Source organism: Anguilla rostrata, chromosome 12, assembly GCF_018555375.3.
Source record: "Anguilla rostrata isolate EN2019 chromosome 12, ASM1855537v3, whole genome shotgun sequence".
Lineage (NCBI taxonomy): Eukaryota > Metazoa > Chordata > Actinopteri > Anguilliformes > Anguillidae > Anguilla > Anguilla rostrata.
This window is the reverse complement of record NC_057944.1, coordinates 10,506,334-10,773,725: the sequence shown is the minus strand read 5'-3', so window position 1 is coordinate 10,773,725 and position 267,392 is coordinate 10,506,334. Positions and strand designations below refer to the sequence as shown.

Here is a 267,392-nt window from a genome sequence, read left to right as displayed (position 1 = left end):
TAGAAGCTGATTTGATATTGTGATTGCAAAAACAAATAATAATAATAATAATAATAATAATAATAATAACCAATTATAATTCAAATCCAAGCATGGAATGCATAACATTAGAATTTGGTATTAAATGGGGCATGTTGTCAAAAGAGAAGAGAAAATTAAATAAAGTATTTCTATTTCTTCGTAGAAAGGTCAACATGAAGTCACATCTGGAGTTGGCTAGAAGCCATGCAAACATACATGCAACGCTGGCACGCGGTCCATGGGTGCCTGATCAACCAGTGGAAATCGCAAGAGAGCAATGAAATGCAGACCTCTAACCGAATGAACTCTCCCATACCCTTGGTGATGCAATCGCCAGCTGCATGTCCCTCTATGGAGCTACCAGCCACAGTCAGCATTGTCACAGTGAGGATTCGATCCAAAACCATCAATACACCACATCATGGTGCTTTAACCGAATGAACCACCCTGAAGCACTTTACAAAAACAATTTTTACTCATGAAGGAAAATGATAGAAATTATTAAAGCTAATTTCTCATTTATTAGATTCCAGCAAGGTATAAGCATAACCAATGGATCATTTGCATAAGGGTAAACAAGATGTCAGGCTTCTGACCTCAGATTTGTATTGATACATTAGCACCTTAATGTATCATTGAAGGGCTTGCTGGCATGTTCACGTATGTGGGTTTACATTGAATGCCATCATTGGGGAGGGCAGAGGGTTGAAGAGAATCCTAACGATTCCCTTACCCTCATTCATCTGTTCTTCATCACCTTTCTCTTCCTCACTTCAATTTCCAGGAGAGGTGGATGCAATGTGAGGAGAAATTTTTGTAGCCCACAGAAAGAGCGCTGCAGCCCCAGCAACCAAGACCCACTCTCTCCTTATTTCTGCACATCTGTACTAAACTGGCAATAGAAAAAGTGAGGGATTGTGAGGGGATGCTGCACTGCTCTTTTATTAGAATGCCGGTGATGAGAACCGTAAGGGTGTGAGCTGCTGTGCGTAAGCACACGGATAACCTCTCCCTGTTAAACAGAGGTACAGTATCACAGCGCCAATTAGGCTGACCCCCAGACGGGGGCCTTGAACACAATGCTCAATGCCACATTAATAAAACATGGGCCCGGCTCCGCGCTTCCCTGGGTGGGTAATTGGCTAATTAAAAAGTGAGATGTGTTAAATGAGAAAACGTCGACTCCGCTAGAGACGCCCCACGCCGCCAACCCAAACCCCCACCCTCCCAGTCCTACTTTGTCTTTTGTCGGTAGCGAGCTTTCTCCTGGATCTGCTGGGAGTTCATTCGCAGCCTTGGAATTCTCTTCCACTCCCTCAGCTCCCTGATTTTTATATGCAGGCAGAACAACAACACCTGTCAAAGTTTAGCTTTCATTTAATCTGTACTTGGATATATGTACAGTATATGTGCAATAGTTTAAGCAGCAACACTGTGATCTGAGCATTTTACAGTGTTTCATTTCATCAGCAAATAAAGATTAAAGTGCAATTTGACAGGCAATGTCACCCACAATTAATTAGTGAGCAATAGAAGAGTGGTAAAATGTTTAAGTTAATTAGCAACTCTAAAATCTTACACGCTAAAACATGTACTTTATTGGTTTACTTATTGTTTATTTGGCAATTCATGTCCGGTGTGGCTTGCAAGTAATAATGACTTTGCACATTAATGCATATAACAGAAGCAATAAATGCACCAGCATAGGTGCAGGACAGCCATTAAGACAATAAACAGGTACTCAATAGTAAGAACATTGAGCCAAATAATTATCCACAAAAACTGTCTAACCTTACATCATATAACCATTGTCACAGCAAATACAACCTGAAAAGGTATTGTTTCACTGCTGAGAATAATTAAATATGGATACTGGAATCAGGATAGGCCCAAATTCAAAGAACCAAGGGGAGTTCTGAACCAGTCTGCATGATTTTCTGTTTGTCTTGTTTACAATCAAACCCCGTGTTCTTCCTATTGAGTACATCCTGTATTCAACCCCGCCCACTCACTTGCAAGTACCCAAGTACCCAAATACCCGAGTCACAGACATGCAAATTCATTAAAAACTACCGGTAAATTTCTCCCATCAGTTACTCGGACCGGACATTACATTGTTCGGTCTGGACCTCTGACATCCATTCATTATCTACACTCACTTATTCCTGGTCAGGGCCACATGAGGTGCTGGAGCCCATCCCAGCGTGCATTGGGCAAGAGGCAGGAACACCTGGGCAGTTCACCAGTCTATCGCCATGATTATTTTATAATATTTTCAAGGTAAAAATTCTGCAAGGAATGCCTTTAAATTTGATCTAACTGTTCTGAACACCACATGGACGCTCCTGTATTTTATTATGTGTGGATTATCCAGTTATAACTGATTCAACATATAATTGCCACATTGTCTTCATCAGACAATGCATCTGAAGGCATGTTTGTTGACAATTGTTGGAGGGCAGTGTCAGCGTGAGCATTAAAAACAAGGGTTGTCGTTGAGGAAGAGAACATTCTGGATAGTAGAATTACACGGTGTGATTTGAATGCAATTTCAGGTATTTTGCTCATTTTCTATACTGTATATATAAACAAACTATTTTAAATTATCTATAAATTTTATTTTATTTTAAAATATGTTATTGTATAAATTCATCCTGGAAACATTAACATTATCTGTCAGAGTTCTGGAAAATTGGATGACTTTGATCCACCAAAATACGTCTTAGATTACAAAAATTTTACCTTCAGTTTCTTTCAAAAAACTAGTTACTGTGCACACTAAAAACAGTATATAATGACCGCTCAGATGGACTTTCCTGACATCTAGTGGAAGAAATGCAGAAGTGGTTGTTATACAGTGAAGGGTGGGATTATTTAACAACTCACCTCACAGCAAGAACCTAACTTCAAATCCTCGCTGGGGCCATTCTGTGTGCCATTTGCTTGTTCTTCCGGTGTCAATGTGGGTTTTCTCCAGGTACTCCAGTTTTCTCCCACAGGTTGGAGACTAAATTGCCCCAAGATATGAATGTGGGACTGAATGGTGTGTGTGCCCTGTGATGGATTTCCGACCTGTCCAGGGTGTATTCCTGCCTCTCACTCAATGCATGATGGGATAGGCACCAGCCCCCCGTGACCCAAATTAGGAGTAAGCAGGTTAAACAATGGATAGGTGGACAGATTTCTGCCTTTACAGTATGAATTACAAACTATTCATAATGAAGCTCATTTACTGTGACTGGTAGACATTTCCTGATTACATGTAAGTTATGTCTTGGGAGGCACACACTGGATTTACATTTGGATTTACTATTTACATTTGACATTAATTTTTTTAAGTAATATATAACATCTTTATTCAGTTTTTATCAAAACACAGATTTAGATTTTATAGATATTATATTCATTACAAATGTTTCAACACCTTCCAGTATTGTACATTTTTAAATTTTCATTAAAATTTCCCCTGCATATTTAACTACTGTAGATTGCTTCATCATTGCAATTCTCAAATAAATACTCCAGGCTAATGATAAATTCCCAATAGGATCCTGAATCAGAATGATGATTTGACTTTCAGTTTCACAGCTGTCCAGTAGAATGCAGCGCCGCTAAATGATCACCGGCCACTAGGAGTGCTGTTGTGCTAAGAGAGGACAGCTGCTGCATGTGTATTGTGTGTTTAATGTTGAAGACAATCAGTATGGCATGAAATATAATCAAAGTACTCATGAGTCACTTTAAAGTCCCTGTTCCCATAAAAAATCCTTCCTGTAAAGTCTTCCCCATGCAGATGTATAAATCCGGAAAGCTGTCCGGCTGTGTACCACTAATTAAAGTAAGCAAACAATTAGGCCAATAGTACACAGTCGGCATCATCTCCTAATTACTGGTCACATCCCATTTATCCTACTGGATTAACAAGCTGTTTGAGAATTTGCTTTGGTCTTCATTTTGTACTACAGAGGCAATATTCTTACTTAACAGACTAAACAGCCCTTCAGAACACCCTGAGGTGCAGTATGTTTATGGTAATGCGCAAAATACCAACACCTAGGGAGATAACAGCCAGCCACATAATGGCTAAGCCGTACATCTATTCACTGTGTATTTACTGATAAGAACAACCAGCACAAAGTCACACATGTAAAAATATTACATGTTCTTGCATTTCTAAGGTCCAAAGCCAATTAATATTTAACATTCGATATTTAACAGAGTCAATCAAACTATGTTAATGAAGAATTTTCAGATCATTCTCAGCAGCAAAGGATGCACCCCACAGCTGCCATGGAAACCGCGGCCATCATAGCCACTATAAATTTTATGAACATCTCATTACAGCTTTTCAGTGCTTTGTTTGTTCATGAATAAAGCATCATTAGCCGCACACAGCCTGATTAGCTTCCAGGTCCCCTCATTAGACCCGTAAATGATATATCAAAGTTAATAGGTGGGGCAATTAAATGATCTTATAACAACCCTGGGTAGACTACCACATACTGGTAACAATGATAAATATTCAGTTATATGTTCAGTAACAAAGATAAATATTCAGTTATATGTTTCGTAATATTCCATGGTGGTATAGAATTGTTCAAAATGGACAATAGAATTGTAGGTAGATGCAACTGGAATTTTTCTTTGCATTGAACACAAGTGACACAGAAGATGATTAAAATGATTACATGTATGCTATTTTGGCTTCAGTATAGCCATGTCCTGATACTAGACCTTTCTCTGATAAATATTAAGGTATCATGTATAAAAACTGTCTTGATATCCCACATGAAATCATAGAACTAAGCCAGCTTGAAAATAAACTAAGATGCTATGCATCTCATTATCAGATATTAACCTCAGAAACAGACCAAATTCACCATGTAATTTTACAGAACAGAGAGCCCTCAAACTCAGGCATTCAGGCTCTCTAAGAACTGGTTCCCTTTTCTGTCCACTGTTCTGCAGTGAAGCAGGATTGGTGTGACCAGCCTGTTGGATGCAGTCTCACGCACAGACAGCCATGTGGATGGTTCTGAGCTGCTGTCTCAGATGCTGCGAGATCCTTCTGGATTTCATACACCCAGTCCTTCCCCCTGCTGCGAAGTGATCTACAGTAGAACCATCCCAAACCCAAAACCCGATTTCACACTCCCACCATACTCCCTGTATGGAGCACTGCCTCACCAAACCTGCCTGTGAGGCCCACAGTCCCTCTTTCACGCTCAGAAGTAATAAGTATATTTTATGAAGTGTTCACTGTGGAGAGATAATTTCTCTAAATACAATTTCTAAGGAAGGTTAGACTATGTAAAACAAGTATTTTCTTTTTTCATCACTTCATCCCAAATTCTCATCATTGTGGTTCTCAAAGTTGGGTGGAAACAGAAAGAGGAACACATTCCAGGAACTACTGAAGTCCCCAATGGTTCTAGGTACAGATGGTTTCTGAACTGTTTTGTGCAATAAAAAAGGGCACAAGCAGGGGGCAGGGTTTGGGCCAGTGCCATTCTCAGTTTAGTGTGAATTGACTGAACTGAAAATGGTCTTTCATAAGCTATGATACGTAGGGGGTTCAAAGCCTGAGTTTGGGAACCACTGCTTTTACCCTTCTAAACCTGCAGATGGCACCAGTGAAACACCAGTGAAAGCTTGCATGTACTGCATTGTATATTATGTAATGAGAAGTGTGTGATGACGAGGATTTGCCTGAGGCAGGCAGGAATTTCCTGTAAACTCTTTGATCATAAGTACCTATTACATATTCCAGAGTGACTTACAGAACTTATTACATAGCATTTACATTGCATCCATTTATACAGCTGGATATATACTGAAGCAATGCAGGTTAAGTACCCTGCTCAAGGGTACAACGGCAGTGTCCTACCTGGGAATTGAACCAGTGACCTTTAGGTTACAGGACCAAGCCCACTAGTCAGTGAGAAGAAATTTTATAGCTTAAAAGTTCTCTTCAAAATAATTTAATTTGGCCAGGGTAAATTTGAAATTTTGAACAGACTTCAATGGGAAATTTTACTTTTTGGAACCAGAGGCTTACTAATCTGAAATACCTTGAGTAACCACTGAGGTTTATGAGCTTAGCAACAGAGAATAGCAATCCCTGGTACCCTGGGACACACCCGTGGTCTGTCCTTAAGGATGGCACACCTTGATAAATTTCTGGGTCAGTCGAGGATCGAGGAGACAAGGACGGATAAAATAAGCGTTTTCAAAGAGCGTATGTCTCCAGAATTGAAATGTAGGTTATGAATTGAAGAGAGCATTCCACGCATGCAGAGACCAAATGATCTGAAAGACACTGAAAGATTCTGTGTGAAGGTATGGTGAAGTACTGCCCTAATATATTACCATGTCATAAAAAAAGCCATAAAGGCTGATTCGGTAGTGTTATCCTTGCAATGAAAGTTTTGCCAAGTGTGTCAATCATTTTGAAGGTCACTGTACATATTATATTAATGTAGATGTCTTTTTCCTTGTATTGCCCTGCTTAAACTAAATGTGTAACTTTCTCAGTGTACCATATCAAAGAACTGATGATCAAGGCACTGGAGTAAAGTGAATCAGTTACCACTAGAGGGGGCTAAAATGGCATACTTTAGAAACCATGAAACCTACCCAGGTGCTTCATACTGCACCTTCACAAACAATCCTAAAACACTACTGTAGCATAGACTGTAGAGTAAGGAATCACATGTGAATGACAAACCAGCTAATAGGAATACACACTTTATATACTCAATGTGTAAAGTACTGCACATTATTTTACGTTTGCAATTTAACTATGTATTAAGAACCAACCGCTCATAACAACAAATCACAAAAATGACAATTGTCAAATATGCCTTCTTATTCTGGCTTCTCGTTGTCACTATAAGTACATGTATAAACAAAAAGAATCCCAATGCATTATCAAAAGTTTTCTGAAATTGACTGCAATCGCTTCAATATGTACCACCACAGTTCTGATCAAAGCCACTGCATAGGAGCAGCAACATAAATATACAGTAAGATGCACATGCCTTTACTTTCTATGTTAATAACAAAAAAATTATGTTAAAGTGAAACCAGATTTATTATTTTTATAAAGCATGCCATGCTTCATTTCCAACATGCCCATGTATCCTATTTGGGACCACATATCTTGTCTTTCAGCAGAACTTATCCATAAACTATATAATTTTTTAACTAGTGTGATTAATTCATAGATCCTGCATTATAGTGAATACTATAGAGCGCAGAGTGCATACTGCAATGATCTCTTAAGGATATGAATCTAATCAAATTTCAACTCATAATCCTCAGCTCCTCCACCCTTCCCAGTTGAGGATTACTTTCTCGGTCCTTCGTCTTCTTGAACAAAACTCCAAAAATAAATGAAATAAAAATCATGACCGCGCTCTCGGTGTGAGCTCCCGGTCTTGGGGACTGTGGAGAGCAGCACACCTTTAAGCACCTGGGCTGATTAGTTAACGCAACCCAGGTGCTTGTGCTCTCTCCACCAGCCGGCACAGCCGAGACCAATCCACCTCACCGGCGGACTAAATGCTACAATCATATATCACTTTAGAAAGTTATATGCCTTTGAAAGGTTAGTGAGTTTTTGGGAGTGTATTTAAGTGGGAACTGGATGCTGTGGTACCAAGAAAACATGATGCTCCATTTGTATAGATGTAAAAGCTTTTATAGTTATTCTGCCTCTTAGATGCTATTACAAACAACTTTATTTTTTGCTGCAATATATTCACAGAATGCCAACTAAAGAAAAGAGAGAGTTAGGACCCAGGGAGGGGGATTAGGGACACTAGATGGTGTTGAAAACCATCTAAATGTACTGTCTTTTTGGGGAGATCTTATATGTTTAATATTTATTAAATAAATTAATTTTACTCATCATGTCAACATGTTTGACTTTATAAGTTCAGTTTTTAATCTTAAATGTGTTGAACTAATTCACCTGATGCATTGGCATAGCTTCGTCTTCTGGATGCTCCAAAGTGATTGATGGAAAATAAACAACCACTGGTCAGAGGCATTTATAATCAGCACACACCAGATTGGTCTGTGTGGTAAGCTATCTGCTTAGTAACTCACTTCACGAGCAGTTAGAAATCACTTGTGCCTCAATGTTTACACACAGTCTTTTTTCACAATTTAAGCCTTATGCTTCATAATCTGAGGATTGCTGGTCACGTTACCATTGTAAATGTGTTTCCTTGATTATAGGGCATTGTAAGATGTCTAATTCGAGAGTGATAACGGTTGAAACTGCTGGGTTTGGAAAATTAAAATGCTTCAATGAATCCTCACCTTGCTTACATTAATGGAGGTTCCACCGAGCAAGGATTTTGAGCAGACTGTGGTAAACTACATCTACCGTACAGCCATTTTTTAAATTAAGCCTCAAAATTAAGTTACAACCAGACATGGACCAGATGCACAGAAATGTGAGAGAAATGTGGGAGCCTCCAGCCTCTGCTACAGATCCAAAACCTAAAGGGGAGGTATTGGTGGAGTGTGTTGCTTTTGAAGGAGAATGGGCGTCCATCCTTCGGAGATACCCAGGCCTCGAGGAACTGCTGGAGTCCTTAAATGGCCTCAATAAGTATATAATACTGCATGCCCACACCCGTCAATATAATGGTTCTGACAGTATGCCAAGTACCTGGGGCAAAACAATGGGCTTCCCTCACCACTCCAGCACCCAGTAAAACCAGTTTGAGGGACTGAGGCGGTCCATTCTGAGGGGCAGATGCAGGCAGAAAGGATTGACCCATCTAAGATGCCCTGCAGCTTCACCCCTCTGCTCACATACAAGAGGGGGAGCCCCTTGTGCCCTCCCCATAGGACTATGCACCCAAAATCCACTTCCCACAGTTTCCCATCCCTGACTCCACCTTACAAGAAATTAATTTTTAATAGGTTCCTGTACAGAGCTTTGGGCAAAATGGTGGACTGTGTGGCACACAGTACAGGACTAGGAAAGGAAAAGCCCTGGAGGTGGACGTGTGAAGTGTAACATCTCCCACTTGCCCCATTTTCATCATGGGCAAGTGGCAGTGATTGACAGAAGGTGCCCCCTTTCCAGGGGTTAAGGGCCACCTTTGCTCCGCTGCCAGAGAACAGCCGTCAGCTGTTTCTCCTGGAGGTAAAACCGGGAGCACTTCCAATCACCACCTTCAGAGTACCCACGGGAACTACATCCAGCAAGTTGCTTTGTTTCTGGCTGAATGTAGTGTTGTGTCGAGATGTCAGTCTAAATGTGTAACTCTGTCTTTCGTACCTGATTGAACAAAGGTGCTGAACAGTACATTCATTAGGAAGTTCTCTGTATGAACTTACAGTATGAATGCAATTGAAATGTCCAATGACTACTGACAGATCAAAGCTCTTTGAAGTAAAATTTCATAGTGCTAGGCTAAATATTTTCTGAGTAAATTAGCAAAATCCAAAAACAGGTACAGTCATGGCGACTCTCTTGTACATTGCGAGGTTCACTGATCATAGAACACCGTGCTTGTATGTTATCTAAAAGTAAACTCAAGGTGCTTTTCTGTATCTAGGCTTCATAAAATTCATCACTGCAGCAGCTAACTAAGCAACAGATACTTCTGGAATATAATCCCCAAACCACAGACTCTGTAGCCACGCCCCCACCCCTCCCCACACAGTAAAGACTGCCACGCCCAGAAATGTCCCGAAAACAGTTTAGAATAATAAATAAAGGCAAAAGGTGCAGTAATTTGGTCAAACTTAGAAAGGATATAGCATCATAGATATGCCTTAGCATGGTTATTTTATAATATTTTCAAGTAAAAAATCCTGCATCACCATTTCAGATTGGTTTTGAAACGGCAGAAACATCGAGGCTCAAAAATTTCTGCGTTACATGTGAGCACTGACCAACACACAGTGTAGTAACACCTGCTGTGTATGTAGAGGAGAAATTACAAAAACAATATTGAAATAGTTCAAAAAGTATTCCTTTAAAACATTCCTATGCATAACCACAAACATTCATCAAATCTTCATCACACATACTTTCTTCTGCTGACACCAGCCACATTGATCATGAAAATAATCCTGGAAATATGTATTGTTTATTATTTGTCATATTACATAAGTAATGTTACATTATGTATGCAAGGTGCATTTTTAGTGTAGCAGTCAGTTAGTGGGAAAAAAAGTAAACTTGTTGCTTACAGAAGTATTAAGCTTCAGCTGAATACGTGAAGAAATGTTTAGCTATTGTTAGTCAATGCAAGTTGCAGAGATCAGCACTTTTGTGTACCAAAGGCTTTGAGTGACAGCAGAATAAGGAACCGTGAACAGGTATATGGATAAAGTAGGTTACATCTTTGGACGTGATTGTACGTGGCTGTGAATGCATGTCCAAAATCGTATTATGGTCAGCACCTATGGATCTGTTAATGACTTAACATAATTTGTGAATTGCCTAGTGTTTCATCAAAACTGGTAGACAAGCAGGTTATTGTGTCAACATGAGAATAAAATTGTGCATAAATAAATATAGCTCAATTGAAAGTGTGCTGGCTTTTATTAATGGATAAAATATGATATGATGCTACACCCAATTAACCAATTTTCTGAAAATGGAACTACTAATTTTCTGAAAATGAAACTATTTAGTGTATCTTCCCTGATATTATAACAACAACCCGAGAAAATAATTTTATAGACTAAAAAAAAAACTGAAGAAAATGTTTTGTCTCATTAACTAGCCAGCAAAAGGATGATTGGCACAATAGAACTATCTGTCTAAAAAATATGATTGCATTATATAGCGAGAAAACATAAGCTATAATGAATGAATGAATGAATTAATTAATTAATTAATTAATTAGAAATGTACTATCAGCCAGCTTCACCAAAACAAAGAATACTTCATACACAATTCTGGGAGGTAAAAAACAACTGTGATCTTTTTCTCCTTAAAGGAACCACACTGGAAATGCATTTGTGAATAATTACATGGTTACACCTGTGCACAGTACAGGCCGTAACCATAACCTGACAACTCTTTGTTTACTGTTACCTGTAAATGCAAATATTATGTTCACTAATTAATTTGAATCAAAAAGCCCATTTTACATTTGATAATTCTATATTTTTTTATTTTTCTAAGTTATATTTAGTTATTTATTTTTTCAAGAGGGTTAAATGGAAATAGTAACCACTCAAATTTTTGTGCCAATCCACTATTCCTTTAAGGAAGATGTTGTAACTTTTTGTTTACACAAGATAGTATTAGCTTCCACAAACTGGATTTCATTTTGAAGACAAGTACATTGCCTGACCCACTGTTTTTATTTACTATTCTGAAACGTGATGATAGTCATGTGAGTTCTGATATCACAGTTCTAGAGACAGACTCCAGATTCTTGGCATAAGAATTTGCTAAATGAAACTGTGGAGTGTATTGAGCATGATTACAATTTTTAAATGACATATATTTACAGTGCCGCAGAAAAGCATTTCCCCCATCCTGGTCTATTATTGCATATTTGTCACACTGAATGGCTTCAATTCTCTTGACAAAATGCAATATTAACAAAGGGAACCTGAGTATTCACAAAACATAATGTCGTTCATATCGATGTGGAGGAATTTTTACCCACTCTTCTTTGCAGAACTGCATTAATTCACACAAAGTGGTAGGTTTTCAAGCATGAACTGCTCGTTTCAGGTCCTGCCACAGCATCTCTGTTGGGTTCAAGTCAGAACTTTGACTAGGCCACTCCAAAACTTAAGTTTTGTTTCTTTTCAGTCATTCATATGTGGACAAGCTTTTGTGTTATGGATCATCATCTTGCTTCATAACCCAATTATGCTTCAGTTTCTGCTCATAGACAGATAACCAGACATTCTTCTTATGAGTTTTCTTGTACGCAGCAGAATTCATGGTTCCTTCAATAATGCTAAGTATTCCCACATCATCACATTACCACCACCATGTTTGACTGTTGGTATAATGTTCTTCGTGTGAAATGCTGTATTTGCTTCACACCAGACATAATGGGACCTATGTCATCTAAAAAGTTCCACTTTTGACTAATCTGTCCAACTTAATCCTAAAGGCCTGGGGATCATCTAGGTCCATTTTTGGAAATGTAAGATGAGCATTGATGTTTTTTGGTTAGCAGTGTTTTCCACCTTGCTACTCTCCTGCAATCCAAATTTTGCCCAGTCTCTTTCTTATGTGGAGTCATGAACATTGGCCTAAGCTGAGGCTAGAGAGGCCTGCAGTTCTTTGGATGTTCTTCTGGGATCTTTTGTGACTTCCTGGATGAGTTGGAATCTAGGAGAGTTATATTACAACCATTAACCATATATAGTTTATACTGCTTAGAAATGAGATTAAGATACTATATGTTTAGTATTTTGCATACATTTTACATTTCTGTATTGCTTTAAAATCCCAATAATGTTCTGGGTATTTTTGACCCTCCACATGTGTTAATAAGTAAACAGAATGCAAGGGTGAAGGCAGTATGTCAGAAATAGCTATGCACACTGGATATGAAAAAAAAATGTCCCATATTCACATAACAGGACATTTAATCAGTCTGTGGTCCATGTTGGTTTTTATCAGTGGTGTTACATCATTTTCACAATCAGAAGTTAAATTACAGCAGGAAAGTAACAGCAGATATAATACAATGGTATAATATAACTGATGTCAATGTTGGCTTACATTTAAGAGCAATAAATGAATAGTAATACAACAGTTTCCTTCTTCTTATTATTATTTCACAAACGTTATTGGCATCTGCACCTCCTTAACTGGATTTAACTGAACATGAACCTCAAAAGGTTCCATAGACAGGCATGTGCGAGGGGGCGGGTCCCTTTGATTAGATAAAAAATATTAGAAGTGTTCCTTTGATTAGATAAAAAATAAAAAAATATATTTTTTTATTATTATTTCTGTTGTCATTAATTCATTAATTTTGGTAAAATATATTCCGCATAAAACAGTTTTTCAGTTTTTCTAGGTCAGTGTGCCCTTTTTTAACTTTGAGCACCTGCTTGTCAAAAGACCTATGTACGGCCCTGGACATAGGAATTAAACCACAGCAAGTCTGACATTTTCTCATTCAAAACAAGTAAAATTGAAAAATTTGTTGTTTCATATAATTATAAATTTTAAAAATTAAAATAGAGATAATGATACAAATTGAAAGAAAGTGTTTGTGTGAAATAACTGAGCAGACTGGAATAATTCTGCCAGCTGTGGCAATGTGGAAACACGTAGAGGCTTCTGACTAACAAAATTTGGCTCTACTCTTACTGCTACATACACATAAGAACAAGTCAAACCAACATTCTTTTGACTATGAACAGCTAGTCCTGCGGCGATGGAAATGCCTGCTCTGGCCACAATGAGATGTTGGTGGACTCTGTCGAAAGGAAACCGCGGAAACATTGCACTGAAATCCGCCGCTGCTACATCTTTGTACTCCACAGTGTGCCAGCTGATTTTTCTCACTCGTTCGGTTGTTGTGTTGGAGAAGTACATTTCATGGGCATCTGTGGAAGGCAGACTGCAGCCACTCAATCAACCACGCAAGGCCCAATGAGACACAGGCAATCCTGCCGATTTAAACCCTCCCACCCAGGGTAATGCCACCGCTGCCTTCACAACGCCTTGTGGGTCTTGGGGGCACAGGGGGCACTCGCATGGACTGCATATGATGCCCAATCGTGAGGGGCATCCACTAACAGGCACAGTGACATATCACTCAGAAAAAAGGGTTCTTTGGCTGGTCTCCATAGGATATCCCTTTTTAGTTCTTTATGGAACCCTCTATGGTGGGTGTGAAAAGGGTTAAAGCTCCCAGATTTAACCATTTTGCCAAAAGAAAGAACCCTTGAACTAGATAGGGTGACTATGGAGACACGGATGAGCCTTTTTCAGCCATTTCTACTCAGAGTGTAACAGAATAAACCACACGGCAGCCTCATCAACGTGACATTTTAAAACCCTTTGTGCTTTACAGCAGTTTCAGGCTCACTTTTATGCCTAGATGCCGCCAATTAGCTGTTAAATCTGAGGGAGGAGAGATGGGGGATATTACATGCAGTTCAGTTGTACCTAGGGCACTATTCACCCAGACCAGAGAAATCATAGTCAATGGCGTTAAATTTAAAGATGCGCGCCCCTGCCTGTGCAATATGAAGCAGAGACCCAGCTTCACCCTATCTCGAAACAACTGTCAGACGCCAGCCATTAAAATTTTCAAAGAACAAATGGCCACCTAAACACCCACTGCTGATCACAAGTAATAAATACCAGCCCTTTTTTAACTGAATTCTTTTTTTTAAAGAGATGACCACAGCCTGCGTGCTGTTGTCAATTATGATTCACAGGCGAGCACAACTGATAATAATACCCTCCCTGTGTCCAAACCTGGATTAGTCCCAAGGGACAGAGCTTATCCCAGGGTTAGTGCTATGAGACAGCTCAATGTACAGGCTAAAACTCTGAAGTAGATGTGGACATAGGGACTTTGTTGTCCATCATGTTTGTTCTATATTCAAATATCTGCATCTAGTTTTATCTGAATAAGACAAGTTATTGCTACGTGCACACAGGTGGGGCGTGGTAAAGTGTGAATAAACAGGTGTGTATGGAGGAGTGATTTACTCTTATTTAATTGAATAGCAACAAACATGGTTTTGGGGTGGTCACTATGACCTTCTGAGCCATTAACAGAATCTTCAAAAGCTTCAGTGGAATAGGATATACGGGTGTTCAAGTGTACATCGAAGTAGATCAGGTTTACGCTATTTGGCAGGTGGTGATGGAAGTGACTTGCATATTATTTACCGATAGAGTAGCACTTCCACCAAATTAATTTTAATATATAAACAGTTATATTACAAATAATATTTTAATTCAAACCAACAGAGAAGAATAAAGAAAATAAGTGCTGAGAGACAGAATTTAATGGTTGAAGAATGAAATCACATGTAGACACACCAAGCTATTCAAGTTAATATGACTGCCTATGATGCACTATTTTGCCAGAGTGTAAGTTATGCATAAAGTAATTGTATCCTAAATCAGCACTAGCTACATTCTCATTGTTCTGGGGCACCAAATTCAAGGGGTGGGTTAACTTTATAATAAATTTAAAAAAACACTAAAATTCAATCACATACAGTCAAAATGTCCACATTTAGTACACATCCACAGTAGTGGTATCAGCAGCAATAGTATTAATAACAACAACAACAACAATATAGTATTATTATATTATAATATAGTGTGATTATTATTATTATTATTATTATTATTATTAACATCATCATACACATGGCTAGATTTCTCCCTTTAATGTCTTTAAAATAAAATAAAAAATGTCCACATATAAGCTTTTAGTTTACACACGTATCTATTGCATATAGCAAGCATATAATAGCCTATCTCCAAGACGACTGTGACCTCTTGAGGTGGGTCATAGGGGCGGTGGGTTATATACTCACTCTAAAAACGTAGGCAGGGCGTAAAATGGAAGAAATAATTCCTAAAAAAAACCTTTCTCTCCCTCTTCAATCCCCGGGACAAATGGCTAATTTGCCATGTAAATCTATTTACAGCCACATGTATAGTCTGTATGTACGGAGAAATGTGTTCATGTACCACACAGTTTGGGACGCTTATTTGATTCTTTTCTACTTACATTGCGATTGGAAAATTGTAGGCTACCGAGGAGTAAGCGCGCTGTATCCAACACTGTATAGTCTCCAAGACGTCCTCCTACCGTTTCTAATTAGTTTGGTGAGCGTTGGGTCGCACTTCCCCTACCTGGTCTGTTGTATAATGTACATGTCCGTAACCTTATGAAGATGTTAGCTATATTAATCTCTGTCTCTCAACGCTCCACAATTGTAACGGGTGCGCTGTGTGGACAATTCCGACTGTCTCTCATGTCGTCGTCCAATCACCGTCGGCCTTACATACAAATATGTATATTTTCGGTCAGTGCATGTACAGTACTGTATGTTGCAAAAACTGTTCTGAGAAATATACAGGGTGCGTGTGATCGCACTGGGAAACAGCTCGTTGGAGCTCTGCACTTTTTCTAAAAATAATAATTAAATAGCCTACTCGGACTGGTCGCTCGCGGGTAAGTAGCATATTAGCAAGTGAGTAGCCTACTTCCACGGTTCCGCGATATTTTCCAAACACTTTCTCCCTGTATTCAATCCCTAGCCTACTTAACACAACAGCCGGGAAACGAGCAACCGATCTATATACTAAGTAGTCACACACGACAAATAGCGTGAGGGTTAGTGGCTCTGTTGGTTTGTGTGGGCAGTAGTCGTCGTTTCCTCGCCCTTCTCGGTGACAACTCCGTTGTGACTTTTTAGAATAACTGCATTGCATGAAAAAGTTCACAGAGGTGCGTGTACCACGGACTGAATCGGAATGATTATATTACTTGTCTACAGGCCAGTCATTGCCAAGCCATGAACATCCACATTCACTATGCTACACAAGAGACCAGTGGGAGATCGAGAAATAACATTTGAACGAACGGTAGGGGTGGTAGGAGGAAAAAAGACGACCTGAGAAAATTGTTCGATGAAACGAAAGTAGCCTGTTATTACAAAATTTGAACAAGTGCCTTCTCTCCATTGATCAGTGTTATATTAGTTAGTTTGGCGACTTTCGGTTGCAGTGTAGCCTATAGTAGCTTTCATCTCGGCAAAAGGAGAGTGCTCGGAGTCTGTGTAGCTGTATTTGCGTTAATGTACCATCGGCGTAGAACTACTGTTATGATGGGTCAATAAGTTAGGTGGATGGAGAGAGAAGCTGGAATGAGAAGGCCCTCGTGTTTGAGTAAGGTTTCAGAGGTAAGTTTTCGAACATAGAAGCCGACATGACAGAAATATTGCAGCTATTTTGTGACATGGCAAGATCCGAGTGTCGTTTTATCAAGTGCACTCAGCAATCTGTACAAAAAATGTACCCGAATATTTATTACATCGCGCTGGCAGCGGGGAACAGCGGGTGGCTTTTAATTGTTCGTAAATAATTTCTCGTTCGCAAAGGCCTTTAATCAACTACATTAACGTCGTAATTGGTAATATTCGTCCAGCAACATGCTGGAATACATCTTTACAAAGAGCTTGGTAAAACAGACGATGCAAAAGCTGAAGACAATATGTACGACACAGCCAAGCTAGAGCTGTTTGCTTTCCTCTGAGGGAAACGGTGTGATCACTTCCCCCTCATCGAATGTAAGGCAGTGTTGTAACTGAATAAATAGAAAAGGACGTCAGTCAATCGCGAATGATTACGTTTATCTTCTAAAAGTTTGGTTACAGAAGTGAAGAGATGTCGGCGACAAAGTCGCCCCGGGTCCATCGAAACCATTGCATACTCAGCTATTGACACGTTCAGTACAGCAACTCGCAGCAGGGCAGGCTACTTTTACTCTATCTCCATTAACAGATCGGAAACATGAATCGGGTCAGTTGAACTTAATTTTGTAGATATCGAAACTGATGAGCCCCAGTTTAATTAATGAAAGGGGTCAATTTGTCATAAGCGACACATTTCATGATCAGTGCATTTGCTGAGTTTGACATGAGTGATATTTAGGCTACTCTTCATTTTCCCCAAAGCAAGATGGACTCTTACGCTTGTCTGTCTTGTCAGACCTCGGATCGACATTTTGCACAGAGATGCAAATTTGAGTTCGGCCCGAAAGAGATTACAAGGTCAGATGAACAAAATTGTTGTTTGATTTAGGGAAACTTTCGGATTGAGGTGGAACGTTCGTGAGGAATGGCTTCATCTCCCCTCGCGCCGTGTTGAAAAGCAGCTCTAGTTTTCAGGCTGCCAGCAGTTCAGTATTACCTGAAATATGCCACTAGAACGTTACACTAAGCCTGTTCACACTACAGAATCGAGGGCGACAAATACGCCTCCTCCATACAAATGCTTCTTCAGGGTCCCAACTCTGGTTCCTTGATTGTTTCAAATAGGCTACGTGAGACACGTCTTTATTATTAGGCTGTGAGGTGTTAACTTCAGGCTACGTCTCAACTAAGACTACTGTGAGCTGCTACCGTTCAGCTAGGTAGCCTACATGCCATTACATATGTCATTACTGAGTAGGAGTGTGGCTACTGTGATGTGTTAGAAATAGTGAGACAAAACAGAAACCGTATATTGTCCAGTTTCTTTAAATGGGCTGGATTTACGTCCATGCCGGATATTGATTGCGTTTATAACTAAGAATTTAAATGATTATCTCTTGGCAGGGTAGGCTACATGAGAGCTTTTTATTTGAATATTTACTTCTTATCATTTATGTGTTTTGTAGGTCACCATCCCATGTCAGGTCCCGATTGACAGAATCGTCTTCATCTCTTATTTTCTTTGCCTAAGTAAGTACAACACAAGCTCTCCATTTCACTTTAGTTTCCATATTATTGTCAGTTAACGTGTCACAATATGTGTGCAATGCACATATTTGTCTTTTACATGTAGTACCTCTATGTGTCTGATAATGTAGTTTGCATTCAGAATCAAGGGAATATATTCGTATCCAGCCATAATCACAGGTATAAGGGAAGAAGAATAGCTATAATAGGATAGCTGTCCCAGTATGCTATTGGAGCTCTGCAGTGAGACCAGATTTTATTACGCAGAACAGCAAACAAAATTATAATCAACTTCTACATGAGGTCAAACATGCTCTCTATTTAAACTATGAGCATATCACCTAGAACATGGCTCTGCAGTATGAAACCCATTCTTACTTAAGTTTTATTTGTAACACTTTCCACCAAAAAAAAACAGCAACAGAGGTAACATAATACATCTTAAGAGGAACCTGACTTAGAGAAGGAGCTCATCCTCCACTACCCAACATGTTAGGCCAAATGATTAAAGGGACGTAATGGGGAATCTATTGACGCTTGAGACCAGCTGCCCAACAGTGCAGAGGTACCTGTTTTAAAGGGGTGGTTCACCAAAAAGTAAAGTAAAGCCATACACTTACCTGGTGTGCTTTCCAGATTCACTGAGATTTGACAAGTTTTCTACGGTGCTGTGAAAAAGTATTAGCCCCCTTCCTGATTTCCTCTATTATTGAATATTTGTCACTGAATTGTTTCAGATCCTTGGACAAATATAATATTATACAACTGGAAACTGAGTAAACACAAAAGACATTTTTTGAAATAATTAAAATTCAAATTATCTTACACCCCTATCACCCATGTGAAAAAGTAATTGCCCCCTTAGTTACTCAACCCACCATCCATCAATTATCTATACCCGCTTATCCTGGTCAGGGTCGCGGGGGGTGCTGGAGCCCATCCAAGCATACATTGGGCGAGAGGCAGGAATACACCCTGTACCGGTCTCACCATTCTCTCACACGCTCATACCTATGGGGCAATTTAGAGTCTCCAATTAGCCTTCCTGCATGTCTTTGGACTGTGGGAGAAAACCCATGCGGATCCGGGGCAACCATGTAGAAAGGCCCAGGCCGGGATTCAAACTCAGGACCCTCTAGCTGTGGGGTGACCATGCCACCACTCAATCAACCACTTCACCAAATTTAATTGATAATTAGGTTAAGCTGATTGAACACAGCCAGGTTTGATTGCAGTCAGCCCTGTTGAATCTAAACTCCGCTCATTTTGAACCTCACCATCAGAGTGAAGTAGTTACCACAAAGTTCCTAAAAGCACACTATGCCACAATCAAGGAAAATTCCAGAAGAGATGAGGGAAAAGAGTTGCTGTAATATATCAGCCTGGAAAGGGTTGCAAAGCCATTTCTAAGGCTCTGGGACTCCACCGAATGACAGTGTGATCCATAATCTCCAAATGGTGAACACTTGGAACAGTGGTGAATCTTCCCGGGAGTGCCAAAATATTTCTAAGGGTGCAACAATAACTCATCCAAGAAGTCACAAAAAATCCCAGAAGAACATCTGAAGAACTTCTAGGCTCTCCAACCTCAGCTAAGGTCAGTGTTCATGACTCAGCATAAGAAAGACACTGGGCAAAAATGGGATTCATGTAAGAATATCAGGGTGGAAAGCACTACTAACTAAGAGAAAAATGAATGCTCGTCTCATGTTTGCATAAAAGCCCCTGGGTAATCCCCAAGCCGTCTGGGATAATGCTCTGTGGACTGATGCGTCACAAGTGAAACTTTCTGAATGACATGGGTCCCAGAATTTCACAGTAAGAGCACCATACCAGCAGTCAAAGCATGGTGGTGGTAGTGTGATAGTGTGGTGATGCTCCCGCTGCCTCGGGACGTGAATGGCTTGCCTTTATTGAAGGAACCGTGAATTCTGCTCAACCTAATTCCTAATTTCCTATAGATTATGAAACATTATGTTGCAAAACTAATAAACTTGATATAAAGGACACAACTGTATTAATTTTCATTTCTAAAGTACTTTGGTTTTGTTATATAGGTAAGAGAAAATGCAATAAGAGAAGAAATCAGGAAGGGGGCAAATACTTTCTCACGGTACCATAAATATCCACTTCAGCTCATCCTGATACAACAGACCTCAACAGTGCCGACGTTTGTGGCACTCAAAGTGCTAAAATTTAAATAAATAAAAAAATCTGTAATGTCTCTTTCCAAATATAATGAAACAATTACTAACAAACATCAACAGACCTTGTTGTGCATGGTTTCATTGAAAACTACTTTGTATCGAAGTACACCAGCTGCGTATATCCAGACAAAGTCTCTACTAAAGCATGGCAGTATTCCTGGGTGCAGTGCCAACATTATATTGTTTGAACTTTCAATAAGGTCTGTGGATCTTTGTGAGTAACAGCGTCATTATATTTTGCTTTTCAAAGCATTGGTCATTCGGTCGTTCAACAGCATTATATGTTGTAGTTGAGTTTTCCCAAATATAAATTTTTAGCTGCAAACGTTAGCATTGAGGTGAGTCAGGGTGAGCTGCAATGGATATCTGGAAAACTTGTCAAATCTCAGTGAAACTATCTGGATGCATAGATAACTCTCTGAGTAAGTGGAAATATAGTGTTACTTTATTTTTGGGTGTATTGCCCCTTTAATAATGTTGAATTTTTACATGTGGTTTCAAATTTCAAATGTTTAAACTTAAAAAATCTAGAATTCAGAATCTATTTTGCATTAACATCTTGGAGCTTTGGGTCTGGGATGGTCAATCATGAGTTTACATCAATTCACATTGTGTGCTTTTTGGTATTATTAAATTTGCAGTGCATTATTATTTTTGGGATTATTACATTTACAGCCTCTAATAACATGTACACTTGAAGTTGGCATTGTGTATGCATTAAGAACTATACTTTTTCCTGCAATAAAGACAGTACTCGTTCTGTTTAAAACAAAGGTTATAGGTTACTTCTTTAATGCGTCATCATTATCCACCACATATTCAGTGTGAAGACCATTAATATGTTCAGAATAGTTACTAGACTTTAGTGATTTTTAAAGAGTACATATTCAAATGAATACCAGTTTCACAGCCTGATACCACTTTTGTATCACAGTTACAATGTGTATGTCATGCAGAATTGCACATCATGTATAGTAAAATGCTATCCATGTGTAAAGCTTGATTTAATGTATAAATTCTTGGATTTGAACCTAGAACTTTTGAGTTATAAGCCAAACTCCCAAACCATTGTATTACATTTCCTCCAGTGTTTATATCAGTTTATTCAGAAGTTATGTTCACTGCTTTTTCCATTTCTGGTTAGCATAATATACTGTAGTATATTAAAATTATTTAAAAAATTTCTATTTAGTTTTGATTGTCGAAGGAAATTCACATATGTTCCACAAATACGACATCATGGATGGCAATACAGAGACAAATGGTCATAATAACAGTAAGGATTTTAATTTTTTAAACCATGCCATACCAAAGATGGTAGAGGGTCTGGCCAACCAGAAGTGAGCAACAGCTTACTGATATGCAAAGATCTTGATATAATGTACATTCTATTACATCGTAAGCAGTTTTGAATGAAAACAACAGGATTGGACATATTATTTATCATGAGTATATCCTGCGACCCTGCCCAGGATAAGTGGGTATAGATAATGGATGGATGGATGTTTGATCTTATTTTCAGTTGTAAATATTTCCTGTGGCACATGCAACCTGAGACATTCAAGGAGTGAAGTACATTCAATGATTGTGAATAAATAATATTCACTATACAGTTAATGTGTTCATTAACCTCTGGAAACAACATTGCTGCTTTGAATTTAAAGTGCATTTTCTTCTTTAAACCATGAACTCGCAGTTGGCCCATATCAGCCATTTCCATATTATATTTTATTATACACTATATGACCAAAAATATGTGGACACCCCTTGGTATGGGGCTGCTTTTCATGGTTTCAGTTCCAGTGAAGGCAAATCTTAATGCAATGACATTCAAAATTATTCTGTGCTTCAGTTTGGGGAAGGCCCTTTCCTGTTTCAGTATGACCATGCCCCTTGTCACACTGCGAGGTCTGTATAGAAATGGTTTTGTAGAGATCAGTGTGGAAGAACTTGACTGGCCTGCACAGAGCCCTGACCTCAACCCCATCCAAAAGCTTTGGTATTAATTGGAAACCAACTGTGAGCCAGACCTAATAACCACATCAGTGCTTGACCTCACTAATGCTCTTCTGGCTGAATGGAAGTAAATCCCTGTAGCAATGCTCCAACATCTAGTATAAAACCTTCCCAGAGGAGTGGAGGTTGTTATAGCAGCAAAGTGTGGACCAACTTCATATTAATGCCCATTATTTTTGATGATATGTTGGATGATAGGTGTCCACATACTTTTGGTCATGTAGTGCATGTTCAGAATTCATTTACTTCCTCTTGCTGTATTTCCAGGTGATAACAGAAAGTTTCAGTTAAGTCTGTGATATTATGCTATCTATTGATGTTCTGTCTTAAACCATACCCTGTTCATTAGTGTTCATAATGAGCTGGCAAATCAATTAAATATGAGCTTCAAAAAATGGAAGATAGAGAAGGATTATTGTAAAACACATTTGTGTATATCTGCAGAGTCAAAACTGAAAGTAACTGAACTGGTTGTGGTCGAGTGGCAGCTTGGTCAGCAGCAAAACTTGCTTCTTCCTGACATGTGGGGTAGAGTGGGGTTTCAACTGGTCTGGGCTTTTAAAAAAAAAAAGGATAGGTTTTTGGATAGATTTTACTATGGAGAGAGAAAATCCTGCTTCAGTGGAGCAAATAGCATTTAATGTAACTACGATTTGAATGACAGATTTAAGCAGTTGACTCATAGCAAGGTATTTCAGACACAATCACAACTTGTGCAATATTTGGTTGTCATAATAAATCCAGCAAGAACAGACATTTTGATAGAATAGTGGTGAGAGAGAATGGGGGAGAGGAGACAAAGACATTAAGCCAGGCAAGGAGAACTAACATTGATCTTTGATATTCCCTCAAAGGAGAGCTGATATTCTCCATATCTATGCGTTTCAATAAATTATCTGTCAAAAATATCACGCTTGGTCCCTTGTTCATTCATTGTTCATTGCTTTTATAAGCGCTGCATCAACAGCAAAATCACCTGCTTGGCTTATATTTAGTGGAATAAAGACAGAAGTAGCCTATGTGGGTCTGAAAACTAAATATTTTCAATTAATGGTTTTTGGTCACTTCACATGTAGTTACACTGTCTGAAAGGTTTGGGTCAGCTAACTCAATTCGCAATGTCATTCTACCACAAGCATGGACTTTTGACTTTTGTGATAGCTAGACAAGCATGGACATTTGCTTGTCTAGCTATCACACCAAGCCTATGGCTAGCTTAATACAGTGCTGTGAAAAAGTATTCACCCCTTCCTGATTTTTTATGTTTGCATGTTTGTCACACAGACTGGTTTCAGATCCTTAGACAAAAGGTAATATTAGACCAAGGGAAAATGAGTAAACACTAAATACATTTTAAAATAGTATTACTATTATATAATGAAATACATTGTCAAACACCCATATCACCCATGTGAATTGTCCCCTTAGGTACTCAGTAGAGTAATTAGCCAAATTTAATTGATAATCTGATTCAGTACAGCCAGGGTTAATTTTAGCCAGCCCTGTTGAATTTAAACCTCACTCTTATTGAACCTTACCATTAGAGTGAAGTAGTCACGCCAAAGTTTCTGCAAGCACACTATGCCACGATCAAAGGAGATTGCAGAAGTTGTTGACATATATCAGTCAAGAAAGGGTTACAAAGCCATATTTACGGCTCTAGGACTCCATCAAATGATTTTCGGAAATTGCTGTACCATGCTGTCCTTTGTAGAACTAAATTTCCCTTGTATGTAGGCTAACATTTTCTGGGGGAGATTCTTAAATATTTATGAAATATAAAATTAATAATTGTACATGATCTTCAGCTAATCAATGTGTGCAGTTAGCCCATTGCAAAAGACACAAACATGCACTTTAAATAGCCTGTAACATTACTGCCCGTATTAAATAGATTATTTTACTGGCAGTAATACGATGCTGGTAGTATTCGTGTGGCTATATAATGTGTGCATCATAGATGGCCTAGTAGTAATATGATTCTGGAAGTGGAACATAACAATGGCATGCCATTGTCATACGTTGCCGGTACCTAGCACAGAATAGGCCTATTGAAATCGGGGCACAACGCAATATCAGTACACTAGCGTTAGCCAACTTTAGCCTGTTTGACTGTAATGTGGAATCAAGCATGGTAAAAGTTACTAGCTAGCAATATAATTAACAATAGTGCACATTTTAGTCTTTTTTTAGTTTTGGTGCCATTTTTTGGTGATGGGTGATTTCACCTATTTGTACCTTTCGCTGTCGATATCTCTGTGCAGAGTGCTTTGGCCAGCCCTACAGTTATAATTATTCCGTCACTCCTTGACCTGTTAAAAGAGTAGAATTTCAGTTATGTCCTTGTCCAATTCTTGTAAACTCACACAGTTACCTGGCAAAAAGTATATGAGCAAAAAAGCCAAAATGGTTACTTATGTTGTAGTGAATAATATGTTTTCTCCATAATGTTTGGCATGATGTTTTATGGAATCCTAGAAAAGTGCCTAGCTCACAGATGACTGTGAGGAGAAAAAAACTGCAGTATTTCCAGTTATAGTTTGAAGACAGTGTTGAATCATTTTGCCTTGGCAGCTGTTCTCAGGTTTCAAATAATTTCCATTTTACTTAATTGATTGGTGTATCAGGTATCAATAGTATATGTAGCAGTTTGCCTTGATGCATATAGACATGGAGTACACCCCATTGTCCAGAAGGTTATTGTGTAATGCAATGGTGACATACCACTTACAGAGCTGTTTATTTAGAGTCACTTATTTATGATACTTGTTCATGACTTGGTTGGAAAAAAATATCTTTCATTTAATGCCGCTCTCTACCCTTAATGTTCAATGGCCGTACTATTTCTGTTTAACATACAATGTGTAGTGACCTCCTGTTCAAAGTGCATACCTCTGGAATGCTTGAGTCCAATAATGCTTAAAAGATTTTTTTAATCAGTGCAATTTCATGCCCACGTGGTGTTGTGCAGTTATATGTGTCAGACATCCCCACCTTTATAGACAGTTTTAAAAGTTTCAATTTCTGTTTGTACAGTAAGGCCCTCAAACAGAATAGAGATAGAAATCAAGGTCCAATTTTAATTTATTTATTTATTTATTTATTTATTTATTTATTTATTTATTTATTTAGTTATTGTACTGTGTTTCCATTCACTCTGCTGGAGTGCATAGGGTACTGAGGGTCGGTTATCCAATATGAAATATGCTTGGATCAGCAGAATTCACAATTCTTAAGATTCATCCGGATCAGCACGCCATGACTCGCTAAACTCTGTTTGGTACACGCTGCACTGTAATGCATGAGTGTGGCAGGATGAGCCATTTATTTACAAGTGTATGCACTCGAAAGGGCCACGGTGCGTTACAAGTGCTCTCCACAAATCTGTATGATTGTAGAGGAAGCTTTAATTGAAACAAGGTATATGATTATGTTATGAATGTCTAATTGGGGAGCATTTTCCTGTTTCCAGTCTATCTCAGTAGCTGGTGTAGTTGTAGGAGATGAAACAATTAATTGAACCGTCAAAAAGCAATCGTACGTTTTTCCACAATTCACTGAGAAATCGAACAACTTTTATTTTTTCATCTAATTGGATCAAGTTCACAGTACTCTTTTTAGTGCTTAAATCCGAAATATTGAGATTACAGTGTTCATTCCTGAGCAATACCCCAGAGAAACATTCAGGCTTAAAACTAATCTCTGTTGACATATGAGTTTTTCATATGTACAGTTAGTATTGTATCTCTCTTTGCAAAACAATTGACATTTTTAATGGGTTATTTATAGCTATAGCTATATCCTTATTCTTGAAGTTGTACGTACCTTTGTGTTTTGGGTCCAGTTACAAAAGAGATTTTAAAAGTAAATAAAAAGGATGAGTAAATAAAATAAAGACAGCTTGCTTTCTAAATTGGGAATACTTTAAAGGTATTATGAGTATTCAGTGTTTTGTGTGTTTTTTTAGATTATAAAAATTGTTTTGCTATCTAAGACAGATAGTCATACAAATTGTCAAGGCAAAATATATTGTATCATGGTAACCTATGTTACAGAAAAATGTGCTACTGAAAACCTTGTTCTGTAATCATTACAAATTCACAATAAGTTGGCTATGGAAGTGTCATTTGACTAAATTATGTACATTTTTTAAATAGAGAATTTTGCAGAGAGGTTGATTCATGGAGACATGGGTTAGAGGCATTCTTCTGAAATGTTTGATATAATTTGTGGAATGTATAGTTTATGTTGCAAAATAAATAAATAAGTTATGCTCAGATTCATGACCTGTTGGTTGCTCACCATATTCAACTTGCTTAATTTATGAAATACAGTTTTTCATAACAATCTCTGCTCTCTTCTGCTGACGTATAATTATTATAGACCTGTAATTGTAGGAAACATTGGGCCTCATTCACAAAACATATGAACGATCACATTTGATTTCCAAGAATATTTTGGCATTCATCATTTTTTTCTCATGTGTATGTCTGTGTTCATGGCTATTTCCTGCATTCTTCATCTCATACACCTGGGATACGCACAAAAACAAAGTTCTGCAAATATGTCATGAATCCCATTTTGGTTTTTCATAGGAACCTTTTTTTGGAAAAAAGTAGGAATAATTCTAAGAGAAGTTTTGTGAATGAGGCCCATTGCCTTTTGTGGAGAATTTGCATGGTGGCCAAATTGCTGACTTGTTTGTAACCTTTTTCTGCTTCAGAAATCCAGAAAGCACCCTTGACTGTAATCATTATGCACGTTGCTGTTTGGCTGAAAGCACCAAGGCATCCCTTTATACTTTCATTTATAACCACGTGGAGTTCCTCTTAACCTTGCCTTTAGCACGAAAGTCATATTGTGCTCATTCATAATATCTCTTTAATGTTAATATCTCTGTTATCATGGTATTGCCAATTCACACAAAACTCTATTTGATGTCAGTTTATCACTGTTGGTTTGGCTAAGATGTAAATGCAACAGCAAGTGGCTGCAGATGAACTATATTTTTTGAGTTACTGTTTATTACTGTGATTTATTTGTATTTTATTTTATTCATTTGATTTTTGGGAGGAGGGGGTGTCATTACCACTGTGTGTGAAACAAAGCTGCCCAATATACTGACCACTACATTAGTTTTATTTATATAATTTTTATGGTTTTGTTCTTTACTTTAATTTCTCCGCATTTAACTCTGCAAAGGACACAGAAGCGATTTAGTGATTGGGTCATTGTCTGGTATTTTCCTTATTTGATGAATAATTACTTCACATTTGTAATAACATGATCACTTTAGTGTATTCTTGCAAGATTCCCTCTGTCACCCATTACGGAGCGATGATCCCATTTCAGTCCACCAGCCATATCACATACTGTAGGGGGGGTGGGGGGTGGGAAAGACTCCCCCAAAGAGCTGAAAGCAGGTCTGAAAATATGTGATTCGGTGTATTGTCCATTTGGGCTGGATGTCTGATTAAGTCACTCATGCGACAGCGTCTCCTCTATCGCATCGTGTTGATTTGAATAATGAAGGTATGGCGTAGTAACCGTGGGGGAGGGCTGGAGAAAGTTAATCAATGGAGTCGGGTGATGAAGTGTGGTGTTTTTGCGAGCTGGGGGTGGTTGTGTGTTGAGCGTGTGGAATGTTTGCGTGTGTCGTTCAGTAGTCGCATCAGCGTACCAGAACGGCACATTTCTGGTTTTGGGGGCAGGATTGGCTGCATGTGAGCATGTGATCACAGAAAGAGAAATGCACAAGGGTGGGGATAGCAGTTTGATGCTGGTGCAGTGTATCATCTGACATAAAATGAAAACGTATAGGGAAAATAGGTCACTTGTCTTTGTGCTATGTGAGATTTTATAAATGTTAAAGGTCATACAGCCAAGCATTGAAAAAGCTTTGTGTGATATGATATATGAGCTTTGTTGGAGTAAACCTCTTTACCAGTTGAAGAAGTAGAGCCATGACTTTAAGTTACATTTAGGTAAGCGCTAATACCACCTACTTTTGTGTAACCAGAGTCACAGGCTCAAGCCTCAGTCGAGTAATTGATCAGATATTTTCCATCTACAGCACACCAAATTAACCTCATCAAATGTTCTGCGTTCAAGTTGAGCAAGGTTCTTTCTTGGGCTACTGGTACCTCAACTTTTCCTAGTGACACGACCAGTTATCATCTGTGAGAGGCCCCTCGCCTTCCTTCCTGTACGCTGTGCTGTGATTGGCTGTTTCTTTTTGTCTCTCGTGCAGAACCTTGTGCGATGTAGGGTGTAAAAACGTCACTGTTGTCATAGGCAGATGTGTCAGAGGAGTGTGGCAATGCTTCAGCTGCACGGCTCCAATCCTGCAGTTTTGGGGTGTGCAGCAGTACCTCCAGAGGAACAATTAGGGGTTCTAAGTTGGAGGAAAAATTGGGGGGGAAAACATTCAAATGAAAAAAGTTGGCTAAAGTTCAGCCAGGGTGAGTATATCTGTGTCCTCATAGCATCTAGCACCAGGCTGGCTCAACTCTAACCAGTGAGTCTTTTCTTCAGAGTGTGACAAATGTGGATAGAATGTCTAGCAGCCTGGGTAGTAAGGGGTCCAGCCTGGGTGTACTTTTTGGCAGACCTCTGACACACCCCTTTTATGCATTATTTTTATTTCCACGAGACGAAGCGTTATCTTGTCAGCTTTCTTTTCACACCGCCGGGATCATCGCACTGTCAGAAGCCTTGGCCTCAGTTCATCTCTCGCATCCAATTAACCTTGGCATTTGGCTGGCGCTCTGATTAACTGCATTGTGTCGCCGCGTTTGTGAAACCGTGGCCCTCGTTCATTATCTCCTGCGCGTTCCCAGCCGAAGCGCACTGAGACGATCGCGACCGCGGATCTTTACGGCGGGAAGTGAACCGTGCGAATTAAAAAGCTGCATCAATGGCGGGTCCTCCCGCCCTCGCCCGGCCCCGGCACTTTACCGCCCTGATAAACAGCCGCCGTCGGCTCGTTGGCTCTCTGTCCCGCTGGCTCGCGCTGATTTGCCAATTACAGCGGGATTCATGGAGCGTGCAACGCTCTACAGATGTAGTCATTACTTTAGCACACAATTTGACGGGGGAGAACGCTGGGATCGGTTTCAGCGGCGCGGGTCTGAAGACGAGCGAAAGCCGTTTCCACGCTCGTTCCTCTGGCTAGCTTTGCCGGTTGCCATTTGAACTCAGTCAAATCTGAACTTTCCCAACATTTGTCCAGAGATGTGACGTGAAGTGGGAACACTGTAGGAAAGGGTTGGTTTCCTTATTTCAGTTTGAATCTAATGTGAATTGTGTCCAACATAGTCAGGACCTTCAATACTTGAATTCAAGCCATTCAGAGAATATCATTGCCAGGTACTCTATGGAACATTATTGGAACTGTAAGCGTGTTCTAAATTGATTTGGCTAATGTTCTTGTCATAATCTCACAGCCGAAAGGGGAATCTTACCGGAATGTTCCCCGATGTTCTTGAAGCGTTCCTTTTTACCAGAGTATTTGTTCACTGATTACTCAAAGTAGACCTTGCTGTGGGGGTCTTGCTGAGGTTGTGTGAAACTGCTACTGGTGGGCCAATTAAAGGAGGTTTTGGTGCGGTCTGACCTAATCTCCCCCCCCCCGCCCCCCCTCTCAGGGTCTGAACCATGAAGTCCGGAGGACGGGGGGTGGAGCCACCCGTGGAGGGGGAGGTGAGTGGCAAGCGGCCGAAGCGCAAGTGTCTGCAGTGGCACCCGCTGCTGTCCAAGAAGACCCTGGACTTCTCTGAGGACGAAGAGGAGGACGATGAGGAGGAGCTGGAGAAGGTTGGTGGCTGACCGGCGTAAGCTGATGGGATTTCGGGTTTGGCGTTTCTTTAATTGTTGTAATTGTTATAATTTAATTGCTATAATATTGCTCCATGTATTTAAGGTACCGCACCGTACGAGTCATTTGATTGTGCTGTGTGAGCTATCTTAAATTTGAGTATTGATTGCATTGATTTGAATGCAATTTCATAATATTTTTTGCTCAAAGATTGCATTCACATTCACTCGATTGATTGAGAAACCAATGATGCAAATGTGAGATGTAAAAGAAGATTAATTGCTGATTGAAAGAAAATAATAATTTCCCATAATGTACATGATACAACGTACTGTGATACAGTAAAAACTGGAGGAGATTATGGTGCAGATTATTATTGTGTTATGAACGGAAAGTAAGCCAAGGGAAATAATTGAAATAAAAATAATAATAATTGCCTTTCACTGCTTCAGTGCTGTCTGTAACCTTGCTACACAATAATCCCTTTTGAACGAACGCTTAAAGATACACTTTGTGTAGCTGAAATTAAAGATAATAATTTTAAGAGGAATCTAGCTATAGAACTACAAATAAGACCATCTAGCTGAAGATGATCTGAGATAATCAGCGAATGAGAAGCGGTGGAATCTGAAGCCTGTCTATGTGGCTCCCAGCATCCCCCACAGTTCTGCGGAAAAAGCCTGAGCCAGGAGGCCGAGGGCGGGGTCGGCACCGAGGAAGAGGAGGACGACGGGGAGGAGGAAGACTCCTCGTCCGAGCAGCGCGCCCGGCGTCCCATGAACGCCTTCCTCCTCTTCTGCAAGCGGCACCGCTCGCTGGTCCGGCAGGAGCACCCCCGACTGGACAATCGCGGGGCCACCAAGATCCTGGCCGACTGGTGGGCCGTCCTGGACCCCAAAGAGAAGCAGAAGTACACGGACATGGCGAAGGAGGTACCACCGCGCTCCTTTAGACAGCTGATATTCCCGCCTCATTCTGCTTTCTTTTTAGTTGTAGAGTGATTTCTACTGCTTATTTTAGGAATTTTTATTTGATTTTTTTCTTTTACCAAAATGTACAACATATTACATATCCTCGGCACACTTTCCAAATTTACAGAATCTCATAGCACACCACACCGAAAGAAAAAAACCGCGAGCGATGTACTGACGTTGATGTGACGTGCCAACAGTAGGCCTAAATGTTCTTTTGGGGTTTTAATTAAGTGATATGCATTTTAATGACATTTATTTTGGCTTTTGTGAATGGGATTAGTTCATTTAAGTTTTTTCAAATTCATTTGAACATTAAAATTTTCTTTAAAGGATTTTTCACACGGCACACCTGACCTCGCCTGACGGCACACCAGAGTGCCGCGGCACACCGGTTGGGAAACGCTGTGCTAGCCTAGAGACAACAAAAATATGCCCATAAAACAGGGTATAGGGGCTGATATAATTGTATTTTTAAAAGAATGCTGTTGGCTGATTCGGTATCTAATGCTATTCGTGCTCAACCTTCCTATTTTGGCTACCGCAAGTTTCAGTCAGTTGCCACAGTGAATTCATCATACTGAACACCAGTGGAAACCAAGGCCCTGGATGTATAGATTATAGAATTGCGGTATAGATTTGCAGCTTTAAATTAAAAGCTTCAGTAACACAAATTTACTAGTAACAGTTTATTTGCCTATATCCCAGAGGGCCGTTTGCAGTTGTAAATTCTGAATCAGAAGTCATTCTTGTTCAATGGCGGGAATCAGCCGGAGCACAGAGATTACCCTGCTGGGCCTCGTGTTGTGGGTGATAAAATATAACGCTCCTGTTTCCACACAGCAAGGAACGGAACCTGTTCCACTCGTGCTGTTGATGATAAAATATAACACTTCTGTTTCAACAGAGTAAGGAGCGGAGCCCGTTCCGTGTTTTGTTAGTCCGAGATAATTGCCGTTTTAGAGCTTTTTTTCAATGGCTCCGTCTGCGGTTTTGATTCGCTCCGGTGTAATTTGCCGGTGTGTTAGTCAGACCGCAGACAGCCTCTCGCCTGCGCTGGATTATAGGATTAAGGAAGCAGCAGTCAGGCCGGGGGAGGAGCCAATCCCACGCTGGCAGGTAGTGTTTAGGGAGGGGCTAGCCCGTGATGCGGGGGCAGTGGGTACTCAGCGGCAGATAGCCTTTCGGTCCTTTACAGTTTTAATAAGGTATGGACAGCGGTGTCAGTGAGAGTATAGCTAGCTCAGTTTAGCTTTCTGCCTGCTTTTCTCAGTGTATAAAGGATGGGGTGAGCATGGCCTGCCATGGAGACTCACCTGCTGGAGCCCAATACGGCTGTGCTTGCTTACTTCCATCATCGATCAAATTAACTAATAAATCGAAATTTGACATTTTAAAGAGGCCATTGGATGGAGGTCCATGTGCCATTTTCACTTTCTACGGGCATTACTTGTGTATATATCATATTTCATGTATCACCTTGCATGGAATAGATTATTTTAATCGGAAAATAAAATGTTTTTGAAGTGTGATGAGCCATGAAAATAAACCTCAGAATATTGAGAGAAAACTTGACGCGTACACTTAAGCCTCGTGTAAATGGGAAAAAGCTGAAGCTGAATCGCTTTTCTGTACTTGCTCTGTCTCCCAGTATAAGGACGCGTTCATGAAGGCCAACCCAGGGTACAAGTGGTGCCCCCCATCCAACAAGTCCGTGAAGACCCCTTCCCCCGGCGCCAACTCCCGCAAGAAGGCGTGGCCGTTCTCCTCCGAGCCGCCCAGGGACTGCGCCGCTTCCAAAAAGCCGGCCAAGGCGGAGAGCGTCCCGCAGATCAACTTCTCCATGGCGGGTAGGGGTCCGGCCCGCGGCGGCTGTGGGTGCAGAACGCGCACCCTCCCCGCGCCCGTCTCCGCTTCACTGACCCTGTGCTGATGTGCTTTGGCAGATCCTACTAAAATGGGAGGACTGAGCATGCTGCTGCTAGCGGGGGAGCATGCCCTAACAGCCCGCGAGGTAAGCGTAGCTTTAAGAGACCCCCCCCACCCCACCCCCCACTCCCTCAAACCGAAAACCGCCATGTCAGTGCACCTTCTTCAGTTCTTTTAGTGTTTAAAACAAGCACATAGCTCTGCTGGTTTTTTGAGTTCATACAGTGAACAGTCAGTGTGGATTGTTCTTACATTTCATTACAGGCATTTAGCAAACGTACTTATCCAGTGCGACTTATAGAATTTTTTACGTGGCATTTACATTGAATCCATTTAAACCGCTGGATGTGTACTGAAGCAATTGCAGGTTAAGTACCTTGCTCAAGGGTACAACCTGGGAATCGAATCTACGACCTTTACTTTTCAAGACCAGCTCCTTACCCGTTGTACTATACTGCCGTTCTGTGTGCTGGTTCTGTTTTAATATATCTGATTTGAATCAGTTATATCCTTGAGTGTTGCTACTCTGCTACATGTTTGAGAGATTTCCCTGTCATGGAGCTGGGTGTCTCTCCAAGGAAAGCTGAAATATTTTTTGGTATTCTAACTAGGTCATGATTTAAAGTAAAGTAACAGAACCATGGACCATAACTATGTAACGTTGGCTAATTAGCAACTACATTCAAGCACAAATTTGGTAAATAATGTGATTTATTATGTTGTTACCAACTAAGTATATGTGGTGCTGTAAAACGATTGCAGTGTTATTAACAAGCGTCCTGTTTGTACTGTCATATTCAAAGGCTGTGAATATTTATTGGAGATTCTTTGACCACATTTCACTGTGTTGTGTTTTGAACCATAATAAGCGCAAATATATTTGGCGTTTTACAGAATTTTGATAAGGCAGCTTGTTCAGGTGACGGGGCTACTATCTGAAAGCACACATACTGTAGGTCTGGGCTGAGGAAAGCAAGCCTGGAACTATGTGTTGCTGAGGCTGGTCATCAGCATGTGGCAGCCCAGCTTGGTCCTCCCCGCCAAGCGGGCTGATTTTCCACAGATTGGGGCCCCCACTCCCCGCCCGGCTGCCGCTCCGCCAGCCGCAGATCGCCAGCGCTGGGAGAGTTCGTTCGCAGCACGGCGATTAAAGCACGCCGCGTCACGGCCTTAGAATGTGGCCGAGGCGGTCAGGATGAATTTGAGGTGAGTAAACGGAATCTGAGGAGGATTAGCGGTCCCGGGGCCGCACGCTCCGGGACCGCTAGGGCTGCGCGTTCCGCTAGTCCTCCTCTGACTCCGTTCACTCACCTCAAATTCATCCTGACCGCCTCGGCCAGCGCCGTCGTATCATAACAGAGAGCCACGGGGGGTCAGCGTAAAACAGCGGGCCGAGAAGCCGCTCTCACGCCTCGTAAAACGCTAGTGCAGCAGCTGCTGTTCTAAAATGGTTGCTTCATTTATGAGCAGTAACACAACAAAAAAAAAAAAACTGAATTAGTATTAAATAGTAATTAAGGAAGAACAAAATTACAGAAATGGAAACAGGTGCTCTTTCACGTTTCAGATCGCCTCAAAAAAGTCTCCTTCGGTTGCGGACTCGGCCAAGCAGACTGGGACGTCAGACTTAGGCCAGCTTGTTGAGGTAAGAAGGTCAGCTAAAAAAAAATGTGGTATTGCAACATTGCGACATTGAGTGGAATTCCAGAGGTAGGTTTTTCTGAACCATTTCTGCTTCGATTGAAGTGAATTGAAATTTCTGTTCATCTCCCAAGTGCAAATATTCGCCCCATTAGTTTCCATGAGATCGGCAGTCTGAAGAGGGGACGGGGGTGGGGTCCTTCTATAAGGAGGTTGCTTTTGGTGTGTGACCCTGTAGGTGTTTCTGCACATGGGTATATGGTTGACTCTGTGTCAGTGCTGACAGTGGCGTTAGTGCTGACCCCCAGTGACATGGCTGTGCTCCGTCTGTCTGTCCAGGTCTCCTCCGGTACCCCACAGCCCACCACGGCGGACACGGCCACCGAGGGGAAGGTCTCGCAGGCGGACCTGTCTGAGGTGTGTCCTCCTCACAGAGAGAAACGTTACATGAAAGGCCCTCCCGGTGTACTCGGCCATTTTGGAACATTGCTCAAATGACATGCATATTCCATGATGTTTCTCCCTGGCTCTGATAACCATCAAGGGGGTGCTACCTGTACGTTTTGTCAAGCCCACAATGTTTTTTTTCCAGATTTGTTTTGGGGAATGTCTGTGTAATAACCGCGTTTTACAGCTGGAAAGGAGTATATGCAGAATGTTGTCCATCAGGTGTTGTATGGACCAAGTAGCCACATTCTCAAGCGCAGTCTTACTTCCCCTCACCTGCAGATCTGTCCCTCACCTGGAACGTCCCGGCTGGGGGCGACTGACCCAACGAAGCCCTGCATCGATCCTCCTGTGCCTCGCCCACCCGAGGTATGGTTTTATCCACCTTGCGCACGCCCGGTCTGGATTTACACTGCTCAGTGTATGTTCAACATTGAGGGTGACTGGCAAGAAAAATCTTAAAATCTGAGCTGTGATAATTTGTAGGTTTTGTGTTTTTGTGACCAGGTATCCAGCTGCTCCCAGGCAACTGTAGCTGAAGGTAGGCTCAGTGGACCGACTGCTCTGCTCCAGCTGGCTGAGGTACGTGTGTGTGTGTGTGTGTGTGTGTGTGTGTGTGTGTGCGTGTGTGTGTGTGTGCATGCGTGCGTGTGTGTGTGAGCGTGCGTGTGCGCGTGTGTGTGCGTGTGTGTGTGTGTGCGTGTGTCGATAGCGCACAGTAAAGATGCGCTAGACTGTGAACACAAAATAAGCTGCCATCTGCTGGTGATGAGCTGTACGGCTGTATTTCTTTATTGTTTTCTGGCTATTCAAATTTTATCATGCATTTGCCATGATTAAATATTTGTTTGACTTGAAATTGACTAGTTTATCTAGGGGAAAAATCCAGGTACAGATGCATTTTTATATGCAATGAATGACAATAAACAGAATAGAAAATGACGACTACTAAGCAATTAGTCGTGAGTCATTGGAATATAGCCCTTTTGCTAGATTCCTCTTAAGTACCCATTATGTTCTTTATGTCTGCATTCTGTAGATGTGTCTGGCATCTGAGGCGAAGAAGACTGTGACCTCAGCACCGCGACCGTGGGGTCAGTCCCCCACTGCCGCCTCTACAGGCATCGCCACGGAGACGGTCGCCGGGGAGCAGGCCAGTGACGCTCAGGGAGCCCCTCTGTCCTCCCCCTGCGTCTCTTCCTGTCCTTCCTCTCTCTCCGCCTCTTCCACCCCCACAAACGACACGCCCCCCGTCCTCGGCCAGCCCCAGACCCCGAAGAAGAAGAAAAAGAAAAAGAAGAGGGAAGGGCGTGAGGCCGCTGAGGGCGGGGCCAGCGAAGGCGTGGTCAGGAGCGCGTGCGGACCCCCCGCCAAACCCTGCAAGAGGAGCCCGTCTTCGGAGTCGGACCTGGAGAGCCTCATCGACACCATCGACGCTGTAGCCAAGGGGTCCTGGGGTGCAGAGGACGACGGGGAGGAGGTGCCCCGGAAGAAACCCCGCCCACTCTCAGACCCAGGCTTCCCAAAGAGGAAGTCGAGGCCTAATGCAAGGAAGTCCATCAAGGCACAAGAGGAGGAGGAGGCAGAGGAGGAGGAGGAGGAGGAGGACCACAAGCCCGTGGAGGCGTGCGTGCCCATAGCCTTTCCTGGGTCTGATAGAGAGGGGGAGGTGCCTAGCGTGAAGGCAGAGCCCTTAGCCAGCGCAGAGGAGACCCTGGCCCCGCCCAGCCCCTTAGCCACACCCATAAAGGACGAGGATAAGGTGGCAGCCAAGTTGGAGAGCTTTGGCTCCAGGAAGTCTGAGAGGGCCTGTAAAGGGGCCCTGTACAAGACCCTGGTGTCTGAGGGAATGCTCACATCACTGAGAGCCAATGTGGACAGAGGTAATTAATAACCACAGTACATGTCTTATTTGGTTTCAGTATGGCATTTCTTTTATATATCTCTACATGATTACACACACACACGGACACATATACACACGTGTACAGAAAAGCTGGAGATACAATGGGTATGTGCTGTTGTAGATTGATAGGAGGGAGATGGATGTCTTCTAATGAAATTGAAATTTAAATTAATAACTGATTTAGTATTGTAACATATTAAACCTGTGTTGTGTAGCTGTGCGATGTCCTGCAACATTTGTGGTTGTAAAGAGAAACATAAAGTAATGTGATACGTATTCTGCAGGAAGAAGAGGCTGAGTGGTCAGGGCAGCACAGGTGGTTGCAGGTGATTGGCTGCAGGGTAATGGGTGGGTGTGTTCTACTGGAAGGAGAGGCTGAGTGGTTAGGGAATCACAGGTAGTTGCAGCTGATTGGCTGGAGGATAATTGGTGGGTGTGTTCTGCAGGAAGAAGAGGCTGAGTGGTCTGGGCTGCACAGGTGGTTCCATGTGATTGGCTGCAGGATAATGGGTAGGGTGTGTTCTGCAGGGAGAAGAGGCTGAGTGGTCAGGGCAGAGCAGGTGATTGGCTGCAAGGTAATGGGTGGGTGTGTTCTGCAGGAAGAAGAGGCTGAGTGGTCAGAGCAGCACAGTTGGTTGCAGGTGATTGGCTGCAGTGGTCAGGGCAGTGCAGGTGGTTGCAGGTGATTGGCTGCAGGGTAATGGGTGGGCGTGTTCTGCAGGGAGAAGAGCCTCTGGTCGAGGGAACGTCTCAGACTTGGAGGGCAGTTGGGCTGAGGAGAGCTGGACGTTCGCTCAGTCCGGCGCCAGCAGCACCAAGAAGCTGAAGAAACTGAAATCGAAAGATGAGTCTGCTCCTGGGTGAGCACCCCAAAAACGATGTCCATGAACCCCTTTTCATCACAATGTGTCCGTTACGTAATGCCCCCCCCCCCCCCAAATTCATCAGCATTACCTCCCTTTTGTTACAGTGTGCTGGAAGTTGAAGGGGGAAACTCGTGATTTGGTCTGTTCTTACTGTCAAAATAATTGGTGTGACTTGTATTTCATGTGTCAGAACCAAATGCATAATCTGTATCTGCAGAAGAATATTTGAAGTGTAATGTATTTGGGATATAAGGCCTCCTCTTTGCATTATTTAAATGAATGGAGGTCTTTTGGTTTGGAGAATACTATGGTATAGAAACAAATGTATTTATTTTTATTCATATTTATTAAGTTGCAATCTAAATATTTCAGACATAGCAAAATGCAGATCTCGGTAGTTTGCTAGTTGCTATAGTTTCATCCGAACAGCCTCTACTAAATTTTCTGAATCCATTCAGGGAAAGGGGAGGAATTTTACATAACTGAAATTATTGTTTGGAGTGGGTGTGAGGGCCTGTACGTTTGACAAGTCACGTCCCCTTGAACAAAGCAACCAACCCTGATTGGCTATATGGCATCTGTATAAATGGATGATATGCAAAGCAACCAAACATGATTGCCTATATGGCATCTGCATAAATGGATGACCAAACCTGATTGGCTGTAGGGCATCTGCATAAATGGATGACCAAACCTGATTGGCTATATGGCATCTGCATAAATGGATGACCAAACCTGATTGGCTATATGGCATCTGCAGAAATGGATGACCAAACCTGATTGGCTGTATGGCATCTGCATAATTGGATGATGTGTGAATTGTGGTCTGCATAAGCTCCAGATAAAGGGTGTCTGCTCTGGCTCAGGCACAGCCAAACTCTGCTGATGCCAGCTGTACTGACCACTTCAGTCTAGGGAGGCTGGAGGAGGAGTTTGAGAAGAAGTTCAACAGCCTGCCGCAGTACAGCCCCCTGACCTTTGACAGGAAGAGCACCTGCGTCACTAAGAAGAAGAAAAGCTGTGGGAACAGGGCTGAGGATCCGCCCAAACCCGTCAGAGGTGAGCAGAGAGATGCTGGGAGATCTGCTCCATTGTCCCACATACTGCATTGAAGATGAATGTTATCTGCCTGTTAACCACTAATTTTGCTGAAGGATTCCATGGCTGTCACTCAGTATAACATTTTTTCTGTACTGTTTTTTGTACTGTAGGTTCTCCATCTCAGAAAAAGAATTTGTTCCACAAGATTGTTGGCAAGTATAAGCACAGAAAGGAACAGCCCACTACCATGGATAAAGGTAAATTGGAGCTCTCAACACTTTCAAAATTTTGTTTAAAGTAAGAAAATAGCTGAAATAACCATAAATTATCACAGAGGGATGTATCCTCTACACATCCACCAAATTCAGAGTAATGTCAATAAATATAATAGCACACAATTCCAATCAGGCATAAAATCCTTAACCTCAACGCCCCACAACCCCACCTCCCTACTGAACTCCTCCCACATGGCCCCACCCACAAGTAAACAAACACACGTGGTTTAACAAACACATGCAAACGCCATCCCAATGCTCAACAGCCCCAAATGCAATTTGTAGACTTCAACAAAATGATTATCCATTGTTTAATGTGTATTACTGTGGTGCATGTAACAGATTTAGTCTTTAATTTTATTTGCGTGAATCTCGATAAAAAATGTGTTTAATAGCAAGCTATTTTGCATGTGTTTTGTTGCAACATTCACCCGTCCCATCAGTCACGCAGAAACCCACTAGTCATTTCCTGTCCGCAGGCACTCAGCAGTCATTTCCTGTCTGCGGTTCGGGAGCCGCCACCGTAACGTGTTTAAAACTCTGCTACCCTCCACAGCCATAGCGGCGCAGGCCCTGACCACCCCGCTCGCGGCCCAGGGGGCCGCACACGGGGGGCCCTGTGCCGCGCTGTACCCCGAGGGCCTGGGCGGGGCCGAGACGCTGGTGGGCAGCCAGAAGAGGAAGGCCAGGAAGAGGAAGATCACCCACCTGGTGCGGGCGGCTGACGGCAGGCTGTCCCCGGCAGAGGGTGAGAGGCGGGGCATGCCGCTGTGCCGTCCCATAATCCTCTGGGCTTTGCGGTCATGTATTCGTGAAAGTAAAGAACTGTGAGCTATTATTAATAATTTTCTTACTTTGTAGAAAATGGTAGCTTTTTGGGGGTGTGTATAGTATACGTGTGTACATGCAGAATGACGTAAAGGAGGAATGTGTGTCAGTGTATTACACACACACACACACACACGCACGCAGGTTTGGTTCGGATTCGCTTTCAGCTTTCTGTCCGCAGGAAACCGAGCCGGAGAGCCACAGGATCAGGAGGAAAAGCCATCAACCCAAACGACTTTATGCAACAACGCCCGATCAGGACCACAGGAGGCGTGCGCTGCCCCCGCGGACACCGCGGACCGGCCCGGCGTGTCCGGCCTCCCTGCGTTTTTCAGTCTGGCGGCTCTGGCGGAGGTGGCAGCCATGGAGAACGTGCAAAGGTGAGCCACCTCAACCCTATTCCTGTTTCATAATCAACTGTCACTAGTATACAGTATTCCTTATAATGCCTGTTTTATAATCAACGGTCACTAGTATACAGTATTCCTTATAATGTCTGTTTTATAATCAACGGTCACTAGTATACAGTATTCCTTATAATGCCTGTTTTATAATCAACGGTCACTAGTATACAGTATTCCTATATGCTTTTATAATAATCACTAGCTCAGTATCCTAATGTTGTTTATATCAACGAGTCACTAGTATACAGTATTCCTTATAATGCTTGTTTTATAATCTACAGTCACTAGCATACAGTATTCCTTAAAATGCTTGTTTCATAGTCAAGAGTCACTAGTATACAGCATTCCTTATAATGCTATAATCACAGTTGTTTGTACAGTGTTCCTTACAATGCCTGTTTTATAATCAACAGTCACTAGTATACAGTGTTCCTTACAATGCCTGTTTCATAATCAAGAGTCACTAGTATACAGTGTTCCTTACAATGCCTGTTTCATAATCAACAATCGTTAATGTATGGGATTCCTTATAATGCTTGTTTCATAATCAACAGCCAGTAGTATGCAGTATTCCTTATAATTGCTTCTTTAATCAATGCAGTACACAGTAATATTGAAAAAATAGTTTTGTGCTTCAGTAAGCCCTTAATGCCCTTCATTAGATTGGTGGACAGTTTTAGGACAATCATATGGTGCTCAGACATGCTTGTGAGGCAGTATGCAACTTAAAGGATTGTTTCAGATTAAGTCTCCTCAAGAACCAGGAATTTTATTACTGAAAAAATATGAAAATTGCAAATAAACCTTTTTTGTCTGTGGACAAAAAAGTTTGATAGAACTATTTTTGTGACATTGCAGTGAGCATTTTCTGAGCATTCCATCACTAATAAGAGAACGGCCCCAATGGCACCAAAAGCTGATAACCATAATGATTTATCCCCTTATTTATACTTCTGGCACATTATTTTGCATGCAAGCTAACTATGACCCTTTTTTATGAATTTGCATGCTCATTTATGCCGGTTGGATCAAGCTCAAACTGTTACATTTAAATATTGGTTTTGAATAATTTACATTTTGTGTTCCATTCATGAAAATGATGACCTGTCATTCCGGGTAATTTAGGCAGCGAATAACAATACTGAACCCTTCTGATGCCATTTACATAGCAACAGAGCACTCCGATCTCTTGGAATGATGGGTAGCAGCCTAACTATGTTGATTCTGACAACATATAAGATATAACAGCATTTAGTCATTTATCAAGGGTGTGACAGAAATGATCAAAGTTACACTTTGAAAATTTGTGTTAAAGATCTCTATTTGTGGGCTTGTGCTTGTGCTAGCTATGGGTTACTTTGATATATTCCCTTATAGCGCAGTTATGGGTAAAGACTAGCAGCAAGCTAGGATTCAGTCACTGTTACTCTCACCTCTACAGAAGCATAGTTTTTGTTTTTAATTAAATCAAGCTGCACTTTTTCTACTACTTTTTCTGCGAGATAAGTAGTTTTGCTTATATGCACACGCTGTTGTTTATATTGTAAAGCTCCATTTCGCAATCGCTGCCTTCATACAGGAGTTTCTAAGAATTGAGATATGTGAGAGATATTTCTGATTTTGGAGCAGGTTTGCGTGAGCAGGTATTTATCCTCGTCCCGTCGTGATTGCGTTTCAGAGCCCAGCACACTGCCAGACTGCCGGCGGAGGGCCAGTCCAAGGAAATGGTGCAGAACCATGTCCTGATCTCCTGTGGCGACCAGTAAGAACTCACCGTTAGGACAAACAGACACTGCGCCCTTCTCTTCTCCTGACCCCCCCCCCCCCCCTCCCCCTCCTCCCTGCACTGGGCCAGGGGGGGTGGAAAGTGAAATGGGCGGGAGCTCTGAGTGAGCCGGGGGGCGGGGGGGGCTGTAGGTTGGCTCTCTCCAAAGCTTTCCCCTGGAGAGGGAGCCCCGCCCCATCCAAGACTTCCATCAGGTGGCTGTGATGGGTAGCATTGCTCAAAGGAGGGCTTCTGGCTTTGCACACAAGAAGTGCATGTGAAGGACCTCTGTGTGCTCAGTGTATCCTGCCCATATGGACATTCTTTTAATTCAGTGTTGCCTGATCGCCTCTGTGAGACCTTGGTTGCTCTTGTCAAACGCTCTTTGGATAAGCCCCACTTATCCACACTTCCCTTAACCAGATTGGCACAATAACGGTTCGTTTCCATCAAGACCTCAAAATGGCTTCCAAATGTTACCTCTAGCTCTGCTTCTTAGGCCATTACTCTAACTGATTCAGTGTCTTAGGTGCTTGAGGTGTAGTGAACTGCAGAAACAAAATCATTCACACCAGTTTCTACAAACTCAACCACTGACAATGACATCTACAAGCCCAAGTGACCAAGTCAAACTTTGTTTCATTTGATTTACATCATTGCATTTAAAAAAAAGATTGTTTAATCCGACGAGAGTATACGCATGATTTTAATTGGGCGCTCATGCTCATTTTACCACAAGGCAGTGATGTTTGTACACATGCTAAATTTGCCACAATCACAACAAATAACCCTGATGATGTAAGGTGCACCTTTTCCCCACATTGCAACTTGAAATTAAAGCCAGAATATTCTTATGCAATACACAGCATGCAGTTCAGATTTCACTAAATGCTTTAATAGGCCTAACAGTGACAAAATCTAGTGTTAATATTATATATTGCCAGAGCAAAACCAGAACCCACCCAACATGTGAGATTCACATAATTTATATCTTTATCTTTTTTTTTACAGATCAGCATATTTAGTCTGTGGACAGTTTGACAAACGACGATTCAAAGCAGAATTTAGATAAAATTGATTTTTGTCACACTTTTTTTAGGTTGAAAAGGCTGTTTTGTTTAAAAGGATTTGCAAGGAAATATTTTTCATTTTCATATTATTACTAATTATGTTTTTACTGAATGTTTCCACTTAAATTTTAGAAATTAAGTAACAAAATTCTGTTAGATTCTAGAAAGCTGGAAGCTTAGATTATCAAATGCTGAGCGATTACTGCTTTATAGTTGTTAGTTATTTCAATTACAGCACAGTCTAATGACTGGAAATACCCAGACGTGGGTTCCATTCCACGTTGTGTACAAATGTGTATGTTTTGCTTTAGGAGTTTTATTGTGAGTGAGAGTGCTGGTTTTTGCTGTGAGATGTTGTATCACAGTACCTGCTCATTTTTGGAGGTGAAGTTCATTGTCTGGTTATACCACTTTTCAGGATTCCATTTAGAGTTTTTATATTTTAAATATTTGCAAGCGTATGATCCATGTGGTTTATTATTAGGCCACACATCTAAGCTGCAAAGGTTGTCTTTGAAATAGGACATAACGTTTGACCAGATAAATTAGAGTGCATTACTGTGTCCCAAACCTGCTCGTTCTCCACTGCTGGGAACATATGCAGTTCTTCACAGACAGTTACAAATGGTTCATTAGCTAACCATAGCGTTCTGTGCTCCTCTGGAGAATCCACAGCATTGGACGTTGTTAGTTCACTGCAGCAAAATAGTATGCAATGCTATGCACCATAGCTGGCGGATGGAGAGAGAAATACCAGTGAAATGTGACTAGCTCCTTTAGCATCCCAGTCATGCCGTACTAGTCAGCACAAGTCAGATGTGTTTTTTTTTATATGTTTGTTTTTTAAACTCCTCAGCCATTGAAGGGTAAGTTCAGCTTAATGTGATTTTTTCTGTGTTATCAAAGCATCCAATGAAAGACCAAAACCTAAAATGTTTCTGGCTCTCAGTACTGTCTGACATAGTCTTACCCCATTTAGCGCTCAATCAGGAAGCCATTCATTCAAGATGTGCGCTAAAATCCTTAACTGCAGCTCCGAAAGACAGTTTCTTTTTCAGAAAACAATCTATGGACAGTGTAGTTCCATACAGCCATCCGTTATCTATACCCTCTTATTTCTGGGCAGGGTCGCTGACTTTTTCAGTATTTTTATGCTGCACCAAACTACTTTCCACACGTCAAAAATGCAGTCGTTGTCCATTCGTTAAGTTTCAGTAAAAACTACAATGGCCAGGTTCAATGAACAGTACTTGCTGGTTGGTTTGGATCTTTTCATAGGATATGGGAAAAATAAAATTATGCCAGACTTATCTTTTGATCCACTGGCTGACGACAGACATTCCCCCGTAAGGTTTTATAGTGTCATAGATTAGTGGAGCTGTTTGAGAAGCCTTACTGAAGTCCTCACTTCATTTCCCATTCTTTTTTTTATAAGTGTGTCTTTGATAGTTTTATTTTATTTTATTGTATTATTATTATTTTTTTTTTTTTGGATCTCCAGTCAACATATACTGTATTTTCCTCCCATGAAGTTTTCTGTGAGTTTTATCAATGGTACCTTTTTCATGCAGATAATTAATAATTGTGTGTGCTAGTTTAGGACCATTGTTTTTTTTTTTTACATTTATATTCTTGACCTTAAAAGCTTTTTCCCTTTGTACCCAGTTTACAGGATTATTATGACTGTTCTCAAAGAAAAACTCAGAGCAAAATACAAAAAAAGACGGAAAGCCTATGGTAACCTGATCAGCAACAGGAAACTGACAAGGGCTGCAGTGATTTGAGAGCAGTGGTTACTGACTCATTCCTGACTCAAGCGAATATATTAAATTCCTGAAGCAGTTGCATTGCTGTCTCCAGCCATTGCTTGTTAAGAATTGTGGAAAATAACAGAGCACAGTCTCTTCTATGTGCCACCTTCAGATTAGTGCAGTTGAAGCCATATCGGACTCCAGGTACTAGAGTGCAATACAATGGAAGGAATTCATTTTTTTATATCTGTTCTCCTTTTTCAGAGAGCGGAACTAAATACTGTGGTAATTACTTTATGGTATTTTGCAGGGGTACTGTCGTGAGCCATAAGGTAAAGTTTTACTTGATCTACTTCTATTCAATTTTGCAGGTTTGGTATAAATCAGGATTATAATACGAAACCATTTAGAGCCAGTTTACGTTATGAAGGTACAGGACAAACAGAATATATTTTCTAAAAGCAGAAATAAAGGAGACATATTTATAGGTATCAAATAATATTCCACAAAGTACTTCCACTTCTGGTTATTCTTGCACAATGCTTATGCTTCATGTTTTAACCGTCATTCAGCTGGATTTGCAAAAAAAGAATTTATCAAAATTATAATTATTACTAAATAATTACTAATACTTCAAAAAAAAAGGCTAATTGAGACTTTTGCATCAAAATGCCAAATGTTTGCCATGAAACTAAACAAAATATATTTTTGTTTATGTCTTCCCAAAAATCATCTCCTTAATTAATTCCTGCATTTAGTTAAGATTTTTCCCTGAGATCTAGCTCTAATCACAACTGTAGACTGACATTAGTCTTTGAAAGAGTTTGTACTGATACTATGAACACCCTTCATGATGCATTCTTCTTTTCAGACATTTGCCAAAGAGAAGGGAACAGTGTCTTTAAATGGAAGTCTATTAAGAAAATATTTAGATTAGCCTTTGCACTGAAATTTGTAGTCACAATGGTCTTCAGGTAAATGTATATACATTACATGGCCAAAAGTATGTGGACACCTGACATCCAACATCTCATCTAAAATGATGTGCATTCATATAGAGTCCACCCTTTGCTGCAGCCTCCACTCTCCTGGGAAGGCTTTACACTAGATGTTGGAGCATTGCTGCAGGGATTTGCTTGTAGTCTGCCTTCAACATTGATTGGGTCTGGCTCGCAGTTGGCTTTCCAATTTGGCTTACCCAAAGGTGTTGGATGGGGTTGAGGTCAGGGCTCTGTGCAGGCCAGTCAAGTTCTTCCACACTGATCTCGACAAACCATTCCTATATGGACCTCACTGTGTGCATGGGGGCATTGTCATGCTGAAACAGGGAGGGCCTTCCCCAGACTGTTGCCACAAAGTTGGAAGCACAGAATCGTCTACAATGTCATTGTGTTAACATTTGCCTTCACTGAAACTAAGGGGCCTAGCCCAAACCATGAAAAACCCCAGACCAAGGGGTGTCCAGATACTTTTGGTCATATAGTATATTTATAACTCAGTTCCTAATAATATTCCTGAGAATGCTCCTCTGTCCTAACCTGGTTGTAGGAACAGTTTAGAAATAAATGTCATCATGTTTTAGAAGACACCCATTTTAGAAGATGAATTTTGCACCTTAAACTCTAAACCAAATGAATTCCTCTGACTGTGCTTCAGAATTTATGTTCTCCACATTGCTCTTTTTGATGATTTATGGTGTTCTGGAGCCACTGAGATAAATTCTTCAGCCATATTAAAAGAAAACAGAATAAATGATCAGCACTTGGTTTCTCTTGTCTGTAAGTATGAGTGAAAGTGTTTTAGGCAAATCTTAACATTCTGGCATGAAGTGTTTAGGGGAAAACTTAGCCCAGTTGGCACATTTAGAATCCCAATATGAAATCTTCCACTTTTTTACTTAGAAGATGCCTGTATAGAAATGCGTTATATTAATTATGTAATTATTGATATTGCCCCTTTGTTCTAGTACTGTATCTTGAATGTAATGGATTTTGTACCTGTATTTTTCTATTTCCTTGGCACTCAGATTTTTCTGATATGTGATGGAATTCTGCAGAGATTTACATTGCTTATTTAGTAGTTTGTTCTGACCTACAGTCAGAACAACAGTGTAGACATTTCTTTGAGGAATATGTTTTTTTTTTCTTCATTCATGTGAGTTATGCATAACAGTATGTTAAACTGGTATATGAGAGTTTTATTTCTAAAATTATATTAGCCAGACTTTGCTGTAGGATGCGACCAAAACTGGTGTGTTCTTGAAAAGCAAAGATGTTTCAGAGATGTTTGAAATTACATAAACAAATGCCAAACCCTATGTACTTTGTATATTTATTTCAATTATATTTTTATTGGTTGTTTATCTAAATAGAACTTAATAAAGAATAGATGTGCAACCTGAAAGTTCATGATTTAGCTAACAACCAGATATATGTTGTTAGTTTTCTAAGCAATCATTAAGTGATTTTTAGGGCTATTTCCTGAATTAATCATGTTTCAATTCTGGAAGTTTCTACTGTGTGTGCTTGATCTAATTTATGTGGGAAATGCTGTATTATTTTATATGGACTCAGTTCAATTCTGTTGTTTATGCGGCCTTATCTTATTGGACAGCCTTGGGGCTGTTAGTGGTCCCATGACACTGCTGATTCCGAAAATATTTCCTGAACACCTGCTAAAATGATCATATATTATATTTATTATATCTGCTGGTCTAAAATAATTTATGTAGTTCTTTGCTGTGTGTGTGCATGCATGCGTGTGTGTGTGCGTGCGCGTGCGTACATGTGTGCAAGAATAGATAATAAGTGCAAGCATACTCAATTGTATTGTCATATGATCTTTGCCTGCTGGTTATGACTATTGTTTGAGAAACAGTGTTGACAAATTGCCTGACTATTGTCGACAAATTCTCAACCTGGGGACGATAACATTTTCAATGTGTGTGTTACAGTGTACACACAGCTGCAAGTTTTGGTTCCAAATTCACACATAGACCAGGGTCTCAAGGCCACAGCCACCTAACTGACAAACAAATGTTAGTCCCTTCAGGGCCAAAGAATTCATTTAAAAAAGACATACTGTTACAGCGCTATATTTTCCAGAGGAAATCTTAGCATGCTTAGTATGCTTAGTCCAGCAGCACATGAATTGTTATGCTACTTTCTGAGGAGGGTAGAAAGCTCATTAAATGTAATCAGGCACTCCAGTGGAACCATTTGTAATGAAAACAGTACAGTTTTTGGACTTTGTTTTTGTACCTTTATTTAATCTTCCATTTATGACATGAAATGTATTTTTTCTCTCTTTCTTCTGAATTGAGTTATTGAGGTATTATGTGGTGAACCTTTAAGGCTTTAAAGAGGGTACCAGTCGATGATGACACATTCCTTATCGCTGGGCAAGTGAAGGCTAATTAAACAGCAGTGTTTTGATTTTCAGCATCGGCTGATGTTGTAGACTGACCACCGTAGGTTCATTTCTTAGGGGTTCCTTTACTGAATAAGTGGATATTTCTTGGTTGTAGAAAAATGTTTGCTTAGTTCTTAGTAAAAACGTGACGTTATCACTTACAAATGTTTTGACTGCTGTTAAATCCAACCACCCAAGGTTCATTAAGTGAACCTAAAATGTCAGTATGGATGTTTGAAAAGCACCTTGAAAAGTGTTGTTTTGCATGCAGTGTTCTGCTACCACAATCCTGAAAGCAATCTTGGGAGCACACACAATATAGTAGATCTGAATGATGAAACCATTTTAGCTGCCAAGAATATGGCACAAATTTGGTGTGGCACAATGTTACTTATTACCTATTTTTAGATATATTGAGAAAAGCCTAATTGCAAGAAGACAGTTTTTATATTATTATATTTTGTTTTATTTATAAGTGATGGTTGAGGATGCATTCAAGTTGGGAGTTTCATGGAACTGGATTTTATTGAATCTTGAACATTAAAGAAATTGTGTTTTGTTTTTGCTTCCACACCTAAACCAAAACCAATAATGAAAGACTATTTCATTATGAAAAAGAATTTTGGTATTTTTGGACTGTAGGTAAAAGCAAGCAAAAATCTTCAGAAATATATTTTTATGTGTAAATAAAAATGGTGGATTAAACTAAAGTTTAAATAAGCATAAAAATAGTTGTCTATGAATAATAGTTAAGTGGATTTTTTTAAACTACTCTCTTTAGATTTAAAATTGAAATTGGCTACATACCGTGGAGAGTTCTTTTAATTTTTACTTCTTTTCATATTATCTACATCCACTAGGGGGAGGTGGAGTGTTTGGTAACAGAATGGCAATCCTTACTGCTCGATCCTGATTATAACTGTGTGGATACTTCAAACTTCTGGTCTTATATACCCTTTGCAGGACTACACTATGCTTTACACAGGGAATGCCTTTTGAACTACATTTTTCAGTTGATTACAATGAATGAAGTTACACAAGTTGAGATTTTTCTAGTGAGGCAGGTCAATTTCACAACAACTGAGATTGGTGTCTTTTGTTCTACACAACATTTACAAAAATATGTAGACATACCTTTTAATTAGTGGTTTTCCCTACTTCAGCCACACCCATTGCTAACTGGTGCATAAAATCAAGCATACCACCATGCAATCTTCATTGACTAACATTGGCAGTAGAATGGGCCGTACTGAAGAGCTCAGTGACTTTCAACCTGGCACTGTCACAGGATACCACCTTTCCGAGTAATTTATGCCCAGCTAGAGCTGCCCCAGTCAACTGTAAGTGCTGTTATTGTTTAAGTGGAAACATTTAGGAGCAGAAACAGCTCAGCCAAGAAGCGGTAGGCCACACAGGCTCACAGAAGGAGGCCACTGAGTGCTGAGGTGTATAGCCCGTGAAAATAATATGACCTCGGCTGCAACACTCACTACAGACTTCAAAACTACCTGTGGAAATAGTATCAGCACAAAACTGCTCATTAAGAGCTTCATGAAATGAATTTCCATGGCCATATGCAAGCCTAAGATCACCATGTGCAAACTTTTTTTTCCAGGACAGAAAAGTTCACTTTTCTCTCCTTGATAAAAGTCTTCATTTCAACCTCAGTAATGATATCATCAAGAAAATGTGACATAAGCTCTTATTAACAGCCCTAGTGGGGATATTATTGACTAAAAGGTAAATTCTCATCTTGCCAATTTATACAACTGTGCTGAGCTTATTAATCACAATGGGAATGTGTTTTCTGGGTCTTCGCTTGTCACTTGTTCCTTGATAGTAAATGGTAAAAGGAAAAATAGGGTACAAGCTGGAGTAAGGCCGATTGTCTGCGTCGGAGGTTCGGTTCAACCCCTGGCGTGTCAGTGTCCTTAGCAAGACACCAACCCCTAGTTGCGTGAGAGCATCAGTTGTAAAGCGCTTTGGATAAAAGCGCTATATAAATGCAGTCCATTTACCATTTGATAGTAAATCCTGTAGTAAGATCAATTATCTGCCACTTGGTGCACTTTTTAAAATAGAAAACCTGTTTAGACCTATTTCAGATTCAAACGCAAAGAGATGTCGGTGATGTTTAACAATTATAGTTTCCAGTGGAGAAGAGTATATTGTGTCACAAGAAAGGTTCTGTTATGTAGGGAGGCAGCTCAGGTGACACTTAAGTTGAAACTGGCTCATGGATCCATATCTGGGCATTTACAATATTTATGCTTATTGTGGGTTTTTGTGCATGTGTATAAGCTACAGATACTGTAGATGCTTATGATATAAATGATACAAACGCTAGTTAGCTCAGCCTCAAGTGTCAATCTGGCGTTTACGGAGCTGACACACTAGGTAGCTCAGCTTAAGTGTCAAGTCGGCATTTACGCAGCTGACGCATTTGGTAGCTCAGCCTCAAGTGTCAATTTGGCATTTACGGAGCTGACACACTAGGTAGCTTAGCTTAAGTGTCAAGCTGGCCCTACGGAGTTGACACTAGGTAGCTTAGCATCAAGTGTCACGCTGGCTTTAACCTTGTCTTCTCTGTTTCCCTTTCAATGGGGCTCCCGCCCCTTATCTTGCCCTGAGTTCAAAGACCACTCCAGCCTGTTTCCTCGGCCTGAATCCACGGGATGACTCCAGTCCTATCCTTCGCTCCACGGTCACGGACTGCTTCAACCCTGTTCCTCCCCTGCCCATGCCTTTATGCTGTCTGTATTGCAGAACCTGTTGATCCAGAGCATTACGGGAAATAAAATGAAAAATTGATATTTTTGTGAATTTTAGATTTTTGGCATCTTCGAATACACTCCCTAATGGCAACCATTCAATAAATGTTATCCCTGGTCTTCCTACCTACCATGATAATCATTTGCAGCAGTACCCACATGGAAACTGAGTGGACTGTTTCCCCACCAATTAAATAATCTCTGACGATACCACCCCCTTCTTTGCAGTGCTAGAATTTGCCTATATAACCAGTAGGTGTAGCTGTTTTTCTTTTTATATGTACATCAAAATTATTACAGGTATTGCTTTACTCATACTGTGCTGTCTTTTTTACACTGTAAGATAGTTTAAAGATTTTAATAAATAGTCGGATAAGCCACACAGGAGATGAATGAAAACCTGACCCCACTTGCCTCCTTTAACAAGCTCTCAGGCAGATGAAAGGGAATTGCAATGAAAATCATTCCAATTTTTGACTTTAACTATATAGATAAACATTCATATAAAAAAAATCTAAGATAATACATAACAGACCGGCATGCAATTACGTTTGTATATTGCGTGCGTGAAAGCCATGCCATTTTCAGGTTTCATTTAGTTGGCTAGCAACATCTTGATATAAATGAACAAACATACTACATTTCAGAAGTAACTTATCTGATAATTTTGCTAATTAAAACTCAGCACACAAAGGGTAATCCAGAAACTAATTCCGGAAGTTAAATTGTGCTGGATTCAAAAAGACTTCCTTGACTGATTCACAGTATGATCCGCCTGTGTCCTCAATGTGAGTTATCTCTTTATCTGACAAAAGGAGAGGAAAATTGTGCTGTCGGAAATTTCAACCATACCACTTGAGACCAAATGGCAAACATACAGTTAACGTTTCCCCGTCTTTTTTGCGCTAACCTTTGCCTTCACTCCACCTACTTGAAACATTGATTGACAGTATATATGACAACTACATCGTCTTTTTGTCGTCATTGGTCCATCCGGGAATTTCGTAGTTTGATTGACAGTCGTCATGGTAACATTCTCCGTCAGTCGCCATTTTACCAGTAGCTTTTTCCTAATAATTTACCTTCCCGCCGGAATAATACATTTACTTTTTAATAGTAATGGCAACGATTTTGAAACCAATGCATCGGCAGGATTGGATTAAAAGAATTCAGAGACCTGTGGTTTAAAACAGGGTGGACATATTTAGGCGGTGCCAAGCAACGTGGTTGTCCGTCTCTCTGGTCCACCGGGCCGGTTCGCTGCGCAGGTTTGGAACGCGCGCCATTTTGTGAAATTTACAAAAAAAATTATCCAAGAAAACAAGGCGTATAGCAAAGGACACGCTAATTATTTCACTAATCTGGGGAGACCGTACCTATTATTACCAGAGACTGTTGCTGTTACTCCTGCGGAGAGGACCCATCAACAACTATAGCTAATTTTGTGTGGTTAGCTAGTTAGCTAGCTGTCTCGCTAGCTAGCTAGCTAACTCCCCCAAATGTAGCTAGCTAACTAGCTAGCTATGTTTTCTCACTCTTCGTCCGAAAAGCCAGCTAGCTAGCTAGCCATGTGTGTTTGTTTTTAGCTAGCTAGCTAGCTGAAGGAGATATACGCCGTTGATCTGGAAATTGAACTGACACCAGTCCGGAGGAGTGAGGATTGGTTCGAAAATTTGGAGGGCTCCTTACAGGAAAGGAGAAGCTGGATCCTACTTCGCCCCATGGGTTATGGGACTTTAAATGAAGATCACATCAACAAAAGTGAGTTCCGATGAAAAATGTGTCTGGTGGTATGTTGATTTATTTAAAATGCGCCAAGTTGGTTAATGCTTGCTAGAATTAGGTAGCTTGGCGGGGTTAGCCACATCTGGCTAGCTAGCTAACGTCAGCGAAGTTAGTCAGCAACTTGATGCGTGAACTGCTCGCGTCAGAAAAGCTCATATTTTTACCTGACTAAATTGGTTATAAGGGCGAGCTACATTAACTCATAATGTTAAAGTGAGCCTGTTGTGTATGGATGTCCAGCTAGCTATCACAGTACAACTAGAGCCCGAGCCTGGTAGGTCAAGTTTGGGGATTCGTAGTCAGTCAGTTAAGCTTACCAAACTGCACTAAGTTAGGCCATGCCGATCCGCTGCCTAGTTAGCTGGACAGCAGGCGTGTTCAGTGCAACAACAGTTGCCTAACTGTTTAATAACGCTAGATAGCTTGCTTGCTAACGCGACAGAAAAATTCTAGCAGGCGGCTAGTAGGCTAGCTAATTGACACATTGACATTGTCCCTTGGCGTGTGGACAGTTGACAGAAATATAAGGTGTGTTAGCTGGTTGGCCAGCTAATCACTGGCACCTCATACGCTGCTAAGTGTTACGTTCGTGCGATGTGAGGGATAGGTAGCCAGTCAGTGGTAGCTAGCTAATTCAGTGTTCACAAATGACACCGTCAGAACCGTTCAGAATGTAATGTTAATCATCATAGTTAGTTGTTGGGTAGCTAACTAACGTTAATGGAAAAGTTGCAATCACGTCTCCGAAGATCGCTGTGTATAGACCGAGTCCATTCAGAGCGCTCTTTAGACTACCCAGCTGATTTAGCTGGCGCTCACATAGACTAATGACAGCTCTTCTGTCTCGTGTGGACACTTTCAGTCAGATAGATTTCTCGCTAGCGATCATACATTATTGTTATATTAATATACACGTTGCAATAGCATGAGCACTGGGGGTAATGCTTGTGAAATAACTAGCCTAACTAGCTATTGGTGTGACTTTCACGCAGCTGTCTTTGCAACGTTTTCTATTTTCGTGGTTAGCTTGTCGTTGCTGGCAAGCAGGTTAGTTAGGAAGTTTAAACTAGCCTGTTAGCTACAATGTACTGTACATGTTACAATTGTCTTCCAGTGTTTACATTGTAACGTCAGCTAGTAATTCTACGCTTGCTGTTTTTCTTTAACGTTAATTCGTCAATAAAAAAAAAATGTGAACACGATGTACGGTCGCCATGTTTTTACCTAACGTACACTAGTTACTGCGGTTGCTATAACGCTATAGCTAACGTTTGTTAGCGAAACAATCTCGCAACACACATTTGGAAAGTACGAGCTAGCTAGCGAATTGGTGGTCTGTGTGTGATCATGATCGTCATTTTTGTCTGTCTAGGAAACGTGATATAATAATACATTTAACATAAATAATGATATGTATTCCCAGAAATAAAAATATATATTAAGGATGTCACATGTTTTGATTTTTCAACCAGTCTCAATCCGACTAGGCACCTTGAAGTATATTTAACTTGAAACTGTTCATTTAAAATTCAAGAGATGAACGCGAAGTCAAACCAGACTTAAGAACCCTCTTTTCTTGACAGCGTTATACCAACCTAGTCGCTGAGCTCCATCACTAGGCTTCGTTTGAAGCGTAATAAAGTTGGCCGGGTGGTCTGGATTGTGTTGTATTGGGCGATGAGGAAGATCTGTTGATGGATAGAATGGGAGAAGGAGCTCTACCCTGGCAGCTTGGTGGGTAAGCCATGGGACCACCAGGGCCTTGAACTTGAAGAAAGCTGAAATGAGACATTTTGGAGGAATGAAGCACAATCTTGCAGACATTCTGAATATGTTGACCTGTTTGCAAGGGAAGGTAGTAGAGGCCATATTCATAGTAGAACATTTTCAGTGACATACATTGGCCTACAAGTACTGAATGAAGAGCAATCTTCCACACGTTCTGAATATTTTTACCTGGTTGCCAGAGAAGGTAGTAGAGGCCAGATTCACTGTACAAGGTTTTCACATCATCGTCTGCAGATTCTGCTGCGATTGTATCAAATGGGTTATGACATGCAGTCCCACACATAGGCCGACAAGTAGGCCTACTTTGTAATGGCTAATCAGCTGCAAGCTAGCTGGTCACAATGTTAATGTCTTATACAAGAGGGACATTCAGTTACTTAGACGTTTTCAAATAGAGAGAGTTTATTTTTGTTGTCTCAGTAATGGTTCATAACAGTACTATAATATCTTGCACATCTGATCCCTGTACATATGGTATGTGGGATTATTCAGCATATATTTGTTATCAAAGTGTTCTCTCTGCTCGTCAGTCGAATATCAAGAGATTGAGGTATAAGCCTGGCTACAGCTCATATGGAAATACTTTGACAATGATGATGAATTGCATTCCTTAGAAATGAAGAATCTGTTTCAGCTGACAGATGGTCACTGTACAGATTTTTACATTTGGCATAGAAATAACGTCCGAAATATTATAGGTTACCTCAAGTTTGGAACTCTGAAGGGTAGGCTAAACTGTACATGGTAATGCTATTAGTCAAACTGAGTAAAGTTGAGAAAGTTAAATTATGAAAGTTAAGTTGAAATTGTAATTATATTCTTACAAACATCTAAAGCCTCTGTTGTAATTGTAATAAACTTCTTGAGAAGATCTCTGTGTAATTTTGGACATTTGCACAGTGATTGGCTGCTGAATCTTTATCCTGTTGGTGTACTTGAGTGGTTTTGTGAAAGCAAATATGATTTTGATCTTTATACGTGCTTTTTGTGGAGGTATTTTACTGATGGGTTAAAAACCTTGGTAAAGACAGTGCAGCGTCTGAGTTTTGGGTGGCAACATGAACAGAAAACTCATCGCATCCACATTGTTTGTTTGTTTACTGAGGGCAATGTTGGTTCCCATCATTCCACTAGCCCTACTAGAGCCTTCTTGATGCATATAGTTTACAGCCCTATGTTCTCAAGTGCTATGATGTTGTTGTTTCTTTCGTGCATCCAGGATTTAACATGAAGTTTTCTTGAACAAATTCTTTCTATTCCTTGTTTTGTCATCATTCGGTATAATGTTCAATAGTTTTACATCAGATGGTGTTATGCTTGTTGTACAGTACACTTTTATTCTATTCTGAATAGGGCTGGGTATTGTTTTGTTTTTATCGATTCCGGGTTTCATGTCGATTCTGCTTATCGAATCCTGGTTCCAATTCTTGTCATCAAGTAGCCTACAAAACGTTGTTGTATCAAAAACCACCTTTATTTTCAGCAGATTTACACTGCCATGAAAAGTTAATTGTCATTTTGGTAAAAAAGTAAAATAGAGACACGCAATGAAGGCCACACTCACAATTGAGGAAAACAACCTGTTGCACTCCATAGAGTTTAATATTAAAACTCGGTGGGTTATCAAGACTATCAAAATGCCAAAACTTCATTGTGTGGTGGACTGTATGAAAAACAAGGACAAGAGCCCAGATTTGACGTTTTCTGTGCTCCTGTGCAAAAAGATGCTAACTCCTTGTGCCCTATGGTTATTTTGATGTTTTTTTTGTTGTTGCTTATCCTGGCCAGGGTCGCGATGGAGCCTGTCCCAGCGTGCATTGGGTGAGAGGCAGGAATACACCCTGGACAGGTCGCCAGTCTATCGCAGGACACACACACCATTCTCCCACACAGTATGGTGTGTGTGTCCTGCGATAGACTGGCGAGGAAACCGGAGTACCCGGAGGAAACCCATGCAGACATGGGAAGAACATGCAGACTCCGCATAGAAAGGCCCAGGCCGCGAACGCTGGACCTTTGTGCCGAGGCCATTGTGCTACCCACTGCCCCACCGTGCAGCCCATCTGTTGACAAGTCAAATAACCCAAATGCATTTACCTATGATACAGTAAATATTAGCAATTATATTGAAATATGATTTGACGTGAAATAATTTAATAACTCTTGTTAACTTTTCGGCAGATGTGTTTTCCGAGTTATAATATTGCGTAGGCAGGGTTAAAATTTTCGTTGAGTGCAGGGGAGCATTGTTAGTAGGGACAGTCGGTATAAATGTAACGCATCATAAATGTAATACGGTCAGTAACTTTTATTTCTTTTTGTACAGAAGGAGACTTGCGTCCACATTCTTCGGTTTCCGAATGGACCCCAATTTGTTTAAATCTGTCCTGCCTTACCTTACCGATCACCCTTTCAGACGGGACAGATATGCTTTAAGAACAATAAGTCCAAAAAAAACTAAGGAGCGTTCTAGGCACTCATATAGTAATCCAATGAGGTATCAATTGTAAAGCGCTTTGGATAAAAGCGCTATATAAATGCAGTCCATTTACCATTTACCATTTACCAATGAGGAGTCGGGAGGGACAGATATGCTTTTTGCATAGCCGTGTCCATGCATATGTGGTGATTGTTACAGAACTGCCATCTGTGAGAAACTGATGCATAGTGTTTGGATAAGTGATTGGCGTGCAGAATGTTTATTTTAGCATGAAAAAAAAAAAACCGCTAAGTTATCTAGCTTTTTGATTTCACAGCATTATCAATAATTATTGATAAATTGATGTGGTGGCAGCTCTATTTGTATTTCTGTTTTCCACGAGTAATCAAGTTACTAGTTGCCAGTGTGTCACAGTGAACATGAGTGGATGGAACTTTTGATTAGGATCGTAGAGCTGACTATTTATTTTTAGGCGTTGCAGGAATGTTTGTGAATTTCTGGTATTAATTTCATTAATTTATTTTTGTCTCTGAAATATTGTGGGTCACAACAAGAAATAACTGAAAGATGTTGCCCTGACTTGTCACAGGCCTTTTGTTTTAAAGTGAGGGTTTTCAAAAGGCATTCTGGGGACCCCCTATTATACAGTACCTTCGTGGACCTGCTGTTGAACACCCAGGGTGTTAAAGTGACCTCTTTCTGCTTTCTGTTGTCTAGTGACCTGAACAGTTGGTTTCATGTACAAATTAAAATTTTGCATCACTACAGCCCATCTATGGTAGCAAGAATGTGTGGTTTGCCATTAGTAGACTTCATGTTTCATGGGGCTGAGTGTCCACAAAGCTTTTCTACAAAGCACAGTTTCCACCTCTACAGGTAACATGGAGTCTCCAAATCTGAACTTAGTTGAACATGTATGATGAATTCTATACCAATGCCTGCGACTTTGCCTTCATTTCCATCAACTAAGTGTGAGCATGGCTTTGGATTTATACCAAACGACCAAAACCGGGCTGCGTTTTTGAAGCTCACTTTCTTGTCTTGTTGAGAGACTTTGCTCACTAGCGCCAGTGTGGTTGGATCCAGTATTGGTGTTTTAGCCACCTTTGTTAATAGAAGTCAATGGCAACAATATGGTGAATATACAAAGTCAATCATTTTTTTCCACCAGAAAATGTTGTCACAATAGGTGTTTTTCCTTCATCTAATGTCTCCATATGCCAGTTTGTTATGTTATTGTGTTATTTGGACAAGATGGTGATATTTTGTGAATGAATCTGGGACAGTTTGCGTCACTACTGAGTGACTGTATCTCACTGTGCTTAGTGGACGACAGGAACATGGTGGCACCCACGAACTACACTTCCTGGGCTTCAAAACGCTTTTCAACAAACCCATGGAGCCTCAATGGGTGATGTGACAAAGTGCACAAAGTCATTTCTTTGGTCAAAAACAAATTCGGCTCATTTCTCCCTCCCTTGTCCTTGGTGTGCTCTTTTACATAGCCTGTGCACCATTGCCCTCCTCTTATCAAGTCCACAGAGAATGCACAGCTTTGTGGGTTTCTGGGACCACACGCGCACAAATCAGTTATTTTATGCAGTTGTCATGTTTCTGCTCAATTAAGGTTATTCAAATTCTCAGTTTCAGTGAAAACCTGAAAATATGTTGGTGGCGTTATCTCTGTGGAGTTCTAAGCCTATCATTTCTATGACAACAGCGTCCACAATTATTCATCCCCACCCTAAAGGCTTTAACAACTTTGTCACATGATTGCAGTGAATTAATTTTGTGTGATAATATGTGCAAAATTTGATAGCGCTAAATTGGGAAATTAGTATCAAAGCGCCGGTCATTCAGTTGCTGAACAGCGTGCTGGAGAAGACAGCAACACGATGGCAACTGGGTAAAAGCGCCTGTTGTCTATTGTCTGACGGCAGGGTTTTGTGAAGAAAATGGCACAAACAGCCTGTATTTAAAAAAAAAAAAATTATTATTATAATTTTGAGAATTTTAAAAACAGTTATTTTAAGCCTAAATATTTAGAAAAGTTGTGGAAGGGGGAGGATAGAGAATTTATGGCGTTGGAGGAATTTACATTTTTTAATTACGTCACTCTGGCCTATCTAGTGTTAAGAGAAACTTGCTGAGTCTGTGTGTGTGCCTTTTCTCTCTGTCTAATCGAAGAAGTGGGGGAAAACAGAATCTGAACAATACTGAACAAATTCGGGAGGACTAAACATTTGGAGAGAACGCCTTATTTGAGTGTTGCCGAATATGGTGTTTGTATTTGGAGCCATCCATACTTAGTACCGCGAGAGTTGGATTTAGATGGCTGGGGTAATAAAGCTTAAAAAAGTACAGTTGACGATACTGCACAACCAAACATTATTTAGAATTGTTTTCTACTAGTTAGCTGCAGCACTATTTCTGCAGTATCTCTGCTCTGCTCTTACCTGTGTAGCCCCACCCTGCCTGCTAATTCAGCGTTGTGAACACGCAAAAGGATTGTCAGATGGGTAGGGAAGCCTCCTTGCAGAGATCTGTCCTGATTGGTTGTTAAGATTCAGGCGCAGTGAAATTTGGAGTGGCTGATTTCAGAGCCTGGAGCAGTCGGAGAGACTGGATTTTTTTTCTTGGAGCTTCTATTTATTATCTCTCGCGTTGTGAGGGAAATTTAACCAGATATGAACAAAACTGTTCCAAAAAAAACTTGCTTACTGCACCTTTGACATAATTATTGATTATAATCTTTTTTTATTTATGGGTTTTACCCTGGTCTGCCTTGCTGCTGGGAGGAAAATTTAATGTGTGAAGTTTATAGATTGGCAACACTGATGCGCATTAGGTTTTCTTTTTTTTTTTTTTAGTTTTTTTTTGTGTTTTATAAAAACTAAAAATCTTTTTGTGTCATCATTTTTGTACCATTTAATACTCGTGAAGAAAAATGCTACATTGCTTATTTTGCTGCAATCACTGAATTGTGACATTGTGTAGGGACTGTATTGTCGCGTACAGTGGTGGCCTGTTGGATCTTTCATGATTGTGTGGCCATACAGACCGGGCTCCATAATGCACAAGTTTAGAAAATGCCAATATAAGTCCTTCTCTGTGTCAATGGCCTATTAACCACCATAGCTGTTACTCTGCTATTCAAGGAATTAAATATCTATTGTTTACAACTTCCTCTGTGACTTGGGTTGTTTTGTTTTGTTTTTTTTGTGCGATGAAGGTAACATTCACTCCTCAAATGTTAACGATGGTCTAAAAATGGTTCTGGTTTGAATGATAATCTATGATTAATTTTCATTTCTTTAGCCTGAGTTGCTGTGGACTTCCTCATGATGATATGAGTTTTACAGCAAATAATACATATAGCTGCACTTTTCTAATGTTACTTTTTATTGATTTTAGATTTAATTCTTAAGACGTAAATTGTTTGCATCTTGTGATCATATCCTGCATATGATTTTATAACAGCGAATGATTACCCAGGTGTGTTCTGCCAGTTACGTTCTGACCATTTTTTCTGTTGTTTAGTTTTAATGTTTTCCATTTATTTGGAAGCCAGAAATTTTGTCTTCAACCTTCAGTGGAACATTCTGTATCGAGAAAGATGTTCAGGTATGCCTGCTGCTAGATGCCACTGTCTGTTGTCAGCTAAACCCATTAGCTGCAAAGCAATCTAGTATTAGGATTTTCTGATGGAATCAAGGAATTCTTTCAACCTTGTCTAAATGTACTATTTGCTACAACTGGTGCATATTTTCATATTTCACCAAGTAGCTGCATGACCAACTGTTCTGACTTCTAGTTGAGAAATGCATTTAACCTTAAACATAAAGTTTTCTACTCAGATGCAAATTCATGCGAGATGTGCTACTGAATAGTTGCAATATCTATTGTACTAAAAAGTTTTTGTTTAATCAATAATTATCATGTAGATATTGTGGGATCTAAGATATTTCTAGGGTACCAAAATCTAAAAACCTAAACAAAAAATGAGTACATTGCTTTTTGTCTGTTATGAAGTATATGCATTTGCCCCTTATGATGGTTTATGATGAAATATAGACATCGTATTTAAAAATAATGCAAAAACGTGGTACAGTACACATACCTAAATCATTCACACTTGTATGTTTTTCTGTAGTCTACGGTAAATAATTTTTTGTTGCATGGGGATGGAGAAACATGTTACTATTATTTCTAAAATGGATTGTTCAAGACTACAAATGACCACTGAATCTTGAAAGGGACATCTTTGTGTGTAAAACCAATGGTAAAATTGTATATTTATGCCATATTTAGTTGCCTATATTGATGATAGAATGATGTGGTATACTTCCACAAAAATCCCTCTTGTTTATTGGCATATCTTCAGGCTATTGTTTGCTTTATCTTGTTGCCGTGATGGAATACAAATCTTTGGTGGTGAAAGAATATTTTGATGAACTCCCAGATGGACGCAATTGTTCAGTGTGTCATGCTTGGGGGTATAGTTGCAGATGAGACTGCATGGAGGGGTTGCTTGTTAAATGGATAATCTAAGCAACCATGGTGGCACTTAGAAACTCATTTAGCATCCTTGCAGTGTATTGTGTAGCGATAAAACTAAAACACAGTTTGTTGTTTCCACTAATAGTTCGGTTGCAGTGAACATCTGAGTCAAGCAATCTGGGCGAGCCGGCACCCTTGTCACTAGGGGGTTTTGCACGAATTGCTTGACGGGTTGACTTGTGGCCACCCACCCACCAGCAGGGGTTGTTGGTACATGACGAGATGCTGGCCTCCCAGCCAACTGAAACCCTCCCTTCTGCAGGGAAGTTTAAAGAAGTGTGCCCCTTATCAGACCCCCAAAGGAAAACAGACTGTTTATTGCGCTGACAGGGAGTCAGCAGGGTGTGATAGAGAGACAGTGCTCGGTTGCAAAACATACTACTGGATCAGCGTTATGTAAAACTTAGGTTCTCCATGATACAGTGTAATCATGTTTTATATTGTTGGAAAGCCAGAGTCATGGGGAACAAGTTGGTGTCTCAGCTACAAAGGTTAATTCGGTGTGATATGTTTGCAGGCATGGTGCAAGCAGGACCGTTGATGTACCATTTTTTGGCTGGACCGCAACAGCGGGGCCAGCCCTACAAACTCGAATGTCTGTGACTGAGTTACTGAGTGATGAAGTTACACCATTGGTTGGCCGGAGAGGTCCAGCCATATACTAGGTTTTGACCTGGTATTGTTTTTAAGATTGTTTCCTTATTTGATGACTTTGATCTTTTGGTATATAAGTAGAGAAGTGCAATGCTTTGGGGAGACACGTCAACGCAGTCTCCTACGCATATGCATATAGCCATTCAGCTATACATAACTTCACACACTTTTGCAGCGTTGTATATTGACATTATTAGCATACTGTACAATAAATTTCATTAACTTTAACCTTTAACCACCACTTGGATACTTTTGCTGCTTGGTGTAACTGAGGTGTTCCTTACACGTCTCTGGGCTACAGTAGCTCCATTTGTGCATCGCCCTCGTTCACTAACTAGAGTCAACCTTGGAATTGCTTTTCCTCAGTGGCATCAGCTGAGGTTAGCCACGGGGATGAAAAGGGACACGGAGTTAGCCTATTTTCTGTTGGACCTGTAAGTAACGTTACTTTTACCTAGTTGGTCAACCTTACACATCGTGCCTCTCACTCGCCCAAAGGTATAAGGTCCATAAGCAAACGCATTACCAGTGAGGTACAAGCAAACTATCTGCAGAGGCTGCAAGTTTAAAAAAATGTGTGTTCTTCTATAAATGTCCATTTTTCGTGTAGCCGATGTTTTTTTTTTTTTTTACTGCGTTAGCTGAATGTTTAATGTGAACACATTCTTTGTGAGCCTGAAGCATTTGTACTGTTTGGGGCATGCCGGATGGCTAGGCGTAACGTAATGGCATACCTACCATCCCAGAATCTGTGTGAGATGCTAACATGATTTAGCAGTGTCTGGCATACCAAAGTACATGGAGCATGTGTGTGTGTGTGCTCGCGTGCGTGTGTGCGTGTGCATGTTCATTTTTAAACGATCTTACCTACCTTGAGCGAGTAGTTTGGGTATGTTTGGTGTTAAGATTGGTAGTTCAGTGTAGGATTGTGTATCGAGAGCCAGTTCCAAATTGTCCCCGGTAAGTACTTATAACTTTCATTAGCTATAGCTAAGAGGCTGTGCCAGAAACTCATTTGTTTGTTTCATTTGTTTTTTAGGATGTGATGTGACATGTAACTGTATAGACAGCAACGTTGCTTATCAAATCACATTCCAAAGAAACAAAGTTAGCTAGCTGGCTAATGTTATTATGATAACTTAGCTGCTTTTAACTGAGATGCTTTTAACTAATGTTATTAGCTATGATGGCTACCTTTAACTAATGCCAGTGTTAATTAAAGGAAGCTATTATAATAACTTTATTTAAAAGTAGCTTTTTGCACAGGAGCACTGAAAACTTCAGATCTGAATTCTTGTCCTTGTTTTTTGTGCATCCCACCACACAACGACATTTCGGAAATGTTTAGAATCTTGATAATCCACCGACTGCTAGTAATAACTTTATGGAGCTCAACTGATTGTTTTCCCCCATCGTGAGCATGGCCTTCATTGTGTGATGCGTTATGCACTGTCACTATTTAACTTTTCTGCTAAAATGACTATTTACTTTTTATGTCAGCCTAAATCTGCTGAAAACAAAGGTTGTTTTGCATACAGCACATTTTCATTTCTTTTTGTTCTCAAACTATATGACTGGAATCAATAAGCAAAATTGGAATGGTACCTGGAATCGATAAAATCTAAATGAAACCCTAAAAGTATCACACTATTCTTTCCTTAAAATTTTAAATAAAAATTCCAACATCCAATTTTGTACCTAGGTTACTGGCCAGAAGGTGATTGGCTCGTAGCTGCCTAGCAAACTAGTGCGTAAACTTGAGACAGTTGTTTCTAAAGTTGACTAATTCTATTCTGCAATTGTTGGACTGTTAGGATGATTGATTTTATGTTCTGCTTTCTACTTTTCCTCTTTGGATCCTGTTTAATGAGAACGTTGGTTTCCGCTGTATCGGTCCCCTGAATGGTAACGTCGTCCTGAATCTCTGCATGTAACATTTAACATATTCTTAGCCGTGCATTTTCCCTCACCATTTCCTGGAGAGCAATAGCAGTAATGCAGAGTTGTAACCTGTACAGGTCTAACACATTTCCAGTGACATCTTGCAAAAAATTTGCTATGTAGGGAAGTTATTGTAGTGCCTACATTGCTCTTCCAAGTGCAGCTAATAGGATTTTAGAGAGTTTAAAAAGAGGATTGATGAAGTTGATCAGTTTGTTGTTTCATGGTTAATAATGTTAGTTTCAGAAATCCTTGCTTCGCAGTCTAGCTATTTCAATAGGTGTTGTGACTTTAAAGTGGCAGTTTTCAACATTGTCGGCCTCATGAAGGATACAATCTCGATCAACACCCATGTTCTTTGTCTGCTGTCAGTGTGATTCTGAGCAAACTTTAGTGTTCAGTTGCTTTGACAATGATGTCAATATGTGAGTTTAAAGTCAAGTCAAAATTGTGTATCACATTAAAACTCCACATAATAATTATTTTAGCCTACAATACATTTATTTAAGATTTAATTAATATTTCAAATATTTATATTGATTTGCGGAAATGTTTGGTTGCCCTGTGTATTGCTACGTTTTTTCTTTTTTTGTTGCCTACTATAATAGCCTACATACAATTCAAACAACACTGCCCCGCGGTGTGGTATGTTTTTACTTAGCGATTAGTGTTTTTTTTTTTTTTTCGTTTGGTTTTATTTCGATTCGGTTTTGGAAATTAATCACAGTTTTTGATTTTGATTTATTTATTTATGTTTTGTTTTAAGAAATATGAATGTACAATGAAACAATGACATTTGAAATTCTTTTAAAATATTTTTTATTGAAACACTTTTTTAAAAAGCTTTCAAATGCAGCTGCGGCTGAATATTACAGCAAATCATTGGCATCAGTTATCACTTTGGTCTTTACAACTATATGTGAATTTCTGGTCTATATGTATATTTTATTATTTAATTTTTGACTTTATAATTTCCCTCCCTTTTCATACTCTATTTGCTCTGGAAGTAAAGAGATTTTTTCTTTGGCAGGTGAACGTTACCAGCCTACTGTTTTCAGTGTTCCTTCTGAGACACGTTAGCAAGCTAACCAGCAGCATTGACAGAATCATTAGACCAATTTCGAGGCAGATATAACATTCTGCCAAGTACAAGCTGCAAGTTTGTTAGAAGTGCCGATTTGGAATATATATATATATATGTGTTGTTGTTCTTACAGTCGCATAGTTGGCTTACATATACCTCTTCGGTCAGAGTACTATTGGTTATGTGTTTCCAAACTAATGTCAATTGCGTGTCTGTAAGCACAATGGATTAGGGTCATTGTAGTTATTGCGATGCCTATTTCTTTGCGAACTGCTTTGGGTAGCTGCCTTTGGAAAAACTACAACTTAAAAAACCACCATACGAGCTTGGAGAAACACACTGTTTACCCGGCGAATTATCCACCAATGGGATGAGCATGAAGTGTGCACCCAGTGTTCTTCAGTTCGAATGTAGTTCATTATTTCAAATGCCTTTTGTAGACTAGAAAAACACTTTTTTTTTGCTTACAAAAGATTGCCTGCCAAAGTGGCTAGTTAGAGTGACGGAGTTACACCCCATTTTGTATTTTTTCTTTTCTGATTTATTGTATGTTTTTAATTGGCTGTGAAAATGTTTGTGTGTGATGGAGGATTATTGTAGAAATTTGCAAAGTTCCAGACAATGTTCCAGCTTTACAAAGGCTAGTGTAGAGGCATCAACGGGTTTAAAGCAACAAAAATGCTCTTCAGGTAAACCCAAGCCGCCTGAATAATGACATTATGTCTCCAAAGGCTATCCATATGAACACATTAATTTTATAGCAGTTATTCCCATGTGAAAACTATTCTATTTTTGTGCATGTACTTCTTTCCTGCTCAGTACATAAGTGGCACATGCTCCTCTTTCCCAACTTCCACAGAGGGGTGGTTTAGGTGCATCAGGCCTGGCCAAAGGGTGGCCATCGCAATGCCTGTTCTTGCATGCCTAACATTAACTAAACAGGATGGACTTTTGGTTACGTTACTGTATGTTAATTATTCAAGTCTGAATTTACAGATGAGCAGTTGCAACGAATGGAAGCTTTGTGTGGGCGAAGCGGGAAGTTTGAACTGGCGTACTGACATCCCGTTTGAAGCCGCTTTTTCAATAAACATGGGTTGTCTCAGGGTAGTTGGTGAAAGTGACCTGAAGATGTTTTTTGTTGATTTTTTTCCCCCTGAAGTGGAATCGCACCAGCAGAAGCCATTTTTAGTCCTGTTGATTTGCTGCTGCTTTGATGCACTCCTCACACATATAGGGCTGCTGATGCAGACACTGCTTTACAGGACCACAGCAGTCTCAGGCTGCATGCGTCCCAGGAAACGGTTCCAGCTGAAGACGAAATTTAAATGCAATTTTTGTTTTATTTTTTACAAATAAAACAATCAAGCAATAGATGCACATCCACCCTCTGAAGGTTTAATGTTGCTATGAAAGCTGCTTTTAACTGCCAACGTTGTTACCTAAAGGTTGCCGGTTCGATTCCCGGGTAGGACACTGCCGTTGCACCCTTGAGCAAGTTACTTAACCTGCATTGCTTCAGTATACATCCAGCTTTAGAAATGGATGCAATGTAAAATGCATTTTCAAATGTTGAGCGTCTGCTAAATGCCTTTAATGTAAATATTTTTCTAATCCATAAAAAGAACTATTCCTTGAATTTATGCATTCATTTTCTTGTTTATGGGTACCTGAGGGATCTTGAGTTGCTATAAAGCAGTTGGAAATAGTTCTTAGCCCTTTAACATACCCTGAAAGCGTACTTTGGAAAAGTTCCCAACCTTTCATCTCAAGGTCCCCTATAATGACCACCCACTGTCAGAGGACCCCCACCTCTTTAAAAATAACTTCTGACATTTTTACAACACCCTCTTCGTGGCTATTTAACACACCGTTTGATAGTGGGACATCAGAACAGGATATTTATTACAGATCTGTTCAGGCATTTAGTGCCATATGAATGGGTTACAAATTAATTACTTGCTCTCGTGACGTAGAACATTTACACAGTAATTTATGCGTGCATTTTATTACCAAGGGCATCGAAACTAAGCTATGTGTCATGTATCTGAAAGTCTGAAACATAGGCTACAATTTATGGCATTTGGGAAACGAAACAAAGTATTTTCCCTTTACATTTTACTGAGAAACCCCAAGGGTTCCTTTGTGGACCCCAGGTTTGGAACCCCTGCTCTTGTAGAAAAAGTGTCTTGTAGAAACAGCCAAGCAACCTTCAGCTACAGTATGTGTTAATACTGGTTAATTTCCTTAAATGTAAGTGCATGTACTAAGCCAACCAGTATTTAGGCTTAGTACATGGACTTCAGACTACAACAGACTTGCTGTTTATAGTTGCATAACTGTGTATCTTGAATGTTTTCAAATGCTTTTTGAATCCAAGTTATTTAGTTTCAGAGAAATGGTTAACGGATATTGCTGGCAAAAAGAATCTGATCTGCAAATGTACCAGAATATAGCCTGGATGATTGTTTTCCAGCATGCGTCAGTGTTCCTTTTTTTCTTCCTTCTCGGGTCAGCTGAACATCACTTCTGTCCCTAGACAAACTGGAAGCAGGTTCCGGGCTGTATTGCCGTTTTACTGGCTGGGAGTAATGTGTTAAAGGCAGCTTGGAAATGTGACAAAGAGCAGTTTCTTTCTTGTTTATTACTTGTTTTCCTATTGGACAATAGACGGCAGCTTTGCCCTGGCAACAAAAGTGGAGTATTTGCATACCATCCTGTGATTGGCTTGTGCTTTGATAGGCTTGCCCAATCACAAGGTATCTTCCTGGTGGTAGGCTATGCTAATTAGGGGCTGTTGCTGGGTTTCAGAATGGTGGTTTCTCTGTGTGATTCTGCTGCATTGTGTTGCCTGGTGAGAGATGTTGATAAATGAGTACCTAATGATCTGCAGAATTCCCACTCACTGCGGATGGACTAAGATTTCAAAATAGAACTGAGATTTCATTTACCGAGCAATAAAGTTGCTGTTTTTGCTCAGTTATTTCCATGAAGTAACAGTATTACATAACTGTATTATGTACTATATTACAGTCATTGCTCCAAAATTAAATGTGAAAAATTTGGTGACTAATTGTTTGCCTTGCCTTCCAGTTTTAGATGCTTTTGACTATTTGTTATGTTTGGACCTTATTATTTCTATGATTTGTGTGTGATGGCACTTTCACCATAGGTTCTGTATGCCTTTCTGTGTGCTTCACATTTTTCCTCCTTTCCCCAAAAAATGAATTTTAACAGTAACACCATTAAATTGATTTTACATGATCTAGAATCATGTTGTCTAGTAGTGTAAAGTATGCTGTAGGCCTGATTATAGACCTGGTTTGAGGTTTCTACTTAAAGATTTAGCCTATGCAGAACAGTGTTGCATTAAATATTTATCTTGGTCTTTACTACTGAGTTAATCTCCTTTTTAAAATGTTTACCAAGGCTTTTGCACTTGACACTGCCTTGAAGGAGGATGGGCAAGCGTCCTGTGCCTGTACATAGGCATGAGTGGGTAGCGTCTTTCAGCTAAACTGACCCAGGCCTAGTGGCAGTACTAAGTGGTCATTATAATAATTGTAGCCTTACATTTTCATGTGTGGTTAATTATTTAGTGAATTTGTTTATTTTAATAATTGATTGACACTACCATGGCAACCAAATTATCAAGAAACTATAGTACAGCACATGTGAAAGTTTTATTGTACAAAGTTTTGCAAATTGTTTTGCAAATTTTATTCTGCAAGGCGTGTGAACCTAAACAGTCCAGTCAAGCTTGGTTTTGTTTTGTCCGGTACTTTCATCCTGTCAACCTTTCTAAACCATATCCTGTAAGCCAAGGAGAACCCAGAACAGTGCCAGCCACAGATTTCTCCTTAAGTGAATTTACAGAAATATGAGATTTGATCATCTGCCAGTCAAAGACCAAGTGAACTATTAGAAAACCGTACATCTGGCCCCAGATGCTGTGCAGATCTTTGACTGATGTATGAGGAAGACACCGGAAGATGCGTTTTATTCTTTCCTTTCAGCGTGAGAAAATTTACCTGCAACACACGTAAATTACAATGAAGTTTTCTCACGTCAGCTTCTGGTCACTGGGTTGCATATAAATTCTGTGTACGGATGTAGCCTGTATGTCACCGGCACTGAAGGACTCCTGCCCTCTGGCTCAACCGAATGTGAATTTGAGCAGTGGCAGGGATTCAGAGCTTTGGTTTGATTTCAGGACAACTGGTGTGCTGTTTGGAAGTGAAAAGGAGCCCATCCTTGTCTTTTGTACTCCTGTTTCAATTAATTACTTGATTACAAAAATGCTTTCTGTTTGGTGGAAGGAACCAGCGTATTGTGTAAAAGTGATAATGTACTGAAAGGTGATAATGTGCACTGTGAGTGAATGCTCTCTCCATCGCTCTGTTCCTCTCAGCAACATCAGAGGTGAACTCTGTGCTGTGACGCAGCACTTTTTTTTTTTGCCAAACTCCCTCCCTCCTCCCCCACAGTCACTGCAGAGAGAGGCAGTGTACTCTGGATGGTGGGGGGGGGGGGGGGGAGCAGTCAGCCCAGTGCCGACGGCCACTTTAGACTCTGAAGGAGCTGTATCGGCTCTGGTGGGATGGAGACGGGGCTCCTGGCATAAAGTAAATGAATAAAAATGTGACTCGTGTACATATTTGGCTGTTTTTGTGATATGATTCTGTGCTTCCTTAGATGTGCTTTTGCCATCTGTCCCGACCCCTTATCGAGGTTGTTTATGCCTGTGTGCAGACAAGCAGCCTTCTAGAAAACGCTTTCTGAGGAGTCTGGGATAACTTGTCTGCCTGCTGTCGGTTGTGTCTCTCTAGTGTTTATCTGATCATTCATTAATTTCTATTAATCTTTCTTGGATTAAGGGTGAATTAAAGGAATACATGCTATGTATGACCAGTAGTATTTGGACATTTCTTCGTCTTGGGCTGTTTTTCATGGTTTGTGCTAGGTCTCGTATTTCCAGTGAAGGGAAATCTTAATGCGACATTCTAGACAATTCTGTGCTTCCCCAACAGTTTGGGGAAGGCCTTTTCCTGTTTCAGCATGACAGTGTCCTTGGGCAAACAGTAAGGTCCATATAGAAATGGTTTTGTAGAGATCGGTGTGTAAGAACTTGAGTGGCCTGCACAGAGCCCTGACCTCAACCCCATCCAGAACCTTTGGGACCAGTTGGAAAGCCAACTGTGAGCCAGGCCTAATCGCCCCATCAGTGCCTGACCTCACTAATGCTCTTCTGGCTGAATGGAAGCAAATCCTTGCAGCAATGTTCCAACATCTAGTATAAAGTCCTCCCAGAAGACTGGAGATTGTTGTAGCTGCAAAGGGTGGACCAACTCCATATTAATGTCCGTAATTTGGGATGAGATTCGGTGCCCACATACTTTTGACCATGTAGTGTATTTCTTGCTGAATTCTTTGCACAGTTCTCACCAGCCAAGGGCCAGTGTAGCCCAACATGCGGTTGGCTGTAGACGGGAGTATAATGTGTCTATCGCATGTGAATCTCATGATCGACTGGATCGGCTCTTTGAAAGTTCCGGGAACGTGCGCTTTTGAGCTGACGTGCTTGTCTGTGGCCCTCTTTTCCAGGAGGAGAGATTTCAGCATGCAAACCTTCGTCCGTCCGGCTCGCACCCTCGTTTTCTTTCCACGCTGCTGGTCTTCAGGTGGCTCCACCCATGCCTCATTCGCACCAGCAGTACAGTGACCGTCACCAGCAGACCACGGACCAGCCTGTCACCGCGCTGTCGTACAGCGACCAGGCCCAGCAGACCACTGCCAAACAGGTATGGCTGTGAGAAGCCACACGCTTCACGGTGTTGGGGTCTGTGCGCGTGTCTGTGTGTGTGTGTGTGTGTGCGTGCGTGCGTGTGTGTGTGCACGTATGCACGTATGTCTGTATATGCGTGTGTGCGTGCGTGTGCGTGTGTGCATACACACGCGTGTCTGTATGTGTGTGAGTGTTTTTTTATGCGCACGTGTGTCTGTGTGTGAGTGTGTAATTAATTTTTACATACTAACATAATGTACAAAGCACCATTACTTTACATGATTATTACGCTATGGAGACCAAAATGGTGTATGTTAAAACAGAGAGACATATGGAAAGTTCTGCTGCGAAGCCACTGTGGATCAGTTTCAAAATCCCCTTATGACAAGTTACTTTCGTTAATCAGTGTGATTTACTTAATTACTTTAAGTCTACACTAAACCCCTTAACTATTGAAGCTAAAAAATTATAAAAATAACAATATGCTTTGTTTTTGTAGTGCTCAGTTTTGTAGCTAAGATAGAGTTGTAGCTTCACGTAATTCCACCTAACCGAATGGACAGAACCCTAAACAATCCCGGATTTTGGTTTGACATCCCACTGGTTAATTATGTAAAGGAGTCTCCATCTAAGACCCCCCACTACTGATTTATCTGCTCACAGACTGTTGGGGAAGTTAGAATGGGCCAGTAATGTGGCCATAAAGAGCAAAGGGAGCTCTTTTTGTGACCTCTATGAACTCATGTGTGCTGTGTAAAGCACTGCCAGCATGCTGTGAACGTAGCATCTATTTGTGAACGTATTTGATTGCTTAATTACGTAGTGAAAGTGTAAGTAATCCATGGTCCAAGCTTGCATGACACAGACAGTCACTGCTGACCTTCAGTTCTGTGGTGGGAAACAGCTGGACAGTAGGCTACACCTTTATCTCAGCCAGAAACTGGACCCAAACAAGCCACACTGCTGGTATATTTTTGCCAGAACATTCCAGCAGAACAGTCTAATGTATGGAAGTCTGTAGAGGCTGTGCAATATATATTTGTTGATCTTGTTATCTCGAGATCACAACTTATTTATCGTATGATCTCTACGTAACTGAAGTCGTTCTCTCGCGATCGCTTAACGCAATCTTAACGTGTAGTGATTGTTTGTGACAAACTGGGGATAGCACAGCATTACTTTAAGAATCTATAGATTTAATTATTAATTTGCCTTTGGCTACACATGATATAGAAAAGGCATCAAAAACACATTACAAACATAAAACATGTAGTCGTAAAGCAGAAGAAAATGTGCAGCGATTGTGTGTGACGCACTGGACTATAGCATGTTGTCCTATGAAGAATGAACACATTCAATTTTACATTGAGCGGGGACTGACTCGGGTAGCCTATAAACAGCATTACATTTGTCAGTAATAGAGAACTTCCAGGTTTCTGGCTGAAAGTCAGTCCCTGGTTTCTACTGGAGTCAGTCCCTGGTCAGAGTAACGTTGAATGCACTCATCCATATGGCAGCGTGCTATCGCCAGTCCTCTGTAATGCGTTATGGGTGAGGTTTAACCGCCGCGCCGCGTGTTTGCGTTTCAGGGGATCCCTGATATTGTCATGTTGCAGAGGCTCGTGCCCCAGTGCTTTCGTGACCCAGCGACAGCTCCCCTGAGGAAGCTCTCTATCGACCTGATCAAAACCTACAAACACATCAATGAGGTGAGACTCAGACCGCAGCCTCGGGGGGGGGGGGTGTTCTCCCTAACCGTCGGCTGCTGCGTGAATAGCTCCTCTCGTCCGCGAGGCTTACCGGCGGCTGTATGAGCCTAACCCTCTGTCCGGCCCTCGCCTCGCCCTCGGCAGGTATACTATGCAAAAAAGAAGCGGAGACACCAGCAGGCCCAGGGAGAGGACTCCAGCCACAAGAAGGAGAGGAAGGTCTACAACGACGGCTACGACGACGACAACTACGACTACATCGTCAAGAATGGGGAGAAGTGGATGGACCGATATGAAATCGATTCCCTAATAGGCAAAGGGTCATTTGGCCAGGTACGATACGCTCGTGGGAGTCTCCATTTTTAGCATGGTTGGAGTTCTGTGGTGCTGTTAGTTTCAGGAGTTGGTTTGTGAGTCAGTCAGTCAGTCGGTTTTAGTTTGTTCATTTGTTTGTTTGACGTAACACCGAAAATATTACCAACCCCAGTTGTGCCAGTTGGTATCAGCATAATACAATAGAAATGCTTCCAACCATTTTTTCCTTACAGCTGTTATGTCAAAATCATGCTATTTATACACTATATAACAGACCTGGGTCAAATACCCATTTGTTTTGGATTAAAATACTTTTATGTGCCCTATTGATCTTGCCTGGTGTAATTGAGCCTGCCAATATGACTTGAAGGCGGGGTTTGCTCATTTTGAGAGTATTTCATTGGTTCCAATACACCAGACAAGATCAGTAAAGCGTAGAAAATTATTTGAATCCAAAACAAATACGTATTTGACCCAGGTCTGATATATAATCATTGTTGTGATGTGATACAATCATGCACGTCTTCAAAGACTAGACAGTTGTGTTTCTCATCATAAGGAAGTCGTGTGGTGAACTAGTTGAAAAAAGGGCTGTTTTCGTGCCCAACCATCGTCGAGTCTGAAGTTGTTCTTGAACTGTAGCGGCGAATCACTCGGTGGAGTCTGTTCGAGTGCGTGCGTGTGTTTGTGTCTGCCTCACTCGCTGTGATTTCTCTGTCTGGCGTTAGGTTGTTAAAGCGTACGACCGAATGGAGCAGGAGTGGGTGGCAATTAAGATCATCAAGAACAAGAAGGCTTTTCTCAATCAAGCGCAGATTGAAGTGCGGCTCCTCGAGCTCATGAACAAACATGACACCGAGATGAAATACTACATCGGTAATGATGAACTCCGCTCGGTCTCCCAGGCCCCTGAATTAGCTCCTTACATTTCAAAGACAGGCAACCTTGCGCTGCGCACCCTAATAATACACTGTGATAGAAGCTGTCACTGAGAGCAGGTTAAGCTCTGTAGTCTGGACACTGCGGGGTCAAGCTTGGGTTACATGATTGGTTGGCTAATGACTTGTCATCCAGTGTTGGGACATATAATAATTGTGGGTGGGGTTTAAGGCAGCCAGGGATCCTTGGGTTACCACCGCGTCGGCCCTCCCCAGCAAAGTGCTGTGCTGTGAGGGGTGCTGGCTGTCCTGTAGCGCTGTGTGGTCTGGCTCACAGGCCTCTGGCTCACAGGCCGGTGCATTGCAGGGGTTTACAGTCTTATCTGCTGTGCTAGCCCAGTACGGCTGTGTGACGCTGCGGTGACGCTGCAGTGATACTGGGTCCCCATGGAGCTAAGCACACTTACTCCCAGCCTGGGCATGAAGCTGACCACAGTGACTGCTACATCCCAGAAGTCACCAGCCAGTTTCACTGGTTTACCAGGCAGCTAGATCTTTAGAGTAGAACCAGACCTTCAAATGATGGGTGGTTACTTGGGTTACTTTCCAAAGCGGCTGGCAGGGAGGCTTAGAGCCACAGATTAAATTTACCTTCATTTGGCTGGTGGCTCATGTTCATTTTGCACCCTGTTCTGAGCATATACACTGTTTTTTTTTGTCCCTGTTTTTGCCATAATTTGACGTCTCTCTCGCCTCAACCTAGTTCACCTGAAGCGTCACTTCATGTTCCGGAACCACCTCTGCCTGGTGTTCGAGATGCTGTCGTACAACCTGTACGACCTGCTGAGGAACACCAACTTCCGGGGCGTGTCGCTCAACCTGACGCGCAAGTTCGCCCAGCAGATGTGCACGGCGCTGCTCTTCCTGGCCACGCCCGAGCTCAGCATCATCCACTGCGACCTCAAGCCCGAGAACATCCTGCTCTGCAACCCCAAGCGCAGCGCCATCAAGATCGTCGACTTCGGCAGCTCCTGCCAGCTGGGCCAGAGGGTGCGTCCTGACCCCCCCCGCCGCCGCCGCTCGCCTCCGTAGTCACGTGGACGTTTTCCCCGGGTGTCTTTATCACACGAAAATAGTGGTCACTGAGGACTAGGGTTGTAATGACACTACGCAACCATGACACGATAGCGGTTCTGTGAACTATACGATGTGATGCGGTTTCTGTTCATTTATATCGATGTGACGCGATTAATAATGATTAATCACGATACGGCGCGATTGGCTGCCATTATCTGAGTGTGACCATTAGATTTGACAGATTCCCACCCACCTCCACTAACACTCAAGATCATTGAAAAAGCAAACAGTGTAACTCAGAGTTAACAAGTATGTTCATTAACTTCAGTGCCTCAGTCTGCCTAAATAAGTTTTCCATGTGGAATAAAATAGCAATTCTTTGAATCATAAGAATCGATTCATGTCACATCGATACTGCTGTATCGTGATGTTTCCATCGCGATGTATTGATGTTTTGTTTACACTCCTATGGAGGACAGGTGCTTCACTAGTGCAGGACAAAAGAACAGTGAAAATGGGTATCAGTAGAAAGGGCTGCGTTATAAGCTGAAACACTCTTTTAGTGGTGCAGGAACCCAGGCGCATAGGTACTGATGTTATAACTGAGGGTGTAAATCCCGAGGTGAACACAGCTGGAGTTACTCTCAGGACAGTGGCGGGTAATGCCCACGCTTTCTCTTAGCGCTGGAGCTCAGCTGCGTGTAACACCGCCATTTTCCTCTTTTTCCCAGATATACCAGTACATCCAGAGCCGGTTCTACCGCTCGCCCGAGGTGCTGCTGGGGATGCCTTACGACCTGGCCATCGACATGTGGTCCCTGGGCTGCATTCTGGTGGAGATGCACACCGGCGAGCCCCTCTTCAGCGGAGCCAACGAGGTAAGGCCGGTCTCCGAGGGGGCGCTCCCAGAGGTCCTTTCAGTGACGTGTCAAATAACCGTCCTGATATTCGTAATCATCCGACAGATTTAAAGTGGCGCGCATCGAAACGTCTCCGACGTCCAGGCCGAATTTGCGTTTCGCTGTAACGGAAGGCGAGCGCGCGCCATGCTGTGAGAACGTGCCGGTGTCATTCGGGTTCGGCGCGTGCCGTAGACGTCCGTGCTGCTGGCGTGTGGCGTAATCTCAGCTCTGCACACAATGTTCCTGAAGGATAACTCACACTTTCCCCCTCTCCTCAGGGATCTCATCCTCCCTGTGGCTACAGGCGAATGTGAAACGCTGATCCCTTATCACACATATCCCTGAACTAATCAGTTTTCATCAGTTGTCGAACTTGGGTGCCACAATGAAATGCCAATCCGGGCAGTAAATTGTGAATCATTTATCAGAGTTAAAAAAAAAAAATATGATTTACTGATGCCATAAGAGAGTGAAACAATTGGAAGAATATTGTTTTATACGTGCACTGAGAAGATGGGAAGCCACCAGATAATGACAGCTTCTTTGGAGAGATGACTGCACAGAGTGTTACTGTCCAAATGGCTCAATAAGGCTGCTTCTTAATTTTGTTTATAAGACGGTGTAATGTGAAAACAACACAGTAGAGGGTGCTATTTTGTTGCATGTGAACTTACAATGCTTGTAATAAAATACTGAACATGTTTACTTCTGTTTGTCTGTTGCTTCATCTGTCCATCTTTCTGTCCATTTGTCTGTATGTCTCTGTCTGTCGATCTTTGTGTTCACTACTGTATTGGCGGCTGGAAATGTACAAAAGATGAAACTTCCATTAAATATTTGAGAAATATTGAGGACAATATTTTTAGTATCAATGAGTTCATAATACCAGGAACCCGGTGCTACTTCATGGGCTTTTAGCCTTTTGGATAATTATCTAATCTTTTAAGAGTGCTTTTAAATTCAGTATGGGATATCTAGCAACTTTTTGGTAATGCTAGCGTGAAATTTATATTATGATTATTATAAACTATTTCCGGGTCCAGGACAATCCAGGATAACATACATGGCCTCCCTGCCTAACACACTGGAACGGTTTAACTTTGGGAACTAGTTCAACATGATCATTTCTTTAATGTGGTTATTTGTGTTTGTTTTCAGGTGGATCAAATGAATAAAATAGTTGAAGTTCTTGGTATCCCTCCCAATCACATAATGGACCTGGCGCCCAAAGCCAGGAAATTCTTTGAGAGATTGTCAGACGGCACATGGGGTGTTAAGAAGACCAAAGATGGCAAAAGGGTAAGCTTTAGAAAGTGCTGTTGTGGGAAGCAGGGGGGACGGCCGGTTTTGTAAAAGGGGAGAAGCTCAGTCATTCTTGTGAGAATAGTTTTCAATTTGTAGGAGTTGTTTGTAAGACCGTCTAGCACACGGTGCGGGGTCTAAATCAGGGGTGTCAAACGCCAGTTCTAGAGGGCTGCAGTGTCTGCTGGTTCTCCATGTGTTTCAGCTCAAGTGATTATTTGAAGTCATTGATTTCCTGAAGAGCCCACACACCTTATTCTCAAGGCCTTACTTGGCTGCTGATTGAAGGGAAACTACAAATTCCTGCAGGCACTGCAGCCCTCCAGGAAGGAGTTATCCCTGGTCTAAATGAATGACTGTAGGGGAGGGGAGGCAGGGGAGGGGTTCATTCAGTAGTGTGTGTGTGTAGTTTTTACGGTGGCTCAGCATTGTGGGGATTGTAGTTTAGAATCCCTCACCCTCACTGTGCCACTGACGCCCTGTCTCCGTTCCGCCCCGCGCAGTATAAACCGCCGGCCTCCCGAAAACTCCACACCGTCCTGGGGGTGGAGGCCGGGGGCCCGGGGGGGCGTCGGGCCGGGGAGTCGGGCCACGCCGTAGCAGACTACTTGAAATTCAAGGACCTCATCTTACGAATGCTGGACTACGACCCCAAGAGCCGCATCCAGCCGTACTACGCCCTGCAGCACAGCTTCTTCAAGAAGACGGCGGACGAGGGGACCAACACGAGCAGCAGCGTGTCCACCAGCCCCGCGCTGGAGCAGTCGCAGTCCTCGGGAACCACGTCCAGCACGTCCTCCAGCTCCGGTACTGCCTCTGCCTGCGTCTGCGCGCGCCCGTCCGACCGCGCCCCGGCGGCTCGGTAGAGCACAGACAGGCACACGCTCCACGCTCTCCTCCAGCGCTAGGTTTCTGCTCTGTTCACTCTGAGCTGGCTGGTTCTTCGTCTGCTGTTGGCTTGGGTCAAGCGCAGGCGCCCCCTATTGAACAGAAACCTTCCGTGGGCCAACCGTGTGCTGCCCTTGCAGAGTTGCCGGTCACATTCGGCACTAGCAGGACTCATTAGTCGATGGTGGGGTGCATGAAAACTCCCACAGTGGTTTTGCAGAACGAGCCGCATGTGCCTGGCTTTTCCGGCTTTGGTCAATTGTGCATAACGTTACTTTACTTAAAATTACATTACAAGCATTTGAGCCATGCTCTTACCCAGAGTGGCTTACAGTGAGAAGGCAAGTGCATACATTAGGCGGAAGAGAAACGGTGTACCCCTAGAGGTGGGAGGTAAATACTGAGAAACCGCAAATGTGAAAACCTAGGATCGACCGTAAGCTGGATGAGCCTAGCCCAATGTGCACATGCGGTTTCCGCCAAGCAAAGACCTTAAACTCTCATACCGCCGGTTATACTGTATTATTTATATCCCTGCTCCATTCGGTAATTGGTGAAAGCCTGGCTTTGTGCATTGGAGGCAGTGTTTACGGTCGTGATTCCTCTCTTTCCCTGTGCCTGTGGGCTGAGCTCGCTGTCAGGGCTTTGTGCTGAACTCTGGGTGAGCGAGCTGTCGTCCGTCTCCCTGCAGGAGGTTCCTCTGGCATGAGCACGGGCGGTCGGGCGCGGTCCGACCCGACGCATCAGCACCGGCACAGCGGAGGACGCTTCAGCGCGGCGGTGCCAGCCATAGACTGTGACAACCTCTGCCCGCAGGTCAGCCCCGCCCAGCCGCGTAACCGCCTCTCCAGCTCTAAGCTGCTGGATATGACAGTGACCACGAGGGCAGCTGCTTTGTTCAGGAAAGAACATCGATTCCTTTTGTGGAATCGGTGCATTTTGTTGTACAGAATTGCTTATGGGACAGCTTTTCCAATTTTGGTTAACGGGGGGGGCGGGACTCCCCCGCAGTCAACGATAATCTGAACCCTGCCTGCGGCATATTATAACACGGCAAACGCATATCTGCCGAAAAGTTAACAGCAGTTAATGAATTATTTCATGTCAAATAGCGAATTTCAATATAATAAATTACTAATATTTATAGTATCATAAGTTAATGCATTTGAGTCGTTTGACTAGTCAACTGGTCATTTTGACCCGTACAGAGAAACGCAGCCTTTCATTTTTTCAAAGTTCCAGTCAAAATGACCGGATGACTGGTGCCTGCCTAACACTATGCACCCCAGGGTCCAGGCCTTAACATCTTTGAATGTGTTAGGGATTGCTTGGGTCAAGAGAAGCAGAAAATGCAACCTACTTTTAAGACTGAACTTTGGCGATGTTTACAAGAAAATATTGAAAAATATCCCTGCAGATTCTTGTGAAGAACTCAAAGCTAGTTTCCCAAAAAGAACGGAAGCTGTAATTAAGGCAAAGGGTGGACACAGTAAATGCAGAAAAATTTGATACCTGCTGAAAATTTGTACCTACTGTAGTTGTGGAGGTTTTTGTGTCATTTTGTGTTAAATGTATGTTTGCTGCATTGAATTTCAGCCACATGATTTGCTATATTGAGGAGCGGGCTGTTTGTTTGTACCTAACGATGTTGCCTTGTTGTGATGTTGGGAAGGTGTGGGGTGTTTCGTTGAGTCTCTGTGTACTGAGGGGGAATGTAAGCCAGGGCCGCTCTGCTCCGTGTCTCATCCGTCCTGTTTTGCCCCTGGGATCGGCAGGTGAGACAGCCGTACCCTCCGCCCGGGGTGTGGACCGGCGGGGTGGGATCGGAGCCGGTCACCGTGGAGACGCACCCAGTGCAGGAGACCACCTTCCACGTGCCTCCGCAGCAGCCCAAGGCGCTACACCCGCACCACCACCCCCACGCCCACCTCCACCACCACCCGCACGGGCCGGGCCTGGCCATGCGACCCCGCCCGCGCCTCTACAACTCCCCCACGAGCAGCGCCTCCACCCAGGACTCCATGGAGGTGGCGCACGGGCACCTGTCCATGACCTCCCTGTCTTCCTCCGCCTCCTCGTCCTCCACGTCCTCCTCTTCCACCGGGAACCAGGGCAACCAGGCCTACCAGAGCCGCCCCGTGGGCGCCCACGCCTTGGACCTGGGCCAGAACGGCGGCGGTGTGGGCATGGGCATGGGGCTGGGCGCCTTCACCAACCCCCGCCAAGAGACTGGCATGGCGGGGCACCAGGCGTTCCCGCTGGCCGCCAACGCGGGGACCGCCCACTACATCGCGGAGGCCCACCTGAGCATGAGGCAGGGGATGGACAGGGAGGAGTCTCCCATGACTGGCGTCTGCGTTCAGCCCAGCTCGGTGGCCAGCTCGTGACTAAGCTGACGATGGGTTTGTTGTTTTTTCCCCCCTCCCCCGCCCTCCCTCCTCCCTCCTACCCCCCCACCCACCCGTGTGTATTTTTCAAGGTGGTGTTTTTCAAAGAGAAGTGCATAGAGATCAAAATGCTGCTTACTTCAGAAGGGAGAGGGATCGCCGAGCCGCTACCGCAGTACACAGCCCTTTTTCATTCATCCGCCATCACTCCGTTCCTCCCTTATTTTGTCGGTCACGAGCAGAATAAGTAGACTTGCCGAGTGTGTACTTCGGGGGGAAAAAAGGACTACAGCACCCATCATCCATTTCACCAGTTATGACACGCCTGAATGAGATCCATCTCATTAGCGGCAAGCGCTCTGTGTCGGTACTACCTGTGGTTTAGACAGCGATTGCTGTTCAGCCGATTTGTCGTTGATCTCAGAATGCTGTTACATCCTCACACTTCAACCGGTTGAGTTCACATCGCATTACAGTGGCACCCAGTAGTTAACCCATTGCAGTTGTGTTCCCACAATCCCGTAGCGTGACGAGGAGGAAGGAAGCGCTCGCAGCGGCGGTGGCGTCGGTCCGGCGTTGCTCTTTGCAGGGGGGGGGGGCGGAGGCGGGGGCGCTTTGGGGGCGGAGCCGGACTCCCGGAGGGGGAAAGGGAGCGCGGACGCAGCGCTCTCCGGACGCCGGGCATGCTGGGACTCTCCGGGCCCCGTACCAAGGAGACGCACTGAAGAACAACCCCGGTGGTTGTCCGTCGCGGCCCAAACACTAGGGATGTCAGGCAGCGGCTGTCTATTCAGATAACCCTTTGGCCTTATGAGTATTGGATTCTGAACGGGGGAAAAAAAACTGGACTATTATTTGAATAATTATTCAAAAAAAAAGAAAAAGAAAGAAAGAAGCTTTCCTCTATTTTTATCTTTACACTGCCCTTAATTCTTTACTGAGAGAAGGAAATGACCGGGGGAAAGGGGTGTGTTTGAGAACGGTGATTTTAAGAGGCCTTTCTTTTAAAGATGTATCACTTTTTTTGTGGCCCCCCGCGATCGCGGGGGTCCCGGTAAGTTCACACGCGTGTCCTAAACACGCCGGCTCAAATAACCTGGAAGGTCACAGAACTAGAGAGGCGCGATAGATGGGAGTCTACGACTGTGGTCCGTCCTGCTACTGACATGCTTATTTCTCTTTGCTTACTTCCCCTCAGCATGTAGTTTCCCCACCCCCCACCCATCAGAGCATCTGCACAAAAGGTCCTCTTCATTTTGAACATTTAAAAATGCAGAAATTTTTACACGACTGCTTCTATCCCCCTCACAATTATGCTGTGAAGTATATAACAAAAAATGGTTTTTCCCCTTTGGGTAATTTATTGTACCAAAGCTGTTCTTTTTTTAGCACATAGATGTCTGTAACCAATAATGTAGCAGTTCTGCACTTTGACACAAGGTTTATCGAAAATGGCGTTCGTTTCCTCTTCACCCTTCCAACCGTCCGTACAAAATGGCTGTGCCACTTGCTTTAGTAGAAGCCCACGCTGTTTAACTCCATGCATTTTACTGTTAGCTGTATCCTGGATGTAATCGGTTGAATCAGTTTGCGCCCCCTCCCAAAAAAACAAAAACAAAAAAAAAATGAAACACAAATGTGGTCTATTTGTAGAACATTGTTTTTATGGGCAAGTGGAGGAACTGGCTGTTACTCTGCAGGCTCTGGAATTCCGTAATAATAATGGCTGACTAGTCCGGGCAAGAAGAACTACGCTGTAAATGAAATGCTGTGGTTTTATCAAGCCATTTTAAAGTCACTTTTTTTCAGTGCGAACTGGTGAATTTTAGAGAGAGTTCCTGAAGCCTCAAATAGACTTCCAGCGTACATCTTAGAATCTAGACACAGTTAAGATATCATTGAAGTTTAAAGACTATATGTCCAAAAACAGCTTGTTCCATGATGATGATGATGATGAAAGCCATTTTATCCTGAGCATGACCAGTGGTGACAAGTCCTGCATTAGAGCAATTTGCCACAGCCCACTGTTTAAATCCCCTGTACTTTTAAATACGTAATTGGTCATTTGCAACACTATAGCTCGAGAAGCCAGTGTCCTCCCGAATTTTCATAACATTTTATAAAGTCCAACTTCCAGCTTGACAGTTCTTAAGTTGGGAAATGGTAGGTTCTAAAAAGCCTGTCATGCAAAACTTAATCCACTCAGTTAACACGTCTGAAGAAAATATCTCCTTCGCTTATTTCCGAAAAGAAAACTGTGTCAATATGAGCTTGGTGATTCCACGCGGACCATTACAATAATGACCCATCCAGGAAGTTTAGGGACGTTAAACTACGTTAAGTTCTAATAATTCAAAACCTCCCCCCCTCCCTCCCTCCCTGTGACGGATTAGTATGTTTTAGCATACTACTGTTAAAAAAAATTTTAGTTTGATCATAGTCCTCGAATCAAGTTTGTAAATGCTGCCACAGACTTGCTTACGTACTACAGGGGGCGAATCTTGCATGGTGCGCTCACCCACAGAACACCACTTGGCTTGGCTGCCATTTCATGGGAAATGTATCAACAATTCACCATAGTTTTTGTGAGTAGTCAGGTCATTTTTCCTAGTTGAGAAATTAAAAAAAATAAAATAATAGTCTTGTGCTTCATACTACAATATTACAATTTTAAAAAGTAACAAAAAATTACAGCGTGAGGGATTTATGAACCTGAGCAACATTTTAAGGAGAAAGCTTATACTCAGATCGGCTCTTCAAGTATTAAGGTTTCACCCCTGCCTTTCTTCCCACACACACACACACACGTGCGCACACACACACACACACTCACACACACACACAAGATTTTAATAGTAAAAATAGAATTTATGTACCTATTTATATATATTATATATATATATTTTTAATAAAGGAAGTTAAGAACTCACCACATTTCTCCTGCTGGTATTTTGATTGCGTTGTTGTCAGTGTGGGTGCTATTCAGTGGAAGGAATTCTGTGACTTTTAGTTTACGGGGAAACGTTGCTTCCGGGCAAGTTGACAACGGCTGTACAATGTTCAAGTGTCGAGTTTTGAAACAGGAAAACACTAGACCTCCTTACCTTAAAAGTACTTCAGACAGGGTATTGCGTGTGCATGTTTCTCAATGAACCTGTTAGCCTTTTCTTTTCCGTTGTTGTTGTTTATAAAGAACTTAGTGCAAGCTTCAAACGTGGGGCCATTTTTACGTCCGATCATCGTACACTTATTTGGTGCGCACAACCATCTAGACTATGTATAGTCTGTGCTTTGTCGACTTCTTTGGCCACACGGTATAAAGAAATGTCAGATTCTTCATTCTTTTTCATTTTAAGAAGAAAAAAAAAGAAACTGCTCTTTGGATTTTTATTTTCTTTTTTCTTTCCGATATGCTTTGTCCCCCCCCCACCCCCCCCCCACCCCGGTCCGGTTTTGAATGGTTGACTACACGGTTTGGTTACAGGATGTCTGACCTGCACTGTAAAGCTGAACAGCATGGTATAAGGCGAAGCACCTGTGTCCACAGATCGTACGATCTAGTCAAGGCTTTGCTGTGTATATGATGATGCCCTTTGTATTATATTCAAGCAGTCTTATGTATGATATATAAAAAAGAAGTTAATTAACATGGTTTCGAGCCTTTACTGTGTCTGCTGTCTCTTTCTCTCTTAACTCTCACAATGCTTTTGGATAGAAAATGCCCAGGAAATCATAATCAGCAGAACACTGAGCAGGGAAAGATGTCATAGGCCATCTCCTTATGCAGCAAATAAAGCATTCACAGATTTTAACTTTGGACATTGGAGCATTATAAGGACCTGTTAAAGCCGACACTTAAATATTAGGAGGAATCCTGTTCCCTCAGCAAGTAGGAGTGTGGGGGGAGATCGGTAGAATATTGGTATCTGGCAAGTCTCAAAATCTTCAGAAATGTCAATGCCCCCCTGCACTTATTTTTAGTATTTATTTTATTGTTATTTTATAGAAGATTGATAAAGTGATCCAATTACCTGCAAGGACTCCCTGGAAAGTTCTCAATCATTTCCCATTTTTTATTTTTTCAAGTTTGATTTACTCAGCCTGTTCTAGTACTAGGGCTTTATCTTTTGAAATGAATTATTTTTAAGCTAACAGCTACCTCTTGATATCACTTAGTGTCTGTTTTAAATTCAAATTCCCTAAACCCAGTGCTACTGTGAAGTAATCTAGAACTCTCCAGAGCATGTGAAGACTGAAGTAGTGCTGTTCTTGAAACACTGTGCGCTACTTAGTTTTTAACCAATCAGAGACTGAAGATGCACAAAACAACGAGTGGCCAACTGTTGTGTGTCGTCAACGGTTTCTCTCTTCCCTGAAGTGCGGAAGTGCAAATACAGAGTAAATCTTCCCCTGAATCTGTTGTTCCATATCAGTGACAGTTTTGACTCACTACTTATTTCAAGAAGTGAAGTTGCTTTGGGCTGGAGTACATTTAGACAGATATCACTTAAGTCTAATAAGTGAATATAGTAAGGAAGTGAACATGAAAGCCCATTAGCCAAATGTATTGGGCCTCTGCCTTTTTAGGAGTGCTAGCAGTGCCTTTATCTGGGACATTGAGCAATAAAAAATGCAATTCCAGCCATAACCAGCAGATGGCAACAGTGTGGAACAGTGTTCTCAAATTGCATTCCCAACCAGTAGCAGCTAAGCGCTTGTTTAAATCCTTTGCCAAACAGAGATGGTTCCAGTTGCAATCTTTGTGTTGTATATGTGAGGCAGTAAGGGCCTCTAGTTGAATGGTAAGCATATGGTAAACGCATGAAGTGTGTAATGGATCTTTTGTACACTGTCCTTATTATGTGCGTTCAGACATGGTGTCATTTTGTGTTATATCGGTCGATGTGGAGGGGAAATTTAAAACTTTTAAAACGGCTTTGCTATGCAGTCAGCTACATTTGTTACAAAATAAGACTGTTTTGAAAGTGATAGGAGACACTCACCGGCCACTTTATTAGGTACACCTGTTCCTGCTCGTTAACGCAAATATCTAATCAGCCAATCACGTGACAGCAACTCAATGCATTTAGGCATGTAGACATGGTCAAGTTGATCTGCTGAAGTTCAAACCAAGCATCAGAATGGGGGGCTGGTTTGAGTGTGTCAGCTGATATAGTAGGATTTTCACCCACAACCATCTCTAGAGTTTACAGAGAATGGTCCGAAAGAGAGAGAAAATCAAGCGAGCGGCAGTTCTCTGGGCGAAAATATCTTGTTGATAGCAGAGGTCAGAGGAGAATGGCCAGACTGGTTCGAGCTGATAGAAAGGCAACAGTAACTCAAATAACCACTCGTTACAACCAAGGTATGCAGAAGAGCATCTCTGAACGCACAACATGTCGAACCTTGAAGCAGATGGGCTACAGCAGCAGAAGACCAACCCGGTACTAGCAAGGTGTACCTAATGAAGTGGCCGGTGAGTGTAAGTTTCATTCAGTGTCGTCATATCTTGTGCAATATACCGTTAGTCCACCAGAGTGTGCTCCACTGCACTATTTGTTATGACTATAATTGCATTGGGTCTTCCTTTTCCATGTAGACTCTAAAAAGGGCATTTAAACATTATCATGGAATAATATCTTCATTAATTATTAAAGTGAATATAGGTGACATTTATACCGAATTACTCACCAGTGCGTAATCGAACACTGTAAACGATAAAGATCTGGACAGCTGTTGCTTATCTGCATTGTGGAACAAAGCGAATCAAACTTATTTAAACATCTATTTATTGAAAAACTTACCACTATAATACTTTTTTGTTTTGTACAGTTAATGTGCTTTCATGTAAAGCATGCTTTCGTTCTGCTCGTGCACAGACGAACTGAAAATAACCGCTGCTGACTCGCGTGCGGATCTTAGGCACGCATCCCACGCCAGAGTTTACAGACTGTTCATCGTCATCCACCAACAAAACGGTCCGGGAAAACTAGTTATACGCATGTGCAATATGAATCTATTTGACAGAGGATATCATTAAAACAAGGAATACGGTTGATGAAGGTCATTTTGAAAATAAACAGAATATGAAGGAGCATTCAGGCTATATTTGGGTAAAAACTTTTTGTGGTTTAGATCACTCAGATTTCAGTGTCTAAAAAAATGCACATAATGCTGAATGAATATTGAAAAATGAACAATCATGAGAGACCAGAATTACAGGTAGACATTTCTATGGTTTGTGAGAAAAGTTGGTCATTTTATTTGCATTGTGCTGTGAAAGGATGTGGGAAAAATATATATTAATTAAAGACTGATACATAGCTCAGAATTCCAAAACTAACATAATTAGGACACTGAAACCAACAGTGAAATGACTCTCACGTTGTTACATGTATATCACGTATGTAGTCTCTGAAAATGTATTCTCCAGATCCGTAGGTTTTCACTGTGCTGTGAAGCAAAAAAGACTTGTAGATTTATTACATAAAACTTAGTGCTGATGTCAGTAGTATTTCTCATGAGAATAAGATTGTATACATAGAATAAGACTAATAAAAACAAACATACCATGTAAGAAAAACTAAATTGATTTTTGAGAGAAAAAAAAGAATTTACAGTGCATTGTGTGATTTTAAATCATGTATTTAAAAAAATGGCAGTTTATTCTGTTTACTTATTGAAAGCATAATAATCTGTCAATTGTGCCCTGTATGTCTGAGAGTTCAAAAGGGAATGCACGTAATGATCTGTCAGAGTACAAACCATCTTTTAGAGTATAAACCATCTGACAGAGCATGAACCAGCAGCCGGAGCATAAAATCATTTTACGATTATCCGATATGATTGTTTCTTTACACGTCCGGCTCCATTGTGATCCCAGGATAGCGCCCCTGAATTACAATCTTCCAGTGAATTCCGAACTGCAAATTACGACTCGGTTTCCCGAGTTCAAGCGGGGAAGGAGCTCATTTGAAAACTCATTAAATGAACGGTGTCGCCGCCATATTGCTCCGTTGTCTCAGTTTTACTCCCCACAGGGGAGGCTAATGTGAGACAAAATGATCTTCACTGGAACACGGAGAGATTAAAAGAAACTAAATTTCCGGCAAACCTGATAACCCAAACATTGCCAAATAAAACTTCTGCCAGTGCAGAACAGGGCAGAGGCTAAAGCATGTCCAAAAATGACTATATACTATTACAGTGAGCATAAATCTGACTAAATATATTTTACAGCAAATGTATAATTAGTATAATATTAATTTTCTGCAAAATGGAGAAATTCAGTTTACATGGAAACAGTGGGAATATTGTACTGCCAGCTTTAAAAACATGGACCAATCACAAGTCAGAGCCTATTTCTCTCAATATGGTTCAGCTCTTTCTTGAATGTTAGCTACGATTAAATTACATTCATTTTTGTACGCTCCAGCTGATTTTTACTGTGTATGTCCTCAATTTGCTATCAGTCTTTCATGCATTACTATCCTTTGAAATAAACGGAATCCCGTAAGCAATAACCCCCATAAATAAAGAGAGAAATGATAGCAGGAAGTATGTGAAGGCCTAGGTTAGCCTAGCCTCCTTATGGCACATATGGCAAACTGTGTGCAGAACACCTCTGCAGATAAACAGCTGGGTTCTATCAGTCGTATGGTAAACAGTATATAAAGTATTATTTTTTTTCAGGACATTTTCTTTTTTTATATCAATTTTTATTTGTTCCCACGAGTGAGTTATGAATCTCTTATAAAGAAATACTGAATCTCAAGTATTATCCATTATGTAGTAAGGAAAACAAAAATATATTGACCACAAAATGCAGTGATTGCTATGTAATCATATCTCATTATCTCCTAAGGTAGGTATTCTGTAGGATATCCTTGTTTGCAAATTATAGAGGAGTGTTAGAGATGCATGTAATCTATCGCAACATAGATGGAAGTATGAATGATTTGGAGAAGCATCTATTTTTGAGCTGTGAATAATGCACAGCTTAAAATAATTTTTTTTAAATGCCCTTTTATAAAGCATGTTGTGCTGGTATGGTGTCACTTTGCGTTATTAGCTAATTAGATACCCACCCCTTTTGTGCATACTACTTAACATGATATAATGCAATAAAAAAAACTAATTACAATGTCTCTCTTTGATCATTACCTCTATGGATGCCAAGTAGTGCAATGAACAAGTCGTGCAACATTTAACAACAAAAAACTAAAATAAATATGTACTTAAATATATTTGATTTTTAAATATGTGAATATGTATATAAAATTCAAATAAAAGCAACAGGAACATAACTAAAGAACTGAACAATTTACACATTAAAATAATGTCTTGATTGTCTCCCAGTGTATGTCTGGACATACAATTACAGGTAAGCTTCACAAAAAGTGTCTGGATGTGCGGCAACCAAATTGCAACATTTTACGTTTTTAGCATATTAAACTTATACACACAAAACCATTACTCCACTGTGAAATCTTTTTCTGGAAGGTTTTGCCACAATATACTAGTTTTGTTGCATGTAAGATCTGTGAAATACTCACAGAATACTTCATTCTGAAAAAGATTATCACTGCTACTCATTGTTCTGTTTTCCTTTCTCTGTGTGCTCTGAGCTTGGGCCCCAGCTTGGGCCTAATCACTAAAGGTGCACCGTCTGCTGCACTTTGGCCAATAGCTAACATGACAGAGGCCTTCTGGCAGTCATTTGGTGGCTTAAGAACAGTGTGACTTCAGCAATGGCTGTGCTTCTGAGTCAGGCAGGAATATGTCTAATTGATTCTTAGCAATAGTAAGTTTTTTTAAATAAACTGAGCCCACTTTTGCAGTTTTTTTCTCGCTCTCTCTTTCAAAGGACATATCCGTCCACTAGAAAACAAGACGATGTTCAGATTAACAATGTCCTGGTGGTGATGTAATTTATCAAGATGTATGGCTCTTCCCTACAGACGACAAGTCTGAACAGAGCATACGTAATGCATGGTTTTACTTTTCAAGGTGCCAGACTTCAACTTATTTGATTAATCTATACTGCTTAATTAGGATGAAATAGACATTTTGCTGTGAAATTGTTGAATCATAGATAGTTTTTACTAGACCTCAGTGCCTTATTTTTGCAGAGTACAGACAGAATTTTTTTCTTGTGCAGTTATATTGAAACCCACATGGCCATGCACAATTACAGAAAAGAGTCAAAGCTAAAAATAAACAAATAGAAGTGAAACTCCTTTTTCACAAAACACCTGTGGCTACATTCCAGACCTGGGTCAAATACATATTTGTTTTAGATTCAAATACTTTTCTGCGCTTTACTGATCTTGTCTGGTGTATTGGAACCAATGAAATACTCTCAGAAAGTGCAAACCCCGCCTCTTGGTCATATTGGCAGGCTCAATGACACCAGGCAAGATCAACAGAGCACAGAAAAGTATTTGAATCCAAAACAAATACGTATTTCAGCCAGGTCTGCTATATTCAAATAAACTCCCCATACCGTTCCGCTGAGAGAAACTTTAAAAGGTATGGCACAATGCCTCTGACCTTACAGGAGTCAAGTAAACGGCAGAAAGGTAGAAGCTGCGGCCTATAATGAAGTCATTGAATGCCTGAGGTGTAACAGGGACCTGGTCACCTGGTCACATGACCTGAGTGCAGTACAAAGCATCGTGCACAGCCAGAGTCAGACAAGATTATCCTCAGCTGTGTCTGCATTCAACACAGAGAATTCATGTCTTGCAAATTGATTGTATCTTCTTTTTTTTTTGCGGATATTATATAGAGCTGCAGCAGGTTTTGGTACATGCTTGTATTCATATTGTAAAAGCCATTGTAAAGATAATCCTCAACACTGCATACAGTGAGGCAGACACACAGAGCTGACCCTTTTGTCTTGTTGACTTAATATGAATTAACCTCACATTCTTTCACACATCTGCCACGACTGCCATTGGTTTGGAACAAATACTTCAGTATGTACAAAAAATACAAAGGCAAATTCTCTGGAGCATATATATATATATATGTATATATATATGCAAATATTTCATTTAAAAAAACAATTAAAATGCAGTCAATTGGTTAAAGAAAAAAAATATCAAAGCATGCGGTCACCCCAGTTTTCATGTCCTGCTGGCTTCATTTTTTCTTTGGGGTGGGGGCTGTCGGGGGGCAGAATGTCCCTGGGTCTGCTCTGCTTCATCTTAAGCATTTAGCTCGTACACCCCCCCCCTCCCCGCATGCTGATCTATTGTGCTGATGGTGGAGAGACCCCACAGCCCAGCCCAGCCCAGCCCAGCCCACCCCACTCTCAGCTCATACAAAGCTATTACAGTTTGGACTCCACGTTGCCGATGTCGCCGTTCCTCTCCGTCTTGTCCTCGTTACCGTGGGAGCCCCGGACGGCGGTCTCCGGCTGCGGTTTGGCCGTGTCGAACGCGGCGTGCTGGTTCAGCTTGCTGGCCAGGGACCAGGAGAGGGGCAGCCGGGCGCGCGCGGTCATTTCGGCCAGCTCCCGGGCGCTGCAGGCCGGGGTGTTGGTCTCGTACACATCGTGGAAGCTGTTGTAGTCCACCTCGTAGAAGCCGTCCTCCAGGGTCAGCACCGGCGTGAAGCGGTAGCCCCACTTGATCTCGCTCGTCACGTAGGAGCTCCGGGCCTGGCAGGTCATGCCTGCGGAGAGAGAGCGAAGGAGAGCGAACACCTGAGTCATCTCTAATCCGACATGAGCTCCATTTCACACACCAGAGAGACCGGAAAGCTTGGGGTGTCTCGTGGCGCAGCCTGTGGAGCACTGTCCACTTGCTCGTTACGAGCCACGACATTGGTGGTTCGAGTCCAACCGCGTGACCTTTGTCGCACGTCTCTCCTCCTCACCCTTCCTGTCTCTCTACACTGTCCTGTCCAATAAAGCTGGAAAGTTTAAAAGCACTGTGATTCTGACAGCACAACAATGACGATCTCAAAGAAGCTTTTATTTATTTCGATGTGACAGCCTAGACAACTTCAATTGTGGCTGACTTGGAAATGTCCAGTTAAAATCTTACAAAGGACATACATGACCGAAACACAAGTTAGCCACAAGGACTGAAGTTGCCAAATGCCGAGATAAGCAGTGTTGTGCAGTTTCATTGTCTTAAAGATGAGTAACAGAAATACTGAATGAAAGTAAGATGCCCACACAGGTTTTACAGTGCACATATTTCCCAGCAAATGTACATTTTCTACTGTCGATGTTGAGGATTGTGTTCGCTTTGTTAGGTAATGATCGAGAATGATCAGGTTTCGTACCAAGGCCATTATTTGCTCATCGTGGAGAGCATTTGAGACTAAAAATAAGATCAGCAGATGGCCGTGCGTTATGTTACGGGAATAATTCTGAACAGACTTCATCTGTGCTCTAAACACAAGGGAATAGTGAACAATAAAACTGCAGAGAACATTAAAAAGAAAATAAGAATATAAACTGACATAAAAGGTTAATGCTGAGCTTCAGTACCTGTTCTGCTGTTTAGTAGATTAATATAACCCTAACCCCATTCTACTGAGATGTGGGGACTCACATTAGCATGAAGGAATGACACATTTGAGAGACAACCAGAAAAACATAACATTTTAATCATTTGATATTAGCCAAATGAAAAATTATTAAATTAGAATCCATTTATAAAGCAGCCAATATGCTTTATATTATATGGATATTATACATTATGGATATGTTCCAAATATATGCAGATTATTGAATGAGGAAATTACATTCATGAGTCATACAAAATATTGCTGTACTGTATGTACAATAATTCTGTAGTAAGGCTGAATATAGAAAGAAAAAAATGAAATGAAATTGTGGCAGGGCTCGGTTTGCGGGAGGAATTCAGGGCAATTAGAGGACCACGCCTACTACACAGGATCTGGGCAAAAACAGTACACTAAAACAACAAAGACAAAATAAATGAAATTATTCACGGTCACTTTTCAGCCTTTTCCGCAGCCTGTACGTTCTCGCTCTCTCACTTTCTCTTGCCATTGTGGGGATCTTGGTCTCAGCCTACTGTGGAAAAAAGCACTAATCCTGGACTGATTCGTAACATCATCCAGGTGTGCCCCTACTTAACCAGTAGGCGTGTTCCTCTAATTGCCCCGAATTCCTCCTGCAAACCGAGCCCTGTCACAGAAATGTTGAAGCCCAACCGAGCAGCTGGTGTTTCAGCGTAGCAGCATGGTGTTGTGTGTTCTCTGCTCAACGCTTTCAGCAGACCGGCTGTATTCTACATAGTGCCCCTAGCTGCAAACTGTGGCAGAGCTTGGTTTGTGAGGGAGTATCGGGGCAATTGGAAGACCACGCCTACTGGGTAAGTAGGGGCACACACCTGGATATAATTATGAATCAGTCCATGGTTTAAAAGTACGTTTTCCCAGTTGGTGTCTGAGATCGGGGATGAAGTATCCATCCGAGAGAGCGTAAATGAATGGGAAGTGGGCTGAAAAGCTTTCGGTTTTTGTTAAATTATTTTGCTTTTGTTATTTTAATTTGTTGTTTTAGTTCATTGTTTTTGCCTGGAACCCATGAGGGGGAAGGGTGAAGGTGTTAGTTTATTTTATTTCGTGTTTGAGTTGGTGCGCGCTCTCTCCATGCGGCAACCAATAGTGTTTCCCGAAACTGCCACATCTCCCTCCCAGGGGTGTCCTACTGGCGTGACACAGACGTTTCACCTTTGAATTTGGGCCACATATGTAGAACAAATACAGGTAAATGTCACATCTGCATTAGTATTGATGTCAATGATTCATTTTAGAGGAAGATTTTCCTAAAAGTAACTTTATTTAACAATTAAATAATTCCTTTTAGGATCCTAGTTTGGACAGATCTTATCCAACTACATGGGTGATGGGCATGCAAGTGCTCCACAGGTGAAGCTAAATTTACATGCAATTTTAGCAGATAAAATTGTAATATGCAATGCATTATTACAGACTCAATAAAAACTGTTCTTGCAAATTTCACTTTAAATATAAAACCACACTTGCAGTTTTGGTGTACGCGCTTCTGAAATGCAGTGCTTTGTCTGAAAAAGGCCACATGCTTGAGACAAAAATGTACTTTCCATGTTTTGGTTATTCTTTGAAACAATATATTAAAGACATTTGTGAAAGGCAATGCAAACCTGAATATTCTCACAGGCAAACCAAAGCCATTAGCAGAATCATGTTGTTGTTGAAGTATTTAAGAAATTCAATACCCATGAAAACTATGTGAAAGGTTTAGAATGTCTAGTATATGCTCAGTTATACAATGTTTTTAAGAGAAGCTGATTGAAAGGGGAGCATTTGGCTATAAACTGAAGAAATAATGACACATGGTTCAACCTATCTGCCGGGGAAAAAAAAGTGGAGACCGCTTCCATTTACTCAGCTGTACTTCCAGCGAGAAACCCTTTCAGCTCTCATAAAATATTGAGCCCGGGGTCATTATGCTCAGTGAACACCTTTCGGTGACCTGCTTTCCCTGTGTGGAAAGAGAGAGTCATGTGTACGTCAGTCTAATGTACAGTAGGCACGCCAAGCTGTGTGTGTTTCCTATTTAAGCTCACAACCTTTTTTTCCACATGAATTTTCACAGACTGTAAGCTTACATTTGGATCCAGTTTGCTGATGCCACGGACATCACTACAACCCATCCCCTCCATATTCTCACCCACACTCACACCCACCCTCTGACAGTTCTCCCACCTTATCCTCTAGATAAATCCAAAACATAAGATACATTTCCAAGCCCAGCAAGCAAAAGTCGTAATATTAATGTCTAGACGGTGTTCCTAGATGGTGTTTCACCAACTTTTCACCAAAAAAACTCATTTATGTTTCACAGTTCAGCTAATTTATAAGTTTATTTTTGACTACAGCCTTTTAAGTACTCACTATTGTGAGGTTTTTTTAGTGTAATATGCCCTCCCCTCCCACATACACATACACACACACACACACACCTGAAATATTTCATATAACTGCAATCCATTATTGTCATTATATATGTACAGCTCAAATTCCTGAATGGTGCACTGCTTATTCTGCCTATTGCCATAAAAGTCATAAAGAAAAAAAATGCCCCTGCATCCTTACAGTCACACTGTGTTTGGAGAAAGTCCTTAGAGCACAGACTCAACATGATATACAAATAAAGTATGTATACAGAAAAAAGCACACAATATAGTTGACAGAAATGCATAAAAAAACACATTGAATCTGACTGATTTCAAAATCCAGTTATTTGCTGCATTGAAATATCAGTTAAAAGCTTGACATATCTATGTCTTGCACATTTCTGAAGCACTCCTGGGCTGATTTAAATACTTGTTCACTTGCAGCCAAACGCAGACGAGTTTCAGTGTTGTCGATGTGCATTACATCCCCACCACCGAAATTTCACTCAGTTATTCTAATTTCTCCTTTTTTTGAAGCCATTCTTAGTTATACTGGAGGGTATGCTCCGCTTAGAACGTCATTTAATTTTTAAAAGTACAGTGTGTGTGATATAAAGTGAGTCACTTTTCCATGGAACTACCTCATCTTCTAATTTTCCCACTTGACTCTTTCTACTTAATTCCACAGAGCAAATACCTTTTCTTTTCATTTAGTAATTTGGACTCTGCACTGCATCAAAATGACAGCTGTTGTACTTTCACATAAATATTATTTGATACCTGAAACCAAATAAGATATATTTATTTGTATGTGAAAAGTACAATATGCTGGTGAGATCGGTGTCTATGCTTATGTACAAAAGAGGATACAGAACATGCATCATACTAAAGAGATTGCTATGACAACCACAGCATTAAGAAAAATGATAAATCAGATATGTATATTTCTTAATACTGTTTTTAGTTGCTTTTTCCAATTCTTTTCACAAAACAGAAATCAAGCACTCTGCAGTCAAAAAATGACAGCTATTTCCCATAATCCTTAGTGGGGAGGAAAGACAATGACAATCTGTAAATTATCAAAAGACTGAGATTCATAATCTAATTTTAAGAGATCATTTTAAATCCCTTGGCCACAACAATGCATGTTGAAACATTTGAAACAAGAAGTATACAACTGTATTACAATCAAGTAAATATTTCTGAATGCGACACCAGCCCCAGTGGATTCCATGGATATTGGCCTTTCTGGTTTTAGTTTATTTCCAAATTAATAAACCAAAACCAAAACCAAATTATTTTTTTTTATGCACACCTGTTGCACATGGATTTGTGACAGCACTGCAATAACAATTTATGTGCATATAAACACTGCTCTATTTCTACCATTTCCAAAACACATACAGTGGCTATGTCACTCCCAGTACTCCAAGTCCCAGCACTGTTTGTTGGCCATCTGAACAGAATCCAACAGTCATCTCAGAAGTCCAACAGTTATCTCAGAAATCTACGGTTGATATTGAAATTGGTGAAGGTGATGATGTTGGATGATGATGATGATGATAAATTAAATAAAAACAGCAGAATTTAAACGGACATTGGAGCAAGCTTTCATACAGATGTATGAAGGTTCTGGATTCTTACATTTGGTTTCTTTAATTGTTCATTTTTTCTACTTAAAAGGTTGCTTAACCTGTCACTGTGCTATAGTAACATTAGTCTGAATGCTTACCTGTAGCCTCCACCATGCCTTCCAGAATGACCACAATCTCCAGCTCCTCCTTCTCCAGGGTGGCCTTGGAGATCTCCCAGAATGGGCTGTGCTGGTTGATTTCATGGCAGATAATGAGCGGGGACACCAGGAAAAGGCGGTCGTCACCGGTGTCATAGCCCACGTTAAGGTCCGTCTGATTCAGGGGAATGAACTCCCCTTCCTTGGTCTGCTTGGACTTGATCAGCTTGGCCCGGATGGAGGCCTCCACAATGTGTGAGTTCCGCAGGTCCCCCACCCTGAACATCAGGCACAGTCGGCCGTCTCGCATGGAGACGACCGCGCTGGTGGAGAAGACCAGGGTCTCTGCCCGCTTCTTGGGTTGCGAGATCTTCACAAACATGCAGCCCACCATGAAGGCGTTTACGATGGAACCCAGCACCGACTGCACCAGGAGCAACAAGATGCCTTCCGGGCACTTGTCTGTAATCACCCTGTAGCCATACCCGATGGTAGTCTCTGTTTCTATAGAGAACAGGAATGCCGTGACAAAGTCGTTGAGGTTGTTGACACAAGGAGTCCACTTGCTGTCTCCTATGTGCTCCAGGTCACCCCGGGCGTAGGCTATGAACCACCACATGAACCCAAAGAACAGCCACGTGACCGTGTAAACCAGCACGAAGATGAAGAGGTTGAACCTCCACTTGAGGTCCACCAGCGTGGTGAAGATATCTGTGAAGTATCTGTAGGTCTCCCGCACGTTGCCGTGGTGCACGTTGCATTTCCCGTCCTTGCGCACGTACCTCTGGGTCTCCCTCTTGGGCTGGTTCTTGTCCACCAGCTGCTTGGGCAGATCTTCCCGGGCTTGTTTGGGCAGCTTAGGCCGCCTGATGGTAACTGAGCTCTCCACATCCTGCTCCATCAGGTCTTCACACGGATCTGGGGCTGAGGAGAGAGTAGACGCGGTGCACATTAATGTAAGCCTGTTGTGTGGTCTGTTGCATAAACAAGGAAGGTCGGTTTAGAAAAGTGGACCTGGTGATCTGAAGCTGTCCTCCTAGTAAACTAGTGACTAGGATGCCTGGGACATGGTTGTGAGTGTAACATCAGTCAATTTAAGAATGACCATGTTCCTTCAGTGTGTCTGTAAGGTATCAGTAGATCGGTCAGTTTTACAAGGGACAAAAACTGAGTCAGTGGTCACCACTGGTGATTTACTCAAGAGGATGAATTCGTTTTTTTTTTTCATGATGTTTTCTCAGCCTTTAACTAAGCACACAAAAAAAGAAAAAAGAGCATCTGTATATATACATAATAGATTTAGAATGTTTAATTATATTTGAATTGTAGAATGGTTAATTATAAGGTTGACAGATAAATTAGAGATGGATATAAATTCTGAATTAACATTTCCTATATTCCCACGGAGACAATACTGTGTCAGCAACATGCCAAACAATCCAGTATTGTGGATAGAATTTTCACCAGGCTCACAGAAAAGAAACATTGAGTGGCATTTCTCTAGGCCCCTTGTCACCTGTTGAAACACCCCAGAGACAGTAAGAGCTAGTGTTTTCATTGATATATGCCTCGTGTATGTGACAGTCTTTACACCAGGCAGCAGTTCCTGGTGCTTTAAACACACAGAGTAGGTTATTCTGGCTAACAGGCAATCTGTAGGTCTGATTTTTAAGTGAACATTTTTGCTTGGTGGTCATGGATGGGAAACATAAGCATTTGTTGCTCAAAAGGACTGGGGCATAAATGTTTGTTCAAAAAATAAGGCAATGAGGAAGGCAAACCCCACCCCATATGTAATACCTTTGCATGTGGTTGATTCAAATTTGACCTTTTGGGAAGAATGAGGCATGATTGCCATAGCCAATTCCCAAGTCATTTGCTGTATCTTTAAAATCTTCTGTGCGACTCCTTGTATTTCTGTGACAGGGTTTTGTCACAGGGTGAGGGGGTGGTAAAATTGCTGATCTTATTTCAGATACCTTCAGAGAACAATCCTGGCACCCTCAGTCGAGCAGGTCCAAATCTATATTTAGCCCTCTTTAGAAAAGCATGCCTAGAAAGGTCCTACACCACTGACAGTGCAGGTAACCTGCCTCCCCTATGCCTGCTCACAGGAAGCTGATAACAATACAGACACCAGACAAATCAGAGTGCTGCTGTTTCACATGCCTAGGCTAAAAGCGCCGCCAACCCGGAAGTTTCTTCCGCCATGGTTCCCTCGGCAGATTTCCAATGCATTTTTCCCATGGGGATTTTGTTTTTTGCAGAAAATACAGTCTATGGTAAACGTAAGCCTAAAAGAGTTTCATGTATTGTTCTACAGGATACATTACACCCATTAATATCTCGACCATGAATTTCAAATCGATTATGTGCTTTAAAAAAGTTGCTAGCAAATCACAATGTTGAAACTACTCACGTTGTCGCGTGCAGGCAGGCTAGGGAAACTTGAGTGGTGGTTAGCAGAATCCAGCTTTTGTTGTAGTTTTAATGTAGCTATTACGACCTGGTCTATGGTCAGTCCATAACAGGATGAATGATAAGGGAAATGTACTGCAAACCGACCGGTAACTCCAGTCCTTCTCTGTCTATCGAAATCTAACTGACGATTGGCAAGTCTTCAAAGGGTACTGGGCACAGTCTGAAACCAAAAGCCTGAATAGCGTACCCACAATGGAGAGTTAAAACTCCACCCAGAGTCCCTTCAAAAACAATGAAGGAAAAATAACAAAACAAAAAAAACTAACTTGTGTTCCGATGGATGGACTTGTAGCCCAGCTGGAACACACTAACTAACCCGGAGCTCTATATGGCAAGCAGAAGGCAACACGAGAGTTTAGGTCAAGAACAAGCAAATGGTCAAACACAAAATCCAGTCAGCAAACAAAGCAGAGGGGCTAGGCGAGACTCAGAAATGTATACAATGAGCAAATGGTCATCCGTTCTTTTGTGCCCTTTAAAGAAGTGCTCTGGAAGGCCTCCACAGACCAAAACTGGTCAAGACCGATGGAATAGATTACTATCCCTGCCATAAAGAGCACTTTAGCTATTTCAGTGTACACTCCTCCCCACCCCTAATACCAGCATCTGTTCTGCAAATTAATACCATCCAACATGAATAATGCCCAGCAGGTGCACATGACTTCAGAATGCCAAACCTGATCTTGCCTGGTAATATCAGATATGCTAAGGTAGATTGGCTAAATTTGGCCGGGTTGCATCTGTTTCAAAATACTATGAAGACATATAGAATGCACAACTTAAGGGGTAAATTTCCATGTCCAAAGAGCCATAAGGAGATTCTGAGTGGATTAGAATTTTTAAGAACTTTCAATGTCACAAATTGGCAGTGCAACCCAATAGAAGCTTTTAAGCATCAGCTATGGTCTGTTAGATGAAAATAGATTTGATTACAAATGGATTTATGGTTTGCCATTTTGGATGCGTGGGAGAAGAGCAAGGCCATCTGCCATTTGTGTCCTTAACACTGATGAAAGCAATCATATGCAGTCTCTCTACAGCACTTTCCTGAATTTAAAGCTTCTTTTCCCCAGTCCCCAGGGTCTTCTGCATTGGCCACAGGAATCCCCAGAGCTCCTGAATGATGAAACAGGCTCCAGAGGAGACAGCTGGTGCAACTGACAGCAACAGACCTCTCCATAAAGGTAACAGTGCTGAAAAGCAGACCCGTCCCTCTCGCACTGCAGCCTCACAACACTCAACGCATTATAGACGTGGGCTTCCACACAGTCAGTCGATTCATGAGGCTGAATGTAATTACTGGTTTCACCTCTTACATTTCTATTCATGTTCCGAACTGTAACCGAGGACATCTGATGCAACCGATTTGAGCCAAAATAATGAAGCCGGGGAGGTTTGTGATGGAATGGCAAACTGAAGCGCAGTGGCTATTATAAATTTTAAACGCAAAACTATCCTCCAGGATATTTGACATGAAAGTCTATGATAAAACTAAGGCCAAGACAAAATAAAAACAAAATAAAGGTTTACTAAGAAAACTTATGCAGTTTGCTTATACATCTGTCATAAAATTATTAAATATGATCAGCTCATCCTCGTTCTCGATCTCCACAGCCACAAATAATGTTTCTGGAAAATTCCTGATCAAAATGCCTTTAAATCCCCTGCTTTCCACAGAAGATGACCCCCTATATTTAAATCAGACATCTACCAATTGAAATGTTTCTGTTGGGTCACTATTGGTCTGACAAAATACATACAGAAATTGGTAAAATTTCTGGAACCTTCCCAATTAAAATCAATACCCAGGTCCCATTACACACCCACACTTTCCACAAAAGGCCCTGTCTCAGATCTGACATTTTTAAAGGGCAAGCTTGTCAATATGAATCACCTCAAGTCCTGGGGAACATTAAGATAACATTTTTATTGAACAAACTTAGCTTTTATACTTTTTTTTTAAGGGGGTTAGGGGGGGTAGGCCATTAAAGTGTGCAGTGCAAGGCTAATGTTAATTTGCTTGAGATTTAAACGGTGACTTTTTACAAGAAGAAGAGTTCATGACCTTCCATCATATTACCACACTGTAAATGTCTCTCAAAACAAGAATAATATCACAAATATTCTCAACAACAGTGCTACAGACAGACCCTCCTCTTCCAAAACAAGTACATGATTTTCTCAAGACAATGAAAGCTAGAGTACAACACCACTACAGTATATAATATACAAGCATATCGTGTTCTTATAATGTGGTTTAGCTATATCTATTGCTGTTTCAATTCTGGTCCATTGTAAAATGGCCTCTCAATGAGCTCTGTAGTAGCACTGGCCTTGAGTGAGTAGCTGTGCAGTTCTGTAACTGAAGAAACTGGTACGTTTCAGGTTACAGTGCTGTTTGAAATCCCCCTTGCACCACCCGCTTTGGTGAGCACCATTTTGTTTATTTAAACTGCTGAACAATGACATTTATAAACAGCATGCAATTCTAGCCAGATGACTCAACCAGAGGAAGAGCAAAAACAAGCATAGACTGTGATAAAGGTTAGGATAACAAATGCCACATTTCACTACTGACTCATCCATACTGGCACAGCACTGAGACAGAAAATAAATAAATGTGCCACATGTCTTGTGTTCTGAGTCACCTCGATGATATGCAAATTGAGACAGTGGGATTTACATAATTCTCACCATCTTTTTTTGTGAATTGTTGAAAATGACACTTGGGGATGATTTCAGAATATATCCTGTTTCATGAACATGACCAGCTTTTGGTTGAAGTTCTTCATGCTGTGCATCTGTTCTGGAGCTTTCCAATACCCTTATTTGTAAAAACAGCAGCATATACACACACAAGGACTACACAGTGCAGGATGGTCCAAAAGTTCAAACACAAACGAGACCTACTGCTGACTGCACCTTGACAGTGTGCAAATGTCTACCCCAAAGGTACCAAAGAATGCTCTTGGGTTTGCTCCAGATGTTCGATACCCACGTATGGGGCAGTGCTCATTTCATAAAGTGTTTACGCATTGATAAAAAAATGCTATTTTTATCAATGCGTAAATAAGCCCCCATAGGTGTGTACACTGGCTTACGAGGAAGTTGGAAAGATTCCTATCTGAACTACTTAGAAGGGCTTAGTAAAGCAAGAAACACCATAAAGTTTCCTCCTGATATCCCATGCGAAACTAGTGCACTTCATCGTATTGTGTATTACATTAAATTTCTACAGTATATGATTATTAAAGGCTAATGCTGTTAACTTTGCTATCTTGCAGTGACATACATATGGTTACTCAAAAATGATCAAAAACTGAGTTCCATGAAATGATATCGCAATATGAAAACATGGCATTAAAATTAGATTTGAACACAAATGATTAGGGCTATAAGGCTTAGTATAATTTGGTGTGTTGTTTGTGTTTTTCTTCCCCTGTCTGATGCGACCGAAGGCTGAAGCTTCAAAAATTATTTTATTCTTGGGTTTCAGTTTCCATAGAAACATGCCCACTACGGTTAAATCTCAGCAAGCAGTGATCCATATTCTTTTTTACACTTTGCCTTGGATTGACCTTTTTTGTTTTTTTTCTATTTTTAGCTACTCTTTTTCAAGACTCTCAAAGTTCTTTTCTGATGTGTTGATCTTAACATCACAGTTTAACAGCTGGTAACTAATACACTATTCCCCGACAGACATGCAGTTTCAGAGACTTAATCCATATAATGTATGTTTATATTATATAATTGTATAACTGACTATAATACCACAATGTGAAGAGAACCCTAATCAGTAGATCAGTATGGCTGCTGGGCCCTGGCATAGGAAGAGAATTGTTTTCTTTTTTCATTTAAAAATGTTTTTGTTTAGGAAATTTGATATAACTTTGTGTTATGTTAATTTTAAAAAGACCTACAGACTGGCCAGTGAAATTGATCAATGACACCTAAAATCTTCCCTGACACTAACATTTTCATCAATCATAAAAAATGAGTTGAACATAACGAAATTCCAACAATGAAACAATGTAAAAGAGAACTTTTCGACATACCAAGTCCCTGGGAAAGGCTTTCTGAGTTGTAGCATTTTTCTAAATCGGATCGATAAGAGATGGATCTCAAAAAAGAAGGCAAAACTCATCTTTCCATGAAAGGATGCATCACTACCATTTAAAAAATGACACTGTAACTGTAGTAATCACAAATGGAAATTCTTAAATGCTTTAATAAATCTAAATAAAATATAAAAGAAAACAAAAATATTTAAGTATCAAAATGTTTGCTTTATTTTATTTTCATTGTATTCCTTTGTATTGTTAGAAACCTCTCAGACACACCAAACAGCAGATGTATCTGAGTTGCGAAGGAACGTGTGTAGTCTTACCCGGTGCTACTAGAACTTTCCTCTGCGCTAACCGTTATGCATAGAAGCAGGAAACTGCTTTCCGTCAGTAGTGTGGCTCAATATGAATCGCTACCTATCTTGGTAGACACGGATGTGCCTCTGGCTTGTGTAGCCTGCATAAAAATAATTGTGTATCCTGCTACACACTAGTGTATAGGCGTGTGACTATGGGATGCAGATATTCTGAGTTATATGTGCATGGTAAGACCTTAAAACTACTAGGTGTGCAGTGATAAGAGTCAAAGAGGAATGGCAGGTTAAAGTAAATGCAATCTACTGTGTGGTGTGTTAATAATGCCAATAGACAATGGTGCAAAATTGTGCGCGCAGTGAGATGGCTATACGCATGTGATGCGTAGGAGACTGTGTTGACGAGTCTCCCTAAACCATACCACATTTCCGCTTATATACTCAAAAGATAAAAGCAAAACACAAAGTCATCAAATACAGACACAAACATAACAAAACAGTACATTAATGCTTCTGCGTGTGCTATCTCTGTATGCCTCCCACACCGGGTTAACCTGTATATCTGGCTGGGCGCTGACCCATAGGCATCAATCTCTTTCGTTAGCGCCCCACCACCAAAGACATCAACTTGTTCCCCATGACATCGGGTTTCCAACAATACAAAACATGATTACATTGTATTATGGAGAACCCAAGGTTCACATAATGCCTATCCAGTAGGATGTTTTGCATGCTTTCTCTCTTTATCACACCTACTGACTCCCTGTTAGCACAATAAACAGTCTGTTTTCCTTCGGGGGTCTGATAAGAGGCAGATTTTTGTGAACTGCCCTTTGTGAACTTCTCCTTCCTTATATTATTCTAAAGTTTATTACAGTACTGTTTATTTTGTTTTTTCTATAGGACAAGTCATGGCCAAGTATCAATAAAATCACTGTTCTGTAACTTTTAGAAAGTGCCCAGCTCCATCCCCCGGCTCATACATGATTTTTGAAATCATGTATTTATTTAATTAAAATGTATTTTTGTCTTTTTATCTCCATTTAATTTAACCCAAACAAAAAGTGGACTTTATAATACATCCACTCTATAATGCATCAACATTACCACACCACTACAAAGTCAGCCTCTTGTTGAGACAGTATGTCTTGCTGTATGCTCAACCTGATGACCAATAGGCTGCTGTTATCGCTACTGTGAAGACGTTCTGAGGCAGTGCCACATCACAGATCTGCATTAACACTGACCATTTTACTGCATAAGAAGTGGCTCTGTAGTGATGTAATGGTGTAAGGTCCAAGGCTGGGTGCCTGGGGACCATATAAGAAAGAGTTGAATTAATGCTGGATGTGTAACTGAGTGGAAGTGTCATTGTGGTGCTATGACGGTATCAGTACCTCAAGGCCATGTTGGAAGCAGCAGGAGAGGAGACCGTAAGGGCAGCCGTGTTGTCCTGGACATAGCAGCCTCCAAACAGCGAGGGGCAGGATGCAGTCAGCAATGGCCGTGGCAAAGGGAAGTCCTCAGGAGACTGACACGTCATAAATCTGCAGGAAACAAATGGCAATCAACATGGCTTATTTGTTTATTTATTATTATTATCACATCTATTATTATTTGGAATTTAAACCCATAAAACGGTTTATTATACTCAGCGTATGCTTGCGTTGATCAACCCCGTATAAAACAACAATAATTGAACCCTGATATCTGTTTCAAAACCAACCATAATGCTTACTTTTTCTTGTTGAAAAAAATCATTGACTTCATATTTTGACAGTATTCTTGGCCTTTTTCCTTTAATTTGTCTCCTGTCTGTGTATATACTTCCTACCAGACACTTTTATCCAGAGATACGTACAGTATGTGAAAACAGATATTTTTCAGTATCTGTAGTTCCCTGTTCAAACTCATTAGTACGTTTGAATTCTTAGCACAATGCTGAATCAACTGAGTCGTAGGACTAGTATTATGATGTAATGACCTGACCTGAAGTTATGAGCTGAAAATTATATCATATCCTTAAGAGATCATGGCAATATACACCGTACACTCTATAATATACCCTCCACTGCAAGATCTATCAATTAATCACACTAGTTTAAAAATTGTATGCTATGTACCAACAGTTTGTGGATAAGCTCAGCTGAAAGAGTGATACAAGATATGTGATCCCAAATAGGACACATGAGCACGCTGGAAATGAAGCCTGCTTCATAAATGTGAAACATCTATAAGTATATTACCTTTGGCTTTAATACAGAGGAATACACTGTACCGAGCACTAGTCTAAGAGTATGAGTAAGGCTCTTACAGAGGTTTCAATCTGCCCAGTGGTGAGTGCATGTTCTTTGAAGTACTGTAGACATATACAGGGCCGAAGCAGTTGTCAAATATCTCTGCTGATAAATCTTGATGGATGGAGAGCTGGCTGATGTTAGCGTTGGGGCAGATCAATTTCATTTCCTGTCTTTTGAAGCTCATTTTGCCTAAAATGTAGTTTAGTGTGTAGTATATATGTAATGTTGGTGTGGTAACATTTCTTCTTTAGTAACATCAGGTTCAACCGACCAAAAGCTGGACAGGAAGGGAATTACTCCTGTAATATGAACTGAGGTAGAGAGGGACAAAAGAAGTACTGCTTCAGATTGCATCAGATTGTCCAAACCTGATTTAAAAACAGCCAACCATTTCAGACGAGGAACAAGTCATTGATTCCCCCGAAGAAAGATAGTAATCTTTGATTGCTCACCTGTTCTCTTGCAAAGCAGTCTGTATTCTATACTGTACTTCAAGCGTGTGCCTAGGATATATTTTTCTGAAGTCAGATAATGCCTCAAGCAACATGTTGAAGCAAAGAATTTCAATGCCTGCTGTCTCTCTGCACCAGCTGTGCATACAGTGTACTCCCCTACTGCAGTGGCAGCTGGTGAGAGCGTGGGGCTAAAGGAAATGCCTGCTACTGTGGAAGAGAGAATGCTCTTTTCTATGTTCTACTGAACTGACGATGATTTCGGCACGATGGTATATCTGACAAAACAAATAGGAATTGTGAAGAAAAAAGTTAAATTAGATGAAATCTGTATTGAAATTTGAACACATAACCTTTGGGTAGACATCTGAAATCATCATTGGCATAAGAAAGGTATGGAAAAAACTGCTGGAAAATATGGCTGCAAGCAGCAATTAAGGGTGCAAACCTACTGTAATGGGACATGAATTAAGATGAGAGCAAAACTGTATAGTCTTCTAAGCATATGGTCTTTGGAACAAAGTTTGATGAACTCCAAGTTCATGCCATGTGCTTCAGTTCCTTAGAAAACATTGCTGACAATGCAGTGTATTCAGTCTCTTGTGGTGGCCATGTTTTTTTGTTGTTGTTGGTTTTTTTGCGAAGTAACTTTTCCTTTTGAAACCAGTTTAAAACTAGAACAAACTTGATCCGTGACGAGGATTAGGTCAGTAACAACTGTGCTTCATGAGAAGATTCTTATTATTTTTCAATATTGAACAATATGTATAGAAAGAATTTTCAATTCTTCTTAACAGCTTAGTTTTTTCAGGTATTGGTGTTAATGGCGCCAGTGTTGTTCATGATGTTGTGCCCTTTCATTCAGAATATGATTTAAGCCAATGGACCGAGTGTCATTTAATTAGTGACATCATTTTTTCATATTAACAAAAATGGCTAGAAAATAATTGCTTATGAATGCAATGTTTTTTTTAACTATAGGAGGGGAGGAAATGCATGTGTTGGGTTCATGACCGTCAGTAGAAAGCTTAGAGCCGTGACTGGGAAACAGCTTCTGAGAAATTATAGGAAGTGAGAACCGAGGTGTGTTTGACTGGGGTTCCTGCTCACGTGTGTGGAGATACCGGTAGCTCCCGAATATTTAGCGAAACATTTCAGTAACTGGGGTGGACAAGTAGGGGCTATTTTTACCATGTATGAACGCTCCACTGCAGTTACCCACATAATGTTTACAAATTACATTGCATCACGTCCTGGAGTTAAACCATTCCCGTGCAAATAGGGCTTTTATTTCCCTTTGCTACAACACTTTCAGGCCCCTTTCAGCACACATGACAGGCTGGGATTTGACTTGAACAGGCTGTACAAATGCTCCCTAATACAGATCCTCCTTAGGCTACTTGTGATTTATTGCCTAAGCAGACACAACCACATTGGTAATTAAATAATTATGTCTTAATTACAGACATGTGGCTCGTCAGATGAGAGTTCACTCCTTTGCGAGTCACTTGTGATGTAACTGTACTCAACACATTTGCTAATTACATTTCTTAAAAAATAACCCAGTAATCAGCCTGTACTAATTAAAATTCATCACAAACATCTCTGACCATCACCTTCTTGCTACAGTATGCAAAGAGCATCCAATATACAGAGACGTGAAAGAGAAATGAGGGACCCATTTCGTGGTACAGAAAGGCTAAATTCATTCACTGATTCATACAATTTTCTTTCTGGTGGCATTCATAAAAAAGGAAAGTTACCTGTCAAAGTCTCCTAAATTATTTTACTGAGTTTTATATCATTTTAAAGTTCATTAAAATAATGGTTTATTTATGGAGATCAGTTCATTTTTGTTGATGGTTCATAGGACCTAGACCATTACATAACTGTGTTCAGAAAGAAGTGTAATTTGAAGGAAAATGTACGCTCTAACTAAGACTTCCCCAAAGGGAACTTTTGGGGTTGCTAGTTGCTTAGGGTATTTCCCTTAGTGTGAGTTAGGCAGAAAGCATTATGCAGATTCCAGGAAGGTCCAAACTGACAGACACAACAGAGCTTTATTTATTTTTATTTAAGACATATTTCAGACTTAGATGTACAGACTAGGGGTTTAGGGAGATGCCACTATTTGTGTTTGTATCTGTATTTGTTCAACCAACAAAGTTTTTGATGAAAACCAACAGTGGGCATGGCGTAAACCGGAAGTGTGTGGAGTTTAACGCAGAAGCTGTATAAAATGCCAAAAATCCCAGATTTTTACCACCACTGCCACTGTTATTGTTGAGATATTAAAGCATTAAAGTCATGGAATCTGGAAAAAGGTAAATGTTACTGTAATGATTTTTCTCATAAATGGTTCTTAAAGCACTTGCATCTGTTATATTCAGGTAGTACACATTAGCCTCCAGCTAATCATAGGGGGCACCACCATACAACTAAGAACTTAGCGAAAGAATAGTGTTTGGAGTTAATCAAACTGAGCAATGTGGAATGGAATGCCAATCAATATAGCTAAAAATGTGTTGCAATGGTGTGTGGTCTTTTTTTTCCGCACACAACAGTGGCATTGGTATGAACGGTGTCATATAATCACTGGAGGGCCTCGACCAGATGGCAGGTGATTAAGACTGGCTTCAGGCTGAGAGAAATCAGGAACCCCAGAGTGTCATCATTAAGACGTCCTCATTACAGTCTAATGACGCTCCCTGCTCTCTGCTTCAGCCAGAATTTTACATTTTTCAGATTTAAACTGTTATTACACAAGCTCTTATCTGAGACACTAAAGGCTTTCAGTATATTCTCTTTAGGGGACTGATGATGGTAACTTGTGGAAAACAGGTGTGCACTTTCTCATTGCCAAGCCAAATTTTTTTTTTTTTAAACAAACAATCAAGCTCTTTCGAAACCATTAATAAATAGCAAAATTGTACTGACCACCCATTAACCACAACCTGAGACTTCTTTGTGAACAATGTTCTGATGTTCCAATGTTCAAAAGAACTAAAGACAGGAACAATTGCATTCACTTCAAGGTCCCCTATTATACAATTTTCCAGCAATTCTATATTATTCCACAAGGTCTACCAAACATGTTGACATTAGTTTTTTTTACCCTTTCAGCTGAAGAGGCCATTTTGTGTGGGTGTTGCATGTTTTTTTTTTTCACATGCTCTGCATTGATTAGTTATCTGACCAGGAATGACACAAGCGCCCCCTTCCTCCCCTGCCCACACTCCTGCTCCAGAAAAGTGAACAGCAAACATGGCTTCCTCTACATTAGAGTTAGATCTCAAATTTAAAGCCAAGGAGGAAAACCAGGAGCCGGTTCAAGAATCGGGGTTTCTATGGGAAGTGTCCAAATTTTTATATCTAAGTGCAAACTGTAGTTTATGTATCGCATACTTAGCTAATTGGCTAGAGAGCTGTAAAGTGCTTCGACAGCTTACGTCCAAGCCCTGACTGTTGTAGCTGATTAAACTTGTAGCTGGAAAGATTCAAAATGTCCCGACACAGCACATTTAACATGGCCCGCTTTGCTAGTCATGCTTGAAATCTTGCTTGCTTGTTCTTTCATAATTCCATTCTGTGGTCATAGATGCTAAATCACGGGCGTTACCTCGATCTTAGAGGAAGCTGACCGAGGGCAGGTTTATGCAAATAACATAGTTAGAAATGATTGGCAGATTTTACAGGAGCCCAGTTGTGACATAGAAACCGGTTGCAATTCTGAAACAGAAATCTGCCCACTGGTACAACTTGTATCACAGAAAATGGTTTCTTGGTTGTCGTTTCTCATACAACAGAACAATGTGATGTAGAACTGAGTTCATGTTTCCAGAACATAAGTATCTCATCATGCCACACTGCAAAAAAATAAATAAATATTGAGTTAAATAGAAACAAAGAGGCATAATTTGAAAATGGTTAGTTTGGAGACATTCAGAAACATTATTGGGGGAGGTCATCAGGCAGAGGTTAAGACCGGAGAAGGATGTCACACTGATAACACAGAAGCTACACACATAATTGATGACAATCATTGCCTGTGGCACATGGCAGCATTGCATGACCCCATACAGTAGGAGCGCTCACATATGTGTATAAATGTATTGCAATTCAAGCATTTATTTTACATTTCTCTGCTGGTCTGAACAGAGGCAAGTGCTGTGAGACTGATTTGTCACATCCAATCAGAGGTGACGGTGCATACACAGTCAGGTGCTGTGATTCATCACATCCAATCAGAGGTGAGAATGGGTACACAGTCCGGTGCTGTGATTCATCACATCCAATCAGAGGTGACAACTGGCACAGTCAAGATGAAATTCATCTATTCTCGGGCAAGAATGGGCATCAGACAGTGAAACCCTTTGTTTCCTCACATCCAGTCAGAGGTGAGAATGGGTAGCAAACAGTCAGTCACTGAAGGATATGGCACATTATCAACTACTGTGCAGTGGTGTCCTTTCAAGTGCGATTTGAAGGGTCGGCTTTCTGGGACAACAGGGAGACTGTAGTTAAATAAAATGAGCGGGACAAATTATGCTGCCAGCCATTTGTCAAAAACGGCACGAGAAGTGGCAGCCGATGAAAATATTGGAAGCCATCTGTTTGACAGTGCATATTTTATATTTAATCACTGCCACAGCGAAGTTCTATGAAGCATGACACATTGCTTCCATGCAGTATCTACTTGGACAGGGTTCATTCATCTGTTCTTCCTTTTTTCTTGCTCAACCAACCCCATATCCCCCATCTGTAACCACTGACATCTCAAAATAGATAAGCTTTAATCAACAAACTCTGAAAATAGCCTTGTTTTTAAATTTAAAAAAAACATGGACAGCTGATCTTATTTTAAAAGGAATATATTTTGTTAGGTGTAGTAGGTTAGCAAAGATGTTTGGCTAATGCTTTAAGTTTGTGTATCAGCCAGTTAGCTAGCTAGCTGGTAAGAAAGACTCTTTTGTTTGTTTGTCAGCAGTTGTCTTACAACTGAGTGAACCTGTTGTCAGCAGCAGAAGAGTTTCTTTCTCACATCACTGTTCATCCAGCTGTGTCAAGAGTGTGCCTCACTTATGCAAATGTTACTTAATGTGCACCTGTTTATGAGCAACTTCTGCTTGTGATGTGCTATAATAGCAAAGCATGTAAATATATTTTGTTTCAAACTATTTTTGCCCCCCATATTAATGCCAAGTTGGAGCCTACGTACACAGGACATTCCTAATGTCACCTGCACATCTGCTTTTTGCATTCTTGTAAACACAGACGGCATTTTTTTACTCTTGGGCGTATGTTTTCTGCAGGCATATAAGCATAAAATCAGTCAAGCTGGGCTGTTATGTCATTCTGAGAATATCCATATTGTACGTGATTTGAGTGTTTTTACAGGGTGAGCTTCCTGTGTGTAAGCTTGCCATGTGTCAAGTTGTGTGTATATGGCCATTTGGTAATATATTTGGCAGATAACATTCTGAATTACTATATGTATTGGACCAAATGCCCACAGACAAAAGCAATACTGGTGCTGCCATGCCCAGGCCAGGCAGTTTTGTTTTAAAGAAGACAGTTCATTAAAATAATGTTAGATGCACCTGGCTTAAAAGCCTATCCATTTAGCGTTCAAAGATATCTGCTTCACTTACTTAAAACAATTGGTCAAGTTCTGCACAGGCAAGAGAGATTTCTTATTATTAATTTGATCTTGACTACAATAAAGATTCTGACATGGATTTCTCTCTTAGGGGACCATGGGTAATGAGGTTCAGCCATTCAACTCAGAACAATAAACTGATTCTCATAGAGTAATATGACCAAGCAGCTTACAGAATATCACCACTCTTATTTTCATGGCTTTAAAAGAGTATTTAAAACAACAAGTCAAGTGATGAGCTAAAACTACTCTACACTGTGGTTTATAAAACTAGTTCATCCTTGGCAGAAATGCTCTTCTATTGATTGGAAGATTTTCCAGGGGTGGACAATTGTATGCAGGTTTTTGTTTCTACCAATTACGCTGGCTAAATGAACTAATTGGCTATACACAGCAACACTGGTTCACTCATAGATTAGATCACAGTAAAACATGTCATAGGGACACAAGAACAGTCTTCGGCTGTCGTTTATGTGCTTTTCAAGAAATTTAGCTAAAATGTCAGATGATGTAAATGCTATGGCTAATTAAGTAATCAAGGGCAGAAGTTGGCAGGAAAACTGAAACAGATACACCCACCTCTGGTGTATTCTGATGAATACAAAAATCTGTCCAATGTTTTTCATTTTCTTTTCTCCTTGCATGCAGCTACATATAATCTAAGCCTGAGCCCAACCCTACAGTATTGTATCAATTGAGTCATATGGTGGCGCTGTCACAACAAATTTCATCCCCCCTACAAATTTCATCCCCCTATTCACTTCCGGGGTTATGTTACGTTCCCTTAATGCATAAGTTAGCGTCAACTTGACTACCTTGCATGCGTGGTTTCCAAGCATTATCTGCTGGCTGCTAACGACAGTGAGTGATCGCTAGCTAGCTGGCTAGCTAGGAAGAGCAGCTTTTATAAAAGTCTAAGAGAAGCTCTTCCAGCTAGCTAGCTAGTGATCTGTCTCGCTGGCTATCTATTTATTTCTCTTGCTAGCTAGCTAGCGATCTATGAATCTTGCTAGAGAGAGATTTATTTTAATATTAATTATTGTACTCACTGTTTCACCTAATTTACACATGCCATTACACAAGCTAAGATACAGAAATACCACACACATACACACACACAAATTTGTATTCTGTTTATATGTTTATTGTTTGTTGTACTCATGTTTTTGCAATATGTATGTATGTATGTATGTATATATATATATATATACACGTCATGCCAATAAAGCTTATTTTAATTTGAATCTTCGGACAGAGAGATCTGACCACTCGGCACAATGTAACGGCACAACATAACCCCGGAAGTGAATAGGGGGGATGAAATTTGTAAAGGGGATGACTTTTGTTGTGACAGCGCCATGCAAATCTTTTTTTTTTAATCATAAATTCATAAAAAATCACTGTTGTCTTTTAGATGTTAAAACTTGCTGTAGCAATGAACTTGCTGAAACATAAATATCCCTCTTTTTTGTTGCTGCCATCTTGGATTACCACAATTTTGGACATGCTATTAGCTATTTTCCTCTGTACTCTGTTTTGGTTTAACCAGATGGCTAAACGACTGAGTGATTTTGGCACTGATTAGCCATTTGGTGGCCCTATAACTGTCACTTGAATTTCCAATTTTCAAACAATCATAACTCAAACTTTTGAGACTTAAATCTTGCCTCTCAAGTCTCTCCTCATGGACAACTCAAATCCATTATGTCCACCAATTAGAGTTTTCCACCATTTTTGTTCAGTAAATGGTCCCAAAAAAAATGTATGCCATATGCCAATTAAAAATTTATGTGGGTGTGGCTTATCACATAAATGCTCATAACTCCCAAACAGTTTGGCAAAAAATTGCTGAAATTTGGCAGCAACATTGGCACTCAGAGCTGGAGCCCAGCTATAAAGAATTGGCCAATTGGCTTTCATTTCAAGCTGATTTGTCACACATGATTCTACTAATTAGTTGCTCAAAAGAGATTGCTAGCTCTTGAATGAGGTGTGCTTTGTTAGGATTGAAAACCTACAGGACGGTAGATCTCCAAGAACAGGGTCGGTTACCACTGATTTAGATAGTCACTTTGCCACCATGTTAGTGTTGTTAAGCCGGACACCCACCGCACGCGTAGCGGCCACGAGCGCATGACGCGCGTACTACGTGGGTAAGTGAAGCGTAGTTGAAGTACTGTTATTACAACGGCAGCGGGCGACGTCCTCTACACCAGATGCGAACGCGTCGTGAACCGGCTGCGAAACTTGTGCGACACAGGCGAACTGAAGCGTAGTTTTTCGCTTCTGTTCTATTTTTCTGCTTGCCGCGCGTCATGATGACCTGTTTATACACAGAAATATGCTCTAAAATGCTAGGTATACATGCCCTGATTTATATTTCATCCTTATATTAGGCTATTGGGGGTGTGTTCCTAGTTCCCTACCATATATTTTATAAGCAGCTAAAAAATACAAGCCTTTTCGTTTTTGTATTGTCCTTGCAGGGGAAAAAAAAAAAAACTGGAAACTGGGAAAAATGCAAACTTAGTTTCGCTATCTTATTTTGCGGAGGGGGTGGGGTAAATTTGAAAATACACCACAGAAAGACGTAGCCTATTGAATGATGTAGAAGTGAATGCACCGAGCAGAAGTTTGTTAGCTCGAGTGTTGGAAGGTAGTTTTTAACCAACCATTGCTCAGGCTATTTGACTTCTCCGATGTCTTCGTTCGCCGTGCTTTCAAAAAGGGCTTGTTAATAAAAATCAGACAATCCACAGAGCTTTAAAAAATCAGATTTAGTGGTCTTGCCGATGAAAATGCATCTATTTTATAAATGAAGTTGTAAGCAAGCCTTTATTGCACTTGTACTTCAAAGTTTCCGGTGTTCATGGCGTTGGGGATGTTCATATCCTTTCAAGTTTAAACTGTTACGCTATCTTTTTGACGATTAACTGATTTTACTAAATCTGATCATATAAATGTTTTGACGTGAATAACAAGATGACACAGGAATTTCCAATGGTTGATTATGGATTATTTATTATTATTATGATCATTACATATCCTTCATAAAGTTGGCATGCTTGTTAACCAAGCAAATAAATTAATACAGTTTGTTTGATTATTATGTAGGCTACGATTTAAGCTTATGGTAATTCCTTAAAGCGTTTACTTTCTCACGTATTTACATGAGTCAACAAAATATTACCAAATTAACAAACTGAAAAAGGTCTCTCACCAAGTATTCACTTAACCCATAATCAACAGTCATGAACAAACGTGAAATACACGATGTAATCCCACTGCAGACTGCGAGAGCTACTAGGAATATAGAGCTTTAAGCAAGCCTTTGCACGACACAGACGGAACCCGTGTAGACACACGACGCGCCGCGCCGTGCTGCTTCGCCGTGCTGCTTACGCGCCACTTACACTACGCGTGTGGTGGGTGCCTGGCGTTAGTCAGTGTGGAAGAGGGGTTTTCTTTTTTATTTTTTAAAAATTTGGCTGTTTTAGAGGACTTTGTTGTTGTCTTGTTTTTGTTTTAGGTTTTTCTGTTTTAGTTTGTTAGCAGGTTGGGGATGTTTTAGGTCTGCTTTCCTGTGGGGAGCCCTGAAGGCACCCCTCCTTAGCTGCAGGAACGGCATGTACAGCACCAAGAGCTCTAACCAAGTCTGGGGCCTTGTCCGAATCAGCACACTTGCTTACTATTGAGTATAGTTGTTGAGTACACTGGATGAGAAAGTTAAGTAGGCTAAATGTTCTCTAAATGTAGTTCACTTCAAATCCCAGGATGATACACTTATATTTGGGGTTTCACTGAGTATATTTGGGAGCATACTTTTCAACCATTTTGGTCCCACAAATATGAGTGACAGAATCGCTGTAAAAACAAGGCATAGCTTCGCTGACATTTTCCTTTAAAAACAACAACACATGAGCATGGCTGCAAGGGTGGAACGTCTTAGGACACTTTCATAGTATGAGTGGAAAATAGTACAGAGGATATTGTTTTGTATATTACCCATCATACAAAGTTTAAGAACTGAATGATAAGTCTCTCTGCTTGGTGCTTAGCTGTGGATGATAGGAGCAATGAACACATCATGCACATCTTAGATGTGGAACTCACAATGTGTAGCTTCCTTGATAAAGTCTTTGGATTTATTGAAACAATTTACCTTGATACAGCTTTGAAAAAAAAGTCAGATATCGGCACCTATCTATTTCTCTGCTCAGCAATAATAAATAAAATGGACCTGCTTTCAAAGAAAGCCAAAGTTTAGTCTGTCTCTGTATTGATGTAATGATCTGCATCATTGTGTCCATTAACAGATTAATTTCCTCATAAGCATCAAAGTATGGACTCAGATTGCAGATTATGAATCCCATTTTGTAACTTGGATGGATTTTTTTTCTTGCAACATCTCTTACGGAATTTGCTGGAGAAAAAAAACAGTTTTCACTGAGAAATGTGAGCACAGCAGCTATGATCTCCATGGTAACCTGCAGCTGAATCTATCTGGCTCTCATAATGGAAGGCTGTCTGTACTTGTGCGTTCTTGTGGTCTTGTGAACTCGTGTGACATCATATTTATAGGCCCAAGTCCTGTGTGGAGATTTCCAAAATATGCAATCGATATACTGTACATTTGATGAACACTGTTTTAAAAATAGAAAACACACCCACGAGTGGGAGGCGAGAGCGATCCCAGGTGAGCTCGTCGGAGCACGTGTCGGTTTCAGGGTAAATCCAGTTAAGACGTACATCTGGGCGAACTGCACTCGTACATCTGGGCGAGCTTCACTCATACATCTAGGCGAACTGCACTCATACATCTGGGCGAGCTTCACTCGTACATCTAGGCAAACTGCACTCGTACATCTAGGCAAACTGCACTCGTACATCTAGGCGAACTGCACTCGTACATCTAGGCGAACTGCACTCGTACATCTAGGCAAACTGCACTCGTACATCTAGGCGAACTGCACTCGTACATCTAGGCGAACTGCACTCGGTAGGAGGCTTGTTGCCCTAAGATCTCAGACTGACCTTATGCCATGCTCTGCCATTCTATGGTGGACTGTTCTCTCACCAACCCAAAAAAGAATTGCAATGCCGCGGACAGACAAAACAGCTAATAATAACTATCCACAGCTTCCACAGGCAGTATGTGAGAACAGCGTCCAACTGATCTGGCATTGATCTGAATTTTGGAGCGAAACATTCTGGCGAAAAGTCACTTCCTCCAATTTCCTGAATACTACATGGGTCAACCTCTGTGATGCAGCTGACTGGAACAAATAGTCAAAGCGTCCATATGAAAGAGTAAATAATCAGGACTAGCATTTTCAGCTAAGTTAGCCAGTCTCAAATCTCTGGCATTAGTGTTGGGGAGATAGGGGAAATAACTAACAGTTTTCATATTTGGCTTAATTCTGAAAATATTACTCAAACTAGATTAATCATGTTTAATACAAACCACTGACATTTCAACTATGATTACATAGTATAATGACATTTCTGGGACACTAGTAATTTGACCAAACTACCGAGAGTGAAATGTTACATTTAACCCTGTGGGTGGGGAAAGAACTAACACGGTGGGGGGTGTTACACATACGATTAACAGTCTTAATAGCTTTAAAAGTTCAAACAAGGAATGTAATTCAAAACAATTATTTGTTTTTTGTTTTTTTTATCATATCTATAGGCAATCAGTGAAAACTTATCATAAGACAATACATGTGTTTTACACTGGTTATCTAGTAGGATAACCCCTAAATTTTATGAAGAAGGATATTAAAACCTAGTGTTGGCAATAACTGTAGACATCTGAGCATGGCTCTTCACACTATGATTGTAGCATTGTCACTGATATGTCACATTGATTGTGTGATTCTATTTTTGTTCATATTTGCATCATCAATACTCTATCTATACTATGATTTAAAGTACAGTATACTACATGTATAAAGATAACCACTAGTTGGTTTTACACTATTATTAGTCATTGCCGTATGCTTATGCTAACTAAGCTGCATGCGCACTCTTGCTAATGCCCTCTTCGCACACTCTGCTCCTACTGTCATCTTTTACTAGTTCACTGTGGCACACTATTCAGAAACACTGCTTGTCCAACCTTTAGTGTGCTGCGTTCTGTTCACTTCTTTGACTTTGTGCTTGCCTGTATTCATGCTTATGACTTTGCCTGTCTATATCTTGAAACTCTGCACCTTCTAGTACCTCAACTCGACTAAAACATGTTTAAGGATGACTGCTGATCGACATACATATGAACCGTCCCGGGCTCGCATTACACCACAGTACACTAGGCACCAGAAAAAAACACGGGGAAAAAAACACTTGCACGTAGCCAAAACAGACTACATGGCAATATCTCCCTAAATATTTATCTAAATCTCAAGAGAGTGTAATTGTGAGTATTTAACCTGAAATACGTCGCTCGCAAGCTCCGATGCAACCACGTAAAAAATCTGCGTTACGTTTTGAATTTTACATCTTCACTACTTACGTTAACGTAGTAAAAAGCAACTGGTATTGAAGCAAGGCGTACATTAAGTCGATCTACGCACTCTGTTATCGATCAACCTATAGGAATAACGTGGCACCACGACATACTTTGATTGGCAGTCCCCTCATTATCATGTGAAGAAATACATAAATAAATGCGAAAATAAATATATGCAGAAATAAATGAATCAATAAATAAACAAATAAATACGAAATGCAGAACTACCCATTGATGTCCGATTTTATCTGTTAATTTATTTCTGTGTACATCCATTTATTTGTACATGTTTCTTGCATTTATCTTTACTTGTTCATTGATTTCTTGAGTCATACATACTTTTGGTCCTCCATACTACTGTGAGTAGAAGTAGGGAGAAAGCGAACCGATGGTAGTGTGTTGGTTTACCAAAGCAACCTCTTAACTGGCTTGTATCTTTCAATGGTGTTGGCTATAGAACATGCAGCTGTTTCTAAACTATACTCTACGACGATCAGACAATGTAAGTAGGGAAAAAAACCCTGTTAAGCTATTGAAGGAAAAAAACATAATCACCTGAACGACACGATGAGTTTATAGGGTGTTAATGTTATCTAAAGGTAATGACAAACTTAAGTGATTTCAAGACAGAAACTCGTTTTTCCCCTTTTCGCTGTCCAAGGTTCTGTATACCTATGTGCATCTATAGGCTACGTTTGAAGGATATCTCTGAAACGCATTAAAGCAAAACGAACACTACAATCAGTATTTGTGGAGAAGAGTATTGTTTTTAGACTTAGTCGCTTGCATCTTGCAACCGTTCACCCATGAGATCGTTAATAGCAGCCTATAATCTTTGTGTTCGTCACATAGATTACATAGAGAACTACTTCGAACAGAAATGCGTCCAGAAATCGTTATGTAAGTCGATATATTTAGCCTTTTAAAAGAATGCATCTGCGTGTTACGGTGATTCATTGTCACTATTTGCTCCTCTGTGTCCTGTTCACCAACAGGTGAACAAGTGGATATGAGCAAGACCGCGTTTCTTTCCAACATGAACCACTTGTTTTCCATGCTCTTTACCCACACTCACGGTCCAGATGCTTTTGAAATTCATAAGCTACAACCAATAATTATAAAAACAGTTACACTGTCCCTAGAAAATTCTAAGTGGGGGATATGCAGGCTGTTGCAGAATGTATGATAACCGTTACAGTGTTTAAACGGGAGCTAACCGTATCAGAATTAGTCACGCCAGATTAAAAGGGAAATCGCACCGTTGGCAAACGCAGTGCTGCAACACAATTAGGCCTACGAATCATACACTCGTCCGGATATAAAGTTAAGCATCGCCGATGTAAGTGACATGCAGTAGAGTAGCCTATTTTACACCTGCGGCTGTTTAAAACGAACGCGTCCACAGCCATATTCTAAGATCAGAAGGCCTGGCACCGCCGTGGCTTCGATCCACTCACCGTACATTATTTCGCTCTTGAAGAAAGTGAAACATTTTGATGGCCCATCAGTGATAGTTCTCCGGGGTCTTTCTTCTCTCCCTTCCGCTTTGTCATCACACAACGGAACGACTCCCTTCCACGAGCTACGCACATTCTGGGTTTGAATGAGATTTTCAGGTCGCCATGGAGATGAAACCCTTTTGTAGCCTATTGATAATGTGCATCTCCTAATTAGCAAAGTCCTTATCGCAACGACAATTAGTCTTACACACTGAAAATGTCTAAATATCAGTAATTATGTTTTAGAAATGGTTGGACTGTGAAACATTATATTTGATTAATATAGCCTACTTGACAATATGTTCATTAAAAGCTTCATTAGCTACTAAAATTAAACCAAAGAGCACGTGATAGCTCTTCAACTTAACGCCAGGTGCATTCAGCTCCAAATTTTGTCACGTCAGGGTAATCATTAATGCTGACTAAGAGAATTCAGATTACTATATCTTTACTAATCTATCTGAAATGTATTACACATCATGCTCGACGATGACTACAGAAGTGTTATGAGCACAATTCAAATCGCCCGAAGCAACGCAATAAATGGCCATAGTTCAATACCTGTTCAGTCCACTGATGGACCTTTGTGCACCTTTATTTACCCATTTTATGTTTCTAAACCCCCGAAGTGATTTCTTCGGATTTTGCAACTATCGACATAGCCGGAACGGATACAATACACAATGTTAATAAAACTAGACTGCATGCTGGTGTTACGCAACAGACTCCTCCACGCTATACTAATGTGATACCGTCTTCATTAATTCATCGCCCTCAGAAGAAATAAACATAGTCCACAAATTAAATCTGAAATGGGAAAGGGGAAAGACAAGAAACGAGCGCGTTTACCCACCTATTTCATAGCACCGTTTCCTTTCGATCATGGTCCTTTGCCTTGGATTAGCGCCCGGATTCACGATTGTGGATAATTTGAATAAAACCGATAAATACAATTTCGTTACTAATTTAACTGTTTTTCATATCTCTTGGGGGGGAAGGGCAGGAGGGGACTCGTCGAGTTTGACTTTCCAGGTTCCCCTTGTTGAAATCAACATGCTTCAGGATTTTATCAGCAAAAAATGAAGAAAAACCGACAAAAGAGGATCTTTAAACAGTCATCCAGATTGTGCGAACAGTGCTTCGGGGGTGATAGCAATACTGGGGCGGGTAACGGAGAGAAATAACTCTTCCCAGCGAGAAATGCACGTGAAGTGAAGGATCTCACTATGAAAGGACACGAAATCCATACATTAAAAGAATTATAATCAATTTAATCCAAGATAAAACGGCCTGTGCCAAGCGCTGCTGTATGGGAATACGACAGCAAATAGTGCCGCATGCTGAAAAAGGAAAACATCTCGTCTCTCTCTCTCTCTCTCTCTCTCTCTCTCAATGGGGAGGATAGTGAATGTGAATATTCAGATTACATCAGTCTGGAAAAGTTATTTATCCAGTTAAATAACACTAATAAATCAGAATGGACAGAAGTAATGATTTCAGAGTTTAAAGACTACGATTCTCAAAAAAATGTATTTGACTTACAACATTACAGTAAAGAAAAAATAAAGAAAATCCTGTAATAACAGTGAAAGGACTGGCAGCAATTTTGCCAGTAGTGAAAAAAAAAAACTTTTAATGAAGGGGGGAAAACTATTTTTAAATAGTTTAAACAGAAATAAGAAGAATACTTTATATCTTAAAGTGGCTAAGCGGTGGCTTTGGTATGAATCATGTTAGATGGTTGTAGGTCATAGCTGGGTTGGTGTGACACTGAGGACTGTCATTTACTGTATGTCCAAAATGCTGGAGAATTTACGGTAAATGGCACTGACTGACCCATATCTCCCCAAAGGCATTGTAAGACATCTATAACAACCCACATTGTTGACAGAAAGCTTAAAAGCAGATGTGGCTCCTTTTGTTTGATATTTTGCGGTTGAACAGATCCCTGTGATGGTCTGCACAGTATCTTGACCAAGGAAGCAATGCAGAATTTCCTTCCCTCACCTCACTCAGTGGGGGTCAGATTTGATCACTTTTGTGCTTGTGAAGCTCGTAGAGGGAGGGAGGAGGGGTGAGACAGGGGAGGGGAAGGTGTTGAGGCCGATTCCTATAATATATATTCCTATTATAAAAATATAATGGATAACATTAGTAACATGAATAGTATTAGCAGCAACAGCGAGATAGGTGACAAGAAGTCCTATATCATGCAGACAATAGCTGGTGCAGCCTGTTGATATTTGTATGATGTGCATTGGTTATGGAATGGGTAAACCAGTGTTTATTTGCATGCTTGAAGAGAATATCTTATAGGCTTACATAAGTCATAAAACAGTATGACTTTGTCCTGTAAAATTCTTTATACCTGACCTAGAGTATTTTGCCATTTTCTACAGTAATTTGTTGATGCAATCTCAAAAGCTCCGCGGCATTGTATTTCTCCCTGTTTCCCGTTTGAGCCATGTACTGTTGTGTTTCCCTGTTGCATACTTGTACTTGTGTACAATGGTCTGTGGGTGACCATTATGGGGGTGCGTCGGGGGATTCCTGGTTTTATTTGGCTTGAAACAGGGGACACTAACCATTTTAAAGTAAACCAGTGCAGTGAGTCATCGTGTAATGTTCTTATTATGTTTAATGCTTATTATGTATTATGCTTAACAGTGATAGAAAGAATTAAATCATTTATCTTTTGAACATTTTGGAGAAGCTTAAGGTGCATAAAAACTCAACAGGTATTTCAATTCAGTGCAATTCAACAGAGTATTCCAGATTAAACATTCATTTATACTGTGAAGGAATCTTTCCATCATCACAAGAGTGTTAATATAATTCCATTATAATCAAATATAATTCTTTCTTTGTAAGTTGTCGCAGCAGGGTGTCAGGTTTATTAATCCATTGTAGGCCATAGCTGAGATGGAATATTGTAATGCTAAGATGAATAGAAATTTTAGGATGGATATTAAATATGTGAGAAAATGTCTGTCCAAGGCTACCAACAGCACAATTTGGGCAGCTCTTCATTTCAGTTTATGAACCAAGGGTTGAATACTTGATATACAGTGCCTCAAGAATTACAAGAGAAAAGAAGGCTGAATAAAAAAACAATACAGGTAATGAATGGCATTAAATGCTCAAAAAAGGAATATTAAGTTCCTTTTTTTGAACATATTTATACAAATACAGATACTCCCTAGAGAAATATCACAGTTATTCAAATTCCTCACAATTCTTCAGACCAAAGGCCAACCAAAATAGTTAAAGTCCCCCCCCCCCCCCCCCCCCCCCGCACCCCATACACTGTAGATGACTCAGAAGTGTGACCTTTCGAAAGGAAGGGTGCACAACGTGCTAAAAACACGCATGCAAATATCCATGGTGTAGAGATTAAATGTATAATTTCAGAAGTTACTTTAGTTGATCCCAGTGAACCATTAAACTAGATCTGATATTTTCCATCACATGTAGCTATAATCTGGATGAAACTGAAACATGTGTCCATGGTAACTTGTCACATATACTGTATGTCACAAATTTATTTATTATCTCTGAAAAATAATTATCTACCCTCGGAATCACCACGACAAATGCATGTAAATATACTGGTAGCTAGCTAGCAAGCAAATTATGATAAACTAACGTTATTCATTTGTTGTCAATGTCACACAATGTGATGGCGACTGAAGATTACCCGTGATGGAACTAGTGGTGACTGCTGTTCAGCCATGGCACTCTTTCTAGCTAAGGAGCAAGTGTTGCCCACACTCAAGTTGAGTTCTGTTCGAAGAATGAGGGGCCATAAATGAAAATGAGGACAAGGGTAAATTCCGTTCAGACATTAGGAAGATTTATTGATGTAGGGAGTCATTGTGCGGAATAGTCTTCCAGTGACACATAGTGGACACAGAACCTTTAAGACTAGGCTTGATATGGTGTTTGATACTATCTAGTCTGTAGGTAGACAGAACAAAAGGTACAATTTATTCAGGAAACTGGCGAGTACTGTTGGGCTGAATGACCTGTTCTCGTCATTATGTTAAGTTATGTTATGTTACCACTGAATGGCAGTAAAATGTCATCCGAATATGATCATCTGATTGGTTGGAAGAATGTCCCCACCAAAGCTTTAGCATTAGGCCATTACTGCAACTGAGCCTCGCATTTTACATATTTGTGAACCCATTTACATATTTGTGAAACCCCATTTACAGATTTGTGAAACCATTTACATATTTGTGACTTTTGATACAAAAATACCTCCATAAATGATGTTCCATCTCTGAAGACCGGTTGAGAGTCTGCGTTAATCCTTTTCGACTGAACTGCAAAACTGCAGTGTTAATCAAATATGGATTCAGCAGTTGCAAAATTATCTCCTGCTTGCCGTCTTTCTCTTTATCCATCTCCACTTCTGTCTCCCATCTATCTGTAAGGAGATCTGCTGGCAAGATCAGTTTATGATTATGAAAATTTAATCAATGTACATATAAGGCACCACAGGATGTACCATCACTTGCATGCACAGAAGCAGTATGACTTAGATAGTGGTGATTCAGTTTCTGTGGGTTCAGTTTCAGATTCAGTCCCCTCTTTAATACTATTGGTGAGGAGGGTGAAAATCATTAATACTGGAAAGACCCTCCTTATAAATGTTCATTAGTTCTGCTTGAAAGTAACACAGCACGTTTGCAGCACGTTTCTCTCAATTAGAAATCAATTTTAGGACCTGCACAGAGCTGTTATGGAAATTGATTTAAATGGAGGCAGGTCATGGATTAAGTACCTACAGTTATTCACAGCAATAACTTGTACCATAATGGCTGTATCACCCATAAACAGTTTTGTTTCAAGAATAAATCATTACATCGGCATGTCAGTATCAATGTTCACGCTCATTATGTTTTGCATCGAAGTTAACCAAGCAGAACAATGCGATTTTGGTGCCTCAGTGCTGCCTGAAGTGTATTTGTTCGGTCAAATTGTGTTGAGTGTCAGTGTGGCACCACTAGACAGTTCTGTCGACTCTCTCAGAAATAAAAGTGCAGTGGAGGTACATTTTTGCTCTTCAGGGAACAGATTTGCCAAATGTATGCTGAAAGTGAAATAATGTACTATTAGAGTACTAATAAGTACCTTTTACAAGCAAAAAAATTACAAATGAATTATGTATTTGCTGTCAAGGGGTACAATTTTATTTACCTTAAGGGCACCACCCCGGTTATAAGTGTTTGTTTAGATGCACTTTTATCATAACTTTTTTCTAAGACTGTATTGCATTTGAGTCTTTTCTAACAGCTGCTTTTATTGAACCAAGTTCTCATGCAATGAAGGGACTGCTCCCTGTACCTAATTTTAATTATGAATTTTTAATCAGTCATTTCTTGCCCATTCTTTATGGTAATACGTAAAAAAATAATAGTGAAAATGTTAAAATCTGAAATACCATGTGCAGAGACACAGAGAATATAGTATTAAAATAATTTTTCTGGCTGCCCCTCATACCAGAGCATTTGCTGGGGCAATATGCGATATATTCAATAATAATTTTCAATAAGAAAAATTTAGCATCGGATTAACAATAAAAATGAAGATCTGAGTGAATCCTGCTTTAAATGTCACAGTTTTGCTCTGTATGTTTATATTCTGAACTGCAGAAATGAAGTCATACTCTTTCTTGATTTGTGAAAAAGGCCATTTCATATGCTTTGACAAAAATGTGAATTGCCTCCTGCGGCCTAGTATTTTATCTTATCAGACTTGTGTTTTGTAGTTGTTACAATGACCTTCAGTATGCACTTATTGTACGTCGCTTTGGATAAAAACATCTGCCAAATAAATGTAATATAATATATAATGTAATTACCTTCACAGTATCACAAATGATATACAATGACTTTTGATATAGGAAATTCTACATGTAAAGCAGACAATATTCTGCACACACGCCCATACACACAGATGAATAATTTACACATAGACTTGTGCACTTGCTCAAATTTACACACACATGCATACACTCTGACACACATACACATGCATTCATTTTTATGCATCTCTGCACTGATGCAGCCAGCAGCCCATTGGCAAGAACTGGAAAATCTGTGACCTCACTGTGCTTGCCTCGCTAGTTCGCCGAAGGAAAGAAGTGCGCAAAATTGTCCCTCGAGCTCATTCGACCACATTACGATTGTGCTAATGAAACCAGTGAACGGATGAGTAGAAATGCTGAAAACAGTGAGCGAATGTGACCGTGAAGCAGGAGAGCCTCCCCTCACTCTATACTGCCACTCACCAGAGTGGGATTAAACCTTGCCCAGCAAGTGCCGAGGTAATGATTAATTCATGGAAATACCCCGTGTGAATATTTAATTTATTTTCTTTCCTTTTTCTTGGAATAGGGGCTGAGGAGTATGAGCCATTTAGCAGTGTAAAATGGTAGTCGCTTGTTCAGGGAGTGTGAGGACCCTTTACAAAACCCTCAAGGTTTATAGGCAGTGTGTGTGTGTGTGTGTGTGTGTGTGTGTGTGTGTGTGTGTATGTGTGTGTGTATGTGTGTATGTGTGTATGTGTGTGTGTGTGTGTGTGTGTGTGTGTGTGTGTGTGTGTGTTGTGTGTGTGTGTGTGTGTGTGTGTGTGTGTGTGCCCACATGGGTGTATGTGTCATAGTGTGCACACAAGGACCCTGTACAGTGGAGGTTCATGGTTGTATCCATGGAGCGAGCAGACCGCAGCCAATGAGAAGGCCACCTGCTGGGGGCCACCTGCGGGCAATCTGTTTGCTGGACTGAAAACGAGCTCTAGACTGTCAATCAAACAGGACCATAACAGTATCCCCAACCATAACATGGCAAAGTGTACCTGCCCTGCACCTCTTCAGGTCCAAAACATACCATTTTCATGATGATTTGTTTGTATTTGTTATTCCAAAATGTGCTCGGGACGTTTCTGGGCATGGCGCTCTTTTCTGTGTGGGGAGGGGTGGGTGTGGCTACAGAGCCTGTGGTTTGAGATCAGATTCCAATGAAGTGTTTGCTGCAAGTTTGCTGCAGTTGGCAGATGCTAAAAAGCCTAGATACAGTGAAGCAAAAAGACAAGCCAGCAGGGCTCATTAAAAAACTAGAGTCAACCTTGGTATTGCTTTTCTTCGGTGACGTCAGCTGAATCTCGCCAAGGGGAACATGTTTATGTACTGTAACCTCAAATGGGGAAACGGTGCAGTTTTATAGATGTGTTTTTTTATTTTGGATCTCATCTCACTGTATCTGGCGAGGATGATTTCTATCCTGTAAAAACAGGTGGTAAACAAGAATGTATCTGTAAAATAGATATGACTATATTTATTTCGACGCAGAACAATGCTCTATTGAGGCAAGCTGAGGCTTCAGTGAAATTATGAAGGTGTATCTGAGCTTTATGTGCCCTCAGGTTATATGCCTTCCATAGGCTGGCGAGGACTGACTTTTTTTCTTTAAATTTTCAGACAGCAGGTTTCATCTGTAAAGCTTTGCTATTACTGTTCACCATCACCAGACTTAACCCGAGTGATTATTTCAGACCTTCCTCCCACCTTTAAAACAGAAGCACACACAGATGCAAGCATCCACCCACCTGTGCCAACACATCTCTACCGCCTTGCAGTAGATCAAGAGCTATGGCCTCCTCAGGAGAGGCCATTAATCCCTGGGTGTCGTGCTTGGTAGCGTTGGGGCTGGCTCGCTGAAAATATTTCACCAGGCCTACGGATGAACGATGGCTTTATTTTATCGTTGCCGCAGCTGTTTCCTGAGTCCATCTGCGTACTCTGGAGCTGTCGCAAAGCATAAGGATGGATATTCATTCCAAATTTAATCATCTGCTCCAGGATTACAGATTGTATTTATTTATTTATTTATTTATTTATTTATTTATTTATTTATTTATTTATTTATTTATTTGTTTATTTGTTTATTTGTTTATTTATTTATTTATTTGTTTGTTTTGTTTGGCAAAATGATTATGGCTAAATTAAATGTCCTGTCTGGAAAAGTGTTAAAAATAAGTTGAATGGGATAGAAAATGATCCCTCTAAAACACCACTCTACTGATATCTATTAAATAATGCAGTAGATGCAGAGGTAAGTGATTGTAGTTTGAATTAGTATAATTTACTTCTTGGTTTCCCTTTAGTTTTAGCTTTTTCACTGTACATACCACAGTTACCACCAAAAAATAAATCTGACGTGTAATAGTTTTCCACAGGCACTAAAATGTGCTTCTTTGCACAAGACAGGGTTCAGAAAAGCATTGGCATATTGGTATTTCATTGACAATTTTCACTGTAATCATATTATCACATTGGATATCTTGCACAATGCAGTTTCCTCTTCTGCCATTCTAAAACCAGAACTCATTCCCCACAAATCACAAGAAATAACTCACAGAACACCTGCATTTGCTCAGTAAATCTAGTGTTCGTTAAACAGTGGGGAATTCAGTTAATTGCGTTATAAATGAATGGCTCATCGCTGCTTAGCGAGGCCCTGAGCTCTCTTAATTATACATAAAATATAACAACCATCATTCTCTCATTTACACAAAACATGCGGTTCATTTATGGGAACACTTATCATAACAACTTTAAAGCGGTTTTTTGAAGAGCTGTTCACATGTTCACATCAATTTATTATGCCACTTCACTTCTCTGCCACAGAACACAAGGGAGTCAGCGTTACGAACAGAGCTACAATAGGAATGCTGTTGATTTTCTGATAGTCCTGTTGAACAGTACATGCCAAGCACTCACTATGAGTGGTCATATTTAAAAATGTTGCACTTACTATTAAATCCCCCCCCCCCCCCATCCACAACGAATGGTCATTTCCAACTGAATGCTCGTCCAATGAAATTCCGCTGGCCCCAGGCTGGGGGAGGCAGCTTTTAGGTGCACTGTGGCTTAAATGGTATAAAGCCCCATAGAGGGAAATAATTTAGCCATTTAATGCATCTGCATGCTACCACCCACAGGCTAACACAACTCGCTCTCTGACGGCCCAGCTACAATCACAGCATTTACGATGTCTGTGGAGAGAAGGTGTGCTGAATACCACCTTGTGCCACAGTATGAAAGGAGAAAGAACAGCAGTCCGAAATTGTACACTACGTGCTTCAACAATAAAAGAGGAAGAGACAAGTAGCTTCAAAATGAGAAGGGTACCGTGCAGTAATGATAAAGACAAGCACAAAATGGAGACAAGACAAATTAACAAACAAGACAAATTCGCTTTTGGGGTTCTCATATTTGTGCAAACAAAACAAATATTCCAAGCTTTTCGTTACCAAAGCAGGAACACAGTACAACAGAGAAATAAAGAGTCTTGCACTTGAGCAAGATGACCAGGGGCCTTGTGGCAAGTGCACTTATCTAGGTACATTATGTGTTGATTCAAAGTGGGACTGGGAATAAAACAAAGCTTGCTACTCCTGGAGCATGCACAAATACACTCACACAACATGCTCACACACACACACACACACACACACACCACACTCTCTCTCTCTCTCTCTCTCTCACGCACACACACACACACACCACACTCTCTCTCTTTCTCTCTCTCTCTCACACACACACAGCTGAAAAGTTCTGTACTCCTGTGCTGTCAGTGAAGCCCCACATTTGATCACGCTTCAGTCACCATTAAAATAAAAAGGAACACATTTTGGTTCAAAAATACTTTATTATAATTGCACAATAGAAAAACATACAAAATTTGATAGTATATGTTTTCTGTGTACCCTTCCCTTTGAGAAAAATCTGTTTTCCAGTACTGTGTTCCCTGATTTGAAGTGGGTATTCTTGCTTCTTGGGGTTGGGGGGGGGAGCATCCATACCCATATTGAAAGCTTGAGAAGTATTGAACATAAACATTTGGTAATGTCTGTAATAACTGAATACTATCTGCACAAAAACAGGTTTCATGGGATATGTAAATGGCTTTTAGACTCTTTCCTCAATTTGTTGCATGGGCATTTAGGGGCACCCACAGGAATGCTTTAAATCACACACGCACACACACACTACTATCTGGCTACTGTAGATTTACAATAGTAAAACAACACAAATAACTACTAAATTTATCATATAATCTAAATATAGACAATGTTTCTTACAATAGAATTTTTCTTTTGAACAGCTCACAGTACTGCAAATTCAGTTTTAGGGAATGGATAAATTACATTTTTTGGCAGTAGCAACAACAGCAGTCATTCACAACAATGCCAAACTAAAGTTACTATAAAGTACAATCAATACAATAAAATGGAGCCAACATAGTCGCCATTGAAGTCATTACGGATAAACAATCACACATCCTACAGATTTAGTTCCATAGCCAACGCTATCCTTCACCATGGTGCCTACTGAATTATATGGGTATGTTGCCGAACTAGTAATGCTCATAATTCTTTGTGCTTTTATCATAGATGACTGCGACTGGTAGTCACTGTACAACATATGCTAAACATTTGCCAATCACTAGTATTCTGTTTGTGAATTTTAGGAAAATAGTCTACTAAAGCCTGAGAGAGGTTAATTCTGTTTTCTGAAACATCCGTTTATTATGTTGATTGATTGCTTTGGTAAGCTTTTGTTTAAATAGATTTTTATTCCATTACAATTGTAACTGCATGTAAAATGTAAAACTTCCTGTAATATATTTATTTTATGGTATGCACAGTGTGAATGGGGGTGGGGCTAGGGGTGTCTGTGTGCGTCCAAATTATTTTCCCCATAAAACCCTAATCCTCACAGCAACGGTCTTCTCAAGAAAAATACCGTTTTTCATACATTTTAAAAATCCAAGGCCACAGTACTTTCCTTGTCTATTGTTGACTTTTATATGATTTCATTAATCTTTCCTATATTACTATCATTTCTGTAATCTGACTAGCTGAGCTCAACTCGTAGTGTATAATGCATTAAGTTACAATATAAATCTATAGTATAAAAAGAAATAACACTGATATTGTGCTTCAGTCTAACAAACGCACAGCGTTCGTGACTCAGGAAAAAAGCAAAACAAAAAAAAACATTATTTTTATGAAATCTCTTTGGCAGTTTTCATGATAAAGCCCATGGCGACAAAACTCTCCCACACTTTCAAAACACGTCAAGGTCTAATGGTATTGATACTCGCAATTCCAGTTCTCTAAATCGCACACAAAATCTTCTGAAAACATTTACTCTTAAGAATAACAGTCAAGTGTAAGGCTTTTTTTATCACCTTTGGTAATGCCATATACATTTATCTGTGGTAAAAAAACAAATAAATATGGCAGTTAATTTATAAAGGCATATATCATGTTCATATTTCAGTACTATTCAGTTTTCATATCCTCATTAACCATGTTTCTGAACCCTTCTGTTCCTTCTGCAATGTCCCCACATTGTCTTTTGGCTCAATACTCTCTTTCTCTTCCACAGTTTAATACAGGTTCTACCTCCTCCGCCCTTTCCAAATACACAGCGCTACTCCATTTTACAGTTCTGCTTTTGCCCATGCCTTCTCTCCACCTATTTCTTCCACATTTTCTTTGCATATGATACGTTTACTTCAGTAAATACAGTCCTTTAATGCTTTGATATAATGGATATTTCTCCACTCGGTTATTGTGACTTTACTGTAGAATGTCTGATGCTCTTTTTAATGAGACCATATGACATCACATTTCTCTCTCTGGCCACCTGTCAGACTTTCCTTCACTCCAGCACAACGCATCCACACTGCCCCCATTACCAGAGACCTGCTCATTTCCCCATTAATTACCAATAGGTTTATCTAGTCAAAAATCCATCACCCTCTTCTTCCCTTCCAAAATTAATATCCTGGTCACCTGCTCCTTTCCAACACCTGTAATTTAAATCTAATCCTCCGCCATCTTTCCTTCACATTTCCTGCTTTTTGCCTTGTTTTTTTGCCAAAGCAAAACCCCATTTTTAGGGTGTTTAGCTGTTCATTACCCCCTTGGTTCCATCTGCTTTTTAATAGACACCACCATGCAAATTCCAGGCTAATAATAAGTGCCCAGATGGGATGGCATGTGCGTGGCAGGGTGACGGGCATTGGGGTAGATACCCCCTGAGGGGCTGCTCCAGTAAGGGTTGGGAGCCGCGAAAAAACTAGAGGAAGTGACCGGGGGGTGGGGGGTCACAAAGTTAATCTTCTGTTGGTGGGGGTGGTAGGAGCTCATGTAGGACATATCCGAGGGGTACTTGTAGAGAGAGGAGTCGGGCGGGTGGGGCTGCAGCGCCTGGGCGATGCCGTGGAAGTCGAACTTGTAGGCGTAGCGCTTGCCGTGCACCTTGGTCATGATGTTCTTGTCGTAGTAGTAGCGCAGCGCGCGGCTCAGCTTGTCGTAGTTCATGTTGGGCTTGCTCTTGCGCTCGCCCCAGCGCCGCGCCACCTCGTCCGGGTCCGTCATCTTGAACTCGCCGTTGGTGCCCTCCCACGTGATGCAGCCGGCGTTGGCGCTGTCCGAGAGGAGCTCCAGCAGGAACTGCCACAGCTGGATCTGACCGGAACCTGCGGAGGGAGGGAGACGCTAGGAGATCACCGTCACTTATTAACCATCTCTCACCATCCTTACATAATCATCATCCTCTATACAGTACATGAAGTCAAGACAGTTGGATCAGTTTGATTATTTGTGTACAATGCGATTGAGGAAAAAGTTGGGTCAGTATGATGTCTTTTTGAAGTGAGCAGCTGGCACCACTATAAGCCCTTCCTCAATTAGTGTAGGGGTGCTGGCCCCGGGGGTGTATTCATATGAGGATATAAAGTGGTCCGCAACTCCCACATCATTTGAGTAGTAGATCCTCTTTGTGGGAGATAAGGACCACTTCATATCTTCAGCATGATATCTGTTAGCCTGAACAACATCTGTTCTGACAACAAATGAAATTTAAGGTTCAAAGAGGAGCACAGTGTCTTATTTTCTCATGATTTTGGGCTTGTAAATAAAATCATGCAGGTGACCTAAGCAACTGTCGAAAACTCACACTTGAGTGTGATCTGTTTTACACTTCTCAAAATTGCAATAGGAAGAAAATGAGTATATAGTTAAAGAAATAACTACTTTGCACTCTCAGTAACACACTGACATGTCGGAGGTAAGGAAACATTTCACTAGCTAGGTAAATGAGGGAGAGGAGCATCCCGCCAAACCAATCAAATTAAATTTTTGCTTTGTATCTGGCCCGCTTCATCCTGGATAGCAATGTAATAATCGGTAGATATTTTAGTTATATATAGTACACAAATATATCTTATGTTGTTTTTTATTTATTTATAACCTATAGTAATTTTTTGTGTTGCTGTGTCTCTTGCATAGTTTTCCCCCAAAAGGGCATGAACCGTAAAGTACCCAGATGTGCCATGGTGGTCTCTATGCTCTCCTCTGGCGGACCGTTGGAATATTGCGTTGGACGGCCGAACCTGATTGGTTAAGACACCCTAAACGAAAATCCACGTGCAGTGGTTGCTGCTGCATTATTGAAACTGCGTTACAAGTCAAATATATATTTCATAAATCAGCCATAGATTTTCGGCGCAGCGCTGGAGAACTTTAAGCCCGGGTTCTGACCCGCAAGGCTTTTCAAAGCTGGTCCTGAAAGCATGCTTACTGACGCATGTTACAGAACACAGATGAAAGTGTTGTGACACAACACAGGCAGAGTTATAGGAGTGGTGGGATGATGTGTGTTTTTCAGACACATTGTAGAGTGTGTGGACAGGGTAAGCTAAGGCTGCTGAGCTCCCTGAGCCCCCCCCAACCCCCCCCCCCCCCCATTTCCTTACCTGGATTTGCAAGCCTGCTGCTTGTTGGGCCGAGTATCTGGTAGGGATCTGTAAAGCAAAGCAGCACACAGGACCATTGGGTCTTAATGTTGTGATGTGCCACCATCATCCAGTAAAATATCTCACTGGCAAGCTGAATATCAGTCAGAAAATCATCTTTTTGCCAGGCTACATACTCACACAGCTGAACATCTCTGTAAAAGGCTACATACTCACCCAGCTGAGGTCTCTGATCCTCAGTTTTGGTCACTATGGCAGGAGACAGCTGCGGACCTATAAAAGGCAGAGAAAATCAATCAATCTTTGTTTTATATACCATCGTTTAAAATAGGGTCGTCACAGAGCATTTCACATAGAGAAGCTGGGTAAATTAGTAAAAAGTAAATCACTCCTAAAAAAAACAGACTCATTATCATGTGGGAGAATTGAATGGCCAGAAAACAATGACAGCAGAATTTGTCCTGGCACTCACCCTTGGAGGAAGGCACAGCTTGCGGCGTCCATCCGGAACGTCTTACCGCCTCGTAGGCTACATCTGTGAAAAAAAAAAGGTCATCCAAAGTGCAGCAGGTGCTATAATGGGCTTCTACCACCAGAGGGAGAAGCTACACAATATTTACAGGCTGGGTGGGGAGCCTTGCACTTTCTCTCAGTTCACTTTGTGTGGGCACTGAACAAACGGCTATGGCAAATAGCAGTTTTACACATTCAATGACAAATTGAATTTTTCAGATGGGAGTGCAAATTGCAAGGTGAAACATTCACTATATTTTTTGTACATTAATTACAAAATCACAGAATAACTTGTAAGACTCCAAAGGCAATCAAAAGGCTAGAATCAAAACTAGATACTGAAAGCTCTCTTATACTTGCACTAAGGAAGTGGATTATTTAATTCAACATGTAATTTCTATGTTGAAACCAAAATGCATAAAAAATACCTTTAAATAAAAGCTGAGAATGTGCACATCAACCGCATGTGAATTGTTTGATTACAAATCTGAAATTGCGGAGTACAGAGCCAAATCAATAAAAAATATGTCTTTGTCTCAAATGTTATGGTGCTCACTGTAGTTACTATTTTTTTGGAACAGCTTCTTAAGGCAGCTGACTTTGTATTGGGACACAGCCACTGTGTCATGGACAGTTGTAGGGCACAATGGGCTCGTCGCTACCTTGTGGCGAACACAGTACCACAGTGTGACCAACAAATTAACAAACTTACGGAGACCAATGCAAAGCCCCCCCACCCCCCAATTTCATCAAGGTGGGGGACAATAGAAAAGAATCATATTCAGTGAGCACTGGATCTTTGTTTCTCATCAGTACTGCGCCACATCAGATAGAGAAGTGGTGCTCACCTGATCGAGCCGAAACCCTCGAAGGAGCATCAGGATACAGTGAGGAATTGGGGAAGATGAAGCTTGTGCCACCTGTCGACAAGAGGGAGATGGCATTCTTTTCAACGTGCTGTGGAAACACACCCTGCCCCAACATCTCACAGCATTACAGTGATGCCTGACATGAAGCCTGCTGTCTTGGCAACACACTGCACAGGGGCACTGTGTAAGTGCCAAGCAACGGACACCAGCAAACAGGGCTGCCTTCAATGGTGCGACTGTTTGATGCCAAACTCAAACTTTATGTTCAATCTTCTGTTCACCATGAATGCATGCTAACAACAAGAAATTGAAGGACATAGTGTGTATCAAACAAAACACATATCTCTGGTAAGTAGCTTTGTGAAAATGCATAGGGCAGGTGCCATCAACCTTTATCCTAGAAAGCCACAAGGTCATCTTGTTTTGGTTTTCATCTTAAAATCAGCAAATAATTTAGACCCAATAAGACAGGTAAATTCACATACTTGTGTAATCCAATTAAATCAGGCTTCAACTAGCAATAACAACCAGGAGAGCCCGTGGCTCTCCAGCACCATGGATGTGCCCAATGTCAGTGTTTACACAAAGTACACGGTGAAGACAAATTACCTTCCTGTAAGGCAAGCAGTGGTATTGTGACAGGCTTAAAAGCAGTGGGACACTTGATGCTGTAATTGTCAAAACAGTGAGATTAGTTTGAAATACTATTGTATTTGCTTTTTGCGTTATGATTGTCAGATGTTGAAAATCAAAAATAGCACTACAATGAATACAAAAAAATTGTCATAAGTAACAAAATAACTCTTAAAGGACATATTTACTAAGCATGCCGCAAATTACGGTCATCGCTGCAAAATTCTGCAAAATTCTTCAATTTAGCGTGGTATGTAAATGAGCACAGCCACAGCGAGTTCATTTAAATGCACATTCACTTTGTGGGGGAAAAACTACCATGGAAAGCAATGTTGCTATCCGGTGTTCCCTAAATTACTTCAAGTAAATTGGCGTTTTTTCATCTCACCATCTGAACACAATGTGGTCATTCAAGCGCCACAGCGGTTAGCTGTTGCCACTTTTTAAGAAAATCAATAAATCTGCCATCATGAATATGGCTCCCCGTTTGTGGCTACACATATGGACTGAACATTCTGATTTAATTTGAATGTCAATATTGCATAAGGGAATAAAGCTACAAACACATACTTAGTTTAATAGCTATGAATGGCGTTGCAATAAAAAAGACGTTCTTTAATGCTGTCATTTGCTTGTGCTTTTAAAGAAGGTAGCCCAGTAAGCACAAGCCTAAATATAGATGGAATGTAGATGTCTAAAGCGGTGGAAATCTAGGTTGACATGTTTTGACATAAAGGGCTAGGTTAGCTTAGTTCAACCATAATTGAGCTCAGGTTTTACGTCCATGTAGCCTGGCTATATCCTAGCTGGCTAGAAAACTTTCACATTGTGGTGTACATTATGTGTTCCAAATATTATCCTAAATAGTGGGGCTCAAACTCAAATGCTATTCGGACATTTGGTTTCAGATTACCAACTAATTGTCCGAAGCTCAGTGTTCACAGCCACCTGTGCCCAGTGCCCTTCGAAGACTAGGCAGTTTTCAGTTAGATTTGGTTACGCAGATAGAGACCGGAGTTACTGGTCGGTTTTGAGTATTTCCCTCACCCATTCCCCACTCATTTCCATAAACCTACATCCTGTTACTTATGATCTGACCCTAGACCAGGTTGTAACACGCAAATGTAGGGGAGAGTCATCATAAATGTAACGGTTGATAAATGTAACACGGTCAGTAACTTAATATACAACGTGGCTATCGTAGACATTTCAGGTTTGTACATGTGTAGTCCATGTCCTCTACCGCCTCCCAAAGGAATGGAGCACTGTGATATGGAGCCTTTGGGGTAAATCACTCCAAAAACATTTTTTTTCTTCTCTTACAATTCAGATCAACCTGAACATGACTGTAAAGGTAAATCCGTGAATGGCTTCAGACTACATCGCATGGGGTTACTATGGTATACATAGACAGTACAAGAAATCAGTTGCATTGCAATATTGAATTATACGCACAAATGTTTTACCATGGAAACTGATTATTTCCCTAAGCAAGCTTAATGTTAATATAATTACTCATAAATATTTTAACAGTATAAAACCTATAGTGATGTTATGCAGTTGTTTGTATTTTAGCCATAAATGCACATAAGTCAGATGAGTAAGCCCCATGCAGCCAGAAGTGCAGAAATACTACCAAGCTGTTTTTGAGTGACAGAAACCCTGGGAGTAATTAAAACCAAAACTTGCAACAAAAAACAGTGCACACACACACTTTGCCCTGCAGAAACTTGGGTTTGTCACCCCCACCTCCAAACTCAGTACACGCTACATATTTTTTCAACATAGACACTGTACATGTTCAGTGGCCAGAGAGGTGCCATAGCGAAGCACAGACAGAGGCGGGAGAGGGGGGAGCAGGTTCTACTTACCTGTGTTGCGGGCATGCATTAACCGCGGGGAGCTTTGCAAGGCTTTGTCAACATCATCTGAAGTCAAATGAGGGAGGGGAGCTGAGAAACAAAACATCCTTTTGAAAGGGGTGAAAGACAGCGACCCCTTCCAAACAGTCCACACAGCGCGAGCAACTCAGACGGCGGCCATTACGGGTGACAGACGCGGCCCGCGGTAAAACTACAAGCAAGGGGCTGTGCTCTCAGAGCAGTCAAAACAGCAGGCAGGTGGGAGCAGGAAGGTGGAGAGAGGGCGAGCGCATGGTAGACATCGATGAAGGGAGAAGAATGATAATTAGCACAGTGACAGGGGGAAAAAAAGCAGCCAGCTAATCACTACAGAAACATGTATATCAAACCAAGAGGGACTGACCGGGCCTGTTCTCCTCACTAAGAATTCTTCTTAAGAATGTTCTTAAGTCCACCAGCAACTTAAAATTCAAGTCTAGAACTATGGGATATGTAGTCCTGAGGAAACCTTTTGTTTCCCATTGAGGTAAATGCAACATGGCATTTCAATTTTGTGTAATGTATGGCACTAGTATAGTGTTTGGGCCCTGTTCTTCCTTGCTTGCCAGGGGGCCTGCTGTTTACTTAGAGTAGTCTGTAGATTAGTCCTGACTCCTGAGGAAAGTGTTGCACCCAGTCACACAGAGCAGTTTTCAATGGGATGCGCAGAAAAAATGGAATGGAAGAGCCACAGCTTTACACAGCAAAGCAGAAAAGGCAAACATCTGCTAAGTGTTGTGTACAAACAAACACAGCACATAATTAAGGTAGAGTACATCAGACCGGAACCAAGTTATGACTTTCAGGAATATTTGGCACCTGCCAGCCAGTCGAGTGCACCCCACGAAATGCCCCACGAGCGTCCGTACTCACTCTCTCTGAGGTAGTGGAGGTGCGACTGGAGGATGTCTGCGTTGTAAGAGGGGGTCAGCCTCTGGAAGTCCTCTTTGCTCATCTTGCAGAGCTCCTTGCCGTCGACGTTCTGGAACAGGGAGACGTCCACGTCCGGGAGGCCGTACTCCTTCACGGCCCACTCCAGCCACTGACGCACGTGGCTCGTCGTCCACAGGGCGGGGTCTGCGAGGGCAAGGCACGGGTGAACTCACCTCGCCGAAAAGATCGCTCACAACACTTATGAGAACTTATTATGAGTGAGCGACCCATCTCCAGAGTCACCGTCTCTCAACTTCTCTAACTGGCAACTGTTCCTAAAGATGAGGGAGTCATGTGTAAAAAGATTTTAACCGATTCTCTCCTTTCGCAAGCGTAGGCGAGAGTTGCCGTAAATTTAATGCTTGATAAAAGTAACACGGTCAATAACTTATTGTACAGTGTGGCTACTGTAGTCATTTCAGGTTTGTATATGCGCAATTTATCCCTCTACCACTTCCCAAAGGAACGGAGCACTGTGATAGCGTTTGCGGGAAATACTTCCAGAAAACAGTTCTGTGCTGGAAGTAATTTTCGGGTATAAGGCTTTCTATTTGCAATAAATCACAGAATACATCATTTTAAAAAGTTATTTGTCATTGAAAAGTTGGTTTTCTAGTGGGAACTGGATGCTAAATGACCAAAAAAAACATGATGTATAATTGTAACATCTGTTAGGCCGCCTCTGAGTTGCTATAACACTGCTTTTTGCCGTTTGCCGAATGTCATCTAAAGAGAAAACCATCAACTGTACACCTTAGACATTTTAAATGGTGTTTAATATTAATTAAAGCAATTAATTTTACTCATCAGCGTGTTCGACTTAAGTTAGTTCAGTTTTGCTGATTTTTATATTATTCAATAACATGTGACTAGCAGCGTTGATCTGCACTGTCCACTGTCCAGCACACGTCCAGGAGGTTACTCCCAAACACAAAAGACAACCAAATCCGGTTTAATAACGAGGTTTTCATACCTACCCAACTTGTGTCTTGTTGGACCATTCACTGCTCATTTTGCAAATGTGAATGAGAGAAAACACTGGGAAAGAACGCACAGCAAACATTTAAACCCAGACGGTTTGCCTGGCAGTTGAGGGTAACATTGTGTAACGTGTAGCATTCCCTTCACGATATGAACTAGAACAGGAAGAGGAATTGTCACCTCAGCAGGGGCACTGCTCTTCCTTGCTTTTTTTTAACTGTTTAAACCTGAGGCTAAAACCTGTTGCGCTGCATACAGTATGCTCTAGACCCCAGAATAGCTGGTGGATTGCCGTATACTTCTTCATTGATCTCATTCATTGAGTATAGCTTTCGTTTTCCAGTCATTTACATACCCCCCCATACTGTATTTATCTGTTTCCTTTCATGTGTAAAAAATTTGTATAATCAATGAAACAATGTCTATATGAAACATAAGATTAGGAACACTTTGACCTATGACATTCAGAGCCCGACTTCTACCAAACAGTAGAGCTGGGCTCTCAGTCTTTTAGCGTGCTGCAAAAACAGGATGTCCTTGGCATGCTTCATGTTGTCAATGTCAATGACGGTTGGAGAGGAAGTTGCCCTATAAGAATGAAACTATTACCCAACTCCCCCACCGCACGAAGAAAGAAAGTTGTAACTGCGGATGACCAACAAGTAGTAGAATGAGGGGAAATATTTTATGCTTACTCGATGCATTTGAAGGCGCACCCCCGATTTACAACTGTGCGTTCTTAACAGTTATTAACACATATAAGTAGAAGGTAGCATTAAGATTAGCTTCACAGAGGAAAATATTCCAGAGAGGAACACGATGTTGTTCCTAAGAAAGTCTTAAATCTCAGCTTTTTAACAAGTGGAAAAAGAGTCAGGCCCACTTCCTCTGCCAACATGCGTGTGCGAGAAGCTGAAAAGGTCAAAGGTGACACTCAGGAGAGATCTCTTCCTGAAGTGTGTGCCTCTGAGAAAGTGCTGCTAGGAGTCCTGGAGGATAACGCCATTTGGCTGATGCTTCAAGCTCTCCGCCTCCTCTCCCCTTTGGAGGTTTGGACATGTACCATGGGAAGCGGTCTAGATAAAAGCACACTTGCACTAAACCCTCAGACTTCTGTGCTGGGCAGATAGGGGAGGGGCCATTATTATTATTATTGTTATTATTATTTTATTATTATTATTATTATTATTATTATTATTATTATATTTTTGCTGTTCTCAATGTTTAGCTGAAGACAACACGTCCCCTTTGCAGGCCCTGCAAATCCTTAGTAAATATGTTCCACAGTGTCACTGATGCGAAGCATGAGGCCTACATAGCACCCCAGAATTTCAGCAACTTGAGTGCTAGGACCCTGTGGCATTCGGTCCGTCGAAGGGGCGGATTGGTCTCAGCTGCGCCGGCTGGTGGAGAGAGCACACGCACCTGGGTTGCGTTAGCTAATCAGCCCAGGTGCTTAAAGGTGTGCTGCTCTCCGCAGTTCGGGCCCGAGAGCGGGAGCTCACACCGAGAGCGCGTTTATGGCATTCGGTCCGTTTTGTTTTCTTTTGTCTTTGTTATTTTAGCTTGTTGTTTTAGTTTATTGTTCTAGCCTGGAACCCGTGAGGGGGAAGGATGAAGAGGGTCGTTTATTTGATTTTATGTTTGTGTGGGTTCTCTCTCTCTCTCTCTCTCTCTCTCTCTCTCTTCCCTCCCTCCCTCCATGCGGCAACCAACAATGCTCCACTGCCGCATCTCCCTCCCAGGGATGTCACGCTGGCGTGTGGCTGATCCCCTTGTGGAGAATCTTAAGCCTGCTAAACGTGAGTGAATTAAACGCCAGGTTCATGAGGACACATCTAAAAAGTGTGTGTCTGGCTGCCCTGGTTACCTGCGGGAACGATGACCCTGCGCTCACTGATGGCCATGCTGGGGGAAGGGGTGTGCTTTTCCTCCATGTAGCTGTTGTAGCTCATGGGAACACTGTCAGCGCCAACCTTCCCTGTCTTCACCACAGTGCAGTTATCCGGAGAGTTCCTGTGAAAAGCAGACAGAATGCCCCGAACACAGCAATCACTATTAGGAAATAAGACAGTTTGGGTCAAATTCACCTCCCCTCCCTATAAAAAATAAAATGAGTGCAAAGATGAATTCCCTTGGGGGCTTCACTGAATAGAGAAATCATTATCTGAAGATAACCCAGCAATCATAATCACAATGATCTTTCCAATAATCACAACAATCGTGATCATCTTTTCCCCTCTGCCAGATATGCTGTGGCATACACAGATTCTCAGTGCGGTTGGCACCTTCTCATTCTTTACAGCATTCAGGTCCCATAAGAACTGAAAATGGTGTCTCCCAAGAAAAACTACTTGATTAAGTTGCAACACCTGTGTCTCTCCTTAAATAACACTCCATTTATTGGTGTTCAGTGTGAATCCAGAGGAAGATCTCCATTCCACCTCCACCACCATTGCTTGCCATATTTTCAGCAGATCATTTTCAGCAGAACTACATTAGCATGTTGAAGTTTGGGGTAGAATCACGTTATGTCCATGCCTTTAATTAGTGTAACCCCGTGGACTTCAACCTCTGTCGTATGGGCAAGGCTAAAGAACGCTTTCCAAGCAGAGTGTGAATGTAAAGTGCAGCCTCGCAGTCCCTGGCCTGTATGATCCCCACTACTGGACCTGCAGAGAGCAAGCATTCACTCTCCTGCATGCCGCGGCACAAGCGCTTGCCAAAGCAAGCTAAGCCTGTTTGACCAGGTGCAATCAAGAGTCTGGATCTCTGCTTTCCAAGAGCTGGGTCAGAGGGGTCAAATCCCTGGGCTCGCTGCCCTTGGCTCGCCCCTACTTTTAGGAACAGTAATGGGCTGGAATTATGAGTTTTTTTGGATATATAATTTTATTATTATTATTTATTTTTTTACATTTTTTGCAGGTACACACAAACGGCAACTACTTACACTGGTGAATCATGAGAGGGAATAAAAATGAATGAAATGATGAAAAAGAAATGAGAGTCCTGTTCAAAGGCCGACCCCCCCACCATCCATCTTAAAGAAAAATGTAATGCCAATTAACTTTCCATTAAGAAAATCTCCATTGCAGCGCAGTACACAAAATCAAGCAAATATTTTCTTTTTGGGTAGTATTTGGTGTCTATGTATACAATAAGTTATCTCACTACAGGCATAACTCCTGACAAAGATAGTTGAAAATTAATGCTATGTGTGCTGTCTGGCTGAAATGACATAAAAAACCTTTGTGTAGAAGATTTTGAGTCCCTCAGAATGTTTCCTAATCAGAAGTGGGCAACAAGGGCCGACAAAACTACAACAATCATCTCATCATCATCATCACATCCCCCTAAATTCCCAACAGAGAACTAATTGTGTGGCAGGAGGGTAGTGTCTCTTTGAGCAGACACGAGTTCGGTTTCCATTATCCAGTCACTTCTTTCTCTGTGTTCTGACAGGAACATACATCTCAACCCTCAAATAATGAATCTATTCAAGTAGGATTCCTGTATGGACAAAATCCTGTGTTACAGTACAGTGTGGTTTCTGGTACGAATGACAGAACCCTTAACTATGACACACTGAACCGAGGCACTTGAAATAATTTATAATGTGTCAATGTAATTCCCTCAAATTTTATTCCATAAAACATTCTGGGAGATGCACATTAAATTTGCAGAGAGAGTAGTAAACAGTGGGGGAAGAGGATCAAAGGCTATTTCACATGGCACACCCTGGACACATGCTGTTTTTACTCCTTAAGACCCACCTAGAGCCATTGACGTGGCTGGTGTTGCACTCCATCTTGACACGGGAGGCCGGCTGGGTCAGCCAATCCGGCTGCTGGACGCGGGAGCTCAGCTTCGCCGATTGGCCGTACTCGCTCGCCAAGGAGGCCGTCATCTCCGCCTTGGGTGGGTGCGGCCCTCCGTAGCCGCAGTCGAACAGAGAGTGGTCCTCACTCACCGCCGACAGAGCTTCCTAGGGCAGACGGCAAGACAGCAGCTGTCAACTCTTCACATTAAAATTGCTTTTTTTTTTTGAAAAATATCTTTCATTAGCGCTGTGCCACCTGCACCCATGCATGGAGCAGTGTGTGGGCGTAGGGTGTAGGTTGCGTGCTCCTGATGTGCTTAACCCACAAAGTCAGTCACATTTACCACCACAGGCAACATGGTACATGAGAAAGTTGACACTCTCACCAAAAAACGACTATTGGGGTGAAACCAATGCAATGGTAACCCTACACCTGGCAGGATGAGGCTAATCATTTTCCACTGTTGAAAGCTCCCGGGTATAGGCTTCAAAGCCCAGAGTCCAAGCCACAACTGCAGTGAGTTTTTTTTTACTGACCCCTGCAGCACTCTATCAATCCCTTTTAAATGGGATAGAGAGGTGTAAATGTTTATTCACAAAAAAGAAAAATACATTTAGATTTTGATTATAGACCAGGTTTATCCAATTGTAAAATTCATTTTAAAAACCCAGTGCTTTTCAACCTATTATGGCCAATAGTCAGTGACGCAAAATTCTGCGTCGCTGCATGTTTTCAATTTAGCAGGGGATTTACTAAGACTGGTTATGTAAATGAGCACAGCCGCAATTAGTTAATTTAAATAAACTGCCGAAAATTAAAATGCATCTTGCGCATAACAGGAAAGCAACATTATTGTACCGCTCCATTTCTGGTGAAGTTTGGTTTTGGATAGTTTAAATTCTTAGTAAATATCAATAGAAGCCCTGACTCTTCACATACTGCTCAACCATACTAACACACAATACGTCTGCCAGAGAGTGTAGTGGAAGGAAAACATTGTCAATTTTGACAATGAAAGTTTCAGTTCCTTCGAGTTTTATATATAATTAGAGGACAATGCAATGCTTTAAACACAGATATGAGTACGGAACACGAGCCATCTGATGACTGAATCGCTGTGTGAAAAATAGGAGTGTGAATTGTAGCACACGTGTGCTAACCTGTGTGTGAAAGGAATTATGTTTATATTTAATGTCTTGCTATGATACTGACTAACAGTGTATCCTCAAGTGTGTGAATATAACAGTGCACCTGTAAGCCAGACCTCTTCATGTCTACTGCATTGCCTTCTCAAATGTACAGAGTACATAACTGGTGTTGCTGTTTCACGCATACAGACAATACTAGGTCTCATACGTTATACTGTACTATCAATACACTATAAACAAAGATTATAATGTGAGTATAATTACGTGATCTTTATTTGCTTTAATTAAAGTCAGGGATTCCCAAGGGCACATATCTTTCCCATGATGAGAAGAAATTGTGCGTTAACCCGTAACTTCTGTAGCTGACTTGCTAGCTACAGAGTATCAAGGTTGGCTAGCTTGCGTGCTAGCTAAAAAGTTAGCTACATTTAAAAAATGTTCACCATCCAGTCTTTTTAATGGAACGGATGGCTGAAGAACTGACACCAAATATTCCTGAATGTCACCAGAGCCACCAGACCGCAATGATGACCACATTCAAGCAAGTATCATACCATCTGTTTCTTAATATCCTCCCTAAAACCACACAGTAACGGTGGACATGGCCTTACTGGATCTTTTTCAGAGTGGCGATACGAACAATGGACAAAATCAATACACCGTTCCTGACTTACAAAAGAGCCATAACATTAATTTACTCCTGAATTATAGTACAGGTTTAATATTCATCTTCACCTAATGCTTGTGTTCTGTATCTCATATGCGAAATCAGTTACATCCAAAGTCATGCACTGTACATATAAAGTCCTATGCATAAATTACTTGCTCAAAAATAAGAGCAAAAGTTTAATTAATTGAGACTTCAGATCATTTAGTTTTAATATCTCAAATTCTTGAATTACATTTCATTTTGGGTACTGCAACTAAAACCTTTCAAGTGATACAGTAACATCAATAGTCAAAACCTAATCCAAATAAATAACAATCATATAAACAATCCATATGATAAGGATATACCCTAAAGTACACACAGTGCTCTTACTGGCCTGTCTTTTCTTTGCATTCGTGAAGGTCTGAACAAGGCAAACAAGGCATTTGAGCTTCTTGTCTTTCTGTTTTTTTATATGAATATTAATAAACATATGCTTTATAAGTAGATTGATATGTTTTTACAGTATGCGGTTAGCATTCCTACTGTCTTAATGCATTATTGGCCCCGTGTACTTGCAGCATAGTTTCATAGAGTTCATTGACAGGACACAATGTTTTTTATAAATTTGTCCCTGTTTTCCAAAACAAAACTGAACTTGCAACATTGGAAGTTATGCCCAAAAAGATGGCCACCAAGAATTCTCCCCCATCCACAATTACTGTACTCCCCACACTTCAGCTTCAGTGAAGCTTACTCCAGCTTCACTCCAGTAAACACAGGAGCTGCCCCCCATAGCCCACCCACCCTCCATTCCTGGACCCCCCGTGGCAGATCATGGGGCTAGGCCGGGCCCGGTTAGAGGAAAGGGAAGTCGTGTCGGAAACCAGATTGAACTTGCGGCCACGGTTTCTTCCCTGATAAGTCAGCAGCAAACCTCATTAGCGAGCTGACTGTGTGATTAACCACTGGCCCACAGGGTCGGAGGGGCTGGTGCACATGGCTCGACATGGGCAGAAGGATGCAGTAGTCCTTGTACAGAGAGCAATGCAAGACTGTGTGCATTTACACATGCCCCCCCACCAAACTAAGTACGAAACAGCACTGGCATTGATTACACTGAAAAACATGAGACCACAGCCCTTTTCTGTCAGCGGTGTAGAATATCAGCAAAAAACGCATTATGCTGTACTTTTGGGAAGGACTTTCCATGTATCCTTCATAAGGTAATTCTGTGAGTTTAGCTATTTCTTATAACATGAAAGTCCACTAGTAGAAATGCACTATACATTTGAGAAACCTTATTGCAGAAGTGGAAGAAGCATGCCCTCTATACTATGCCCCATATAAAACTACAGTGCAGTGTGTAAATATTTGGGCAGTGACACAAGTTTTTTTTTTTTTTTTTTTGGCTCTGTACTCCAGCACACTGGGTTTGAAAGAAAACAATTATAAACATGAGCATGAAGACCGTAAGCTTTAACTTGAATGTATTTACATCCATATATGATGATCCGTGTAGGAATTACAGCCCTTCTTCTCCTTAGTCCTTCTCAGAAGTTTCGTTTTTAACACTGTGGGGCGGATGAGTAGCAGGACTGGCTGCTCTCTCTCACTCTGCTCTGCGGCGCTGGGGCAGGGACAGAGAGGCGTTAGCAGAGCTGTGTCAGCCTGGGCAGGGCTCGGGGATCACGTTTTTCTGACTCACTGTTTTTATGCAATTCCTCCCAAGTTTAAGAAACCCCTCAGATACACAGAACAGCGTCAAGGTCACCAACCGTAAGAAACCAGAACTTAACACGGCGAGGTCACCAACCGTAAGAAACCACAACTTATCACATTTAGGTCATCAACTGTGAGAACCTAGAACTTATCGTGTTGAGATGAACTGTAAGAAATCCCTCCGACGCAACAATCAGCGGAAATATCTGAGTGGTGAAGGAGCGTGCGTAATCTTACTACTTACTCATGATGTTACTGCTGGAATGGGATTCATTTAGCATTATCTCAATTATCTGACTCAAAAAATAATGAGTCAGATTTACTCTGTGCTAACAGTTATACATAGAAGCAGGAGGCTGCTTTACACCAGTAGTGGGCCTCTATACAGATCGCTATCTATCTCGGTAGACACAGACGTGCCTCTGGCTTGCGTAGCATGACATTGTATTGTGTGATTACACTGCATGATGTGAACTAAGGCAGCGCTTCCCAACCTTTCTACTTCTGCGGCACACTTTCCAAATTTACAGAATCTCACGGCACACCACTCTCAAAAGCATAAAAAACAAACACCATTACCAACATTAAAACATTTTTTAAAGGATTTTTCACACGGCACACCTGACCTCGCCTGACGGCACACCAGAGTGCCGCGGCACACCGGTTGGGAAACGCTGAGCTAAGGTTCACATAACGCTGATCCAGTAGTATGTTTTGCAACTGAGCACCGTCTTTTTATCACACCTGCTGACTCCCCGTCAGCACAATAAACAGTCTGTTTTCCTTTGGGGGTCTGATAAGAGGCAAACTTCTGTGAACTGCCCTGCACAAGCCACTGTACATCACGTGCCTACCAGGTGTGTCGGCAGTACAGCCCTGGCATGATTATTAATGCGTCTGCTTCATGTCTGCTTCTGGCAACATTAACGCAGTTAATGAATGAAGTTAATGAATGTCAGAATCTCTGACAGCATTCCCAATATTTACCTTTCACTTAAAAATCACAGGTTTTCTAACAACAGTTATAGGATTCTGATTACAAAAGAAGTGTGTTAACTCTTAAATTTCTGAATGGAAAATATCGAAAAACAGGGGAAATGAAAAATCATCTGAATTTAATCTGGGTTTGGAAGAAAGACCAGTAAGTAATAAATTATATCTCAGTAGCATTATCTACACTAGCAAGCACATAATTACATTTTGCCACTTTAATTATAAATGTTGCTCATCTACACCATATTCCAAACTATCTATCGAATAATTTTCTCACTGGCATGTCCAATAATCAGGAATGATGCTAAAGATCGGGTTCATCAGGAGCAGACCTGGGTCAAATACATATTTGTTTTGGATTCAAATACTTTTCTGTGCTCTGTTGATCTTGCCTGGTGCAATTGAGCCTGCCAGTTTGACCAGAAGGCAGGGTTTTGCACTTTTTGAGAGTATTTCATTGGTTCCAATACACCGGACAAGATCAATAAAGCATAGAGAAGTATTTGAATCCAAAACAAATACGTACGTGACCCAGGTCTGATCAGGTCTCTGTGGCCATTCATTCCTGCAGGTTTCGCCATCAGCTCGTGCTAACCGTGTGGCAGCAGACAGGAAAGCCCTTCTGAAAGCATTTCCTGTATCTGGTTCCAAGGAGGTAAAGAGGAAGTGCTTGCCTATCTGCGTTTTTATTGTGGCCGCTACTGCAACACTCTGTGTACCAGGCCCTCTCTCGCAAATGGAGGTTTCAGCGGTACGCTGGAGCACACCCTACCATTAACGCTGAGGGAACTGCCAACTGTTAATCTCCAGCCTTTAAAAATATAAGCATGCCCTCACTGTTCCGCCCTATCCATGCGGTCCAGCTTGTGTTATTGCAGACCACTCCCTTGCTGGTCTTTCTTCTCTTCTTCCATAACATCAGGCTGACCAAATGTGTTAACTCTGACTGGATGTGGTTGTTATGACTGTGACTTTTTAAATTAGCTAAATGCCCATATATATAGCGTAGCAGACTTCAGCATGCAAAAGTACGCATTGTGTAAGTGACATCACTCCCTGTCTTCATTTCAAAAATATTTTTCACATTCATTTTTGCAGCTAGAAATGTATCAAAGCAATTCAAGTTTGGTAACTTGATAAGCGGTACAATGCCAGTGCTTCGAACAATGGGGAGTTCAGCAATCACCAAAATTAACTTGAAAAACTGTGTTGTTAAATAACAAAAATATTTTTAATTTCTCTGAAGTCAAAGTTAAGGAAAAACATTAAAAATGCACGTTCAGAAGTTCTGCAATCAAGCCTGTGACAGTGGTTGAGTCTGATGTGAATTAAGAAAGGGAAATATCTGCAACAGAAAGAACTTTCAGAGAGATAAGATGTTTCCCTCATCAGATAAAAACAGACATCAGTTTGAAAAAGTGAATCTCTGTCTCCCACTCAGACCTGCAGGCGACTGGCCAATCAGGGAAGAGCCTGTGGGTTTCAGCCCCAGACCTCCCCCACTGCCACACCTGCAAAGCAACGAAGACTGGGCACAAGTTTTAATATGGTGACCTCATAGCTCAGTGTTCATCTCTGTGAATACTTTGGCCAGTATGAGGTATTTTGAGGTTTATTTATGCCTCTTTTATTATTCCCAATGAATTAATTATTCCTATTTATTAATTTCATTAATGAATTAAAGTCGGGAAGTTTATCCTCTCTTCTACACTTCATTGTGCAAACAACCAAAGTAGAGCCTAGGGAATGTTTTATACTGTCAGAATAACATTACTGGGCAGAAGAGCAATTAAATAATATTGGCTTGTCTTTTTTAATGGGTAAAGCAGAATTCCAAAGATTGGAGGCACATAGCTAGCCAAAACCTATCAAGCAGAAAGCAAATGTCACTGCATTTGCTTTTATTTATAATGTTTTCACTTTTTTTACAGATTTTATTTTAATCCATAGAGGTTTATACAATTTCAATAACACCTATTACAGTCCAAGTATAAAAGTTCCAGAGGGTTCCAACAGCATGGGAATAAAGATGATAGTACAAAATGAATTTTTGGAAAATTCCTCTGAGATTAAATAAATATGTGTGACCTGTTGGAAAAACAGTCCCTCCCTATGAACCATTCTGAAGTAACATTCTCAGTTTATTCTCTATGGAACCTCAAAAAAGGACCATATTTTTACCGAGCATTTTCAAGACAAAATAAAAGTAAAAATGCCCTCAAAACGAATGACCTGAATTTCCATAAATATTTTGTTGCCAAATAAATTGAAAAGCATGGCCTTCAGTTGTTTTTCCCTTCCACTGAATGGTTATTGCAAACACATTTTTACAGTGAGTGACATAGAATGCTTAGAGAGCTCTGTATGTCCTTTCAGGTGACCATTCTTCACTTCACAGTTACCTTAAAATTACGAAGGCTCAACTGTTCAGTTATCACAGATAAAAACAGAATCAGAGCGTGTGATGACTTCCAATGTGTCACAGAAGCATGCTCTACACCACACTTGGAAATTACGATTACAAAAAACTTGGTTCAAGGTACACAGTATGAAGAGGACTCGTAAGTACTTCGAGCCAGACCTCTTCACTGGTATGTTTATTTTATGTTGAAAGAAAACCACAAGTGCCCTTGAAAAGGTATGAACTCTAGCTAATGAAAAGGAGAGTAAGTTACTGCAAAAAAAACAACAAAAAAAAACATTTGTAATTCATATCTTTCTTGTCAAATCGTTTTATTTGTTAAACTGATCACCATTGCCAGAAATTATCACTTTAGTCTAAAACTACATAAATCCCATATACTGTATAAATCATTCAATAAAAGTTGCATATGTGCTGTGTCATCATTTGAATATTTATTGATAAAGATTGAATTACGATCTGCAAACTTTACAACATGAACTTTTTTCCAAATAACTGACAAAAATGTGTCATTTGGAGAAGTGATGAGTGTAGATGAAAAGTTCCTATGAAAGACTTATTTGCCGTGGCCCCAGTCTGCTATGTCCAATTGTGCCAGATGAACACTGTTGTGATTCCTCTGAATATTTTTCGAAACCTTGTGGACATTGACAAGGCGACTAAATAGGAAATCCTGTCATACCGCTACAGCAGAAGGGTGCTCCCTCCTAATCTGTTATCCTTAAAGCATTGAGAAAATGACAGATACCACAAAAATCCATCCACACAATTCAAACATTGCCAAGATACCCCTAATTTGTGACTTACCTTAATCGTGCTGGCCATTCTCGATCAGGACAATTGATCGAGCCGCTTTATCGATAAAGCGATTGTTTTCTTTTTCTTTTTTTTTTCTGAAGAGCGAGCAAGTGTTGCGGTTTTGCTAGCGTTGTTTGGAACGGATGAGATTGTGCTAAAGCTGGGAAGTGAAGTCAGCCAATAGCAGGAAGGGGATTCTATTGGTTCTGGCCGCCGCAGTTCGAAGGAACAGGATATTTGGGAGCGAGGAGATAAGAATGGTTAAAAACAATGTTGTTTTTCATCATGATGTGCGTTAAATTTTTTTTCCCTTTTAAGAGGGGAGGGTGGCGCGGGCCAGGCTAGCTAGAGTAGGCGGGCGTGTTACCTCAACAGTGGGGTCTCTAACGCTGCAGGTGCAAAAAGTTAACGTGTGTGTGTGTGTGTGTGTGTGTGTGTGAGACACTTAGACCGGGGACAGGAAGCAGATGTCTGATCATGAACTCCAAATTTAATATGGCTGCACACCACCTTTCCCCCCTAGAGAATTACAGCCGACTGTAACAGCATTTGCTTCGCCACTATGCACATCGCCTCTGTTCAAGAGGGCCTGCTGAATTGTTGAACAATGGCCTGGACTCAAAGTCTTTCCTTAACTTTAGCTTTCCAGTAAATCGGTACAATGAACCTGCTTCTCTACAGCCTGGAATCCCACAAGCACGTATGCATTTTGCGCCATTTAAAATGATGTTCTTGGAACTCTACCTGCAGTCCGGACACATACTCAAAAAAGCTACAGCAAAAATTAGATAACGTTGTGCTGTTGCGTTTGAATTCTGGCCCCTGGCACTTTGAGAGGAAGTTGCTGTGAACCACAGCCCATCTTAGTGTTCAATGACACATGGAATGCAGTACGGCTGATGACTGACATGCCCTTATTGCGTAAGATCCATGTGTCTTACATTATACACATCACTGCTCCACAATGTATGGCGTAATACCAAGGTTTCCCAACATTTTATCTCTAGAACCCCTAAAGAATCATCTTGTGGTTAAGGACCCCCAACTCAGTAAATCGGTCGGTGACCTATTGTCACCTTTAGCTAATACCCAATACACACTGAAATACGCATGAGTATATGAAGGAACGTCATAAAGTATATCAATATAGCGGAGCAATATGTATACCGTTTTTTTATTTTTAAAAATTCTATTAAGCTTTTCACAGCATTATCTAAAGTCTAAAATATGTGATTTGTGAAATTATGAAAAGTTAAACGTTTTGAACTCAGAAAATATTCAATTTTACTGAACATGGCCCTGGGGCCCAGATGGCAGCTTAGCAAACCCTTGTTTAATACGCTGCATCAAATATCAGAGCCCGTTTAACTGCCTTATGACATTTACTGTGTTCTTCCACTTTCCTGGGAACAAATTTGCATGCCTCTGCAATTATTTGTAATTGCAGTTTCACAACAGAATTGACCCAGCCATGCAAAAGGGAAAACAAGCCAAAACCTTCCACACTTCAGTTATAAAACAAAATATGGCACATCTCTTTACTGAGAATGCAGTCTGTGCGGCTTTGCTTTGTTTGCTTTCTCGCTGACGTGTTCCAGTGAGCCACTTGAGCCGATCCTCCTGTTCCACAGAGGAGAACGCCGAATCTGTCAGACGCTGACTGCTCACCCTCTGTTTTTTTTTCCTTCTTTTTTTATTGCTTCCAGCAGGAAGCCTGCAGGAAATTGCCCGTTTTGTCCTCCCGCGCTTACCCGCGGCCACTCGGCAGCCAGTGACGCGCCAGCGCTCCGAAAAGGAACGAGGGCCCGGTGGAAACACGCGCTCCCCACAGGGGGTCTGAGAAGCAGGGCTGGCCCCCCCCCCCGCGGGCAGGAATGTCCCGCTCCACCGTCGCAGCCGGGGTTACGACGGGTACGACACCCCCCTGCATTCACTGCACAGCCCCACTCAGCAGTCTCTTTCTGCTGAAACCATCCTGTGGCTGATTTACCCACGTGTTTTGGGTCATTGTCTTGTGGTATAACCCAGCTTCCATTAAGGAATTTTGGAGTCTATTTTGGAGAACAGAGCCAAATCAAGAAGGAAAAAAAAGTCTTTGTCCCAAACGTTACGTATAATGTGGTAAAGAATTTATTATTATTATTATTATTATTATTATTATTATTACGCAGCAGTAGTAATAGTAGTAGTAGTAGTAGTACATAAAAAAAGAAGTTTTTACACTAGCCATCTGCTTACTGAAGACAAAAGGTTTGGCAACTCACCTGAGGTGCCCCCTTGTGGTAAGAATAGGTTTATGCATTATTGTTGAAGTGGGCAGATGCCAGCTTTGAAGAGAAGCAAGGCAGTGAGCCAGAGAAAAGTGAATATTTATGTGAATCAAGTACCAGGATCACAAGAGCAGGCTAACCATTCCGCCTTTAGATAAACCAGCTATCAAGTAAACTTTGGGTTTTAGAATGTGAAACACGTATTGTGGTGTAAATGTGTTTTGTTGGCATTTCTTGTTTGATGATTTGGCAAGTAGTAAATTAGTTCTCGAATACAAATAGCTCTTAGCTCAAGAAGTACCACAATTTTCTATTCAAACCCAAACTCCAAGCACTCAATCTTTCAAACTGTGTTAGTCCACTGTGTTCCTGGTTGACACAGATGATATATGTGGTCACTCATTTGAGCAGTGGAAATAAACAGTAAGGCCTTTGTTTTTTTTCTTCAATGTCAGATGCTTGTTCTGTCCAAAATGATTTATAAGTGTTCTGCTGCACCCATGAAATGGAAAGTTGTGCTGTAAATTATCTTGAGTGCAGATGTATAAAAACATTACAGCTGTCACTTTAAATGTTCCATTCTGGCTGGAGTGGTATTTCTCCAAATTCAACACTCAAAATAACCCTCTCTGCTGTAAAGACCACATCATCTGCCACCACTGTCCCCTCCACCACACGAATGTGAGCCAGAAGGTTGGTGACACCAGAGGGTGAGACCAAAAGAAACTTGGCACAGCTTATCTCCACAAGCCAAGCCTGGTAAATGCGACTAGACAACAAGATAGTACACCAAACCTTGTGATGAGCTAAAATACCCTATGGGACAAAGGAAGATATAAAAACATATAGTTTGGCCCCAGTAAAAATTCCTGAATGCCAGATTTCTTGGAATGCGTAGAGGAGCTAAGCCTTTGGTTGTGGGAGGAATTCTAAGTGCTTGAACACTGTGTCTGGAGATGCGAGACTGGGCTTTGGTTGGGCCCAGGCCAGCTGAGTACGGGTCATTTAGTCACAGAGTAGAAAGTGCTGTGGTCAGAGGAAGGGTGTGGAAGCCACAGTGTGGCTAAGCCCCTCCCTCTCTCTCTCTGAGGAGGTGAAGGAGATTAAGCTGTGGGAGATTTCAGGCATGAGAGCCATCATGAAACCACAGCTGGCCCGCATACTTGACCCAGAACCTTGTTATGGGACAGATCACTTTGTGCCTGAGCAAACTCCAGTTTCACTTTGGGGGAATACATTCTCAGTAGAGCCCATTAAAGAGTAGGTCTGTAACTCCGCTTCAGTGCTTACCATCCACAGCAAGAATAAGCGGTATAACTGGGGTCCAAAATGCAATCAACACATATCTTGAATTTTACCAAATTCTAAATTTGTTACCAGAAAGAGAGAAAAAAAAATACTTGTAAAAAGAATAAACACTGGAAATTTACTTGTGATACATCTTTGCAGCTAAAGTCTGGCTTGCTGAATGAAAGAGCAGGGTTATCCCCAGCTAAGGGACCTACTGGGTACTCTTACTCTGGCTCTAGGTTGGGTGACATCACCTTATGTAATGGAAGTTGACATGCTTGCACATGTTATTGAATTCGACAACACTAGCACCAAGGGGACTAAATAAATTGGTATAGTAAGATGGCTAGCGTGTCCACATTAATATTTGATTGACTCCTGAAGCGAATAAGAGGTTATCTATTATTGTTGTTATGAAAAGAATTTCAACAATCCAAGACTTGTGCAATTGTGCAATATTACAAGTGTAATATTTAACAAAGACCACATAAGGAACAGCTGGAAGAAAAATTCCACAGACTGAAATATTGCCGGTAAAATTTAGAGACAAATTAAACAATGGGATGATGTAGATTAAATCTAGAGAAATCTAGATTTATGTTTTAGTAAATTATCATTTATAATAAGATCTCACATTTTATAGCTTTCCAAAGGACAGCATGTCCTTATAACCCAAGAGCTGTTAGTATAATAAAAGAATGGCAGTTAACTTTTGGAGAACTATGGGCTCTCTTGTAAAATGCATTGTAAACACTTGTAAATAAATGAGAAAGAAACCAGAAATATGAGAGACCCAACAAAAATACTTCAGGAGCATATTTAAAGCTAAGAAAATACTGAACGATAGAAGTGCAAAGACCTACCGAGAAAGCAAACAGCGATGTCAATATTAAATATTAATCCAGGGCAAAACTACTGCGTGCTTTATGGAGAGGTATTTCCAGAGGTCACAAACTATCCTTTACAGATCTCAAGGCTTGCCAAACAACTCCCGGAAACATCCATAATGATGACACCATCCACAAATATTATTCCTGTTTTCCCTTTATTTGACCAAGGAAAAGATGAAGGAAGCCTTTGCTTTGATCCCACTTTCTTTGGTTTGTAAATCACTGGATCCCCACTAATTTTCTCCACTCTCTGTGGCGCTGTTTTTGATCCCTTTACAAGCTTGTCTGCTATATTGTTTCTTAAAATGTAAAACAGTCGAGGAGAACTTAAGGTTCTTCACTCCAGAAGCATCAGTAACATCACCTTACTTTTTTCTTGCATTAATATTGATTGTTTTGAAGCTTATTTAAAGTTTTCTAGCAGCAGCCTTTCATGGAAACTGATTGGAGAGTCCATGTAAATATTGTCACTGTGTTTGATTCATTGAAGCAATAATGCCTTTAAAAAGGTGCCTTTTAAATGCAAAGTATCAAAGACATTGAAAGGCTGCATTCAGACCAGATCAGGCAATGCGGCACCTTCCCGCAGGGTTGTGCGGAGGTGTGGGCGTGTCACTACATGGTCCATTTGTGAACTTTAACCCCCCCTCCATTTCCTGTCCGGTAACTCAAACAAATGGACACAAACCGAAGGAAGCTTCTTGCTATCGTTATTTTGCAGCGTAGACTGCAAGCCAGACGCAGACGTCGAAGCTGGGTACACAAAATAAACCAAGCTATATTTCAGTCTCTCTTCCATATCTTCACAGTTGATCGGTAAACAGCGGAATGCTACATGGTAATTTAAACAAGGCTCTTCTTCCGTTGGGCGTCTTCCCCTCTGATCGCCGACTTGCTTGATTGGCCACCGCAGCGTGACGTCGGGTTGCGTTATGGCGAAAGTCGATTCCGGTTCTACTTCTTCCCACACGGCCGCTGCGGTTTTTTTCTGCAACCCATGCGGTCCCCACTCCCGCAGCCTAAACGCACTACCCCCATTCAAATGAATGGGAGGACTGCCGTTTTTGCCACATTGCCTGATCTGGTCTGAATGCAGCCTCAGGTGTGTTACATCAGTACTTTGATGAAGTAAGTATCAAATACACTCATTGCATATGTATACATTGATCATTCTCTGTCTATCTCCGTGTTTATACATGCAGAAATTCAGGCTGATGAGGAGCGTTGGGCTGTCAGATGCCACATGCAGTAAAATGAACACCCCCACCCCCCAAACTTGCCCCTCCATACCTCCAACCTGCCCCCATACAGCTCTCAGATACAGATGTAACACTGAAAACTGAGACCCTTTCCAGGTACTGGCACAGGCTGGAGAATGCTAGAAACAAGCACACTAACCGCAAAAGACTGCAAACTGCAAAGTGCCCCCCCCCCTCCCCACCACACACACACACACACACAAACTATAAATCTGTAGCCACTTTCCCTTCACATTGCATTTCTTATCTTACTCACCCCTTTGTCATTTCCTTTGCACTTATAGAGGGAAGAAGGCCATCCTCACGGGCTGCTCTTCTTCACCATGTGAACAGCTCTGGTGCTCATGGGTTTTTTTCTGCATGTGAAAGTCAAGACATGCGAGGATCAGCACTCCACCAGGCCCAGGAATTGCTCTGTTGGTTCAGGTATTATATTGATCTTTGATTAAAGTTGACCCCTTATACAACAGGTGGCACTTTCCAGCAAAGAACAAAAAATCACACTGAATGTGAGCCCAACACAGACATGATTCAAACAGCACTACTGAGACTATTCTTTCATAAACAGACCATCAGACCACGGACTGCATGCACACACACACACACACACACACCAGCAAGGTAACGAACAATCTACAATAATGATGATAATAATAATCATACTTTATCAATCAATATATAGGAGTTATCATCCCTTGTGGAAGAATACTGTTATAATCATGTACAATGCATACACTTGTCATTATTTTTAATATTTACATTCAGAACAAATGCTCAATGTTAATGTTTTTGAGCCATTAAGAAAAAGTATGAGAAAAAGCTTGAGTCAGTAGAAGGCTAGGATTTCAGTTATATTCAAGGTGTGAACTTCATAAGAGGAAATGTGTCCTGAGTGAGTGACAGCGCTATTGTGCTAAAGCAGACTCTATGTATTGCAAAATATAGATTACATGATAGCGAAACTTGCATATGTGCTTACACTGTATGCACTCAAACGAAGCTCACTAGGAATTTACCTGCAATTCGCTTTAAGCCACCTGAGAATTACCTGTCAGCCAGAGAGATAGCAAATGTTCTCACTCCATCCATTGCTTTTGTACTTTTATAAATCAATTGCAGCTGCACTTGAAATTGTAGTCAAAGTCATAGCACTGTACATTTCAAAAAGGTTCAGTGGCACAAAGTTTTTACTGACCTTGGTGGTGCCTGTGGGGTCCGTTCCAGTCTGAATCGTCCCCACGCAGACATGGGGGACTGATGGGACTGGATTACCCTTTAAAGGAAAACAAGAGAAATTAACATTACATTTTAGTGGATGCTCTTATCTAGACTTACCTCACATATAATGCACTTAAAATACAGTTGGACATTACTGAAATACGTCTGGTTATGTACATTGCTCAATGGTACAATGGCAGTGTCTTACCTGGTAATCAAACCTACAACCTCAACATTATATTGCACTGCTATCATAAAAAAACACAGCTGGATGTTATTTTCTTGCATTTCATTATTTGTACCACTGTGAGTGTGTATTGTGTGTGTGTGTGTGTGTGTGTAAGAAAGAGTGTATCATGTCTGCGTGTATGTGTCCATATATATGTGTGTATATATATATATATATATATATATATATATATGACTTGCAGTATCTGACAATCAATTTCAATAAATATATGAATTAAACTAACACTGAATTTTACTTACGCTGATTTCAAATATTGTAGCAATGTTAGAACATCAGGAAGATTAAAGCAACATTTTAAAAAATGCTGTTCAGAGCAGAAGCCTGTGGTCCAGGTTTGCAGGCGTGACACGATGTGTACAGGCAGATGTGTTCTATATAAAGGCCAGGATGCAGGAGCTCCTAATAGCACTGGAACTATGTCTGAGACGGAGGGAAATGTACCATATCTCCTGTCCCGGAGAATTCCGCAAAAGCCTGGTTCCTATCCTATGAACTCCCCCCAATATAACCAAGTCCTTCTAAACTCAATCGGAAACAGAGTATATACATGGGTAAATCCACCTCCTGAGGAGGAAATAGTCCGTTTGTTTGCACTTCTTGGTTTTATTTTCCTCCCCAAAACTATGACCACCACGAAGCCCCACAACTGCCAGTTTTCAGAGACAGAGCCGCAGCTGTAGGCTCCGAGAGTAACCAGCCCTGGGCCAGACTGGACCCCAGAGACAGGGGCTCCAGTGGAGGTTTTAGTTGATTTAAGGTTCTTCTGGAAGGCCAAGTAAACAAAACTTGTGAGGGAGATATGGCTGCTGTGTCCAAGACCACAACCACGAGGTCAGAGACCAAGACCAAAACTAAAATTGTAACTTGGGTGTGAGACAAAAACAGACTTTAGGGATGTGTGTGTGTGTGTGTCTGTGTGTGTGTTTGAGTGTTTGCATGTGCATATGTGTGTGTGTGTGTGTTTGCATGTGTGTGTGTATATGTGTGTGTGTGCGTGTGTATGTTTATAGGAATAATATTGAGACATGTTTAACATGATTACATTTTATGGTACACTGGTGTGCTATCTTTGTAATGTATGTGTGGCATTCGGTCCGCCAGAAAAGCGGATTGGTCTCGGCTGCGCCGGCTGGTGGAGAGAGCACACGCACCTGGGTTGCATTAACTAATCAGCCCAGGTGCTTAAAGGTGTGTTCCTCTCCACAGTTTGGTGCCTGACCAGGAGCACAGACCAAGAGAGTTTTTATTTTGTTTTTGTTTGCGTGCTTTTCTGAGCACAACAAGACAGTAAACCGCCGCTGAGAAGCAGGAGGAGCTGGTCAGGTGAAAATCTGGCCGGCTACGAGCGGCAAACTGAAAAGTTGCCACTCAGTTTTGCTTTCTTTTGTGCTCAGCAAAAATTGCTCACATATTCATATGAGCTATCAGGCATGTAACAATTCCTGGGGGGTGGGGGGAGGGGGGGGTTTGTTTGCATTTGTAGCCCTCAGCTTGAATGCCATTTTCCCAGCTGTCCACCAATGAAATTCTCTCAGGGAAAAACACATTGTATATAAACAATTAGGATCTTTTAGTTAGATGTTAAACTGCTGGTCTTGGCTCATTGTACCATTGAAGACCCTATGAAACATCTTAAAATAGGAGGACTGTTAGCCCTGATTTTTCTGGTGCAACAGGCCACATTAACCCTAAAAATATCTTCTGGCCTTGCAGTCCCAGGTCATCAGTGCAAAAGACTTAATGTTATCTCAGTTGACATTTGCAGGTGAATGAAAGGGAAATTATTAATAGGCTAAATAAATTTTGAGTGCTATGTATAAGGGAGAAACTGTTTTCTGAAAGTTGGAGGGAGCTTTCAGACAGATCCATACGCCAAGCCATGGCTGTATATGCATGGAAGCCACGTCTACCCTGTACGAGGGAATCCTGAATTGTTGTTCAAATTCTATTATTATTTTTATGACAAAAGCCACTCTCTTGATCTAATTCCTGGCTACATTGCCTGCTTCGTCCACAGGTCTAAATAATCACATTCATGTCTGACAGTTTAACTGCCATTTGAGAATTGTCCACCTAATTCGGTTAATTATTCTGTGGTGTTATTTAACCAAGTTGAACACTTTTTTCACAGCTTGCTGTTGAGATATTTAAACGATTACATTTCTAATCCACACATTTTAGTTAATATGCGATCTGTTTCACCGATGTGTTTCCATAGATCGTGATGATGATGCTATAAATCGTGACGAGGATGATAATCGTCATCAAAAATGATGTCACAGGCTTGTTGTTAAGGAATCAGGTTTGTAGCACGCAGTGCAACAAGTTGTAGGTTCCAAAGTTTCACTGACACAAAAACACCATTATTTAGTATATAAAAATCGCAGAAATAGTATGAATATTGTGATTTAATAACACTGACATGCAGCAAATGTCAGCATGTAGCCTAGCTTATGTTGATATATTGGCCACTAGTCCTGCCTTATAAAAATAATTACAAATAGGCTATGTCGTGTGACAGCACATAATGTAAAGAAACATGACCGTATTCACAGATAAACGCAACAAAAGCCATATAGGCATATAGTTTCTAAACGAAACTGCCGAAAAGTTGTGAATTACAATCTTATTCTTACCTTACTCTTCTGTTTCGGTCACGAACTTTAGTTCCGAAAATAGTAAGAAACGGATGGAAATGTAGGCTTCTGAGCCGTATGGTGTAAAAGATGTGTTTTGTTAATCCCACTGTACAGTAAACTATCAAACAAGTAATCCGACTGCATGGGCGAATGTACGATATTTTAAGCGAGTCATTCAAAGCACCACTGTGTGTATGTGTGTGTGCGAGAAAGAGAGAAAGATGGATAGACAGAGGGAGGGGACGGTTAACACCCAGATCATAAAATCGAATGCAATTCGTTTGTGATGGGTACATGCAATAATTTTTTTTTTTTTTTTAATATGTGACGTCATTTAATGTTCGTAAAACTAAGATTGCAATACCATGTGCGAAATATATTTGAAATATATTTCAACATTTTTTTGAATTTTTTACATTTTGTACCCAAAGGGTTAACATGCAAAAGCGGGAGGGCATGAGAATAGAACTCATACACAACACTCTGTTTTCTTTCTGATTTTAGGGCACACCATTTCTGCTTGTGACAGCATTGTCTCTAAACTTCCATGGTCCAGTAATGCCTTCATGAACTACAATTTTTTCGCTCAATGGAAAGGAAGGAGCCATTGCAATGCACTCACACAACACATACGCGTTGTTGCTACAATGCCCATTTTAAATCATTTTCAGAGACAATCTTTTTTTATTTTTATTGAATTATATATATTTTTCCAATGTTTTGCACACAGAAGCCATCTTGGGACCGAGGCGTGTTTTCAACGAAAGCAGTTATTTTAGCTCCAGACGTGTTTACATTTCTGTGGTCCAGTCTCCAGCTTTCCCTTTTTCCTCTCTCCTGTTCTTTCTCCCTCCCTCGTTTTCAGAATGCTACACCAGGAGCACAGGCCTAGTCCCCTTGGATCCCCAATATTCTTGAAGTCTGCCTTCCTTCTAGAGGGAGAGTCATAGCAAATGGAACACCTAATTTAGGTGAAAAAATTGTATTTTATAAATCCATTTCTTATTAGCTCTGTGCTTTTGCAATTAAGTTAATAATATTTATTTGAGATCCACGACTGCAGTTTCACATTTTGTCCTGTAATAAATTGTAGAGACATTATCAATCCATCTAGAGTCAGCTGTTGACTGAGCATAATCCGTTTATGCCACTATAAGAACGCCTTGCCAAATCTGTTACAGAGCAGGAAATGTTCAGGCACTGCCCAGTAGTGCGCTGTGGCCCACAGTACACATGGAAATACAGTCCCATTTAGCATAACAACATACAAATGTTTATTATATTTATTAAAACAGGTCACTCATCCCATCATTGCTCAACAATAAAGGGAACTCATCAACAGCAGACTCCTGTGGAACCAAGAGTGTTCAGCCAGTGTTCTACCCCAGGTTCCAATACACACGGTGCAGCCTACGCCCCACATCTTCATGTGGGAAAGGGACAGACAGCCGACCAGGTCTTGGAATTTTGTGTAAAGAGCCTGTGTTCAGCTGGTGCTGGAAAAAAATGCAGTCTAGACAGAGGAGCTGGGATGAAATCTGGAAGCTATTCCCTCTGACTTGGCAGGACAGCGTCGCTCCAGTGTGGGATCAAATTTCATTGCCAAATTACACTTGAAAGTGCTCATATGATTTTCAAACCATTTTCTTTTTTATTTGGGTATACAAATGCAATGTGGGGGTGGCAAGCTTACACACAATGCTTTAAACTGGCTCAGTTTTATTATTATAAGGTATGTGCTGCATACTAGAGTTACAATACGTTATGACTAATATAGTAATGACAAAACAACAAATAACCCCAACACGCATGCTTTTAGAACTAGCATTTCATCATGTGCTTTTTAAGTACAGGTATTTCTTTAATTTTCAACAAATAGCATTCAGAACCTTTTGGATTTGAAATACATTGTATAGCAGTACTTACATGCACTGTTTAATTGAGCAAATTTTGGCATTATGCCAAAATTATACAGAACTATTGTTGGAATATGGTTAATTATGAACACAGAAAGCTGTAAGATACCAGATGAAGTGAAGTACATTTGGCAATATGTTATTTTTCATTCATTTTCAAGATTTCCCATCTCATATTTTGAGGTGCAAGTGCAATACATTTACCACCAGCAGGAAGAGGTAGCCTAGAGCCTTTAGGAAAGGATCCAACTAGAACATATATATTACAATTATTAAACACATTATAGGGAAAAGCCAGTAAAATTTGCATATGCTGTTTTTTTATTTTATTGTGACTTGGGTATTCAAAAAACTAAGACAGACAGTAAAACACTAGGAGAGACCCAACTTACCCAAAAGTTGGGGGAAAAACCAGAAGTGCTAGAGCAGTGCAGGCGAGTTAGGAGGGTGCGTCTCGGGGACCAGGATTCAGGCCGCGAGGCGGGGCACATCCGAGTCTGGGGAAAAAAAGAGAATGAAAGACACAGTTATTCACTCAGTGAACAGAAGAGCAGCACTCTCTTGAAGTGAGGTCAGCCGGCAGCTACTCAGGCTAAGGGGAAACTGGTGTGACCCAAGCATTGGTGTGCTGCCGGCGGCCTGATTGAATTATTGAATCATAAGCTGCTTTTCCACCGCAGGGTACCGGCTCAACTCGACTCGACTCTACTCGCTTTTGGTACCAGATATTACGTTTTCAGATAGTACCCCCGTCAATGTAGCTGGTCGTCATAGCGACGCCACGTGAACTCTGCCGTTTCTGACCAATCAGTGGTCTGCAGTGTTTTCACATCACCTTTTAGTATCGCCTCAGCTCGCTTGGAACCTCGATACCAAAAAAAGTACCAGGTACCAGGTACTATCCACAACTTTTGCCCGATGGAAAACCAAAAAAGTCGAGAAGAGTCGAGTCGAGTTGAGCTGGTACCATGCGGTGGAAAAGCGACTATAGGCCCTCAGCGCTGTCCGGGCTCATTTGCAGAGTGGAGGTGCTGAACCTCAGCCCTGTCCCTCCGCCGCTGTCCATGGTGCTGTGGGCTGGGCCGGTGTGGCCCCGGTAATGCGGAAACAACATGGCGGCTGATGGTCGGGAGGGGCGGGGCTCCTGAGGCCTGCACCACTATATGGTTATATTCTGTTACGACCTGGTCTGGGGTCAGACCGTAACAGGGTGAATGATAAGGGAAATGAATGTGTAATGGGATAACTGCCTAGTCTTCGAAGGGTGCTGGGCACAGGGCGGCTTTGAACGCTGAGCTTCGAACAGTTAGTCGGTAGGCTGAAACCAAAAGTCTGAATATTACATTACATTACATTACATTACAGGCATTTAGCAGACGCTCTTATCCAGAGCGACGTACAACAAGTGCATTAGTTCAAGGTGCAGAGGTGCAGAAAAACACACTAGAGTGAAGTAAAGATCGTAGTGCCAGAAGTAACCACATAGATCAGGACTCCAACCCTGTAGGGTAACCTGATGTAATGTACCCAACATCCTAAGGTCGAGATAGTGGAACACTGAACAGAAGATTTCTCATGATTTTATAAACTTTCTGCATTCTCCAAAAAGTGTAAAGACAAGAGAGAGAATAGATTTCTGAAAATAAAACCCAGAGAATGTGTTTTGTTAATATAATGCAAATGAAATACATGTATTCTAATTGTAATAGGAAACAATCATTATGAGGCATTGTATTTTTGAAAAGACAGGGACAATTTTTTTGAAAATCAAATAAATGATACAAGCTTTATATAGCTATAGTCTCCTATAGCTTTCTTATAGGAGACTGATTTTAAAAATAAAATTAAAAATGCTACTGTTTTAATGTTCACCATCGGGCATCATCAGTAACACACAGGGATTATTTCCTTAGTCCGCTTACGTTTCCTATGACACTGATTCACATTTCAGATCAGGATCAGAATCAGAATCCTTTTTATTTGCCAAGTATGTTTACACATGCAAGGAATTTGACTCCGGTTTAAAGGCTCCCAATGTCCTTACACAAAGAAAAAAAGAGTAACAACAACAATCTTCAGAGACATACACAAGGAATGACTATATACAGGACATAAATAGTGCAGGATACAAATAGTGCTGACAAATAGTGCAAAGAAGTGAAGAGTGCAAGGAGTGAAGAGATAAATATTAAATAGTGTTCCAGGGTTATTGCAAAGTGCCACAGTGAGTTAACTGTTCATAAGTGTGAGGGCGAGGGAGAAGAAACTGTTCCTGTGTCTGGTGGTTTTGGTGTACAGTGTTCTGTAGCGCCTACCAGAGGGGAGAAGTTGGAACAGGTTATGTCCAGGGTGTGAGGTGTCTGCAGTGATTTTCCCTGCCCGTTTCCTGACTCTGGAGGTGTACAGACCCTGGATGGTGGGCAGGTCGGCACCGATAATCTTTTCTGCAGATCTGATTGTTCGTTGTAGTCTGTTCCTGTCCTGTTTAGTGGCCAATCCAAACCAGACAGTGATGGATGTGCAGAGAACAGACTCAATGACTGCAGTGTAAAAGTGGATCAGCAGCTCCTGAGGCAGGTTGTATTTCCTGAGCTATGTTTCCAGATGAAACATAGCCTACTGGAAGTGACTTTGCAGTATATCCAATTGACATATCAAATGAGAAATGTAAGCTACGCAAGTCAGTCTGCATTAGGGTGCCAGCAAAACCAATATCTGAAGCAACACGCGAAGACAGCAATGACATTTTCTGACACGCAATCTTGTTTGCATAAATGAACACTGCGAATATGTTGCCATCTACCGAATATATGGCATATTACTATCAGACTTTAACCACGTATTCCTTCCCTTTTTATTTTTCGTTTTTGATCCATTCTTTATAGCAAAAGAAAGATTGTTGTGCTGTGAAGTCATGGAAACGTGTAAATAGATAATGAAACCTATGAACAAATGAAATAAATGGCTATATTAAACAGCAACGCCTCTTGTGCGTCTACAGCATGGAGTTCACAAATAGACTGACAAGTAGGCTAGGCTATGTTAATAACTTTGATTATTCAGTAATGGTTAGTTTTTGACAGGTAGCCTACATCTAAATAATTATTATGCTAGACAGGTTATAACTAACGTTAGCTAGCTCTTTAAAAGGGGGCAGTTGTGACGAACTTTTACAACAAATTACAAGGTTTGATGAGTTACGTATAAGCAGCATACTTTACAGAACTATTTTCAGTGTTTAGTAACGGCTGGCTCGTTGGTCTAGGGGTATGATTCTCGCTTCGGGTGCGAGAGGTCCCGGGTTCAAATCCCGGACGAGCCCTTCTTTTGGAAGTTATTATTGAACTTATGTCGTCTACGCAATGTGCATTACAACTCAGAAAACCGTCCCGTCGCCCATTACAGCAAAATAGGTACATTATACGCATACAAACATCGCAGTATGATATCGCCATGCCATTTCAAACTGAAACGTTGTGATGTCAACATATTTCTAAAATTGGGCTCGTCCGGGATTTGAACCCGGGACCTCTCGCACCCTAAGCGAGAATCATACCCCTAGACCAACGAGCCACACGACACATACATTTGCATAATTCGCAAATCCCAGTTCAAAATTCGGAACGTATAATGTACGTTCCCACTTTAAAGATTAATAAATCGCGTCCGTTCACGCTTAACCTTAATTTCCTATCATAGTTAATATACTAGCTATGTAGTTACCTCAGCAAAGCTACATATTTTACATCTGAATGTATAACTAGGACCATCACTGCTGCCAGACCGCTGAAAACATTTTACACCGCAAAAGGAAGCGATACATTGTCGTTTTTTATTTTTATATATATAAATCCCCATTCAAGGGTACACTTCAGTCCAATCTGGTAACCAAAGTAGCAGGCACAGTCAGAATTGAAATGCATTATGGGACGGAGGCGGATGTTTCTTTCCAATCGCTCACTCCACCGTACAGGAATCCTCCAGGCCACAGAAAGCAGTATTGCGCGCTTTTCATTGCCGCCTAATATTTTTGAACATATTACGAACTAATAAATGAACTAGACAACAAACTACTTTGAAGATAATTCTAATTAAACAAGCAATCACCGTGGGAAACGAAACATTTTGTTGCTTAACGTTAGCTACATGTATTAATGAATAATGCCTAATTTTTGTGCGGCCCCAAATTGCACTAGGAAAAGCACACAATCGGACTTGGCTTTTTTTAGGTTTCCTAGAGACCCGGAAAGGTAAGTTTGAAGTTGCTTTGATAAATGGAGAATTATAGCTAATTGAACTGCATTTAAAATATATATATATTGGCAAGCTACAGCAAAGTGCAGAATCGTGTGCGCGTGTTTTAGCTGGCTAACGCTACAGCTTTCTTGGTTGTCAAGCTAGGTATGGTTAGCCTGGTATTTGGAGAGCTTCTCTCTACTTGAAAACGCGTTATTAGAAAATATAACTATTGAGAGAAAGTCATATGCAAGTTATCAATAATAAGCCAGTAACAAAATGGATAATGAGCTGACTAGATACTTTATAAGCAAGCAAAATATGTCGTATTCGTGCAAGCTAGGTAGTCAAGAGACGTGTTTTCTACCGGAAAGCACGTTTATCTTTAGCAAGCTAACAAGTTCCATTCTATCCAGTACGTTTTCCACGGCAGTTTTATTAGGCAACAGGGCGCTCTGTGATGAACTTAAATGAATTCTATTGAAGTTATGCTCAATAAGCAAAATAGAATTTCAAGCTTGGCTTACTTTAAGGCATACATAGCTAAAACGCAAAACCAGCCAAGACTGTATTGCTGCAGCCCAAATCAGCGCCAAGTTATCCAGCTAGCCATTGATGTGATTAAGATTTGCCAGCTGACCAATTTGTGTGCATGGCAGTTGTAAAATAAAGCAGATGTATAGCTACCTAGTGAAATGTAAGTTTTTTAGGTAGATAAGTGAAAACATTACGCACACGCAGTTCTCCCGCTAACTGCAGCAATATCTGACGTATCCTGTTCACCCAGAACGACTTGCTAAATTTGCATCTTTGACCCATATTTGGACGTGACGTTCGACTCTTGTTCTGTGGTTTGACGGCTCTAGCTCAGAATTAATCTGTGATCTTTCATGTCTCCATAAAACACGTTTTCAATGTACAAAAATGGCGAGGAAGGCACGCGTACAAAGCCATTAATAAGCCATTAATTAAAACAAACACAAAATCTAGGCCGGGTGTTAAAAGTATTGATATCAAAATGAGGCCAAGTAACTACAAACAATATTGACTTTATTAGCTCACACAAATTAAACACGGACTATTCCAAAGCAAAGCTGACCAATGTGTCCTAAATTATTTAATGCAAGTTGACCCTGTGTATTTTCATTTTACCAGTGAAGAGAATGTGGTCATTCAGACTTTGTGTCACATGAAAGTGTCAAATAACAAAAAAATGTCTCATGAAAAAAGTCATTATTTAAATGGATGTTTTGAACAGCTTATGAAAGCTCACACTCCAGAAAGGATAGGTTTATACAATGGTTTAGGGTAGTGGCTCTCAAACTCGCTCCTGGGGGCCCCTGTGTGTGCTGGTTTTTGTTCCAACCACAATTGCCATCCCTGAATTTGAACAAGCTGTTATTTTTTCTTGATTTGGTGCTTTCATGTTTTAGAGCAGGGGTCCCCAATCTTATCCAGAAAGAGCCAGTGTGTTACTGCTTGGTTGAAACCAAAGTTTACACCCACACTTGTTTAACTTCTGTGAGCAAAGATAGTCAGTATTGTTTGTTGTAACTTGGCCTTATTTATCTATACTTTTAACGGCAGGCCTAGATTTAGCAAGTTTTAATTAATGGCTTATAGACAGTGCTTTGTATGCTAAAGCCGGGCACCCACCGCACGCGTCGCGTAAAAAGCGTCGCGTAAACAGCAGGGCGAAGCAGCACGACGCGACGCGTAGGGTGTCTCCACTGGTTCCGTTTGTGTCGCGCAAAGGCTTGCGTAAAAGCTATATATTCCCAGTAGCTCTCGCAGTCTGCAGTGGGCTTACATCGTGTATTTCACGTTTGTTCAGGACTTTTGATTATGGGTTAAGTGAATACTTGGCGAGAGACCTTTTTCATTCTGTTAATTTGGTAATATTTCGTTACCTCGTAAATACGTGAGAAAGCAAACGCTTTCAAGAATTACCATAAACTTAAATCGCAACGTAGCCTGCATAACAATCAATCTCAAACTGTATTAATTTATTTGCTTGGTCAACAAGCGTGCCAATTTCACGAAGAATATGTAATGATCATAATAATAATAAATAATCCGTAATTAACCATTGGGAATTCCTGTGTTGTCTTGTCATTCACGTCAAAACATTTATATGATCAGATTTAGTAAAATCAGCTAATCATGAAAAAGACAGTAACAGTTTAATCTTGACGGGATATGAACACCACAACGCCATGAACACCGGAAGCTTTGAAGTACAAGTGCGATAGGCTACGTCTTTCTGTGGTGTATTTTCAAATTTACCCCACCCCCTCCGCAAAATAAGACAGCGAAACTAAGTTTGCCTTTCCCCCAGGTTCCAGTTATTTATTTATTTTACAAAACGAAAAGGCTTGTATTTTTTTTAGCTGCTTAAAAAATATCTGGGAGGTAACTAGGGACACACCCCAGTAATATAAGAATGAAATATAAATCAGAGCATGTATACCTAGCATTTTAGAGCATATTTCTGTGTATAAACAGGCCAACGTGACGCGCGACAAGCCGAAAAAATAGAACAGAAGCGAAAAACTACGCTTCAGGTCGCTTGTGTCGCGCGAGCTTCGCAGCCGGTACGCGACGCGTTCGCATCTGGTGGAGACGACGTCGCCCGCTGCCGTTGTAATAACAGTACTTCAACTACGCTTCAGTTACGCGCGTAATACGCGCGTAGTGCGCTCGCGGCCGATACGCGTGCGGTGGGTGCCCGGCTTAATGTTCTGTGTTTGTTATGAGTAGCTAACTGATAATAAAAATAATGTATAAATGTATGAACCATTAAATCTGGAGACAGACATACACACTCATATAGACGAGTGATTGTACAGGTCTCTGGTACTCTCCTAGAGGGATGGAACATTTATTATTATTATTATTATTATTATTATTATTATTATTATTATATTTTTCAACCAGAGGAAAGCATTGTGTTTGTTTTGAAGCATGTCATACACACGACTTTGAACCCTCTGTGTGCCCAGATGCCAGCTGTGGGTGGAGAACTGCCGTCGAGCTGACTTGGAGGACAAAACGGCCGACCAGTTGAACAAACACTACAGATTGTGTGCCAAACACTTTGAACCAGCTATGATCTGCAAAACTGTAAGTGTGTATACAAAAGTAAAGAAGGCCACGTAAAAGATAGTATTTCTGTGTGAAGCAGTTATTCACTGATGATGGTGATTTTGAATGAATACAAAATTGAATTTGGGCAAGTTTACAAAATGGACATCTATATATCATCTTTGTTATTTATTTTTTGTCTTCCAGAGCCCTTACAGGACAGTGCTGAAAGACACTGCCATTCCAACCATATTCGATTTAACCAGCCACCTCAATAATCCACACAGCAGGCACCGGAAGCGGATTAAAGAGCTGGTACGGAGTGTGATGGTTTATGTTTTGTGTGGGGGTTTTCGCAGAATTTAAATAATGTAGCACTTAATAAAAAATTAAAAAACACACAACCTTTGTCTCTAAACAGACAGAAGAGGACATAAGGAGGATCAAAGAGAGGAGATGTAAGTTGCAAGTTGTTGAATATGTTTTGGGGGGACCACAAACTCTGAAAACTTAATCACTTCGAATAAATAATTTTTTAAAAATAATGACGAAATTAATAATTTCTCTTCCTTTTTGGCTGGACCGCAACAGCGGGGCCAGCCCTACAAACGCGAATGTCTGTGACTGAGTGACCGCGTGAGTGATGAAGTTACACCATTGGTCGGCCGAGTTATGAAGTTACACCATTGGTTGGCCGGATCACGTGTGTTATGTCCAGCCATATACTAGGTTTTGACCTAGTATTGTATCTTTCTTTCCCCAGTGGAAGCGTCTCGTGAGAAGTCTCAAAACAAAGAGAACGAAGTGAGCGAGGGCCAAGATGGCAGCGCTGATAAGGACGACGGGCCGGCCCTCACCCCTGAGGAGAAGGAGCTGCGGGACTACCTGAAGTCGCTGTTCGAGATCATCGTCGTGATCGGGAAGCAGAACATCCCGCTCTATGGCCACATGGAGGTAGGGGAGGAGGGGGAGTGCTTCACCCCCAGCAACTTTCAGGCCCTCCTGGAGTATCGCATCAACGCCGGGGACGAGGTCCTGCGAAAGAGGTTCGAGATGACCGCCGTGAACGCCGAGTACTGCCCCTCCGACCAGCAGAGGAAGATCCTGGAGGTCTGCGAGGGCTGCATTCAGGAGGAGGTCCTGCAGGAGGTGCGCGAGGCCCACTTCTTCTCCCTGGTAACGGGCGACTTGACGGAGTTCCCCGATGGGCCCCATGTCCCGCTCTTCCTGCGCTTCGTGGACAAGTCCCACGTCCTGCGGGAGGAGTTCGTCGAGTTCCTGCCCTTCGAGGGTGACGACGAGGCCCTGACCCAGAGGCTGGAGGCCCAGGTCAACGAGAAGTGGGGGCTGAACATGGAGCACTGCCGCGGGCAGGCTCACAACAGCTCGGGGGTGTTCGCCTGCAAGATGAAGGCCATCACCAGCAGGCTGATGGAGAAGTACCCCCTGGCCGTGTACACGCCCTGCTCGACGTGCGCCCTCAATGTTTACCTGGCCAACAATTTGCTCCTGACAGGAGTGCAGGTCGTCATGTCCACCTTGAGAAGGATAGGCTTGTTCTTCAGCAAATTGCCCCAGCTGCAGGCAGAGCTAGAGCATGCCATCTCCATCTTTTACCAAGGCAATGAGGAGAAGGCCAATGACCTCAAAGAGATCTGCCGCAGCAACTGGACAGAGAGGCACGATCTGTTTGAGCTGGCGGTGGACTTGCTGGAGTCTCTCCTGCTCTGCATGGACTGCATCCATGACAACGAAGACCAGAAGTGGAGCGACCAGATCGTCAACGATGCCTACGTGATCTCGGAATCGCTCGCGGACTTTGAGTTTGTTGTGACGCTGGTCGTTCTGAAGAATGCCCTGTCGTTCACCAGGGCGTTCGGCAAGAATCTGCAAGGGCCGACCTTGGACGTGTTCTTCGCTGCCAACAGCCTGACCGCAGTCCTCCATTCTCTTAATGAGGTCATGGACAATATTGAGGTCTACCACGAGTTCTGGTTCGAGGAAGCCGTCAACCTGGCTGCCGCCATGGAGATCCCCGTGAGGATCCCCAGGCTGTTCCTCCGGAAGCAGCGGACCGAGGCCGGCGTGGAGATCCAGCCCGAGAGCTACTTCAAGGAGTACCTGACCGTGCCGCTGGTGGGACACGTTATCCAGGAGCTGAAGGACGTCTTCTCCGAGAACCACCTGAAAGCCCTCAAGTGTCTGTCGCTCGTCCCCGCCGTCATGGGTCAGCTGAAGTTCAACGCGTCGGAGGAGAGCAACGCGGACCTGTACAGGAACGACCTCCCGAACCCCGACACGCTGCCCGCTGAGCTCCACTGCTGGAGGATCAAGTGGAAACACAGGGGCAAGGAGATCAGCCTGCCCTCCACCATCCGCGACACCATGCAGCTGGCCGAGGTAAAGTTCTTCCCCAACGTCTACGCTTTCCTCAAGGTCCTGTGCACTCTGCCGGTCCTGAAGCTGGAGAACGCCAAGTGCGAGGCGGCCTGGAAGCGCACGAGAGCGTACCTGGCGGACACGCCCGTGAATCACCGCTCGAAGAGCCTGGCGGTGCTCAACATCAACTATGACGTCAAGCACGACTTGGACATGATGGTGGACACCTACATTAAAATGCACCCGGAGCAAGAGAGTGAGTCGCTTGTATGAAATCGCCATGGTGAACTGTGTGCAGATTTGAATACCTTCACTCAGAGGGTGTCAGAATGGTCCCGTTGAGAAAGGACAGCAGCATTGGAACATATGTATATGGCATTTTTCTTTGCACTAGTTGGTTGTATGTAAATTTGAAGTGGTCACTGAATATTCTTCTGGAGGTTTTACCAAATGTGTTTTCTATGATAATATTTTCCCTTATTGCCATTTGGTATTGGTCAAGTTTTGGACATTTTCCATCATTGCATCTGCTTTGATTTTCTGCCCTTGCCATAGTTTTTATTAAAGTGTACAGAAAAAATCGTTATGAGTTGTGTGGGACCAGTACCATAACAATTATCTGTGTATTGACAGAGACATGAAACTGTCAATCAGCAGTTTCATGCTGTTGTTTATGATTACAATAAATGTTTTTTTCTCCAGGTAAAAGTCTTTTATGGTAAAAGTCAACACATGGCTATTTTCAACACTGCTAAAAATGTAACCTTTTCATTTTGAGTGGAAAGTTGAAGGCATTATGTGCGATCTTACTCTAAATAAAATGTAAAACACAGCTTTCTGTCTGAACTTATAAAGGTAAATTCATTATATAAAATGAATTCAAGAAAGTGGAGGATTATGAATGGCATTTGACAGTTCTGAATCAACCTTAACAGCGTGCCAGAATAAACTGTGACATAGTCTTGAGCCAGGTGAGACAAATTAAGATAATTATAAGAGGAATAGGAAGGCCAATATTAACAAGGGAGCTGACTAGAACAAGTGTTTAAAAGAAAGGAAATTGGTGAAGAAGGCCAAAAAATGCCACCAAACCTCACAACACCTTGCAAAGTAATAATAAAGTATTATTATTGTAATATAATAATCAAACTACCTGCAAGAAATAAACCTGGAAACCAAATCTGTGAGACAGGGTGTGTAAATTTCCTAAACACTTGAGTGTCACACCTGAAGACAATCTGCACACCTGTAGCAAATTAATCCATAAATTTTCTAGTTTACAGCAAACTACTCCATTTCAGAACACAAAGTGAGAGTAGAGAATTTAAGGCGAAGGATTTTCTGAGTTTGTATTTGTTAAGTTTTGTGCTGCCATTCTTTAAATATAGGTATACATTTTTTCTTCCCACAATAATTTGAAGATTGCCTTGCAGTGATCTCAAAATTGGAAACTCATTGTTTATTAAGCCCATTAGCAGTTGTCTGAATTGATTAGGGGTGCGAAGCCTATTGGAAGCATGTGCTTCCACACAGGTGTGGTTCCTGAATTCGTTAACCAATCAGCATCCCAGGATGCTCACAGTTTTGTATAAAATGCTGAACAGGCTCGGTTGCCCATTAGCTGCCACGGCTACATGTTAGCGGTCATTGGCGGGGTATGTTTGGCAGGAAGTTGATCATTTCATGAGAAATGGTGGCTAAAGCAATTTTGGCAGGGCGGTCTGAGGGAAATTATGACCTAGGGGCAAGTGTGGTTTCATACATACTCAACTATCATGGCAGTGCATTAGTTTGAGGTTCAAAGTAAAGCGGACAAACTATTCTGAATTGGTTGACTGCAAATATCAATTTGGGGTATGAACAGGCAAATTCATAAAGAACAGTCTGAGAAATTTAAAGAAGTCTATGGTTTGTGTTTCTTTTTATGTGGTACTTTTATTTAAATGGTCCCCAACCTCCCCAGTGCAAGGTACCAAAAGTTGACTTTTTTTGTGTTTGGCATCCAGGCACTGTCCTCCAGCAGTTTGTCAGCGAGGCCCTTTGTATTGTGAACTTCAAAGTTCAGTCAATTGCCCTATGCTCTTTAAACCTGAAAATGTCAATTTTCATATGCAGTTCATTAGAATTTTACCTAGAGTAGTGGCATCCATCAGACTACAAAAGTATTTTAAATTAATTGTAAAGTAAAATGAACTGTCTTTTGACAAAAGTATTTTAAATATGAATAAATAATGCAAATGCATAAATGCATGCAACTACACTCATAAAATACAGCAAAGGCATTCAGTATGAATCTCAGGAGTTATCTTTCAGGTGGCTATAGGCACTCGTTCAGAACAGAAACTGTTTAACAGACAAGCGTAGACAAGTGGCTAACCGGGAACTTGCTTCACACAACTGGGGACTCTGTGGGTGTTTGGGGGAAAAGTTTCGAAAGTTAGGTTTTAACGTGTACAAAGATTCTCATCTGATGCCATCTACTATGGTTATACTTGCTCGACTTATGCATACGACACACTTGCGTTTATCTTTTAATCCTGCCAGCACTTGGTAGTAACAATGCACCTTCATTTCTGAAGGTTTTGAAGGATTCACTGGAAGCTAATCGGATATATATGTTCACTGTAAGCTAATCGGATATATATGATATCAGCTTGCCTCTGGAAAGTCATAATTGCTTGAATTTAGCTTGAATTGCCAGTTAAATAAGAAATGCTATTCACGTCCAGCTATTGCTGGTAAGTCAAACCAAATGGTCCGTTTGCTGCCGCTTGGCTTAGGTTGTTGGCCATGGCTGCCTTTTTGCTTCAAGATAAATCTTGAAATATGTCAGTTTATATTTCTACCTTTTCCCCCAGAGAGTAGTTAAAAATCCTTGTTATGTATGGATGTACTACACAGGATCTCACATCAGTGCCTTCCATTGGCAAAGACTCAGGGTAGAAGTTCGTCTGAGGGAATTCATAGTTTTAATAGAAGAGGCATTTTGCAGACAGTAGAGGTTCAGTTTAAATTTTTTTGAACAGTCCCATTCAGTATATTCTATTGCATGAGTGTACAATTTTAAAAAGCTATTTTAATTGTGCAACAATCGACAGATGTAACCGCCTGAAAATGAGAGAAAGCTTCTTAACTGGGTCTTTAAACTTTCCTGCAGTATTTTTTTTTCGGACAGGAGATATAGTTCTGTCAGAAAGCATGTGAAAATGTGGCACCCAACTTCCATAAATATAATTTTTATTCCAATTTTGACAAGTGGTAAAGAATATTCTCTGCAAAGAATCTCATATTGTGTGAGCAACATTTGTATATTGTGTGGTCAACATGTGGATTTTAGAACAGCCCACCCAAGGGATTGCAGCCTTGAATGTTATGAATATATTTTGGCAAGTACTAATGGATTTTATATCTGGATTAATACAATATGATTTCAACTTCTTTGCATCTGTGGCCCGAGACAGAACCATGATAAAATAAAATTGAAGGAAACTGGTTGTACATTTTTTTTACGTATTAACATTAATACCTTTCAAAAAGTTTCAACTGTATTTGCATATACTCGAAATATCCATCTAATTACTTTCCTAGGAATTATGCATCTCCAATTTTTTCCCAAAAAAACAATAAGTTCCAGGATTCCAGTATCTCTCTTTACTAAATCATGACTGAGAGGTGAACAACAGATGATCGTATGAAGAAAGGTACCGGGTGTCCTTTATGCTCGTATAGGTGCAGCAGGGTATGTTGCTATAATTGTACCAGTGTATGTCAGAAAGCAGTTTTAAAATGTCATGCTCATCTATATTTTGCGTACAGATGAAACGCACATTATTACGTTGCTGCAGCTTTTCAGTTTCTTACAAATTAAGGAAATATCAAACCATCTGGAACACCCAAGAGAATTGTTTACAATTTTGCCAAAAGAAGAGTGCGCTGCAAACCTTGCAAACCAAAACCCAGTTACTAATAAGCTCTGGAGGCATTATGTGAGATCATTTAGACATCCAGTTTTAATAAGTCAGTGCCTCCATAAACACAGTGCTTTTTCAAGTAACCAATGTTTTCGCCACTGCGCAAGATTACCACAATAGTTTTTTTTTTTTTTCACAAGCCAAAGTGGTTTACTGCATTTCAAGAGCTGCATAAAGGAAATGCCCAATAAAGCAGTGCACATGCTCACAGACTTATAATTATCATTCTTTTCTGCTGACATTCCGTTTCAGTAAATATTTTATAGGGCCAGAAACAATTCACATATGAGCAATGTGCAATTTTTTTTTTTTTTTTTTTTTTGCCTTGGATCACAAATGTAACATCCATTTAATGTGAATACCTGTGTAATATGATAATTGTTGGTGTGTCTGGGAGATGTATTTCAGAAGTTTCAGTACACTTTGTTTTCAAAAGGTGTGTAAATATATTTCAAGTTAAAAAAATGTCAACTATAATATTTCACATTTGTAAAAACTAGTCTATTGTACACATGAATTTATCTGCATCTACAACTGAGTAAATGCTTTTTACTGAGCGTGTCTGTGACCATCATTCCAAATAAACTATCATATGTTACCCCTACATAAAATATTAGAGATGCACAAGAGCCTATTGCGGCTGTATTGCATTGGCCAAGTTTAAGTTTAACTGTTTACAATATTGGGGGGGAGATGGCCTCCTTGCCACCCCCTCCCTCCCTACGCCCCTGAGACTGCTTATGTAAATAAGCACAGCGAGTTCATTTAAATACACTTCCGGTATTTAAGGTGCGGCTTGCGCATGGCAGGAAATACATGGATGCAATGGATATAGGCACTGTCACTTTTAAATATTAACACGTCTCATTAGTAAAAAAATAAATAAAAATAAAAGAAAACTTCAGAACACAGTTCTGACGTTTTAAGTTGTTTAATTCCGCACCGAATAGTGATCAATCTCCAGAGTCCCCGTCTCTCAACTTCTCTAACGGTCAACTATTCCTAAAGATGAAGGATTAATGAGTTTTAAACAGATTTAAAAAACATTCTCTCCTTTTGCAAACGCAGCTGAGAGTCATCATACATGTAAATATAACTCTGCCAATAAATTAATGTACAAAGCGTCTACCGTAGCCATTTCAGGTTTGTACATGTGCAATTCATGCCGCTATCGCCTCCCAAAGGAACGGAGCAATGTGATCTCCTTTGCAGAAAATACTTCAAAAATACTGTTTTTGAGCGAGCGAAGTAAAAATCTGTCACGGAAGTAGCTAATTTTCGGGTTTTAAGGCTTTATTTTTATTTGCAATAAATCAAATCATACATCATTTAAAAAAAGTTATTTGTCCTTGAATATTTAACATGTAGTCGGGATATATTCTAGCAATATATTCTAGCAGGAATTGGATTCTAGGTGTCCCCGTCTGTATAATTGTAACAACTGTTACAGTTACGCCGCCCCTGAGTTGCTATAACAAACGTGTTTTTTGCCGTTGTATGTTTGCAGAATGCCATCTAAAGAGAAAACGAGAGAGTTGGTACCCAGTAAGGTCATGGAGAGGGCTTCAGATTTGGATAGAAGGAACACTAGATGTGTTGAAAACCATCTACTGTACATCTACTTAGGCATTTAAAATCGTGTTTCGTATTTAATTGAAGAAATTAATTTTACTCATCAACGTGTTTGACTTTTAAAGTTAGTTCAGTGTTTAATGTTAAATGTGTTCAACTAATGTACATACCCTCATCTTTTGGATACTCCAATTGATTAATGGGAAAGAAATATCTGCCTGGTCAGAGGCATTTATAATAAGCATGCACCAGACTGGTCCGTATGGTGGGCTGTTTTCTTTGTAAAAGCCTACTTTGGTGTTTAAAAAAAAAACAAAGAAAAGCAGCTTTCCTCATTTATTTGGACGTTGCCAGAGCTCACATCAAGGCAAGTTACGAAGTTGCTTGTGCGTCAGTGTTTACGCACAGACTTTTTTTAATTAATGAGGCCCCATACTTCATAATCTGAGGATGTGGCTAGTTTCATTTTATCAATGGAAATATGTTTCCTTGATTAACATTAGTATGTGCAACAAAAAAACAAAAACAAAACAATAAACACCTACTGGCGGACATTATAGAGCGTATTAATTTACTGTTATTCCGCACCACCATTCGATTACATTGTGAATGCAATTGAAACGGCTAATGGCTAGACTACTGACATGTCAAAGCTGTTTGACGTGAATTTCATAGTAGGCTACTAGGCTAAAAATTTCCGCATAAATGTCCCGCTGTATGAATAGATGTAATGTAAATGATATGGAAAAAGTTGTGTAAATCTGGATTAGAGCGTCTGCTAAATGTCTGTAATGTAATGTATATGCTGCCTTTGAAATGAGCTAAAAAAAAAGCTTTCGTACTTGCAACCATTTAGGAGTTTAGTGTGATTATTGTTTTTGTTTTAAGTAGCAGTATAGGTTAGTAATCAGTGTTAATAATAGCCTAATAATAATAATAATAAGAAGAAGAAGTTATCAAGAGCTTAACTTTTTTACATTTATTTAGTTGTTTTTACTTTGCCTGTATAGGCTACATATTCACACAAGAAAGCCATTTCAAATATTACAATTATACCATAAAATCTAAAATTCGTATTTTTTTCTTGAATTACTCTTTTGTATACCTTGTTGTAGGCCTGTTAAATTAACCGGTTTCTCATTTGTTGATCAGTGCAAACTTTTGATTTATGCCTATAGCAATCATAACATGAAAATGATCAACATGAAATGATTTTTCTTCTCTTATTTGAACATCAGGGTTTTCTTTATTTTTGTATCAGTAATAAGTATACATAGACATCTTGTACCGTGGTCATTTCAATATTTAGCCGAACCTGGATGATTTATCGTAGGCTAGTTTGCAGAAGTGTTTTTTTTTTCTTCTTCTTCTTTCTCGACAAAAGTGTTTAACCGTGGAAACTACAGTAGCCTAATGTTTTTAAAAAAATAATAGAACACTCACAAATCCCTATTTAAATTGATGTTGGGCAGGCTAAAGCACACGGTTCTGATTAAGTATCTTTATCACATAGGCCTACTTGTTTTTGCTTTTTTTGCTACATTCTGCGAATTTACGGATATTTCGGATTGATTTTATGGGAGCAAGAAAGCCATGACAATAAAATCATTTGGCCAAGTGGTACAAAGGACACCGTGGCTTTTTATTATTAGACCACACTGTAATAATTAAACCCCGTGTAGAGTAGGCCTACGTCGACAGACAACGGATTAGAATTTGTACGTCAAATAATAATTGTATAGATAATTATAGCCTATATTTAAGGAATGCAATTATATCACTTACCACATTAATGTCCGTAGACCCAATGACACGACACCTAAACGAATTTCATTTTCTGGATAAATCGGGTGAATAATTTCTACCTTGGTTCAATGTTGAACATGAATGATATGCAAGGAGAAACCTTGACATTCATTTTTAAATTCAAAATTATTTTGCACGCTTAAATAGCAATAAATAGCAGAGCAGCCAAATGAATCATCCTTGTATGTTGAATATGTCTGTTATTTTTTATAGAACTAGTCATAGGTATTTTGTTGCTGTTGTATTATCAAATATTAAATACACGCTCATATCCGGTTAGCGTTGTTATGCTAATTATGTCTGACATCACTGAGATCAAAGCAGCGCAGAGAATATAAACAGCTAGGGGCTTCAGCGATTGCCAGAGTTCACATTCCGGGGTGGGGAGCATAGTAGCCTAAAAAAAAGGGAAACCTGCTAACTTTCTTAAGTCAGTAGTTTGCCCTGCATCGTTTAAGATGCTTTATCGGCTTTTCAGCATTCCATGAATATTGCGGAATTACACAGGTTTTATGGCAGATCTTGAATAAAGAAAAATACTGTCTGGAATATTACTGCAATACTGGCAAAACATTATATAAAGGTAAGATTTTTTTCTAAAACGTGAGCTGGTTGACGTTTGCTGTGTACATTCATTAAGATGGCTAATGTATTTTTATGCGGGTTTGTTCAGCTGTAATGCAGTTGTTTTAGCCTTAAATGTTTATCGCACAAACCCCGGACAACACATTGAAAATAAAAATCTGAACAGACGTTGCATGCTGCTGAATCAAACTCTCTGCAATTGCATTGAAATACGACCGTCATCAGATCTTGATCGCAGCGAGATACACCCTGACAGGCAACACAAACTAATTCAGAATTTCAGGAATATTATGTTCATCTGATTTTACTCTACGGTTCAATTCTCATAACAATTTCGTACAAAATCGCTCATTGAGCACAAGTAATTTTCGACCCTTGGTCATTTGTGCTGATACTTTGGAACACCAGGAAATTAAGTAATTGCCTCCGCCACCGCCAGATGGAGCGGAGGTTATGTGTTGGCTAATGTCTTATTTCTCTGTCCATCACTAAACCGTATAGTCCACCTGGAAGGATTTGGTTTAAACCTTGTGAAATTAACGGTTGAGTTAATTAATAGTTTGATTTTAGGCCTGACTAGTGTTACGAATGATCAGTTGTCACCCTCTTCGTTTTTTATTTGTGATTAAACACGAGGCATTGTATCATGTTTTAACACAATCCATAATTTACTTGTCAGGAAGTGTTAATTGAAATTTCTTACGTCCAACGAATATAAAAGAGATTGTATGTTTTCTTGTAAGTCATTTGCTAAATATAAAAATATAAATGTAATATTCTGAAGCTATCTTTGTTATGTTGGGATAGCTAGCTTACAGTGAGCGGGTAATTCATTACTCAACATGATAGGTCGACTTAAGGATGCATCACTATTTGTGGTTGTAATTTTTGATTTCTTAAGATGACATAGATCACAAGAATGAATTCAAAGTCACTTCGTTCGATTTTGAAATGATGATCCAACAAAGGCTTGGCTGTTAAGTGCGCAGATGCTGAACCAATTATTGAAGTAATATATTAGCACATAGACTTAATTTTAGGACATCTATGACAGTTCTGCAGGGCTTTTATGTGAGATGTTTTACTTTGTTAATTTGATGTTAATTTGATGTTACGCTATTGTTCACAGAACATATCAACTTCAAGTCAATATTAATTCTAAATATAATGTTGATTTGGTATACATTCTGAATTTATGAGCAATTTCTAAACATTTTCTCAATCTAATCAAGCACCGATTGAAAACGCTAACTACATAAGCTACAAATTGGTGAGGGGTATGTCAGCATGTAAGAATTGGGATGTTGTACAGCATTCAGTGATAATGGTCCTAGTCAACTAGATTTGGTCAAGTTCATTAATTTGAATAGCTGATAAAAAAAATGGCTATTTCAGTTTGTGTTGTTATGTCAGCCATATCAACATGGTTATACACATATGTTTTATTATTACGAGTCTTGCATCGAGTTTTGATTTGTATAATATGGTTAATAATCAATTTATGTCAACGTAACATTGTGTGTGTTTATGCCGTGTGTTTCTGTTCAAAATATTCCATAATAATAAAAAATAAACAAAGTGCATGAAAAAGCAAAAGATCTGAATATGTTTCATTAAATTTAGAGCAAATTGTGTGATGTGTTCAAATAAGGATTATGGATGTACTGTATGTCAAGGTAGGGAAGATTTAAGGCATTGCTTTGGACATAAAGGACTTTCCTTCAGCTCATTAGATGTCCTTTTGCTTACATTTATTACATTTTCTGTTATTTTGACTGTCAATTAAGATCATGTTATTTCATCATTAAAGGTGGTGAAGAAGATGACTATGCTTTTAAAAGAGCCATGTATCTGTTTTTGTAACTCCCTTCACAGAAACGTTTAATTCTATATTGAAATCTGCTGAATTTCCAGGTATTGATCTACATTGGCTTGAGGTAGATCAAAGCCTAGGTATTCAGGAGAATATTTCTTGCAAATTTCAATATAGAGTTCAATGTTTCTGTGATAAATGGCTCTTTAAAAAGCATAATTTGTGTGTTTCAGTTATTCCTATATATTCCTAAAATATATATCCAAAGATGTTTGTATATGTATATATGCAGACGGGTGACAAATTAAAGGAAAAACCAACATGAAGTGTCTTAGTAAGGTGTTGGGCCAGCACGAGCCGCTTGGCATAGATTCTACAAGTCTCTAGAACTCTACTTCTAAAAGATATTTCCTCATTTGGTGTTTTGATGATGGTGGTGGAGAGCGCTGTATAACACAGTTGAGATGTGGTGACTGCGAAGGCCATAGCATATGATTCACATTATTTTCATACTCATCAAATCATTTTGTGACCCCGCATGCCCTGTGTATGGGGGCATTGTCATCCTGGAAGAGACCACTCCCACCAGGATAGAAATTTTTTTATCACAGGATAAAGGTGGTCACTCAGAATAACTTTGTATTGATTTGCAGTGATCCTTCCCTCTAAGGGGACAAGTGGACTCAAACCATGCCAGGAAAATGCCCCCCACAGCATAAGGAAGCCACTGGACCCTCTCACTGTAGGGGTCAAGCATTCAGGCCTGTACCTTTCTTTTGGTGTACATCACATATGCACTTGCCCACTTGTCGAGAATATGGTGAAGGATAAGTCGTCTGACCATTTCTCTTTTTTCACATGTCTGTAGACCAGTGCCTATTGTTTTTGCACCACTGAACTTTCAAATGTGTATTCATCGTTGTAATGAGAGATTTATGCACTGCAACCCTACTATAATATCCCTCTATGTAGTTGTTGATGGACTGTTCTTGCTGGCACAATCTGATCATGGCCTACATTGACATTCTCAGTCACCTGAGGAAGAGTTGCTCTTCTGTTTTTCCTTATAGTCGCACTAATTAGTAAGCATCATGGACTGTGACTACAATTTCTGACCCTATTTACTGATGTCTGTCCCATATATCTAAATGCAGACGTCACTATCGTCACTGTTCCTATGGAAACACTAGCCAGTTGAGCAGTCTTTGTGACTGAAGCTCCTGCCATTCGTGCCTCAATAATGAACTCTCTTTCAAAGAGACATAGATTTTTCCTCATGCCATCTTGATCCAAAATTGAGTTCAATTGGGCCTGCTCAACACTTTTATACATGCCAGAGAGCATGATAGGATGTTGATTGCTTAATTGTATCATGCAGTATACCAGTATAAAAGCATCTGCGTTCATTATATTTTTCCACTCATTTATTCAGGTTTTTACTTTAATTTGTCCCCCGTCTATATACATATATATAAATATATATACATATCATTTTGAAATTGTTTTTTAAATGTATATTTCAGGAAGTGAAAAACGGACCCGAGGTCGGTATTGCGGTTCCTGTTTTCTGATTGTGCCTCAGAGGAGTCGTAACAGCAGCATTGTCTCTCTGTGCCTTGAGTGGGACCACCGCCATGAAAAGGGCTCTCCACCCCCTGCCAGTCTGTCTGCCCGCAGTCCTGCTGCTGTCCCAGATCTGCTCAGGAATCAAATGGCTGTAAGCTCTTCAACTTCTCTAACGTTACCTTTGAAGGGAGCGGTTCTCTCCCCATGCTTACCTGTTTAGAATGGTTTAGCTTTCATTTGTGTGTCTCGGCTATTTAGAAGTGAAAGGTTAGGTTATTTGACTTTGGCATGAACAGTTTGGCGTTCCAGTCAAAAATTGGACCCTTTTTTCAATGAGGAGCATATTTAACAATAGCTGTCAGACAAAAAATTAAAGTAGACTGTTTTGTATCATGACAGAAGCATACAAACAATGTCAAAGTACTGTAAGCATTTCCTCTAATAGGTTTTGTCCAGGGATAATGAAGGGCAGTGCACCAATTTTTTTTTTTTGTGTGTGCATGACTACCCACATTTCTCACTGTCACCCATTTTCACCCAATTCTGCTCTGTCGAGATGCACATTGTGACTGAATGCTAAAAATGTGTGAAAGCTTGCATTACATTTGCAGATAGTACTAGGCTGAGTATCGGCAGGGTTTGTTCTCACGTAGAAAAAGTTTTGTTTTGTTTCTGCTTCCCATACAGCAGCCCTATGTGTGTTGAATATAAGGAAGGGGTTGTGCAACTCAGATAAGAGGCTAATTCAAACAGATGAGGCAATAAACACCAGTTAGAAGAGGGGAACTGGGGGGGGGGCATAACTTGCCATAGACGTTCCAAATTGGGGTTAAGAAAAGCTGGATTAAGAAGGTGTGTGTGTGTGTGTGTGTGTGTGTGTGTGTGTGTGTGTGAACCCGTGCATGCATCCATGTGCATGTGTCTTCAGGGCCCTGTCGCAGACGCCGGCCTCCATGCCCGTTAACCGGACGCATCACTGCAAGGGGCTTCAGGGCCTGGTGTCTGCGCAGGTGCAGCTGTGCCGCAGCAACCTGGAGCTGATGCAGACCGTCATCCAGGCCGCCCGCGAGGTCCAGAAGACCTGCCAGAAGACCTTTGGCGACATGCGCTGGAACTGCTCCTCCATCGAGAGTGCACCACACTTTCCCCCAGACCTGGAGCGAGGTACAGCGTTCCCTGCCTCTGCGTCCTCACTGCAGGGGGGGGCAGTGCCAGCACCCTACACAAAGCTCCGCAGCAGGGTGGGGGGGGGCACCACTCTCCCCCCATGCTACGTATGTGCACCCCAGAATGTGCCGTGTCCACTGTCTCTCATCATGAGTGGTTCCCTTTTATATTGTGATTAATGCCATCCATTCCAGCAGGATGGATTTTCAGGTCTATAAACGCATGCATAGCCACATTCCATTATGCTAAAAGGAAAAATAAAATCTTATCCTTATATTAACTGCATCATAGGGCCTCTGAGGGCTGAATTGATCATTTACTTTACATATGTAATGATTTTTTAAAGTCACATACAATACATTTGCTGGGCCTGTTCTTTACACACACCTGTGGATCAAAAGAGCTCCATGTTTTTTTTTTTATTAGACAGCTTATGAAGTGCTGAGCAGAAAAGGTCTCACATGATTTCCCTGTATTCTCTTATGGAGCCTAAAAACTAGAGCATGCAGTATATAATGTGTGCCATACAACAGGCATTCTTCCATGTTTCAACATGCGTGTAAAATGCTCATATGGAAATGATTTTATATTACAACACACCACTAAAGTTGTCTGTGGTCGTACAAGGATATTTTTCTTCAGCTTGATTTTTTCTTCAACTTTGAGGTCCTTTTAATATTTCTGAAGTAGAATTTTCATGGGTTTTGGCTATATTGTTTACCATAGTGGACAGTGATCATGATACAGGACCTTATATTGTTCAGACTGAATAGAATGAAGACGGCTCCCTGTTGCTTTGGAATGTGGCTTTTCCTCCATCTTGTGTGTGGCAATTCCTACCCCATTTGGGTAATTAATGTCAAGCATCTTAAAATGGTGTTCTTTAAAATCTATACTACTTTAATGCTCTACACAATGGTTTTCAATGTAACATCTGACAAGCACATTTTATGCCCCCCCCCTTAAAATTTATCTAGTGTTTTTTTTCACATTTCGATTATTTATGGACTCATTTTGTACTATCTCTACCCATACATTGTCATTAGCTCCCTTTGTGTTTCTGAACCATCCTATTCCTGAACGTATTCATGAGTGGTGCCAGTGTGCCACAAGGTGTGATTTATATGCTGGTCGCCACTTTGAGGCCTTTCTTTCTATAATTTTCAAGTGGTTTTCTTTCTTATCTTCCCTCTTTGCCAGAGTGGGCCCAAATGGCAAGGTAGATTTACAAACACTGGAGCTGTACACCCACTTCAAATGCCCCCAGTGAAATAGGCATGTGAGATAGCTGGATGACATGCACACAAGCGACGGGGCCCATCTGTCATTCGTTTAACCAGGCTCGGAAACCCCTGCCTGCCCACAAGTGGTCTCCTCTCCTCGGGGTGTCTTTGATACATCCCGTGCCGACTCAAGGCCAGGGTTCTTTTGAATTCGTCATCCATTCTTGCTTGACATAAATTCCTGCTGCGGACGCTGTTTGTTTCTTGACTGGACTGAGCCCAACTCTCACCACCCTCCTCTCCCCGTCTTCCCTTCTTGACATTTTACTTCAACAGATGCTTCCCTTGAAGAACTTGCAGCTATCATACTCATGTACTTAATCCTATGATGACACATGGCTAGATATCACATTTTCTGTCATTCTTTCCTCAGATCCCATAACTAGATATTAAAATCAAGTCCACAATGGTTGTTCTGCACCCCCTGGTGTGAAGAAAACAATAACAATAAAATGTGGCTTTTAAAGTTTTTCCGAAGTCGCCATCTTGTTTTGATATTTCTCCCTCCATCCAACCTTTCCATTCAGGCACGAGGGAGGCGGCGTTTGTTTACGCCCTGGCCGCGGCCACCATCAGCCACACCATCGCCCGGGCCTGCACCACCGGGGACCTGCGGTACTGCTCCTGCGGGCCCGTCCCGGGCCAGGCCCCCGAGCCGGGCCACCGCTGGGGGGGCTGCGCAGACAACCTGCACTACGGCCTGGTCGTGGGCACCAAGTTCGCCGACGCGCCCATGAAGACGAAGAAGTCCCGCTCCCAGGCTAACAAGCTCATGCACCTGCACAACAGTGAGGTGGGCAGACAGGTAATCTACACGCCACCTCTTTCCTCCTCTTCTTACTCACACGGGCCCGAACTAGTCCAGCTTGTTAGTGACCCAGTGATTTTTTTCAGCCTGCTTGATTTGCTTTGCATTTTGAATTTCCAACACATAAAATCATGTTCAGCAGAAATCAAATGGTGAGCGATACTGAGATTGAGTTGCGAAGAATATACAGAATTTAAGTTCTGTATGTCTGAAATATTTATTGATGATGAATATAAAAATGATTACCTTGTGACAGTCCTGTTGTTGATGTGGCAAATGTGATTGGTGCAAAATGACAACCATAAACCAATGAGATTCTTTTGTCCCCCACATGGGCATATGGCATGTGTGTGTCCCTCAGGCCCTGCGTGATGCCTTGGAGCTGAAGTGTAAGTGTCATGGCGTCTCCGGCTCCTGCTCCATCAGGACCTGCTGGAAGGGCCTTCAGGATCTGAAGAACATCGCCATGGACCTGAAAATCAAATACCTGTCCGCCACCAAGGTGGTGCACCGGCCCATGGGGACCAGGAAGCAGCTCGTTCCCAAGGACCTCGACATCCGGCCCGTACGGGAGAACGAGATGGTGTACCTGCAGAGTTCACCCGACTTCTGCTCCAGGAGCGAAAAGCAGGGCTCCTTCGGCACTCAGGGCAGGTGAGCAGCCCCAGGATCGAACACGCATTTCCATGCCTTTCATTGGCTGAGATGAGAATTATGTCTGCCAGAGTGGATCTTTAGCGGGCATGTTTGGCTGGCTTAGGTAGCCAAAGCATATGCAAGCATGCATGCCAAGCACATTTAAATATAAATATAATTTGAATATTTATACGAAATAAATAAATAGTCTCTATTCTAAACTTTTTTTTATTCAATAGTCATTTCAGCATTACATATCTTCAGCAGAAAGATGGTCTGGAGTGTCTTAAATGCACGACATTGCATACACCTGTACGGTTTTCTTCATGAGACATTATCTTTGAGTGTCTTTGATTTAAGAAGTAAATCTTGAAATCATCCTGTGATACACCTGTTTGCATGCCGCACATGCGGTGTTTGAACACGCAAGTGCAGCTAGTCTTAGCTAGTTGTAGTTAGCCTGCGTGATTGTGATTAGTAACATCCGTCAGAGACCGTGTAGTTGTCTTATTGTATATGTGTCTGGACATTTTTATGTACAGATAAGGATTTGTATATGTCCTAGATATGTTTTTTTTCTTTTTTGTTTTCCTTTTTTTAATTAATTTGCTTGGCCAAGTCTCTTCTCAGTGTAGGACAGCTAACAAAATATATCATCTATTGACACTACTGGCTACATTCTGATGGAATTGCTTGTTGTTTTTCCCTGTTTGAGGATATGACACAGAATTACAGGCTCAGATTTTAGCCACTACACCAGACTGCTGAATTTAGGGCCCCCTTCTTCTGTGCCAAATTGTTTCTCCTCCTTTCTCCTTCTCCCGACATTCCGTTCTCCTCTTTCACCACAGGGGCCATTAAAGCACCACAAATATCAAACAAACAGGAGGGAGATCCCCTGTGCGTTAGCTACAGTGTCAGACCATCGGGGGCTTTGCTGATGGCAGACACTCTTTGGCTCTCACTGGCTTGGCCTGAGCACTGACGTGCTGTAGAGCGATTTTAAATTCGGGCCTCCTGTCAGGGAGGTGTGTGGGAGCGCTGGAGGAGGTAGTGGGGGGTTGTGTGTGCCTTGGGGGACGGGGGGGAGTGGTTGGGGGAGAGGGTTCTTCAGAGGAGCGTTCAGATCTGAGCAGCAATGAACCAAACTCTCAACACGAATAAAGTGCATTGCCACTGCCACTTTCAACACCACTTTCAACACCACCACCATTCCCCAAGAGCCTAACTTGCCTCGCTTCTCAAATGTCATTGGAGTCGGTGGTCTGGATTCCATAAACAATTGCTCGTCATTATTACAGTCATTGAACTGAAAATGTTAATTTATTTTACTCACAAGCAGTTTGGCCAAGCTCAGCAATCACCACATTGAACTCTTGCCTTTAAAATGACTTTTAAAAAAAAGAAAAGGAAAGATAAAATAAAAAAAAATTAACTCTTAAGTCAGAAGTCAGAAGCGCACTTTGACTGAATCCAGAGCGGTGTATTTGGTGCTCTCTTACTCCCCCTCTGTCACTCCGCAGGCAGTGCAACAAGACCTCCAGCGGGAGTGACAGCTGTGACCTGATGTGCTGCGGCCGGGGCTACAACCCGTACGTGGAGACGCTGGTGGAGAAGTGCCACTGCAAGTACCACTGGTGCTGCTACGTCACGTGCAAGAGGTGCGAGAGGACAGTGGAGAGATACATCTGCAAGTGACGTCCTCCTAAACCTGCGTCTTAAACCTCCCCTCACGGGCCGCACGTAATAACCAAAGCGCTACGTATCGAGAAAGCTTGCTGCTGTCCTAAGCTTCAGCTTTTTACCCCACTTTTAATTTGAACTGGAGTTCTTTTAAAACAAATATTTTGGGGTTTTATTTTATCAAAAAAGCAGACTTGTTTTGTCTACAAGTGTTTGAAATGGGTGTTGTGTCAACACCTGCCTTTTACGTGAAGGCCACTGCCATTTAAGGATTTTCAACAAACGTGTATAAACTTTTTGCTATATATTTTTTAAACCCTGATAATAATAAATGAAAACTATTTTCTTATTCATTTGTTAAAGAAATTATATTAAGAATATTTTTAAAGAGAGACCTCATGAGCATTTGGACAGCAGGGGGTCCATAGCCAGCCTCGGACTGATGTTAACTTAAATATTTCACTTCAAAGCCATTCCATGGATATCCAAGGGATTTCAAAGAGCTGTTGGATTATTCCTTTATGAAGATGAAGAGGGAAGAAAAAGGTACCGAATATGCAAAGGGACAATCAAATACAGCTCCCCTTTTGGAGCTTGAAATATTTTCGTTTTAAAGGTTTGTCTGTCTGGGAGTTTTTGAGTGTACTCTTTTTATTACTCTTCCAGGACCTATAAATGTACAGAGTATTTGCATTGTTAAATTTCCCTATGAAACATGAGGAATTCTAGCCCCACTCCTTGCTTACTGTGTGTTTAGGGTTCCCATGACAACCTGTTCAGAGCCACTTTTGTGTGGATGTACATACAATCTTTTGTATTGAGAATTTAAATGAAAATTGATGAACTAATTAAAAAATGAGACTTTACCAAACTCTGCATGGAAAACCTTTCCCTTTTGTCTAGATTAAACACCTTACCATCAGAATTCTGAAGAGAAAAGAGAACAATCATTGTTACTGTATTAAAGTTAAGTTTACAAAGACCTTTAGTATGTGAAAAACTGTTTAGCGCATGCAAAACCAATTAGCATTAGCAGGAATTAGCATCTTAACATGTCAGGACTCCAATCCACAGCTGTTCTTTTAATTTCCCCATTTAATTTCACAGGTCTCTGTTGATGTTCTGGCACAACCCTCCAGTTGTAAAACTGGCTCATTATTATATTGTATGACTGGTTATATGATTAAGATTTCCAGACTTTGTGTAAGGAAGAACACTGTTTTGTTTTTGCTGCAAAATTCACATTCAGCTGATGATCAGAAGTGGTCATGTACTACTGCTCAGTGCAGTTTCCTTTTCTATCGTCTACTCCAATTCATGAGTTACAAGAAACTTTTGTCTTTAAAGAATTCATCTAGTCAAAGGAAGTGGGGTGAAATGTTAAAACCATGAACAATAATTTTCCTTTTGATCCACAGCTTTATCTTACCGAAGGAAAGGAAATATGAGAAACCTTTGTTGACTGTAAATTCATTGATGTGGCTCACCCACAGAAGCCTGGTGGCAATATTAGCTATAGGTGGAACTGTGGGGGGTGGGGGAGGGTCTCTGCCAGATCAGTTCCTGGGTACAGACCAGCATCTGGTTTCAGTATTTTTCATTTTTTGAAAAACGGTATCTTAAAATATTTAGAACTTATATCTAAAGATGTATCTGCACCGAGGGTGATGTGATTCATTGTCTTTGAGACATTTTATTATTATTAAATGAAAAAGTATTTAAATGTGCATGGGGGGTCTATTATTAAATTGAATACAAATATAAATTATGCTATGATTGTATTAAATGCCAAAACTTTTAGTGAACTTTTGAGTATTAATATTGCACATGATGTTTCACCATGCTATAACACTGTGCACCCCATTTGGCCTTACAGGACTATCATTTGAGACCCCCAGCTCAGAATGGGCTACTGACCAGTTCTCCTCTCAGACCCCTTTGTGGTGCACTAATTTGCCAGAGAAAAGGCCGCCAGTCCACAGACAAAAATATTTACACTTTACACTGTTTTTCTGAGACTAACTTCTGGCAAACATCTTCAAAGGGTTGCCAAGGAATGCCGATCTGATAGTGCTGACGGGTTTCTGCTGTCCTCTGCCTCGAGGTCCACAACTGACTGCTGCTCTGGAGGAATTGGATGGGGGGAGGGGCGGGTGCTCTGTAGCATGGGAGTCACAGAGGAGAGTCACTCTTCAGTAATAACATAGAGCGGGGGGAAATCTGATTGTGGGGGTCTTCAGTATGACTGTGCTCCTTTGATAATCAGACTGGAGGGAATGGAACCATTGCATGTTACCCCCCCCCCCCTCCAAAAAAAACCCACCATGAATGGAACCTTCTGGTTTTTTTTTTGCATTTTTCATACTGAATCACGAATACAGGTTCATAAACCTGTGTTCTAATATTTATAGTTTTCATGTCAACAAAAGAAATGGCTCTGTCAGAAAAGAAAACAAATATTTATTTTGATACTTGTATAACTTTGTCTGGAGACCGAATGCAATATGGAGCTTTTCTCTTTTTTTTTTTCTTTTTTTTTTGCTGTGAAAGACGCTGGTGACCAGCTGGTGCTGGTGAATATACATATATATTCAAATTAAAAATTTAGACTTAAAATTGCGCTCTTCTAAGAGCATTGGAAAGTGAGGAGAAGTTATACCCTTACAGGGAGGCCTAGGCAGGGAATGGTATTTCACAGCCATCAATTATTGTATATGATGTAACCATACACTACATCAGAGATATTCACAATTGTCTCTTAACTCTTCTCATTGCATTCTACAGCATGCAGTGTTTCATGTAATGACATTAAATACATCTTAATCTCCCCAGATTTGGAGGCAGGAGCAGCATTGTGAAAGAAAACATTGTGAAAAGAAGAATTTTCTTTCATGCTTCATGATTCTAGTTAAATCTGGCTCCAGTTTCGATATTTGACAATGAGCTATGGAATATCGTGAGTTTGGGAAATGATTACAGTAATCTAATACTCCTGCTACTCAGAACTACACAGTGTACCCCTGTGCTCTTCCACAGGCACAAACCCGTTCATCCTCTTGTTTTGTCTGACATCACATTAGCATAGCAGAAAAAGATTGCTGTCCTGATAACAGGAGTCCATTTAGTGGCTTAGAAGTGGCGTTTGATGATTAGGATGTAGAGAGAAACAGGAAGGTATGCTAAATCTGGGTTATACGGAATTATTTAAAGTTAAATTTTAGCAATCCTTTTTAGAAACATACGCTTGCAGAAAATGTGTGCTAAAGTAAATTAACAATGTATGTTTAGATTTGTCTCAGCACTGATGATTTTCTCTTGGAAACAGACCAAGACCTAAAAAAAACAAATTAAAATTGTAGATTAGTTACATATTTATTCTTAGTAATATAATGCATAGGCCTATGAAGACATCACTCCTCAAAGGCATCATTATGGACAGAAAATAAAGACGACAATTAACATGTTGAACATGTTGTCCTATTAACTAGCTCGATCACACAGTTCTGTGAGGACGGTTACATTTGTTTGGAATTTAGATTTTTGATGATGTTTTTCCTCGGTGGATTAGAGGACTCTCGATGTGACCCGCTGTTTTCGAGAGGCTCTTTCTCACTTCCTTTGGTGTGATTGTCATGGCAGCTGAAGACCACCTCTCTGACTGAGCTCCGAAGGGCTATCAAGCAGCTGCACCCCGGCCAAGTTCTCCACGCCGCGTTTCCTCTTCCTCCCGCCCCCAAAGAAAGAAGCCATTTATCTCCGGGTTTCTGCCTAAAGCAAGCATCGAAATTATATTAGACAGCATGAAGGGACGATTTAAGAGCAGCAACTTGCTGGTGTATGGCACACACAACAGCGGCGCATATTCAATTTACGACAGGAACCCGTTGTGCACATTGGTCATGGGTATAATGGCCTATCCCCTTATTGTCACTTTTTATTGCATATATGCCAGCTATTTGACCTCTCAATTAAAGATATGGCATGAGCACGATTGTGCTATGTAAAGTTGGACTAACTGAATGTTTACTTCTACTACAACAACAACTACAACTACAACTACAACTACAACTACAACTACAACTACAACTACAACAACAACTACTACTACTAATAATAATAATAATAATAATAACATAGATTTATTTCTTATGTAACAGCAAGTGGCTCATATACCATTGACGTTGAAGGTGATTTTAAAAAGTGCCCCACCAAACTGATGTACATGTTAAAACATAAGCACTTAAATTCACTGCAGGCTTGCAGGCAGAACACAAAACACCATAACGACCAGGTGAAAATCCCTTCTGTGCTTGGCTTTTCGTAACAACGTAGTTTTAGAAAATGTTCATGTTCCCTGACATTCATTTCAGCACCACAGCACAGCCCAGACCTCCTGTATTTTCCTCCTGGAAGAAATTGTTCAAACTCCAAACGGAATGTCATTCTCTTTGCGGGATTCGGTTATGAGGTTATTGCTCGGGGCGATGGCTCAGAAAGTACGTTTTTATAGGCAGTTTGCAGCCGTGGCACTGCTCTTTCTCAAACACATGCTTGAGCAATCTTCCCCCAGACAATGTTTTCACTGACTGTCATCGGTGGGGAGCGCTTTTCAGGACATTCGTTTCAAAATTAAAACCAGTTCTTCCAATAAACCTGACAGCTGCCAAATTTGTAGACCTGACCTGTAGACCTTTTTTTAAAAAAAAAACAAATTCAACTTTGAGATCACAAGAATCAATGACAATGAAAAAGAATACACTTACAGGCTATTTTTATTCATTCATTCATTCATTCAATTGAGCTCATTATTTAATACTGTAGCAGTCGGTCCGCCGGAGAAGCGTATTGATCTTGGCTGCGCCGGCTGGTGGAGAGAGCGCACGTGGCTGCGTTAGCTAATCAGCCCAGGTGCTTAAAGGTGTGCTGCTCTCTCCACAGTTCGGGGCTGAGACAGTTATGATTTTAGTTTCATTTTTGTTTGAGCACTAAAGAAAAAGAAAGAAATCCTCAGCTGGGATGCTGGAGGAGCTGGACCTGGCTGGGAAGGCAGGTCAGCTACGGGCGGCACACGGGAAAGTGGTCGCGCCGTTTTACTTTCTTTTGTCTTTGTTATTTTTACTTGTTGTTTTGGTTTATTGTTTTTGCCCGGAACCCGTGAGGGGAAGAGTGAAGGTGTACATTTATTTTATTTCATGTTTGTGTGGGTGTGCACTCTCTCTCTCTATGCGACAGGCAACGGTGTTCCCCGGCACTGTGACATGTGGCTTTCTTTTCATTTGTTTTTATTTTAACTGTCCTCTTTTTTCCTTTTATTTATCATTTCCTTTCAATTTCTGTGCTCTCTCTCCCTGATTATAGATTTGATCTTTCGCATTGCAACACCTCCGACCAAGTAATTCTAGTTCTCTTCAACTAATGCTTAACTAATACATAATATAAGCAGAAATGTTTTTTGAAAGTGAACGTGAACCAGAGAGCTTCTATTTGCATGGAAATAATAAATTTATGTAAATATGTATCGAAAGTAATCAACAAATGAAAACACACCATAGTAAGTTCCAAGTCAATCTAAAAAAAAAGATCATCAAATGCTGAAATTTATCCTGAGGATGTACTGAGGGAAATAAACTGACCACAAAACAAAATGTTACTTAATATTTGACTTAAAATGTACCCTTGCCACAGAACAGTCTTGTCTGAAGATACTGCCTTAATGGAAGACAAATATGAACCACTGTGGGTTTTGAATGAAAGATTCCATTGGGTTGCTTGGCAAGTTGTGAATGCAGCCAGTTATTTCATCACTGCTTCAGTGCCAAAGAAATCAGAGTGCTTTTTTGAACATACTTTTATCCCCCCTTTTTTTCAATTTCATAATGACAAAATCACAAATGTAAGCCCATCTCATCTCCTACCAAGAGTGCCGACTGGCATAGGAAACACATGCAACCAGCTGCAGATTCTCATCCCTCTACACAGTAGGATATTCTGTGTTAAAATCAACTCTTACAGAGAACTTTAAACTCTAATAGAGTACACATGGTCTCCAAAGGACTCATATAAACTCTGTTAGTGTTGAATTAAAACTGGACATTTCACTGTGTACAGTCCGCAATCTCAGTTGCGCAGCCATTACACAGGAAAGCTGCACTTCTTCAACAAGTCCGGAACTTTCCCCTCTCCAGCGAATGACCTAGGAAGCTGCAACGTAGCAAATAATAAAGGATTTATTTTGGTTTTGTCCTATCTGGTTCCTGCCAGCGAACCTACTGATCTGGGACCAGTTCCAGAAACGTTTGTGTTGTTTCTCCTCTCATCGGTAATGTCGCACCTCAGCACCGGAGAACCCTGAGGAGATACGGGCCCCATATGGTTTTTGTCTCAGTAATGTTATTGTGTGTGTCGTAATCACTGGAACCAGTGATCTACAGGGGAAAATAAAACGGATTATACTTTTATCTGGCAGCCGTATGCACTACTGAAGGGAAAGTCCTTTTAGTTTACCAAGAGCCAAATGCCAGCAAAACCCTTTATCCTCCACCCCCAAGTATTTTAGGACAGGGTGAACAGGGTGTCAGGAAATGTAAACCCAAGAGAGATCGAAAGCTCAGGCACCACAGAGGGACTTGGGGGGGTGCCTCCTGGAAGCAGCCATCTTCCCTAAACTGTGAAAAAACACAGCTATTTAAAGTCACCAAGAAGCCATTGGTTCCTGAGCAGAGGTGGATTCTGAAATGATGCACCCATAAATTATCCGCATCAATGACATTGTTTGTTACATGATGTGGCTGCTTTCCAGATCGTCCAGAAAGGATCTGAAGGATAAGTTAGTGGATACCTCCACTGGGATGACATCATTTAACTGCCCAATTCCTTTCCGGTGTTGCTACACCTGTTTCAGCATGAATCATAAATAAGATACAGGATTTAAGCTGAGCTGTTTATTGGTTTATTGTGGCAACAGTCATCTTAATATTTTTTTTATATGGGGGGTGGAGGGAAGGGGGCCAGCCTCAAATCTGTTACAAATTAACAGCATAATAATAATAATAATAATACTTATTATTATTATTATTATTATTATTACAAAGCCAAATGAGCAATTGTGTTCAACTTCAAAAGTTAACAAAGCTGAAACAATAGTGACCATAAATTTTTAATGTTGACTGATAAATTTAACGAATATCAGTTCATTCAAAAAACATGCTTTGCGTACTATATCCTTTTCAATTTCAATGCACATGAACATATAAGTATACCAGTGTGCAGCACAATGGAACACTGATTTGCTATCATTTTGTTATAAACATTTTCAGATGTATTTTTAAAAATACCAAGCCATCAATATTCTTAGTAATGTTTCATTATATTACATTACATTACAGCCATTTAGCATACACTCTTATCCAGAGCAACTTACACAACTTTTCTTTTCATATAATGTGTGAAGGGAAAATCGAATACTTATGAACTACAAACGTGATAAATTACTCCTGTGCATTGGAAGGAATTTCATGGAATAAAAGGAATTGGTAAGAAGTGCTTCAATGCGCATGCAAAGTATGCTCCAGAGAAGATTTTCTGTCCTCCCCAAAAAATGGAAGGACAAGGTTGACCTTTGACCCAACCTAAAGCTGTGAAACAGCACTCAGTATGCTTGCCATGAATTTCCACATTTCTACTTGTTCCAGGGTGAGATGTAAGTGTACCTTTATAGAACGTGGCCTACATTTCTGAGGTGGACTGAGGTGCTCTTCCCACAATCCAGTGCATGTTTAGACCTGAGATACTGTGAAGGCTAATTATCTTTAATTAGAGGGGATTCTTCATTCACCTTTGACCTGCTAATTGCTCCTTACTGGTTTTTGATTGTTGTGAGTGATTACCAAGTCTGTTTAACAAGTCTACGGAACTCAGCTGCAGAGTCCCTATTCACATTATTACATGTTAAACAGTCAAATTTAGTCATAAATATACATTTGATCACATGAAAAAGATTGTACGTTCTGCATCTATAAGACTGCTGAATTCCCCTTAAAAAAATATAATGTAGCTCAAAATATTATATAAAAACCTTAAGATCTGCAAATTCACACTTCTAAGATTTCACTTACAATTTATTTACGTGACCCCCGTGCTCTTATTTAGGGCTGAAAAGAATAATATTCATGAAGTGATCATCATGTGTAAGAGAACAAAGCACAAACTATGACAATTTTAACAACTTTGGCAGCATTTCATTCCCAGTGTTAAATGCGGTGTTTAAATGTTATTCTAGTTAACTGAGATATTAAAACTGGTTTAATTCTCCTATATGCATTGTGTTCCTCTGAGGCAACGGAACTCACATTTTCAATATGTCTCTGCTTAGCGCTGACGCAGTTTATGTCGATTTATTTGTACAAATACATGAGTGAGACTAATGAACAAGAATGCTAACGTGTCTTGCCTTGACAGCAGCGACTGGTTCCGTTCTACCCCCACCTGTGCTGTGCTGCAGTCTCGAACAGCTGGCTCTGTTAGATAAATGTTTTCCTGAGAACCGTGAGTGCGGCTTACACGGACATTTATTGAGGATCAGTAGTGTGCTACGGTCGTTACTGGCCTCTGATTTCAGGCCAGCTCTGGCTACACGCTGCCAAAGAGCTGAACATTTCACCCTTCCCCGGGGTCGAAGGTCACAGACGTGCAGCTCAGCCGATGGCCTTCGGGCAGTCCTCAGCGATGCCTGTAACTCTGCCTCTTAGGCCACGCCCAGTGTGGCTTTGCAACATGCTGACGAGCGTTGCAGGGGGTAGACAGCTGTCTGACTCCCGGCCAGGCGACCCCAGTCACATCTCCGCACCTCTGACCCCGGCCACAGTCCTCTCGTAAGACTCCTTTGAAACGTACAAACTTTTTGATTTATTGGTCAGCGTCTGTGCTTGCCTGTTATTGGGCCCTGTGTTCAGCCCTAAATCACGAGTGTGGCTTATCTACAAGGGTCTAATCTCTCCTCAAGTGCTACTGATCACCTTTCACACTTCTCCCCCAGTTTTCACTTGGGGAAGGTGACATTCAAAGATACTGGAAAAAGAAAAGCAAATGCCACATGCTGCTTTTACGCGGAGGAGACCTCTCTTTCCCTGACCGCTTCCTTTCTGTACTGCCTGTCCTGCCTGCCCTGCCTCTCATTTCATTCACCAAACATGCGTATGATCACATTTGATCATAAACCACGTGTAAGAACGTTTCCAAGAACATTTTGGCATTCATCATTTTTTTTCTTATCTGTATGTGTTCATGGCTGTTTCCTTATGCGAATCACATAAACTGGTTTGCAAATAAAACACCTGGGACGTGCACTAAAACAAAGGCCTGCACATGTGTCATGAATACCGTATTTCTTTTTTCATAAGAACAAAAGTAAGAATAATCTAAGAAAAGATTTGTGAATGAGGCCCATTCTCTTTTCTCTTTTACGAAACTCCTATAAGTAAATTATTTAGTTCTCAATGCCTTTTTTATTTTTTCAATGAGTTGTTTAGTTTTCTAATATAGTTGTCATTCCATTTGCCATCAACTGATCCTATTATGTGGGTCCCCTGGTGCAGCTGATGTCGTCACCGATTTGATTTGTTGGGTCCAGGCTGCAAAACCACCACAGCTGTGACACTAATCCACCAGTCCGCCATTTTACCTTCATAAGTATGATATGGTTTTTAGGGAAATTTTGTCACTGAGAACTGTGACCTGCTAGAAAAAGACTGGACTTCAGCCAGAACTTTGTGCACTGGAGTCAACTTTAATTCCTGGCAAGAGAGTAGTCTATTGATTTATACTCGTACGAACAGCTATATTCAGACGAGACTGTTAAGAACCTTTAGATTTACCTTCCAAAAGAATATATATATATTTTACTGTCAGAAAACAAAAAAAATGATTGAAAAAGTTATATTTATTATTTGTTATTTGGCAAGTTTGGTCAAACCAGCAAAACTAATCTCTGACCCTTAAATAGTAAGAAACATTTTTTTATTTCTTTTTTTTATGTGGCATGCCACTTTCTACACAAATTCTTATGAGCAGTTTACAGAGGTGTTGTGCTGTGATATCATGCATGTATCATAATGCCTTTGGGAACTGCATATATTGTGATATAAATATAGTATGAGAAATGTCTATCAATATGGACTGAGGAAAAGATTTAAGATAATCTTTTCAGGGCAGGCTCAGCTCTGTGTTCTCTAAGCAACTGAAAGTAGGAGCATATGAAGCCTCTCAGACCTTTGAAGTGTAATTGTAGTTCACGTGACATAAACCAAGAGTTTTGATGATTAGGGGCTTATATTTTATGTGGTTATTTTATATAGAACTGGTGGTGGCCAGGGGCAGGGGCATTTTTGGGGAGGTGGACAAGGGCAAAAATAGAGCCATACAATATATAGTGTGCTCATGAAACCAGTACCTTTTCCCCACCCCCATTATAGAGTAAATGTTTAGATGGCACAGTCTAGTACTTTCTACTCTCATGGTTATTAAATTGTGACCAGATTCAATAAACAGGTTTGCATTTGAATCAGAAATGGCCATGGGCAAGACTAAGCAGATTAGCAAATGTTTCGGGTTTATCCCACTTCATGCGTTTGGCCGGTCTGAGTCTTCTAACGATTGGCATTGTGGTAAGAGAGGGGCTTTGCATGGGATTGTTAAAATAAACCCAAGCAAAGTCTAAGCAAAGCAAATACAAGGTGTGAAATTATGGCAAGGACTGAGTAAACGATTATATCCGTTTGTTTTTCTAAAGCATGCCTGGCAATTGTCACCTTAGTCTCGTAAATTTTGATGTTGTCTGGCCTTCATATTGAGGTGGGTTATTTTTGAAGAAGCTGAATTTTTGTGATTTGTTAATGTGATTGATGGCTTCTCTCTAATTTTAAGGTACACATAAACACATTGTAAGTGCTGAAAGAAAACAAGTAATTAAAAACCAGCGTATGATCTGGTAAATAAACTATATAGCTTGACTGAAAATACAATTTTCTGGTGGATATCTCTTTCATGTGATTTTATTTATTTATTTATTTTGCTACCTCCTTAATAGTTTCTCATATCAGGTGGCACTGTGGATGGAATACATGGATAAAGACGTATAGTCAGAGAAACCCAAGAATGCCTTGTGTTCTAAGAAGTCATCAGAGAGTGGATATGCTTCAGCATTATGAAATTCCCATACTATGAGGAAATAATACTGTTTCTGACACTGTTTCTAACGGTGCTCCCCTATCATCTTGCCCCATATGCTGAATCTTTTAAGATGTGGGATGATGGCACTAATGCAAGTGTACAGCCAGGGTTCAGCTGGTGTACAGCTACACATGAATAAAGTCACCCCACAAAATAGAATGAGTCTGTCTAACTTTATAAAGTGGCAACAGCGTGATTGCATATGAGTGAGAACAAGCCGCAGTCCAAAAGCAAACAAGACAATGGGATTCATTTCACTGTAGATGTACAGAACACCAGCTTTGGGATTTAATTTTGAAAGTGTCTGACCATCAGCAAAAAGGGATTTATTTAGCGACGACATGAACTGCGGTGGCCGATCTTTGTTCTGCCTATCGCGTGTGAGTGCTAACTCCATCAAAAGAAGTGGGACGGCACATCCAAGGACTCCGGGACGAGTTTGGTTGATTTGAGGACCAAACAGATTTCCGTTGGACGGGAGATCACGGTCGATCCTCCCAGTGCTCTTACAGCAGCATAAATGGAGGGCATAAACGAAGGGGCTAAGGCTTTGATTTTGTGTTGTTCTTTAATTTTGAGGGGGGTCCGTCGAGAGGTATCAAGACACCGGCGGATATTTCACACCGAGGGTATTCTGTCAGTAGTGTTTTAATTTAACTGTTCAGTGTTATATTAGTTTTATATTCCATGTTGGTGTTGCATTAACTTTAACCCTGCCATATTTCACCTATGGGATGCCTGCTCTGTTTATCATAGAAAGTCAAGAACATTTTAATCCCCTCTCAACTAAATACTCGAAGCTCATAAGGTGGTGGGGGTGTCAACTGTGATGGAATTCACCTCTATGGCTTTGGTCTGGAGCCAAGGACTTGATTACTTGCTGGGAGAGGGGGAGAATATGGGTTTACAGATGACCCAGAGGAATGAGCTGTTGCGGGTGTTCACTAGCAGTCAGAGTTATGAGAAAAAACTTTAATGCCAAGCTTTGGCCTTTAAAAAAAAAATTGAACAAAGCTACATTTTGTTCTATTTCCAATGATGCAGTTCAGTGAGGTAGAGAGCTGGACACCTATTGGTACAGCATTCACTGTACAGCATAGCCATTTGCTATGCTCAGTGTGTTCACATAGTCACAAGTCACGTTTTTAAAAACACTTAATAACAGATAAAGTGCAGCTGTTAATGGCTGAGTATTGTAATGAGTCAGTGATGGGGGTATTCTTTTAATTCAGCTACTAGTGGGGAAGCATGTTGGCACCTCATCATACGAAACATATAATCATGTCTGCCATTCCCATGACAACCTGTCTCAGTTTAGAGCATGTTGCTTTTCTGCAGGACAAGGCCAACACATGCAGCAGCTGTGAAGTGGATGGCAGGTTGAATCAGAGCGTGTGCCTATCAGACCTGGGTCAAATATGTATTTGACCCAGGTCTGGCGCCTATCAGTCAGAAGTACACTGTCGCCTGTCCTCAACCTCTGCCATCAGGCTAAAACCTGGCACAGCTCATGAGAGGGAAAATTAGTGTGCATACGGTCAGATTAATGAATCTGGATGCTCCGTACCCTCTGCCAGAAGCGATATAAACACGAGGATGTGAAAAGCTATCCACAGTTATCCTCTCACATGCTCTTCTTATTGAACAAAATATTCTGACTGACACAACACAAGTTCAGCACAAGACAACGCTTTCTCTCCTGAATGAAAGGCCTGTTGTGCCCTTCAGTGCAACTGCTTAGCAAAACTGTGTTTTTAAGAACATTAGATAACAAATGTGATCGAATCCAGGCCGCACTACACCCTGTAATTTGTGTGTAGATGGATATTTCACGTATTTTCCTGCTATAATACTGCACAAGCATGCTATAATTCCTTTGCAATTTAATGTGAAATTGGACTGGATAATATGATACGAAATAAATCTGGTATAGTGGCAGCAGCCCATTTATAAATGGTTCCTAAACTGTCATGGAAGGGTTCCAGTCACATTGAAGTCCTGAGCCTGGGGTCTGTTTATCACTCTTTCCACACCTGCCTACTGTTGGCTTAAGGAAAATGTAAAAATATGAATCACATAAATATACTGTAAAAATATAACTTTCTCTGCAAAAATATATCAATGTAAATAGGGTTATGATTAAATTCTGCACCAACACAACATATATGACCCTTCACAACCCAATACAAAAAAATAAAAATAAAATTAATAAAACTGTATAATATTTGTATTGCAGAATTATTTTCATTTGCTGATATAATAGTCATGCTCTTATTGTTTCCCGTTTTTAAAAACGTACACAATCAAATCTCTGCATTATTTGTATTTTTCATCTGAGGAAAAACATGTTTTCAATGTACAAAATCATAAGGCTAAGATAGCCAATATTGTTTATTGTAACGTGGCCAAATTTTGATATCAATATGTTTAATGGCAGGACTAGATTTAGCAAGTTTGAATTAATGACTTATAGACAGTGCTTTGTATGTGTGAGAAACCTAGCATTTTTGTATGTTTTTCTTCAGATTCTATTTATACCTACACAAGTTCATTTTTGTTCTTGGAATGCGCTTATTATATTACCACACCGAATAAGTGAAACAAACATACTGCCCAGCTCTGAAATACATTTCTGTTATAAAGTGTTGGGGAATTGAAAGTTGTTGAGAAACTACCATGTTCATTTCTGTAGTGTCATTTGTATTATATATTGTTCAACACGCAAACTCATCTATATTATGGTTAATACACTTTCGTTTTGCCATGTCTTGTAAACAAAAATGGAAATGAAAATGAAAACCAGAAACAAAATGCTTTTTGCAGGAACAAAAATGAAAACAAAAACAAAATCATTACATGAAAAAACATTACGTGAAAATTTAGGTTTACATATTTGTTCTATATAATTTTTTGCTTAGACTACATTTCCACTGGCTCAGATGCTAAAAAATAAATTACCTTTTTTTAAAAAAGAGATTACCAACTAGCTGCATTCAAAGGTGTCAAAATGCCAAGCTACAGCACTGGTAAAAAAAAAATAATTTTAAAGTAGTCCTTAAATATTGAAATCTGCCAATGGTCGTCAAATTATGGATGAGCTTCATCTTTCTGAGCGATTTTGACAAATTGCAGATCTTGATAAATATGGATTATTCTGCTGTCTGTGGAGTTTGAATTTCAAGGCAAGACGTTTGCAGTTTCACCGAGGACATCAGTAATAATATAATCAGCTAATATACAGCCTAGACAGTTCATTATTTTTGTCCTTTAGCCTGCCAGGATTAACACAGGCAGATGAGTTTGGTACCGTTAGGTCATTAATGTAAGGTAGGCCTATCTTGCTTTATCAGCAACTTAAAGTTCCCGCTCCTATATTAACAGTAGCCTGATAAATTGAAGCCTACATTAACTAAGGACTTTTGACATGTATTAAAGCAGCGTCTGTCTCCACTGTCCGCTGTGTCAGCTGTCACTGTAATGTCGCTGGGGTGCATTTATAATTTTTGCAAACGACAACGACCACAGCCCAGAGACAACAGGCTATAAACTGGCCTTAACCCAGAACATTATTTAGTTTATTTAATTTTGTGCTGGTGTGGGTGTGCTCTGACTCTTTACATGTGGCAACCAATGGTGAGCACCCGGAACTTGCGAGATATATAAATGTAAACTATTTTCAAATGCATTTACACATGAAATACTTTGTATCTGATTTACTTCAATTCTTTTCATGTAAAACCAAATACTTTCACAAATAGTTTTAAAAATAAATTCCTTTAAATAAATACTTTCCTGGCAAACCAAATACTTCTTCCAAATAATATTTAGAGCCTTTAAAAAATACATTAAACTACAAATACAACTTTTAAATATTTTGAAATATCTCAAATACATACTAAATCATTTGATAAAAATAATTATAATTAATTACAAAATTAAGTATAATAATATTAACAATTTTATAATTTGTTGTCTTTTAAGCAAAATATTTCTAACAGTATAGTATTTTGTATAGGCTACTGACTGTATAGTATTCTGAGATAAATAAATCCTAGTTTTAGATTTGCAATTATAACATGTAAAATGTTATAATTGCAAATGTGATCACTTTAAAAATAATGATCCTGCTTCACACCTGTTGTCAATTTGCCAATTAAGCCAGCTGGCTTTATATACCCCAACCACACATGCAAATGCTGCACACAAGCAGCATTTGCATGTATTTTCAATTACTTTTGATATGCCTTAAAAAAAACATTTAAAAGACTGAATTTTCAAATACAAAGTGTTTAAATGGAATTATTTGAAAATTCACAACATAAGGCCAGTGGTGCAACATGATCAATTGCACCAAGCTGTTGAAAGACTTCAAAAGCACTGGATATGCGAGAACCTATCAGCTCTGAAATTGAGCATTTTGTCTAATTAGAGGACAGTATTTTGCTGAGATGGTATCTGGTGACTGCTGAAGGCCCCAGTCCGGTTGTACCAATTTCCATTGTCAATTAGTAGTGAATATGCACAGCTGATTTCTATTTTATCCGTATAATATGGAACTGCACATATGGCTGTTGAACACTCTGATGATTTTTGAGATGTTTACGATTTCACGTTGGATAATTTCCCAATGATTAACACGTTCGGAATGTGAACAACACTGTGGAGGGGTGGTGTGGTTAGGGCACCATTTGCAGGTGGAGAGGGTGTGGCTTAGCTGGCCTGCAACCACAGCTGTAGGCAATTACAGTGATTGGTGACACTTTATCTGTTCTGCCTGCAGTGAGACCGGGGCTCGGGAATGTGAGACGCACGCGGGAGAAACTTAGCATCTTATCCCTTTACCTGCCATGTGTGTTTTGTTTGTTTGTTAACCTGTTGGTGTATTTTAAGCGCACAATAAAACCAGTGTGCATCCCAGAATTGCAGAATTGTGTGGTTTGTGGTGAGGAACTTCAGAACCTGTTACAAAAACACTTGCAAATGCAAGCTACAATCAGTCGCTGCCATTGCTATAGGTACAGACCGTTTCACTTTCGAAAAACTTCTGACAGACAATTTTCTTAGAACTGATTTACCTCTCTTATCTGTTCAAAAATGTGATTTTGACTGAATAAAATTTGAGATGCAGATTATATGTTCAAAACCCAATCACACTAGCTTGTGAATTTAGTGAAATAAATGGTACATTTTTTATGCACATTTGTATGTACATTTTGTGTATACCATGAATAATTCTTCACATATTTCAGAAATGGATACATCGTCTTGATGGCACATATGCGCCCTTCAAATAATGCCATAAACTCTCAGCTGTGTGCTGCCACAAAGTTGGGAGGCTTTATTTAGGAGTAGTACACCCACATGAAAACTGCCTTTATAAATGCTTTGGGAGAAAGGGTTAATAACCTTGAGCAGTACTTCTTTCCACAACAATCACCTGGCACCACCTGGATACAGTTTTGTACAACCATAGACCATTTGGTATTAATGCTCATTTTCAGCATACGGCTCAAATAGCCTTAAAACACACCTTGTGCATCTTGCTTAACAGAGGATCAATACAGAGCACATGCGTTAGAAGACAATGTGATTCACAAAGCCAAACTCCTCTCCATGTTACAGATGAAGGAGACTCACAGCTGAGCAATGCACAGCACACTATTTTAAGGCTGCAATAAAGGACAGGAGAGGAGTTTCCAAATGATCCATGTCATGTACTGCAGTTATTTAAGCTCCTAAAAGGAGCTTTGTGAACAACATTAATGACTAATCAAGTGAACTCAGCCAGAGAGGTCAAATGTTCACGGACACACACGCAGACTTCAAAAAAAGATTTTTTTTAAATGGTCATACGCAACTTATAATAAAAACAACATTTAAAATAGAGCATTACATGAGACCATATGTATCCAGTCACTTTTGTAGGGTTTTACATCAGATCTCACTAAAACCTTATCAAACTTGTATATCAAGTGTGTTTTCACATGGATGAATCTCTTGGCTTGAAACATGCTCCAGCAATATATCAATTTCATGAGCTGTAAAATCAGAGCACTGTAATTGTTAGTTATTAATGTGATTTACTCATGAAATTGCTCTTCATGCTGTATTTTGGGGCACGCTATAAATCAAGCAAAGACTCACGCTTTTGACTCTAAGATAAAAAAATAAGTGTTGCATGAAAATTCAATTTACATTCCTCTAAAAATATAATACCGAAACACAAGCTCAGTTCTAAGAGGAATTGCCCCCTTTGGGTGAACTGGAGGGAGAAAAGGTCCTTACAAAGAACATGTTTATTTGCACATTTATTGGGAACATGGAACATGACATAGTACACTGTTACAATGTTAAAAACACAGCTCTACAAAGCCAGCCTGAGACATATGCAAAAAAAAGTTTGCTATCGCACTTTTCTTCGGTAGGTTCCTGATAGTGGTAGAAAGATTGGATTGATTTGGGCAAGCCTGATTCAATGTGCTAGTTCCCTCTGTCTCCATTAGCATAAGCCCTGTCTATCGTGAGCTGTCTCGGAATCTGAAAACCAAACCAATTTCAGTTTCTTAGCCTCAGACCAACTTTGAATGAAGGCCAGTAATCCATTCCATTCCAACGCTACAAAGGAGAGGTTATTCAATTAGAGTGTGTAGTGTATTTTCCTGTTAGTGCAATGATAGAAGTCTAGCTAATCAGACTTGGTGAATTACCTTATCGTTCATCAAATCCTTAATGTTGTCCAGATCCCATCTTTCTCCTTTTAAGAACAGATGGGGGCTGTTCTCTTTGTAATAAAGGCCTGGGATTGACCTCTTTTGCAGTATCCTCAGAGGTTATGTCTCTGGTAAAGAGGTTGTTTTTTGCTAAATTTCCAGACACAAAAGTCCAACATAGTTTAATGTTTGATTCATTGCATTTCTATGAAACTCGCTTCAGCTTGAAATCAACCAACCTATTTTATGAATTAAGCTTCTATGCGCATCTCAATAACTGTTTTTCGGACAGCTCACGTATTCAGAGCCAGAAACCCACCTTTGTTGTTTCACATCATGGGGCGAGGACATTACCACATCACATGCAGTTTCTCAGAAATGACAGCTCTAACTCATACTATGAGTCTCCAACCGGTAAGCTTCCCAATCATTTGGCCAACGGTCTTTAAACCGAGTATTCTATTCTGGAGTTCTTGTATGGCATAAAGTATTAGATTAGGTAAAGCACTGACTGAACCTGGTGTTTTCCATCATGATTTCTTCTGTGTTGGCTGCATTTAAGTCCTTCGTATTTTTTCTCTAAATTCTAGCGATCTATACAACACCAAATCATTGATAGACATGTTACTTATCTATTCACTGTGTCTCCTACCAGAGGTATTTCATCAACACATATTATTATTATATTATATTAAATAATATATAAAAAACAATAATTAATGATTATTATAAGTATTATGATCTGAGCACGCCATCGCTACATGAATGCATCATTTATAGCTAGCTGGTATGCTGAGGTACTGTCTTTATTGTTTACGCAGTCTCCCAGTCACGTCTCTCCATAAGCACAGCTAATGAGGCCAGAGGCATACAATCTCGCTCAGGCCCAGGTCCATCGCTTCCCCCCCACAATCTGAACTGAGACCTGGATCACAATCTCAGCTTGTGCGCTTCTTGATTTATAATAAAAAAGTTTCTCCTCAACCCACCACACGTGGTCACAGGGAGAAAAAGACAAAACACCATGAATAAGAGGCCAGCACTAGGGTTCTGGAGCCAGGGAAAGGAGACCGTTCCGAACCTCAATCCACCCCACCCCACCACCCCATCCCACCCCCACGCCACGCCTCCATTTGTACAACAGAATGAGATCCGACCCTGTGAACTGCTTCCAAGATTTCCTCAGATGAAAGATGTCGGGAACACGTTAAACACGTGTTTGTTTCCAATGGAGCATTCTTTTCTTCTGTGCAGAGGAGGAGAGTAGTCCCAATGGGAAGAAATCTCGAGAGGAACCCGGCTATAGAGGGAGCCCATCCTCCACTGGCCAGCCTGGTGCAAAGTAGCAGACAGCAAATAGTAACTTGCCATTTTTGCACGATGAAGACGCAAACGTGTTTTTGTTGACATACACATATACAACTATAACCATTTATCTACAGTTCTGTAGCATCTAAATTTTATTGTGTCATTTTTTATCCAGTTCATGGCGGCTAACAATTTCAGTTTGTTTTGAAGAATGGTGATTACCAAAGGTATTCCCAATACTCTCACATGCTGTATCAGACAGTGGGAATATTATAGCTCTGTATAATGTAATTAGTGAAAATATGCTCCATGTTACATTACATTAGAGGCATTTGGCAGACACTCTTACACAACTTTTTTTACAAACCATTTACATTGTGTCAAATTATACAGCTGGATATATACTGAAGCAATGCAGGTTAAGTACCTTACTAGGTCACAAGTTCAATTCCTACTGGGGCTACACTACAATGTGCATAAAAACAACTGAACATGTTGAATTACTGATATTGACCACTGCTAATATCAACACATTATTTCCAAAGCATCATCCCCAATTACATTGGTACCAACATGATAAAGTGCACAAAGAGTAGAATTGCAAGTTGTGTGGTGTTAATAAAAGCATTGCATCTGGAAAGCACTCTGACTATGTACTTTGGAGAGTGTTTTGATTTGTCTCGCAAGGGAATGCACCATTCTGAAAAAAAGGCCTTCCTCCCACAGGCCAAGGCTGCAGTACTGTAGCTCTTCTGCAGTTCCTTCCAGTATTTCATCATAATTGTGTTATACTTGGATCTATATCTTTGGATAAAAAGTGAGCGTATGTGTGTGTGTGTGTGTGTGTGTGTGTGTGTGTGTGTGTCACAAATCAAAAATGTCATCCAAGAAGAAAAAAAAGAAAAAATTACCCCCCCACCCGAAAAAATTAATTGTCAGACAGATCTATTAGACCAATCCAAATGCAAAACAGAGTTCTATATCTACCTAATCAAAATCAGAACAAAATCCTAATTTCTAGAGCATTGAGACAGACAGACATGTTGTGATGCTATTTTTTTTTTTTTTGCTCAAGCAATATTCCAGCAATATTTCCTCCCAACAATATGCCCTCCTCCCCCAACCCAACGGCATCACTGGGAATTGGTTTGGGACTGAGCGGTTCCCCATGGATGGTAGTCAGCTTTTTGTCTGCGTTGTATAAGAGCAGCGACATGTGGTAAATAGATCCATAGCAGACTCATAGCGCGTTGCAGTTGTGCAATACGTTTCGTTTTCAACCTGGCCGTTCATACAGCAGCCTTTGACATGGCTTAAGCTAGTCCTCAGGCAGGTTCACCCTTCATTCTATTTGAACTGTTTCGCAATGCAGTGTTCAAGTGAATCTCAAAAACTTGCTTGATTTCTGAACAACGTTAATATGTTGAGACAGCACTGGTGCAGGAGATCCAGCTGTCACCTCTTGAGCAAGTGGAATGAACAACACAGCAATCAATTAGCTCCATTGAATTGCTGGTCCTGTTTACCTTACATAGCTGCTTCTGTGTGGGTGGACAGGGCACTGTACATGCTAAGTTCATCATGGTATGAAATCCCCTGTGTCCACTGAAACCTCTTGTAAACAGAGAGCTCTGGATACAGCTTTGGGAAGGCAGGATGCTTGGCCGTAATGCCAGAGCCATTGACACATATAACATTTGTCTCCACACAACCTTTTTGTCTCTGTTCAACCCTGTCTGTCATTCTCCCATGTTTACACAGGCATTTCAAAGCTTAAAAATAAAGAAAAATAAAAAAGAAGCTATAATGGTGCAGTGGTCTAGATTCAAAAGCAGCATTTTTTTTGTTCTGTTTGTGCTGGATGCATACAGATGGAATCCCCCTTATTGCCAAGTGTCCTGACTGTACAGAATGTTTATTGCAGGGCTCCACTGGCCAAAGAGCTACACTAGAGAAGGGAGTTACACTGCAGAAATTCAATTACATTTTATTTGTATAGCGCTTTTTACAGAGAGAGAACTGTCACAAAGACACTTTACAGAGTAGCAAAGAATGAAACAAAGCAAACACCAGGCCTGAACTCCCAAACAGCAAACATACAAGGTAAAAAACAATTTTTTAATTCCACTGGGGAGAAAACCCTCAAACGGTGGAGTGAACACCTCCCAATGGGCAGCAATGTCCGGAAGAACCTGGCTATAGAGGGGGAGCCCATCCTCCACTGACTGACCTGGTGTAAAGTAGCGGTAGAATGTAATGTAGCAGAAATTTTATATAGGATCTATTACAGAAAATAAAACGGTTACAGTTGTGGTAATAGCTAACAGGAATAATAGAAGTTCAAATTGTATAGTTCAGTGAAGTGCAGTTTAGAGGGGATGGGTGATATATCCGGAGCTCCAGGCTGCATCAAAGCATGGGCAGGGGAGGAACAGGGCTGAAGCAGTCCATGACCACTTAACAAGGGACAGGGCAGGAGCGATCCCGTGGACTCCGGGTGGGGAAACAAACTGGAGCAGTCTTTGAATTTTTGTGTGAAATATAAGTAGTTTCTGTGGGGAAAAAATGCTAATTTGCCTCTGCCGGGAAGATCTTTATCGGCAGCAGCACCAAATGAAACCCTAAACCACTGTACAATTAAAAGTGTTTTCTATTTATTATTCTTGTTTTGTTTAATTGTTTTGTTTTGTTTTGTATTGAAAACAGCAGCGATTCTGGTATTGAGGATTGCATATAAATTTAATGGAACAATTTGTTAGCTTTTCTTTTCTGTTGTTGGACTGTGGAAATGTTCTTTAAACATAATGAGCATAACCAAATACGCTTTTCATATGTGTTATGGCTCTTAATATTTCACTGGTCTATAATGCTTTTATTCCTATTTTTAATTTTTCTTAATGATGATGGAACAATAACTGAACTCAGCAACCTTTAACTTTCCTAAAGTTGTCCACCATAGATTTTGGGAAACAACACTGAAATGTCTAGCTCTTCCTAAGTCTAGTTCAGCCAGTTTTTGTTTCATCTACAATCACGTGCTGGGTTTCTTGTAGTGATCAATGACTGCTGAAACCATGTGCAAGAAACCCAAATGCCTGGCTGCTTGTCAAAGCACAGCCCAGGCCCTTGGGGTTCTGGGAAGAGAATTAAATGATAAACAGACAATGACAGATGCAAGGATGACCATAGTGCATGAAAAAAACATAAATTAACCTTTTAAATCATATGCACAGTCTACTTTATACAAGTGTGACAATGGATTTGGCACACACTCTGTTGCCCTTGGGTGAAAGCAGAGGTACTCTTTTTCAGGTCTGTCTGCAGTTTTAATTTAAAATGAAAAGCACTGTTTTGTAGTTTTATTCAATTGGGGGGTGGGGGGGAGGTCATATTTTAAGTTGAGAATATGTATGAGGGACCATGGATCATTTAGTGAAATCCTTGTGAAGTTAATGGTAAATTGAATGTTCTAGCCATGACATGCTCTGTTTGCAGGTTGTCCTGCGGTAGTCGGGGACACTGCCTTGTTTTAATCCTGGAGGATCACGCAATGCTAAGGCTATTCTGCACATACTGTACACCTGGCTTTGGCCCACAGGGAGTTCATATCCTTATGCACAGAAATGCATGGATCCATGTGCAGCACCACAGAACAAGGAGATCGGCAAGATGCACCTTCTAATACATTTAGAGATACAAATACAGATAACTTTATTGATCGCCAGGGGAAATTGGCCATTTCAGTATAGCATACCACTCACACAATAAAGCAATGCTGACATGCAATATAGATAAGATACGTTCGTAATATATATAAAAAGTAGAGCAAAAGCAATCAAGTGAGCGACCATTCCCTTTTTCCACAGAGAATGAAGCGTATTATTATTATTTGCAGTCCTCGGTATGATTTTTGTCTAGTGCCATGTTCATTAACAACTCACAGGATTTGAGCATGCAACCATTGTGTTAGAGTACAGTGACATAGCTCAGCACTGTGCCACAACAGCACCAGTACATTCACCCCTAACTGCCAATGTTTATGTACCATTAGTAAATATGTAGTGCTTGGGACCACACCAGGAGATTTACTTCACTTAGCACTCAAGAAAAAAGTTACTAATGAGACCTGTCAATATTTAAAGGTGACTGCCTGTCCATTGCATCCACGGATCCTGACACCTCTCCAAACCCCGACTTCACCAGACATGGACCGGTACAACAATGTTGCTGTCCTGCCATGCGCTAGAAGCATCTTAAAAAAAAGCAGCGCATTTAAATGAACTCGCTGCGGCTCTGCTCATTTACATAACCAGTCTTAGTAAAAACCCCATTACTTGAAAACATGCAAAACATGCAAACAGAATTTTGTGGCACTGGTGATGGTAATTTGCGGCATCCTTTGTAAATATGGCCCTTAGTGCTAAATCAGTTCTGATGGAGCACATTTAAATCTGAAAGAGCGCATTGTGTACCTTAGGGGCACGCATAAACTCTTCTTTGGTTGAATCAACTCTAAACATTTTATTATGTAGTTATGTGGTTACATTTTGGCACCAATGGAATATGATACTGTTGCATTAATACAACCACAGATAAAACCACCAGAATAAACAGAATTTGCTAGGAGGAACTTATTGCATTATTTTGTTTTCAGAAAAAAAGACCTGTGGTTGTCTGGCATGTTTGTGCTGGGTCGTCACTCAGCAGAGTTTGATTGCTGTAGTCCAGAAAACAAGCCACACATCACATGTAATATCAGTCTACATGGCAGGTCAATATGAATGCAAGAGGCTAGGGTCTGTCTGCGTGATCTTGTCTGAGGGTGGCAACTGTGCTTTACATAAATTTGATGATTGGCATTGTCAGATATCTAGTGTTTAGATTATGGCCTTAGAGAGGCAAACAAATTGTATACAATATTATATTGTTTCTAAGAATGTGGCCGGCCCTCCCCTCCACAAGCATCAAAGCTGGTTTTTGGCTGGTTTCCTTTCCTCCTGTGGTGCTTAAGCTGGAAGTGAGTAACACTTTGGCAAGGTCTGGCTTATCCGTCTCTCTCTCTTTTATGGTATTTCCAAATTAATTGTTTAATGTTTCGTATGTCTTCTGTTTTGTAATTTAGAAGTAGTGAGCCTGCAGTCGATAAAGAATGTATGATTTCAATTCATTAATCAAATTGACTGCTTCGTATTGAATTCAATTATTTAATCTTACCTGATATAGAGCTTGTTTTGACTTGTTGGTTGATTCCACCAGTTTACTGTGGGCTGACCTATCAATGAGTTCAACGATTTAATTGATAATTCTCATTTTCAACAACAATTGTTCAATTAAATCACATAAAATCTATTTTATATGTAGGTTAAGCTGAACATTTTAACAAGTGCGATAACTGTTGGAACCGCTAAATTCAGAAAATAAGCATGTTGTTAATTAATCCTTGTCCTATGTCAGAAAAGCAAATTAATTGTCATAATACAAATTACCTGATTTCATATTTGTGTGCTTTAGTTCCTGTAATTCCAAAATGTTAAGAATTTCATTCCAGTTGGCCACACAATATATCATGCACAACGCACAACGCAACAATAGGTATCAGCGGCATGGATGCCACATCCCTAAATTTAAAATTTTCAGACAAAGGGGAAACCAGTCTCAGATAATCATTTGCAGATCACTGGGGAAACTGAGCGTATTCGAGTTACAGGCCTTTTGAAGCAGGGGTATAGCGATGTCAACGCCTTAATGGCTGCTTGTGTGCGATCTGAGCAGCGCTGCCTGGCTGCTTGTGTGCGATCTGAGCAGCGCTGCCTGGCTGCTTGTGTGCGATCTGAGCAGCGCTGCCTGGCTGGTTGTGTGCGATCGGAGCAGCGCTGCCTGGCTGCTTGTGTGCGATCTGAGCGGCGCGGCCTGGTCGTACTGCCGCGTACGTGGCACCCGTACCCTCGGATCACGGATTCCCGCTCGACCTCTGGATGGCTCGCAGGTGTGACGAGTACATCGTATTCCAAACAGCTGTACGCGCACTTTGCTGCTGACTTCACAGCTGGATTTAATACTCGAATCCTCTGGATCGGTGAAATAGTAGCTGAGGACGTCTGTGCAGCACCGGTGTCCCAAAGAAACCTCAAATTTTTGCACACTCACTGAGTTTCCGTGACCCATTTCGCAGTGAATGGTCTGGCAGTTCCAGAGTTATGAAGAATGATGTGCCTTCCTATCATTGGTACAAGTGAATGTTTTCTGAAAGGTATTTGAGCTCTTTCATTTACATAGTAAATTATTTATGACTATAGCTGGCAGGCATACATTTCATCGGAATACCATGACCATGTGGGTGATGTATTCGTGCAACACACCGTAATTCCTGAGTTGAAAAAATAACATTCACCAAAGTGTAATTACCATACCATTACAACTGCTGAAGTAGAGAGCTAGTGAAAATATAATTTATTATGTCTGATATTTTTTCTGGTCAATACCCTGATAAAGAAAATTCTGATATAGACACTGTGTTCTGTATAATTTATGTTCTGAATTATGCTAATTATGTCTGTGATTAGTAAAAATAACAGTTTGTTCCTTGTTAGCAATGCTGTGAGAAAGTGTTTTGCCAACTATTAACAATTTAAAATATCAATGACCTACTGTTCCTGGTCCAACGTTTCTGGGCCCTATGGCCAAAGTGGATAAGCAGCTATGGCAGTGATCTTCACTCCTGGTCCCAGTGGGCCACAGGGTCTGCTGGTTTCCTTTTTAGCCTTAATATCAACTATTAATTCAGACTCAGTAAACCAGAGGCAGTGAGTTTACTGTGAAATCAACTGCTTTAATGCATCTTTAAGTGACAACAAAAAACAGCAGAAAAAACAAGGACCAGGAATGAAGATCACAGAGCTATAGTGTCAGTGACGTAACCAAGAACCGCAGATTCCCAGCACCTCCTGCCCACTGGAATCCCCTGTCAGTCTCTCTGGGATTACATTGGTATTTGACCCAATATGTCACAAATAATTCAGTATTTGAAATGAAGCAAATTAAGAATGTATGTTTTCTTTTCTTCATTTTCTTTTTTACTTTGAATATGTAAAGATGTATTGTAGTTGCATCTCATCAGTGTAAAATTGGGACCACATTTCATGTTCTTGAAATATACGCTCCATCACTAGAGTCAAGGAGTTTGAAGTTAAGTAAGTAACTCATATTTTTACACAAAACAATGACACTACTGCTTCAAAATAGTTGCCATCATTTGACAAGGTTAAATGAAAGCAGACACAATATCCCAGCAGAAGATTCTTTCATAAGAGTCCTTTATAAAAAATCCATTTAGCATTTGCAATCCTTCAAAATATCAAAATCTTCAAAGAAATCTATTTAGCATTGGCAAACCTTCAAAATATCAAAATTTTCTAGATGGAAATGGATGCTAAAGCAAAACAGCAAAAAACGAGAAAAAAAAAGAACGCTAGATCAACTCCAGGTTTTCACTTCGATTTTCAAAAACTATAGATAAGAGAACCCAGAAGTTCAGGAGCTATTTATGTTTTTAAGCCTTTTTTCTAGGCAAAAATGGGATTCATGGGAGAGTAGCAAGGGTGAAAATACTGCTAACCAAGAGAAATTTGCAATAAAGCCCTTGGATGATCCCCGATATTTTGGGATACCGTTTAATGGACAGATGAGTCAATAGTGGAACTCTTTGGAGAACATGGGCCCCATTAAACATAAAACAAGTCTGGCATAAAACAAATACAACTTTTCACACTAAGAACATTACACCAACAGTCAAACATGGTGGTGGTAATGTGATGGTGTGGGGATACTTGAATTCTGCTCTATACCGGAAAGTTCTTGAGAAGAACGTGAACCAGGAGTGGGACTAAGGATGCATAATTATAGAAACCATCAAAACTTTTTCTACATTAGTTTCTGTGTATTCACATAGAATTTAAATAATGCCAGTTATGTAACAACTTTCTTATGTAACAGTGTCAATTTTCTGTGTGTATTGCCAGCTTAGTGTTAAATGTTACCATTGTTCCCAATTCTTTCATGCATGTAATAGAAAAGCTGACCCTTCTCTTAACTTACACTCGATCTTCAAACCAGAAAAAAACCAAGAAATGCAGCCACTCTGCATTTTGACAGAATGTGGTAAAGATTTAAATAAAATGTTTTCATTTTTTTTACAGGAATTTTAATGGTTACTTGATAATAAATGTTTGTGTTTATATAATGATGATGATGATGGATTTTTGTTGATGTGCATGTAAGTGAACCATCATCACAAGAACTATGATTAAATTACAAATGATTGTCTGCAACTTTTCCCAGTATCAACAGTCATGCCATGTATACATGCACACAGTCAGATTAAATGTTCAGTGGTAATTAACCTCATTGGTTTATGTGAGTCACTCAGGATCACAGTAAAACATGTATTCTGAGTTGATTTAACAGTGAACATTTTACTGTGTAGAGCCATTTTATGAGAAGAATTTGTTTCCCGTGAATTATCTGAATCTGTGATATGAGCTGTAATTCAAATTTTATTAGACTGCTACCAGTGAATGCCTAATCGTTCATTTTAATATTCTCTCTGAAACATTAATGATATATGCATTTTGATTTCACAAACATATTGAGCTATTATCAAAAGAATATCATTGCTGAAAAGCTGAAAGCAGCTTGAATGAATTGAATGATTGAATGTTTACACATCTGAATATTTATTTCAGAAGATGAACTCCTAATGCACTCACAAGAAATGTTTGGTTAAAACCAAATGCCAAGTACCTCAAGTCACTCATAAAACACCAGTGGAAACCAGAGTTGCCAATCTCCCATTGTCCAGCAAGTCTCTCCCTCTCAGTGCTGTCTCTTGACATTTGACAGTTACAATAACGGAAAAGAGCAACCCTGCAACTGAAATTACATTTTTCCGTGGTTTATTTCAAAATATGATGATCCTGAAGTGTGCAGCCCGAGAAACAAGTGAAATAGACATATTTCTGTGAAGAGGAAAATGTTTCTCTATTACATAAAGGTATGATACTTCATAGGGGTCCCATATGTTTGCATGCTGAGTGATGGTGAAACTGGGATCTGCTTAATTTTGCTGCTGAATGTATGCAATGTGAGAGGACAAATTTCATAGGTTTTGAGCGAGGGGGGAGCATTTGGACTTCAAATTTATGCTGATAGGATTTATTATAGCAGAGGATACGCCCTGCAACTAGGACAATTAATTACTTTAAACAAGTCACCCCCCCCCCCCCCCTTCCTCACATTTACCCCTGGGTACAAATTTGGCAGCCTTTCAGCATCAGTTTTTGACAATGTGCATGGTGCAATTAAATACAAGATGCATGTTTAATTTTTACAATCAACTCAGGACATGCAGGGAAACCAGATATCTGATCAAATTCATTAGCCAAGAATAAGTCCACAGGAAGAAAAAAAAAGTCCAATTTGATAGAGTATATAACAATCTTTGGACGTAAATGAAAAGAATCATTGTACTGTATATATTTACTGTAGTAGTGCATGTGTCAATCCTTCCATTTTACTTGGCATCAGACATTCATTTTTATCTTGTAGCAATTAAATACACAAACAGCATGCCCCTCTACCGCACAGTCTGATGAATTTTCCTGTCTGACATGGGAAAGCTGGACAGAACAGATAAGCATTAACATTACATAATTAACAGTCTGCCTACAGCATACAAAGCCAGACACAGTACATGTGACAGCCAGGACACATTTCATTGTGCCAATGCCAATTTTCACAAAACAACAATGTGGAGACCTTCCATTCTTCAGCTGTCTATTTATACCAGTTGCTCCTTGAGTAGTACAGCTTTATGTTTATGTAGTCTGTTAAGCTCTTCTGCTCCTGTGCTTTTTTTTTTTTGCCTTTGCCTACAGGTGGCGCTGCAGAGGCAGGCTGCTCGTAGTTCATGAAGCACACCTGGGTACCTCCATTCTAGGAGATGAAGCAGCCCATACTCAGCAATACGTTGCTGTTTCTTGTTGACGTGCTCTCTATGGTTCTGGTTCATGCTATGGCCAGGTGGTCCTGGGCCTGGTTATGCTTCGATGTCTATGTGTTGTTTTTCTTTCTTTAGCTCTTTTTTTGTTGTAGTTGTTGCTGCTGCTATTTTTATTTTTGTTACTTTTTGTTAGGCTTTGGTTAGAGTAGTTGTCTTCCAGTAGTTTTACCGCTTAAGCCATCTGCTGCTTTTTAAAGATCCCGGTAGTAAGCTTCTGCAGGTCCTGCTTTAGCTTGCCCTCTGTCATGTCCAGGCCAATAACCTGTAATCTACATTCGTTTATATCTGTGGTGATGTGTTGGTGGCATTTTGGTTTTCAGTACTGGTGTCAGTTTCTGATGTTCGGTGGCTTTGTTTGCTTGTTATTATGATGCAGTTTAAATTGAAACAATTATATTACAAGCTGTTTTAATCCGATGCACAGTCATCAGGACCCATTTTACATTACATTACATTACATTACATTACATTACAGGCATTTAGCAGACGCTCTTATCCAGAGCGACTTACACAACTTTTACACAGAATTTTTTTTACATTGTATCCATTTATACAGCTGGATATATACTGAAGCAATTTCGGTAAAGTACCTTGCTCAAGGGTACAACGGCAGTGTCCTACCCGGGAATCGAACCTACGACCTTTCGGTTACAAGCCCAGTTCCTTACCCACTGTGCTACACTCCGCCCATTTGACATTTGAAGACTCAAACAAAATTATTTAGTCAGTTTTGTTATGTCAAAATTTGCCAGAGCTAAGCTTCAGATGCTGCCAGCACTGGTTCCACATTCCCTAATGCCTCTGGGGAAGGTGGCCTAAGAAAACTCTTCCGTGACCTGTCCTGCAATGGCCAAGGATTACTTTCATATCCTCTTTCACCCAAACAGGTATCAGTAACTAGCCATAAATCCTGCAACACAGCCATGCTTCAGAAAACCTTCCTTCAATACTTCCTACACTCAACCCCCCCTAATAAACTGTTTAGAGTTCTGTTCCCTGCATACAGGAGGGAGGTAAGGTCTCCATTTCATGCTTCGATTGGCTCTCCACTGCAATTTTCATGGACGGCTGTCAGCAGGCTGGTTTCAAGTTGAGCAATGGCCCTAAAGCACAGGTGTCGAACCATGTGCCATAGAGGGTCGACAGTATGCAGGTTTTCATTTCAACCAAGCTCCACACCAGCTGATTTCACTTACTGGCTCTCCTTCCCTGGTTTATTGTCCACAATATAGTAAAATCGCCTGGTGCACTCAGCGCTTAGTAGAAAAGAAAACCTGCATACTCTTTGCCCTTGATGGAACCTGTCCGCATTCAGTACTTGGATCTATTTATTGTGCTCATCGGCACTTTGCTGAATTTTCTGAGTGAAATCAGCGCAGGCTATTCTAGGCTTGTTTATAAAAAGGCTCTGGGTGGGCTCCTGGGTGGCCCATCCTGTTACGGCATTCTTCCAGGGTATGAGTCACTACCTTGCCAGTGCCCATTGTGGCTAGTAGCCTCGCCGGGCAATGCACAGTTTGCTCTGGCACCACCCAGGAGAGGGAAAGTACAGTCAGCCGAGATGACAATCTGTTATTGTGCACCAGCAACCCCAGAGGGTCCACCAGGTGCCTACAAGTCCACTTGTAAAGCTGCAGGTGACTTCCTCCAACTCCCATTCTGCACTTCAGAAACTCCAATAAAGGTTGCTGTTTAGACCTCATGATTACAGAGGCCATGAAAGGCATTTGATTCCAATTCTGGTGTTCACGAATCCTGGCCCTGGGGCAGTGGCTCAGCTCCATACACACAAGGCGACCGCTTCTTTCCCAAGCACCAACACTGAGCTTCATCCTGTTATTATGGCTCACCTGCCACCATTTCCCATGAGCTGCACCATCTCCACATGCACCAAACCAAGGCTGTGATCTATCAACATTTATCTTTATAACTCTTACCCCCAAAGACATACAGGTGTCTAAAAAACAAACTGCAGGTAAAAACGATTGTCGAATCATTGAGAACATGCTCCCCTGATACCAATACCATAGAGTGCTGATGAATATATGCAGCACAGTATGCGCAACATATAAATTCTGCCATGCGCTTTTATACACACACATATACATATGTGTGTGTATCAAATATATATAATACATAAGTTCCTTCACCATTATTAATGTCCCTAGACATTCTTACCTCCTGGTTCAGTCATTCTGAAACTGAAGAGACTCACAGAACACTGAGACATGCAGTAAAATTAATTCATTATTTAATTAATTAATATGAAAAAACTGAACCAGATTTCACCCCACATGCACCATGAACCATGCACCATGTGGATCATACTCAAAATGTCTGTCTTCATTTAATGGAGCGCTACCTCCCTGCTTTTTGTACATCATAAAACTGAGCTCTAAAGCTTTTATAGGCCGGGATGTTTATACAATTGCACCATTCATCTTGTCATCAATTCACTATAAAAAACAGTTCCCCATAGCCCAGCTTCAATGAAATATGATATCTGGAAGACTGTGATGATTTCTGATGTGTAGAAACAGTGCCAGCAGCCATTGATGTAAAAGCTTTCATTTGTCAGTATGGAGGTTAAATTCTTTATGTTGCAATTCTAGACCTAGAAAAATGCAACCATAAAGCTAAAGTGTACCTTTGCTTAACTGCACACAGCATGTTGATATCCTCAGTGAGAGGCATCTGTTTATTAATTTACTGTATGCCCTGATGTTTAAAAAATGCTTTTATATTTGCTCTTATCTCATTTCTTATCTCTTATCAGCTAAACGCTGATCCCGTGTAAGCAACTTGATTGGATTCTATTACCTCTAGTGGTGATCGTTTGCTCAGTAGACACCCCCTCTCACAACACGCTCATGCTTGGCCCTGTAGCCTAGACGTTCACAGCAGCATGACATGACTAAATTTGGAAAAATGCTATTTGACTAATTAGCATCTATAAAAGGCCTGCAAATCCTTAGGCTTTACTCACACTTGGGCTTTACTTGTATCTGCCCTCAATTTGCCTGTGTTTTATCTTTGGGACTTCCTATGGTTCCCAGCATTAGATTGAGTCATTCCCTGAGTTTCCACCACATATGGTATTACTGTAAGTGTACCAAAGGTGAACCAGGAAGGCTTTAATGACACTCCATTAATGTAACGAGTCCCTCTGTACAAAATACAGTCATTTGTATCCATTCAGCTTTAGAAACCTGCACATTATCAATAGTAAATTGTGCTTATTTCGGATGGAACGTGTGCGTCAACATATAATGGCACTCTATGTCAAATGATGCAATCTCCAATATGGGTTGTGTGTACAGCCCATCAATGTCACCACATCATCTCAGATCATTGAGGCGGAGTGAAACCATATCGGTCATATATAAAAACTTGACCACTGATGTAACAGTCTTGGCAGCCGGGGAACCGCCCTCCCCCATCCATCCATGAAAAATTGGATCCCCCTTCTTCCCGGGACATCCTGTGATAAATAATAACTCTCCTTGCAGAAGTATGCCTGTTTTGTGCAGCCAGACGAGTTCAGAGCAGGCGTCTGCTGGGAAGTCCTCCGGGGGAGGACTCCGTGGATACACCGTGCAAATCCCTTGAGCACCGGAACTACGCCCCCCCCCCATCTGCAAATCTGCCAACATGCACCTCGTCCTCCGATGAACTGACGGATTCAGAGCACCCTGAAATTGAGTCTTTAAAGCTTTGCCAATGTATTGATCTATTGGTACACCCACAATATTTCAACCATTCAGGACAGACCTTCTTGTGTAGCATCTAGGGGGAAAAAAACAGCTTCAGGGCACTGCAGGACTTTAATCAACTTCATCTGGTCGTACTCATGCACAGGACATCTGGATTACCCCGAATCAGACATGCTGGAGCTGCTTGGCTGGGCATTAACCTGAGTGCAATGTGTTAGAAAGTCTACTCAATTCAAGGAATTCAGGGAAGGCTTTCTGAGATCCCAAAAAGTGGATGAAAGAATTTTGTGTCCCAGAACATCGGTCACTCGGTTCTGCCAAACTTCAACACAGACATCTTTCCCCTGGTGGAGGGGTACATATTTCATTTTCACTGCCAAAGAGTTCCTTCATTGGTAATTGCAAATCAATAAAAAAACGTTTTATGTTCAGTACCACCATTTCCAGTAAGGTTGCCAGACAGCAGTTTACAGAGGGCTTTTCCCAGACGTAATCAAAAAAGGAAAAAGCTCTTTTGAGCCAATGATGGGAAGAATTTAATATTATATACTGTAGCTATTCGATCCCTTGGTGTACTGCAAAGCCAATAGAAATCAGCTGACCTTGCATACCTTTCATAATTTTATAGGGGTTGGTACCTCTAGAATATTCCCAGTTGTTCAACATCAATATTAAGAGCACAGAAACATTATATACCAATTGTATAGAAAAACTGGATTTTTTTCAGTTCTATAAACGAAATGTGTCCTGTCCAAGAGAACATGCTTTGCTTTTGCATTGAACCATTTAACCAAATTAAGTTTCATATGCTTTTTATAAAGTGCATGCACTTCATCATATGGTTAGTTCTACTTTAAATCTATAGACATACAGATTTGTTTTCCCTAACAATGGGCCTGAATTAGTATTATTATTTGAACCATTCAAAGAAAACACTGTGCCTTAGACAAGTGATTTTGCAAGAACCAAAACTTTTAGAATTTAAATATTGTACCTTGCAGGCCAGTATTTGGTAACATGAAATCAGTGTACGTAAGCGTCTCAGTGGCCGATGAAGCAACCGACAGGTTAATCTTGTTATTAAAAAATTATTGTGCATTAACACTGTTCTTCAAGCATCACCTCACCCCCAGGACTCAGATTGGCCCCATGTCCTGCGCAATCTTGGTTTCTCTGCAGTTTCTGTGAATGTTCTCCTTTGTATCTCTGACACGTCTTTTGACAGAGTAGATGTGAATTTGCCCAGTGGGGAAACAAATAAATGCTGCACAAGAGGTTTGGTGGATAGGTCATTCTTACATTCCAGCCCTGTTCACCAACACCTGGGGGTCTGTGTCTATAATAAGTGGGTGGATAAGTGCTTATTGACCTCTTTTGTGCACACTCTGTGATATGGGAACATCTGAAGCACCTCTTTCAATGGGATGGTGGTAGAAAGGGGTGAGTCTTGGAGCAGCACCTTGAAGTCTTCAGTGCCACTCTGAGCAGATAAATCCAGCAGGAGAGTCGCTCCTCTCCTGTCGTGGCTTTTCACGCATCACTACGGGCTTCTCAAGCTTGCATGCCTCATCCTCCCCGATAACGTCAGGAGGAAAGAAAGACATGATCATTCTGTGCGCACGCATAGAGCATGATCCACTATACATCTGCATAAGTATGTGCACTCGTTTATCTGTACGCAAGCCTATGTACAAGTATGTGCAGGCGTGTGTGTCCGTCTATGCATGTGTGTGTGTGTGTGTGTGCGTGCCTGCATGTTTGTCTGGGTGTGATGGGCAACATGAAAGGATTATAAGGTTTGTAGCTGCCTTGGTCATCTGCACAAGAAATAACATGCAGTCAGTAACAGTGCTGCATTCTGTCCAATCATGACACACTCATCCTGGTTTCCCTGACTCCTATGTAAAACAATTATCATATGTAATTCATTCTAGACAGAGGATATACAGAGCCATGTCACATGACACGGCATGCTATTCTCTCCACACCCATTTCAGCCACTAAGCATGACTCATTCATCAAAAATAAATTTTCCACTCAGAGAGCTGATGTTTCTGATGGGCTTGCGTTTTATTTGCAGAGGGGTCAATAAGTACCCAACTATCCACCAAATTCATTCAAGAACAGTGTCTGTAGGCTATCTCTAGGCAGCCCCTGACAAGGCAACCAATCATGTTGAAATGACCACAAATAAAACCTTTTCTTAATGTTATTAGAAAACGTATCCCTCTTGCAGACATCTCAAATGCTGAAAAATGTGCCGACTACAATAATTAATCTGCAGACAAAGGGGGAGTTGATCCAAGCCAGCTGTGCAAGTCCTCAACCATTAGAAAGCTGAAGAGTAGAGGAAGACCGAGGGCTAGGACCAAGGTGAACTTCCACCAGGTCATCTTCATTATCTGTTATTCATTACTTCGGCACCTAAAAAAAAAAGGAAGTAATGTTCCTTTGTGCCATTGTGCCAATTACACCAATTACTATACATTTCAAAGCTCAGTTTTATTTTTTTATGAGCTCTCCCTATTCAAGCAATGCTTGAAACAGGTGGTCTTGCCTGGTAATTAGTGAATAGCACCTCCCTGTTCAGGATGGTGCTGCTTGGCTACAGTATGAAACACATCAAAGTTATAATTAGACTGCAGTAGCCTGCAATGTAATAGAAGATGGATTATGTCTGCATGTAAGAGTTGCAATCTCATTTACCCATGAAATAATTTTTAATGTACCCAACCTTACAAATAAATGGGGAAAATACCCAGGTCCAGGCTTTAAGCTAGTATAGCACACATTTGATAATTGGAATTTCCTGTTGGGGTCACGGTTCTGGATTCATGTCAAAATTGGTCCTTAACTCTGACTCACAATTAAATGTTAGCGTAATTTCATTTTTTCTTCAAAAGCTGTTTGACGAGTATGTGATCGCAGATTAATGAAAAGAAATGTTATGGGGAGGGATCCAGTGGTCATGGTTCACATAGGGAGATAGGTAAGGGTAGGTCTGAGGTTCTGCAGGACTAATTTGCAGAGCCAGCAGAAAAGATTAGGAGCAGAACCTCCATGCTAGTTTTGTTTGGAAACCACATGCAAGCAGAGGGAAGCAAGGTTTTGTTTGGAGGTTTAACGCATGGCTAAAAACCTGGTGTAGGAAAGAGGGGTACTGGTTTCTGGGGCACTGGGACTCCTTTTGGAACAGGGGTAACCTATACAGGTGTGACGAGCTGCACATGAATTGGAGGGGTACTGCTGCACTGGGCCAGTCTATGCTTAGGGTCGCACAGGATTATATAAACTAGGGAATTGGGGGGCAGGGAGGTTAGAGAGTGGGTAGGGAGGCACAAACTGCCCAGATGGAAGCTGTCAAGGCTTCCTAAAATAGCATGAGCACCAATGAAATCTGTTCAAAGTAAAACTTTAGTAAGGGTGCCTTGGGATGCCGGGGGGGGCATAGTCGGGATTACAGAGACATGGCTTGGAGAGGAGGATGGGGATGAAAATAATGTAGAGGGGTGCAAACTCATTAGGAAGTATAGGTCCAGTAAGAGAGGTGGGAGTGTAGCTCTCTATGTAAAAGAACATTTTAATGTGCAGGAAATTCCAGAAATTACAGATTAACTTGATACGGGAACATGAAAAGGGCCTTACGGTAGGCGTGTGTTACCGGACGCCAGCTTCAGACAGTAGTAGAACTCAATGCTCTTTGGAGACATAAAACAAGCTTGTCAGAAATGTGAGACTGTTATTATGGGTGAATTCAATTACCCTGCTATTAATTGAGAATTTAAGACAAGTCAAGGAAAAAGTGAGGAACATTTTTTAAATGTTATAAATGATCTTTTTTGGCACAGCATGTCAATCAGCCTACAAGAAGGAAATCAAATCTGGATCTGGTGCTATGTAAAGATCCTGACAGAATTTGTAGTATAGAGGTAATTGAGCCACTTGGGACTAGTGATCATTCTGCAGTTAGTTTTGCTGTATTATGGAAAATTAACAAGGCCTCCTCTATGGCCAGAATTTTTCATTTTAGAGGAGCCATTTTCAAAAAGATTTGAAAAAATGTAAGTAATATTACTGAAGAAAGTAAAAGTTCATTGTAATTACACTGGCTAGCGGGAAGGTCACTGAAACACAACACAAGTTTGCGGTACAGCAATCTTCCCCCCACTGGTCTTCTAGCCTGGTTTAAATACACTCTGGGGCCTTGACTTGGGACATCCTATCTGCAAGGGCCTATCTCTTTGTTCCCTAATGCCACCTGCTTTGTACATAAACAGCCTATGCCATTAGTGTTGCCTGATACCATGTGGCGTAACTACTTCCAGAGAATAAAAACTCCAAACCAATCAGCACCCTACCCAATGACTCCTGGTCATGGTTTGACTATTACAGTGAAGGCCGAGGCTCAGCCTAGGCTCACGTTGGGCCACTCAGGGGCCGAGCTTTCCCTAATCTTCTGTGGTTACCTCCCTGCTTACACACGGTGGCTCTGGTTTTTTGGTTTATTGTGAGACACATGCTGCGCAGTACAGCCATTGTGCAGATCACAGGGAGGTCCAGAATGCACCACTCAGCCTTGAACGTCTGCAGTCAATGACCGGGCACGAAATCAGCTGCAGACACATTGGTCCTTTTTGACTCCTTTTGTAAACGGAGTAGTCTGCGCAGCAGTGTTTGGTTTCCACAATAAAGTGGTTTGACAGTAGAACAATCAAAATAGATGCTCGGGGGTCTAAAGGAAGACACAAACCAGAGTCATAGGCACAGCTATGGTTTAAAAATATAACTCAGATAGGGCATTTTAAACCATCAATAGAATGCTCATGTGTTTTTGCAGTCTTTGTGTATTTTGGCTAAACAAAACTGTCCACTGACATAGCCCATAAGCATTTTCTCAATACTCTGTACTTCCATGCGCTGCATCCATTTCCTCCTAAATTCATTGCAGCTAATGCCATTTTTAATAACTGTTAATCCTTTGTTCTGTAGCCAGACGATTATGTGAGCATTGTGTTGGTGGTATAGGCCTTCATTAACTAAAGGACTTCGGAAATCATTCGGTTATGAGGTCATGTACACATGGACAGCATCCATGTACACCAAAACACAAAACAGGATACCTTCTAAGAGCATCAGTGGCATCATGTGTCAACTAACACATCCACAGCTTTGTCTAGTTAAGCCTTATATTGTTAAAAACAGCAAGATTGCTTCTGAGCTAGTCATTTTCCCTTACAAACCCATATTTGTTTATAAAGAGCAATCACATTTCATAAATCCCTATAAGACCTTTGCCATGTGATTGTTAATGTTTTCAGTTTGTACACATTCATCTCTACATTTGCTAAACAAAAAGGTTTTGGTATAAAGATGTTTGTTGTTTTCTTTGTCCTTATTATACTTTTCGCCTCAGTGGAAGTTGCCCTGACTCAAGCACAAACCCCAGTCTGCTCTTCTCGCATTGAAAGCTTTGACATTCAGGATATTTGGTGAATAGGACACAAAAAATGTGACCTAAAAGATTCACCAAACCACAGATATTGCTCTCGCTTGAGTGTACTGTATGACAAGCCAGCATAAATATTAACTGGATTTGCTGTGACACTACCCAGACCTCAGCAGTCTATTGCAAGTATTGTACACTGTGTATGCACTGTACGGATATACATATATATATGCTCACTATGTAACTAATCAAAATTCTGGGAAAGCAGCAGTGGGAGTTAACGGGGGGAGGGGCCACCAAATATCATGGATGCAATGTGTGGATTTATTACATTTTTCCCCTTCGTCTGGCGCCCCCCCCCCCGGGACGGATGGCACCCTAATCGCCTGTGACTAGACCCAGCTCTGCTTCCCATTTCCAGCATGAGGAAATGCATCAATAAAGATGATTTATGCAAATACATGTACGATATGATCCGCTAAAGGCTTTTATGTTTACGTAACGAACGACCCCTGACATGTCAATAGTTGAAATGCATAATCATTGTGTGGGTCAATTAAAGGGTTAACAGAGTTATGAGTTAATGAAGCAAATAAGTCTTTGAAAGGCTCAAGAGCCATGTCCTGATTTAACTGATATGTGTGTTTTTAATACTGCCTCCATATATTTCAGTTCCCACAGGAGAGCGAACACTTGTGCTTGATTGTAAGCAGACCATGGGCTGCTCTTCAATGGGAAGTGCTCTCCACAACAAATTGAAAAGTTAGAAGTGGATTGAGTTACAAACTAATGAGTCACAGACCCCAACAGTTTTGCCTCACACATGAATAAGCCGGCAAAGTCTTCTACATATAATGCAAGAACGAGGAAAATGTATTTGGAATAGTACTCATTTAAAAAGAAAAATAAAAATAAAATGGCATGCAGTATTGTACCAAATCAAATACATTTAAGAATTAGTGTACTTTAACACAAAGTTGGTTACAGATTTTCAAATATCCACAATCAATTATGATATTTAAAACAAAATCGAACAACCCTAATGAGGTTTAGAGCTAAGTGAAATTAATTATCACTTATGCTGCTGGAAAGATTCGTTCAGATTTGGGATGTTAAATTCATCGTTTAACTGTTAATCGTTAATAAAATGTTTGATCCAGTAAATTTTATTGATTTGAACTGTTAAATTTCAATTTACCATTTCAATGAATAATCTGGTCATTAGCTAGTCATTAGATTTTAGATTAGAAAGGCGTTTCTCGATCGTTAGACACAAAACTCCTCGCTTAGAGGAAAGTAAATGTGTTACGGTTCCCTCGACAAGCAGTATCAGCAAAATGCCATTTGTCCATACCTGGAGCATCGGTGTCTTCACAGCCGCCGGTTTCACCCTCAGCAAACTGCGCACCAGAATTATTTCTAAGCATGCAGACATGCTCATATTCCTTAACAAAAATGCTTAGGTATTAAGGTAGGTGATGGCATAGAGGCTATGTTGTTCATGCTACGGCTATATGTTAGAGAATTTAGGAATATTTCCTATTAGCTGCCTTTTCTTGGGGGTCTCAAGGCTCTTCATTCTGTTTTAGGCCTTAACTTTTTTGTTTGCTTCACATCGAGATAACTGCCTTTCAAACTCATGAATCTCTCTGATATATTCAATTAATTAATTGGTAAACCTATTTTGAATCATTTTTTGAAGACCATAGTAGATGGAAGGAATGCTGAGAGCCAAAATGGTGAACGCCCTGTGGTTTCACTCTAGCTGTGAGTGCCATTTCCTCGGCTGGCCTATAGTGATTAGTTCACTGCGTGGACAGGGTGATACATGCATCTGTGTATAGTTAGCACCCTGTGTCTAATGTGGTGGCATATGTGTAGATACGCCGAAATAAGTGAACTTGACACTTTTAATATTCGGGAGGATGTAGACATGCTCAACTCATTTATTGGATTTGAACTCTGCTGTTCCATTGCATATTGCGTCCAAGCTGATCTTCAAAGACTACCATGCAGACCCATTCAAAATCTAAAATAAAAAAATATATAGTGCAGATTGTACAATAACAATAATACCCTACATTTACAAATGTATATCAGTGGAGGTGGGTGTCGTGACATCAAGTTAGCACAGAGCCTCTGTTAGGCCAAAAGTTCAGTCAGCATAACATTATGAGGGTAAATACTGTGCAGAGAATGAGACTTCCTGGACCCAAAAACGAGTGAAGCTACACACATCAGAGTCTTAGTGATCTTACAGAATTGATGTTGCTAGGCAAAGTTTCCTGGTAGGTTTTCTTTAATTTATTAAAATGAATACCAGATTAAAACCAATACTCTCACTAAACACGACACGTTATCAAACGTACCAACCTTGAACATACAGAATCATACAGGAAGTGCTGTAATGAGCATATAGTTATAAAGTTATGAGCTGGCTAATGCAGAAAAGACAGACACACCTTCAAGAGTCACAGCACTATACGTGTCATCACCTCAGGATGTGGCTTCCATTATGAGCACATGCACAGCATCATAAATGTATTATTTTCTAGTGGGCTATAAAAAGCACAGCACTTCTTTTGTTGTAAAGTGCAGAAAATTACTCTGAGACACTGGGCCCTATTTACTAAGAATGCCGCAAATTACCGTCAGTACCGCGAAATTGTGTATTGTCCCATGTTTTCAATTTAGTCGGGTATTTACGATTGGTCATGTAAATGAGCGCAGCCGTAGTGAGTTAATTTAAAAGCACTGCCGGTATTTAAGATGTGTCTTGCACATGACAGGAAAGCAACATTTTGGACAGGTGTCTGGATCCATGGATGCAATGGATAGGTGCATCTTTAAATGTTAACATGTCTCATTAGTAAAAAAATAAATAAGTAAAAATAAAAACCTTCAGAACACTATTTATTTTAATATTTAAAGTTGTTTAATTTCATACAATGTAGCCAACTATATCCAGGCAGGGTCACCGTCTCTCAAATTGTCTAACAGGAAACTGTTCCGCAAGATCAAGGAGCCATGGGTTTTAAAAGAATTTTAAAAGTTCATCTCCTTTACAAAAAGCAGGGGAGAGTGGCCATAAATGTAACGCTTGGTAAATGTAACACGGTCAATAGCTTAATGTACAGTGTGGTTACCGTAGTCATTTCAGATTTGTACATGTGCAATTCAGTTCTCTACCGCCACCCTAAGGATCTGTCATCTGTCTTTGAAAAGTTAGTATGGTTTTTTGAGTGTATTCTAGCAGGAATTGGATGCTAAGTTACCAAAAAAAAACGTGATGTCCCCACCTGTATTAATGAGACAGCTCTTACTGTTACACCACCTCTGAGTTGCTATAACAAAAAACATGTTTTTTGCTGTTTAGAAGGTCATCTAAAGAGAAAATGTGTTGGTATCCAGGGAGGTCATGGAGAGGGCTTCAGATTTGGAGCTTAGGGACACTAGATGGACTAGAAATCATCCTGTGCATGTAGTGTCCTTTCGGGGGAAAACTAATATTTATTAAAGAAATTAATTTCACTCATCAGCTTGTTTAACTTGAAGTGTTTGACTTAAGTTAGCTATGTTTCATGTTAAATTTGCTCAGCTAATTTGCTTGCCGTGTTGACATAGCCTCATCTTCTGGATGCTTCAAGTGATTAATGGAAAAGAAACAGCTACCTGGTCACAAGCATTTATAATAAGCATACATCAGATTGGTCTGTATAGTCAGCTATTTGCTTTGTAAAAGCACTAAATCTGCGCATTCCATGTGCGCCACTCATTTGTCTTGTTAGCGTCTATAAAAGCCCCGCAAATAATCTGTGAGTATGGCCCACTGTCTCACAAACTCAATGCAGTTAATTTACCCCATATCTGGACATAAAAATAAGTCAACATTTTAAATAAGACTGGGCCTTAAAAAATGTATTCACTCATGGAGTGGATCTTAGACTTGGAACACATTCTCTGGGACACACAAAATCTTTTTTTTTATATGGCTCGGTCAGTGCTTCTTGAGGAAAACAGCCACAGGACCTTAAGAGAGCACTGCATGTTTCTTCATTGCTGGGTTGGCAGTTCTTTTCATCCGCAAAAACCAATTCTAGGAAATTGTGTTTGACATGCAGCTCACAGGTTCACTGCATGTAAGCTCCTCAAACACTGCAGTCTTAACGGCTAAGCCAGTGTACAATTTCAGCAGGCACATGCCAAGTTTCAGAGAGCACCGTAGCAAACCCATAAATCGGGGTTTGAGTTGTATTGTGTGATCTAGCTTTAAGACATTTTTAATGTGCATAACTGTAGAATAACAAAAAAGAAAAAACAAATACCACCTCACCATTGTCCCAGAAAGGCCCTCTCTTTGCATTGTGTCAATAAACATCAACAAAAAAAGGAAAGAAAAAGAAAAATGCAGAAAAATCAGTGGAATAAAGCATTTGTTGAAAAGGCAGACAACTATAATCACAAAAGGAGGAAAATTGAAGTGAACATTTACTACCAAACACAATATTGAAGGCCAGTTTTATTTTCACAGCTGCAAATATTTATCTGATATATGTATAAAATATGCTTGATTTTAATGGTTTCTTTTTTAACACAAGGAAGTTGACAATATGCCACCAGAAAACAAAAGGCATTTGGTTTCACATTGCTAACTTAAAAAACCAACTGCACCAAGGGGTCCTGTTCATAAGCAAAATTTCAAAGGATCCATATTAAAATTTTATAAATGAAATTTTAATGAAAAAATATTCCGAAATATATGGAACTCTGCGTGTACTCTGCATGATCTTGTGTCAGTCATGTTAAATAATAGTCGAGTTACATCATGTCTTGATTTTGCCTTGACTCACTTTCTGTGGCATGATTCCATGCTTCTGAATTTTGAGGTGCAGTGTTATTATCAAGGGTTAAAATATACCCCAAAATACTGCTGTTTGATCATTGAGAATAATTTAAAATACAACTCTTTAGAATGCAAGATTTTTTCTCCTGCATAGTTATAGGAAAATCAATCCTTCACAAGGACAAGAGCTGTTAATTCCAGGGACACCTCACCTCAGCAGCTACTGAGTTGTCTTCATTCAATTCCCTGCCAGTTTTTATCTCATTACTGACCAGTATTTCTGCGTTGATGCGTGCAGGGATTCACTGTGGATCTGTTTTCCGGGGGTCCAGTCAGTTTTGAATTTAGAAATGTTGAATTTTTAAAAATTTTTGAAATTGTCAACAACAAGGCTGTTTCTCAGTGCCTTACAGTACACAAACACTCTTGTGGTCTTTGTTTACATTTTTCTATTGTTCTTTTTTATTAAATTGAAGTTATTATAGATTATATTTCCACCCACACAGAGTCTGGCATTATTTGAAAGTAGTTATAAGAGTCTTCTTTAATGAAAAGGCACAAAAGAGCATGAAAGCACACAAGAGCCTTGAAGTTTGAGTGAGTCTGTGTCTGTCAGAATGTTCTATGAAGAGTCTTATTGCTGGAAACTCATTGAGGAAATTGACAGTTAAACCCCTCAAACAGGCAAGCTAGCCATAGGCCCATGGAAGCATATGAACTGAATGCCACACTGAAAGTCGTCGTGTGCTGTCAGGAGAGACTGCTGCCTTCGTAACATGGAGGATCAGAGGGTGGAGAGCCGTGATCTCTTTCCCTTCATCTTTCTCTCTCTACCATCCTAACTGCCACTGGTAAACTGAGAGGATTATCTGCGTTTTTCTGTGGTTCTCTCGTAAGGGCCACATTTAAATAGTCTAAAGAGCTGCAGCTGGCCTATATGAAGAAGCCAGAGCCCTCCATGCAAAGTGCAGATACATGTTGCAGCTGTATAGCTGGTGCTTGTGGCAGCAGTGGCAGCAGTAAGTTCAAGGACCTTAAAGCTTTCAGCTATTATCCTGAAGCTATGACTTCTTGCTCAAACGGTAAACTTGGAAATTGTTTCCATTTGCATAAGCATTGAATATAGTTATACAAGCTACATTTTTAACAATGTAATTACTGAACGCAGTATTGGTACATATGAGAGGCTCCTGCCCATTCAGCTCTTGTTAGCTACATAGCTTTCAGTCATATGACCTACACTGAAGCCTTATGGGTACCCACAGCTTATAGGTCCCCAGAATATAGCTATCATGCAAAGGCTAAAAAGCTAAAAGTTGCCATTTCAGGAAAAGAGCCATGGGTTCAACATGAGTCAACATCAATAAATAATTTGCAAAAAGCTTATTCAATTAAAACTATTTAAGGATACAAATATGAATATTTGTCTTTGTGGACAAATGCTCTTTGATGGTATCACTGTAGTTAAAAAACGCATTAATGAAATATTTAATTAATAATAAACACACAAACATGGGTCTTTTGGGCACGTCTCCAAGTCCCCATGTTAATTAATTGTGGTAATTAAAAACAACTTTTTCCATTTTGTTGTTGTTGTTGTTGTTGTTGTTGCTGTTGTTGTTATTGTTACCATTTTACACTTGGTAAAAAAATCTTTGAAATGAAAGGTTGTTTCATTTCAACATCAAAGATGTCAGAGATTTCGTTAATTTAATCTGAAAATGGAAAATCTGATCACTGGTCTACATTGCAGTATATACATAAATTATTCAAACAAGCATGATGAATGGAAAGGATGTCCCCAGTCTACATCACACTTTGGTATCATTTCTATTGGGATAAAATTTAGCAGAACTTACAATGAGCCCATGCTGAAGGAGCAGTATCATTCATCGAGATATTGGCCAGTAGGGAGTCATCCTTGCTAATAAATTTAAGGTTAAAGATATTCCTGCTAAAAACAGAGCACTCTTTTTGTTTTAACAAGGGCCAATGGGCACAGATTTTTGCACTTTAGCTTTTCTGTCTAACATCCAAAAGCTGGACTTACACAGACTGGCATCTGGTCATCTGGCTTCTAAAATATAAAATAAAATCTGTAAATGTATTTAAATAATATCAAATATAATGGCTGTAGTTGCAGATGAAAAAGTAGCAGATGAAACAGTACATTATAGGAAGAGTTCAAAGATAGCCTGGCGCCAAAATAAGCACTGTACACACAGCACTGTATTAACAGTACGGGCAGCACAGGACCACCTGAAAGAAAAAGTGAACATGGCCCCCGTTGGTTGTTTTCAGAACTTTGGTGGTGCAAAAAAAAAAAAAACATTTCCGGATTATGCTTTAATATAGTGATTTTTAGGAATCTGCAGGAAGAGATGTTTGTTTTCTGCGGGCACAAATCTCTCTTTTTGGGCCCGAGGCTGGGCTTTGGCTCATTCCTGGGCCCCAGCTGTTTAAACGTGGGTCCTAATCGGATCCAGAGCCGTCCGGAGAAGCGCCCGACCTCCGCGCTATACCGCGCCGCTCAGCCAGCGAGCTGCGTGGTAAAAGAAGCACAATAAAAGCCCAACAGAAAGCCACAGCAGGAAGGGCTTATCGCCGTCGCTGAGCTTATCACCTCCTCTGTTATTTAGGATTAGCAGCCCCCCGCCCCAAAGCCTCGACACTGACGCCAAACTCTGTTTTCTGACCTGCCAGTCAAACGTCAGCTTCCAGGAAGAGGCGGGGTATAAACATTACTGTTATTACTTCAAATGTCATATTTCAGGAAGCCATAACTAGTGCCAATTTATGATCAAGGAGATATTAAAATTATCTCACCACAGCATCATTAGTTATGGAAGAAATAGCTGGATGTTTTAGAAAAGGTCCCAGCTCTTTTCGGTGGATCTGAAAAAAAACAGCCCCAGCTGAAGTATGTGTGAAGAATAGCTGTGTACTGCAGAGCAGGTGTTTTAAAACTTATCTGAAGACTCCCTAAAATGACAGTCCTGTGGCTGAGAACCCCATCTCATTTTTTAATTGTATCATTTTTGACATTAAAATATAAAATTTAAATATACAGGCTGCTATGAGGCAGTGCCAGTTGATCACAATAGTACACATACGCAGGTATAATTCATGATATGATATACAAATATAAATATTTAATAGCCAAAATATACTAGGACAAGATTTATTTTGACTTTTATTAAAGATATCTGCAGTTAGTATATAAGTTTGCTTGCTCACTGTATCCCTTATGACTTGTATTGTGTTCACTTCTTTTTCCAAGACAGGAATCAAGGCCCAGGTCTAGTTATGTACTGATTTGTGCAATCAGAAAATCTGTGAAAATTATGCATTGCCAAACAATGCTTTTTCCTGTCTGTGAACCCCTCAAACACCTAAGGTGAGACACATTGAGGCCAGCCCTTTTGTGTTGTCATCCTGCCCAGACACATTTTTCACTGGTAGCAAGGTAGAAGTGAGTTATATTTCAAAAACATGACATTTTCCACTATAAAACCTTTTCCTGTAATCTGTATTTGTGTAAACAATTGTGCAGTTTGTCTTGGACATTCAGAGGCAAGTTCACAGCATTGTCTATCCAAACTAACTCAGAATGTGACTCAGTGGCTCTCCCTAGTTGTAAGATAGGCACAATGCTGCAGGACTCATAATAATATGTGAGCTTTGAAACATTATTGTGACACTAATAACAAAAACAAAATAGTTGAAATGCTTTAAACACAGTTTATGCTCATATTATACAATTTGTCCTCTGAACTGCTGTCTGAATATACTTATTTCCTTATTGAAACCCCCCAAGGATGATGAAGTAACTTTCATTATTGGAACAATTTTATTCAGATTATACCTAGTCAAGCAGGAAATTTGAGGAGGTGAAATCCTTCATTCATATTATGTTAAGAGCTGTCTCCAATGAACTCCCATTGGATATTAAAGGAAATACAATATCGTGGGAATCTAAGAAATTTTATATGTCATTTTACAGCAGGGGTACAGGAGAGAAAAACAACAAGCAACAAAATAATGTTTCCTTTTCTACAGTGCTACTGCTTTTCTTGTACACTCATACGCTTTTTCTGTTCCGTGTTCTAGTGCCAGAAGCACTCTCAGTGGGAAATACTCGCTTTGAGAAGTCCGGTTTTATGGGATTACCACACTGTGGGAAGAATTCTATCAGGTCTTTGTTCTGTCTGTTCTATCATTTGATGCCTATCTACTAACAGCTTAAAAGTGCAAGACATAATATTGTAGGTACATTTTCTTATCTAAAATTGTTATCTAAAATTGTGCAATTTGATGACTCAAGTACAAAATTTTTCTGAAGCCCAGATAAGTGATAAATATTCTATCCAGCTAATGAGCTAACTATCAATCCAACTGGTATACATTTTCAATTTATTTGAGTATTTTATTCACTGAAAAATGAAAAAAAAAGAAATTCCATGCAACTGCAATACTTACAGTGTGAAAATCCACATCACACTTAAAAGTACATAGAAGAAGTTAAGATTTTAGAAATAGTGGCCTGAGATGTACTGCATAAACCGTAAGTTCACAATTGACTCACCTCATGACCGAAGGGGAAAAGTCCTATAACCAAGCTTTACAACTTCATCATCATCATGAATACATCTTGATTTCTGTAGTTCTATAGTACTATACCGAAAGGAATTTACAAATTCTGGATGAAAAAATATTTCAGAAATGTGAATTTAAATTTAAATTGAATCCCAGAGCACACAGTAAATAGAGTGAGGTGTAAATCAGTAGAGCTCACAGAATCCCACCACTCCTGAATCTCCAACCCACACCATCAAAAAGGGTCTTCTCTCATTATATGTTAGAATTAATCATCAGCTGTAATTAATATCTAATGGTTGGCCACACCAACATGCCTGAAATGGACTCAGAATTTGTTTAGAGGGCATATGTCCAACAGAAACAGAACTATGGTGCCACCAAGTGGTTGAATAAAAATGACCATGCCAGGATTTGTGTCAGCAATCAAAATAAATTGCAGAGAATTTGAGAATTCAATTTTAAAAATGATTATATATATATATATATATATATATATATATATATATATATACTCAAAGTAAAACTATGATGCAAGGTGGGTAGGTGTAGAGCAAAAACGGAAACAAAAGACCAACAAAGGAAAAGGTGCTAGTGACGGGGAGAGCAACGGCCAAACTCGGGAGGAGAGGTCCGCATACTGTAAGCTCACCAAAGCAATTACCTGGGCACTTACACCAGGGGAACATGAGAGAAAATGAGAACCCATGAGGAGCTGGAAAGGGCAGGGCCATAACAGAAGTCAGTGAGCTGAGTGACTTAACACACCTTTCACGCTAGTAGATATTTAGTAAGATCTATCCCACAATGCACAGAGGAGGAAAGGACACAGAGATATCAGGCAAAGCTCATTGTTTACAGCTAACTCCCAGCAGGCTGCTGCAGCAGGGCACACCACCACGTGCTTCAGCTCAACAACTAATCTGGGACTCCCTACATGACCAGGTGCACTGGCCAACCAGTAAGCATTATCTCAGGCCTTTGATCCCTATGGCCCAATGGCCCGGGACAGATGGGTGTCTCTCATTTGAGGCCATGCAGGTTCTCACAGTATCATCAGGACTTCACTCTCCTTCAGGCCGAATTGGGTCTTGTACTTGTCAAACAGCTCCCTGAGGGAGTCCATGTACATGGTGTGGTAGCGATCCACAACCTCCTTACTGGGATTCTCAATCTTGGGCACTGTGATGGGCTGTCCCACTGAAAGATAAAGGCATTCAGGAAATTAGCACAGAACAACCTTGTCAGTTTTACTAAAAACCTAAATGCTCTTCAGATCAAATATGATGTATTTTTCAGACCTGGGTCAAATACATATTTGTTTTGGATTTCTGTGCTTTACTGATCTTGTCTGGTGTATTGGAACCAATGAAATACTCTCAAAAAGTGCAAACCCCACCTTCTGGTCATATTGGCAGGTCCAGTTACACCAGGCACGATCAACAGAGCACAGAAAAGTATTTGAGACCAAAACAAATACGTATTTGACCCAGGTCTGGTATTTTTCAATAATGCAAGAGATAATTACAATAGATTACATTATATACAGATGTGGTTACAATTACTAAGTACAACTGTAATAATTATACTTTGTCCACTGGTGAACAGGTGAGGCTAGGACTATAAAGTCGACTGCTCACCGACGGACGTGATGGGTTTGCAATAGGGCATGAAGCCCCAGGACTCAGAGAACAGCCCCCGGCCGTGGAACAGACAGGGGGCAAACCCCAGCAGCTTCTGGGCTTTCTCCTGGAGGCGTCTCCACTGCGAGCCCTCCTCAAACACCAGCTGTCTGTACACCTCGTTCTCCCCGAATGAGTACACTGGCACCAGGTCCGCCCTGCCAGGAAAAATCAACGAGCTTCATCAAACACTAACGAACTTGAGACATCAGTCCTTTATCTTCCTAAGTGATTGTTAAGGGAGAAAACAGGCACAGCAAGCATATAACCATGTTCCAGGTACAAACAGAACTAAGAAGCAGGTAGTAGAACTGTGACATTTAATTCAGATATTACATAAAAGGGCATACATTAAATTGGTGCAGATAAAACCAAAAAAGTGAAGTGTTCATTTTCATTCCAAGGTGGAAAAAGTTCTCAAACCTACTGCCAGTTGGGAGGGAGTGAGTGGAATTTGTTTTTTTAAATGTTTGAATTGTTTGAATCTTAAAGGTGCATCTTGGAAAGGAAAATAACTGTTTTCAGAAAGATCACAACTCTGAACTATTAGAAGAGAGTTTCACACTTTCATAAATCTAACATTTGACTGCCCAGATAAAATGTGCTTCTAGCTTGCTATGATCACTAAATAAACCTCCTTATTGCCAGCATTCAGCTTAGCCAGAATGGCAAAAATGCTTATCTCAACAGTGAGTCACCACTTCAGCAAGCAAAGAGATTAGATACATACATTGGAATTTCTCATCCAAGCAAAAGGTCTTATACTGGCACAGTAAGAGATATTGTTTGTTTTAGGACAGAACAAATAAAAATATTTCCATTCTGTTAGCAACCTAATGTGAAAGCAAACCTTACTGCAAGATAAAACTATTTACTTTGCTGATTGTATTATTAGAAGGTAGACTACCGGTCATTTTGAAAAATAATGTTACCTAATAACATTATATAACCAGTTATATAATAATAAACATGCATAACAACTAATGACTTGAAAATGGTAGTATTATGAGAATAAATCAATATAAATGTCCTGAATGGCAATGTAAAAGCAGGCCAGAAGACAGCTGTAGCTAAACTAAAAATGCTTACCCCTTTTGCAGAGCCACCTTCACAAAGCCCTTGCGGTTCTTCAGAACGACTGTGTTGACCCCCGGAGTGCAGCCGAGAGACTCAGCAGCGCCGCCCACCACAATAACAACCGCATTACCCGTCCCATTCTGTGACAGGATGTAGTCGATCGTGGTACGCGTCACAGGACAGATACCTGAGAAAGCAAAAGGTCTGGTCATTGCATAACGGACAGGGTTAATTCTCACATGGTCCATAATTATTAACAGTCATTAATGATTAGTGATGTCAAACAAAGCAAACAAAAACACAATTAATCACAAAAAAACTATGTTTTAAGTGAAATTTTGAATTTCCCTAAAGTATCAAAAGACAGGAAATGAAATTGATCATCCCTAATGCTAACATCAGCCTGCTCTCCATCAAGGTGCATCAACACAGATCTTTAACAACTGCTGTAACAACTCTGTAAATGTCTGATGTACTTCAGACAACATTTGCTCACCATGGGGAAGACTGCTTAAGATATAAACCTTCTCTGTACAGTGTATTGTCAATTTTGTCAAACAGATAGCAAAGACAATACGATACCTAAAGTCAATAGAACTGGCTAGCCACATCGCTTTGCCCTTGCTTTACTGGATACGACACATTATAGTTAGACTAACTGACTGCTTGCCACTTCAGATAGAGAGAGTGTATGACTGACTGGTTGCTCGGTGACGGTGTGTCTCCCTGCTGCCTGCGGTTACTGCAGTGATAGACAAAAATGTCTCTCGTTGTTCTCATATTCCTTTAGCATTTTAGAACAATGGAATTATTCAAACTGGGAGAAGCTAGCCTGAGTTTGTAAGTTAGCATTGTGTTTCCCCATGTTAGGTCTATAGGCAATTTGGCGTCCAAATTTCGAATTTTTAGGTCTCATTCAAATCAAATAAAGTCTACAGGCATGAAAATATAAAAAGCACATGACTGACAGAATGAGGGGTCTTGTGTCGAGATTCGTTGGGTTTAAACTGAGTTATGTTTGCGCAAAATTAGCTCATTTTAAGAAGTATCCACAACATAGTAATGGCATAATGTAGCTATATCAAAATTGGTATTTGATGAGTCCATGGTGATTGTAGTCCACCTGCAAAATGGTATTGAGAAAAGCAAACCATACTGAAATATACAGGATATCCCACTTACCAACAGACATCAAATAGTCTCTGACTATGGGCATCCAGAAGTTACCAGCCAGGGTGGTCACAAAAGGCCTTATTCCAGGGAATTCCTTTAAGAATCCATTAACATCGGTTCCAAAGTTACAGAAGGCACCAAAACAAAATATTCCATGGGGATGATAGCCAAAAATGTAGTTTCTGCTAGGCGACAAGTTATGTGTCTTAACAAGCTGGGAAGAAAACAAAAAGATAGCAGCATTAATACAAAAGTCTCAATATATTGCTATGTTACCCAAGACCATGAAATGAATTTGAAAATTCAAAAAAGGGAGTATTTAGTCCATGTAAATTATCAGACATGGACAAGAGTACACCAAGCCGATGGCCTTGAACAAATCTCATTTGGCTTGCAGATGCAGATGTCCTATACCACTGATGCTACTTATGAGCTTTGTAGTTGAAGGTCAAAGTAGAAAGGCTGACTGTTTATGGATAAAGCCTGACAATGACAAGATTATAATAACTCATCACATGAGTGAGACATACTGCTGTTGGCATTAAATGCAATTCGTGAATTCTGCATGAACATTTCTGGAAAACCTGTTTGCCGTGAAACTGGTGCAGTGCCATCGTAATGCAGATACTGTGTGCTACAGCCACATCACAAACAAAGTAATCAAATCATAAACAAGAAAATAACTAGTTAATCTTGCTAAGAACTTGTCACAGTCAGGGAATTGTGGAAGGGAGAATGTGTGGGTTTGTGGGAGTGATGTGGTTAAGAACGTGTGACCTGGAGGGGAGGGTTGTTGGTGGGGGAGTGAGTGCGTTGGAGAGTTGTTGCTGATGGGTGACTATTTTCAGAATCTCAGATAGATAAACTCAGTCAACAGGCTTCGTTGGATTATTGGGTTTTATTGGGCAGGAGCGCCTGAATGAAATATAAAAAGGTTTAATTAACTGTAGTAAAACTGCTACCCTAACTTGAACAACACTGCTTTGAAATAACCTGTTACTTGTGTACAATGACAGGTGCACTGCTATCAGGTGTGTAGGAGCTGCGGGATTTCTTCTAGAGCAGGCTAAGCATCTCTTTGGTAACCACCGGTGTGTTTTTGCTGCTTTCTTCTTATTTAATCTGTTACTGTGGTTTCATTAGTTGTCAGTTTTTAAAGTTGGTTGTTTTATTGTGTTTTGTTACTGCATAATTCTCTTGTATGTTTGCCAATGGGCTAGGTTACAGACAATTGTAGGTTTTCACATTCATGGTTTTGGAGAATTTACCTCCCACCTCCAGGACAGGTATTCTGATTTATGCCCATGTTTTCTAATTCTAAGTCACTCTGGATAAGAGCATCTGCCAAATGCCAATAATGTTATGTAATGTACAATGTTTGATATTACCTGTTGCCTTTTGTGCTATGTTATATATTTGATCACCTTCTTGAAACAACAATGCTTGCAAGTTAATACTGGACACAAAAACTAAGCTGTGACTGTTCCAGATGGTACTGGTGATGTGGAAATTTGACAAAAATCACTACTACAGCAAATGATAACCTTATTATTGAAATATATTTAAAATGTAAGCTTGGATTTAATCAACATTTTGCCTTAAACTTGATTTAGGACATTGAACAAGTCTTTTGAAAACAAGACCATGTACCATGTGATGTACCTCTAAGGCATTTGTTATTGATTAGCATATACAATGTTTTCAGCTGTATTTTCTTAAATTGTTGAGTGACTGAAGTGAAGCCTCAGCAACCTTTTAACCTTTTTATTTTGCTCATAATTATGAGTACCGGCACTGGCTAGCATTCCGCTCCTTCTTTCTAGCATTCTTCTCACCCCAGGTCACAATCCCCCAACCCCCCCTCCTGGTCCACAATAGAAATTTCTCCACAGCCTCCCCCCCTCACAAACCCTATGGTCCTTGATAGCAATCTCCACCCCCATTACATAGTTCATGGGATTTCATTCCCTTCCCATCTGGTTGCCCTAGTTCCAGCATTTAGTTTTTCCATTTTGAACACTGCCTACCATGTGCTGTCCTTCACTGACTTCCAAGGAGGATTGGCTTAGATTTGAGTCAAAGAATGGCAGATCCACCCATATGTGGCCTGGTGAAACATCAATGGTCCATCACTGGAAAATGAGCACACTTACTCTGATAGGAAAGTAGTCTCTGAAGTAGGTCCATATGGTCCAGTTCCTCACCCAAGAAGCCCTCCGGCCAGCTGAGGAACCACAGGGATAAACCAATGAGATCATGTATCATATGACGCAGACAGGGTAAATGTATGCCAAAAGGAGACAGGCTCTCTGGAGTCAGTCAGTGTTCTCATGACTAGACTCAGCTTGCCTTGCTTAGGAGTGTTCCAGTCATAGATGAACCAAAGTGTGTATAAGGCAGGGATCAACCAGAAATCTGTACAAAACAAGTAGATGAGGGCTGCAGTGCAGGCAGCTCCTGGGGAAACAAATAACAAATAAGTGTACTATTATTTATAATCCTCTAAAATTAAAATGAAAGACTCCCTGTATCCTTCATCTAGTACATTATTGCTGGTTTTGAGTTTCCAGCTATTTAGATGGCAAGACAGATTTGAAAGCAAAAGTATGCAAGCATCAAATTGGCCAAACCAACTGTGTGCAGCTCCAGGTCGACAGTCCATATCACCCCCAGTAATGTGAATGTAGTGCTTCAAGGGAACAAGCCTTCTCATAACTGCTGTCCAGTTGACACTGCAGGTAGTACTGTACTGAACATATTTATTCATGATTTTATATGAATGTTTTGTTTTCAAATATAACATAGAACACAAATGTCACACCATTCATCAAAGATGAACCCAGACAGTTAGCAAAAAAGAAAACATCAGTTGTGCATCAAAGAGTATTTCTGTGTCAGAATTACCGGGTCAATATCACTCTAAAATAAAAAAAGACTAACTTTGCCAAGATGGTGAGCATTTAAAAAAGACCAACAGATATGAATGTTCTCACCCATAATGAGGAAGGACAGTATCCACTGCAGCACAGAGATAACCCGTAAGTGTTTCTCCAGCTGGATTTTGGGCCCCCGGAGTGCCGTGGATCGGTCCTGCATGGCAGAGTTTGACCATGTACCTGTGAAGAGTTAATTCGTCACGCACTTGCAAAATCCCTTATGATTCTAATGTGGGTGTGTAGTAATTCCATTCGCAGATGAAAAAAGTGAAGAGGTCACGACTCACAGAGAAGCTTTACTGTTTGCATCACAAAAGCATCAACCTTTTTTCAAGCACAACTATTCTGGGCCATTTTCCCAATGATGTCCTTAAATCAAGTATCAAGGATAAGTTATTTCCAGTCTTTAATCAGTCTCCCGGGGCTAAATATTTCACAGCAGCTCCAGCTTCTGTGTTCATCACCAGTGTGAACTAGTTGACTTTCAACGTCAAAGTAATTAATAGGCACCGTACTATACTGTATCTGAATCATTTAGCTAATTATGTGCAAGTAACTTGTTTGCTACCTGCCAACATTTTTTTTACCTTAACTCTACCTTTACTACCTTAATTAATATTTCTTTAGGTTAGTTATTTTCGTAAGCACTGAAAGTAAAGCACTGATAATTATTCTGGGAAAAGAGATTCCTGGTAACATGAATATTAGATTTTAACCATTTTATGTCACATGTAAAAACAGCAATACGTTAGTCTACGGCTGACTCGGGATTGCCTGAAAAAACGTGCAGAATTAGATTAATTCACCTTGCACGACACCAGAGCGTCGCAACAGACAAAATATAAAGTTTACTCACGTAGGACACCGGAGTATGCGGCAAGGATTGTCTTCAAAATTCCCATACTAGACAAATTAAGTGAATAAATGATTAGTGGCTAGTTTAATGCAGCGCGTAAATTCGACAATACAAAGCTGAAAAGTTCCGCTATACTCGCATGATCCTCTTTATTTTATGGCTGCGCGGTGAGGGAATATCCTGGGAGGAGCAATGTTCGAAAAGGAAGGCTAATGTTAAAAGTGTTCCATTTGTCCGTATCGCCAATTTTTTTTTTTTTTTTTTTTTTTTTTGTACGGCATGTTATTGGTACTCAGCAGCAGATTATTGCATTACAACTGTTTTGTTCTTCGCCGTGTCTTTCTCTTGTTTGCATTTTCCTCCCATTTTACACATTGTAAAGGTCAAAATATATAGGTATATATTTACAAGTTCCTCAGTGATGAATACATTCCTATGAGCTTTTAAATGGGTAAGTCCTGTCAGCCGTTGAAACACATGGAATAAGTATTTTAATTGTATCTGTGTAGGCGGTTATTGACTATCCAGACCTTGCAGGCTAGTGAAGAGTATATGGACACAGAATAGACCCCAATGATGGTTGTGAAAGAGCATAGTAATTACAAATATTGTGTGTGTGTGTGTGTGTGAGAGAGAGAGAGAGAGAGAGAGAGAGAGAGAGTGGAAATGGAATGTTTTGTGCAACTGTTTTGTTGTAAAATGTTAACCTGCAATGAGAGAAAGACTGCAGGAGATATTCAACAAGAATAAACAATCAGTCATTATCAAGGAAGTGTGAACAAGCACGGAATCATCCAGACCTACGGCGCAACTCCCTTCCGTAGACACATTTTAGCTGGCACCACCTGCGCATGCGTCCTACTAAACGAAGCACCACCTTTGCATGCGTCCCACAAAACGTCTCTCAGAGGTCGTCCGTGAGTGAGTGAGTGAGTGAGTGACCACAATTTGCAATGCATAGCCCACAGCGCCAGTTCATGCACGCCGTGGGAAAAACAGGGAAGGCAACGCGCCCCCCACGAAACATTGTAGCGTGGTGGTTACCCTTGGCCTTGTGCTCTATCAGTATTTTGAGTGTTGTATCTTACATTTTGCCCTGGGAAACTACTGCCTACTCTCTAGTGAAAGGACAACTTGACAATGTTATTATATTGAGTCCATGCATGCATTATATTAACAACAGAAAGTGCTAAAATAGATAAAGCAAATCTTACATATGTGACATACTAAACTAATGTGTAGTCATTCACCCAGTTGAAAAACGAGGCATGTCGTCATTGGATTTTATATGGACAGACATGGACGCCTTTAGATTACACAAAGATATAACACCGGCCACAATAGTAGTGGTTGTAAAAATTACAGAGTGCTAGAAGCAAGAGACATGGGTACCAAGGACAACACAGTCAAAACAAAATTGTAGTGATCAGTGTTTGGCTAGTACTTAGCCCAAGGCCAGTACATTCCATGAGCCATATCCCAGTCTCTGCAGGTTATGCATCTGTTCAACTGCACTGCAGTCAATGTGTCATTTTTTATGGCATTAGCATGCAATAGGCCCTTATTCTGAGGCTTTTGTTTCAGTATAAAGCTAAGACAAGATCAGCAGCAGATCAAGCATTCTATGCAGCTGTTATTTAAACTTTCAATTAATGTCCCACTTAATAAATTCAATTGTAATTGGCAAGCCACATGGCCATGACATGGCAAAAACTGTATCACATAGCTTTACACTGAACAAGTATGCTCATTGAGTAAAGTACGTTTCTTGAAAATATGCTTTATAGTATGAATTGCAATATTGTATGTGTTGTTATGTGTTGAAGAATTCTTATAATACAAAATGTATAGATATTTTAATGATAATCATGTTCTTTTATGTTATATCATTGCTTTTGATATGAGATGGGTCAGTATTATTCAGATGCATCAAAATGTATGCCTGTGTGTAAGTCTGTATCTAGTGATGAATAATAGGTTTTATTAATACATATTTTAGGAAGGCATCTTCTTTGTTGACATAAAAGCACAATAAATTGGCAGTATTTCTTAGGTAGGGAAGCTCAGCATTTTTAGCTGCCTGGCAGTAGTAAGCCATAGTCTAAGGGGCAGTGACTAAGCAATATTGGCACCATACTTTAACTATTATTTTTAGCATTGTCATTGTAAGCAGTATCAATGTCACATTGTGGTATTTTTTTTTCTTCCTCCTCTTCCACCTTCTTTTTTATTTGCATTTTAATCTGGGAGAGAGAGAGAGAGAGAGAGAGAGAGAGAGAGAGAGGTGTTTTGCCCACAAGTTTACTGCAGCCTTTGTCACCTCAGCACTGCCCCCTACTGGCTGAGAATCAAACATTACAATGCCAATGTGGATTATCATCCTACTTGGACAAAAAGTTTAATCATGAAACGTTCAGGAAATAGAGGACTTTATTAAACTTAGTATGATTTCTTAAATTGTCATTACAAAACAGGCACAATGAAAATGTAAGAAGCACATAGGCAGTAAAACACCATGTTGTGAAAAGTATCTACTTTAAAAAAAAAGTGACTGTGTTCGCTGATCTTTGATCTGACCTAAATCTGTTGGATGTACTGCAAACTGAACTCTCTGTTAATGTCCAGCTGATTATGAGTAGTTCTGTACATTTCTCATAGTTGTAATTATGTTGGATATGTTATATTAAGGGATGTATATAAAGTTGTCTGCATAGTTTAGTACTGTCTAGGTCTTTGCTCTTCACTGCTATTATTCTGACCTTGTATCGAACAACTGTGTTATGCTTCCCGGCATCCCCCTCCAGTTGTTTATCGAGCATCTTTCAAATGAATTCATTTTCTGACTAATGATTTTTAAAAATAATTGAGAATGTGGTTTGTATTGGCAGTAAATGTGAACAGTATTTGGTCTTGATGGCAGCATAAGTGTTAGATGTAGATGTAGTCACAGCACATACATGGCAATGGAACAGTTGGATATAATTGCAGCAATATAATGTGCAGTGGTGAGATCCACAAACACAATAAGGGTGAACTGAAATGAAAGAAATCCTTGCATTTTCAATTCTACTGGCTCTGCATGAAGTAGCAGGTGTGATCACACAGTAAGTGGGTGTGTGTGGGTGGAGGCTGCAGGCTGTTGACCGCTTGTGAATGCAGTAACACCATCTGCTTACAGTCGATGAGCAAAAAGTCCATCGCATTTCTGAAGAGGCAAAAGGGTCCACAGCCTCCTTTTTAGCACGTCTATATTCCAAATGGTCAACCAGAGGTCACAGATTCACATTGAGGATACATTATCGCATGCAGTAATTTCAGCACGATGGATATGGAAATGGAGACAATTATTATGGTTTTTACACAATCAAATGAATACACATGATTGAACGGTTAAAAACTATGGGGAAAGTATTATTATAAAATAATCATAAGTCAGTAGGCTCGCCATGGTAGGATCATAAAATTTATTTATGATGTATTTTAAAGGTATGCTTTTTTCTATAAATTATGTTAACACGGTGCAAGTCATTTTCGTCCATGTTTCTACGGGCAAAACTTGCTTCTCCCGTAGTTGTTCGCGCCTAGTACCCCTGCTATTCCTCCGCTCTGGAAAGAAAACGGTTAAACTGGTTTAGACTCCGCCCATATCGGTTCCCAGACGCTGACGCTGCAGCAGGTGATAAATCCAGTGCACAGACTCTGGCCATCTCCTCGGTTTTCTGAAGAAGAGGGTGGGGTCGTGTTCGTGCGCTATCACCCCTTGATCAGTATTGCTGTGCGGAGTGTTTGAATAAGTGAAACGCATCTTTCTATGCTCAACTGCCTTTCTGAAATAAGCCGGACATAAAGTGTAATGAAGCGGACGATTCTTCTATACCTGTTGTTTTTTTGCCATTCACTATGGATTAATATTCTCCGTCCTGAGATTCAACACTGATATTTATCTATTTCACACAGGATTTGCGAGGCCCGCGCACATCTGAACGTGGAGTACAATTTGATCGTGTAACTGGTCAATAATTTCGCTGGTCATAGGTTTAAAATACGTTTGGTTTATTTTAGTGTTTCGCATTCATTTATTTTTGCATACGAAACATTTAAATCCTCGTATTTGAACATGGCATGGCCCTGCATCACCAGGGCTTGCTGCATTAACCGCTTTTGGAGCGACTTGGACAAAGCTGACATTGCAGTACCTTTGGTTTTCACGAAGTATTCCGATGTTGCTGAAGTGCAGCGCCTCCATTTGCAGCCACAACCAAAACAACCGCATCCCCAGGCATGGGCCAGCGCGGTCGCCATAGAAACGCAGCCTTCCCACAGGCAACATGAGGCTATAGCTCGGGCTCCACCCGCGACCGGGGCTGCTGCTAGGGCTGTTCGAGAACCAACCGGCGCATCTGTGATGCGCCAGGATTTCAAAGCTTGGAAAGTGCGACCGGAACCCAGTTTCAAACCCAAAAACGAGTATCACCGTTCGGAGACCCCTTTTAACAACGAAACGCAGTATCAGAAGGATTTCAAGCCGTGGCCGATCCCACGACGGGGAGACCACCCGTGGATTCCCAAACCTAGCCCCAGCCCCAGCCCCAGCCGGAGTAAACAGCCTCCGCGGCCCAAGTCTGCTCCCGTGCAGACAGAGGATGACAGCGGTGTGGAGAAAAGTGTGATCGCTGACAAGGTGCAAGAGAAGGACACGAAGAAGCTTGTGAAGAAAGACAAAGTAGCCGAGAGGAGGGTGAGCATCAAAATAGAGCTACCAGAACCTGGAGGTGTCGCTGTGGAGGGTAAAGGACGAGCGGCTGCAGACGCACTAAACCGACAGATCAAGAATGATGTTGCTGCCGGGAGCTCATACAGGTATGTATTTATTAAACTACGTCTGTTTTACGCGATGGCGCTATTACAGTGTATTTAACGCATTGAACCAGTTTGGAAATATTGCAAGCTGCTTGTTAAAACAAAGTAAGCTCGAAACTGCAGTGTTTGAAGTGCCATGTAGTATAGGTCAAAATAAGCTATTTGCGTGTAGGTAACATACATCTTTATCCTATGTTTATTAAAAAAGGGATTGAAAACTACAGAGCTGTCCCTAGTCTTTTGGGGCCCTTGGCAAAAAAAATAATTGGGGAGGCCACTCCAAAGCTCCTGCTGTCATAGGAAGGTGAGAGAATGCGGCCCTGGACAAGAAGGCGGGGCCCTAGGTGCTGTGCCTGATCTGCCAAGTGGGATGGACGGCTCTGGGAAACTATCAAATTCTCTTTTGCTGTGGTAACCTGAAGAGGAGACGTGATTGGAAGGGAATTCAAGGCATGGCATATCAGTCAGTCAAGCAAGCAACCAATCAATAAACCTCTTTTCCTTCATCGTGTCACTTGTTTTACTTGACCACAGTGAGTCAGGGCCTTTGTGAACTGTGCAGAGCATTATCCAAACCCTGTATTGCTTCAACTGCTCATCACGAGTGTCTAAGTGTAGTGGAGCTGCTGGCTTAGAAATATGTTTGAAAGCCAAAGCTATTCACTGTGCCTGATGGGAGTCTGGGTTTTCCTATGATAAGAAACTTTATAACGGAGCAGTACATTAGATATGCAGTCAGTACTGAATTGATGAAATTGGTTTTGATGTTGTGCATTCTTACTTTTGTATGGAATGGATAGATGTGCGAACGATTGGAAATGAGTTGTATTATTGCTTATAATGGGGGAGGGTGTATGGGGATGGAGGCAAAACTCAAGGCAGTTGTAAATGGTGGGTTTGTCTTGTGGGCAGTGTATGTGGGCAGCTAGCATGGTGGGTGCATGCGGGAGGTGACAGTTGTCTGCCCAGTGATGTAATGAAGTCTAAGGCGGATACACACAAACCTTTGTGTTGGGTATAGAACAACTCCAGTGGGGCAGTTGGAACTGCAGTGACTTGCGTGCATGTAGGTCTGATGTAAGAGAAAGCAGTCAGCTGTTATCTGACTTAATCTTTTTGCACACTGCAAAAATATTGGGTACCTAAGATGGGGATCTGGAATTCAAAGGGGTGGAGTAAGGGAATTTTACATTTACTCATTTTGCAGATGCTCTTATCCAGAGTGAAGTAAAGCATAAGCTAATGCAAGTAAGCAATTCTTTCTAGTCCTGGAAAAAGGTTGAGACCTATGATAAGGTTAACGACTTATTGCCATAAAATAATCCTGCATACATAATAACATCTGGTCAGGAATTAGGATTTAGCCTATACATTGAGCCAGTTGCAGACTACCATGAGTCGGTCTGGTCATTGCAGGTAGCTCTTTACTCCACTAGAGGGCAGTGATGAAAAGGGGGGGAATCCAGGATCCACTGCCTCACTGGTTAGTAATTACAGTTAGCATTATACTGTATATAGTGTCAGTAGCATTATATATCAGTGAGCAGAGAACCCATGCAAGTCTGTAGGGTTGTATGTTGGGTTATGGTAGAGAGGGGTTGCACTCTTGAACTCCTAGAAAGCAAGGTCTATAATTCACTGCATTCTACAGTCTATAACCAGTAGTGATCAGGAAGTCTTAGGAAGTGGTGCACTGTAAAATAGCCCAGACCAGGGGCACTGTCTTCTCTCTGTTACATAACCATGTTGTGTACATTTGATTTCTGTGTGCTTCAGCTTTTTCTGTCAAGTACCTGTTTTTTCAAGTCCTTGATAAAAATTGGCATGCTATATGAGTTGGTTCCTGGTGATAAGTGCAATGTTGGCAGTCTCAGTGTTCCAGTACCGTATTGCCGCAGAAGTATTATTTCAGAATCGATGGAAACCACACATTTATTTCTGCCCTTGGGCACATGACGTAAGTAACAACCCTTATATCTCTACATTCTGCAATGGCTGCCATTTGAAAGAGCTGTAATAGAAACGCACATCATCAGTTGTATAGGCTATAACTTTTCTCTCCCGGTTATGCATCAGGTTTTGAATCGTCAGAAAAGGATTTAATTAAGTTTCCTGGAAAATGTTACTGTTTGTTATTACAGTGCAATCTTGGAGTTCCCGTTCATTCATTTAAAAAATGTTTTCAAGTACAGTATCCTTGATGCATTAATTCATCAGATTGTTTGTTACTCTGAGTACTCTGTTGAAAATGTCTGTGTAAAGCCAGCCATTTCTGTATGCTGCTTCATCTAATTCCTACGCTGTGCGGTACTACAGTGGTGTGTTACAGTGGCTCATAAAGTAAAACTTGACAGATGCAGCACCGGTTGGTTATTTGTGTGTCCCTCTAAGTGCCTTGGTGTATACAGTCCTCAAGGCAAAGCTCATATAGATGTTGATCTGTCAGAAAGTTATTTTCAAAGGAACAGGTCACATTATAGTCCCGTTTTACTGGAGCTTTTCTAGCCTTTCTCCATAGACTGTGAAACATTTTCTTAATGGGAAGATTGGTTGGTTTCCTGCTGGCTCATCGTGATATGCTGCGATTCTGACATTGGGGCAGAGATTGTCATAGATGGGCATATTCGCAGTGCAGTATTGATTTTTTTTTCTCAACCCTCATTCTGCTTTTATAGCATTACTGAATCGATACAGTCCCTCACATGAGCTATAAAGGGACTCGGATTGCAACAATATTAGCACTACCCCCCCACCCCCCACCATCACCCCCCCCATATGCTATTGCTTATTTGTTTTTACCGGGGTTACATACATGCTTTACATTTCCGTATTGTCCATTTAGAAAAGCTGTGATTTCACATTCACTGCTAAAAATTGCCCCGCCCAAAATACCAACCAAAAACCTTCCACAAAGAAGTCCAGCTTCATACCCTGTGCGATGATACGAAACCAGTGAAATATGAAATGATGTTTTGGGAGCAGAGAGAGACGGAAGGAGAGTTAAAACTGGTTAACTGGTTGTAAACGCGAGGTTGTTCGAAATGTGGTTTTGGCTGTGTTGTAGGAGACTCCTACTATGTAGAGAGAAGGGAACAGCATGAATTATTGAAAGCCTTGTGTACTCATCCAAGAGAAATGTCGTCGAAGTGCCCTTCTTCCGTGGTTCCTGCCTTCTGTTTATGTGCATGTCCTTTGTCTTCATTTCTACGCAACCGTGTTTTTGCAAAACAATGAGGAATTTTACTGGGAACAGCTCTAGCCATTTTGAGCAGATATCAAATAATGTTGTCTTCCTTATTTACAGTGTTCTTCCATTTCAAATCAATGAATACTAAAATCTTCTGAGTCATTTTGTTATAACTGCAAGGAAACAGGGTGTTTCTAAAACAAAAATCCATTTTGAAGTGTAATGCAGGTTTACGGAATAATAACATGGGATTATTTGTTTTGCATTCGTTCCAGTGAAGCATTAATGCAAATCGGGTAATTTGGTATTGTTTTCAGGAACGAGTTCAGAGCCTACAAAGACGTGAATCCGGTGAAGCCCATCAAGGCCAAGTCCCAGTACAAGCCACTGACGGGAGAGAAGCCCAGCCTGGAGACCAGCTACAGCGCCACCTACAGAGGGGAGCAAGTGAAGCAGCAGCCCGCGGACAACAAAGCGCTGGACCGTCGGAGGATACGCAGCCTGTACAGCGAGCCCGGGAAAGAGCTCAGCAAGGTAGGAACGCCGCAGCGCAGCCTGTACAGCGAGCCCGGGAAAGAGCTCAGCAAGGTAGGAACGCCGCAGCGCAGCCTGTACAGACGAGCCCGGGAAAGAGCTCAGCAAGGTAGGAACGCCGCAACGCAGCCTGTACAGCGAGCCCGGGAAAGAGCTCAGCAAGGTAGGAACGCCGCAACGCAGCCTGTACAGCAAGCCCGGGAAAGAGCTCAGCAAGGTAGGAACGCCGCAACGCAGCCTGTACAGACGAGCCCGGGAAAGAGCTCAGCAAGGTAGGAACGCCGCAACGCAGCCTGTACAGCGAGCCCGGGAAGAGCTCAGCAAGGTAGGAACGCCGCAAACGCAGCCTGTACAGCGGCCCGGAAAGAGATCTCAAGGTAGGAGACGCGCAGCGCAGCCTGTACAGACGAGCCCGGGAAAGAGCTCAGCAAGGTAGGAACGCCGCAACGCAGCCTGTACAGCGAGCCCGGGTAAGAGCTCAGCAAGGTAGGAACGCCGCGATGAAGCCTGGCGCACAGAATTATGGGATCATACCGCGTGGCATCCAGGATTTGCAACCAGGAAATTCTTTCATATCTCGCTGTAGGCATGAAACAGGCATGTGCTGTGATCATGTGCTCGTATTTTTTACTGCCAGGCCTATCATGTATGCACTCAAATAATGAATCATTCTGAATGTGACTTGTCTTTTACAGTAAACTGAAATTCACACACTCACACCCCCCCCCCAAGACCCCCCACCCCACAAAAAACATCTGTTTTAATCCCCCCCCCCCCCCCCTCTCTAAACACTGACAGATTAAAAACAGAGGAGGTAAAGTTACATTTTGTCCGGATGTAATAAATAGGACATGGAAAAATAGATGTTCAAGTTAAAAACATCACATTGGGAAAACCAGAAATATCATGTGGGTTTTGTCACAAGGAATACTCTAGATATGCTACATATGTGCAATATATTTTCAGTATTAATATATTGTACTCTTGCTTAGCTTGTGTACACATGAATTTATGACTAGATCCTGAAAAGAGGTACGGTTGGTTAAAAGCTGGAATTCCAGCAACCCATTTTCGTCACCCAGTAAGTTTAAAAATGACCTCTGCTTTTGCCTTCTCAGGTTGAGAGGCCAAACACACCACGCTCAAAACCAAAAAAGACAACGGCGACAACTGACCGCAGCAAACAAGCGAAGAAGTCCAAAGATAAACAGGTCTCCTCGGTCCGAGGTGCCAAGAAAAAGGCTCCTGTGACTACCGTTGAGGCCAGGCCAGAGGAGGGCAACAAGGAGAAAAGCAAAGAGACGAACAACAAACTAGCAGAGGCAAAGGAGTAAAGTCATGTTCCTCGGGGGATTTTTGCAGGGGTTATGGGGGGTGGGGGGTGGATTCAGACTAAATTAGAGGGCTTTTATCCCCTTGTCCAGTGTCTGTCTCAATCAGCTTTTGTTTTCCATGCATCTAGTCTGTGCTTTGCGGGTCTGTGAGCACCAAGTTGTGGCTGTCATTTTCCCCGTCTCTCAGCTTTGCGTCATTCCCCCACACCTCATTGAGGGGAGTGCGTGCATCTGTCACTGCATCCACCCCTTCCGCCGTTCATCGATTCCTGTCTCTGCTCCAGGTTTCCATGGTGACACACCCACTCGTGTAGGCGGCAGACCCTTCTGTTAGGAAACTAGTTTTGCACAGAGCTGCCGGCACACATATCTGTATGGTTGTCTTAACTACAGCCACACAGATCATTTTCTTGAATTTGCTGATGTTTTGTAAAGGTAAAAGCGGTAATGAAGGTGCTTTAAAATTTGCATTAATTTCAAAAGGTTTCACGCATCATAATTCTGGATCCTGAATTTGGGGAGATTCCCCAGTAGAGGAGCAGATGCTCAGTGCGCAGTACGGTATCGCAGGAGTGTCCTGATCTTTTCATTTGTGTCCTGCACTAATCTTTAGGAGTGATAAGTTGGTTTGACAAAATTTCTGCTTTTGATACTTTATTTATTTATTTATTTTTACCCATTATTCCCATTACCTTAATACCTCCAGGTGTTATATTTCAAATATTTAGCATAAAAATTCAAACCGCGCCCATTCCACAAAGTATTTCAGGCTGTACTGTTGTTACCTCCATTTTCTGGACCTTGACTGATTTAATTGTTGTAAAGCTCACTCAATTATTGTTTGACATAATAGAGGAAAAATGGTTTCCTCAGTTTGGTTGCCAAGAGACTACAACAAGTTACTGTAATACAATTACCAGTTATTGGATGTAAAGCTGTTGTTTGCGAATAGCACTAGAGCAGTGTGTTCTCCTTGCAGTACCAAATGCAAAGGAAAAGAGGAAAAGAATTGTTTAAAAGTGTAGCAATATTAATTTATTAATCCATGCATTATGATTATAAGTAAGATTAACATTTAAATACAGGACTGATTGATTGACAAACTAAAGATCAGTTTCCCATATTATGCAGTCATTGGAAGCAGCCAGTTGATGCTGAAAGAAAGGCCAGGTAGAGGACTACAGCTAACAGCATGTAAGTATTTGCCAGTTCTTTCCTTATGTTCAGCATATGTGCAGCTCAAGCCATTCCTTATTTCGATTCAGTGGACAGGCGTACAGTATGCAAGACCATACTGGATATGGATGTAAGGCGGATGGAATAATGTGGAATATTTGCCAGAGTTTTAATGTAGTTATTCTAATGTGAGATTTTGAAAAGGAAGTTGTTATGAAAATGATGTCACTAGCATTTGCTTTTTTGCTCATTCTTTCTGGAGGCCTAATTTGATAGGGAAATATAGGACACACAATAGTTTTAGTGATCTAGTACTTTTATACTGTTGCTGTAGTAACCCTGTTACGTTACACAAAGGAGGACCGGTCTTTTTGTTTTAATAGTTTTTCTTCATGTTTTCTTCAACTATTGTTTTTATTATGTGTTTAAAAGTTCTAATGGTGCAGCAGTACTATAAGCTGAAACATGGTTGCATTTTGTCCTATTTCATGTAAATCACCTGCACGTGCTCTCTCTCTCTCTCGATCTTTATCTTGCCTCTTTCATCAGCTAAAGCCGATGGACTTTCCTGGAAATTGCATGTATAGTGTTGGAGGAAGGTTTTGAAAGCGTTTCACTTGTAGTTGTTAAAGCAACAGACAAACAAACAAAAAAATTCAGTCTTAAATTTACCCAGAATTTGCCTATAGTTGCTATTGAATCCAGTTCACTGCTGTAGAACTCTCGCCACTTAGACAGTATAATCTTGGCATATGTATTATCTTTCTTTGTAAATGATGTGTGTAACTGTTTCAGATGTGATTAGCCTGCCTCTGAACTGCCGTGACAGGACAGGAGTGTGTGGTATAAGACTTTCCTTGCTTTCAGTGACACCCCACCTAATATGCTACTCACCTCACCCCCCCATCTAATCTCATCTGTCTCGTATACAAATACAACTTCTCCTTCTCTAACCTGGCAGTGTGTGTCTCCTGGTGGTGCCAGCCAACCGGGAGTAAGTGTTGCCCTTCATTATGAGTCCCCTCGCTGATGTTCTGTAGCGTTTGCTTGGTGCCGTTATCCCAGGTTGGACGCACCATGTGCTGAGCACGTCACCCTTCGGTGCTATCTCTCTCATGCTATAGGTCTGAAGAAAGCGAACGAGAAAAAAAGGAAATGGTAAAAAATGTTGGGTGTGTGGGGGGAACCGTAGAAGGACATGTATTAAAGGTATGATTTGATTGTGACGTGTTTGTGTTCTCTGCTTGCTCTTATTGAAATTATTAATAAATGCAAAAAGGAGACCAAAAGAAAAAAACGTGTCATTTTTTTCTTAAATGAAGGTTATGGACGGTGTGTATGTCATCATTTTGTCCAAGCCAGAGTGGAAATAATAACAGGACCCTTAAATAAAGAGCTAAAAGCCTCCTTCTAAAAGCTAAAATGCTTTGTGGATGTTCAGAAAGTCAATGTTAGAATAGGGACGTGCAAATGTAATTTACAGGAACTAATATAATTTTTTAAAAAGGTATATTTATTTAAAGGACTGTACATAAACTGCTCCAATATGCACATAAAGTAAATGTTACAAGGATGGCCAGTCATTGGATTTTACAGTGAACTTCGGAGATGAGACTCAACCAAAGTGGGGTGTTTTTATTTACAAAAGTGGCCCCAACTATTATACAACCATTTATATACATATATAAAACAAAAGAATCAACACATGAAGTATACCCATTCAATTACGCGCACCACTGTCAGCCACTTTACTGACAGCAAATGACCTGCTTACTCTAGATTATCCAGACTATACCATTTCCATACAATATTCAGTTATCTCAGAAGAAATGGTAATATGTATTTTTACACATGGAAATCATTATACATATATTATCAGTTGCTACTTTATATCTAATAAGCACATATCTAATTGGGTGTGAGAAAATACTGCGAATACACTTAATGGTCTCCCCCGTCTAAATTAGCCAATTCTTCTTTTCCAGCGCTTCCAAGAAAATTGCACAGAATTGTCACGTCCGGATGACGTAATTCAAGTTTGAATATGAAACAAACGGAACAAACAATGGTTAGTAGCTAACTCCTAACGTTGCGTTTATTGAACATGGTATGCTAAAATAAATCAGTTTAATGTTTGAAACCAGATGTGGATGTTTAAGTGATTTGCAGTTTATTATGGTGGTGAACATCCCTTCCTACCTCCCTGTAGTCTCTAATTCACTATGTAAGCTTAGGTTTGTAGCTAGGTAAGCTGTTTATCTTAGTTTATTTTAGTTATTGCACTCCTGCCTACTTATTAGTTGTATTATTTGAATAGACTGCTTGGTTGCTGCTTTTGTTTGTGTTGATCAGATTAACCTACAGGGTCCAAGTTAAACTACTTGGTCGCTCCATGCACTTGGAACTGTAGGCTACGTCCCCCTAGGGTTTTCAACACACTTGTTCCTGGTTATGGTTATACACTTTGTTGTCGCTCTGGATAAGAGCGTCTGCCAAATGCCTGTAATATTATGTAACGGATTTATAGTAGCGAATGTGACAAACTGGCAAACATAAATGGTGCGCACTGCATTTATGGAAGCGGAGTACTCGCACAAAACTGCTACCATAGCTGGGAGCCAATTGGTAATCTACCAGATGAGCTACACTTCCCCTGCAGGATGAAGTCCAGTCTCCTGCTTGGATTTTTGGTCACAGCTAACTATTCACAGCCCACAACTGAAGTATGATATCTTAGCAATGGGGTTTTTTTAAATAAAGGAAATAACCACAAATTAATAGTAAGACTGAATATTTTGATTGGATACTTGGTAATGTTTTACTTAACGATTCTTTGAGTTAATAGCTTAGTATGAAATACTCTTACTGGCTTGATGTATGGGAAAGATGCTTCAGTGTGCCTCAGTGTTGCTAGATAATGAAATGAAGGGGAAGAAATTACTGCTACTCATTTTGGATATTAATTTTTTATCTGGACATAAAATTCTGAGGCTGTAATGTTTGCTCGGGTAAATGAGATGTGTCGGCTGTGTTGGGCTAGCCACAGCAAGAGAAAGTGACTTTGGTGCACTGTTTCTTCCTACACCACTCTCCCATCGCTCACCAATATTACAATCACATTTGACAGGAAGTAAATGTCTCAGGTCAGAGGTGCGACAGTCGTCTTTTCTGCAGCGTTGTTACTTGAAATCCCATACTTGCTTAATTGGAAGAAAAACTTGGCAATTGGCAAATTACAAACTGTGCTTTTTCTCATTATCTCTATATAAACCTACCTGTGAAAATAAAGTGTGTGGCTACCTGGAGGACATGCAGGGAAGAAGGTTTGGTTCATATGAGGCTTATATTGAATGAGTCAATGAAATTAGTTAGTAATGACACTTCTCTGGCATAGAAGCAGCTTTTTTCTCCATTTCATCCCCTGTGTACTTCAGATTAAACTCGGAGGAGAGTATTAAGTTGACTTTGTGAAAAAATAACCTGACTTTTACAAAAGGTTGGCCAAAGTGAGGGTACAGTACTTTTCTCTGATCAGGAACTCACTTATCCTGATTTTTATTTTTTGACTTTAATAATTCATCTTCTGGGAGAGCATTACATTCGGGAAAGCCTTATAAAATATTGAATGCCCGTAAGGAAATTGCAGCAGAAAAAGTCAAACCAAGCAAAGGCAGTATCCCCATTTTGAAGAATTTTCTGGTTTAGTAGTAGCTCTAGAACCTATGGCCTGCCACAGTATTTCCCAGTATGAAACACTATCTGCCTTATGGCGTGGATAACACGGTCATGGTTTAATTGGCATCTAGGCCTACAGAAAATTAATTCATTTTTTAAAAATAGCTTAATTCATTGCCATTGTTATTGGAATGATTCATAGACAAATACAGATGTGATTAGTACCCCAAGTGTTATAATTTTACTTACGCCCTTGCTCAGGGGTATGGCTGAAAATGATGCTTTCCTTTGACTTTCTAAGAAAAACACTGACTTATTATCATAAAACATTGTTTTAACACCCTTTGATATTAAGATGTATTCACAGGACACTGTATTCTTACAAAATGCAGCATTTAATTTATGAAAAAAGCTTAAATATGTAACAGTACAAAAATATAATGTAGAGTAGATGCAGGAGCACATTTACATTACCTGTATCCTTCACATCAAAAGTATTCTACTATGAAACAGATGAGAAAATGTATTCTCATAGTAATATAAACTTGAATCAATGAGTGAAGTTATCGCTCCAATGAGTACCTGTACTGTAATATCTTATATTATTGTGATTATATTTCAAAGTGCAAGGACGTTAATGTGCATCCCAGAGAAAAAAATAATGATAAAGTGCATAATAGAAAAACAAAGGGAAGTTAGTCATTGAGAAAAATGTCTTGTGCATTACATGTATGCATGACAATGGCTCTATTTTCTGTAAAAAATTAAGCTTCAGCTGAGATGGGTGTGTTCCAGTTAGTTAAACACAACTGCAAAGGTTCTCTCCATAACTGCAATACTAATCATTATTAACTAATGTAATATGCAAATAAATGATGGATATGCCCATAGGCACTCTGTATGAAATCACTCTTGACCTGAATCTTGCCTCAGTGTCTTTCATTATACATAAATGCTCTGAAAGGAAGTACCGGCATGATTGGACGACATAACAGCAATGGAAGCACACAAGCGTTAACCACTCAGGATAAAATGCCTCAGATTGTTGATGCGGTTCTGTAGTCCTAATTCTTAATTCTGAAGCAATTTCATAGTCTGTGCAGAATGGATATTGTTTTTTTTTATCGGGAGGATGAAGTTAGAATGAGATCACTGAAATACAGAAACATGAGGTCCAGGGCAGCTCCAGCATTACAGTCTCATCGTTATCTCTGCTCCATGTTCCCCATGTGATCACAATTCCAATACAGACCGTTTTCATTCCCCTTCATTTTGGCATAGACACCGAATCTTACAGTGATTTCCCTGTCATATATATGGAATGATGTGGAACAAACTGAGTAAAAAAATAAACTACAGAGCATTGTGTCCCTATTTTCCCTTTTCTGCCCTGAAAGCAAAATCGTTTTTTTAACAATGGCTTCATACATCTCAATCCCTGAAATTTGTATACACAAAATGTGAGCTACACATCCTGACAAATATAGTTCCCAAAAGTGCTGACTAGAACGGGGTCTCCGCTGTCGTTAGTTTTCCGGAGTTTGTATGAATTGGAGCAATTCAACCTCCTCCGCAGAGCAAAGGCTAAGCCAGCGAACACTATTAGCAGCAGGGCAGCCCCCAGTAGAACTCCAGTAACAATGGTCGCAACTCGCCAGCCTTCCCCAGAGTTCTCTTCTGCAGGAAGTTCTGCAAAGAAAAAGGAAGCCATCCTGTCAGCATATTCAACATTATCTACAAATCATTCATTCATTCATATGAGCAGGCATTCAACACATCCAACTGAAAAGTTCCTTGACCTCGATAACATCATTTTCAAGAGATTACTACAATAAAAAATATATACATTTTTAGCCAAAGTTGATATTCGTGCTAAACTATAGCCTTGATTACAGTACTAACAGTACTTGTTACTTTGGAATAGCCCTGTGTGTGCCTTGAGTAGCAGTTTTGATCTGACATGTACCTTCCAGGGTTACCAAAGCAAGTTTGTCCAGATTTGCATGGACAACGTCCTGTAGGGCTGTTTCCAAGGTTGGCACATTCAGGTGGCTGCCGCCATTAAAGCCAAACACCATCTGGACCACCACGCTTCCTTTTTTGAACCCCACAACTGTCAGGTCAAAGGACTCGTCCAACAGCAAGGTTCTCATTTTGTTAATAACCTGAAAAAAATGCATATACAAACATATTACCACCTCTGCCTGAGATCTTATGAAAATATATACCTTCATGAAAACACTTACTTTTTCTTGATGAAACAATTTAATTATTGTACATTGACAAGTCTAATGGCGAAATGATTTATATTTTATAACCGGTGCTGTAAAGTATTACTGTAGTATCATAGTTAAATAACGTAGATCATTCTATTGCCTTGCATGCATGCCTTGTCAATGTAGAATATGACATTTGATAACTGTACAATCTCACTCACGGTAATGGTAAAATTTGTTGAAACACTGATCCAGTCTTGACTTTCAGTGTTGTAAAGGGCAGGACTGAATAGCCATGATTTTAATTCCACTGTAGCCTTGAACAGGTTCTTGCCTGTGGATGTAGAGCCAAGGTAATAATATAAATATATAGTCTTCAGAATAAGTTCTCATTATTTTATTCAGTCAATTAACAAAAGCGGAAGTTTCAAAATATATTGTAAATAGGTACATAGTCACATTGTTTTCACTGAGTGATGTAGCTTTTGTGTAATGTTTTTCTTTTTTTGTGATGTAATAATTAATGGATAAAAACAATATGAGTTTATCACTAGTACTTACGAGAACAAACAGACTGTGGCCGAAGGCATGTATTGCTGGGTGAACACAAATTGGTTTCTTCTCTGAAACAGTCAAAAGGCTCTGAAGATGGAACATTTAGGGAAGTCAAGTATTACTTCATTAAATATATCAGACACTTCATCTTAATCCCTCCATTTTAATAATCTTGTCTCTTTAGGCATGTTCAAAGCAATGATCAATGTTTGTGTAACTGAAGAGTGTTACCTGCTTTTCCTAAGCTGGATCTACTATTATATTGTTTGTCTGCTCTGTGTATTCCCAATATTTATTTTTCAGTTTTTTAAAAACAGTAGCTTTGTAATGGTGTGCTGTCTTGGCCAGGTCTCCCTCAAAAAAGAGATATTAATCTCAAAGGAATTTCCTGGTTAAATAAAGGAAAAAAAGACTAAAACTTGATGTTACCATGGGGATGGGGGTGTTTTTGTGCTTTACCTCTGCATAGCTTCCCAGGGTTTGAAGGGTTAACATCTATGAGGCCAGTGTAGCATTGGCATCCATATGTGCCAGAATGAATGACCGTGCACTCAGCAAGAGAGGAACACACGCCTTCACAGTTATCTTTCCCTGGATGAAGTGCAGACAACTGGTCAAACCACATAGCTTTAATTTGGCCCTGCTCATACTGTAAAATTTCTATACTACTCTTAACATGCATTTAAAAAAACTAACTCTGCTACTTAACATGCATTACAAACAACTGTGCTACTATTCTTTGTGCAAATAGTTGTATAACTGACTGTACTTATTGCTTAAATTTGTTCAGTATTGCCTACTGTATGAGATAAACAATGTTTTTTTTCCTGTTTTCTTTAATATTGTAAGAGTGTTTTTCCTCTAGATTGTCTCAGATAAAGTTGTATGTCGTTTTGAAAATGAACACAAACTTAATCCACATTCCAGAATATAGGCCTATTCAAGCAGTAAGAGCAGTCACTGACATCACTGTTCTCTAGCCATTAAACTTATTATATTCATTTTCATTCATTCTTTTCTTTTTACCACTTGTGGTTTGGCGAGATGTTGGAGAGATTGTTATCAAAGCTTGTTCTGAAAACACAGAAACAGATCGTGGCATCACTAGTTGTACCTTTGTGAAATTTTTCAAGATTAATTAAGTATTCACAGTGTTGGCACCTATTAGAAGGAAACCCATATCAAACTGTGAAACAAGAAATATAATTAAAAAAAAAAAAAGAAATCCACTTTTTAAAATATCATATTGAAAACATTTTGTGTTTTCTGATATGGCATTTCATAAATAACTGTCCCTTTTAATGTAGATATTACCTATTAAACAGACGTGTGAAATGTTGCCTTTGTTCTCGGCCTTTTATTTTACCATAACATTTTTGTTGTGACGTCCAGAAAAACTGAGCAAAGCAGAGGGCAGGTGAGTTGCTTTCTTACTTTGGCAGTCAGTTCCAGGTAAACTTGGGTTCTGGTCTACGAAATCTGCCTTACACCTGCATGTGTATGAAGGCCCAACTTTTGTGCAAATACCATTTTCCGAGCACAAATCACTACTTCTTTGACAAGCATCTGCCTCTGAAATGAACCAGGAAAATTGTGTCAATTACTAGCGGGAAATGCTAGTTTCAATCATGAAAATAAAAAGAGCTGTCAAGTAAATTAAATGTCACACTATAATAGGCATTCCATTAAGGATACTATCCAGTGATCATGTTCAAGGTAGACCTACCTCTGATGGTTGTTTGGTCCAAATCAACTTTAAGTGTAGACATGTTCAAGGCATTAATAATATTTTTTTCTACAGTGGATGTCTGCAGATCAATCTTGACATTTGTCAATAAATCAAATTCAATAATCACACTTCCTCTGCGGATTTTTGTCACCACAACCCTCATGTTATTTTCTTTAATTAAATCCTGGTAATCTCTGGGAAGGTTTTTTGTGATCTAAAACAGTAGGGTAGAAAAAAGATATTTCCAGATAAAGATAAACATACAGATGAAACACCTATAATGCTACTTAACACTGAATGGAAAGAAAAACTTTACCTCCTCTTTGAAATGTGAGACAAGGGTTTGAAATTGTGGGCTTGAATGGTTGTCGTATTCGGGAAGAAACTCAATGTCTGGAATTCTGGTGGATGACTCGTATATATTTGCAGCTAGAGAAAGAAAGTTTAATTTGTAGGAAAAGGTACAGACATTTATTTTACCACAGATGACCACTTGCTATTTTCCTGTATCGTACCAAAGTAAAAGCTTGGTATTGTATAGCAGTAAAACTCCAGGGAAAACATTTTTGCCTATCTACAACAGGAGTGTCAAATTGAGGTCTCGAAGTGTTCGCAAGCTTAGCCCTTGGAAACGAGGTGTTAACCTTTAAATTCATTATTCAAGTACTGGAACATACCAAAAAACTAGCAGACACTACAGTCCTCCATGACAAGAATCAGACAGTCCAGGTATACACAAACTACACCTTGAAGGATATTTAGTTAGATATAAAGCATGCTTAATTTGCATACATTGAGAAAAATTATGTGAAGTACATACCTGTGGTAATATTTCTCTTAATTTCTTCCTTATTACTACAAGAAAAATATTCTATGGTGACCGTATATGTTACTCCCGGGAGCAGATCAGTAAATTGTGCTTTCTTCACAGTTGACACATTTGTGACTTCGCTTGTGTTGGGACCCTGTTTGAGCTTCACGACGTACTTCATCTCTGGTCTAAGGTTGTCACCATTCCAACTCACACTAATCTCCTTGCTATCAAGTCCTTCAATCCTGATATGAGTTACTCTGCTGCCCTCTAGAAAATAAAAGAATGACAACAAATAATACAGCATGAAAATATTGTTTTCTTTTAGTTTCAGCAAAAATTCAATGACAAGACTAAATGTATGAAAGATGACTTACTGTACATTCAAATAGCATGCAGACAGTTTTAAACAGAGATTATGACTACATTTCCCCAACTGATTTCAAGGGAAAGAGACACAGCACTCCTCCAGATGGTGCCTTGGAAAGTGATTTCTCCGATTTATTATCAAAAATATTTTTTTAAACCAGTGAACAGGTTTGTGCAATTGTATTTTAGTTCTGGTAGCATTTGGCTGAGTGATTCTGTATGTGGAAACCTGATCAATTTTCAAAAAACAAAGCAACAGGCAATGACAACCCCCCACTACATTAAAATGAGCAGATTAGCAGTTTTTTGTTTTGTACTGTAAATTATATTTCAGAGTTATTTAATTTAATGAGTTAATGTGTAAGACAACGCTACTTCACTGATGGGGTTTTCAGACATAAATGGTTATTTTCCAAACCATAATCCAAAGGTTAAAATAGATCAGAATAGTTTGATTCTACATTCAAAATAACTTGAAAAACAAATGCACAGGTTAATATATGTTTTACTAAGTATGGTCCCCTCAATGCCAACTTAATAATACTGCATATTGCAAAATGGAAATGAAAACATGAATCTGTTATAAGCAGCAGAAAAAAACTTACCACATAATGTAGTAGAAGCAACAGTTGTTTTCTTAGTTGTGACACGAGCTGATGTGCTAGATGTTCCTGTAGTTCCTTTTGTGGTAACTGCAGGAGTGGTTTTTGATAGAGATGTGGAACTAACAGTTCTAAAAATAGTAGTCAAAGCTCCCACTGTTGTAGCCGAGGGTTTGTTGGTTTTGGACGAAGAAATAGGCATTCCTTTTGTGGTATAGCTGGATGAGCTTGCTGAACTGATGACAGTGGCTTTCGAGTTTTGGTCTGTACTGGGGACAAAATTAGCTCGTGTTGATGCTGATGTAAGGGTTGACTCTGGCTGCTTTGTGAAATTAACTTTCCCGAAGTGAGATGTTTTAACTGCGAGACATTTGGAAAAAATTTTTAATTTTAATGGGAAATTTTCAATAAATCACCAGGGGGAAAAGGGGTTTTCTTGCGGGGGGAAAATAAATGGGGGAAAATTTAAATGTTTTCAGTTTTTAAAAGTGTAAACTGGGAAGGGCGTTTTTTTTTTTCACTTGTGGGGGGTTTGTGGATTGGCCCCTTTTTTGGTTTGTGGTTTATTTTATTCGCGTGGGGTAATTTAAATACAGAAGTTGTGAAAAATTGGGGGGTGAAGTTCAGGTGATTTAAATTTTCGGGGTTTTCATTTTTTCTTCGCTTTTTTTCCCCTTTTTCAAAATTTCAAAAGGAAAAGTCTTCTTTTTTTGTAACGAAAGGGGAAAAGTTAAAGGGAGTTTCTGCTGTTGGAAGATTTCAATGTAGAGTTTTCCCCTTTTTTACGAGCAGTCCCCATTTTACAAGGGGTAGTCAGTGCTAGGTGGGAAACTTTTTTTCTACTGCTGTAGTTTGGGGCTTGCTTTTGGGAGAGAAGTTGGAAGAAATTTTTGCTGTCCCGAAGGGGTTTTAAGGGCTGAACCTTTTTTAATAATTATATCGACGGGTTGAAATTGGGTTTCCTTGATGTTTTTTTGTTGATTTCTACATCTGGGATAGCGCAATTGTGGCTTTTAGACTTTAAAAAAGAATGTTTGGGGATAGATAATGAAGGGTTACTTTAAAAAGATGGGGGAATCCAATTGGGTCTCAAATTTTAAAAAATAGTTTGTTTACTTTTTTTCAGTTTGGGCGCAGGCATAGCTGGTTAAAAATAATGTA

The 267,392-nt window shown here is 40.6% G+C and overlaps 9 protein-coding genes, 2 long non-coding RNA genes and 2 other non-coding genes across 23 annotated transcripts; 8 read left to right on the top strand and 5 right to left on the bottom strand.

Annotated features, from left to right (window-relative positions):
• The first annotated feature begins 16,061 nt into the window (after positions 1-16,061).
• On the top strand, positions 16,062-47,791 carry LOC135235783 (HMG box transcription factor BBX-like). Of its 3 annotated transcripts, none has more exons than XM_064301624.1 (17): positions 16,062-16,193; positions 18,402-18,465; positions 30,332-30,500; positions 31,155-31,433; positions 33,124-33,322; positions 33,419-33,486; positions 34,969-35,046; positions 35,382-35,459; positions 35,772-35,858; positions 35,997-36,071; positions 36,529-37,372; positions 38,117-38,255; positions 39,172-39,320; positions 39,473-39,559; positions 40,134-40,325; positions 40,587-40,785; positions 42,488-47,791. In XM_064301624.1, exons 3-17 carry the CDS (start codon positions 30,342-30,344, stop codon positions 42,573-42,575), a joined length of 2,721 nt encoding a protein of 906 aa, XP_064157694.1. In that variant the 5' UTR covers positions 16,062-16,193; positions 18,402-18,465; positions 30,332-30,341; the 3' UTR covers positions 42,576-47,791. The 3 variants fall into 3 exon arrangements, with proteins under 3 accessions (XP_064157694.1, XP_064157695.1, XP_064157696.1); XM_064301625.1 differs by lacking the exon at positions 16,062-16,193 and adding an exon at positions 16,228-16,923; XM_064301626.1 differs by lacking the exon at positions 16,062-16,193 and adding an exon at positions 16,956-17,542.
• Positions 47,792-52,573: 4,782 nt separating this feature from the next.
• Positions 52,574-84,719, top strand: LOC135236028 (dual specificity tyrosine-phosphorylation-regulated kinase 1A-like). Its single transcript, XM_064302169.1, has 11 exons — positions 52,574-53,338; positions 71,434-71,630; positions 73,204-73,323; positions 73,468-73,656; positions 74,367-74,514; positions 75,280-75,566; positions 76,325-76,471; positions 77,654-77,794; positions 78,301-78,604; positions 79,377-79,501; positions 80,461-84,719. Exons 1-11 carry the CDS (start codon positions 53,299-53,301, stop codon positions 81,070-81,072), a joined length of 2,310 nt encoding a protein of 769 aa, XP_064158239.1. The 5' UTR covers positions 52,574-53,298; the 3' UTR covers positions 81,073-84,719.
• LOC135236032 (uncharacterized) lies at positions 53,346-60,454 on the top strand. Its single transcript, XR_010324496.1, has 2 exons — positions 53,346-57,647; positions 57,724-60,454. It is a non-coding gene; the product is annotated as an uncharacterized LOC135236032 (long non-coding RNA).
• Positions 84,720-87,301: 2,582 nt separating the features above from the next.
• LOC135236030 (G protein-activated inward rectifier potassium channel 2-like) lies at positions 87,302-121,350 on the bottom strand. 2 transcript variants are annotated; one of them, XM_064302175.1, is made up of 4 exons: positions 120,869-121,350; positions 104,989-105,138; positions 96,733-97,656; positions 87,302-91,752 (listed from the first exon to the last, which is right to left on the bottom strand). In XM_064302175.1, exons 3-4 carry the CDS (start codon positions 97,631-97,633, stop codon positions 91,409-91,411), a joined length of 1,245 nt encoding a protein of 414 aa, XP_064158245.1. In that variant the 5' UTR covers positions 97,634-97,656; positions 104,989-105,138; positions 120,869-121,350; the 3' UTR covers positions 87,302-91,408. The 2 variants fall into 2 exon arrangements, with proteins under 2 accessions (XP_064158245.1, XP_064158246.1); XM_064302176.1 differs by lacking the exon at positions 120,869-121,350 and adding an exon at positions 119,974-120,839.
• Positions 93,263-135,302, top strand: LOC135236031 (uncharacterized). Of its 2 annotated transcripts, none has more exons than XR_010324494.1 (3): positions 93,263-93,431; positions 100,287-100,397; positions 135,183-135,302. It is a non-coding gene; the product is annotated as an uncharacterized LOC135236031 (long non-coding RNA). The 2 variants fall into 2 exon arrangements; XR_010324495.1 differs by having other exon boundaries at positions 93,263-93,828.
• On the bottom strand, positions 129,715-161,262 carry LOC135236029 (transcriptional regulator Erg-like). 4 transcript variants are annotated; one of them, XM_064302174.1, is made up of 12 exons: positions 161,039-161,262; positions 158,144-158,211; positions 157,205-157,362; positions 143,460-143,671; positions 141,557-141,702; positions 138,646-138,849; positions 137,743-137,823; positions 135,218-135,289; positions 134,329-134,391; positions 134,073-134,129; positions 133,857-133,904; positions 129,715-132,578 (listed from the first exon to the last, which is right to left on the bottom strand). In XM_064302174.1, exons 4-12 carry the CDS (start codon positions 143,591-143,593, stop codon positions 132,067-132,069), a joined length of 1,317 nt encoding a protein of 438 aa, XP_064158244.1. In that variant the 5' UTR covers positions 143,594-143,671; positions 157,205-157,362; positions 158,144-158,211; positions 161,039-161,262; the 3' UTR covers positions 129,715-132,066. The 4 variants fall into 4 exon arrangements, with proteins under 4 accessions (XP_064158244.1, XP_064158242.1, XP_064158240.1 ...); XM_064302172.1 differs by having other exon boundaries at positions 157,205-157,304; XM_064302170.1 differs by lacking the exons at positions 157,205-157,362; positions 158,144-158,211; positions 161,039-161,262 and adding an exon at positions 151,249-151,620.
• Positions 161,263-166,221: 4,959 nt separating this feature from the next.
• Positions 166,222-166,293, top strand: trnap-cgg (transfer RNA proline (anticodon CGG)). Its single transcript has one exon. It is a non-coding gene; the product is annotated as a tRNA-Pro (tRNA).
• A 179-nt stretch (positions 166,294-166,472) lies between these two features.
• Positions 166,473-166,544, bottom strand: trnap-agg (transfer RNA proline (anticodon AGG)). The gene has a single exon. It is a non-coding gene; the product is annotated as a tRNA-Pro (tRNA).
• A 344-nt stretch (positions 166,545-166,888) lies between these two features.
• On the top strand, positions 166,889-173,502 carry LOC135235932 (52 kDa repressor of the inhibitor of the protein kinase-like). Its single transcript, XM_064301999.1, has 5 exons — positions 166,889-167,221; positions 170,210-170,330; positions 170,499-170,606; positions 170,713-170,749; positions 171,055-173,502. Exons 1-5 carry the CDS (start codon positions 167,133-167,135, stop codon positions 172,941-172,943), a joined length of 2,244 nt encoding a protein of 747 aa, XP_064158069.1. The 5' UTR covers positions 166,889-167,132; the 3' UTR covers positions 172,944-173,502.
• A 6,758-nt stretch (positions 173,503-180,260) lies between these two features.
• On the top strand, positions 180,261-190,431 carry LOC135236338 (protein Wnt-11-like). Of its 4 annotated transcripts, none has more exons than XM_064302641.1 (7): positions 180,261-180,602; positions 183,071-183,159; positions 183,941-184,134; positions 184,912-185,147; positions 186,961-187,238; positions 187,603-187,895; positions 189,401-190,431. In XM_064302641.1, exons 3-7 carry the CDS (start codon positions 184,052-184,054, stop codon positions 189,573-189,575), a joined length of 1,065 nt encoding a protein of 354 aa, XP_064158711.1. In that variant the 5' UTR covers positions 180,261-180,602; positions 183,071-183,159; positions 183,941-184,051; the 3' UTR covers positions 189,576-190,431. The 4 variants fall into 4 exon arrangements, with proteins under 4 accessions (XP_064158711.1, XP_064158710.1, XP_064158712.1 ...); XM_064302640.1 differs by having other exon boundaries at positions 183,071-183,182; positions 183,945-184,134; XM_064302639.1 differs by having other exon boundaries at positions 180,262-180,602; positions 183,071-183,178.
• A 46,263-nt stretch (positions 190,432-236,694) lies between these two features.
• LOC135236363 (diacylglycerol O-acyltransferase 2-like) lies at positions 236,695-245,632 on the bottom strand. Its single transcript, XM_064302674.1, has 8 exons — positions 245,184-245,632; positions 244,385-244,507; positions 243,741-243,848; positions 243,545-243,615; positions 241,401-241,605; positions 240,231-240,405; positions 239,100-239,299; positions 236,695-238,659 (listed from the first exon to the last, which is right to left on the bottom strand). The coding sequence occupies exons 1-8, from the start codon at positions 245,227-245,229 to the stop codon at positions 238,505-238,507; spliced, it is 1,083 nt and encodes a 360-aa protein (XP_064158744.1). The 5' UTR covers positions 245,230-245,632; the 3' UTR covers positions 236,695-238,504.
• Positions 245,633-248,858: 3,226 nt separating this feature from the next.
• On the top strand, positions 248,859-257,571 carry LOC135236965 (microtubule-associated protein 6 homolog). Its single transcript, XM_064303618.1, has 3 exons — positions 248,859-250,043; positions 253,548-253,764; positions 254,883-257,571. Exons 1-3 carry the CDS (start codon positions 249,301-249,303, stop codon positions 255,096-255,098), a joined length of 1,176 nt encoding a protein of 391 aa, XP_064159688.1. The 5' UTR covers positions 248,859-249,300; the 3' UTR covers positions 255,099-257,571.
• A 2,754-nt stretch (positions 257,572-260,325) lies between these two features.
• LOC135236962 (uncharacterized) lies at positions 260,326-266,564 on the bottom strand. Its single transcript, XM_064303613.1, has 11 exons — positions 266,235-266,564; positions 265,270-265,530; positions 264,766-264,878; positions 264,447-264,663; positions 264,155-264,292; positions 263,747-263,794; positions 263,180-263,311; positions 262,727-262,807; positions 262,387-262,499; positions 261,916-262,114; positions 260,326-261,638 (listed from the first exon to the last, which is right to left on the bottom strand). Exons 1-11 carry the CDS (start codon positions 266,431-266,433, stop codon positions 261,415-261,417), a joined length of 1,725 nt encoding a protein of 574 aa, XP_064159683.1. The 5' UTR covers positions 266,434-266,564; the 3' UTR covers positions 260,326-261,414.
• Between the last annotated feature and the right edge of the window lie 828 nt (positions 266,565-267,392).

Coding starts and splice junctions, on each gene's coding strand:
- LOC135236962 (XM_064303613.1), bottom strand. CDS start 266,433: ATGCCTATTTCTTCGTCCAAAACCAACAAACCCTCGGCTACAACAGTG. Junction 263,312..263,746: donor ATCTCGCCAAACCACAAGTG/GTAAAAAGAAAA, acceptor CACTTCATCCAG/GGAAAGATAACTGTGAAGGC. Junction 262,115..262,386: donor CAACAAATTTTACCATTACC/GTGAGTGAGATT, acceptor CATTTTTTTCAG/GTTATTAACAAAATGAGAAC.
- LOC135236030 (XM_064302175.1), bottom strand. CDS start 97,633: ATGGAGCAGGATGTGGAGAGCTCAGTTACCATCAGGCGGCCTAAGCTG. Junction 91,753..96,732: donor AGGCATGGTGGAGGCTACAG/GTAAGCATTCAG, acceptor CTCTCTCCGCAG/GCATGACCTGCCAGGCCCGG.
- LOC135236028 (XM_064302169.1), top strand. CDS start 53,299: ATGGGTTATGGGACTTTAAATGAAGATCACATCAACAAAA. Junction 75,567..76,324: donor CCTGCCAGCTGGGCCAGAGG/GTGCGTCCTGAC, acceptor TCTTTTTCCCAG/ATATACCAGTACATCCAGAG. Junction 77,795..78,300: donor AGACCAAAGATGGCAAAAGG/GTAAGCTTTAGA, acceptor CGCCCCGCGCAG/TATAAACCGCCGGCCTCCCG.
- LOC135235932 (XM_064301999.1), top strand. CDS start 167,133: ATGCCTAATTTTTGTGCGGCCCCAAATTGCACTAGGAAAAGCACACAA. Junction 170,331..170,498: donor CAGCTATGATCTGCAAAACT/GTAAGTGTGTAT, acceptor TTTGTCTTCCAG/AGCCCTTACAGGACAGTGCT. Junction 170,607..170,712: donor GGAAGCGGATTAAAGAGCTG/GTACGGAGTGTG, acceptor GTCTCTAAACAG/ACAGAAGAGGACATAAGGAG.
- LOC135236338 (XM_064302642.1), top strand. CDS start 184,052: ATGAAAAGGGCTCTCCACCCCCTGCCAGTCTGTCTGCCCGCAGTCCTG. Junction 185,148..186,960: donor TCCCCCAGACCTGGAGCGAG/GTACAGCGTTCC, acceptor CTTTCCATTCAG/GCACGAGGGAGGCGGCGTTT. Junction 187,896..189,400: donor TCCTTCGGCACTCAGGGCAG/GTGAGCAGCCCC, acceptor GTCACTCCGCAG/GCAGTGCAACAAGACCTCCA.
- LOC135236363 (XM_064302674.1), bottom strand. CDS start 245,229: ATGGGAATTTTGAAGACAATCCTTGCCGCATACTCCGGTGTCCTAC. Junction 243,849..244,384: donor ACTGTCCTTCCTCATTATGG/GTGAGAACATTC, acceptor TTGTTTCCCCAG/GAGCTGCCTGCACTGCAGCC. Junction 243,616..243,740: donor CTGGAACACTCCTAAGCAAG/GCAAGCTGAGTC, acceptor GTGGTTCCTCAG/CTGGCCGGAGGGCTTCTTGG.
- LOC135236965 (XM_064303618.1), top strand. CDS start 249,301: ATGGCATGGCCCTGCATCACCAGGGCTTGCTGCATTAACCGCTTTTGG. Junction 250,044..253,547: donor GCTGCCGGGAGCTCATACAG/GTATGTATTTAT, acceptor TATTGTTTTCAG/GAACGAGTTCAGAGCCTACA. Junction 253,765..254,882: donor CCGGGAAAGAGCTCAGCAAG/GTAGGAACGCCG, acceptor TTGCCTTCTCAG/GTTGAGAGGCCAAACACACC.
- LOC135235783 (XM_064301624.1), top strand. CDS start 30,342: ATGAAGTCCGGAGGACGGGGGGTGGAGCCACCCGTGGAGGGGGAGGTG. Junction 37,373..38,116: donor GAGAGCCAATGTGGACAGAG/GTAATTAATAAC, acceptor CGTGTTCTGCAG/GGAGAAGAGCCTCTGGTCGA. Junction 39,560..40,133: donor GCCCACTACCATGGATAAAG/GTAAATTGGAGC, acceptor TACCCTCCACAG/CCATAGCGGCGCAGGCCCTG.
- LOC135236029 (XM_064302170.1), bottom strand. Junction 138,850..141,556: donor CAGGGTCATCGTTCCCGCAG/GTAACCAGGGCA, acceptor TTGCCCTCGCAG/ACCCCGCCCTGTGGACGACG. Junction 137,824..138,645: donor CCTCCACTACCTCAGAGAGA/GTGAGTACGGAC, acceptor TTTGTTTCTCAG/CTCCCCTCCCTCATTTGACT.